General features: G+C 49.2%; 3 protein-coding genes across 4 annotated transcripts; 1 reads left to right on the plus strand and 2 right to left on the minus strand.

Annotated features, from left to right (window-relative positions):
* Nucleotides 1–25,932: 25,932 nt before the first annotated feature.
* On the minus strand, nt 25,933–198,592 carry ZFYVE16 (zinc finger FYVE-type containing 16). 2 transcript variants are annotated; one of them, XM_075325149.1, is made up of 18 exons: nt 198,508–198,592; nt 181,547–181,651; nt 175,385–177,294; nt 173,727–173,823; nt 165,720–165,896; nt 154,353–154,504; nt 145,041–145,287; nt 134,570–134,692; nt 134,317–134,472; nt 112,735–112,959; nt 90,986–91,068; nt 70,265–70,369; nt 68,877–69,027; nt 58,964–59,044; nt 41,452–41,614; nt 37,719–37,824; nt 35,488–35,655; nt 25,933–28,716 (listed from the first exon to the last, which is right to left on the minus strand). In XM_075325149.1, exons 2-18 carry the CDS (start codon nt 181,614–181,616, stop codon nt 28,555–28,557), a joined length of 4,176 nt encoding a protein of 1,391 aa, XP_075181264.1. In that variant the 5' UTR covers nt 181,617–181,651; nt 198,508–198,592; the 3' UTR covers nt 25,933–28,554. The 2 variants fall into 2 exon arrangements, with proteins under 2 accessions (XP_075181264.1, XP_075181265.1); XM_075325150.1 differs by lacking the exon at nt 165,720–165,896.
* A 517-nt stretch (nt 198,593–199,109) lies between these two features.
* LOC142301047 (histone H2AX-like) lies at nt 199,110–200,778 on the plus strand. Its single transcript, XM_075342069.1, has one exon. It carries the CDS (start codon nt 199,133–199,135, stop codon nt 199,562–199,564), a length of 432 nt encoding a protein of 143 aa, XP_075198184.1. The 5' UTR covers nt 199,110–199,132; the 3' UTR covers nt 199,565–200,778.
* A 15,171-nt stretch (nt 200,779–215,949) lies between these two features.
* On the minus strand, nt 215,950–269,932 carry CCDC125 (coiled-coil domain containing 125). Its single transcript, XM_075342080.1, has 12 exons — nt 269,851–269,932; nt 253,837–254,150; nt 239,833–239,891; nt 237,613–237,699; nt 233,892–233,969; nt 231,317–231,402; nt 228,135–228,217; nt 226,743–226,858; nt 222,860–222,964; nt 221,255–221,435; nt 218,553–218,686; nt 215,950–216,920 (listed from the first exon to the last, which is right to left on the minus strand). The coding sequence occupies exons 2-12, from the start codon at nt 254,117–254,119 to the stop codon at nt 216,561–216,563; spliced, it is 1,572 nt and encodes a 523-aa protein (XP_075198195.1). The 5' UTR covers nt 254,120–254,150; nt 269,851–269,932; the 3' UTR covers nt 215,950–216,560.
* Nucleotides 269,933–277,764: the final 7,832 nt, after the last annotated feature.

The following is a 277,764-nucleotide window of genomic DNA, read 5'->3' on the forward strand; positions in this document are numbered from 1 at the left end:
ACTTCCAGTTGACCTGACACCACCGAGGTGGCCCCAGTCTTCCTGAGTGACTGGGCTGTGGGTGGTGTTTCACCGCTCATCACAGACCAGCATCTCACGCTCTCTCCTTCACTGCAGAGCACCACAAGCAGGAGCGATGCTGGGCTGTGATGAGTGGTGAAATTCCACCCACAGCCCAGTCACTCAGGAAGACTAAGGCCGGGCTCAGTGACATGGGTTAACTGGAAGTTGATTTGATATCACTGGATCTCAGAGGTCATGGAGCCCAGGGGATCACGTGATGGGGATGAGTGGACCACGATAGTGCCACTCAGAGGCAGAATTTACTATACAAGGTATTTGAAAAAAATCCTCCTTTAGGAGTTTTACATTGATGTGTGGCCACTATGCTGTCTAGTGACCACCCCTTTAAACCATGTGCACATGTTGAGTATTTGGTGAGTTTTTACCTCAGTATTTGTAAGGCAAAACCAGGAGTGGGTGATAATACAGCAGTGGTGTCTCTATTATACATTTCCTCTGATTGTTCCACTCCTGGTTTTGGCTTATAAATACTGAGGTAAACGAACTCAAATACTCAACGTGTGCACATGGCTTTAGGATCCAGATGACAGCTGGATTGTGTTCACGTCCAGTTTGGTTTTTTTCCGGTTTAAGTGGGCGAGATTGACCTGTTTTTCCCAGCAGATCCTCCTGTCCAACACCATAGACCACCATATACTGAGTAAAGGTCCTATACTGTGGAGAAGCTTATGACGAGAAATGTCGGAGCTCCCCAACACTCCCTTCATGTAAAAATATGATCCTTTTGTGCAATAGTGTTCTAAAGTGAAGTTAGGTTCCTATAATACAGGTTTATGGGACATCTGGATTTGTTGGGATCCATTTCAGACCTGAATTGTCATATTACTATTATGAAAAGGAAGCCATAACACGAATGTGAGCCGAGCCTAGGCCTGAAAATATGGGTTTACAAAGCACATTGTAATCAATAGATTTTGGAATAATAAGTTCCAAAATTGGATGTGATTAAAAAAAAAAAAAAGGTTCTTCTGATGAAATTATATGTGTCCCTGCTTTCTGAAATGTCAAGTGCTGTGGCATATGTTGGTGCTATAGAACTTCATTTTTTTTATTATTCTGCTGCTATGTACTGTGTAATGGCCGTGTGTGACCGTGCAGGAACATGGACGGATTATACCACATCTCCTGGCCAGAAGAGGAAGCATAAGTCACTTATGATCAGCGAGTATACGGATGAAACAGGGATTCACAGCTGCGGTTGTCTGAGGTAACACATTTCCCTGTTCTATCTACGAGTTAGTGTTTCTGCTTTGTCTCCAGCCTGCTGAACTCATCATAGATCAAGTCAGTGACATTAGTTCAGCGCAGCCGACCTCGTACCTCACTGGACTTCATTTATGATGAGCTCAGGGGACTGGAGATGTTACAGAAATAAACTCCCTCTTATGATAAAGCAGGCAGGGAAATGTTTTACCTCACGGAATGCAGCAGCTGTGAGCCACTACCATATTGCCTGTATAATCACTTAAGCGGGGAGGAGGAAAAATGTTATGTGACACCTGTACCAGTCTGTGCCTTGTATTGTTCATGATTATTGTACTTGTTTTTATGTATACCCTTTTCACTTGTAAAGCGCCATGGAATAAATGGCATTATAATAATAATAATAATAATAACCACCACCATGTCTCTGTATGGTCAGACACATCCATTACACAGTACATAGCAGGGACATATTTATAAGATCTCAGCACAGGAACATTTTTTTTTACTTTTTTTTTTTTTTTTTAACACATCCAATTGTGGAACTTATTATTCCAAGATCTATTACCATAGTTAAAATGTAGTTTGTTCGTGGGACAACCCTTTAAATATGGAACTCCTCTTGAGTCACAGTATTTTATATTACACCCCATTCACAAATCTTCAGGCTTCAGTGCATTCCTTCTTGCAATACTATCCGTGGAGATCATTCTCTTGATTTTCACTATGTTTTTACACCTACAGTACAATTATCTGGTTCAAAAGTATTACAGAAGCTCAGGGATGTGTCCGATGACAAACTTGTCAAGTGTTTCTAATTACTACCAACAGAATTATGACGAAGTCTAGGCTGTCCATATTATTATGCTCAATTAGGCCCCCTTCACACATCAGTAATTCCGGTATGTATGGTGCTGCTTTTATATGTACCGGAGACACGGACATACGCAGACCCATTAAAATCAATGGGTCTGCACACACATCAGTGATTTCTCAGGGATCGTGTGTCCGTATGGGGGCACACACGCGTCTGTGTGTTCCGTAGGGAGACAAGTCAAACTAATGTGATCCATATGACGTCAATTTAACATGTACTGGAGAAAAAATACCTGTCTTTGAAATAAAATGAATTTCTATACTCGCCTGTCTCCAGCGCTGCTGTTACGTGCTTTAGGGCCTGCTCATTATGCTCATTGCATATTCACTGCACCCCCAAACACGGACGTGTGACCCCGGCGCCAGAGACATCAGCACTATGGACAGCAGCGCCTGGGGCAGGTGAGTAAAAAGTTTCTGATCTACATGGTCTATAGCGGATAGCACACGGAGAACACACGTGTGCCAAAATCACGGCACACAGAGGGCCATACGCACCTTCATCACATCCGTGAAAAATGTGCGTTTTCCCCAAATATGTGAAAGAGGCCTTATACAGTGCCATCATATTCTGCATAGGACCCTGTACAGGGGCACACAAGTCAGTATATCACCTTTTTGTATCACATTTTATTTAATCTGACAAACAGTTAGGTCCAGAAATATTTGGACAGTGACACAAGTTTTGTTATTTTAGCTGTTTACAAAAACATGTTCAGAACTACAATTATATATATAACATGGGCTGAAAGTGCACACTCCCAGCTGCAATATGAGAGTTTTCACATCCAAATCGGAGAAAGGGTTTAGGAATCATAGCTCTGTAATGCATAGCCTCCTCTTTTTCAAGGGACCAAAAGTAATTGGACAAGGGACTCTAAGGGCTGCAATTAACTCTGAAGGCGTCTCCCTCGTTAACCTGTAATCAATGAAGTAGTTAAAAGGTCTGGGGTTGATTACAGGTGTGTGGTTTTGCATTTGGAAGCTGTTGCTGTGACCAGACAACATGCGGTCTAAGGAACTCTCAATTGAGGTGAAGCAGAACATCCTGAGGCTGAAAAAAAAGAAAAAAATCCATCAGCGAGATAGCAGACATGCTTGGAGTAGCAAAATCAACAGTCAGGTACATTCTGAGAAAAAAGGAATTGACTGGTGAGCTTGGGAACTCAAAAAGGCCTGGGCGTCCACGGATGACAACAGTGGTGGATGATCGCCGCATACTTTCTTTGGTGAAGAAGAACCCGTTCACAACATCAACTGAAGTCCAGAACACTCTCAGTGAAGTAGGTGTATCTGTCTCTAAGTCAACAGTAAAGAGAAGACTCCATGAAAGTAAATACAAAGGGTTCACATCTAGATGCAAACCATTCATCAATTCCAAAAATAGACAGGCCAGAGTTAAATTTGCTGAAAAACACCTCATGAAGCCAGCTCAGTTCTGGAAAAGTATTCTATGGACAGATGAGACAAAGATCAACCTGTACCAGAATGATGGGAAGAAAAAAGTTTGGAGAAGAAAGGGAACGGCACATGATCCAAGGCACACCACATCCTCTGTAAAACATGGTGGAGGCAACGTGATGGCATGGGCATGCATGGCTTTCAATGGCACTGGGTCACTTGTGTTTATTGATGACATAACAGCAGACAAGAGTAGCCGGATGAATTCTGAAGTGTACCGGGATATACTTTCAGCCCAGATTCAGCCAAATGCCGCAAAGTTGATCGGACGGCGCTTCATAGTACAGATGAACAATGACCCCAAGCATACAGCCAAAGCTACCCAGGAGTTCATGAGTGCAAAAAAGTGGAACATTCTGCAATGGCCAAGTCAATCACCAGATCTTAACCCAATTGAGCATGCATTTCACTTGCTCAAATCCAGACTTAAGACGGAAAGACCCACAAACAAGCAAGACCTGAAGGCTGCGGCTGTAAAGGCCTGGCAAAGCATTAAGGAGGAAACCCAGCGTTTGGTGATGTCCATGGGTTCCAGACTTAAGGCAGTGATTGCCTCCAAAGGATTCGCAACAAAATATTGAAAATAAAAATATTTTGTTTGGGTTTGGTTTATTTGTCCAATTACTTTTGACCTCCTAAAATGTGGAGTGTTTGTAAAGAAATGTGTACAATTCCTACAATTTCTATCAGATATTTTTGTTCAAACCTTCAAATTAAACGTTACAATCTGCACTTGAATTCTGTTGTAGAGGTTTCATTTCAAATCCAATGTGGTGGCATGCAGAGCCCAACTCGCGAAAATTGTGTCACTGTCCAAATATTTCTGGACCTAACTGTATGTAGAAAAATGTAGACATTCAATATAGAACAAATGCTACAGAAAACCCTGTGACATTTACCAGAAATTTAATGCATTGACAAGCCATGGCCTGCCAGCAACTAGGAGGGGGTCTATAGGATTGCATAGCTGAAATAAGCTTTTTGAGATCAAGAGTTGAACGCATTGATCTTCACTTCATATACCGATACTCCATGTACTGCCACTACTACACATGAGTCTGAATGTGACTTTACATTGTTCCTCTACGATACCATAATACAATAGAGTAGTAGGAATGTATCCTGCCTATGGAAGCTTTACCTACAGAGAACGATGACCGTATTCATCTATCCAAAACTACAATTGAAGTTGATAGAAACCTGAAAGAACATTAAATGCTGATATTTTAAGATTTCTTTTCATATAAAACCTTGTAATCAATAATCTAAACACCGTGGATGTAGAAAGTTTTTCGTGCTCAGATGATAGTAAATATAAAAAAAAAGCATTGATATTTTAATTTCAGAGGAAGAAAAGCCCAATCATTGGCCCTATAGTTTATTAGGGCTATACTGAGTAATAATGACCATGAGCTTTGTTTGGTATTTCAGTGAATCTGACTGTGCTGCAATACCAGACACCATTATTATTATTATTTATTATTATAGCGCCATTTATTCCATGGCGCTTTACAAGTGAGAGGGTATACGCACAACAATTCACAGCACAACAATGTTTTTGCTACTGAGGGTAAAACATGTGTTCTTTACTAATTTGAACATGCTGATTCCAAATATGAACTCAGAATTTGCACAGCACGTCCAGATTTTGAGTTATACTTAGAAAAGGCCATACGCCTATTCAGGCATTGTTGAAGATATTCTTACACACATTCGTTGACCTCCCCGGACCTATCCGGGCATGTCCAGACAGGTATGGGAGCTGATATCAGCACTAACCAGTTATGGCTATATGTAGGACCTATCCAGACATGTCCAGACATGTCTGGGAGCTGATGTCAGCATGAACCAGTTATGGCTATATATAGGGAGTGCTGACACCAGATTTACAGACAACTGTTGGACAGTGTTCAATAAAGTTTTCTTTTAAAGCTAGTAGTGCGATTTATCTGGATTACAATGAATAGACGTAAATGTCTTAACGACCCGGACAATTTTTGTTATGTTTGCGGGAAATTTATTACGTTTGATCAACGCAAGAATTTGACCAGAAGAGTAAGAGTTGCTTACAAGTATTATTTTGATTGTCAAGTAGGAGATCAGGATAAAAACTGGGCACCTCATGTGTGTTGCACTGTGTGCTACTCTGGGCTAACGCAATGGTTGAATGGGAAAAGAAAAGGATTGACATTTGCAGTGCCCATGGTTTGGCGTGAACAGAAAGATCATAGTTCGGACTGTTATTTCTGTATGACTAAAATTGCCGGATATTCAAAGAGGAATAAATCACAAATTGTGTACCCTGACTGTGAGTCTGCTCGTAAGCCATTACCACACGATGTGGAGAATCCAGTGCCTGTTCCTCCTTCACCAGCCGCTGCTACTGAGACAGACAGTGATAGCTCCGATCCTAATAAAAAAAGATGATGGCAGCGATGATGAATTTCATGCCCAAGAAGATCGGGAATATCAGAAGAGTAAGCCACACCTACTAAACCAATCTGATTTAGATGATCTGAAACGAGATCTGTCGTTGTCTAAAGAGAAATCAGAACTGTTAGCCTCTAGACTTCAGGAATGGAATTTGTTACAAGAAGGCACATCAATATCACACTTTCGTTATCGACACAAAAAGTTAGCTTCATACTATGTCATGGAAAATGGTGTCTGCTTCTGTACTGATGTGAATGGGCTTATGCTAGAGTTGGGTTGTAGACATTTTCCAGATCAATGGAGACTGTTCATAGACTCTAGTAAAGCAAGCTTGAAAGCTGTTCTGTTGCACAATGGCAATGAAAAGCCATCTGTCCCCATTGCACATGCGGTTGGAATGAAAGAGACCTATGCTTCTATGCAGATCATTCTGAAATTGATTAAATATTCAGAACATCAATGGAACATTTGTGCTGACCTCAAAGTTGTTGCACTAGTCCTTGGTTTGCAGTTAGGTTACACTAAGCATATGTGCTTTCTGTGCCTATGGAACAGTCGAGATGACAACAACCATTATAAAATTAAACGGTGGCCCAATAGAGATGAACATAAGATTGGTAAGCACAATGTTCAACACGAATCACTTGTCGACATTTCTACTATGGAAAAAAGATACCCAGGTCGCTTTAACCCCAACATGATGGGCGATTACTGCTGGTTTTTGCAACGGGCCACTAGGACCACTCACAAGCGCAAAAGCAAGTGCCTGAAGCACTTTTAAAAGTACTCTGCTGAGTTCAAGGTGATTTCTTAAGCTACTATAAGTGATTTTTAAGTTTTTTGGTTTATTTACCTATACTTCTTTTTCAATAAAGAAGGGAATTTTGTTTACTTACCGTAAATTCCTTTTCTTCTAGCTCCAATTGGGAGACCCAGACAATTGGGTGTATAGCTACTGCCTCCGGAGGCCACACAAAGTATTACACTTAAAAGTGTAAGGCCCCTCCCCTTCTGGCTATACACCCTCCCGTGGGATCACGGGCTCCTCAGTTTTAGTGCAAAAGCAAGAAGGAGGAAAGCCAATAACAGTTTTAAAGACAAATTCAATCCGAAGAACATCGGAGAACTGAAACCGTTCAACATGAACAACATGTGTACCCGAAAAAACCAAAAATCCCTAAGAAAACAGGGCGGGTGCTGGGTCTCCCAATTGGAGCTAGAAGAAAAGGAATTTACGGTAAGTAAACAAAATTCCCTTCTTCTTTGTCGCTCCATTGGGAGACCCAGACAATTGGGACGTCCAAAAGCAGTCCCTGGGTGGGTAAAAGAATACCTCGTGATAGGGCCGTCAAACAGCCCTGTCCTACAGGTGGGCAATCGCCGCCTGAAGGACTTGTCTACCTAGGCTGGCATCCTCCGAAGCGTAGGTATGCACCTGATAATGCTTGGTAAAGGTGTGCAGACTCGACCAGGTAGCCGCCTGGCACACCTGCTGAGCCGTAGCCTGGTGCCGTAATGCCCAGGACGCACCCACGGCTCTGGTAGAATGGGCCTTCAGCCCTGAAGGAACCGGAAGCCCCGCAGAACGGTAGGTTTCAAGAATTGGTTCCTTGATCCACCGAGCTAGAGTGGATTTGGAAGCTTGCGTCCCTTTACGCTGACCAGCGACAAGGACAAAGAGTGCATCCGAGCGGCGAAAGGGCGCCGTGCGGGAAATGTAGATCCTGAGTGCTCTGACCAGATCCAACAAATGCAAACCTTTCTCAAATTGATGAACTGGATGAGGACACAAGGAAGGTAATGTGTAGTGATGAGCGAGCATGCTTGTCACTACTCGGTACTCGCACGAGTATCACTGTACTCGGGCTGCTCGGCGGGGACCGAGTAATCTCGCGATACTCGTGCTTTACTCGTGGTCTTCATTTCTGCATGTTGGCGCTCTTTTGAGAGCCAGCCCTCATGCAGGGATTGGCTGGCAGACCACTGCAATGCCACAGCCCTGTTAGTTGTGGAATTGCAGTGATTGGCCGGCCTGCACAGCGTCACCGAGCCTTTATATAGGCCGGCGCGCTGTGCTCTGCTCACAGCTATTCTGACAGTGAGTGTAGGGAGAGTGTCGCTGATTCAGGGAAAGCTTTGCGGCCCTTTATAGCTTTTTCAGTTGCAGGGCTGCAAACAGTGTGACCAAAAGTCCTTCTCAGGACTATTCTAGTTGTATACAGGCAGGCAGGGTATAGCCAGGTCGGCGTACAGTAGCAGAGTCCTTCTCAGGACTATTGTTGCTATATACAGGCAGGGTATAGCCAGGTCTGAATACAGGCTAGTGACCAAAAGAGTCCTTGTCAGGACTATTGTAGCAGTATACAGGCAGGCAGGCAGGCAGGGTAGTGGTGACCGTATACCAGCCTTCATATCTGGGGCTGGTGTACACAGTGTAAAACAGTCCAGATAGTGTCTGACTTGTCTGTACTGTAATTGTCGCTCCCCAAAAAAACCTGTTAGGTTATTATTGCGTCCGTGCTTGGTTTTTAAAACCGCACGTGTGTGCCTGTTGGTGGCAGCGTACAGGTGCACTGGTGTGCGTTTTTACCAAACTATTATATAACGCACAAGTGTAGTGTATAATACACGTCAGTCAGCAGTGGCTGATAGTGTCAGAGTTCTTAATTTTTGCTCCTAAAACCTGTGTTAGGTTATTATTGCGTCCGTGCTTGGTTTTTAAAACCGCACGTGTGTGCCTGTTGGTGGCAGCGTACAGGTGCACTGGTGTGCGTTTTTACCAAACTATTATATAACGCACAAGTGTAGTGTATAATACACGTCAGTCAGCAGTGGCTGATAGTGTCAGAGTTCTTAATTTTTGCTCCTAAAACCTGTGTTAGGTTATTATTGCGTCCGTGCTTGGTTTTTAAAACCGCACGTGTGTGCCTGTTGGTGGCAGCGTACAGGTGCACTGGTGTGCGTTTTTACCAAACTATTATATAACGCACAAGTGTAGTGTATAATACACGTCAGTCAGCAGTGGCTGATAGTGTCAGAGTTCTTAATTTTTGCTCCTAAAACCTGTGTTAGGTTATTATTGCGTCCGTGCTTGGTTTTTAAAACCGCACGTGTGTGCCTGTTGGTGGCAGCGTACAGGTGCACTGGTGTGCGTTTTTACCAAACTATTATATAACGCACAAGTGTAGTGTATAATACACGTCAGTCAGCAGTGGCTGATAGTGTCAGAGTTCTTAATTTTTGCTCCTAAAACCTGTGTTAGGTTATTATTGCGTCCGTGCTTGGTTTTTAAAACCGCACGTGTGTGCCTGTTGGTGGCAGCGTACAGGTGCACTGGTGTGCGTTTTTACCAAACTATTATATAACGCACAAGTGTAGTGTATAATACACGTCAGTCAGCAGTGGCTGATAGTGTCAGAGTTCTTAATTTTTGCTCCTAAAACCTGTGTTAGGTTATTATTGCGTCCGTGCTTGGTTTTTAAAACCGCACGTGTGTGCCTGTTGGTGGCAGCGTACAGGTGCACTGGTGTGCGTTTTTACCAAACTATTATATAACGCACAAGTGTAGTGTATAATACACGTCAGTCAGCAGTGGCTGATAGTGTCAGAGTTCTTAATTTTTGCTCCTAAAACCTGTGTTAGGTTATTATTGCGTCCGTGCTTGGTTTTTAAAACCGCACGTGTGTGCCTGTTGGTGGCAGCGTACAGGTGCACTGGTGTGCGTTTTTACCAAACTATTATATAACGCACAAGTGTAGTGTATAATACACGTCAGTCAGCAGTGGCTGATAGTGTCAGAGTTCTTAATTTTTGCTCCTAAAACCTGTGTTAGGTTATTATTGCGTCCGTGCTTGGTTTTTAAAACCGCACGTGTGTGCCTGTTGGTGGCAGCGTACAGGTGCACTGGTGTGCGTTTTTACCAAACTATTATATAACGCACAAGTGTAGTGTATAATACACGTCAGTCAGCAGTGGCTGATAGTGTCAGAGTTCTTAATTTTTGCTCCTAAAACCTGTGTTAGGTTATTATTGCGTCCGTGCTTGGTTTTTAAAACCGCACGTGTGTGCCTGTTGGTGGCAGCGTACAGGTGCACTGGTGTGCGTTTTTACCAAACTATTATATAACGCACAAGTGTAGTGTATAATACACGTCAGTCAGCAGTGGCTGATAGTGTCAGAGTTCTTAATTTTTGCTCCTAAAACCTGTGTTAGGTTATTATTGCGTCCGTGCTTGGTTTTTAAAACCGCACGTGTGTGCCTGTTGGTGGCAGCGTACAGGTGCACTGGTGTGCGTTTTTACCAAACTATTATATAACGCACAAGTGTAGTGTATAATACACGTCAGTCAGCAGTGGCTGATAGTGTCAGAGTTCTTAATTTTTGCTCCTAAAACCTGTGTTAGGTTCTTAGTGCGTCCGTGCTTGCATTTAAAAACCGCACGTGTGTGCCTGTCGGTGGCAGCGTACAGGTGCACTTGTGTGCAATTTCCAGAAACTTTGATATAACGCACAAGTAGTGAATATACACGTCAGCAGTGCACAGCATTGCAAAATGCGCAAGGGCATTGGCAAGGAACAAGGAAGTGGACGTGATGGTGGTGCAGGCAGAGGCCGAGGTCGTGGGCAAGCTCTAATTTCGCCACAACAAAGGGCCACATCTAGTCGCTCGCACGTCCTGTCCCAAATTCTTGGGGACCGCAGCAGTACACCGCTCTTGAACCAAGACCAGTGTCAACAGGTTGTTAGTTGGATAGCGGATAATGCTTCCAGTCAGATTGGCACCACCACAAACACTCTGTCTTCCACACGGTCAAGTGTCAGTAGCCGTGATACTGCACCGCACATTTCTGAACCTGATCCTCCTTCCTACCACCAGGCTGAGTACACGTCCTCCTCGGACATTAATGATCCCACACTTGGACACTCGGAAGAGCTGTTCACGTTTCCATTCACACATTCTGGCCTCTCGCCAGCTCATATTGAAGTGGGTCATGAGGAGATCGTCTGTACAGATGGCCAAATATTTGAGCAGCCACGTTCTCACGAAGTTGGCAACGTGTCTCAACAAGTGGTGGACGATGATGAGACACAATTGTCAGCAAGTCAGGAGGAGGAGCAGGGTGCGGAAGAGGAAGACGACGTGGTGGATGATCCAGTAACTGACCCAACCTGGCAGGAGGATATGCAGAGCGAGGACAGCAGTGCACAGGGGGAGGGAGGCGTAGCATCACAACAGGCAGTAAGAAGCAGGGTGGTGGCCCCAGGCAGAAGTCAGGCAACCGTTCCCCGGAACAACACGACGACACAAGGTGCCTGTACAAATGTTAGGTCTTCACGAGTCTGGCAGTTTTTTAAGTTGGATCCAGATGATTCAAAAAAGGCCATTTGCAACACCTGCCGTGCCAGCATCAGCAGGGGTACCAAAACTAGCAGCCTGACCACCACCAGCATGATCAGGCACATGTCAGCCAAGCACCCGACTTTGTGGGAAGTACAACAGAGTCGAGGAGCAGTGCTTGCTGATGTCACTGCTACGTCTTCGCTGGTTGTGCATGCGAGCCAATCCTCTGTCCATGCTGCCTGCGAACAAGCCTCCTCCACTCCTGCACCTGCAGTTGCCTACGCAGAAAGAACACCATCATCAAGCACGTCCTTGTCCCAGCGCAGCGTTCAGTTATCCATTCAGCAAACCTTTGAACGCAGGCGCAAATACACTGCCAACACCCCACATGCCACAGTTCTAAATACTAACATTTCGCGACTGCTTGCGCTGGAAATGTTGCCTTTTAGGCTGGTGGAGACAGAAGCATTCCGTGACCTGATGGCGGCAGCTGTCCCACGTTACTCGGTCCCCAGCCGCCACTATTTCTCCCGGTGTGCCGTCCCCGCGTTGCATAACCACGTGTCACAAAACATCACACGTGCCCTGAACAACGCTGTTTCACCCAAGGTCCACCTAACCACAGACACGTGGACAAGTGCTTGTGGGCAAGGCCGCTACATCTCGTTGACGGCACACTGGGTTAATATTGTGGAAGCTGGGACCCAGTCTGAGCGAGGGACGGAACACGTCCTTCCCACACCAAGGTTTGCAGGCCCTACCTCAGTCAGTGTTTCACCCACACTCTACAGCTCCGGAATGTCATGCTCTTCAGCCTCCTCCTCCTCCTGCGCATCCTCATCCACTGTGCCCTCCACACCAGTCACAAGCTGGAAGCACTGCAGCACTGCCTCGGCGAAGCGGCAACAGGCTGTGCTGAAGCTAATCTGCATAGGTGACAAACCCCACAATGCAGAAGAGCTGTGGACAGCTCTGAAACAGCAGGCAGATCACTGGCTCACACCTCTGAACCTAAAGCCAGGAAAGGTCGTTTGTGACAATGGCCGGAACCTGGTGGCGGCTTTGAGGCGAGGCCAGCTGACACATGTTCCATGCGTGGCCCATGTGCTCAACCTCGTGGTTCAGCGGTTTATAAAGTCATACCCAGAGCTGTCTGATCTGCTGGTAAAAGTTCGCCGCCTGTCTGCACATTTTCGAAAGTCACCTACTGCTTCAGCCGGCCTTGCCGGCTTTCAGCGCCGTTTGCATCTTCCGGCTCACAGACTGGTGTGTGATGTCCCCACGCGTTGGAATTCAACTCTGCACATGTTGGTCAGGATATGTGAGCAGAAGAGGGCAGTTGTTGAGTACCTGCATCACCTAAGCCGTCGGGAAATGGGTCAAACTCCACACATAACACCTGAGGAGTGGAGATGGATGTCAGACCTATGTACCATCCTCCAAAACTTTGAGGACTCCACCAAGATGGTGAGTGGTGATGACGCCATTATTAGCGTCACCATACCGCTACTCTGCCTTCTAAAACGGTCCCTGCTGAAAAACAAACATGATGCATTGCAGGCGGAGCGCGATGAGTTGCAGCAAGAAACAGTAGTGGGTGTGGGTGATAACACACAGCCCAGCCTCGTCTCATCACAACGTGCAGTGGAGGACTATGACGAGGAGGAGGATGAAGACATGGAGCAACTCTCCGGCCAAATTGAGGATATGACATGCACACCAGTCATATCCTCGATTCAGCGTGGCTGGCCAGAGGACAGGGTAGATGAGGAGGAGGAGGAGGAGGAGGAGGAGGAGGACAGCATGTTCAGTCATCTTGTTGGTCAGGCTACTGAAGTCCTGGCTGTTAAGAGTCTGGCGCACATGGCTGACTTTATGGTAAGCTGCCTGTCTCGTGACCCTCGCGTTAAGAACATCTTGGCCGACAATCATTACTGGTTGGTAACACTGTTAGACCCACGCTACAAGGAGAACTTTTTGTCTCTTATTCCCGTGGAGGAGAGGTCAACCAAAATGCAGCAGTTTCGGAAGGCCATACTCACGGAAGTAGGCAAAGCATTCCCCTCACAAAACGCTAGCGGCATAGGTCAGGAATCAGTGGACAACCGAGGCGTACAGCCGAGAGAGGCACAAGTCCAATCCGCCAGAGGTAGGGGAACAGTCTTTAAGATGTGGGACAGTTTTCTCAGCCCCTCACGTACCACAGCCCCTGAGGTGCGGGGTAGTGCCACAAGAAATCCTAAGTTTGCCCAGATGCTGAAGGAGTACCTTGCAGATCGAACAACTGTACTCCGACATTCCTCTGTGCCTTACAATTATTGGGTATCCAAGCTGGACACGTGGCATGAATTGGCTCTCTACGCCTTGGAAGTCCTGGCCTGCCCTGCTGCTAGCGTTTTGTCAGAGCGTGTTTTTAGTGCCGCAGGTGGAATCATTACAGATAAACGCACCCGCCTGTCAACTGAAAATGCTGACAGGCTGACTCTGATAAAGATGAACAAGGGTTGGATTGGGCCAGACTTCACCACACCACCAGCAAATGAGAGCGGAATTTAAAGTTTGCCATGTACCTCCACTCACCCATGGGTACACTTCTCGACTTTGGATAATCGCTGGACTGCTCCTCCTTCTCCTCATGCGCCATCATGATGACCGTTACAATAGTTAGGTCTTTGTTTCAGGTATACCCCCAGTGGTAAATTTTTTCGCCCATTCTTTGCAGAATGGACATTACAACGACAGGAGACCCGCTCCTTTGCAATGGGAACAATGTTTTGAGGCCCTCATGCACGTCTCTACCCAGGGACAACGTGGAGCCTCCCAATTTTTGGCTGCCCTGCCTAAGGGCTATACTGAAATACACCCACTTCCTTAAAATGGACACTTAATGTTTTGAGGCCCTCATGCACGTCTCTACCCAGGGACAATGTGGAGCCTCCCAATTTTTGGCTGCCCTGCCTAAGGGCTATACTGAAATAGACCCACTTCCTTAAAATGGACACTTAATGTTTTGAGGCCCTCATGCACGTCTCTACCCAGGGACAATGTGGAGCCTCCCAATTTTTGGCTGCCCTGCCTAAGGGCTATACTGAAATACACCCACTTCCTTAAAATGGACACTTAATGTTTTGAGGCCATCATGCACGTCTCTACCCAGGGACAATGTGGAGCCTCCCAATTTTTGGCTGCCCTGGCAAAGGGCTATACTGAAATACACCCACTTCCTTAAAATGGACACTTAATGTTTTGAGGCCCTCATGCACGTCTCTACCCAGGGACAATGTGGAGCCTCCCAATTTTTGGCTGCCCTGCCTAAGGGCTATACTGAAATACACCCACTTCCTTAAAATGGACACTTAATGTTTTGAGGCCATCATGCACGTCTCTACCCAGGGACAACGTGGAGCCTCCCAATTTTTGGCTGCCCTGGCAAAGGGCTATACTGAAATAGACCCACTTCCTTACAATGGGCACTTCAGGTTTACAGGCCATAATGCACGGCTCTATCCAGGGACAATGTGGAGCCTCCCAATTTTTGGCTGCCCTGGCAAAGGGCTATACTGAAATAGACCCACTTCCTTAAAATGGACACTTAATGTTTTGAGGCCCTCATGCACGTCTCTACCCAGGGACAATGTGGAGCCTCCCAATTTTTGGCTGCCCTGCCTAAGGGCTATACTGAAATACACCCACTTCCTTAAAATGGACACTTAATGTTTTGAGGCCATCATGCACGTCTCTACCCAGGGACAACGTGGAGCCTCCCAATTTTTGGCTGCCCTGGCAAAGGGCTATACTGAAATAGACCCACTTCCTTACAATGGGCACTTCAGGTTTAAAGGCCATCATGCACGTCTCTATCCAGGGACAATGTGGAGCCTCCCAATTTTTGGCTGCCCTGCCTAAGGGCTATACTATAATACACCCACTTCCTGACAATGGACACTTAATGTTTTGAGGCCCTCATGCACGTCTGTATGCAGGGGATTGGTGAACCTCACAATTTTGGACTGCCCTGGCAAAGGAAAATACTACAAAGACTCACTTCCTCAAAATGGGCACATTAGACTCAAGAGGCCTTCATGTACGTCTCTTCTCAGGGACATCGGAGTGCCACACAATGTTTTCACGTAAAATCTTTCATGTATTAATCTCAAAAAGTAACATACACCAGATCTAGCTCACTATTGGGTATGTGCCCTTAACATTTCCGCCATGAAAAATCATTTTGGGGTCATTTTGGAAGGTTTTCTGGTGAGTCCGTAAAAATGGCGTAAAACGCGGACAAAATTGTTCACAGCTGTGACTTTTGAGTGATAAATGCTTCAAGGGGTCTTCCCCATGCTGTTGCCATGCCATTTGAGCACTCTTCTGAGACTTTTGTGCCATTTTTAGGGTTTCTCCATGCTGCCGGGAGGTCATTTCACAAAAATACTCGGGTCTCCCATAGGATAACATTGGGCTCGTTGCTCGGGCCGAGTACACGAGTATCTTGGGAGGCTCGGCCCGAGCTTCGAGCACCCGAGCTTTTTAGTACTCGCTCATCACTAGTAATGTGACATCCTGATTGAGATGAAAGGGGGATACCACCTTAGGGAGAAACTCAGGAATCGGACGTAGAACCACCTTGTCCTGGTGAAACACCAGGAAGGGAGATTTACATGAGAGCGCAGCTAGCTCGGACACTCTCCGAAGAGACGTGATCGCTACTAGAAAGGCCACTTTCTGTGAAAGACGGGAAAGTGAAACGTCCTTCATAGGCTCGAAAGGCGGCTTCTGGAGAGCAATTAGAACCTTGTTCAGATCCCAGGGCTCTAACGGCCGCTTGTAAGGAGGGACGATATGACAAACTCCTTGCAGGAACGTGCGTACCTGAGCAAGTCGTGCTAGGCGTTTCTGAAAAAATACAGATAGCGCTGAGACTTGTCCTTTAAGGGAGCTGAGCGACAAACCTTTTTCCAATCCGGATTGCAGAAAGGAAAGAAAAGTAGGCAATGCAAAAGGCCAGGGAGAAACTCCCTGAGCAGCGCACCAAGATAAGAATATCTTCCACGTCCTGTGGTAGATCTTGGCGGAGGATGGTTTTCTAGCCTGTCTCATGGTGGTAATAACCCCTCGAGATAATCCTGAAGATGCTAGGATCCAGGACTCAATGGCCACACAGTCAGGTTCAGGGCCGCAGAATTCAGGTGGAAAAACGTCCCTTGAGATAGCAAGTCTGGTCGTTCTGGTAGTGCCCATGGTTGGCCTACCGTGAGGTGCCACAGATCTGGGTACCACGATCTCCTCGGCCAGTCTGGAGCGACGAGGATGGCGCGACGGCAGTCGGCCCTGATCTTGCGCAGCACTCTGGGCAACAATGCCAGAGGCGGGAACACGTAAGGTAGCCGGAATTGCGACCAATCTTGAACTAAGGCGTCTGCGCCAAAGCTCGGTGATCGTGAGACCGTGCCATGAAAGCCGGGACCTTGTTGTTGTGCCGTGACGCCATCAGGTCGACGTCCGGCATCCCCCAACGGCGACAGATCTCCTGAAACACGTCCGGGTGAAGGGACCATTCCCCTGCGTCCATACCCTGGCGACTGAGGAAGTCTGCTTCCCAGTTTACCACGCCTGGGATGTGAACTGCGGATATGGTGGAAGCCGTGTCTTCCACCCACGTCAGAATCCGTCGGACTTCCTGGAAGGCTTGCCGACTGCGTGTTCCACCTTGGTGGTTGATGTATGCTACCGCTGTGGAGTTGTCCGACTGAATTCGGATCTGCTTGCCTTCCAGCCACTGCTGGAAGGCTTGTAGGGCAAGATACACTGCTCTGATTTCTATAACATTGATCTGAAGGGTGGACTCTTCCTGAGTCCACGTCCCTTGAGCCCTGTGGTGGCGAAACACTGCTCCCCACCCTGAGAGACTCGCGTCTGTCGTGACTACCTCCCAGGATGGGGGTAGAAAGGACTTTCCTTTCGACAAAGCGGTGGGAAGAAGCCACCACCGAAGAGAATCCGCCTGAGAAAGGGAGACGTTCCTGTCGAGGGACGTCTACTTCCCGTCCCATTGGCGGAGAATGTCCCATTGTAGTGGACGGAGATGAAACTGCGCGAAAGGGACTGCCTCCATTGCAGCTACCATCTTCCCCAAGAAGTGCATGAGGCGTCTCAAGGGGTGCGACTGGCCCTGAAGGAGAGATTGCACCCCTGTCTGTAGTGAACGCTGTTTGTCCAGCGGAAGCTTCACTATCGCTGAGAGAGTATGAAACTCCATGCCAAGATATGTTAGCGATTGGGTCGGAGTTAGATTTGACTTTGAAAAGTTAATAATCCACCCGAAACTCTGGAGAGTCTCCAGCGCAACGTTCAGGCTGTGTTGGCATGCCTCTTGAGAGGGTGCCTTGACCAGTAGATCGTCCAAATACGGGATCACAGAGTGACCTTGAGAGTGCAGGACTGCTACTACTGCTGCCATGACCTTGGTGAAGACACGTGGGGCTGTCGCCAGCCCGAAAGGCAGAGCTACGAACTGAAGGTGTTCGTCTCCTATAACAAAGCGTAGGAAACGCTGGTGCTCTGGAGCAATCGGCACGTGGAGATAAGCATCCTTGATGTCTATTGATGCTAGAAAATCTCCTTGAGACATTGAGGCGATGACGGAGCGAAGGGATTCCATTCGGAACCGCCTGGTTTTTACGTGCTTGTTGAGCAGTTTTAGATCCAGAACGGGACGGAATGACCCGTCCTTTTTTGGCACCACAAACAAGTTGGAGTAAAAACCGTGACCTTGTTCCTGAAGAGGAACGGGGGTCACCACTCTTTCCGCTTTTAGAGTGGACACCGCTAGCCGCAGAGCATCGGCTCGGTCGGGAGATGGAGAAGTTCTGAAGAAGCGAGTTGGAGGACGAGAGCTGAACTCTATCCTGTACCCGTGAGACAGAATGTCTCTCACCCAACGGTCTGTGACCTGTGGCAGCCAAATGTCGCCAAAGCGGGAGAGCCTGCCACCGACCGAGGATGCGGAGAGAGGAGGCCGAAAGCCATGAGGAAGCCGCCTTGGTAGCGGGTCTTCCGGCTGTCTTTTTTGGGCGTGACTGAGTCCGCCAAGAATCTGCGCTCCTCTGATCCTTTTGAGTCCTTTTGGACGAGGAGAATTGGGACCTGCCTGAGCCTCGAAAGGACCGAAACCCCGACTGTCCTCTCCTCTGTTGGGGTTTGTTTTGTCTGGGCTGAGGTAAGGAAGAATCTTTACCCTTGGAGTGCTTAATGATTTCATCTAAGCGCTCTCCAAACAGTCGGTCACGAGAAAATGGCAAACTGGTTAAACACTTCTTGGAAGCAGAATCTGCCTTCCATTCTCTTAACCACAAGGCTCTGCGTAAAACTACGGAGTTGGCGGACGCCACTGCCGTACGGCTCGTAGAGTCTAGGACAGCATTAATCGCGTAAGACGCAAATGCAGACATTTGAGATGTCAATGGTGCCACCTGCGGAGCAGATGTACGTGTGACCGTGTCAATCTGTGCAAGACCAGCTGAAATAGCTTGGAGTGCCCATACGGCTGCGAATGCTGGAGCAAACGACGCGCCAATAGCCTCATAGATGGATTTCAACCAGAGCTCCATCTGCCTGTCAGTGGCATCTTTAAGTGCCGCCCCATCTTCCACTGCAACTAAGGATCTAGCTGCAAGCCTGGAGATTGGAGGATCCACCTTGGGACACTGGGTCCAGCCCTTGACCACGTCCGGGGGAAAAGGATAACGTGTATCCTTAAGCAGTTTGGAAAAACGCTTATCCGGATAAGCGTGGTGTTTCTGGATTGCCTCTCTAAAGTCAGAGTGGTCCAGAAAAACACTTAATTTACGTTTGGGATACCTGAAATGGAATTTCTCCTGCTGTGAAGCTGTCTCCTCCACAGGAAGAGCAGGTGGAGAAATGTCCAGCATTTTATTGATGGACGCTATAAGATCATTCACTATGGCGTCACCATCAGGAGTATCCAAATTGAGAGCGGTCTCAGGATCAGAATCCTGATCAGCTACCTCCGCCTCATCATACAGAGAGTCGTCCTGCTGGGACCCTGACCAGTGTGATGAAGTCGAGGGCCGCTCATAGCGAGCTCGCTTAGGCTGTCTGGGACTGTCGTCCGTGTCAGAGCCATCACCCTGGGATGCAAGAGACGCCCCCGGATCCCGGAGCTGTTCCAACTGAGGGGGACCAGGGAGCAATGAGTTAACAGTGTCCATGGTCTGAGTTACTGGTCTGGACTGCAATGTTTCAAGAATTTTAGTCATAGTCACAGACAATCTGTCGGCAAAGACTGCAAACTCCGTCCCTGTCACCTGGACAGTATTCACAGGAGGTTCTGCATGGGTCACCTCCAGCAGAGGCCCCGGCCGAGCAAGTGCCACAGGGGCCGAGCACTGCACACAGTGGGGGTCAGTGGAACCTGCCGGTAGAACAGCCCCACATGCGGTACAAGCAGCATAAAAAGCCTGTGCCTTGGCACCTTTGCTTTTTGCGGTCGACATGCTGTTGTGTCCTCTGAGTAATCTAGGAGGGTATATAGCAGAGAATCACTAGTGATCGTACAGTGCAATGTATAGCTGCAAGCACAAAATACAAATATACACTTCGGCACCAGTGGGGGTCAGCCCTTGAGGGCAGCTTACCGCCCGCTGAAAAGCGGGTGTGTGGGCACCAGAATCCCGTGTCTGGGTCTCCCAGTCTCCTCTCTCCAGCTCGGACTGCACACAGGAATGGCTGCCGGCGTCCTGTGAAGAGGGGTGGACCGTGGGCGTGCCTCAAACAAAAGTGCGGGAAACTGGCGTCCCACTGTGCCCAGTGTGAGGGCTGGAGTATGTAAAGGAGACTCCAGCCCTCTGTGCTGACATTCTGCACAGCGTCCCGCCCTTCCCCTGACTGGCAGGCCTGGGGGCGGGAACGAAGCGAAACTAGGCCGCAAAAGCCGGGGACTCGAGTAATAAGCGCGGCCGTCATATATGCACGGCCAGCGCGGAAGTCCCCGGCGCACCACAAATCCCAGCCGCGCCGCAGCGCTAAAAACTGACCACCGTGGCCACGCAGCAGTTTCAAACACATGTCCCCTCTCAGCAGAGCTGTAGATAGGAATGGCACCAGCGCGCAGCGCTGTTGTCCCCGGCGCACTAACACACCCAGCAATGCTGCGGTGTGCGCGCGATATGCACGGGGACACAGAGTACCTTGATGTAGCAGGGCCTGTCCCTGACGATACTGAGCTCCATGTCCAGCAGATTCCCAGGGGCTGTGGATGGAGCACGGTCTCAGTGCCTGGAGACCGGTAAAATCCCACTTCACCCAGAGCCCGCAGGGGGATGGGGAAGGATGCAGCATGTGGGCTCCAGCCTCTGTACCCGCAATGGGTACCTCAACCTTAACAAACACCGCCGACAAATAGTGGGGTGAGAAGGTAGCATGCTGGGGGCCCTAGTATGGGCCCTCTTTTCTTCCATCCGACATAGTCAGCAGCTGCTGCTGACTAAACAGTGGAGCTATGCATGTATGTGTGCCTCCTTCGCACAAAGCATGAAAACTGAGGAGCCCGTGATCCCACGGGAGGGTGTATAGCCAGAAGGGGAGGGGCCTTACACTTTTAAGTGTAATACTTTGTGTGGCCTCCGGAGGCAGTAGTTATACACCCAATTGTCTGGGTCTCCCAATGGAGCGACAAAGAAAATGATAATACATGTTGTGAAACTGTGGGACATAACGTTTCTGTATCTTTATTAATTGCTTATTTTAATTTTCACAAAAATTGGAATAACTTAATATCCTGACGTGCTACAAAAAAACTAACTTCAGATTTGGATTCAGCGCATTCGATTTAGTATAGCGCACATGGTTTTTTGCCACGTAGCAGACAAAAAGTGTTTATTTGTTGTGCTGTGAATTATTAACAGTACAAAACAGACTGGTATAGGAGGAGAGAGGACCCTGCCCGCGAGGGCTCACAGTCTACAGGGGATGGGTGAGGGTACAATAGGTGAGGACAGAGCTGGTTGAGCAGTGGTCTACTGGACTGAGGGCTATTGTAGGTTGTAGGCTTGTTGGAAGAGGTGGGTCTTGAGGTTCCTCTTGAAGCTTTCCACAGTAGGGGAGAGTCTGATATGCTGAGGTAGAGCGTTCCAGAGTATGGGAAGCCAGTGAAGGGATTAGCACCATGGAAATGGATGCCGCAGATTATAGGGAAACTTGCATTCACGGAAACTAAGTCAGTCCAGTCATGTTCCTGAATACACAGGCAACACGTATCTGGCGTCTTGCTGGATCTTTTTCAGAGAAAAACTTACAGTACCTCCTTACAATCATGCAGCCTAGTCCAGCGCAGCCCCCAGCCAGCTTCTTTATTGACCCCACTCTAATGTATAGGCAGGTATATCGCAATATACCCAAATGGGAGAGACATACTAATCAAGCACAGCGTTGTGGGGAGAAGTTCTCACTCAGCAAATCAATTTTTGCTTGATGCCGGAAAACTTCAGATGCAAAAGATAGTTGGCTGCAATCATGGAACCAGGCACTGATTAGTGCGGCCCATTCCACTAACAGGATCCCATTGTCTCACACAACACTGGATATTCTTGTAGTGCCACAGTCGGGTGTATACATACAGTCCAATTTCCGGGTGGGGCACTGATTTCCTGACTCCATGGCCTCATATACACCTAAGAGTTTGTGTCAGGAGGCCGAAGGGTATCTAGAAATAAAGGACCGTAAGACAGGGGGTCACATGAGCGTAACTTCTGTAATGCAAGTGAATTAGTTGGCACCACATGTCAGTTTAGGCTAAGTTCACACATCAGTTTTTTCCAATCAGGCACAATCCGGTTTGTGCCTGATGCAAAGGATCCGTCTCAGATTGTGTAAATACTGATGCGACTGATCCAGTAAAAAAAACGGATCCGTTTTTTTTTATGCTGAGAAAGAGACCCCATCATCACCGCACACGCAAGCACTATCGCGTGCACCATCACCGCACACACGCAGGCACTACCGCGCACATCATCACCGCACACACAGGCACTACTGCGCGCATCATCACCACACACGCAGGCACTACCGCGCGCACCATCACCGCACACGCAGGCACTACCGCGCGCACCATCACCGCACACGCAGGCACTACCACGCGCACCATCACCGCACACGCAGGCACTACCGCACGCACCATCACCGCACACGCAGGCACTATTTCACGCATCATCACCGCACACACACAGGCACTATCGCACGCATCATCACTGCACACACACAGGCACTACCTCAGTGACATCACCGCTGACAGCGCGACTCACTTCAGTTGCGTGGATCTGACACAGAGCGCTCGTGTTCTACAGCCGCTCCTGTCAACTTCATGTAGCAGAGCTGAAATCGTCATGGGACCTCTGTGGATTATGTCGGGCCTGGAGGGGGATTTGGGGATTTTAATAAAGTGGTGAAAGAGGGTGTTTTTTGTCTTTTATTCCAAATAAAGTATTTTTTTGGGGTGTATGTGTTTATTTACTTTCACTTACAAGTTAATCATTGGGGGTGTCTCAGACGCCTGCCATGATTAACCCCCTTATTACCCCGATTGCCACCGCACCAGGGCAATTCGGGATGAGCCGGGTAGAGTTCCGGGACTGTCGCATTTAAAGGAAGTGGCAAATCCGGGCGGCTGCTGGCTGATATTGTTAGGATGTTGGGCTCCCCATAACGTGGAACTCCTCATCCTGAGAATACCAGCCTTCAGTCGTGTGGCTTTATCTTGGCTGTTATCAAAATTGGAAGAGGACCACAAGCAGTTTTTTTTTTTTTAAATGATTTATTTTACTGCAAGATATAAACCCGCCCACCGGTGGCTGTGATTGGTTGCAGTGAGACAGCTGTCACTCAGCGTGGGGGCGTGTCTGACTTCAACCAATCATAGGCGCCGGTGGGCGGGGAAAGCAGTGAATACGAAATTGAATAATGTGTAGCCGGCGTTTTCAAATCAGAAGCCGCCAGAGCTTTGTGACAGCTGTGCAACGCAGTGACGGTGATCGGTGAGTGGGTGAGAGTAAGTGAATGAGTCAGTGCGTGAGTGAGAGAGTTTGAGAGACAGTGAGTGAGTGATTGATTGATTTTCTGACAAGCAATAAATTTATATCACTTCTGGGCATGCTCAGAAGTAAAAACCGGAAGCGGTACATGCTTCCAGCGTTTTAAGCATGCCACCGAATTCGGCACGCATAGACTTTCATTATGCAGCATGCCGCACAGCGCCGCACCCGGCGCTATGCTAATTTTTGCCGCTGGCAAAAACCATTCCTCTCTGCGTCCTGTGCGGCCGCCGGAGTGACGATTTTTGCCGCATTCGGCAAAAACCGGATCAAACGCAAGTACATGCGGCACAATCCGGCGCTAATAAAAGTCTGAGGAAAAACGCACCCGGCGGAAAAAAAACCAGATGCGTTTTTCCCGCAAAGCGCCAGATTGTGCCGCACAGCAAAAACCTGATGTGTAAACATACCCTTACGGTGATCCAATTCTCACATGGAGCACAGCCGAGGAGATGATAGATAATGGAGAGGAAAGAGATTTTGTTCTCTATGTGCAAGGAGAAAAGTCCAGTTCACCTGTTCCCTTCAGTGCAACGTATAATAGGTTCCAGCAATACAGAAAAAAATCCAGAGAAAATCCAGCTCTTCAAAAAGGTTTGTGTGTTTCTAGGCTACATGGTTTTGATGGAAGTGTGCCTTCCTTAACCAAGAATCAGCAAAAACATTAGTGCATGCCCTCATCATCTCCCGCCTCCACTACTGTAACCTCCTGCTCTTTGGCCTCCCTTTCAACACTTGCACCCCTCCAAATCTATCCTGAACTCTGCAGCCTGCTTAATCCACCTACCCCTCGCTACTCCCCAGCTTCACCACTCTGCCAATCCCTTCACTGGCTTCCCATTGCCAAAACACTCCAGTTCAAAACATTAACCATGACCTACAAAGCCATCCACAACCTTTCTCCTCCTTACATGTTACCTAGTCTCCCGGTACCTACCTACACGCAACCTCAGATCCTCACAAGATCTCCTTCTCTACTTCTCTCTTATCTCCTCTTCCCACAATCGCATACAAGATTTCTCCCGTGCCTCCCCCATACTCTGGAACACTCTACCCCAGCATATCAGACTCTCTCATACCGTGAAAAGCTTCAAGAGGAACCTGAAGACCCACTTCTTCCGACAAGCCTACAACCTGCAATAGCCCTCAGTCCAGTACACCACTGCGCAACCAGCTCTGTCCTCACCTGTTGTACCCTCACCCATCCCCTGCAGACTATGAGCCCTCGCGTCTAATCTGAATCTCCTTTTAAGTTTCATCCTTCCTTGTGCTAATGAGAATAGGGTAGTTGCCTCTGCAGTGTGACTTCCTTTCAGATATATGGAGACCGCTGTTAAGTCTCCTCTCAGCCTTCTTTTTCAAGCTAAACATCCCTAGTTCTTTTAGCCATGCTTCATATGACATGGTTTGCAGACCTTCTACCATCTTGGTTGCTCTTCTCTGGACTTGCACCAATATATCAATGTCTTTCTTGAATTGGGGCACAAAACCTACATAATATTTCAGGTGGGGTCTGACCAGAGCAAAGTATAGGGGAATAATTACCTCTTGATCTAGATTCAATGCTTGTCTTGATACATCCCAGAATTTTGTTGGCCTTTTTAGCTGCAGCACCACATTGTCTCATGTTGAATCTGGGATCCATTATTATGCCCAAGTCCTTTTCCCCGGTGCTATCACCTAGTTCTATTTCTCCCATACTATATATGCTTTTTACATTTCTTTTACCCAGATGTAAGACTTTGCATTTGTCCCTGTTACAAACCATTCTATTCTCCTCAGCCCATTGTTCGAGTGTGTCTGGATTCTTTTGAATACACTCCCTTTCCTCTTAGTGTTTGTTAGAACGGATTCTGCAGCGATACGTTGGGAAAAAAGTTCTGTTTGATCAGTTTTTATGGTTTTTTTTTTACATTGGAGTTTATGGAAAACACATCAGTTAATGGATTGTTATTTATCTTCCATTTTTAACGGATCCTGTAAGAAAACAACGGATCCATAACAAATACAAGTAAAACGGATGGCTAAATCACAATCTGTTAATGGATCGGTTTTCCATAGACTCCAAATGTTAAAAAAACAAATCCGGCAAACTTCAGTTATTTAGCAGCGGACATGTGACCATAATCGTCTTATTTGCCAATCTGGAATCACAAACTACTTGTGCTAGACCCCGGGCATTAGATACCCAATTGGTTAGATGACATATCTGCTAGGCCGACAGTGGCACCACCATTAGCGGGCCAAATGTTACATAGCACAATGCCCAGGCTCTGCCGGGGGTAACCCCAAATGATAAATCATGCCTAGATTCCTATTTTTACTGAATAAATGCCATGAACAGAGTTATTCAGCAAGTGCAAACCAATAACGCAAGAGAGGCAGTATTGGCAAGGAATAAAACAGTTGGATTAGCCACTTCAGAAACTTCAAAAGTTTAGTGTTTTTTGCATATGAAGGTCTTTTTTATTATCAATATACACAACGTAAATGAACTGGATACACTATGCAATGTAAATAAATGCAATAGAAAAATATATATGTGTGAGCCTTCTGGAAATTATTGCTGTCATTAGAAATATACAAAGTAAATTAAATTATTTGCCTGGTACGGATCGGTCGTATCTAAATATAGCTTTTAGGATATAAAGGCGTGACGATGAACCTCAGAAGCTCTACACAGGCGGGATGCATCTGTACAGATGGAAATTAAATAGAAAGCATCAGATACATAAACACTTTTATAGCCTTGGAAATGACAACACATGGGAAATCATCATGCAGTAAATTTACAGCCCTGGCCTGAAAAACCAGCCTGGCATGTTCGACGTGAAAAAACTGATCCAGCAGTGTAATTACAGGGGCAGGAGTCATTATACAAGCTTTATATTAATCAGGAGAGCAAATTTACATAAAGAATATATTGCACCGAGGTTGTAGTAATGGCTAATCTCACGTCTTCACTAGGATAGAATTAGTCCTGTTCTTAGCGGATTCTCTGAGCCGTCCCTTGTTATATACAAGGATTAGCGGAAGATACAATTGTTGTCTTATCACTTTTACAACGATACAAAAAGCAATATTACAGTTTAGTGTTCAGTGCGTCCAAACCGAGGGCCGTGGCCGTCCATAGCATGCGTTATCTTAGCAATTCTAGGCGATAGAGAAGATACAGTAGAGGCGTTCCCATCATTGTCCTTATGTGATGCGGCACAGGCGCAGCTTGTAAATTGTGCTTACCAGGTAACGCTGGCTTTAGATTTCATTACTCTTAGGTCTCCTGCTTTGTTTTAATTTGGTAAAAACAGGAAGAAATTATTCCAGATTCTTGGGATTTTTAATATTATATGATCCAAATAAACCTAAACAGAAATGGCAACTTAATATGACTATTAGATTACAGAAAAATGAGGAAGCCACGAGAGAACGGTCATGTTAGATCTAGTGGTGACCCCATCTTGCCTTTGGTGCGTCTCTACAAAGAAAATGACCCTACTTGGCCAGATTGAGTCTGTACGAATTTCCATGAATATGGACACGGTTGAGCAAAACAACTCGCAGGCCTCTGGTCCAGTCGCCGCACTGATGCCCTGTGGCACTCAGAACGGTGCACTGCGAAATTCCTACAATCCTCTGCACTTTTATGGATTAGTATCCCCCTGTGATGTCATGACGTGCATTGCCACAATGTGTTGTGGCCTACAACTCGGAAGAGGCGCGTAAAACGCCGGCAGGTGGCAGTAATGTTGCAGAGCTCTGCCAGGGAGTACCGGCATGGCTGCTGACCCAGGGGCCTGCAATTCGTTTTGCTCAATTTTTGACGTATATATGGATTTTTCAGAAGTATTTAAATATTTCCATTATATAAAAGTAATCACATATTGCCCCGAAATAGGGTTGTGCAGGGGATCCCTGCGTAGGCAAGAGGAAAGGGTTCTGCTGTGTAGTGGAAAACAAAATAGAGACGGTGGGACAGTTCTAAAGGGACTATATGCCCCTTCTTTCTCAGTATTGATGCAGTCACATTATAAGAAGGCAACTGTCTAAGGGTTGTATAAACTCAAGAAAAAAAAGGTTCTGCTTTTCTCCCAGTCCAGTAATGGTCTGTGTCTGGTATGGCAGCCGAGCCTTGTACTATAGCAGATATAGACAGGAGTGCAGGAAAAGAAAAAGTCTTTTCTTCTACACACATATAAACCATGCATTACAGGATGGCGCCTGTGACCGCAAACCACAATCACTTGATTTATGCTGGAATACAGCATGTATATATTTTTTGATGCGTGGATGCACTCTGCAGTTTCAGGGGTTGCCTTTGCATTTTGTATACATAAATGTTCTTTACACATTTGCGATTCTCCACCTACTCCACCTACAGTTTTGCCAACTTATTTGTATACAGTAAGCCAAGTATTGGGATATTGACAGGGATGCAGCACGAATAGTGAGAAGTAGTCAGCACCTCCGCTCCTTGGTCGCTTCCTGAATTTCCGTTTAGTACTTCTGCCTGGATAACTTATCAAGTTTTAAATAGCGTTAATTAAACTTTTCTTCCCAGATGACTGCGTGATCCCTTATATAAAGTCCGAAGCATTTCGTAAGCCCTCTTCCGTCTTTTAGTCGATGGGATTGCTTTGCTTCGGCTGATGCCACAATTGTCCGTCTTCTGTAGATTCAATCGCTATGTTGTTGTCCATATCCCTCATTCTGAGACGTTCACAATGACAAATCTTCAATAATGCAGGTGCATAAGGCATGCAGGGGGATAGCCCGGGGTCTTGAAAAATCAGCTACACCATAAAATTTAGGTACAGTTTCCCCCTTATTTTTTGCACTAATAGGAATATGGGGTCCATCCTGTGGCACAATTTGCATAATGGCCATCACATAGAAGTTACTTCTACAATGGTTTTATAGCAATTAATTCTTAGTATAAAAGCATTTACTGTCCAAAATATGCTGAGAGGTTTAGAACAAGCTGGTAAGAGAACGGGTGAGAGCCCATCCCATTAACGACGAATGAGGAAGGTGATGCCAAGGAGCTTGCTGACTAACTAAGGCTCTCTATCAAAAAGAAGATCAGTTCCATTACCAGAGGTAAAATGCTGGTGTCTGAGGTCCGGTTGTGGATGACAGGGATGAGGGCGCTGTCTAGGTCATTCAGGTATACCTGAGGGAGAGGCTGACCCCCCGACCCGGCACGATACTCCACCTGCACAAGACAATGCAAAAAACAGTATAAAAACACTGGAGGAAAAGTGCCAAACAAACAGTTTTCAGAAATGAGACAAATGTATATATCCCATGATAAATCATTTCTAGAGCTCCCTTTAACAGGGCCGTGTATTTCTCCTGAAATGTCTATTTCCGTGAACCATTATTTTCCTCTTTTCAGCTGCTCTTTTTTACCTTCTGTTTCTCACTTATTTATCCTAGACATTTAATAAACTGACAACTGGATGTTACCATTCTTCTCATGAATGGGAATCATCAGAATGGATTGGACAGTGTGAATTAAGTTCTACATCTTTAAGAGCAACGGTAAAATGCAGAAATTAGGGGAAAAAACGCTCTAAAAAAGAGAATTTTGTTACTTACCGTAAATTCTTTTTCTTATAGTTCCGTCATGGGAGACCCAGACCATGGGTGTATAGCTACTGCCTCCGGAGGACACACAAAGTTACTACACTCAAAACGTGTAGCTCCTCCCTCCTAGCATATACACCCCCTGCTAGCCAGTCCTAGCCAGTTTAGTGCAAAAGCTGAAGGAGGACATCCACCCACAAGAAGAGACAGAGTAAAATCCGGAAGAACCGGAACCTCTGTCTACAACAATAACAGCCGGTGAAGACACACGGAACAAGAAACCTGCCAACAGGCAATAGGGAGGGTGCTGGGTCTCCCATGACGGAACTATAAGAAAAAGAATTTACGGTAAGTAACAAAATTCTCTTTTTCTTTATCGTTCCTATGGGAGACCCAGACCATGGGACGTTCAAAAGCAGTCCATGGGTGGGAATAAACAGACAACTGAGAAGCAGGCAAACCCAACTTCACAAATGGGCGACAGACGCCTGAAAGATGCGTCTGCCCAAGCCCGCGTCTGCCAAAGCAAGAGCATGCCTTGGATAGAGCTTCGAAAAAGTATGCAGACTAATTCGAGCTGCAGTCTGACAGACCTACTGAGCCGTAGCCTGGCGTGAAAGCCCAAAAGGCACCGACAGGTCTGATCAAATGTGCTCTAATCCCCGGCGGGGAAGGCACTTGAGTACACTTGTAGGCCTCGGAAATGGCCGACCTAAGCCAACGAACCAGTGTCGGCTTAGATGCCGAGAGACCGCTACGCTGACTAGCAGTCAGTACTAGAGAGAGGTGCACCGCCTAATAACGGCGGTGCGAGACACATAGATCCGGGGCGCCCGCACCAGATCCAGGATATGCAACGCTTCCTCAAAGCGATGAACAGGAGCCGGACAAAAGGAAGGCAGGAAAATTGCCCCGGATAAGGTGGAAGCTGTAACCACCTTAGGGAAAAAAGTCCGGAGTCGGACGGAGACCACCTTGTCTTGATGCAAAAGACCAAAAAAAGGGGGTGACTCAGAGAAAGTGCCGCCAGAACTCCCTGGCGGGAAATTATAGCCACTAGAAAGACTACTTTCTGTGAAATATGAAACAAAGAAACCTCCCTAAGAGGCGCAAAGGGGGGTTTCCGGGAACCGGGAGGACCGGATTAAGGTCCTAGGGCTCCATAGGCCGCCGGAAAGGCGGAATGATGTGAGATGCGCCCTTAAAGGAGCGCACCGGAGCCAGCCGGACGATACGCCGCTGGCACATACTGACAGAGCCGAGACCTGTCCCTTAATGAGGGATAGTCCTAGCTGTAGACCGGACTGTGGAAGGGACAGGAGGGTCGGCAAGGCTAAAAAGGTCCAAGGACACTTTGGAGCTCGAGTCATAGCGGAGATGACTTCAGGAAGGATACCAGAAGTCGCCAAGATCCAGGACTCAATAGCTACGCCGTCAATCTGAGAATCCAGAATTCTGACGGAAAAAACGGACCTTTTGAGAAAAGGTCTGGACGGTCCGGAAGATGCCATGGCAACCTAACGGACAAAAGGAGCAGGTCAGGGTACCAAGCCTGCCTGGGTCAGTCTGGAGTAAGAGAATGACCCGACGGCCCCCTTTACTGATCTTGCGCAGGACTCTGGGCAAGAGGTAGAGACGAAGCTGGGATGAAACATGAGCCAGTGTGTCTACCGCAAAACCTGAGGATTGTGGACCACGGTTGGACAGCTGAAATAGTCTGCCTCGCAGTTTTGACATCTAGGATGTGGGCTGCGGATACGGTGGACTAGGAGTCCCTTGTCCACTGAAGAATGTTGAGGCGCCAAGATTGCCAGGCGGCTGAGTGTCCCGCCCTGGAAGTCGATGTAGGAAAACGCTGTCACGTTTTCCGACTGGACTCGAATGTGCCTAGCCGCCAACAGATGGTGAAGGCTTAGAGAGCTAGAAAAAGAGCTCTGATTTCCAGCCTATTGATCCAGAGGGCTGATGCGGACAGAGTCCAAGCGCCCTGCGCTCCACGGTGGAGATATACTGCTCTCAAGGCGGAAGACCAGCACCCTGGTGAGGATCACCCGGGACGGGGCCAGGAAGGAGCGTCCCTGAGACAGAGTGGCCGAAACCACCACTGAAAACGAGCCCCTGGTCAGTGGCAAAGCCACCACCCCGTGGAAGGAGGGAGTTCGCGTGTACAGCGGAAAACATCCAGTCTCAGAGGACGCAGGAGAAACTGGGCAAGGAATCGCTTCCATTGCCGCCACCGTCTGACCAGCACCTGTATTTGGTGTCTGATAGAACGACGTCGACCGCCAGCGGAGGGACTACTGATCGACTAAGAGCAGCTTCACAAGAGCCGACAGAGTCTCGAATTGCGTCCCTGAGAACCTCTGGTTCGAAGTCAGAGTGGACTTGAACAGAATGACAAGCCACCCGAATAGGTTAGAGTGGCGAGAGTAAGCGAAGTACTCTGCTAAGAGTCTGCACTGGATGAAGCCCCGAGAAGAAGGCCGTCCAGGGCAAACGATCACTGCCAATCCCTAGGGGTGCAGGACCTTAATCACAGCAGCCCCAATGAGAATACTCGAGGGGCCGTGGCTAACCCCAAGGGAAGAGCCACGAATTGGACCACTCCGATGGCAAAACGTAGTCAACGCTGGTGTGAAACTGCGATTGACCCCTGCCGAAAAGCATCTCTGATGCCGATGGCTGCTAGGGAATCTCCTTGGGCTCTTGATTGATCCGGTGAAAAAAAACACACGGAACAAGACCGAGGCTCCATGTGAAAACGCCACACCTGACCATGCTGAAAAAGCTAAAGATCTAGGTCGGAAGGCACCGCCCTCTTCGGGGACTAGAAATAGATTTGAACAAAAATCTCAGAACCGTTCCCAGTCGAGAACCGGTACAATTACTCCATTGGCCTGCAAGAAATGCCACGGCCTGTGAGAAGGCGGCGGCCTTGGAGCCGGGAGGTGACAGAAAAAAATCTGTTTGGCGGGTGGACAGAAATCCATCCTGTAGCCATGGGAGATATGATCCCGCCCCCACTGAACGGAGACGTGGTAGAACCATACGTCGCCAAGTGGAGAGAGCCTGCCACCGACCAAGGAGGTGGTTGGCGTGGCTAGATAGCTCGGAGGAAGCTGACTCCGTGGTAGCATCTCCTGCGGTCTTTTGAAGACGCAGCTTCAAGCTATTTGGTTCTATGAACCAAGGCCGAGCTAGAGGACGATCAGATGGAGGAACGGAAACCACCAAAACCTCAACTGATTCCTGTCCTGAACAGGTTCCCTGGTTTAGGTTTGTGGCAAGGAAGAACTCTCCCCGCCAAGAGCTTCCTGAATTTCATCCAGTTGGTTCCGAAGAGACTGGTCCCACCAAAGGGGAGCCCAGCAAGGAACCCCTATAGAGGCATCTGCTTTCCATTACCGAAGCCACAAGAGCCTGCAGATAGCGAGGAAAGTAGCCAAGACCACCGCCGTGCGGTGTCCAGCATGGCATAGGATGAAAAGACTGAAGTCTGGAAGTTCAGGCAACCGTTTTGGGCATAGAGTCCCTGTGAGGGAATGCATCTCCTCCAGACAAGCAGAGAAGGTACAAAAGAACCGCACTGCCGTAAAGCTGAGGAGAACGAAGCTGCTGCCGCCCCAATACCGACTTGGCCCAAGGACAACCGGGCGGACCGCAAAACCTTAAGTGAGGAGCTATCAGCCACTGACATAACGGTCCGGGCTGAGCCACCTGAGGTGACTGAGCCCACTTCTTGACCACCATTGGTGGACAGGGGAAACACAGTCCTCAGAATCACGCTTCATGGGAAGCGACTGTCAGAGCGGACCCTGGGCTTGGTCACAGGGGCCTGAAAACTGGAGTGGTTAAGGAACACACTTTGTGTTCTCCTAGGTAAGGTAACTCCGGCGGATTGGGGTCCAGTACAAAATTAATGTACCATGGGAGCCCTATAGAGGTGCCGTCAGCCACTGATACAACTATCCGGGCTGAAAGTCTGGACACTGGAGGGGCCACGTTTGGCGAATGAGTACACTCCTTGACCACCTCTGATGGGAGGGGGAAACAGGCCGCAGAACCCCGCTTTGGGGTCTGCAGGACAGGCTGTGAGCTTGGACGCAGCAGGCTGAAAACTGGAGTGGTTAAAGAACACACTCCTCGTCCTGTTAAAGGTATACTGATGCCTTTCTGCCAGCGGGGAATACTCCCCTGATACGGGCGGATGGAGGTCCAGTACAAGTATAATGGACGCAATCCAATCATTCGGCTCTGCGTCACGTACGGACGGATCAATGTACATAAAGTAGCGTCCGAGCCCCTGGTAGAGACATCCTCCTCGTCCAGTGAGTCAGCTCGTAATCGGAGCTGCGGGACGGGGAAGGACAGGGGACCCTGCGTCTCCCTGTCAGGAGGACGGGGTCTGAGCCCAGAAGGAGAGTCCTTTGTGAGCTTTATTGAGCGAGCTGAAGCAGAAAACGCCCTGAGAGGGGAGCTGCATGCTCAGCAGATGCCAGGACAGCCGACCCCTGGAAATAGGATTCCCTCAGGGGTCAGCCACCGAAACCGGAGCAGATGGAGGGGCCACTAATTAGCAATCATTCGGCTCTGCCTCCAAGCTGAGGGGCCACCATGGTTATGAGCTCGGTACAGCCGTACGAGACTACCTGCAGTGCATAATAAAAACAACCTGCAGCCCTGCTCTGTGAGACATGCTGCAGAGGTGGGGGCTCTGTCAAGACTGGCCCCCAGCATATATAAACCGATAAAACAAGCAGCTGCACAACCGGAGGTTGTGGCTGCCAATCGTTTAAACAGACATGTCTGTGCCCCCTGGTCCCTCAGCCCAGGTCCCCACTTGTCACACTGTGGAATCTCTGTGCCTATGCAGGCACAGAGAACGCCGAGAAAATGGCGACCGGAGCGAGGAGAGGGGGCGGGGCCTACTCTTAGAGCGGCAAAAGGATTCCCTCAGTGAGGTAGCCAGGGGAGGGAATCCTTCCTCAATGAGGAGTGTCCCTTCCCTTGTGCTGCGCAGCCGCTGGGCGGAGCTACACTGCCTCTCTGCAAGACTGACATGCAGAGACAGTGGAAACTGAAACTAGGCCTCAGGCGAAGCCGGGGCCTAGAGTAAAACATGCGGCCGGCGTGCAGGCACCATCGGCGCGGTTCTCCAGTGAAAACTGGAGAACCGGCCGGAAATGTTAACACCAAACATAAAACACACTCCCCCAATAAATAAACATAAAGGACCCCTGGAAAGACCACTTTCTGTGGTAATAACGTCTCATATACTTAGCTTGAGACGCAGGTTGCCAGGTTCCTGGGGGATGATAGCTCCGTCCAGCAGGGTCCTGCAAAAGGGCTGCGGATGGAGACCGGTCTCCTGCAAAGCAGTGAGAACCGTGTTGGCTCCCACTTCAAGCCAGAGCCCCAGCATGGGATGGTGAAGGAGCGCGGCATGAAAGGGATACAGCCCTAAAATCAACCTTAACAGCACCGCCCAGTGGGGTGAGAAGGGACATGCCGGGAGTCCAGACTGGACCCGCTTTTCTTCCAAATCTTTGTCCAAAAGGAAAAATCAAAAATCAAAATCAGAGAATGCATGTGTGTGTGACCTCCTGAAACACAAAGCATTAAACTGGCTAGGACTGGCTAGCAGGGGGTGTATATGCTAGGAGGGAGGAGCTACACGTTTTGAGTGTAGTAACTTTGTGTGTCCTCCGGAGGCAGTAGCTATACACCCATGGTCTGGGTCTCCCATAGGAACGATAAAGAAATTTATTTTTTAAGGATTAATGGCAACAGGTCTTGTTTTAGTGTGTTGTTTTTTTTTTTTTTGTTACCAACAATTCTTCTCAGTACACTTGTACAGTTCTTGAGGGAACTCAGAAGGGAGTTTGTTCCAAACATCCTGGAGAACCAACCACATATCTTCTGCAGGTGTATGCTTGTGCAAATAATTCTCTCTTCATGTAACGCCAGAGACTCAATGATGTTGAGATCGGGGTTCTTTGGAGGCCATGTCATCAGATCTAGTACTCCTTGTTCTTCTTTACACTGACGATCGTTCACAATAATATAGGCTGTATTTTTGGGGTTGTCGTGCTGCTGCAGAATAGATTTGGAGCCAGACGCCTCCTGGATGGTATTCCATGATGGTTAAGTATTTATCTGAATTAGAACTTTTCTTCAAAGACTGAGCACAAGTGTACCTGGAAGAACTGACGCTGTTCTGAAGGCAAAGGGCGATCACAACAAATATTGAGGTGTTTTAGATTTCGCCTTTTTTCATTCACTTTGCACTGTGTGTATAAATATATTACAGTATATATGGATTCATCTGAATATGTGCATAAAAGAACTCAACATACACCAATGGCTACCACAATAAAACAAGGTGTAAAACGGTTACCATGTCGACATCCATAGAAACTCGTAGTCCTATCTTATTCATTCCCTGGTTCTTCAAGGTCTTGAGATGTGGACAAAGAGCAGCTCCACAAGCCGTCGCGATTTCTTTAGCAAACTGAATGTGAGCCATTGCATTGGTTGGTTCCCGGTCTCGGAGCAGATAAAACACCTAAAACAGCGACAGTGGAGTTTTAAAATTACATTACTGAAGCTACCATTAACTAAGCAAGTGCATCATAATGTTAGCAAGGATTTACAGTGCCTACGTTACACTTGGGTCTCCATTCATCCAGTTATTAGTGGTTATTCGGCACCGTTCAGTTCTGCATCAGATGAGCGGTGCCAATAGCATTACCACTGCATAATCCTGCCAAGACCCATGCGAGATCAGCAGGTAAGTAATAATAATAATTTTATTCATTTATATAGCGCTATTAATTCCACAGCGCTTTACATACATTGGCAACACTGTCCCCATTGGGGCTCACAATCTCGAGTCCCTATCAGTATGTCTTTGGAGTGTGGGAGGAAACCGGAGTACCCGGAGGAAACCCACGCAAACACGGGGAGAACATACAAACTCCTTGCAGATAGTGTCCTTGGTGGGATTTGAACCCAGGACCCCAGCGCTGCAAGACTGCAGTGCTAACCACTGAGCCACCGTGCTGCCCAAGTGGGGTGGTAATATCTGCTCCGCTGCCCTCTGATGCCAGATAACCACTATAATTGGATTCATCGAGACCTAAGGCGGGCTTTGCACGTTGCGACATCGCAAGCCGATGCTGTGATGTCGCACGCGATAGTCCCCGCCCCCGTCGCAGCTGCGATATCCTTGTGATAGCTGCCGAAGCGAACATTATCGCTACGGCAGCTTCACATGGACTCACCTGCCCTGCGACCGTCGCTCTGGTCAGCGACCCGCCTCCTTATTAAGGGGGCGGGTCGTGCGGCGTCACTGAGACGTCACACGGCAGGCGGCCAATAGGAGTGGAGGGGTGGAGATGAGCAGGATGTAAACATCCCGCCCACCTCCTTCCTTCCGCATAACCTACGGAAGCCGCGGTGACGCCGGTAGGAGATGTTCCTCGCTCCTGCGACTTCACACACAGCGATGTGTGCTGCCGCAGGAGCGAGGAACAACATCGGACCGTCGCAGCAAGGTAATTATGGATTACGCCGACGCTGCACCGATGATACGATTACGACGCTTTTGCGCTTGTTAATCGTATCATCTAGGCTTTACACACTGCGATGTCGCATGCGATGCCGGATGTGCGTCACTTTCAATTTGACCCCACCGACATCGCACCTGCGATGTCGTAGTGTGCAAAGCCCGCCTTAGAGTATAGTCATCAATGCATAAAGATGGCCAATCATGTTCCCAGTGCACGGGCCCAATAAAATATTGCCTTATATAATGTTCCCCATTCACAATACATTACTAAAGTCAGATTCAAAAGCAGAGCCTTTCTGCAGTCAGTGAGATCAGAAGCAGAGGGGAAATCTGGAATTACATTATTCTATTGAAATGCAACATAAAATGTGGTCACATTCAGCCCTTAAGGCTGAGGCCACACGGAGATTTGTGCGAGTCCTCGCATGATACTCGGCTCACGCTGGCAGCACAGCGGGAGACAAGTGTCATGCGACTGTGGTCCAATCATGCGATCAGACCACAGTTGAAGAGGGGAGGGCCGGCGCTGCAGAGGGGAGGGCCGGCGCTTATCTCCCTATCTCCTCCACTGTCAGCTGATGCGAGAATCGGACTGCTCTTGCATTACATTGGTGTAACGCGAGAGCAATACGATGTTTCTCTTGCCCCATAGACTTGAATGGGTGCGAGAGAAAGTCTCGCATTCCACCTCCGAATGTTTTCTCGGTCCGATTAGGGCTGAGAAAATCGCTCATGGGTGTTGCCCCATAGAGTAATATTGGTCTGAGTGGAATGTGATTTTATCGCATTCCACTCGCACCGTTTTTCTCGCCGAGTGTGCTGACCCTTAGAGTGGAAGGCACTTTTTTTTTTTTTGTTTATTCACTACCATCTTTGGTTGAATTTTGGGAGGAACAATTGAGAGACCCCACTCTCTCTGACGTCATGTTGCCATAATGCAGCATATACAGGGTTTGACTAAAAATGCTGAACGAAACGGCTGAAAAAAATAGAGAATTTTTCATAATTTACCAGCTCTGTGTATGGCCCAGCTTAATACATAGTAGTCGTCCACCTACCTCTGTACATTTCACAGCCTTATCATGTGCTTCAAAGTCGGTATCCTGACAGATCCTCTCACTTGGGATTCCTTCCATCGATTGTCCATCAATGGGGCTTATGATCCTATAATTCAAAGCAAAATATTTACATACAAGATGGATGTTCGATAATGACATTATTTCAGCTTTGTATATGTATGAGTATAGTTCGTTTACTCCTGCCCACACAGGCTGAGTGACAGCTCCTCCTGTATACACGGGTATACTGCAGAGCCCATTAATCAGCCGTCATATGCACCATCGTCCTCAAATTCTCCAATCTCATTAATGAAGACTACAATTAAAGGGCTGGTCTGCCTTTCCCCCAGGATCAGTGCCATTCCTGTCCTATGGGTGGTCTGACACTGTATACTTGCAAGTGCCTGGGTGACAATTTTAAAAACAAGTGGTTTAATAACAAAGATAAACCTCCAAAATGCCGAGTAATAATTAAATTATCTCTTCAGGAAGGAAGGAGACAAACTCTAGCGCCACCTATTGGAAGCAGCAATCCTAAAAAAGTCATAAGTGACTCTCCAACGAGCCTTTTCATACGAGTAATAATTATCAATTTATGACAAGGCTATTTACTTCCATTTCTGATCAGACACATTTGAGTTTTTTTATACACACAGTTTAAAGAACTGTAATTTATTTTTTTTATTTGGATAGTCAAATAATCTTTGCAACTTTTTGGTGATACAGGCGACTATATTATTTTCATATAGAGAGGGAGAGAAACAGTCACTCACTATAATGGCAAAGCTTAAAACCACTCAAACTAAAAAAAACTATTTTTTTGGAGGTGTTTAGCATATTAGAATGGCCATTTTAATACCTGCCCAGTAGCCATTCTAATTTGCTAAACACCTCCCAAATTTTTTTTCTAGATTGTCAATCCGTAGTTTTAAGCTTAGCCATTATAGTGTGCGACTGTTCCTCTTTTTTTGTCGACATTATGTATCGTGAACAGATACGCACCTGTTCACACTATTGGAAGTGCTGTCAGGCTTATTTTCTTGTATGTATGTATGTATGTATGTATGTATGTATGTATGTATGTATGTATGTATGTATGTATGTATGTATGTATGTATGTATACAATATATATATATTGCATAAATATTATTTTGCCGATATCCGGCAATATCGGTTCGGAATGTGAAAGGAGATACGCTTCTGTTTTTCTCATTTTTTATGACCTCAAAAGAACCACTGAAATGCATTTTAAAATTTGTTCGCTTTTGTTTCACTTTATATAATGGACATGTTCCACCCCCTCTATGGGGGAAGGGTTAGTAATAGATGTAGATTGGCAGCTGTTTATTTTTTATACCTACTTTTTATTTTTTAATTTTCAATATATTTCACGTTTTGTGACTTCCCCTTAGGAGACCTAAAAACTCGGTGGAAAGGGGGGCAATTCAACCTTTAAAACATTTCTTTAGCAGAGTGGATTGGGCCGCTTTGCACTGAGCAGCTCCTACTCCCTCCTTACCCCCAGAGATCAAATGACCCCTGGATCTAGAGGAGGAAGCACAATTATCACTTTCTATTGCTGTATACATAGCGCTTGTTTATACTGTGTTCTATAAGGCAGACACTATGATAACCATCTCTGCCTTCTCTATGTGGAGATTGGCTTTGTTTGACAGCCTGCTTTATAGAACGTAACTGCAGGGTAGAACGTGGACCACCACTCTGATGTTCAAAGTCTATCGGCGGTTTGGAAATACCGTATTTTCCGGCATATAAGACGACTTTTTAACCCCTGATAATCTTCTCAAAAGTCGGCGGTCGTCTTATACGCCGGGTGTCATCTTATTCGGCGGTGCACAGTGCTGGATGAGTCCATTGTTTAGTAATGCCCTCCTACCGGTCCCCTTCTTACACACAATAAACATTATTCTCACCTGTCCCTTGTTCCCGCGGTGCCTTCAGCTTCTTCTGGTAGACTGCAGGCCCATAGAGCCCTCCGCAATAGTGTCCTGTACACAAGGCCGCTGCCGTCATGGCTTTACTGCAGCTGAATGCTTTGCGGTACCGTAAAGCATTCAACTGCAGTAAAGCGATGACAGCAGCGGCGGTCCCGTGTACAGGACGTGATCATGGAGGGGTCTATGGGCCTGTGGACTGCAAGAAGCACTCCTCCATGATCGCATCCCATACATGGGACTGCTGCTGTTAGCGTTTTACTGAAGTTGAATGCTTTACAGCACCACAAAGCATTCAACTGCAGTAAAGCCATGACGGCAGACAGCAGCCCCGTGCATCGGACGCTATCACGGAGGTGTCCATGTGCCTTGCGGTCTACAAGATGCAGCTGAGATCACCGTGGGAACGGAGGACAGGTGAGAATAATGTCTATTGTGTGTAAATAACGGCAGATTAGGGGACAATAATGGGACCAGTAGGAGGACATTACTAAACAATGGGCTAATTACAAGGGAGGGAGAAGGATGGGCACATTACTAAACAATGGGCACATTACTACAAGGGAAGGAGAAGGATGGGCACATTACTAAACAATGGGCACATTACTGCAGAGGACATTACTAAACAATGGGCACATTACTGCAGGGGGCATTACTAAACAATGGGCACAATACTGCAGGGGACATTACTAAACAATGGGCATATTACTGCAGGGGACATTACTAAACAATGGGCACATTACTGCAGAGGACATTACTAAACAATGGGCACATTACTGCAGGGGACATTACTAAACAATGGGCACATTACTGCAGGGGACATTACTAAACAATGGGCACATTACTGTAGGGGGCATAACTAAACAATGGGCACGTTACTGCCGGGGACATTACTAAACAATGGGCACATTACTCGGGTCGGCTTATACTCTATTATATATGGTATATCCCAAACTCTATAATTTTAACTTGTAACGTTGGGGGGTGGGGGGGGGAGGCGTCTTATACGCCGGAAAATACGGTAGTTAAAAAAGACCTAAATAAACAAACGTGTATTAGCACCAGTAATTCAGAAATTACAATGCAAACATCATTAGTATTTTCACATATTTTGCCTTTACACATTACTAAACAATGGGCACATTACTACAAGGGAGGGAGAAGGATGGGCACATTACTAAACAATGGGCACATTACTGCAGAGGACATTACTAAACAATGGGCACATTACTGCAGGGGGCATTACTAAACAATGGGCACAATACTGCAGGGGACATTACTAAACAATGGGCATATTACTGCAGGGGACATTACTAAACAATGGGCACATTACTGCAGAGGACATTACTAAACAATGGGCACATTACTGCAGGGGACATTACTAAACAATGGGCACATTACTGCAGGGGACATTACTAAAGAATGGGTACATTACTGCAGGGGACATTACTAAATAATGGGCACATTACTGTAGGGGGCATTACTAAACAATGGGCACGTTACTGCCGGGGACATTACTAAACAATGGGCACATTACTGCAGGGGACATTACTAAACAATGGGCACATTACTCGGGTCGGCTTATACTCTATTATATACGGTATATCCCAAACTCTATAATTTTAACTTGTAACGTTGGGGGGTGGGGGGGAGGCGTCTTATACGCCGGAAAATACGGTAGTTAAAAAAGACCTAAATAAACAAACGTGTATTAGTACCAGTAATTCAGAAATTACAATGCAAACATCATTAGTATTTTCACATATTTTGCCTTTACCCTTTATTTTTACTGTCCACAGTCTCCACCCATCGAATGGTCACTTCTTCAGACAAGTCTCCTGAATCTACTTTTCCACATGTTATCCGGAAGTCTTTCTTGTCCCTTAGCGCCTGCCGTAGGGCTTCCATCATCTCCTGGGTTATTTGAACCATCATCCCATCTGATAAAAAACAAATTCAAAATTGTGAGCATCGAAAGGAAAACTCTTTTTTTTCCCTTTTTTTTAAGAAGGTTTAAAAACAGAAAGGCCAACATTTATTTCATGCACTGGCTAGAAGAAATCTGCAGCCAGCAGGAAGACAATAAGCTGACTTTTGAGTACTCATTGTAAAATCATCGTTAGTCAAGTTCCTTGGGAAGCTGCCACTACAAGACACTAAACATAAGAGTGTCAGCTCTTCCTACCAGGCTACAAGCTTCCTTCGGGCACAGACCTACACCACTATGTACGCAAATATTAGTAGGAAGTAGAAACACAAAAATAGCAGCATCCTGCTGGAAAGAAGGGAATTTCGTTTACTTACCGTAAATTCCTTTTCTTCTAGCTCCAATTGGGAGACCCAGACAATTGGGTGTATAGCTACTGCCTCCGGAGGCCACACAAAGTATTACACTTAAAAGTGTAAACCCCTCCCCTCTGCTATACACCCTCCCGTGCATCACGGGCTCCTCAGTTTTGGTGCAAAAGCAGGAAGGAGGAAACTTATAAATTGGTCTAAGGTAAATTCAATCCGAAGGATGTTCGGAGAACTGAAACCATGACCAAGAACAATTCAATCTGAACAACATGTGTACCCAAGAAATAATAGCCCGAAGGGAACAGGGGCGGGTGCTGGGTCTCCCAATTGGAGCTAGAAGAAAAGGAATTTACGGTAAGTAAACAAAATTCCCTTCTTCTTTGTCGCTACATTGGGAGACCCAGACAATTGGGACGTCCAAAAGCAGTCCCTGGGTGGGTAAAAGAATACCTCGGTAAAACAGCCGTAAAACGGCTCCTTCCTACAGGTGGACAACCGCCGCCTGAAGGACTCGCCTACCTAAGCTGGCATCTGCCGAGCGTAGGTATGCACTAGATAGTGCTCCGTGAAGGCGTGCAGACTCAACCAGGTAGTCGCCTGACACACCTGCTGAGCCGTAGCCTGGTGCAGTAACGCCCAGGACGCACCCACGGCTCTGGCAGAATGGGCCTTCAGCCTTGAAGGAACCGGAAGTCCAGCAGAACGGTAGGCTTCAAGAATTGATTCCTTGATCCACCGAGCCAAGTTGACTTGGGAGCTTGCGACCCTTTACGCTGGCCAGCGACAAGGACAAAGAGCGCATCCGAGCGGCGCAGGGGCGCCGTACGAGAAATGTAGAGTCTGAGTGCTCTCACCAGACCTAACAAGTGCAAATCCTTTTCACATTGGTGAACCGGATGAGAACAAAAAGAAGGTAAGAAGATATCCTGATTGAGATGAACAGAGGATACTACCTTCGGGAGAAATTCCGGAACCGGACGCAGAACCACCTTGTCCTGGTGAAACACCAGGAAGGGGGGCTTTGCATGACAGCGCTGCTATGTCAGACACTCTGCGGAGTGACGTGACTGCCACTAGGAAGACCACCTTCTGCGAAGTCGTGGAAAAGAATATCAATCATTGGCTCGAAGGGTGGTTTCTGAAGAGCCGGTATCACCCTGTTCCGATCCCAGGGTTCTAGCCGACGCTTGTAAGGAGGGACTATGTGGCAAACCCCCTGCAGGAACGTGCGTACCTGAGGGAGTTTGGCTAGACGCTTTTGGACACAACACAGAAAGCGCCGAAACTTGTCCCTTGAGGGAACCGAGAGACAACCCCTTTTCCATTCCGGATTGAAGGAAGGACAGAAAGTGGGCAAGGCGAATGGCCAGAGAGTAAAACTCTGATCAGAGCACCAGGATAAGAAGATCTTCCACGTCCTGTGGTAGATCTTGGCGGACGTTGGTTTCCTGGCTTGTCTCATAGCGGCAATGACCTCTTGAGATAACCCTGAAGACGGTAGGATCCAGGACTCAATGGCTACGCAGTCAGGTTGAGGGCTAATGCGTCTGCCGCCAGAGCTCTGTGATCTTGAGAACGTGCCATGAACGTCGGGACCTTGTTGTTGTGCCGGGACGCCATTAGGTCGACATCCGGCATGCCCCAGCGGCAACAGATCTCCTGAAACACGTCCGGGTGAAGGGACCATTCCCCTGCATCCATGCCCTGGCGACTGAGAAAGTCTGCTTCCCAGTTTTCTACGCCCGGGATGTGAACTGCGGAGATGGTGGAGGCTGTGGCTTCCACCCACAGCAGAATCCGCCGGACTTGCTGGAAGGCTTGCCGACTGCTTGTGCCGCCTTGGTGGTTGATGTATGCCACCGCCGTGGCGTTGTCCGACTGAATTCGGATCTGCCTGCCTTCCAGCCATGGCTGGAACGCTTTTAGGGCTAGAACACTGCCCTTACCTCCAGAACATTGATCTGGAGTGAGGACTCTGCTGAGTCCATGTACCCTGAGCCCTGTGGCGGAGGAAGACTCCCTGACAGACTCGCGTCCGCCGTGACCACAGCCCAGGATGTGGGCAGGAAGGATTTTTCCTTCGACAAGAGTGGGAAGAAGCCACCACTGAAGGGAGGCCATGGCTGCCCGAGAAGGAGCAACGTTCTTGTCGAGGGACGTCGATTTGCTGTCCCATTTGCGGAGAAAGTCCCAATAAAGTGGGCGCAGATGAATCTGCGAAAACGGAGCTGCCTCCATTGCTGCCACCAACTTCTCTAGGAAGTGCATGAGGCGCCTCAAAGGGTGTGACTGGGCTCGAAGGAACGATTGCACCCCTGTCTGTAGTGAACGCTGTTTGTCCAGCGGAAGCTTCACTATCGCTGAGAGAGTATGAAACTCCATGCCGAGATATGTCAGTGATTGGGTCGGTGTCAATTTTTACCTTAGGAAAAATTGATGAACCACCCGAATCTCTGGAGAGTCTCTAGGGCAATGTTCAGGCTGTGTTGGCATGCCACCCGAGAGGGGGCCTTGACCAGCAGATTGCCTGAGAGAGTAGGACCGCTACCACCGTTGTCATGACCTTGGTGAAGGCCCGTAGGGCTGTCACCAGGCCGGCAGTTAGTGCCACGAACTGAAAGTGTTCGTTCCCTATGGCGAAGCGCAGGAAGCGCTGATATTCTGGTACAATCGGCACGTGGAGATAAACATCCCTGATGTCGATTGATGCTAGGAAGCCTCCTTGGGCCATCAAAGGCGATGGCAAGCGGAGAGATTCCATCCGGAACCGTCAGGTTCTCTGTCCGTTGAGCAGTGTGAAGTCCAGAACAGGGCGGAGTGATCCGTCCTATCTGGTACCACGAACAAGCTGGAGTAAAAAGCCGCGACTACGTTCTTGAATGGGAACGAGGATCGCAACTCCTCCTGCCTTCGGAGTGTTCACCGCCTGGAAACGTGCATCGGCTCGTTCGGGGGACGGAGATGCTCTGAAGCAACGAGTCGGAGGACGAGAACTGAGCTCTATCCTGTGACCGTAAGACAGAATGTCTCCCCTGACCTGGACCGCCATGCAGAAAAGGTTCTTTGTGCACGGCGGAGGATGAAAATACCACCGCCTGAGACGTCAAAGACGCTATTGCAAAGCACAGGATGACCGCATTGATCTGAGCAGAGCAGCTGAAATAGCCTGGAGTGCCCACCCCTGCAAAGGCTGGGGCAACGGACGCGCCTATGGCTTCATAGATGGATCTCATTAGGAATTCTATCTGTCTGTCCGTGGCATTCTTGAGCGTGGGCCCGCCAGCCACTGCTACTACAGATCTAGCCGCCGGTCAAGAGACTGGAGGGCACTTTATGACACTGAGCCCAAACCTGAACAACGTCAGAGGGGAAGGGACAACGTGTGTTATAAGGAGTTCTGTGCTTCTGGACAGTATCTGTGAAGCCTTGAGAGCCACGTCCGGACAGAGTCCTGGGTTGCGACCTCCGCCCCATCCTCTAGAGGGTCCTCAAGCTGAGACCCTTGAAGAAGTCGGGGAAGATTCCAAGCAAGGCTGCTTAGCCGGACTGGGACTGCGGTTCGTGCTGGAGTTCACCACGTAAAAACTAGAGGCCACCCCAGGAACACGCTTCGTCGCAGACCGATAGAGGCCTGGGGGCGATCCCGCAGTGCCCGGGGCCTGTGTAAGGGGCCGGGCTGGACTGCAAACTCCTAGTCTCTTAGCCGACCATTTGTCCATAGCCTGAGACATGGATAGTGAAAATGACCCAGAGAGTTTCTCAGCAAGCTGTAACTCTGTCCCTGCCGCCTGGACAGGGAACGCCGGCGAAGCTCCACAGTGTCCCCGACACCGGCTGAGCGAGAGCCACATGGCCCGAGCAATGTTCACAGTGATCACTGAGGATACATATGTACCGCCGAACTGTGAAACTGCATACAAACATTATATATCCATATATACAGTGCATCACATATACAGTTCATCACTCTAGGGGGCCCAGCATCGAGAAGAAGCCCCCTGGTGTACCGACCCTGAAGCATGAAAACATGGCTGTCGGCGTACAGTGGATGGGGGAGCCGTGGGCGTAACCCCAAAAGTGCAGGAATCTGGTGCCCTGAGTGAAACGTGAGGGAGGCGGAGGACAGCCAAGTGTGCTCCAGCCGTCACTGCTAGCCTCCGACTGACCGTCCCGCCCTTCCCCCTGACTGGCAGGGCCAGGGGCGGGAGTTTAAGGCACTAGGCCGCAAAAGCCGGGAGCTAAAGTTACAGACCGCGGCCGGCAAGCAGGCGCGGTCGGCGCGGTAGTCGCCAAGTCTGAGGCGAAGGTGCTCTCTGCACCGTCCCCAAGGGGACACTGAGTACCATGCGGGGATCAGTGCCGTAGCGTGAATAGTGAGGGGGGCGGAGGACAGCGAAGTGTGCTCCGGCCCTCACTGTCGGCGTCAGCCCGACTGTCCCGCCCTTCCCCCTGACTGGCAGGTCCGGGGGCGGTAATGATTGAACAGTGCCCGGGAGGACTGTAAGGCTTCTCCTGGAGTAGCCAAAATTCAACAGTGCGACCATTCATGTACAGCATACAAGCATATATATATAGATATGTGTGATCACCAGAATCCCTGCTTGGGCCTCCCTGGTGTCTCTCCTCTCCAGCGTCAGAAGTGCTGACAGTAATGGCTGCCGGCGTTCTGTGGGGAGGAGGGGGCCGTGGGCGTGCCCTAGAAAGTGCGGGAATCCAGTGCCCCACTGTGCTGAGTGAGGGGGGAGGAGGATACAGAGTATGCTCCAGCCCTCAGCGCTGACGTCCTGTGCAGCGTCCCACCCTTCCCCTGACTGGCAGGCCTGTGGGCGGGAATATGCGATACTAGGCCGCAAAAGCCGGGGACTAAATTTATAAGCGCGGCCCGCAAATAAGCGCGGCCGGCGCGGTAGTCCCCGGCGCACTAACACACCCAGCAGTGCTGCAGTGTATATGGCACCAGCGCTCCATGCGCGGTCCCCACGGGGACACAGAGTACCTCACAGTAGCAGGGCCTTGTCCCTGACGATACCCGGCTCCTGTCCAGCAGATTCCCCAGGAGCTGCGGAGGGAGCACGGTCCCCTGTGCCTGGAGACCGATTAGGATCCCACTTCACCCAGAGCCCTAAAGGGATGGGGAAGGAAAACAGCATGTGGGCTCCAGCCTCTGTACCCGCAATGGGTACCTCAACCTTAACAACACCGCCGACCAGAGTGGGGTGAGAAGGGAGCATGCTGGGGGCCCTAATATGGGCCCTCTTTTCTTCCATCCGACATAGTCAGCAGCTGCTGCTGACTAAGATGTGGAGCTATGTGTGCATGTGTGCCTCCTTCGCACAAAGCATAAAAACTGAGGAGCCCGTGATGCACGGGAGGGTGTATAGCAGAGGGGAGGGGTTTACACTTTTAAGTGTAATACTTTGTGTGGCCTCCGGAGGCAGTAGCTATACACCCAATTGTCTGGGTCTCCCAATGGAGCGACAAAGAAAATCTATTATGTGGAAGCAATCATCAGAAAATGAGCTATTGCTTAAATCAGGTTTTGGTGTATTTTTTAAAAAATGTTGGTACTTTTTTTAAATATATGTTCAAAATGAACAAAAAAAAAAAATCTTCCAATTTTTCATCAGAAGTAACTAGGGCTTTTTTTTTTTTTTTCAAGACTAATACTCCTTTCAGAGTTTTCAGCAGGATCCTTATCCACAAAGGCAGGTTTACAATAACAGGCAATGCCTCTATACACAACAATCCAATCACAGAAGGCAAAGGTCACAGCTGAGCCTGTCCCCCGCCTTCACAATGACTTTTGCACAGGCCCATTAAGGGCCATTTACACGCTGCGACATTGCTAACGATATATCGTCGGGGTCACGTCATTAGTGACGCACATCCGGCGCCGTTAGCGACATCGCACTGTGTGACAGGCAGGAGCGACCTTAAACGATCGCAAAACAGAAAAATCTTTGGTATATGAGAGGTCGTTCATTTACCAAATATCGTTGTCTGGTCAGTAGCAATGTTGTTCATCGTTCCTGCGGCAGCACACATCGCTACGTGTGACACCGCAGGAGCGACGATCACCTCCTTACCTCCGCCCTGCCGGCAATGAGGAAGGATGGAGGTGGGCTGGATGTTTCAGCCGCTCATCTCCGCCCCTCCTCTGCTATTGGACGGCTGCCATGTGACGTCGCTGTGAAGCCGCACGAACCGCCCCCTTAGAAAGGAGGCGGTTCGCCGGCCAGAGCGACGTCGCAGGGAAGGTAAGTCCGTGTGACGGGTGTTAGCGATGTTGTGCGCCACGGGCAGCGATTTGCCCATGACGCACAATTGACGGGGGCGGGTTTGCTCGCTAGCGAGATCGCAGCGTGTAGCGGCCTTTAGATGCTGACCATTGTAGCCATGTACATGTGTTGTTTCCTAAAATTGCAGGAAAAAACAAAGCCTCAGCAACCACAGTGAAAAATGCTAAAATGTACGTTTGTTTGCTTTTCGTTTCTTTTTGGTACAGATTGTAATAATAATAAAAAAAAAAAAAAAAAGTGTTGGAAATGTATTCATTTTTTTAAATTTAACCCCTTATTGCCTTGGCCAATTTCTATTTTTTTCTACCCTTCCTCAAAGAGCCATAACTTTTATTTTTCCATCCACATAGCCTTAAGTGGGCTCCTTTTTTGCAGGATAAAAAAGAGAGTTTTGTTTACTTACCGTAAATTCTTTTTCTTATAGTTCCGTAATGGGAGACCCAGACCATGGGTGTATAGCTTCTGCCTCCGGAGGACACACAAAGTACTACACTCAAAAGTGTAGCCCCTCCCTCCGAGCATATACACCCCCTGGATAACCAAATATAGCCAGTTTAGTGCAAAAGCTGAAGGAGAGTAGCCACCCACAAGTAGAGATAGAGCAAGAACCGGAACAACCGGAGCCTCTGTCTACAACAACAGCCGGTGATAACACGCGGAACAAGAAACTGCCAACAGGCAACAGGGAGGGTGCTGGGTCTCCCATTACGGAACTATAAGAAAAAGAATTTACGGTAAGTAAACAAAATTCTCTTTTTCTTCATCGTTCCTATGGGAGACCCAGACATTGGGACGTCTCAAAGCAGTCCATGGGTGGGAATAAACAGAAAACTGAGAAGTAGGCGAAACCTAACTTCGCAAATGGGCGACAGCCGCCTGAAGGGTGCGTCTGCCCAAGCTCGCATCTGCCGAAGCATGAGCATGCACTTGGTAGTGCTTCGAAAAGGCATGCAGACTAGTCCAAGTGGCAGTCTGACAGACCTGCTAAGCCGTAGCCTGGTGCCTGAAACCGAAGAGGCACCGACAGCTCTGGTCGAGTGTGCCTTGATCCCCGGCGGGGGAGGCACTCGAGTACACTGGTAGGCATCGGAAATGGCCGACCCAATCCAACGAGCTAGGGTCGGCTTAGAAGCCGAGAGGCCCTTACGCCGACCTGTGGTCAGCACCAAAAGAGAGGTGCACCGCCTAAGAACAGCGGTGCGAGACACAGATCCGGAGCGCCCGCACCAGATCCAGAGTATGCAACACTTTTTCAAAGCGATGAACAGGAGCCGGACAAAAGGAAGGCAGGGAAATGTCCTGGTTAAGGTGGAAAGGAGAAACCACCTTAGGGAGAAAGTCCAGAGTCGGACGGAGAACCACCTTGTCTTGATGAAAAACCAAAAAAGGTGACTCCGAAGAGAGCGCAGCCAAATCAGAGACTCCCCTGAGGGAAGCTATGGCCACTAGAAAGACCACTGTCTGTGCAAGACGAGACAAAGAAACCTCCGTAAGAGGCTCAAAAGGGGGTTTCTGGAAAGCCGTGAGGACCAGATTAAGGTCCCAGGGATCCAAAGGCCGCCGGTAAGGCGGAATGATGTGGGATGCGCCCTGCATGAAGGAGCGCACCTGAGCCAGCCGGGCGATACGCCGCTGGAACAACACTGACAGAGCCGAGACCTGTCCCTTGAGGGATAGTCCTAGCTGTAGACCGGACTGTAGAAAGGACGAGAGGGTCGGCAAGGAAAAAGGCCAAGAAGCATGGCCGGAAGGGCGACACCAGGACAGGAAAATTCTCCAGGTCCTGTGATAGATCTTGGCCAAGGAATACTTCCGAGCCCGAGTCATAGTGGAGATGACTTCAGGAGGGATACCAGAAGTAGTCAAGATCCAGGACTCAAGAACCACGCCGTCAATCTGAGAGCCGCAGAATTCTGGCGGAAAAACGGACCTTGTGAGAGAAGGTCTGGATGGTCCGGGAGATGCCACGGCGCCTCTACGGACAGATGGAGCAGGTCTGGGTACCAAGCTCGCCTGGGCCAGTCAGGAGCAACGAGAATGACCAGATGGCCCTCCATTCTGATCTTGCGCAGGGCTCTGGGCAAGAACTAGAGGGGGAAACACGTAAGACAGGCGAAACTGGGACCAATCTTGAACCAGCGCGTCCGCTGCAAAGGCCTGAGGATCGTGGGAGCGAAGATCCACTTCCGGAGTGCCCCACTTGCGGCAGAGTGACCGAAACACTGCCGAATGCAGAGTCCGCTTGCTGCTGTCCACGGTATGACTGCTGAGATAATCTGCCTCCCAGCTTTCCACGCCTGGGCTGTGGACTGCGGATATGGTGGACTTTGAGTCCTCCGTCCACTGAAGGATGCGTTGAACCTCCAACATTGCCAGGCGGTGAGTGTCCCGCCCTGGTGGTTGATGTAGGCAACCGCTGTGGCGTTGTCTGACTGGACTCGAATGTGCTTGCCCGCCAACTTGGTGAAAGGCCAAGAGAGCTAGAAGCACAGCTCTGATTTCCAGCACATTGATCGAGAGGGCTGATTCGGACGGAGTCCAAGTGCCCTGTGCTCTGTGGTGGAGATATACTGCTCCCCAGCTGGATAGACTGGCATCCGTGGTGAGGATCACCCAGGACGGGGCCAGGAAGGAGCGTCCCTGAAGAGAGAGGGGCCGAAGCCACCACTGAAGGGAGCCCCTGGTCTGTGGCAACAGAGCCACTAACCTGTGCAAGGAAACCGCTTCCATTGACGCCACCATCTGACCCAGCACCTGCATTAGGTGCCTGATGGAATGACGTCGGGGCCTCAGCAAAGAGCGCACCGCTAGTGAAGGGACTGCTGTTTGACTAAGGGCAGCTTCACAAGTGCCGTCAGAGTCTCGAATTGCATCCCTAGGTACGTGAGCTTTTGGGTCGGAGTCAGAGTGGACTTGGGAAAAAGACAAGCCACCCGAATTGGACTAGAGTGGCGAGAGTGAGCGAAGCACTCCGCTGACGGTCTGCACTGGATGAAGCCTCGACTAGAAGGCCGTCCAGGAAAAAGGGATGCCAACCCTTGGAGGTGCAGAACCGCAACCACAGCTGCCATGACCCTAATGAATACTCGAGGGGCCGTGGCTAACCCGAAGGGAAGAGCCACGAATCGGAAATGTTCCTCTCTGTTTGCAAAACGTAGCCAACGCTGGTGTGGAACTGCAATTGGCACATGCAGATCGACATCTCTGACGTCGAGGATGCAAGGAATCTCCTTGGGTCATTGAGGCAATGACTGATCGCAGAGACTCCATGCGAAAATGCCGCACCTGAACATGCTTATTGAGAAGCCGGAGATCCAGGATGGGCCGGAAGGAACAGTCCTTTTTGGGGACTAGGAAGAGATTTGAGTAGAAACCTCTGAACCGTTCCCAGGCGGGAACCGGTACAATTACTCCGTTGGCCTGCAAGGATGCCACGGCCTGAGAGAAGGCGGCGGCCCTGAAGCAGGGGGGAGTTGACAGAAAAAATCTGTTTGGCGGGCTAGATAGAATTCTATCCTGTAGCCGTGGGAGATGATATCCCGCACCCACTGATCAGAGACGTGTTGAAACCACATGTCGCCAAGCGGGAGAGCCTGCCACCGACCAAGGACGTTGCTGGCGCGGCCAGATAGTCAAGAGGAGGCTGCCTTAGTGGCAGCAGCTCCTGCGGTCTTCTGAGGACGCGGCTTCGTGCGCCAGTTGGGTTTTTGGTCCTTGGCAGAGTTAGTGGACGAGGCCGAGGGCTTAGAGAACAACCAGTTGGAGGAACGAAAGGAACGAAACCTCGACTGGTTCCTGCCCTGGACAGGTTCCTGGATTTGGTTTGTGGCATGGAAGTACTCTTCCCGCCAGTAGCTTCCTGAATAATTTCATCCAGTTGTTCACCAAACAGCCTGGGCCCAGCAAATGGGAGCCCAGCAAGGTACTTCTTTGAAGACGCGTCTGCCTTCCACTCTCGAAGCCACAAGATCCTGTGGATAGCGAGAGAATTGGCCGAAGCCACCGCAGTGCGGAGCCTCCAGCCAGACATGGCATAGGATGAAAAGGCGGAAGCCTGGAAGTTAAGGCAACTATCTCGGGCATAGAGTCCCTGGTGAGGGAATGCATCTCCTCTAGAGAAGCAGAGATGGCTTTGAAAGCCCACACTGCTGCAAAAGAGAGTGAGAACGAGGCCCCTGCCGCCTCATACGGTCAGTGGAATCCTTAAGTGAGGTGCCATCAGCCACTGATACAACTTTCCAGGCTGAGAGTCTAGACACCGGAGGGTCTACCTTTGGTGAATGAGCCCACTCCTTGACCACCTCTGGTGGAAACGGAAAACGGTCATCAGAACCACGCTTTGGGAAGCGTCTGTCAGGACAGGCTCTGGGCTTGATCACAGTGGCCTGAAAACTGGAGTGGTTAAGGAACACACTCCTTGTTCCCTTAGGCAAGGTATACTGATGCTTTTCTGCCAGAGAGGGGAGCTCCCCTGATACAGGCGGATTGAGGTCCAGTACAAAATTAATGGACGCAATCAAATCACTAGCATCTGCGTCACTTTCGGACAGTTCCATGGGGTACATGGAGGTAGCCTCCGAGCCCCCAGTAAAGGCATCCTCCTTGTCCTGCGAGTCAGCTCGTGAATCAGAGCCACGGGACGAGGAAGGAGTGGGGACCCTGCGTCTCCATTTTAGGAGGACTGGGTCTGAGCCAGATGAAGAATCCTCTGTGAGCTTTGCTGAGCGAGCCGTAGCAGCAGAAGCGCCCTAAGAAGGGGGCTGATGCATGCTCAGCAGTGTCCGGGACATCTGTCCCCTGGAGAGAGGGATTCTACCCAAGCCGGGGGTTCAGCCACCGGAGCCGGAGCAGCCGGAGGGACCACTGGGGATGAGCCTCCAGGCTGAGGCACCACCATGTTAGAGCAGGCATCACAATGTGGTTATGTGCTCAGTACAGTACGAGCCTACATGCAGTGCATATTAAGTACAGCCTTGCTCCTCGTGTGAGACATGCTGCTGAAGTGGGGGCTCTGAGCCAGAATGCCCCCCAGCAGAGTATATACGCAGAGTATATAAGCAGGTCCACAACCGGAGATTGTGGCTTGCCAGACCGTTTGACATTGGGACATCTCTGTGCCCTCCAGATCCCACAGCCCGGATCCCCAGGGAGATGGCCAGCGCCGATCGCTGTCACAATGTGGTTTATGCAGACATGCATAAGAACGCTGATAAAATGGCGCCGGAGCGAGGAGAGGGGGCGGGGCCTACTCTAAGAGCGGGATCCGAAGGGCCAAGGAGATATACAGGGGAGGGAATATTACCTCAGAGAGGAGTGTCCCTCCCCTGTGCCGAACGGCCGCTGGGCGGAGCCGCACTGTCCCTCTGCATGATTGGCATGCAGGGGCAGTGAAAACGAAACTAGGCCTCAGGGGAAGCCGGGGCCTAAATTTAACGATGCGGCCGGCGAGCAGGCACCATCGGCGCGGTTCTCAGGTGAAAACCAGAGAACCGTCCGGAAATGTCACAATAGATACACAGCACACTCTCCCCAACAATAAAGTACAAGGGACCCCCGATAATAACGTCTCAGATATTTAGCTTGTGAGACGCAGGGCCAGGTCCCTGAGGGATGAGTGCTCCGTCCGGCAGGATCCTGAAAGGGCTGCGGATGGAGACCGGTCTCCTGCAAGGCAGTGAGAACCGTGCTGGTTCCCACTTTAAGCTAGAGCCCGAGGGATGGTGAAGGAGCGCGGCATGTAAGGCTCCAGCCCTGAAATCAACCTTAACAACACCGCCGACACAGTGGGGTGAGAAGGGACATGCCGGGAGTCCAGGCTTGGACCCGCTTTTCTTCAAACTCTTTCCAAAAATCAAAATCAGATGAGAATGCATGTGTGGATGTGTGCCTCCTGAACACAAAGCATTGAACTGGCTATATTTGGTTATCCAGGGGGTGTATATGCTCGGAGGGAGGGGCTACACTTTTGAGTGTAGTACTTTGTGTGTCCTCCGGAGGCAGAAGCTATACACCCATGGTCTGGGTCTCCCATAGGAACGATGAAGAAATGAGCTTTTGAATTACACTATTAATTTGATCATCATGTGAAGCACTAAGGCGAGGGAAAAATTTCATGTATTGAAATTGGAAAAAAAAAAAGCATTTCCACAATAGTTGTTTTGTTTACCATGTGCAATAGATGGTAAAAGTGACCCGGCAATGTGATTCTGTAAGTCAGTTTGATTATGCAGAGACCAAATATGTATAGATTTTTTTTTTAGATTTAAAAAGGGGTGAAAATTGTTTTGGGGGGAATTTGTAAAATAAAAAAAAATATATAAAATAAAAAGTTTGCAAGTGTCACCTTATACCGAGATCTGTAAGGTTTTACATTTTTGGGATCTGGATCTGTGTGACTGATTGTTTTTCTGCGCCTTGAGCTGACGTTTTTACCAACATCATTTTGGGCAGATACGATGCTTTGATTGACTTAGGGCCGTTTCACACATCCGGCATTTCGCCGGATTGCCACATCCGACACACTCAAGTAAAGTGTATATAGTACAATGGCAATGCTGTCATGTGACCGAAGCATGTTACCGGAGCTTGCCGCGATGCCATTGTACAGTATTAAAACTGTACTGGAGTGTGCCGGATCCATCAATCCGGCGAAATGCCGGATGTGTGAAATAGGCCTTAAAAAGGAACTTGAACCTACAATGATCCAATCACTTGTACTAGACACAACAGTTACAGGCTGACTTTCACAGGAGTGCAGTAATGACAGGCATGGGGGTGTTCAGCAGATCCCCGGCTGTCATGGTAACTAAATCAGCGCCCCATGATCATGTAACACGCGTGCTGATTGACACATGGAATGACGCGCCGCCCTGTTAGCGTGCATTAATTGCAGCAGTCAGAGATTGACAGGTTGTTGGAGGCAAATGATGGCTAAAAAACACAGCCATCATCTGCCTGGATGAATGTGGGCTTGGCATCACAGGCCACAAAGTCAGTGACCAAACATATGATGTACTGTATTTTTCGGACTATAAGACGCACCGGACTATAAGACGCACCCTGGTTTTAGAGGAGGAAAACGGGAAAATAAAACTTTAAGCAAAAAATGTGGTCATGACACACTGTTATAGGGTGAGGATCTGCTGCTGACACTGTTATGGGGGTAATGTCCCCAAATTTTCTACTAAGGTACCCCATCCTGGTAATGATCCTCCTGCCTTGTATATGATCCTGCTATAAACCCCCATCCAGCCTGTTCACATGCCCCCCCATCCAGCCTGTTCACATGCCCCCCCCATCCAGCCTGTTCACATGCCCCCCCCATCCAGCCTGTTCACATGCCCCCCCATCCAGCCTGTTCACATGCCCCCCCATCCAGCCTGTTCACATGCCCCCCCCATCCAGCCTGTTCACATGCCCCCCCCATCCAGCCTGTTCACATGCCCCCCCATCCAGCCTGTTCACATGCCCCCCCCATCCAGCCTGTTCACATGCCCCCCCCATCCAGCCTGTTCACATGCCCCCCCCATCCAGCCTGTTCACATGCCCCCCCCATCCAGCCTGTTCACATGCCCCCCCCATCCAGCCTGTTCACATGCCCCCCCCATCCAGCCTGTTCACATGCCCCCCCCATCCAGCCTGTTCACATGCCCCCCCATCCAGCCTGTTCACATGCCCCCCCCATCCAGCCTGTTCACATGCCCCCCCCATCCAGCCTGTTCACATGCCCCCCCCATCCAGCCTGTTCACATGCCCCCCCCATCCAGCCTGTTCACATGCCCCCCCCCATCCAGCCTGTTCACATGCCCCCCCATCCAGCCTGTTCACATGCCCCCCCCATCCAGCCTGTTCACATGCCCCCCCCATCCAGCCTGTTCACATGCCCCCCCCATCCAGCCTGTTCACATGCCCCCCCCATCCAGCCTGTTCACATGCCCCCCCCATCCAGCCTGTTCACATGCCCCCCCATCCAGCCTGTTCACATGCCCCCCCCATCCAGCCTGTTCACATGCCCCCCCCCCATCCAGCCTGTTCACATGCCCCCCCCATCCAGCCTGTTCACATGCCCCCCCCATCCAGCCTGTTCACATGCCCCCCCCATCCAGCCTGTTCACATGCCCCCCCCATCCAGCCTGTTCACATGCCCCCCCCATCCAGCCTGTTCACATGCCCCCCCCATCCAGCCTGTTCACATGCCCCCCCCATCCAGCCTGTTCACATGCCCCCCCCATCCAGCCTGTTCACATGCCCCCCCCATCCAGCCTGTTCACATGCCCCCCCCATCCAGCCTGTTCACATGCCCCCCCCATCCAGCCTGTTCACATGCCCCCCCCATCCAGCCTGTTCACATGCCCCCCCCATCCAGCCTGTTCACATGCCCCCCCCATCCAGCCTGTTCACATGCCCCCCCCATCCAGCCTGTTCACATGCCCCCCCCATCCAGCCTGTTCACATGCCCCCCCCATCCAGCCTGTTCACATGCCCCCCCCATCCAGCCTGTTCACATGCCCCCCCCATCCAGCCTGTTCACATGCCCCCCCCATCCAGCCTGTTCACATGCCCCCCCCATCCAGCCTGTTCACATGCCCCCCCCATCCAGCCTGTTCACATGCCCCCCCCATCCAGCCTGTTCACATGCCCCCCCCATCCAGCCTGTTCACATGCCCCCCCCATCCAGCCTGTTCACATGCCCCCCCCATCCAGCCTGTTCACATGCCCCCCCCATCCAGCCTGTTCACATGCCCCCCCCATCCAGCCTGTTCACATGCCCCCCCCATCCAGCCTGTTCACATGCCCCCCCCATCCAGCCTGTTCACATGCCCCCCCCATCCAGCCTGTTCACATGCCCCCCCCATCCAGCCTGTTCACATGCCCCCCCCATCCAGCCTGTTCACATGCCCCCCCCATCCAGCCTGTTCACATGCCCCCCCCATCCAGCCTGTTCACATGCCCCCCCATCCAGCCTGTTCACATGCCCCCCCCATCCAGCCTGTTCACATGCCCCCCCCATCCAGCCTGTTCACATGCCCCCCCCATCCAGCCTGTTCACATGCCCCCCCCATCCAGCCTGTTCATATACTCCCATCGTGCTCATATACCATCCTGGTATATGGCCTGTATCCTATAGCACAGAGAAAAAAATAAACGTTTATACTCACCTTTTCCTCACTCCCTGCAGCACCGATCACATCTTCCTCTCTGGCACGCTGATCTGTGTGTGTGGAGCCGTTCCCCTGCAGCACGCGATGTCTTCCTGTCTGTGCCGATCAGCTGACCAGCTCAGCACAGATCAGCTGACCGGCACAGACAGGAAGTCATCGCGTGCAGCAGGGGGCGGCTGCACACACGGGGACGGGTGAGTACACTGATTCACTGCACCCCGCGCTGGTAATGACGCGCGGGGGGCAGTGAATACAGCCGCACATGATCACTCCAGGCTGTAATTGCCAGGGGTGATCATGCGGCCGGCTCTTTACTATGCGCACGTTCCCGCTCATCCTTCCGCCCACCTGTCAGTGCCGGCTTCAGCGCTGAGAGATGGGCGGGAGGATGGGCGTGCATATGTAATGAGCGAGCCCACGTGGTCACGGCAGGCGCTGCTGCTGCCTGCTCGTGCCCCCGATGACCCGCAGCACCCTCATTCCCAGCCGCAGCCCTATAGTCAGACCATAAGACGCACCCCCAACTTTCCCCCAACATTTGGGGGAAAAAAAGTGCGTCTTATGGTCCGAAAAATACGGTAATTGTATATCATATGTCAGAAAAGGGTTAAAACACAAATGCCCGAATTAAACAACGGTCATTTTCTGATTCAGGCTGTGTGCAAACGTTGCTTTTTATTGAGTTTTGGAGTGCTGATTTGTCACAAAACTTAAAAAGGGAATTCTGATGCCAGCAACATTGAGTATTTTCTTTTTGCAGATGTGGTGCAAAAAAAAAAATAAATAAAAATCTGCAACATGTCAATTTTTGCTGCAGATTTCACCCACTCATAAATAAGAAAATCTGCACCAAAAATACATGGCAAAACGCATCAAAAACGAGTGTTTTATTGCTACGTTTTGTCCTACCAAGAGATGTAGAAATTTCAACACCAAATCCGTATACGTGTGCATGTACCCTAAAGCTCCCCTTTAAGTGATGGTTCACAAAAAATAAAATAGGATGGGGGCTTTATACCCCAATAAACTCAATGGGCAACACCATGAAACCCTCTACAATAGTCCCTTAGGAAAAAATGCACACACACATACATATATACACACACATTATAATTATAATATATATATATATATATATATTATATAATATTATATAATATATATATATATATATATATATATATTATATATATATATATTATATAATATATATATATATATTACATATATATATATATATATATATATATATAAAATGTGTGTGTGTGTGTGTGTGTGTGTGTGTGTGTGTGTGTGTGTGTGTGTGTGTGTGTGTGTGCGCTTTTTTCCTAAGGGACAATTATAGAGGGTCTCATGGTGTTGCCCATTGAGTATATATCTATCTATATATATTAAAAAGCAAACAAAAAAAAACCCCACATAAAATTAGTGGTCACCAAATTCCTCACAGCCTACAACACCCTGTGACTGTAAAGATTAGTGAAGATACATGAGACAGCGGTCAGAGGTATAATTATACATTCCCGCATACCTTCTACTATGCTAGATTTAGCAAGGAATCCAGAAGATGTTTTCAGGGCTCCATTAAAGACAACAAAACTTGCTCCAGTAACTAGGAAATAATAAAACACATTAGTATAAATTTACTTATAGATTTTATATCGTTAGAGACAATCTGAAAACGTGCGGCCTACAAAGTTATAATCTTATGGGAGTGATTGTAATCGTTTCCTCATGAATCATTCATCGCACATGTAAACATTTCTTTCTGGAATTAGGTCATATTCATTATGGCTCAGGTTCTATGTGACATGAATAATCTTGTAGCCATAACTTCCCCTGATCCACACTACCTTGTCACATTTCCTTCCGGTACAGTTGCATTTATTTAGATCTTAGGCTAACAGGCTAAAGCATAGGTTTAAACCTAGTGATGGGTGAGTACATTTGCAGGACCCTGATACACGATCCTGTGAGCCGCCAACCTGCCGGCTTCCACAGCTCTCGATGCACCGTCATCACTGTGGCCTGACTCACGCACGTCACCCCAGTCCACCTAATCATGCGTAAACCAAATCAAACTAGGTCTATATCAGTCTAATTCCAGGCAATTTTTAGATCATGATTATTTTTTTTTTCCCAAAGTATTCTTACGATTCTCACACAGTACTAGTCACTGGGGCTTTTTTTTTTTTTTTGAGAGTGCCTGGTTTAAAACTTTTACTCCAAAGTTAGTCTTGTGGCAAGGTGCTCGCCTCAATGAAGGAGAAGCGCCTGATGCCACCATGCCTCCTTGGAGAGACCAGTGTCAATGAACAACACCAGTCTTGATGACTTTAGACCATACATCCTGTTCTTTCAGCAACAGTTTTCAGCAGACTCCTTATCAGCAGAGGTAGAATGATACGCTTCCTGCTGGTGCCTGTAACATCCTGTTGTCAGAGATTCACACCAGTATTTAACTGGTTAAACAGTCGCAGGCAGATCTCAAATCCACCTGTCGATCTTAGGCCCTGTGCGCACTTGCCGGTTTTTGCTGCATGTTTCGCTGCAGAAAATGTTCATAACATCTCTGCAGTGAATCACCAGCAAATCCTATGGGAAAAAAAATGCTGTGCGCACTATGCGGATTTTGACAGCTGCATGTTTTGCTGCGGGATTCCCGCAGCAAAAACAATTGCATGTCACTTCTTTTCCGCACGTCGCTGCGGGATTTCACTCCATTGACTGTAATGTAATCGTGAAATCCCGCAGGGAATAACGCAGGCAGCAAATTCTGTGCGGTTCATTGCGTTTTCCTGCGTTATTCCCTGCGGTATTTCTCGTTTTCGGGACATAATGTTCATCGCTGCCTGCGTCTTGCAGGGAAGTGATGCCATTATGACAGGAAGAGGAAGCGGAGCAGAGAATAAACACACACAGATCACAGACAGAGACAAAGAATACACACATATCGCACTCACACACAGACACAGACATATAGAATACACATACAAATCAAACGTACATATATATATATATATATATATATATATATATATATATATATATATATATATATAAAAAAACAAAAACGCAGGTTCCGCCGTATTTTTACCGTCCAGCCGAGGTAAACACACAGCAGCGGCCCGGTATTCTCAGGCTGGGGAGGGCAAGAGCCAGGGTTAATCCTCCCCCCCCCCCCTCCCGCAGCCAAAAATATCAGCCCGCAGCTGCCCCAGGACTGTCGCATCCATTATGAGACAGTCCCGGAGTATCCCCGGCTCTTCCAGACTGCCGTGATGCAGTGGCAATCCACGTAATAAGGAGTTAAATGGCAGCGGATCGCTTCCATTTAAGTCCTGGCTTAATCATGGCAGCGTCTATGAGACAGCTTACATGATTAACCCGTAAGTAATGTGAATAAGCCCACACTGAAAAATCCTTTATTTTAAATAAAACACAAAAAAAATCCCCCTCTTTTACCCCTTTATTAACCCCTCCCAACACACAACTCCGGCGTAATCAACCGAGGTCCCACGACGCTTGCATCCAGCTGTGACTGACACACTGTACAGAATGCAGCCCCGTAACGAGACTGCAGAGGTAATGACAGGTCATTTCTCACGGTCGGTAATGTGAACACACTCACCGACCGTGAGAACTGCAGTGTCCTCACAAGGACTCTATCTATTGATTTATAGAGGACAGATCAATCTATTATCCATCCATCATCTATCTATTTCTCTATCTATCTATATCAGAAGGAAATTACCTTTTTTCCCCCCAATGTGCTTTATTGCATTAAATACATTAAAACACATGTACCAACCCGCGGAAAAACCGCACCGAAACCGCACCAAAACGCATGCGGATTTCGGAGCGTTTTTTTTCCACGGGTGCGGTAATCTTTCAGTGCCTGCAGAATTTTCTTAAGAAAATTCCTTTTTCCAGTGCGCACAAGGGCCTTAGAGTCACATGTCAGCTGATCAGATCAGCTGACATGCAGAGAAAGATGCAAGGGAGACGAAATATGAAGTAAATGTACAGCATATGTCATAAAAGGGTTAAGTCCATAATGTCACAAAAAAATCATGCCAAATCTACTAATTAAAAGATGTGCTGGTAGGTATGGAGGTTCAGTAGCCATGGACTACCAACGTGGCCATTAGACCCGGGTTTTCCCAATCTTTTTTCTTTACTCAAAGTAAGAGTAAACTCGGGACTACAGAACAGAAGGACTTGGGTATTCTCATTACAAATAAGCTGAGCAGCAGCACTCAATGTCAGGCAGCAGCTGCTAAAGCAAACAAGATTTTAGGGTGTATAAAAAGAGAGATTAGATCCCGGGATCCCAACGTATTGTTACCCCTCTATAAATCACTTGTAAGGCCACATCTGGAATATGGGATCCAGTTTTGGGCTTCACATTTTAAAAAGGACATTCAGAAGTTAGAGTCAGTTCAAAGGCGGCAACTAGACTACTACAAGGAATGGAAGGCCTCCCATATGATGACAGGTTGAAAAAGTTAGATATGTTTAGCTTAGAAAAAAGACGTCTCAGAGGAGATCTCATTTATATGTATAAATACATGTGTGTTCAATATAAAGGACTGGCACATGACTTATTCCTTCCAAAGACAATACTAAGGACCAGGGGGCACTCACTGCGAGTGGAAGAAAAGCGATTCCGGCAGCTAAAGAGGAAAGGGTTCTTTACAGTTAGATCAGTCAGACGGTGGAATGCCCTACCACAAGAGGTAGTGATGGCAGATACTATAACAGCTTTTAAAAAAGGGCTGGATGATTTCCTCAGTGCACACAACATTGTTGGTTATAAATGACTTACGTGACCAAATGTACAATTTGTGGAGGAAGGTTGAACTAGATGGACCTAGCTCTTTCTTCAACCTAAGTAACTATGTAATAATAAAGGGAATGTATACTGTGCATTGTGACTACTTTTCATACAGTGTATGCTGGCAATATTTAAAAAAAGAGAATTTTGTTTACTTACCGTAAATTCTTTTTCTTATAGTTCCGTATTGGGAGACCCAGACATTGGGTGTATAGCTTCTGCCTCCGGAGGACACACAAAGTACTACACTCAAAAGTGTAGCTCCTCCCTCTGAGCCTATACACCCCCTGGAGAACCAGATCTAGCCAGTTTAGTGCAAAAGCTGAAGGAGAATAGCCACCCACAAGTAAAAACAGAGCAAGAACCGGAATAACCGGAACCTCTGTCCACGACAACAGCCGGTGATAACACGCGGAACAAGAAACTGCCAACAGGCAACAGGGAGGGTGCTGGGTCTCCCAATACGGAACTATAAGAAAAAGAATTTACGGTAAGTAAACAAAATTCTCTTTTTCTTTATCGTTCCTATGGGAGACCCAGACATTGGGACGTCTCAAAGCAGTCCATGGGTGGGAATAAACAGAAAAACTGAGAAGTAGGCAGAGCCTAACTTCACAAATGGGCGACAGCCGCCTGAAGGATGCGTCTGCCCAAGCTCGCATCTGCCGAAGCATGAACATGCACTTGGTAGTGCTTTGAAAAGGTATGCAGGCTAGTCCAAGTGGCAGCCTGACAGACTTGCTGAGCCGTAGCCTGGTGCCTGAAAGCCCAAGAGGCACCGACAGCTCTGGTCGAGTGTGCCTTGATCCCCGGCGGGGGAGGCACCTGAGAACACTGGTAGGCATCGGAAATGGTCGACCTAATCCAACGGGCTAAGGTCGGCTTAGAAGCAGAGAGGCCCTTACGCCGACTTGTGGTTAGCACAAAAAGAGAGGTGCACTGCCTAAGAGCAGCGGTGCGAGACACATAGATCCGGAGCGCCCGCACCAGATCCAGAGTATGCAACGCTTTTTCAAAGCGATGAACAGGAGCCGGACAAAAGGATGGCAGGGAAATGTCCTGGTTAAGGTGGAAAGGAGAAACCACCTTAGGGAGAAAGTCCGGAGTCGGACGGAGAACCACCTTGTCTTGATGAAATACCAAAAAAGGGGACTCCGAAGAGAGCGCAGCCAAATCAGAGACTCTGAGGGAAGTTATGGCCACTAGAAAGACCACTTTCTGTGGAAGACGAAACAAAGAAACCTCCCTAAGAGGCTCAAAGGGGGGTTTCTGCAAGGCCGTGAGGACCAAATTAAGGTCCCAGGGATCCAAGGGCTGCCGGTAAGGCGGAATGATGTGAGACGCGCCCTGCATGAAGGTGCGGACCTGAGCCAGCCGGGCGATACGCCGCTGGAACAGCACTGATAGAGCCGAGACTTGTCCCTTGAGAGAATTGAGGGACAGTCCTAGCTGCAGACCGGACTGTAGAAAGGACAGAAGGGTCGGCAAAGAAAAAGGCCAAGGAGCATGGCCGGAATAGCGACACCAGGACAGGAAAATTTTCCAAGTCCTGTGATAGATTTTGGCCGAGGAAGACTTCCGGGCCCGAGTCATAGTGGAAATGACTTCAGGAGGAATACCAGAAGTCGTCAAGATCCAGGACTCAAGAGCCACGCCGTCAATCTGAGAGCCGCAGAATTCTGGCGGAAAAAAGGACCTTGTGAGAGAAGGTCTGGACGGTCCGGAAGATGCCACGGCACCTCTACGGACAGATGGAGCAGGTCTGGGTACCAAGCTCGCCTGGGCCAGTCCGGAGCAATGAGGATGACCCGACGGCCCTCCATTCTGATCTTGCGCAGAACTCTGGGCAAGAGAGCTAGAGGGGGAAACACGTAGGACAGACAAAACTGGGACCAGTCTTGAACCAGAGCGTCCGCTGCAAAGGCCTGAGGATCGTGGGAGCGAGCCACGTAAACCGGAACCTTGTTGTTGTGACGGGATGCCATTAGGTCCACTTCCGGAATGCCCCACTTGCGGCAGATTGACTGAAACACTGCCGGATGCAGGGACCACTCGCCACTGTCCACGGTTTGACGGCTGAGATAATCTGCTTCCCAGTTTTCCACGCCTGGGATGTGGACTGCGGATATGGTGGACTTGGAGTCCTCAGTCCATTGAAGGATGCGTTGAACCTCCAACATTGCCAGGCAGCTGCGTGTCCCGCCTTGGTGATTGATGTAGGCAACCGCTGTCGCGTTGTCTGACTGGACTCGGATGTGCTTGCCCGCCAACAGGTGGTGAAAGGCTACGAGAGCTAGAAGCACAGCTCTGGTTTCCAGCACATTGATCGAGAGGGCTGACTCGGACGGAGTCCAAGTGCCCTGCGCTCGGTGGTGGAGACATACCGCTCCCCAGCCGGATAGACTGGCATCCGTGGTGAGGATCACCCAGGACGGGGCCAGGAAGGAGCGCCCCTGAGACAGAGAGAGGGGCCGAAGCCACCACTGAAGAGAGCTCCTGATCTGTGGCGACAGAGCCACTAGCCTGTGCAAGGAGGAAGTCCGCTTGTCCCAACAGCGGAGAATGTCCAGCTGCAGAGGACGCAGATGGAACTGGGCAAAGGGAACAGCCTCCATTGACGCCACCATCTGACCCAGCACCTGCATCAGGTGCCTGATGGAATAACGGCGGGGCCTCAGCAGAGAGCGCACCGTCAGTTGGAGGGACTGCTGTTTGACTAAGGGCAGCTTCACAAGTGCCGGCAGAGTCTCGAACTGCATCCCTAGGTACGTGAGCCTCTGGGTCGGAGTCAGAGTGGATTTGGGCAGATTGACAAGCCACCCAAATTGGGCTAGAGTGGCGAGAGTGAGCGAGACACTCCGCTGACAGTCTGCGCTGGATGAAGCCTTGACTAGAAGGTCGTCCAGGTAAGGAATCACTGCCAACCCCTGGAGGTGCAGAACCGCAACCACTGCTGCCATGACCTTGGTGAATACCCGAGGGGCCGTGGCTAACCCGAAGGGGAGAGCCACGAATTGGAAATGTTCCTCTCCGATTGCAAAACGTAGCCAACGCTGGTGTGAAACTGCAATTGGCACATGCAGATAGGCATCTCTGATGTCGATGGATGCCAGGAAATCCCCTTGGGTCATTGAGGCAATGACTGATCGCAGAGACTCCATGCGAAAATGCCGCACCTGAACATGCTTGTTGAGAAGCTTGAGATCTAGGATGGGCCGGAAGGAACCGTCCTTTTTGGGGACTAGGAAGAGATTTGAGTAGAAACCTCTGAACCGTTCCCGGGCGGGAACCGGTACAATTACTCCGTTGGCCTGCAAGGATGCAACGGCCTGAGAGAAGGCGGCGGCCTTGGAGCAGGGGGGAGTTGACAGAAAAAATCTGTTTAGCGGGCTGGAAGAGAATTCTATCCTGTAGCCGTGGGAGATGATATCCCGCACCCACTGATCGGAGACGTGTTGAAACCACACGTCGCCAAAGTGGGAGAGCCTGCCACCGACTAAGGACGTTGCTGGCGCGGACAGATAGTCAAGAGGAGGCTGCCTTAGTGGCAGCAGCTCCTGCGGTCTTCTGTGGACGCGCCTTGGGCGCCAGTTGGATTTTTGGTCCTTGGCTGAGTTAGTGGACGAGGCCGAGGGCTTAGAGGACGACCAGTTGGAGGAACGAAAGGAACGAAACCTCGACTGGTTCCTACCCTGGACAGGTTTCCTGGTTTTGGTTTGTGGCATGGAAGTACTCTTCCCGCCAGTAGCTTCCTTAATAATTTCATCCAGTTGTTCACCGAAAAGCCTGGACCCAGCAAAAAGGAGCCCAGCAAGGTACTTCTTTGAAGAAGCATCTGCCTTCCACTCTCGAAGCCACAAGATCCTGCGGATAGCGAGGGAATTAGCCGAAGCCACCGCAGTGCGGTGAGAAGCCTCCAGCATGGCAGACATGGCATAGGATGAAAAAGCGGAAGCTTGGGAAGGCAACCATTTCGGGCATAGATTCCCTGGCGAGGGAATGCATCTCCTCTAGAGAAGCAGAGATAGCTTTGAGAGCCCACACTGCTGCAAAAGATCAGGAGAACGAGGCCCCTGCCGCTTCATATACAGATTTGGCCAGAAGGTCAACCTGGCGGTCAGTGGAATCCTTAAGAGAGGTGCCATCAGCCACTGATACAACGGTCCGGGCTGAGAGTCTAGACACCGTGGGGGTCTACCTTTGGTGAATGAGCCCACTCCTTGACCACCTCAGGTGGAAAGGGAAAACGGTCATCAGAACCACGCTTTGGGAAGCGTTTGTCAGGACATGCCCTAGGCTTGGTCACAACGGTCTGAAAACTGGAGTGGTTAAAGAACACACTCTTTGTCCTCTTAGGCGAGGTAAACTGGTGCTTTTCTGCCAGAGAGGGTTGCTCCTCTGATACTGGCGGATTGAGGTCCAGTACAGAATTAATGGACGCAATCAAATCACTAACATCTGAGTCACTTTCGGACAGATCAATGGGGCACATGGAGTTAGCCTCCGAGCCCCCTGTAAAGGCATCCTCCTCGTCCTGCGAGTCAGCTCCTGAATCAGAGCCGCGGGACGAGGAAGGAGAGGGGGCCCTACGTCTCCTCTTAGGAGGACGGGGTCTGGGACCAGATGAAGAATCCTCTGTGAGCTCCGCTGAAAGAGCCCTAGCAGCAGAGGCACCCTGTGAAGGGGGCTGATGCATGTTCAGCAAAGTCCAGGACAGCTGTCCCATGGAGTCGGCAAAAGACTGGGAGATTGACCTAGAGAAGGATTCTACCCAAGCCGGGGGTTCAGCCACAGGAGCCGGAGCAGCCGGAGAGACCACTGAGGGTGCGATTCCAGGCTGAGGCTTTGTCAGGTTAGAGCAGGCATCACAATGTGGATATGTGCTCGGTTCAGGCAGCACGAGCTTACATGCAGTGCATACTGAATATAGCTTTGGAGCCTTGCTCCTCGTGTGAGACATACTGCTGAAGTGGGGGCTCTGCCAGAGTGACCCCCAGAGAGTATATACAGAGGACCACAACCAGAGGTTGTGGCTTACCAGACCGCTGGAGCGGTGTTGTGTGCCCTCCAGATCCCGAAGCCCGGACCCCCAAGCACCTCAGCAGGGATGCTGCAGCCAGTGTTGATTGCAGAGAAAACGCTGATAAAATGGCGCCGGAGCGAGGAGAGGGGGCGAGACCAACACTGAAAGCGGGATCTGGAGGGCCAAAGAGACTTACAGGGGAGGAGACATGTACCCAGTGAGGAGTGTCCCTCCCCTGTGCAGAACGGCCGCTGGGCGGAGCCACACTGTCCCTCTGCATGAATGACATGCGAGGGCAGTGAAACCGAAAGTAGGCCTCCGGCGAAGTCGGGGCTTAAATTTGAGCGGTGCGGCCGGCGCGCAGGCACCCTCAGCGCGGTTCTTAGGCGACAGCCAGAGAACCGGCCGGAAATGTCAGAAAACTCACTCAGCACACTCTCCCAACATAATAAAGTACAGGGACCCCCAGAATATAAACGTCTCAGGTACTTAGCTTGCTGAGACGCAGGGTTCCAAGTCCCTGGGGATGAGTGCTCCGTCCAGCAGGATCCTGAAGGGATGCGGATGGAGACCGGTCTCCTGCAAAGCATGGAGAACCGTGCTGGCTCCCACTTCAAGCCAGAGCCCGAGGGATGGTGAAGGAGCGCGGCATGTAAGGCTCCAGCCTTGGAATCAACCTTAACAGCACCGCCGACACAGTGGGGTGAGAAGGGACATGCCGGGGGTCCAGACTTGGACCCGCTTTTCTTTAAACTCTTTCCAAAAATGAAAAATCAGATGAGAATGCATGTGTGGATGTATGCCTCCTGAACACAAAGCAATGAACTGGCTAGATCTGGTTCTCCAGGGGGTGTATAGGCTCAGAGGGAGGAGCTACACTTTTTAGTGTAGTACTTTGTGTGTCCTCCGGAGGCAGAAGCTATACACCCAATGTCTGGGTCTCCCATAGGAACGATAAAGAAAGGGACCCTGTGAGGTTCTGTATGCCCTTCAACCCAGCAGCATTGTAGCCTGTATGCCCACACTCCCGTCTTCTGAACGTCCGGTCATGTGCAGTGCACCTAATGAAGCTGGGAAGCGTCCATCCGGCTTCAAAAGGCGCAGTGATGCGGCCGAAATGAGCCGAGCGCAAGATTACCATTAGCTGGCGGTGATTCCACAGAGGTATGATAACATGGAAAGAGTGCCGACTAGTCTGGGGAAACAACTTCCCTGCGATTAGTCACTGGCCTAAAAGCATAGAAAAAGCGAGGTTTAGAAGTCGTTTTTTTAAAACTTTGATATTAGTGAATAGCGTTATACAGAGCTGGTTAGGCAGGGAATTTTGGCATACAGGACTGAATGCTGCTGGGTTGGAGGCATAGGGGAGGACCTGACAGATTCCCTTTAATCTCAGATGAATAAATGCTATTATAGTAATGGCAGCTTTCACTGCAGTCGTGTAAGAATACATAATTGTATCTGGAAAAAAAAAAAAGTCTTACGTAAAATAATAATTTACACAGAAGTAAATCTGTTAACTACCAGATATGCAGTACTAGGATCATCAGTGATGCGAGCAGTGCTTCCGGTATGGGCTCTTACCTTTCCTAGGCTGACCAGCAGCGCTGTTGGCTTGTGTCTGATAGATTCCATCACTGTTCTGCACACACACAAGATGAGAGTCTGCATCCAGGCTGAAGCTGGCTCCGATGCTTATCACGTGTTCATTGCAAGAATGAATTACTTTAAGAATCTTAAAGACAAAAAATAAGTGATAACATATAAACAAAAACAGGAGATAAAATCCACAGATGGGGTTTTCCCCTTAAGGCCACATCTCACTAAGGGGTACTTCACACACAGCGAGATCGCTGCTGAGATCACTGCTGAGTCACGGTTTTTGTGACCTCATTAGCGATCTCGCTGTGTGTGACACTGAGCAGCGATCTGGCCCCTGCTGTGAGATCGCTGCTCGTTACACACAGCCCTGGTTCTTTTTTTATTGTTGCTCTCCCGCTGATAAGCACACATCGCTGTGTGTGACAGCGAGAGAGCAACAATCCTGAATGTGCAGGGAGCAGGAGCCGGCGTCTGACAGACTGCGGTAAGCTGTATCCAAGGTAAACATCGGGTAACCAAGGTGGTTACCCGATATTTACCTTCGTTACCAGCCTCCGCAGCTCTCACGCTGCCAGTGCCGGCTCCTGCTCCCTGCACACGCTAAGCTAAGCTAAGCGGTGTGCGCTGGTAACTAAGGTAAACATCGGGTAACCATACCTGATGTTTACCTTAGTTACCAGTGTCCGCAGCTTCCAGACGCCGGCTCCGTGCAAGTGCGTCGCTTGCACGTCGCTGCTGGCTGGGGGCTGGTCACTGGTGAGATCTGCCTGTTTGACAGCTCACCAGCGACCATGTAGCCACGCAGCAGCGATCCTGACCAGGTCAGATCGCTGGTGGGATCGCTGCTGCGTCGCTAAAGTGTGACGGTACCCTAAGCGACATCGCTGCTGAGTCACGCTTTTCGTGATGCAACAGCGATCTCTCTAGCGATCTCGTTATGTGTGACATCCAGCGACGACCTGGCCCCTGCTGTGAGATCGCTGGTCTTTGGTGATTGTCCTGGACCATTTTCTTCAAAGGTGATGTCCTGCTGGGAAGAACGCATCGCTATGTTTGACACTGTGTGATAGGGTCCCAATGATAGCAGAGATCGTTATACAGGACGCTACTGCGACCTGTATCGTTACTGAGTCGTTGGTAAGGTCTGACTGTGTGACATCTCACCAGCGACCTCCAAGCAACTTACCAGCGATCCTTATCAGGTTATATAGTTTTTGGGATCGCTGGTAAGTCAATAAATGTGACGGGGGCTTTACTCAATACTTATCCCCCAGTATGACTGATAATTCAAAGGTCTGATGTCATCACTATGAATCTTGCCAAATTCTACCAAATAAAAACGTGCCCACAGTCACGTGCTTCTTGCTCACCTCATTATGTCGCTTTGAAGGAATTTTTATGCAGCTTTTTCCCATTTCCATGTGAATTACCAAACCCTCCACATGTGGAATTGTGTACTGGTAATTTCTGAGGTCCTGCACAACACAACAAAAAAAGAAACTAAAATATAAGCATTGTGTTAGAATAGATGAAAGAAAACATTTTGGCATAAATTTAAAAGGCCACGTAGATCTTCCTTAGAGCAACGTAAGGCTATGTGCGCACGTGTGCGTATTGCATGCAGTTACGCTGCGTATTGCACTGCAGCGTAACTGCATGCGTCCTGCGTCCTCAGCACAGTCTATGAAGATTGTGCAGGAGACGTGCGCACGTGGCGTATTAGAACGCAGCGATTTGGCTGCTGCCCGACGCGCGCGTTCTAAGAAGTGACATGTCACTTCTTTCGTGCACTTTGCATGCTGTCTATAGGGAGAGGCAGCATCCAGAGCGCACGAATTCTGCAGGCACCAGGTACTTCAGAACAGAGCTTTTCAGCTGCGCTCTGAAGCGGACCTTTTGTGTGCGGTGCAGAGCGCACACGTGCGCACATAGCCTAAAGCGACTTACACAATAGTTTTCTTTTTAAATGTTGTACTTGGTTTTGTTGTTTCAGTGTCGGAGTCCTTTATCTAGCCGGGTACTTTGCAGCAATGTTACAAATGTGTTTGGCCATGTGCCCACGCTGCGGATTTTGATGCAGATTTGCAGAAATCAACAAAATCTGCATGTCCATTGTGAAGCCAGCAAAGTCTATGAGAATTCAGAAGTGCTGTGCCAATGTTGAGTATTTTTTCCTGGCGTATTTGGTGTAGATTTCTTTTTTTTCTGCACCAAATCTGCAACAAATATGCAAGGGAAAAATAAGCAACGTGGGCACAGCACTTCTGAATTCTCATAGACTTTGCTAGCTTCACAATGGACATGCAGATTTTGCTGCAGATTTCTGAAAATATGCGTTAAAACTACACAGCGTGGGCACTGGGCCTTAGGGTGTGTGCCCACGATCAGTGTTTGCAGCATTTTGGATGCAGTGTGTTTTTGCTGAGTCCAAAACGCTGCGTTGTACAGTACAAGCACAGTGGACGGGATTTCTAGAAATTCCATGCCCACTGTGCGTGTACGGCCCACAGTGTAAACTGATCTGCGGTCCTGCTTTCAAAGCCACAAGGAGGTCAATTGTTTGCTGCGGAGCCACAGGCGTTCTCCGTAGGGAGAATACAAGCGAGAAACCATAGGGCACCAAACCCTGATCGTGAGCACGTGCAGCGGCGTTCTCCTGCAGAGGAGACTCTCGGCCCCGCGGATGAGGACCCGCAGCGTCCAGGACACAGCGAATCCTGATAGTGGGCACAAACCCTTAGAGCTCCTATAGTCTCAGGGAGTGCAGATCAAACAGCCTACATACACAGAGCAAAAAACATGAACTGGAAATAGGTGCAGAATAGAAGCTGTGCTATTAAATGAGCTAATGAAGAAAGCGGCTCTCTGGATACGCTCATAGCTCACATCCAGCCTGTATTACTGAGAGAAACCCTCCCACATGAGTTAAATTTAACACTGGGCTTCGGCTGCAAACTGTATATAAATCAAAACCAGGAGAACAGAGTAAATTTGCTTCAAAAAGTATCAAAATTTATTAACAAGTTATTAAACATACAGTATCAAGTGAGATAAAACAGGCACAAGAGGAAAAGATGATGTAAAAGGCAATAACACCTGGGGGCTGCACGACCGTCACTAAGGAGAAATCAAATCTCTATCGCCCAGGCCATATGTATCCAACAGGGCAAAAAAAGGGGAGCCCCAGTGGGCTCATTTATCAAAGGCACAGCCAAATTTTATTTGATGGTTACCCAGGCCTAAGTGGAGGATAAGCAATAGGCAAGCAGTAATTGTACTTTTACAGCTATGAAGGATTTATTTCTGTTTTCCCGGAAGTTGGTTTTAAAGAAACTTCACAGTCGTGACGTGCCAACTTTCGATCTGGATAGTCGGGCAGAGAGAGAGGCTCTAGCAGTTCTGGAGGAGCTTCAATCCGAACAACAACCCCCTGACAGTATTGGTAGGTTTCCATCTTGCATCATGCCTAGGTCAGTTAAGTTTCCCCCCTTGTCATTGTGTCCCTCTGTTGATATTTTTACCAAATTGGTTGTAGATGACTTTACGCATTTGTCATCTAGACGGCACAATGATAACCTTACTTGTCAACAGAGGTCGGCCCTCAAACAATTGGAAGCATGGAGGGACGTACTTTTTAAACCTGCTGACAAGGGGGGAAACATCGTAATATGGCCCATTATTAAATATGAGAAAGAGGCCTTTCGCCAGCTGAGGGACAAGGATACCTATCAAAAGCTTGATTTCAATCCCATTAATTCCTTTTCCAGAGACCTTCTGCTGATCCTTGAGCAGGCTTTTGACAGCGGTCTTATTACTAAGAAGGTTTTTGAAGGACTTCTAGTCAAATTTCCCAAGGTGCCCACGTTTTATCTGCTCCCCAAGATTCATAAAGATGCCGTCAATCCGCCGGGCCGTCCGATTGTGTCTGGTTTGGAGGGAATGTGTGACCCGGTGTGTAAATTTATTGATTATTATCTTAAACCCCTGGTCGAGACACTTCCCTCCTACCTTAAGGACACAACGGACGTGCTCAACAGGATTGACGGTATCTTTATGGAAGCGGACATGTTAATAGTCACGGCGGATGTCGAATCACTATACACCTGCATCCGCCATGAAGACGGGTTGGCGGCAGTCCGCTTCTTCCTCGGGACCTCCGGTCGGGACAGCGAGATGTGTGATTTGATACTCCAGCTGCTCCACTTTATCCTTACCCATAATTTTTTTACTTTTAAGAACTCTTTTTACCTACAGAAGCGCGGCACTGCGATGGGCGCGGCCTGTGCACCCTCGTATGCTAATCTCTTCCTGGGTTTCTGGGAGAGAACGATTTTTGGCGACGAGGGTGACGTGGCCGTGTCCCATGTGCAGTGCTGGCTTAGGTATATTGATGATTTGTTGTTTTTTTGGAGGGGTACGGTGGAGCAGCTGGACCTATTTATGGGCAGACTTGGCATGAATCCTTTTAACATCAAATTGACTTATAAATATAACACCAAGTGCATTGATTTTTTAGATATACTTATTGATGTTGATGATAGAAATTTGATCCAAACTGATGTATTTCGTAAGTCAACATCTGTCAATGCGCTGATTCATGCCTCGTCTGCCCATCACACATCCACAATCCGCTCTGTCCCTACCGGACAGTTCCTGAGGATGAGGAGGATCTGCTCCTCGGATGCTAAGTTTGAGGAGCAGGCCGCTGACCTGATGTCCCGCTTCCGTGAGAGGGGTTATAGCAACCGCAGTATAAAACGTGGGTACCTCAGGGCTAAGAACACCTCTCGCTCTCAGCTCCTTCTTTCTAGACAAAAATCTCCTCAGGATTTTTCCAGTGTGAGATTTATCACCACCTATAACAGTGAGTGGCAGCAGATGAGGGCCATCCTTAATCGACACTGGCCTATCCTGAGGACTGATCCTGCTTTCAGGGATTCACTATCTGACTATCCCCTGATGACTGCTAGAAGGTCTTTAAATCTCAGGGATAAGCTTGTCCAGAGCCATTATGTTCCGCCCCCGTCTGGGTTTCTTGGCTCTACCCAACCTCGAGTTGGTTGCTTCCCTTGTGGCCACTGCCTGGCTTGCCGCAATGTCTCGCGCAGTTTCGTGTTTACATCTGCTGATGGGAGGCGCGAGTTTCACATCAGAGACTACATTTCTTGTGGTACATCCAATGTGATCTATTACGCGGTATGTGGGTGCTCACTAATTTACATTGGGTTGACATCCCGTGAGCTCCGCATCCGCGTAAGAGAACATGTGCGAGACATTGCGGCGGCTCGGACAGTGGATGATCTTGCCACTCTGAAGACGCTGCCGCGCCATTTTAAAATCACACCATGGTTGTGATCCCAAATCTTTATTGGTTCGCGGCATTGAAGTTATTCACAGCGGCATCCGTGGTGGCAACATTAAGCGGAAGCTGGCCCAGCGTGAGGCTAGATGGATGGTGACTCTTGGAACAGTCGCCCCATCTGGCCTCAACGAGGCTTTGAGCTTTGCCTCTTTTCTTTGACACCACTTTGGGTCTGCCCCCTTCTTTTCTTTCTCTTTTTTTTAGGTTTTTTTTTACTGTTTTTTATATATTTAATACGGTGGCCTATTATTCTTGTGGCCCAATGTGCTTGTTTTTGTCTGTTAACCATGTTTTAATATTTTCTTCTCTTGTGCTTTCCCCTATTTTTATCTTTTTTCATTTAGCACAGATTTCTCATCTGGGTCTCTAAATATGATCTTTTTCGACACATCTCAATTCTCCATCTACATACAGACCCCTGGAACCGGATCATGCAGCTGTATTGTTATTTCATTATGATTTTCTGTATTTATCTATGATTTACGACCTTATTACAGCCTGTGTACCTGGTTCTCTGAGCTCCGTCCCGCACTGATGTGCGCTTGCGCATTTCTCGCCGCCGACCCGGCCTGCCGCGGCCGTCTCTGACCGATCGGTGCGCATGCGCGGGAGCTATGGAGACGCGTCCCCGCTCCCGCGCATGCGCCGGATCGTGACGGCCGGTGGGAGGTGCTGGGTCTGTATGGCGCGATGTGCGCACGCGCCGAGATTTACCAGTACGGTGCCCCAGCTGTGTTTAGGGCTATTTATAGCAGCCCCTCTGTGCTATGTACCCACTCCCTGATGAAGCGAACACTTCACCATCGTGAAACGTACGTTGGAGTTTGTACTGGGGGCTCACCCTCCCTGTCACCCCTGGTCGGCTGCACGTCCTTTGGCTCTCACAGGTTAGCGGTATTGGTGGACTAGGTCCACATGCATTTGGCTTGTCCCGGCTTTTTCTTTGCACACTGAACCCTTATGGGTCTATCTATATAATAGGGGCCGCCCGATGCATGTGTTCCTTTAGTACAATTACTGCTTGCCTATTGCTTATCCTCCACTTAGGTCTGGGTAACCATCAAATAAAATTTGGCTGTGCCTTTGATAAATGAGCCCACTGGGGCTCCCCTTTTTTTGCCCTGTTGGATACATATGGCCTGGGGGATAGAGATTTGATTTCTCCTTAGTGACGGTCGTGCAGCCCCCAGGTGTTATTGCCTTTTACATCATCTTTTCCTCTTGTGCCTGTTTTATCTCACTTGATACTGTATGTTTAATAACTTGTTAATAAATTTTGATACTTTTTGAAGCAAATTTACTCTGTTCTCCTGGTTTTGATGTGCTCTATGAGTAGCTCTGAAGTGGTGTGGTGATTTTGTATGACCCACCCCATTTCCCGGTCTGTATGGATTCCTGTAATCTAAACTGTATATAAATGTATATAAGGGGTTGACCAACAAAATATTTCATAATTATTTCTCAGGCACTTCATTGGGGAAACCATGAGTATACGCTGCTGCTGCCACCAGGAGGCCCACACTAAGAATTACAACCTAAAAAAAAAACAAAACAAATATAAATGTTTTCTTTCCCCAGTTGAACACACTCACCTACTAGTAACCAAGCTATTTTAGTTAAGCTTAGTGCCATTTAGGGGGCAGGCACAGGTCTGGAGCTCCAGATCGGTTTCTATCAGCGATGTATTTTTTTTATTTTTTCAAATCTCCTTTTTGTTTCCTCAAAAAGGGTAACAGAAGAGGATGGTCCGCTCTGTTTTCCCAACTCAAAGGACAAAGAGCACATACCATTACTTCTCCGAACGCTGTCCGCATTAATGCCCTGATGTAGATGGTCCTTGCCCTTTTTCCTCTGCATGCCTCGCCCCCCCAAAGTCAGGTGTTTGCAAGGAGCAAAGGCCACACTGAAGATCATCTACTTGGATATGGATCATGGATGGACCAATTGTCAGCAACTGAAACCGAGTAATAGATTTGGGTCCAGGCCCCAGCCATGGCTCGTCTGCGGTCTTCTGGAGACACGGCTGGGGCCTGGACTTGAATTTAGTCTTCGGCTTTAGATGGAATCTAGTCCAGCCAGTGACCCCCTTCCTCATCAGTCAACTATGCAAGCAATTCTCTTTGTGCAGTGTCCCCACCACTCGCCCAATGACCTATTTTAGATTTAAACTGCTGCACAAGTGTGACCGACTTCATTGATTCAGGATGGAGTCTTTGGTTGTTGCCTACATGGAACCTGAAGAATGTCATCAGGATGCCCATTTCCATGTTGCAGTTTTCTCTGCGCACCAGAGGTTTCTCCATTTTACTGTCTATCAGTCCCACTTTCATTATGTGGCCCACCCCATCAGTCTGGCAATGGATCCTCAGGTGTTCACAAAAGGTCATGGTTCTTCTACGCAGCATGGGAATAGTGGTCATTACATGTAAAAACTCCCTCTTACTCTGAGACGCTACAGAGTCTGCAGATCACACGGTCTTGCCTGGATTGTCAATTAAACGTCAGCTCTGATGCCGGCTCAGCGCATCATCTTCCCGGGAATGCTGTTCAACACAGTCCAAGCAAAGGTTTTTCCTTCAAGAAGGGAAGAGGTTGTCCAACTAATCGGCATCCAATCCAAGTATTGTAGAGCATGCGCACTACAAAACTTTGATCTGCCCATCAGAGGGTAGATCAAAGGAAGGGCACCTGCACAGGACCTCAATTCCGGCAAGTGTGGATGACGTAAGGTGCGTCATGCTTATATTTGCCTTGACAGTACCAGTTTTAGTGCACAATTATTTTGTACAAGCCAACTTCAGCCACACAGACCCCTGCGCAGGAGTAATCCTATACATAATTATTCATCTGCGCAAACTCCCAAGTAAATCTAACTGTAGGAGGGGTAAGGCTATGTGCCACATTGCGCTTTTATGTGCAGAAAATCTGCACATAAAAAGCATGGTTTTGGCAGGAAAAAAAAAAAGCAGCTGAAAAAAACACGTGTATTTTTTATTGGGTTTGTGTGTGTTTCACAGGCTTTTTTTTGTGCGTTTTTTAATCATGGCAACCGCGAGGGTTCATGCGCTGTACTCCCGTGATCACTGCTGGGTCACCGACTGATCTTACAGCTGGGACCCGGCTCTCACTCTCCGGAGGAGATGTGCCCGTGCCGCTCCTGGCAGTTTAACCCACTGAATGCGGCAATCAATGCGATTGCAGCATTCAGGAGGCAGGGAGAGGGATCTCTTACCTCTTCTTGGTGATCAGGTCCCTGTAATGCAATCACAGGGACCTGATCGCTGCCATGGTAACCCTGGGTTGTCAAAATGAGGACCCCGGATCACTAAGCTATGGATCGCCTCACATACCAGGGCACCTACGTCGCCGGAGTTCCCTGCAGCAAAGTCTCGCGGTAAAGACCACAAGATGAGAAAGAAGGGAATTTTGTTTACTTACCGTAAATTCCTTTTCTTCTAGCTCCAATTGGGAGACCCAGACAATTGGGTGTATAGCTATGCCTCCGGAGGCCACACAAAGTATTACACTAAAAGTGTAAAGCCCCTCCCCTTCTGCCTATACACCCCCCGTGCTCACGGGCTCCTCAGTTTTGGTGCAAGAAGGAGGAAAAAATTATAATTGGTTTAAAGTAACTTCAATCCGAAGAAATATCGGAGAACTGAAACCATTGAACATGAACAACATGTGTACACAAAAAACAGGGGAGGGTGCTGGGTCTCCCAATTGGAGCTAGAAGAAAAGGAATTTACGGTAAGTAAACAAAATTCCCTTCTTCTTTGTCGCTCCATTGGGAGACCCAGACAATTGGGACGTCCAAAAGCAGTCCCTGGGTGGGTATATAATACCTCATAATAGAGCCGTAACCGGCTCCGTCCTACAGGTGTGCAACCGCCGCCTGAAGGACTAGCCTACCTAGGCTGGCATCTGCCGAAGCATAGGTATGCACCTGATAGTGTTTCGTGAAAGTGTGCAGGCTCGACCAGGTAGCCGCCTGACACACCTGCTGAGCCGTAGCCTGGTGTCGCAAAGCCCAGGACGCTCCCACGGCCCTGGTAGAATGGGCCTTCAGCCCAGAGGGAACCGGAAGCCCGGAGGAACGATAAGCCTCGAGAATTGGTTCCTTGATCCACCGAGCCAGGGTTGACTTGGAAGCTTGTGTCCCTTTACGCTGGCCAGCGACAAGGACAAAGAGTGCATCCGAGCGGCGCAGGGGCGCCGTACGAGAAATGTAGAATCTGAGTGCTCTCACCAGATCTAACAAGTGCAAATCCTTTTCACATTGGTGAACTGGATGAGGACAAAAAGAGGGTAAGGAGATATCCTGATTGAGATGAAAGGGGGATACCACCTTAGGGAGAAATTCCGGAACCGGACGCAGCACCACCTTGTCCTGGTGAAACACCAGGAAGGGGGCTTTGCATGACAGCGCTGCTAGCTCAGACACTCTCCGAAGCGAAGTGACTGCTACTAGGAAAACCACTTTCTGCGAAAGGCGTGAGAGAGAGATATCCCTCATTGGATCGAACGGTGGTTTCTGAAGAACCATCAGCACCCTGTTCCGATCCCAGGGTTCTAACGGACGCTTGTAAGGAGGTACAATGTGACAAACCCCCTGCAGGAACGTGCGAACCTGTGGAAGTCTGGCTAGGCGCTTCTGAAAAAAGACAGAGAGCGCAGAGACTTGTCCCTTAAGGGAGCCTAGTGACAAACCCTTTTCTAATCCGGATTGAAGGAAGGACAGAAAAGTGGGCAAGGTAAACGGCCAGGGAGAAACACCCTGAGCAGAGCACCACGACAGGAATATTTTCCACGTCCTGTGGTAGATCTTGGCGGACGTTGGTTTCCTAGCCTGTCTCATGGTGGCAATGACCTCTTGAGATAATCCTGAAGACGCTAGGATCCAGGACTCAATGGCCACACAGTCAGGTTCAGGGCCGCAGAATTCAGATGGAAAAACGGCCCTTGAGACAGCAAGTCTGGTCGGTCTGGTAGTACCCACGGTTGGCCGACCGTGAGATGCCACAGATCCGGGTACCACGACCTCCTCGGCCAGTCTGGAGCGACGAGGATGGCGCGGCGGCAGTCGGCCCTGATCTTGCGTAACACTCTGGGCAACAGTGCCAGAGGAGGAAACACATAAGGGAGTTGAAACTGCGACCAATCCTGAACTAAGGCGTCTGCCGCCAGAGCTCTGTGATCTTGAGACCGTGCCATGAACGTCGGGACCTTGTTGTTGTGCCGGGACGCCATTAGGTCGACATCCGGCATGCCCCAGCGGCAACAGATCTCCTGAAACACGTCCGGGTGAAGGGAGCATTCCCCTGCATCCATGCCCTGGCGACTGAGAAAGTCTGCTTCCCAGTTGTCTACGCCCGGGATGTGAACTGCGGATATGGTCGAGGCTGTGGCTTCCACCCACAGCAGAATCCGCCGAACTTCCTGGAAGGCTTGCCGACTGCGTGTCCCGCCTTGGTGGTTGATGTATGCCACCGCTGTGGAGTTGTCCGACTGAATTCGGATCTGTTTGCCTTCCAGCCACGGCTGGAACGCTTTTAGGGCAAGATACACTGCCCTTATCTCCAGAACATTGATCTGAAGGGAGGACTCTGTCTGAGTCCAAGTCCCCTGAGCCCTGTGGTGGAGAAAGACCGCTCCCCACCCTGACAGGCTCGCGTCCGTCGTGACCACAGCCCAGGATGGGGGCAGGAAGGATTTCCCCTCCGACAGAGAAGTGGGAAGAAGCCACCACTGAAGGGAAGCTTTGGCTGCCCGAGAAAGGGAGACGTTCCTGTCGAGGGACGTCGACTTCCTGTCCCATTTGCGGAGAATGTCCCATTGAAGTGGGCGCAGATGAAACTGCGCAAAAGGAACTGCCTCCATTGCTGCCACCATCTTCCCTAGGAAGTGCATGAGGCGCCTCAGGGGGTGTGACTGACCATGAAGGAGAGATTGCACCCCTGTTTGTAGTGAACGCTGTTTGGTCAGCGGAAGCTTCACTATCGCTGAGAGAGTATGAAACTCCATGCCAAGATATGTCAGTGATTGGGCCGGTGTCAGATTTGACTTTGGAAAATTGATGATCCACCCGAAACTCTGGAGAGTTTCCAGAGCAATGTTCAGGCTGTGTTGACATGCCCCTTGAGAGGGTGCCTTGACAAGTAGATCGTCTAAGTAAGGGATCACCGAGTGTCCCTGAGAGTGTAGGATTGCTACCACTGTTGCCATGACCTTGGTGAAGACCCGTGGGGCTGTTGCCAGGCCAAAAGGTAGTGCCACGAACTGAAGGTGTTCGTCCCCTATGGCGAAGCGCAGGAAGCGCTGATGCTCTGGTGCAATCGGAACGTGGAGATAAGCATCTTTGATGTCTATTGATGCCAGGAAATCTCCTTGGGACATTGAGGCGATGACGGAGCGGAGCGATTCCATCCGGAACCGCCTGGTTTTCACATGCTTGTTGAGCAGCTTTAGGTCCAGAACGGGACGGAAGGATCCGTCCTTTTTTGGCACCACGAACAAGTTGGAGTAAAAACCGTGACCCCGTTGCTGAAGAGGAACCGGGATCACCACTCCTTCCTCCTTCAGGGTGCCCACCGCCTGCATAAGAGCCTCGGCTCTGTCGGGGGGTGGAGATGTTCTGAAGAAACGAGTCGGAGGACGAGAGTTGAACTCTATCCTGTAACCGTGAGATAGAATGTCTCTCACCCATCGGTCTTTTACTTGTGGCAGCCAGGCGTCGCAAAAGCGGGAGAGCCTGCCACCGACCGAGGATGCGGTTTGAGGAGGCCGAAAGTCATGCGGAGGCCGCTTTGGGAGCGGTTCCTCCGGCGGTCTTCTTAGGACGTGACTTAGACCGCCATGCATCGGAGTTCCTCCGATCTTTCTGAGGCCTTTTGGACGAGGAAAATTGAGATCTGCCCGCGGTCCGAAAGGACCGAAACCTCGATTGTACCTTCCGTGGTTGAGGTCTGTTTGGTTTGGACTGGGGTAAGGATGAATCCTTTCCCTTGGATTGTTTAATGATTTCATCCAATCGCTCACCAAACAAGCGGTCGCCAGCCAATGGCAAACCGGTTAAGAACTTTTTGGAAGCAGAGTCTGCCTTCCATTCACGTAGCCACATGGCCCTGCGGAGTACCACCGAGTTGGCGGATGCCACCGCCGTACGGCTCGCAGAGTCCAGGATAGCATTAATGGCGTAGGACGCAAACGCCGACGCCTGATTGGTTAAGGACACCACTTGCGGGGCAGATGTACGTGTTACTGCATTAATCTGCGCCTGACAAGCTGAGATAGCTTGGAGTGCCCATACGGCAGCGAATGCTGGGGCAAAAGACGCGCCTATAGCTTCATAGATGGATTTCAACCATAGTTCCATCTGTCTGTCAGTGGCATCTTTGAGTGAAGCCCCATCTTCCACTGCAACTATGGATCTAGCCGCCAGTCTGGAGATTGGAGGATCCACCTTAGGACACTGAGTCCAGCCCTTGACAACCTCGGGGGGAAGGGATAACGTGTGTCCTTAAGACGCTTGGAAAAACGCTTGTCTGGACAGTCTCGGTTTTTCTGGATTGCCTCTCTGAAGTCAGAGTGATCCAGAAACATATTTAATGTACGCTTTGGAAACCTGAAACGGAATTTCTCCTGAGAAGCAGACTCCTCAACTGTAGGAGCTGGGGGAGAAATATCCAACACCTGATTGATGGTCGCTATAAGGTCATTCACTACTGCGTCACCTTCAGGCGTATCTAGGTTGAGAGCGGCTTCAGGATCAGAATCCTGATCTGATACCTCCGCTTCATCCTCCAGAGAGTCCCCCTGCAGGGACCCTGAACAGTGTGATGAGGTGGAGGGATTTTCCCAGCGACCCCGCTTGGTCGGCCTGGGACTGCGGTCCGTGTCAGAGACCTCACCCCGGGACCCATGGGTCACCCCAGGGGCACTTTGCTGTTCCAATTGAGGGGGACCCGGGGTCAAGGATTGGATAGAGCCCGGGGCCTGAATCACCGGTCTGGACTGCAATGCTTCCAGTATTTTAGCAGACCATTTATCCATAGTCTCAGAAAGTTTGTCAGCAAAGGCTGCAAACTCCGTCCCTGTCACCTGGACAGTGGTAGCAGGTGGATCCACCTGGGCCACCAGTCGCAGAGGCTCCGGCTGAGTAAGTGCCACAGGGGCCGAGCATTGCACACAATGAGGGTCAGTGGAACCTGCCGGTAGTACAGCTGTACATGAGGTACAAGTTGTAAAGTACGCCTGTGCTTTGGCACCCTTGCTTTTTGCAGATGACATGTTGTCTCCTCTGAGAACAACCAGGAGGGTATATAGCCAAAAATCAACAGAGCGACCGTACAGTGCAATGTATAGCCTATAAGCCTATATATATATATATACACTTCGGTACTCAGTGGGGCCAGCACCATAGGCGCTGCTTACCGATCGCTCAAAGCAGTTGTGTGGTCACCGGATTCCCTGCCTGGGTCTCCCTGTGTTGTCTCTCCTCTCCAGCGTCTGAATCGCTGACAGGAATGGCTGCCGGCGTTCTGTGGGGAGGAGGAGATCGTGGGCGTGCCCAAGAAAAGTGCGGGAATCCAGTGCCCCACTGTACTGAGTGAGGGGGGAGGAGGATACTAATGTATGCTCCAGCCCTCCGCTGACGATCCGTGCAGCGTCCCGCCCCTTCCCTGACTGGCAGGCCTGTGGGCGGGAATAAACAACACTAGGCCGCAGAAGCCGGGGACTAAAGTATAAGCGCGGCCGGCAATAAGCGCGGCCGCGCGGTAGTCCCCCAGCGCACAAACACACCCAGCAGTGCTGGAAAGTGTCTGGCACAAGGGCTCCATGTCCGGCGCACTAACACATCCAGCCGTGCTGGAAAGTGTCTGGCCCAGGCGCTGCATGTCTGGCGCACTAACACACCCAGCCGTGCTGGAAAGTGTCTGGCACAAGCGCTCCATGCGCGGTCCCCACGGGGACACAGAGTACCTCATAGTAGCAGGGCCTTGTCCCTGACGATACTCAGCTCCTATCCTGCAGATTCCCAGGGGCTGCGGAGGGAGCACGGTCTCATGTGCCTGGAGACCGATCCTGGATCCCACTTCACCCAGAGCCCTAAGGGATGGGGAAGGAAAACAGCATGTGGCTCCTGCCTGTGTACCCGCAATGGGTACCTCAACCTTAACAACACCGCCGACAAAGTGGGGTGAGAAGGGAGCATGCTGGGGGCCCTGTTATGGGCCCTCTTTTCTTCCATCCGACCTGGTCAGCAGCTGCTGCCGACCAAGCTGTGGAGCTATGCGTGGATGTCTGCCTCCTTCGCACAAAGCATAAAAACTGAGGAGCCCGTGAGCACGGGGGGTGTATAGGCAGAAGGGGAGGGGCTTTACACTTTTAGTGTAATACTTTGTGTGGCCTCCGGAGGCATAGCTATACACCCAATTGTCTGGGTCTCCCAATGGAGCGACAAAGAAATGTCTGCTGACCATGGCTATGTGGTTTAAGTGCAGGAAGCCCTAGTGAGGTGACAAGGTGAACAGAGTTCATGCCGGCGGATATGCAGGAAACCCCTGTGTTCCAACAGCATGAACTCGAATCATCTTGTGACATCATTGGAAGTCAGATGAGGAAATGGCTGCATGACACCATAGTGACTTTTAAATAAAAAAAACAAACAACACATAACACACAAAAAAGCAATGTGTGCATTACACATGCGTTTTTCCCTGCATTTTTCACTTCAAAGTCAATTGGTGAAAAAAAAACAGGAAAAAAAACGCAGAAACAATTGACATGCTGCTTCTTTTTCAGCAACAAAAACTGCAAGGAAAAAAGAAGCAACGTGAGCACCAGGGCTGTGGAGTCGGTAAGCCAAACCTTCGACTCAGACTCCGACTCCTCAATTTCTCTTGCACAGACTCCAACTCCTACATATATTGCTTATAGTTAGGTGAAAAATGTATTGTAATACATGAACATGTGTATGTGAACAACAGACATTTAATAATTTTTATGATACAAAAATCAAGATATTTGGATAGAACATAAAATATATTTATTGGATACAACTTTAGAACACAAAAAAAGGGAATTTTGTTTACTTACCGTAAATTCCTTTTCTTCTAGCTCCTATTGGGAGACCCAGACAATTGGGTGTATAGCTTCTGCCTCTGGAGGCCACACAAAGTATTACACTTTAAAAAGTGTAACCCCTCCCCTCTGCCTATACACCCTCCCGTGCATCACGGGCTCCTCAGTTTTGGTGCAAAAGCAGGAAGGAGAAAACTTATAAATTGGTCTAGGGTAAATTCAATCCGAAGGATGTTCGGAGAACTGAAGACCATGAACGAAAAGAACAATTCAACATCAACAACATGTGTACACAAAAAAACAACCAGCCCAAAGGGAACAGGGGCGGGTGCTGGGTCTCCCAATAGGAGCTAGAAGAAAAGGAAGTAACGGTAAGTAAACAAAATTCCCTTTTTCTTTGTCGCTCCATTGGGAGACCCAGACAATTGGGACGTCCAAGAGCAGTCCCTGGGTGGGTAAAAGAATACCTCAATAAAAAGAGCCGAAATCTGCCCCCTCTTACAGGTGGGCAACCGCCGCCTGAAGGACTCGCCTACCTAGACTGGCGTCTGCCGAAGCATAGGCATGCACTTGATAGTGCTTCGTGAAAGTGTGCAGACTAGACCACGTAGCTGCCTGACACACCTGCTGAGCCGTCGCCCGGTGCCGCAATGCCCAGGACGCACCTACGGCTCTGGTAGAATGGGCTTTCAGCCCTGAAGGGAGCGGAAGCCCAGAAGAACGGTAGGCCTCGAGAATCGGTTCCTTGATCCACCGAGCCAAGGTTGACTTGGAGGCCTGAGAGCAGTTACGCTGGCCAGCGACAAGGACAAAGAGCGCATCTGAACGGCGCAGGGGCGCCGTGCGAGACACGTAGAGCCGGAGTGCTCTCACTAGATCCAAAGAGTGCAAATCCTTTTCACACTGGTGAATTGGATTAGGGCAAAAGGAAGGCAAGGAGATATCCTGATTTAGATGAAAAGGGGATACCACCTTAGGGAGAAATTCCGGGACAGGACGCAGAACCACCTTGTCCTGGTGAAACACCAGGAAAGGGGCTTTGCATGACAGCGCTGCTAGCTCAGACACTCTCCGAAGTGATGTGACTGCCACCAGGAAGGTCACCTTCTACGAAAGACGGGAGAGAGAGATATCCCGCAGCGGCTCAAAAGGCGGCTTTTGAAGAGCAGTCAGGACCCTGTTAAGATCCCAAGGTTCCAACGGACGTTTGTAAGGTGGGACCATGTGGCAGACCCCCTGCAGGAACGTGCGGACCTGCGGAAGCCTGGCTAGACGCTTTTGAAAAAACACGGAGAGCGCCGATACTTGGCCCTTGAGAGAGCCGAGGGACAAACCCTTGTCCATTCCAGATTGTAGGAATGAAAGGAAAGGAATGTGGGTAAGGCAAACGGCCATGGAGGAAACCCGTTATCCGCGCACCAGGATAGGAAGATTTGCCAAGACCTGTAATAGATCTTGGCGGACGTTGGCTTCCTGGCTTGTCTCATGGTGGCAATGACATCCTGAGATAACCCTGAAGACGCTAGGAGCCAGGACTCAATGGCCACACAGTCAGGTTGAGGGCCACAGAATTCAGATGGAAAAACGGGCCTTGTGACAGCAAGTCTGGGCGGTCTGGAAGTGCCCACGGTTGACCCACCGTGAGATGCCACAGATCCGGATACCACGACCCCCTCGGCCAGTCTGGAGCGACGAGAATGGCGCGACGGCAGTCGGACCTGATCTTGCGAAGTACCCTGGGCAGCATCGCCAGAGGGGGAAACACATAAGGCAGTCGAAACTGCGACTAATCCTGGACTAAAGCGTCCGCTGCCAGAGCTCTGTGATCCTGAGACCGTGCCATGAAGGCCGGGACCTTGTTGTTGTGTCGTGACGCCATGAGATCGACATCCGGCGTTCCCCAACGGCGACAGATCTCTTGAAACATGTCTGGGTGTAGAGACCATTCCCCCGCGTCCATGCCCTGACGACTGAGAAAATCTGCTTCCCAGTTTTCTACGCCCGGGATGTGAACTGCGGAGATGGTGGAGCCTGTGGCTTCCACCCACTGCAGAATCCGCCGGACTTCCTGGAAGGCTTGACGACTGCGAGTGCCGCCTTGGTGGTTGATGTAGGCGACGGCAGTGGCGTTGTCCGACTGAATTCGGATCTGCCTGCCCTCCAGCCACCGATGGAAAGCCAATAGGGCTAGATATACTGCCCTTATCTCCAGGAGATTGATCTGAAGGGACGATTCTATCGGAGTCCAGGTTCCTTGAGCCCTGTGGTGGAGAAAAACCGCTCCCCAACCTGACAGGCTCGCGTCCATGGTGACCACAGCCCAGGTTGGAGGTAGAAAGGATTTTTCCCCGAGACAGAGACGTGGGTAGGAGCCACCACTGAAGTGATGTTTTGGTTGCAAGGGAAAGAGAGATGTCCTTGTCGAGGGAAGCCACACTCTTGTCCCATTTGCGAAGAATGTCCCATTGGAGTGGTCGTAGATGGAATTGCGCGAACGGCACTGCCTCCATAGCTGCAACCATCTTCCCCAGGAAGTGCATGAGGAGCCTTAAGGGGTGTGACTGACTCCGAAGAAGGGATTGCACCCCCGCCTGCAGAGAAAGCTGTTTGTCCCGCGGTAGCTTGACTAACGCTGGCTGGGTATGAAACTCCATCCCGAGGTAAGTCAGTGATTGGGTCGGTGTCAACTTGGATTTCGTGAAATTGATGATCCACCCAAACTGCTGGAGAGTCGCCAGAGTGACGGTAAGGCTTTGTTGACACGCCACCCGAGAAGGGGCCCTGACTAGGAGATCGTCTAAGTAGGGGATCACCGAGTGGCCCTGAGAGTGCAGGACCGCCACGACGGATGCCATGACTTTGGTGAAGACCCGTGGGGCTGTCGCCAGGCCGAAAGGCAATGCCACGAACTGGAGGTGTTCGTCCCCGATGGCGAAACGCAGGAAACGTTGATGTTCGGGTGCGATCGGCACATGGAGATAAGCATCCTTGATGTCGATCGATGCTAGGAAGTCTCCTTGTGACATCGAGGCGATGACCGAGCGGAGAGATTCCATCCGAAACCGTCTGGTTCTCACATGTCTGTTGAGTAACTTGAGGTCCAGAACGGGACGGAATGATCCGTCCTTTTTTGGCACCACGAACAAGTTGGAGTAAAATCCGCGACCAAGTTCCTGAAGGGGAACGGGAATCACAACTCCTTCGATCTTTAGAGCGTCCACTGCCTGAAAAAGTGCGTCGGCCTGTGCGGGGGGTGGGGAGGTTCTGAAGAAACGAGCCGTAGGTCGGGAGCTGAACTCTATCCTGTAACCATGAGACAAAATGTCTCTCACCCATCGGTCTTGAACATGTGGCCACCAGGCGTCGCCAAAGCGGGAGAGCCTGCCACCGACCGAGGATGTGGCTAGATGAGGCCGAGAGTCATGAGGAGGCAGTCTTGGAGGCAGTGCCTCCTGCGGCCTTTTGGGGGCGTGACTTGGACCGCCACGCATAGGAGTTCCTCTGGCCTTTCTCCGGCCGGTTGGACAAAGAGGATTGGGACTTGGCGGAGGGACGAAAGGACCGAAGCCTCGATTGGATTTTTCTCTGCTGAGGTCTCTTAGGTTTGGATTGGGGTAAGGAGGAGTCCTTACCCGAGGATTCCTTAATAATCTCATCCAATCGGTCGCCAAATAAGCGGTCGCCAGAAAAAGGCAAACCAGTTAAGAACCTTTTGGAAGCAGAGTCTGCTTTCCATTCGCACAGCCACATGGCCCTGCGGACTGCCACGGAGTTAGCAGATGCTACAGCCGTACGGCTAGTGGAGTCCAGGACGGCGTTCATGGCGTAGGACGAAAAAGCTGATGCCTGAGAGGTCAAGGAAGAAACATGCGGAGCAGAATTCCGTGTGACAGCATTAATCTCAGTCAGACAAGCCGAGATTGCTTGGAGAGCCCACACAGCCGCAAAGGCCGGGGCGAAAGACGCGCCCGTGGCCTCATAGATAGACTTCACCAAGAGCTCTATCTGTCTGTCAGTGGCATCCTTCAGGGATGAGCCATCGGCAAAAGACACAACGGACCTAGCAGCCAATCTAGAGACTGGAGGATCCACCTTGGGAGAGTGTGCCCAGCCCTTAACGACTTCAGGTGGAAAGGGAAAACGCGTGTCAGTGTGCCGTTTAGGAAAGCGCTTGTCCGGGACCGCTCTGGGCTTCTGGACAGCGTCCCTGAAGTTAGAGTGATCAAAAAACGTATTGCGCGTACGTTTGGGGAAACGAAATTGGTGTTTCTCCTGCTGAGAAGCCGACTCTTCTACAGGAGGAGGCGGGGGTGAGAGATCCAACACCTGGTTGATGGACGAGATAAGATCATTAACTAATGCGTCCCCCTCAGGTGTATCAAGGTTAAGGGCGAAGTCAGGGTCAGAGCCCTGAGCTCCCACGTCCGCCTCGTCTTCCTGAGAGTCCTCAAGCTGAGCGCTTAGCCGGTCTGGGACTGCGGGGGCTAACCTTGGGGCTAACCTTGGAGCGCGCTGCGGCGCGGACCGAGAAGGGCCTGGAGGAGACAAGCTAACAGGGGCCGGAGCCTGTGAAGGGCCCGGTCTGGACTGCAATGCCTCAAGGAGCTTAGATGACCATTTGTCCATAGACTGTGCAATGGATTGAGAAAGTGACAGAGAGTTTCTCAGCGAAAGAGGCCAAGGCCGGTGACTCTGTCCCTGCAGCCTGCTCAGTGGGAGCAGGGGGATCTACATGAGCCGAGGGGCCCACAAGTGCCCTAGGCTCCGGCTGAGCAAGTGTGGCAGGAGTCGAACATTAATCACAGTTGAGGGTAGGTGGACCCCGCAGGCAACATAGCCCCACAAGAGGTACAGGCTGCGAAAAAAATCTGTGCCTTAGTAGCTTTGCTCCTTGTGGACGACATGCTGTTGTCTCTCAGGAGAGTGACCACTGAGGGTATATGGGAAAAGGGTATACAGCCTGTTCGAACAGATATATATATCTATTATATATATATATATATATATATATATATATATATATATATATATATATATATATATATATATATATATATATATATATATATATGTATCTATTCCGGCACCCTAGGGGGACCAGCACCGGGTGACCGGTGTGGCTTACCGACCGCTAACGAGCGGAGTGTATCCTCCAGATTCCCTGTCCTGGATCCTCCGGAGCTGCAGAGCTTTGTCACTGAGAAGCATCCACCGGCAGAATGCCAAAAATGGCCGCCGGAGCTCTCAGGGGAGGAGTCGGGCCGAGGGCGGCGCCAGGAAAGAGCGGGAATCTGGGGTCCCCACAGTGGTCAATGAGGGGGGAGGGAGACATGCAGGATGCTCCAGCCCTCACATCCGACGTCATGTCGGTAATCCCGCCCTTCCCCCTGACAGGCAGGCCCGGTGGCGGGATTTTTCACAACTAGGCCGCGGCGAAGCCGGGGACTAAATTTGAGACCGCGCCCGACAAGCAGGCACGGTCGGCGCGGAAGTCCGCCGAAAAGACAACGGATTGAACTACCGCGGCTTCCGGGAAGAAGGTGCGACCCTCCCTGTACAGTCCCCCCATGGGGACACAGAGTACCTTCACGTTGCAGGGCCCGGTCCCTGGGGTTGAAAGATGCTCCGGTCCGACAGGTTCCACCAGGGGCTGCGGATGGAGCACGGTCCCAGCAAATGGATGACCGCTCAGGATCCCACTTCTCCCAGAGCCGCATAAGGGATGGTGAAGGAGACGGCATGTGGCTCCAGCCTCTGTACCCGCAATGGGTACCTCAACCTTAACAGCACCGCCGACATAGTGGGGTGAGAAGGGAACATGCCGGGGGCCCCATCGGGGTCCTCTTTTCTTCTATCCGACATAACTATGTCATGAGAATGCATAAAACTGAGGAGCCCGTGATCCACGGGAGGGTGTATAGGCAGAGGGGAGGGGTTACACTTTTTAAAGTGTAATACTTTGTGTGGCCTCCAGAGGCAGAAGCTATACACCCAATTGTCTGGGTCTCCCAATGGAGCGACAAAGAAAAACTGTAATAAATTGTAAAAATGTAATACACTATGTAATTACAGTAGATTACATATATATCTTGTATATATATATATTACATATTGTATTACATATTTACAATTTATTAGTTTTTTGTGTTCTAAAGTTGTATTCCAATAAACATTTTATGTTCTATCCAAATATCTTGATTATTGTATCATAAAAATAATTAAATGTCTGATGTTCACATTTTACTGCAGTACATTTTTCACTTAAATATAAGCAATATACTAAATATTATTTAGTAAAATATTCAGCACATTCTGCATTGCACTACTGTCCCCAATTTATTATATATTTTAGGAGTTGGAGTCGGTGCATTTTATACCAACTCCACCAAAATGAGCTCAGGCTCAGACTCCGACTCCACAGCCCTGGTGACCACTGCAAGTCACGATTCTTAGACTTTGCTGGGATGCTTTTTCCTTACCTTCATTGATTAAAAGAAGGAAAAAAGCTTGGGAGAAAAAAAACAAAACAAAACACGTGGACACATGGCCTAAGTGAAGCTCTCAAACGCCAACATAAAGCTTTTTCAGTTGCTGCTTTAGTTTCATATTCAATCTCTTTGCTATAAAACTTACAGAAAATACTTACAGTCAGCAGGTTTATTATGGTATGTCCAATCTCTCCAAACACAGATTTCCGATGTCTGCGGCTTGTTACTGGAGATGGATAGACTTAAGGAAATAAACACAGACAGTCAGGAATAACGAACGTGCCACTTCAATCTAGGCTGAGGCTAAACAGCTTTTTATTATTAATTCATAGCTTTTAAATTACTTACTTAGATCTAACAAGTAACGTTTCTCCTTGTGGAAAGTGACATGTCTAGCATGCCTGGGTGAGGAGGCTTATGAGCCATGCAATGCTCCTCTGGGAAATGAAATGTGCAAATTGCCTTTACAGAGAGGAAGAAAACTTGAAGCCTAATGCCACCTATTGGAAGTAGCAATCCTAAAAGTCAATATCATACCTTGCCATATGACTTAGGATAAATGCTAAACCAGAATCTCAGTTTGCACACAGTGTTTCGGGGTTTTGCCCCTCATCAGTGCAAAGTATGAGATCTGATTTGGCTGTATGGAGGCTTCTGACAAATTTTACAAATATACTTCAAGTAACAAAGATCTCAATCTTTAGCTATATCGTTCCACTTCTGGCAGGGGTTCAACACACGACTGTGTATTGTATGTTGTCAATGAGCAGTGCTGTGTATGGAGGGATGGCAGACTGGCTTGTTTCTATAGCTAGACCAGCCACCTTCTCTCATGGACAATGCATGAGCAGCACTGTTGCTTTTGGGTCGCGAGTTCAATTCCCACCAAAGACAACATCTGCATGGTGTGTATGTTCTCCGGGCGTTTTTATGGGTTTCCTCCATCACTTCTGTTATGGTTAATATTTTATATTAAGTTTGATTATCATTTAAGCAATTTATATATCTATATATCTTTGATAATTTTGTACTTTTATATTAGCTTCATAAGTGTTATTCATAAAAGCAATAACACAGGGTGTACTCTTTGTTATAAAGATGCTTTTGTCTCAAATGTCTTTGTTAATGAATGTCCAGAAAACTGGACAGAACTAGACTTTTAGGAATGCAGCAGGATCCATAATTTACGATCTTGTTATTGTCAACCTATATACCCATTTAAGGTAATCTATTAGGTCATGCCCCTTTCTTTGTGACAGTAATAAAACTAGTGTCTTGGGCATCTGAGGTTCAGACACAGCCTGGTACACGGACATTGACTGTGTGTTCTTGTGTTTGTCTCCGATGCATCGCTATTAATTGGACCAACATTGGCAGATCTGGAGATCCCTTGCATCTCACCCTAAATTAGCTCTCCCGGGAAAGTGGTTTCCACGACAGAACATGGTGCAGAAACCCGGGATGGTTACTGGACCTCTCTGTGACCCGACTACAAAGACCTTCCCAGGAACCACTGAACAAAATTCGCGGTGAGTAACCCATTGTGTTACAAATGTTTCAGTGCTTTCTGGAGGTCCGAGACGGGTACGTAGTGGTCCAACAAGACCATTCTTATCAAACCTCTGCCAGTGTTTGGAATTTGTGTGTATGATTGAAATAATAGAGATATGCCATCTGTGATCTGTTATATGTATCAATGTGTTTTTAAATGTGCGAATGATTGTTGAAGGAAATTGAATGAAGAGTATATCATCTCAGCAGTTGAAAGATATGTTGTCCTGTGTTTTCTATATGACTGTTATGTCTGGAATTATATGTTAAGCTATGAGGATCCTTTAATGTGGGACTGATTGATCTTTGAGTGATGGATGTATTGTAAAGAAGGGAATTTTGTTTACTTACCGTAAATTCCTTTTCTTCTAGCTCTAATTGGGAGACCCAGACAATTGGGGTATATAGGCTATGCCTCCGGAGGCCGCACAAAGTATTAAGGCCCCGTCACACTAAGCAACATCGCTAGCAACATCGCTGGTAACGCACAACTTTTGTGACGTTGCTAGCGATGTTGCTGTGTGTGACATCCAGCAACAACCTGGCCCCTGCTGTGAGGTCGTTGGTTGTTGCTGAATGTCCTGGGCCATTTTTTAGTTGTTGCTGTCCTGCTGTGAAGCACAGATCGCTGTGTGTGACAGCGAGACAGCAACAACTAATGTGCAGTGAGCAGGGAGCCAGCTTCTGCTGAGGCTGGTAACTAATGTAAACATCGGGTAACCAAGAAGCCCTGTCCTTGGTTACCCGATATTTACCTTTGATACCAGCCTCCTCCGCTCTCACTGCCTGTGCTGCCGGCTCCAGCTCTGTGCACATGTAGCTGCAGCACACATCAGGTAATTAACCCGATGTGTGCTGTAACTAGTAGAGCAAGGAGCCAGCACTAAGCAGTGTGCGCTGCTCCCTGCTCTGTGCACATTTAGCTGCAGCACACATCAGGCAATTAACCCGATGTGTGCTGTAACTAGGAGAGCAAGGAGCCAGCGCTAAGCATTGTGCGCTGCTCCCTGCTCTGTGCACATTTAGCTGCAGCACACATCGGGTTAATTAACCTGATGTGTGCTGTAACTAGGAGACTGGGGGCTGGTCACTGGTTGCTGGTGAGCTCACCAGCAACTCGTGTAGCCACGCTCCAGCGATCCCTGCCAGGTCAGGTTGCTGGTGGGATCGCTGGAGCGTCGCAGTGTGACAGCTCACCAGCAACCTCCTAGCAACTTACCAGCGATCCCCATCGTTGTTGGGATCGCTGGTAAGTTGCTTAGTGTGACTGGACCTTTACACTCAAAAGTGTTAAGCCCCTCCCCTTCTGCCTATACACCCCCGTGCTCCCACGGGCTCCTCAGTTTTGGTGCAAAAGCAAGAAGGAGGAAAAAGAATTATAAACTGGTTTAAAGTAACTTCAATCCGAAGGAATATCGGAGAACTGAAACCATTCAACATGAACAACATGTGTACACAAAAAAACAGGGGCGGGTGCTGGGTCTCCCAATTAGAGCTAGAAGAAAAGGAATTTACGGTAAGTAAACAAAATTCCCTTCTTCTTTGTCGCTCTATTGGGAGACCCAGACAATTGGGACGTCCAAAAGCAGTCCCTGGGTGGGTAAAATAATACCTCGTAAAAGAGCCGTAAAACGGCCTCTTCCTACAGGTGGGCAACCGCCGCCTGAAGGACTCGTCTACCTAGGCTGGCATCCGCCGAAGCATAGGTATGCACCTGATAGTGCTTCGTGAAAGTGTGCAGGCTCGACCAGGTAGCCGCCTGACACACCTGCTGAGCCGTAGCCTGGTGCCTCAAAGCCCAGGACGCGCCCACGGCTCTGGTAGAATGGGCCTTCAGCCCTGAGGGAACCGGAAGCCCAGCAGAACGGTAAGCTTCGATAATTGGCTCCTTGATCCACCGAGCCAGGGTTGATTTGGAAGCCTCTGACCCTTTACGCTGGCCAGCGACAAGGACAAAGAGTGCATCCGAGCGGCGCAGAGGCGCCGTACGAGAAATGTAGAGTCTGAGTGCTCTCACCAGATCTAACAAGTGCAAATCCTTTTCACATTGGTGAACTGGAGGAGGACAAAAAGAAGGTAAGGAGATATCCTGATTGAGATGAAAGGGGGATACCACCTTAGGGAGAAATTCCGGAACCGGACGCAGAACCACCTTGTCCTGGTGAAACACCAGGAAAGGGGCTTTGCATGACAGCGCTGCTAGCTCAGACACTCTCCGAAGTGAAGTGACTGCTACTAGAAAAACCACTTTCTGCGAAAGGCGTGAGAGAGAAATATCCCTCATTGGCTCGAATGGTGGTTTCTGAAGAACCGTCAGCACCCTGTTCAGATCCCAGGGTTCTAACGGCCGCTTGTAAGGAGGGACGATGTGACAAACCCCCTGCAGGAACGTGCGTACCTGTGGAAGTCTGGCTAGGCGCTTCTGGAAAAACACAGAGAGCGCCGAGACTTGTCCCTTAAGGGAGCTGAGCGACAAACCCTTTTCCAGTCCAGATTGAAGGAAGGACAGAAAAGTGGGCAAAGCAAAAGGCCAAGGAGAAATACCCTGAGCAGAGCACCACGACAGGAAAATTTTCCACGTCCTGTGGTAGATCTTGGCGGACGTTGGTTTCCTGGCTTGTCTCATAGTGGCAATGACCTCTTGAGATAACCCTGAAGACGCTAGGATCCAGGACTCAATGGCCACACAGTCAGGTTGAGGGCCGCAGAATTCAGATGGAAAAACGGCCCTTGAGATAGCAAGTCTGGTCGGTCTGGTAGTGCCCACGATTGGCCGACCGTGAGATGCCACAGATCCGGGTACCACGACCGCCTCGGCCAGTCTGGAGCGACGAGGATGACGCGGCGGCAGTCGGCCCTGATCTTGCGTAACACTCTGGGCAACAGTGCCAGCGGAGGAAACACATAAGGGAGCTGAAACTGCGACCAATCCTGAACTAAGGCGTCTGCCGCCAGAGCTCTGGGATCTTGAGACCGTGCCATGAACGCTGGTACCTTGTTGTTGTGCCGGGACGCCATGAGATCGACGTCCGGCACCCCCCAGCGGCAACAGATCTCCTGAAACACGTCCGGGTGAAGGGACCATTCCCCTGCGTCCATGCCCTGGTGACTGAGATAATCTGCTTCCCAGTTTTCCACGCCTGGAATGTGAACTGCGGAGATGGTGGAGGCCGTGGCTTCCACCCACAGTAGAATCCGCCGGACTTCCTGGAAGGCTTGCCGACTGCGTGTGCCGCCTTGGTGGTTGATGTATGCCACCGCTGTGGAATTGTCTGACTGAATTCTGATCTGCTTGCCTTCCAGCCACTGCTGAAACGCTTTCAGGGCAAGATACACTGCCCGTATTTCCAGAACATTGATCTGAAGCGAGGACTCTTGCTGGGTCCACGTACCCTGAGCCCTGTGGTGGAGAAAAACCGCTCCCCACCCTGACAGACTCGCGTCCGTCGTGACCACCTCCCAGGATGGGGGTAGGAAGGATTTCCCTTTCGATAATGAAGTGGGAAGAAGCCACCACCGAAGGGAAGCTTTGGTCGCCTGCGAGAGGGAGACGTTCCTGTCGAGGGACGTCGGCTTCCTGTCCCATTTGCGAAGGATGTCCCATTGAAGAGGACGCAGGTGAAACTGCGCGAAAGGAACTGCCTCCATTGCTGCCACCATCTTCCCCAGGAAGTGCATGAGGCGTCTCAAGGTGTGTGACCGACCTTGAAGGAGAGATTGTACCCCTGTCTGTAGTGACCGCTGCTTGATCAGCGGAAGCTTCACTATCGCTGAGAGGGTATGAAACTCCATGCCAAGGTATGTCAGCGATTGGGCCGGTGTCAGATTTGACTTTGGAAAATTGATGATCCACCCGAAACTCTGGAGAGTCTCCAGAGTAGCGTCGAGGCTGTGTTGGCATGCCTCTAGAGAGGGTGCCTTGATCAGCAGATCGTCCAAGTACGGGATCACCGAGTGACCCTGAGAGTGGAGGACCGCTACTACAGTAGCCATAACCTTGGTGAAAACCCGTGGGGCTGTTGCCAGGCCGAACGGCAGTGCCACGAACTGCAGGTGTTCTTTCCCTATGGCGAAGCACAAGAAGCGCTGGTGCTCTGGAGCAATCGGTACGTGGAGATAAGCATCCTTGATATCGATCGATGCCAGGAAATCTCCCTGGGACATTGAGGCAATGACGGAGCGGAGGGATTCTATCCGGAACCGCCTGGTCTTTACGTGTTTGTTGAGAAGTTTCAGGTCCAGGACAGGTCGAAAAGACCCGTCCTTCTTTGGGACCACAAACAAGTTGGAGTAAAAACCGTGGCCCTGTTGCTGAAGAGGAACAGGGACCACCACTCCTTCTGCCTTCAGAATGCCCAGCGCCTGCAGAAGAGCCTCGGCTCGCTCGGGAGGCGGGGATGCCCTGAAGAATCGAGTCGGGGAACGAGAGGTGAACTCTATCTTGTAACCGTGAGACAGAATGTCTCTCACCCAACGGTCTTTTACCCGTGGCAGCCAGGTGTCGCAAAAGCGGGAGAGCCTGCCACCGACCGAGGATGCGGAGTGAGGATGCCGAAAGTCATGAGGAAGCCGCTTTGGTAGCGGCACCTCCGGTGGTCTGTTTAGGACGTGACTTAGACCGCCATGCATCAGAGTTCCTTTGATCTTTCTGAGGCCTTTTGGACGAGGAGAATTGGGACCTGCCCGCGCCCCGAAAGGACCGAAACCTCGACTGCCCCTTCCTCTGTTGGGGTATGTTCGGTTTGGGCTGGGGTAAGGATGTATCCTTTCCCTTGGATTGTTTGATGATTTCATCTAAACTCTCGCCAAACAATCGTTCGCCCGAAATTGGCAAACTGGTTAAGCGCTTTTTGGAAACAGAATCTGCCTTCCATTCCCGTAGCCACAAGGCCCTGCGGAGTACCACCGAATTGGCGGCTGCAACCGCCGTACGGCTCGCAGAGTCCAGGATAGCATTAATAGCGTAAGACGCAAATGCCGACGTCTGAGTGGTTATGGACGCCACCTGTGGCGCGGACGTGCGTGTGGCTGCGTCAATTTGCGCTTGACCTGCTGAGATAGCTTGTAGCGCCCATACGGCTGCGAATGCTGGGGCAAAAGAAGCGCCGATAGCTTCATAGATGGATTTCAACCAGAGCTCCATCTGCCTGTCAGTGGCATCTTTGAGTGAAGCCCCATCTTCCACTGCAAGTATGGATCTAGCTGCCAGTCTGGAGACTGGAGGATCCACCTTGGGACACTGAGTCCAGCCCTTGACCACGTCAGGGGGGAAAGGGTAACGTGTATCCTTAAGGCGCTTAGAAAAACGCTTATCTGGACAAGCATGGTGATTCTGGACTGCCTCTCTGAAATCAGAGTGGTCCAGAAACATACTCTGTGTACGCTTGGGAAACCTGAAACGGAATTTCTCCTGCAGGGAAGCCGACTCCTCCGCCGGAGGAGCTGAGGGAGAAATATCCAACATACGATTGATGGACGCAATAAGGTCGTTCACTATGGCGTCCCCGTCCGGAGTATCAAGATTGAGAGCGGCCTCAGGATCAGAATCCTGATCAGCTACTTCCGCGTCATCGACCAGCGATTCCCCTCGCTGAGACCCTGAACAATATGATGATGTCGAGGGAAAATCTAAGCGAGCTCGCTTAGTCGGTCTGGGGCTGGGGTCTGTGTCAGAACCCTCAGCTTGGGATCCATGAGATACCCCGGGAGGACATTGTTGGTCCAGCTGAGGTGGGCCCGGGAACAAAGAATCAACAGAGTCCCTGTGCTGAGATACCGGCCTGTACTGCAAGGCTTCTAGTATCTTAGCCATAGTCTCAGAGAGTTTTGCAAACTCTGTCCCCGTCACCTGGACATTGTCAGCAGGTGGCTCCCCCTGGGCCCCTCTTAGCAGAGGCTCTGGCTGAGCAAGTGCCACAGGGGCCGAACAGTGCAGACAATGAGGGTCAGTGGGACCTGCCGGTAGCGGGGTCGTACATGCGGCGCAGGCAACATAATAAGCCTGTGTTTTGGCACCCCTGCCTTTCGTGGGCGCCATGCTATTATCTTCCCTGAGCAACACAATAGGGTATATAGCCAGAAATCAACTGTGCACTATACAGTGTAAAATAAACATATAATGTTACACTACTGCACAATGGGGCTAGCACCACAGGTGCTGCTTACCACCCGCTTAAAGCGGTTGTGAGGCCACCAGAGTCCCTGCCTGGGTCTCCCAGATTTTGTCCCCCTCTGCAGCGTCCGAGGAGCTGACAGGAATGCGTCCTGAGGAGAGGAGGGAGCCGTGGGCGTGACCCAGAAAGAGCGGGAACTGGTGCCTGCACTGTGCACAGTGAGGGGAGTGGAGTATGCAAAGCATGCTCCAGCCCTCAGTGCTGCTCGTTCTATGCAGCGTCCCGCCCTTCCCCTGCCTGTCAGGGCTATGGGCGGGAGGAAAGGAAACTAGGCCGCAAAAAGCCGGGGACTCTAGTAATAAACGCGGCCGCCGTAAAAGCGCGGCCGGCGTGGAAGTCCCCGGCGCACTACAAGTCCCAGCCGCGCCGCAGTGCTTCCATGGCAGCGGCGGTCAGTGCGGCAGTCCCTATACATAAACACACTCAGCAACGCTGAGTGTGTAATGGCACATATTAACCCGGTCAGCTCCGCGGTCCCCGGTGCACTAGCACACCCAGCAAAGCTGGAGTGTTGCTGTGCGCGGTCCCCACGGGGACACAGAGTACCTCCAAGTAGCAGGGCCATGTCCCTGAACGGTACCCGGCTCCTATCCAGCAGGCTCCACAGGAGTTGTGGATGAAGCACGGTCTCAGTGCCTGAAGACCGATAGGATCCCACTTCCACCAGAACCCTGAGGGGGATGGGGAAGGAAAACAGCATGTGGGCTCCAGCCTCCGTACCCGCAATGGATACCTCAACCTTAACAACACCGCCGACAAGAGTGGGGTGAGAAGGGAGCATGCTGGGGGCCCTATATGGGCCCACTTTTCTTCCATCCGACATGGTCAGCAGCTGCAATCTGTGGAGCTGTGCGTGCGTGTCTGACCTCCTTCGCACAAAGCAAAAAACTGAGGAGCCCGTGGGAGCACGGGGGTGTATAGGCAGAAGGGGAGGGGCTTAACACTTTTGAGTGTAATACTTTGTGCGGCCTCCGGAGGCATAGCCTATACACCCCAATTGTCTGGGTCTCCCAATAGAGCGACAAAGAAAATCTGATAAACCATTGTGCTGGCATTTATGTTCTCTTGCATTTGCATTTAAGATGGGAATTGGCTTAATAGGAGTTGTAGTTTGTAATCATCCAGTTTATCCAGACAAAGAAACATATAGCCAGAGAGGGAAAACTTATTGTAGATTTATTTTTGGAGCTGCGCCCTCTACAGGACAAGAAAGGGAACGTGTTTGAATAGTTGAAATCTGCTCTGCTCTGGTCTGGATACACTGTCTCTTTTGTGTTTAATGTAATCTGTTTGAGTCAGAGGTAGATGGAGATTTTGTAGGACATTAGCTTAGTCTCCCATGATATATTATATTGAGAAGTAGAAGTAATCCCAATAACTGTTGGTAGTAGAGTTTATGAATTGTTATTTGTTTGGTTCTGTCTCAGAATTGTACGGGTACAGAGGGCTGGTAACCTGATGCTTCCTAGAAATTCTTCTCTTGCGAGAACAGTGGTTCTGGGAGTAGAAATCCTTCTCTTGCGAGAAAATTGGTGCTGGGAGAAGAGTAGAGTCTTCTGCGGTTAAGACTATGGCCCATTTCAGTTCTACGGTTAACTGCGGGCATTGAAGTTGCAGTCAGAGGACTGGCAGCTATAGGACGTAATCAGCCTCAGAGGTACCACCCATGTCCCTAAAAAGGATATAGAAGAAAGACGAAAAGGGAATGAAGCAATGGATTGATGCAACATGTTATTGGAATTTTTTTTTGTTTTGGGAGACGTTTTTCTGCAAATGTGAAGACTGTTTGAAAGATAAAAACAAACAGGTTAGAATGTGGTAAAGTATCCAAGCGTCTCTCACTGAGTGACCATAAATCAGATTAAACCATTCATGGTGGTGTATATGTAATCTGTGATAGTATAAAGGCCCAGGGAACACTGCAGTCTCTATAACTGATGTAAAACCTGCACTGCCTCCCCCCTTCAGCACCCCTGCCATATGCAGGATCATTGGGATAGACCTGCAGACATTGTGGCCAACACAGTCCCTCTAGAGCTAATATTGCGTGTCCTGTGTTTCCCTATGCCCAGGCATATTGTCCTTGCTACCTACATCCTGAATCTCCTGTAAAATTACCCTTACATTTAGAACATATCACCAGGGTATTCAGAAGGTATATCTGGCCACATCGGAAAACATAATCTTGGTAACTTTCCAGAGAATGGAGTTTAACAGAGGATTAGACACTGGTTTTAGGCAGAATAAGCGACAAGATCTGTTGCAGATTGTAGCATAGGACCATACTCAGTTTTGGGTATGAACATAATGATAAGAATCATGGACTATTGCTGCGGTGTGTTCTAAATGCCCATAGACCTACAGTCCAGGGCGCTGTACCAGTCTCAAAAAGTGCAGCAATATGAAATGGATGTATTTTGTATTTGAGGGAAATATCCCCTGGGGAGCTGAACTAGAAAGGAAAGCGTTAATTTGGCCCCCCTGCAGCCAAGTAGAAGAAAAGGGAGGGGTAGAGGTATAATCCACCACAAGAAGGAGATAAGAGACTAAACTACAGGAATACACAAAAGAGTGAGGAGGAAAAAAAATAGCCTATATGTAACCATTATAGAGGAGAAATAACACAATAATGTTTATTGATAACAAGTAAAATGGTGCAGTGGGTACAACCGAGAAAGGGCAGCATCACAACAATCAAAATATGTAAAAGGAATATTTATAATGTTGGATTATAAAGGAATGTTTATAATGATGACCACAAGCAGCAATGTGAATAGACCCGTATTGACCTATAATGATACAAAAAGCAGCATGAGTTATAAAAAGTAACATGCTGCGTGTGTATGTAAGGCAATGAGTTTATAGAACAGAATGGAATGATGGTGAAGTATATTACAGCAGCAATGTATGAAGAACCATACAAAAGTACATGGTGTAAATGTAAGGTGCTAAAAAAAAAAAAAAAAAAAGAGAAAATGTGCAAGCAGTAGCAATGGTAACTGTGTCAGCTAAAAAGACTGAAGGTATGTCAGCCATGCTGCATAGGAAGATAGCACAATGTGTGAGAGGATGGTGCCTCGCTACAGACATCTTGTTGGTGTGCGATGTCCAGAACCAATGTGTGGTTTTGTGATTAGTGTCACCTTCATCAGGGTGTGGGGTTGTCGCAGCCCTAGAGGCTTTAAAGGCTTAGACTACAGCAATGTAAAAGGTTGGGCTTGTGGGCAAAAAGGTTTTTTTTTGTTTTTTTGAGGGGACAAATGTCCCAAAAAGGCAACAACTACTATCGTGACCCCCACCACCATAGGAAACTGACAATTCAGATGTCTCCCACAACCCCATTGTCATCCCCCGGGGACTACATTCACTGTTCCTATTTTGTGACCCAGGTTTTAGTTTTCTCATATTCACTTATTAATTTAAGGACAGACGTGTTGCAGAAAATTGGGACCTGCATAGAATTTATCCTAATTGGGCCCAAGGTGACCACCCCCCTTAAAAGAAGGCGCCCTGTGTAGTCTCCGACGAATCCTGACTGACAATTCCCAAAGCTAGTTGTTTGACTCGAGAATAAACCCAGAGAGTTGTGGTCACATAAGCAAAATAGACGTGGGAAAAACCTTTAACCCTTTACCGCCACAAGCAGGTTGGACATATAGCCGGCGTCCTCACCCAAGAACACGGTGGCAGACAGCACCCTCCAGAGTATTACTCTGGGATACTACATTCAGTTATTACAGTGACCCCTGCTTGTGTAAGAGCTGGGCAGCTGTTTCAGGACTCTATTAGAAAGACAGAGGACATAGTGTTAAGCTGCGCCCTCACTCCAAGCTCCTCATGCTGTATCTGAAAGACTCCAACAGGCTCAGACCCACCATCCTTCAGTATAAAGGCCGGACAAATATTAAGTTTTTCCCTCTTTACATTCCCCCATAATGCTCTCAAACTATAATGGTCTAAATCCAGCTGCATGATTAACAGTGGATTGTAGAAAAGGGAGGAGAATATTTGGATGGGGAAGTGGGAGGAACCGTGAGCCAAGACCTGCCCCTGAGGTAGGGACCATGAGACAAGACATGTCCCTGTGGGAGAGATCGTGAGACAAGACTTGCCCCTGAGGGAGAGACCGTGAGACAAGACTTGCCCCTGAGGGAGAGACCGTGAGACAAGACCTGCCCCTGAGGTAGAGACCGTGAGACAAGACTTGCCCCTGTTTTTCAAACTAGCAGATGAAGAAGTTCAGTTTGATATGACACGTGACTGTCAGGCATTGGTGGAGGCAGAAACAAAGGACTTGGCAAATATCACTGATGTACCACTCACTAACCCCTCTGCTGAGTATTTTATAGATGGTTCCATAGCTTTGGACAATGATCAAGGACTGTTCATCACCGGGTATGCAGTAGTCCACAATGGTAAGGCAGTAAGAACCATTCCCTTCGAGCTACTCTGCGCAAGAGGTTGAGCTGAAGGCATTCGCTGTAATGTGCAGTCTGGGAGAAGGTAAGAAGAGTAATGTATTTTCTGACTCACAATACGCTTTTGGGGTAGCACACAACTTTGGCGTCATTTGGTGGAGCCGTAATTTCCTGACCTCTGTTGGCAAACCCATAAAGAATGCGCAGGCGGTAGAGCAGCTACTGACAGCACTCACCCTTCCCCGAAGGGCAGCCATAGTCAAAGTATCGGCACACACACGGGAACAAACTCCCCTTGCAGTAGGGAATGCACTGGCCGACAAGGCGGCTAAAGAAGCAGCAAGACTACCTCTGACAGACATACTGGCCATAACAGACATAGCCCTCTCAGGGAGCTTAGTGACCGAGAGTGCGGGGCGCCACCTTTCAGCAAAGGAGGCTGGCACCGTACCGGCCCCAGTGGCCGTTGATCGTGAACTGTTTCAGGTCTTCCACACCCAGGCCCCCTCAAATGAACAGAAAGAATGCGCTGTACGGTCAGAGTCAGTGGTATGGCAGGTAAACACCCGGATTTGCCTCCCTTGCTGCCTGTTCCCCATGATGGCTGCCCTGGCACATTCCCCGGTGCAAAGGTGTGACGTGTGCGGTAGTGCTGCAAAACTGATGTGCCCCAGGGTTCCCGAATATGGCTGCAAAGTATGTCTTGTTTGTGCAAAACACAGCCCCGGTAGGCCTATTTGAGTTCCGCAGAAATTCAGCACCAAAACCAGATTACTCATTTCAGAGACTGCAAGTGGACTACATACTGCTGCCTAAGGTGGGTACTTATGAATATGTCCTGGTATGTCTGAAGCTTAGACCGTGATGAAAGATAATACAAAGACCACAATTACCATCAAGAAAGTAATAAGTAAGGTGGTTTGCAGATATGGGTTTCCCAAAACTATAGAAAGTAACAGAGGTGCTTACTTCAATGGAGAATTAAATGAAACAGATCATGGCTACTTTGGGAATAGAACATGCTTTCCACGTTCCCTTTGACCCACAAAGTAGTGGGAAGGTGGAACGCTTTAACGGTACTCTTAAATTAAAGTGCATGGAGGAAACACACTTGTCCTGGGTAGATTGCTTGCCCATCGCATTGCTTTCAGTGAGAACTGCCCGAAGAGGTATAAAGAAGCTGTCCCCATATGAATTAATGTTTGGTAGTATTCCTGAGACAGAATTATATTTCCCACAGCAATTGCAGGCCTCGTATGCTTTTCTCACTGAATATGTCCCTGAGTTGCACAAACATCTCACTGTTACTCATAACTGTGTTCTTTCCTCCATCCCAGACCCCAAGTTTATAAGCGGCACACACACACCGGCACCAGGCGACTGGGTAGTGGTCAAGAGACACATAAGGAGACCATTGGAGCCTAGATCCAGGGAGCCATTCTAAGTGATGCTAACCACTGCCACTTCTGTCAAGATCCAAGGCAAAGATACAAAGATAACCACTCTGCCTTTTGGATTATGCTGATGGTAACTGTACCTCTTGTCCTATCAATGAGGCACTAAAAGAGGACTGTGATAACAAACTGATAAAGCATCACCAAGTTCTGTTCCAAGATATGGACTCTAAAGCACTAAGAACTGTTGGATATGCACTCCGAGCCCAATATCGTCTAATTCTATGCCATATCTTGCAGATCCCCTGATCCTATATGAGGACTATAAGTTACGCCTGTGATGCTCCCACTCTTAGGACTGGAAAAACTGTGAGAGTACTTCAATTACTCGTGATTATTTGTAATGATAGTTGTTTCCAGAAAAGTGACCATGGATGTTTTGAGCAATAGTGAACTGTGGTTTACACATTCTGTGTAGACTTGTGAACAACTTTACCAATTTAACTAACATTTTGAGTCTAAGACATCCTGAAGGAATGAGGTCTGTCTCAAAAACTGCTGAAATTTGTGTGCCAAACCTTCGAGGCAAAGGACGTTTGACTGATATGTGTTGTGTTGGGAGAACCACTGACATAATACACTGCATAATTCCTAAGCATTTATATCTAGTATGTGGTCACCAGGCCTATAAATGACTTCCCTCATGGTGTTCTAGATATAAGTGCTTTACCCAAACATTCCCTATATAACCGAGCTGCAGACAAATGTCTCCGACAATTTGGTTCTCAGGTATCACTGGGTGGCTGATGGGCATTCTACAGATGGGAATGTTGGTACTATTAGTGTATGTAGCTGATAGAATTGGTATATTTGTAATGACAACACTATGAAAAGAGACATGTAAGATCAAGTATCACAGGCCATCACTTACAACATGTGAAAAATACCTCAGTGCTCCCTTAGTAAATATATATGATGAAATTTACAAACAAGATATCTATCGGTGAACGGGGTTGGCCCCTCCATGCTGTCATAGCATGGGGATATAGCTGATATATAAATTGTCTGTAAATAATAAAAAGGGAGGAATTGTTATGGTTAATATTTTATATTAAGTTTGATTATCATTTAAGCAATTTATATATCTATATATCTTTGATAATTTTGTACTTTTATATTAGCTTCATAAGTGTTATTCATAAAAGCAATAACACAGGGTGTACTCTTTGTTATAAAGATGCTTTTGTCTCAAATGTCTTTGTTAATGAATGTCCAGAAAACTGGACAGAACTAGACTTTTAGGAATGCAGCAGGATCCATAATTTACGATCTTGTTATTGTCAACCTATATACCCATTTAAGGTAATCTATTAGGTCATGCCCCTTTCTTTGTGACAGTAATAAAACTAGTGTCTTGGGCATCTGAGGTTCAGACAAAGCCTGGTACACGGACATTGACTGTGTGTTCTTGTGTTTGTCTCCGATGCATCGCTATTAATTGGACCAACATTGGCAGATCTGGAGATCCCTTGCATCTCACCCTAAATTAGCTCTCCCGGGAAGAAGGGAATTTTGTTACTTACCGTAAATTCCTTTTCTTCTAGCTCCTATTGGGAGACCCAGACGATTGGGTGTATAGCACTGCCTCCGGAGGCCACACAAAGCATTACACTAAAAAGTGTAAGGCCCCTCCCCTTCTGGCTATACACCCCCAGTGGGATCACTGGCTCACCAGTTTTAGTGCAAAAGCAAGAAGGAGGAAAGCCAATAACTGGTTTAAACAAATTCACTCCGAAGTAACGTCGGAGAACTGAAAACCGTTCAACATGAACAACATGTGTACCCGAAAAACAACCCAAAAATCCCGAAGGACAACAGGGCGGGTGCTGGGTCTCCCAATAGGAGCTAGAAGAAAAGGAATTTACGGTAAGTAACAAAATTCCCTTCTTCTTCGGCGCTCCATTGGGAGACCCAGACGATTGGGACGTCCAAAAGCTGTCCCTGGGTGGGTAAAGAAATACCTCATGTTAGAGCTGCAAAGACAGCCCTCCCCTACGGGGAGGCAACTGCCGCCTGCAGGACTCTTCTACCTAGGCTGGCGTCCGCCGAAGCATAGGTATGCACCTGATAATGTTTGGTGAAAGTGTGCAGACTCGACCAGGTAGCTGCCTGGCACACCTGTTGAGCCGTAGCCTGGTGTCGTAATGCCCAGGACGCACCCACGGCTCTGGCAGAATGGGCCTTCAGCCCTGATGGAACCGGAAGCCCAGCAGAACGGTAGGCTTCAAGAATTGGTTCTTTGATCCATCGAGCCAGGGTGGCTTTTGAAGCCTGCGACCCCTTGCGCTTACCAGCGACAAGGACAAAGAGTGCATCCGAGCGGCGCAGGGGCGCCGTGCGGGAAATGTAGATTCTGAGTGCTCTCACCAGATCCAACAAATGTAGATCCTTTTCATACCGATGAACTGCATGCGGATAAAAGGAAGGCAAGGAGATATCCTGATTAAGGTGAAAAGAGGATACCACCTTAGGGAGAAACTCCTGAATGGGGCGCAGCACTACCTTGTCCTGGTGGAACACCAGGAAAGGAGCTTTGGATGACAGCGCTGCTAGTTCAGACACTCTCCGAAGAGACGTGACCGCTACCAGAAATGCCACTTTCTGTGAGAGTCGAGAAAGTGACACATCCCTCAGGGGCTCGAAAGGCGGCTTCTGGAGAGCAACAAGGACCTTGTTTAGATCCCACGGATCTAACGGCCTCCTGTACGGAGGTACGATATGACACACCCCCTGCAGGAACGTGCGCACCTTAGAAAGTCGCGCTAGACGCTTCTGAAAAAACACGGATAGTGCCGAGACTTGCCCTTTCAGGGAGCCGAGCGACAAGCCCTTTTCCAACCCAGATTGCAGGAAGGAAAGAAAGACAGGTAACGCGAATGGCCAGGGGGATACTCCTTGTGCAGAGCACCAGGATAAGAATATCTTCCACGTTCTGTGGTAGATCTTAGCAGACGTGGGCTTCCTAGCCTGTCTCATGGTGGCAACGACCCCTTGGGATAATCCTGAAGACGCTAGGATCCAGGACTCAATGGCCACACAGTCAGGTTCAGGGCCGCAGAATTCCGATGGAAAAACGGTCCTTGGGACAGTAAGTCTGGACGGTCTGGTAGTGCCCACGGTTGGCCGACCGTGAGATGCCACAGATCCGGGTACCACGACCTCCTCGGCCAGTCTGGGGCGACGAGTATGACGCGGCCGCAATCGGATCTGATCTTGCGTAACACTCTGGGCAAGAGTGCCAGAGGTGGAAACATATAAGGGAGCCGGAACTGCGACCAATCTTGCACTAAGGCGTCTGCCGCTAGAGCTCTTTGATCGCGAGACCGCGCTATGAAGGTCGGGACCTTGTTGTTGTGCCGAGACGCCATTAGGTCGACGTCCGGCACCCCCCAGCGGCGGCAGATTTCCTGAAACACGTCCGGGTGAAGGGACCATTCCCCTGCGTCCATGCCCTAGCGACTGAGGAAGTATGCTTCCCAGTTTTCTACACCCGGGATGTGAACTGCGGATATGGTGGATGCTCTTTCCTCCACCCACATCAGAATCCGCCTGACTTCCTGGAAGGCTTGCCGACTGCGTGTCCCTCCTTGGTGGTTGATGTATGCCACCGCTGTGGAGTTGTCCGACTGAATTCGGATCTGCTTTCCTTCCAGCCACTGCTGGAAGGCTAAGAGGGCAAGATACACTGCCCTGATTTCCAGAACATTGATCTGAAGGGTGGACTCCTGCTGAGTCCACGTCACTTGAGCCCTGTGGTGGAGAAAAACTGCTCCCCACCCTGACAGACTCGCGTCTGTCGTGACCACTGCCCAGGATGGGGGCAGGAATGATCTTCCCTGCGTTAATGAGGTGGGAAGGAGCCACCATAGCAGAGAATCCTTGGCCGTCTGAGAAAGGGAGACTTTCCTGTCCAGGGAAGTTGTCTTCCCGTCCCACTGGCGGAGAATGTCCCATTGAAGTGGACGCAGATGAAACTGCGCGAATGGGACTGCCTCCATTGCTGCCACCATCTTCCCTAGGAAGTGCATGAGGCGCCTTAAGGGGTGCGACTGACCCTGAAGGAGAGACTGCACCCCTGTCCGTAGAGACCGCTGCTTGTCCAGCGGAAGCTTCACTATTGCTGAGAGAGTATGAAACTCCATGCCAAGATACGTTAGTGATTGAGTCGGTGCCAGGTTTGACTTTGAAAAGTTGATGATCCACCCGAAAGTCTGGAGAGTCTCCAGCGCAACATTCAGGCTGTGTTGGCATGCCTCTTGAGAGGGTGCTTTGACAAGTAGATCGTCTAAGTAAGGGATCACCGAATGACCCTGAGAATGCAAGACTGCTACCACTGCCGCCATGACCTTGGTGAAAACCCGTGGGGCTGTCGCCAGACCAAATGGCAGAGCTACGAACTGGAGATGGTCGTCTCCTATCACGAAACGTAGGAAACGTTGGTGCTCTGTAGCAATCGGCACGTGGAGATAAGCATCTTTGATGTCTATTGATGCAAGGAAATCTCCTTGAGACATTGAGGCAATGACAGAGCGGAGGGATTCCATCCGGAACCGCCTGGCGTTCACATGCTTGTTGAGCAGCGTTAGGTCCAGAACAGGACGGAACGAGCCGTCCTTTTTTGGAACCACGAAGAGATTGGAGTAAAAACCTTGCCCTTGTTCCTGCAGAGGAACAGGGATCACCACTCCTTCTGCTTTTAGTGAGCACACCGCCTGCAGAAGGGCATCTGCTCGGTCGGGATGTGGGGAGGTTCTGAAGAACCGAGGCGGAGGACGAGAACTGAATTCTATCCTGTACCCGTGAGACAAAATGTCTGCTACCCACCGGTCTTTGACCTGTGGCAGCCAAATGTCGCAAAAGCGGGAGAGCCTGCCACCGACCGAGGATGCGGAGGGCTGAGGCCGAAAGTCATGAGGCAGCCGCCTTGGAAGCGGTTCCTCCGGTTGCTTTCTTGGGGCGTGACTGAGCCCGCCAGGAATCTGAGCTCCTTTGCTCCTTCTGAGTCCCTTTGGACGAGGAGAAATGGGTCTTGCTGGAGCCTCGAAAGGACCGAAACCTCGACTGCCACTTCCTCTGTTGAGGTTTGCTTGATCTGGGCTGGGGTAAGGAGGAGTCCTTACCCTTGGATTGCTTAATGATTTCAGCCAATTGTTCACCAAACAGTCTATCTACAGATAGCGGCAAGCTGGTTAAACATTTTTTGGAAGCAGAATCCGCTTTCCATTCCTTTAACCACAAGGCTCTGCGCAAGACAACAGAGTTGGCAGACGCAATTGAGGTACGGCTTGTAGAGTCCAGGACAGCGTTGATAGCGTAAGTCGCAAACGCAGACATTTGCGAGGTTAGGGACGCTACTCGCGGCACTGCTGGACATATGATAGAGTCCACCTGTGCCAGGCCAGCTGAAATAGCTTGGAGTGCCCACACGGCCGCGAATGCTGGAGCAAACGACGCGCCAATAGCTTCATAGACAGACTTTAACCAAAGGTCCATCTGTCTGTCATTGGCATCTTTAAGCGAAGCCCCATCTTCCACTGCAACTATGGATCTAGCTGCAAGCCTGGAGATTGGGGGATCCACCTTTGGACACTGGGTCCAGCGTTTGACCACGTCCGGGGGAAAGGGATAACGTGTATCCTTAAGACGTTTGGAGAAACGCTTATCTGGGTAGGCATGGTGTTTCTGGACTGATTCTCTGAAGTCAGCGTGGTCCAGAAAAGTACTCAGTTTAGGCTTGGGATACCTGAAATGGAACTTCTCCTGCTGTGCAGCTGCCTCCTCTGCAGAAGGGGCAGGGGGAGAAATTTCCAATAGACTATTGATGGCCCCTATAAGGTCATTTACCATGGCGTCACCATCAGGAGTATCCAGATTGAGAGCGGTTTCAGGATTAGACTCCTGATCACCCTCCTCTGTCTCATCATGTAGAGACTCTTCTCGCTGAGACCCTGATCCCCGTGATGACGTGGGGGGTCTCTCCCAGCGAGCACGCTTAGGCTGCCTGGGACTGTCATCTGAATCAGAGCCGTCAGGCTGAGATGCCTGTGACCCCCTTGAAGCACTGATTAACTCCAACTGAGGGGGACCGGGGAACGTTGCCGCAGCAGTGTCCATGGTCTGAGTAACTGGCCTGGCCTGCAAGGTCTCTAGGATTTTTGTCATAGTGACAGACATCCTGTCAGCAAAAACAGCAAACTCTGTCCCCGTCACCGGGACAGGGTTCACCGGCGACTCTGCCTGGGCCACTACCACCATAGGCTCCGGCTGACGAAGTGGCACAGGGACCGAACATTGCACACAATGGGGGTCATTGTAACCTGCCGGTAGATTAGCCCCACAAGCGGCACAAGCAGCGTTCACAGCCTGTGTCTTGGCACCCTTGCGTTTTGCAGATGACATGTTGTCGTCTCCTCAGAGCAATAGGGGTATACAGCCAAGAAGCGACCTTACAGTGCAATATATATAGATATATCTGGTACAGGAAAAAGTACACCAAATAACACTGTGGCACTAGTGGGGCCAGCACGAATGTGCTGCTTACCGCCCGCTTAACGCGGGTGTGTGGTCGCCAGAAATCCCTTGTTTGGGTCTCCCAGAGCCTGTGTCCGTTCCCCAGCCAGACTGCATGCAGGAATGGCTGCCGGCGTCTCTGTGGAGGGGGGGCGGGCCCTGGGTGTGCTCAGACAAAAAGCGGGAAACCTGCGTCCCACTGTGCCCAGTGAGAGGGCTGGAGCATGTAAATAAGGCTCCAGCCCTCGGCGCTGACGATTGCACAACGCCTGTCCCCTTCCCTGATTGACAGGGAGGGGGCGGGAACGAAGCGGAGCTAGGCCGCAAAAGCCGGGGACTAGATTTATAAGCGCCGCCGTCGTAAAAGCACGGTCGGCGCTAAGTCCCCGGCGCACTACAAGTCCCAGCCGCGCCGCCGCTCCCGGAGCGGCCGGCGCGGTAGTTCCCAACACATAAAGTCACTCAGCCAAGCTGCAGTGACTCAAACCCCAGCGCGCAGCGCTACTGTCCCCGGCGCACTAGCACACCCAGCAAGTCTGGAGTGTGCGCGGCCAGTCCATAGGGGGACACAGAGTACCTGAATGTTGCAGGGCCTTGTCCCTGAACGGTACCCCGGCTCCTAATCCAGCAGGTTCAATGGGTCTGTGGACGGAGCCCGGCCTCAGGGCTTGGAGGCCGGTAAGATCCCACTTCCTCAGAGCCCCTCAGGGGGATGGGGAAGGAAAACAGCATGTGGGCTCCCGCCTCCGTACCCGCAATGGGTACCTCAACCTTACAAACCGCAAGTGGGGTGAGAAGGGAGCATGCTGGGGGCCCTAGTATGGGCCCTCTTTTCTTCCATCCGACATAGTCAGCAGCTGCTGCTGACTAAACAGTGGAGCTATGCGTGGATGTCTGACCTCCTTCGCACAAAGCAGAAAACTGGTGAGCCAGTGATCCCACTGGGGGTGTATAGCCAGAAGGGGAGGGGCCTTACACTTTTTAGTGTAATGCTTTGTGTGGCCTCCGGAGGCAGTGCTATACACCCAATCGTCTGGGTCTCCCAATGGAGCGCCGAAGAAAGTGGTTTCCACGACACTTCAAAGACATACTGGTAGGGAAGTTATATTGTGATCCCCAATGGGGACAAGGATGATAATGACTGAGTATGATGGTGCTGTATAAGCAAAGCATTATAATGCACAGACAAGAAAGGAGGCTGGCTTAGCTATTGGACCTGTCAACCAGTCTCATCACCTCCAACATTAGGACAGTACTGAAACATCCACCCGCTAGCAGAGAAGGGAATCACATAACATTTTACGGGTGGCTGGGAGCGAAATCATGCAGAAAGAAAAAACATGAAAGTCCCACAGCACTTAAAGGGGTTGTCCAGGCTTTTTTATGAAAGTCTGAAGTCACACTATGTGTATGCAGACTTGTCAATCCTCAAATCGAGCATGTAAATGAAGTGTGGCTACGCACGTCTAGTGGGAATGTGGCTGGGAGAGTGCATATCGCATACTTCCCGTGACATGTCCACTCGTTCTTGCTGCCAGCATCGGAGAATCCTTGATGGGTACAATGTGACGAGTCACTAGTCTGCAATCATAAGGAACGACTGCAGACTTTCATAAAAAGCCTGGACAAGCCATTTATCTGACACTGCAGACCCCAAATAGAGATGAATGGAGGTCTCAGAAGTCACAATGTGTGGACATATCCTTATAATGTGGCCTCAAGCTCTGAGGCAATGCATTCTCTTTCAGGGGTTTACTACTGAATGTCTAAAGATGCATATATGGCATTTGACAACATTTACCACCACTTTCAGCTCCCAATGTCAACATTAATCGAATCGGGAAAACTTTTGCCCACGGGACCTCCATTTTCAGGATGATAACCCCACACAAGAAAGAACTATCTGGTGCAGGCAGTCCGCTGAGATCCTGAAAAGTAGGAGTAAAAAACAGGACGCCGCCATGATCCTTGCTCCCCAGAAAGCTTTCCGTAAAGGTAATATTTTCCAAGTTGCCAATATATTTTCCTGTAAAAAAAAAAAAAAACAAAAACACTTTAGTGAGATAGGATATAGTATACTACTCAACATAGGAAACAAAGAATGATAAGGTATCCTTTAACATCAATAACATCCTTAAAGCAGATCTAAGCTGGATACAGTATATAGACACTTTACACCTGAGGAAGCTGGAATAAAGAGAATTTTGTTTACTTACCGTAAATTCTTTTTCTTATAGTTCCGACATGGGAGACCCAGACCATGGGTGTATAGCTTATGCCTCCGGAGGACACACAAAGTACTACACTAAAAAGTGTAGCTCCTCCCTCCGAGCATATACACCCCCTGGATGACAGGACCAAACCAGTTTAGTGCAAAAGCTGAAGGAGGACATCCACCCATTAGTAGAGATAGAGTAACACCCGGAACAACCGGAACCTCTGTCTACAACAACAGCCGGTAAAAACACACGGAACAAGAACTGCCAACAGGCAACAGGGAGGGTGCTGGGTCTCCCATGTCGGAACTATAAGAAGAAGGGAATTTTGTTTACTTACCGTAAATTCCTTTTCTTCTAGCTCCAATTGGGAGACCCAGACAATTGACAATTGGGTGTATAGCTATGCCTCCGGAGGCCACACAAAGTATTACACTAAAAGTGTAAAGCCCCTCCCCTTCAGCCTATACACCCCCCGTGCTGCCACGGGCTCCTCAGTTTTGGTGCAAAAGCAAGAAGGAGGAAAAAATTATAAACTGGTTTAAAGTAAATTCAATCCGAAGGAATATCGGAGAACTGAAACCATTCAACGTGAACAACATGTATACACAAAAACAGGGGCGGGTGCTGGGTCTCCCAATTGGAGCTAGAAGAAAAGGAATTTACGGTAAGTAAACAAAATTCCCTTCTTCTTTGGCGCTCCATTGGGAGACCCAGACAATTGGGACGTCCTAAAGCAGTCCCTGTGTGGGTAAATAATACCTCATAATAGAGCCGTAACGGCTCCGTCCTACAGGTGGGCAACCGCCGCCTGAAGGACTTGCCTACCTAGGCTGGCATCTGCCGAAGCATAGGTATGCACCTGATAGTGTTTCGTGAAAGTGTGCAGGCTCGACCAGGTAGCTGCCTGACACACCTGCTGAGCCGAAGCCTGGTGTCGCAAGGCCCAGGACGCTCCCACGGCCCTGGTAGAATGGGCCTTCAGCCCTGAGGGAACCGGAAGCCCCGAGGAACGATAAGCTTCGAGAATTGGTTCCTTGATCCACCGAGCCAGGGTTGATTTGGAAGCTTGTGTCCCTTTACGCTGGCCAGCGACAAGGACAAAGAGTGCATCCGAGCGGCGCAGGGGCGCCGTACGAGAAATGTAGACTCTGAGTGCTCTCACCAGATCTAACAAGTGCAAATCCTTTTCACACTGGTGAACTGGATGAGGGCAAAAAGAAGGTAAGGAGATATCCTGATTGAGATGAAAGGGGGATACCACCTTAGGGAGGAATTCCGGAACTGGACGCAGAACCACCTTGTCCTGGTGAAACACCAGGAAAGGAGCTTTGCATGACAACGCTGCTAGCTCAGACACTCTCCGAAGTGAAGTGACTGCTACTAGAAAAACCACTTTCTGCGAAAGGCGTGCGAGCGAAATATCCCTCATTGGCTCGAACGGTGGTTTCTGAAGAACCATCAGCACCCTGTTCAGATCCCAGGGTTCTAACGGACGCTTGTAAGGAGGGACGATGTGACAAACCCCTTGCAGGAACGTGCGTACCTGTGGGAGTCTGGCCAGGTGCTTCTGAAAAAACACAGAGAGCGCAGAGACTTGTCCCTTAAGGGAGCCTAGCGACAAACCCTTTTCCAATCCGGATTGAAGAAAGGACAGAAAAGTGGGCAAGGCAAATGGCCAGGGAGAGAAACCCTGAGCAGAGCACCACGACAGGAATATTTTCCACGTCCTGTGGTAGATCTTTGCGGACGTTGGTTTCCTAGCCTGTCTCATGGTGGCAATGACCTCTTGAGATAATCCTGAAGACGCTAAGATCCAGGACTCAATGGCCACACAGTCAGGTTGAGGGCCGCAGAATTCAGATGGAAAAACGGCCCTTGAGACAGCAAGTCTGGTCGGTCTGGCAGTGCCCACGGTTGGCCGACCGTGAGATGCCACAGATCCGGGTACCACGACCTTCTCGGCCAGTCTGGAGCGACGAGGATGGCGCGGCGGCAGTCGGCCCTGATCTTGCGTAACACTCTGGGCAACAGTGCCAGAGGGGGAAACACATAAGGAAGCTGAAACTGCGACCAATCCTGAACTAAGGAGTCTGCCGCCAGAGCATTGTGATCTTGAGATCGAGCCATGAATGTTGGGACCTTGTTGTTGTGCCGTGACGCCATTAGGTCGACGTCCGGCATCCCCCAGCGGCAACAGATCTCCTGAAACACGTCCGGGTGAAGGGACCATTCCCCTGCGTCCATGCCCTGGCGACTGAGAAAGTCTGCTTCCCAGTTTTCTACGCCCGGGATGTGAACTGCGGAGATGGTGGAGGCCGTGGCTTCCACCCACATCAAAATCCGCCGGACTTCTTGGAAGGCTTGCCGACTGCGTGTTCCACCTTGGTGGTTGATGTAAGCCACCGCTGTGGAGTTGTCCGACTGAATTCGGATCTGCTTGCCTTCCAGCCACTGCTGGAACGCTTTTAGGGCAAGATACACTGCTCTGATCTCCAGAACATTGATCTGAAGTGAGGACTCTTGCTGAGTCCACGTACCCTGAGCCCTGTGGTGGAGAAAAACTGCTCCCCACCCTGACAGACTCGCGTCCGTCGTGACCACCGCCCAGGATGGGGGTAGGAAGGATTTCCCCTTCGATAATGAGGTGGGAAGAAGCCACCACCGAAGGGAAGCTTTGGTTGCCTGAGAGAGGGAGACGTTCCTGTCTAGGGACGTCGGCATCCTGTCCCATTTGCGTAGGATGTCCCATTGAAGAGGACGCAGGTGAAACTGCGCGAAAGGAACTGCCTCCATTGCTGCCACCATCTTCCCCAGGAAGTGCATGAGGCGCCTCAAGGGGTGTGACCGACCTTGAAGGAGAGATTGCACCCCTGTCTGTAGTGAACGCTGTTTGTCCAGCGGAAGCTTCACTATCGCTGGAAGAGTATGAAACTCCATGCCAAGATATGTCAGCGATTGGACCGGTGTCAGATTTGACTTTGGAAAATTGATGATCCACCCGAAACTCTGGAGAGTCTCCAGAGTAACGTTGAGGCTGTGTTGGCATGCCTCTTGAGAGGGTGCCTTGACTAGCAGATCGTCTAAGTAAGGTATCACCGAGTGACCCTGAGAGTGGAGGACCGCAACTACTGTAGCTATGACCTTGGTGAAAACCCTTGGGGCTGTCGCCAGGCCGAACGGCAGTGCCGCGAACTGAAGGTGTTCGTCTCCTATGGCGAAGCGCAGGAAGCGCTGATGCTCTGGAGCAATCGGTACGTGGAGATAAGCATCTTTGATATCGATCGATGCTAGGAAATCTCCTTGGGACATTGAGGCGATGACGGAGCGGAGGGATTCCATCCGGAACCGCCTGGTCATTACGTGTTTGTTGAGCAGTTTTAGATCCAAAACAGGACGGAAAGACCCGTCCTTCTTTGGAACCACAAACAGGTTGGAGTAGAAACCGTGACCCTGTTGCTGAAGAGGAACCGGGACCACCACTCCTTCTGCCTTCAGAATGCCCACCGCCTGCAGAAGAGCCTCGGCTCGCTCGGGAGGCGGAGATGTTCTGAAGAATCGAGTCGGAGGACGAGAGCTGAACTCTATCCTGTAACCGTGAGACAAAATGTCTCTCACCCAATGGTCTTTTACTTGTGGCAGCCAGGTGTCGCAAAAGCGGGAGAGCCTGCCACCGACCGAGGATGCGGTGTGAGGAGGCCGTAAGTCATGAGGAAGCCGCCTTGGTAGCGGCACCTCCGGCGGTCTTTTTAGGGCGTGATTTGGACCGCCATGCGTCAGAGTTCCTCTGATCCTTCTGAGGCCTTTTGGACGAGGAGAATTGGGACCTGCCCGCCCCCCGAAAGGACCGAAACCTCGACTGTCCCCTCCTCTGTTGGGGTGTTTTTGGTTTGGCCTGGGGTAAGGATGTTTCCTTTCCCTTGGATTGTTTGATGATTTCATCCAATCTCTCACCAAACAAGCGGTCGCCAGAAAATGGCAAACCAGTTAAGCACTTTTTGGAAGCCGAATCTGCCTTCCATTCCCGTAGCCACAAGGCCCTGCGTATTGCCACCGAATTGTCGGCTGCAACCGCCGTACGGCTCGCAGAGTCCAGGACAGCATTAATAGCGTAGGACGCAAATGCCGACGTTTGAGAGGTTATGGACGCCACCTGCGGCGCAGACGTACGTGTGAGTGCGTCAATTTGCGCCTGACCAGCTGAGATAGCTTGGAGTGCCCATACGGCTGCGAATGCTGGAGCAAAAGACGCGCCGATAGCTTCATAGATGGATTTCAACCAGAGCTCCATCTGTCTGTCAGTGGCATCCTTGAGTGAAGCTCCATCTTCCACTGCAACTATGGATCTAGCCGCCAGTCTGGAGATTGGAGGATCCACCTTGGGACACTGAGTCCAGCCCTTGACCACGTCAGGGGGGAAGGGGTAACGTGTATCCTTAAGGCGCTTGGAAAAACGCTTATCTGGACAAGCTCGGTGTTTCTGGACTGCCTCTCTGAAGTCAGAGTGGTCCAGAAACATACTCATTGTACGCTTAGGAAACCTGAAACGGAATTTCTCCTGCTGAGAAGCTGACTCCTCCACTGGAGGAGCTGAGGGAGAAATATCCAACATTTGATTGATGGACGCAATAAGATCATTCACTATGGCGTCCCCATCAGGAGTATCAAGGTTGAGAGCGGCTTCAGGATCAGAATCCTGATCAGCTAGCTCCGCTTCATCATATAGAGAGTCCTCTCGCTGAGACCCTGAACAATGTGATGATGTCGAGGGGATTTCATAGCGAGCTCGTTTAGTCGGTCTGGGACTGCGTTCCATGTCAGAGACCTCACCCTGGGATCTATGAGACACCCCGGGAGAACATTGTTGTTCCAACTGAGGGGAACCAGGGGGCAATGATTCCACAGTGCCCATGGCTTGAGATGCCGGCCTGGACTGCAAGGCTTCTAATATCTTAGCCATAGTCTCAGAAAGTCTTTCAGTAAAAACTGCAAACTCCGTCCCTGTCACCTGGACAGTGTTAACAGGTGGTTCTCCCTGGGCCACCCTTAGCAGAGGCTCCGGCTGAGTAAGTGCCACAGGGGCCGAGCATTGCACACAATGAGGGTCAGTGGAACCTGCCGGCAGTATAGCCGTACATGCTGCACAGGCAGCATAGTAAGTCTGTGCTTTGGCACCCTTGCTATTTGTGGACGACATGCTGTTGTCTCCTCTGAGCAATATAGGAGGGTATATAGCCAAAAACAACCGTGCACCATACAGTGTAAAGTATAGCCTATAATCATATAATCTATAAGTACACTTCTGCACCAGTGGGGCCAGCACCTAGGTGCTGCTTACCGCCCGCGCAATGCGGTTGTGTGGTCACCAGAATTCCTGCCTGGGTCTCTCTGAGCTTGTCTCCCTTCTCCAGCGTTAGCAGAGCTGACAGGAATGGCTGCCGGCGTCCTGAGGAGAGGAGGGGGCCATGGGCGTGCCCTAGAAAGTGCGGGAATCTGGTGCCCCACTGTGCACAGTGAGGGGGGTGGAGTATGCAAAGCATGCTCCAGCCTCAGTTGCTGACGTCCTTTACAGCGTCCCGCCCTTCCCCTGACTGGCAGGCCTGGGGGCGGGAAAAGAATGAGACTAGGCCGCAAAAGCCGGGGACTAAAGTTATAAGCGCGGCCGCCGTATAAGCGCGGTCGGCGCGGAAGTCCCCGGCGCACTAACAGTCCCAGCCGCGCCGCAGTGATAACAATGGCAGCGGCGGTCAGCGCGGCAGTCCCCATACACTAACACACTCAGCGACGCTGCAGTGTGTAAAGGCACAAACGCAGTCAGCGCCGCGGTCCCCGGTGCACTAGCACACCCAGCAATGCTGGAGTGTTGCTGTGCGCGGTCCCCACGGGGACACAGAGTACCTCAAAGTAGCAGGGCCATGTCCCTGAATGATACTCGGCTCCTATCCAGCAGAGTCCTCAGGAGCTGTGGATGGAGCACGGTCTCATGTGCCTGGAGACCGATAGGGCTCTGGGTGAAGTGGGATCCTAAGGGGGATGGGGAAGGAAAACAGCATGTGGGCTCCAGCCTCCGTACCCGCAATGGATACCTCAACCTTAACAACACCGCCGACAAGAGTGGGGTGAGAAGGGAGCATGCTGGGGGCCCTGTTATGGGCCCTCTTTTCTTCCATCCGACATAGTCAGCAGCTGCTGCTGACTAAGCTGTGGAGCTATGCGTGGATGTCTGCCTCCTTCGCACAAAGCATAAAAACTGAGGAGCCCGTGGCAGCACGGGGGGTGTATAGGCTGAAGGGGAGGGGCTTTACACTTTTAGTGTAATACTTTGTGTGGCCTCTGGAGGCATAGCTATACACCCAATTGTCAATTGTCTGGGTCTCCCAATGGAGCGCCAAAGAAAAAGAATTTACGGTAAGTAAACAAAATTCTCTTTTTCTTTATCGTTCCTTTATGGGAGACCCAGACCATGGGAGGTCTCAAAGCAGTCCATGGGTGGGAATAAACAGATAACTGAGAAGTAGGCAAAACCTAACTTCACAAATGGGCGACAGCCGCCTGAAGGATGCGTCTGCCCAAGCTCGCATCTGCCGAAGCATGAGCATGCACTTGGTAGTGCTTTGAAAAGGTATGCAGACTGGACCAAGTGGCAGCCTGACAGACCTGCTGAGCCGTAGCCTGGTGCCTGAAAGCCCAGGAGGCACCGACAGCCCTGGTCGAGTGCGCTTTAATCCCCGGCGGGGGAGGCACCTGAGCACATTGGTAGGCATCGGAAATGGCCGACCTAATCCAACGAGCTAGGGTCGGTTTGGAAGCCGAGAGCCCCTTGCGCTGACCAGCGGTCAGCACAAAAAGAGAAGTGCACCGCCTAAGAGCAGCGGTGCGTGACACATAGATCCGGAGCGCCCGCACCAAATCTAAAGTATGTAACGCTTTCTCAAAGCGATGCACAGGGGCCGGGCAAAGAGAAGGCAACGAAATGTCCTGGTTAAGGTGGAAAGGAGACACCACCTTAGGTAGAAAATCCGGCGTCGGACGGAGAACCACCTTGTCTTGGTGAAACACCAAAAAGGGTGACTCTGAAGAGAGCGCTGCCAAATCAGAGACTCTCCTGAGAGAGGTTATGGCCACCAGAAAAACTACTTTCTGGGAAAGTCGAAACAAGGGAACCTCCCTAAGAGGCTCAAAGGGGGGTTTCTGTAAGGCCGTGAGGACCAGATTAAGGTCCCAGGGATCCAGAGGCCGCCGGTAAGGCGGATGATGTGAGATGCGCCCTGCATGAAGGTGCGCACCTGAGCCAGCCTAGCGATACGCCGCTGGAACAACACTGAAAGAGCCGAGACCTGTCCCTTGAGGGAATTGAGGGATAGCCCTAGCTGCAGACCGGACTGTAAAACGGACAGGACGGTCGGCAAGGAAAAAAGGCCAAGGAGCATGGCCGGACGAACGACACCAGGACAGGAAAATTCTCCAGGTCCTGTGGTAAATCTTGGCCGAAGAAGACTTCCGAGCCTGAGTCATAGTAGAGATGACCTCAGAAGGAATGCCTGAAGCCGTCAGGATCCAGGACTCAAGAGCCACGCCGTCAATTCTGGCGGAAAAACGGACCTTGTGAGAGAAGGTCTGGGCGGTCTGGGAGACGCCACGGCACTTCTACGGACAGACGGAGCAGGTCTGGGTACCACGCTCGTCTGGGCCAGTCTGGAGCAATGATTATGACCCGACGACCCTCCATCCTGAGCTTGCGCAGTACTCTGGGCAAGAGCGCTAGGGGAGGAAACACGTAGGCTAGACGGAACTGGGACCAATCCTGAACCAGCGCATCCGCTGCCAAGGCCTGAGGATTGTGGGAACGAGCCACGTACACCGGGACCTTGTTGTTGTGCCGGGAAGCCATGAGATCGACTTCGGGAGTGCCCCACTTGCGGCAGATTGACCGAAACACCGTCGGATGCAGGGCCCACTCGCCGCTGTCCACGGATTGACGGCTGAGATAATCTGCCTCCCAGTTTTCTACGCCTGGGATGTGGACTGCGGATATGGTGGACTTGGAGTCCTCCGTCCACTGAAGGATACGTTGGACCTCCAACATTGCCAGGCGGCTGCGAGTCCCGCCCTGGTGATTGATGTAGGCAACCGCTGTCGCGTTGTCTGACTGGACTCGAATGTTCTTGCCCGCCAAGAGGGGGTGAAAGGCTTCGAGAGCTAGAAGCACAGCCCTGATTTCCAGCACATTGATCGAGAGGGCTGATTCGGACGGAGTCCAAGTGCCCTGTGCTCGGTGGTGGAGAAATACTGCTCCCCAGCCGGATAGACTGGCATCCGTGGTGAGGATCACCCAGGACGGGGTCAGGAAGGAGCGTCCCTGAGACAGAGAGGGGCCAAAGCCACCACTGAAGAGAGCTCCTGGTCTGTGGCAACAGAGCCACCAGCCTGTGCAAGGAAGAAGTCCGCTTGTCCCAACAGCGGAGAATGTCCAGCTGCAGGGGACGCAAATGGAACTGGGCAAAGGGAACCGCTTCCATTGACGCCACCATCTGACCCAGCACCTGCATGAGGTGCCTGATGGAATGACGGCGGGGCCGCAACAGAGAGCGCACCGCCCCCTGAAGGGACTGCTGTTTGACTAAGGGCAGCTTGACCAGTGCCGGCAGAGTCTCGAATTGCATCCCCAGGTACATGAGTTTCTGGGTCGGGATCAGAGTGGACTTTGGCAGATTGACAAGCCACCCAAATTGGACAAGCGTGGCAAGAGTGAGAGAGACACTCCGCTGACATTCTGCACTCGAGGACGCCTTGACTAGAAGGTCGTCCAGGTAAGGGATCACTGCCAACCCCTGGAGGTGCAGAACCGCAACCACTGCTGCCATGACCTTGGTGAAAACTCGAGGAGCCGTGGCAAGGCCGAAAGGGAGAGCCACGAATTGGAAGTGTTCCTCCCCGACTGCAAACCGGAGCCAACGCTGGTGTGAAGCTGCAATCGGCACATGCAAATAGGCATCCTTGATGTCGATGGATGCAAGAAAGTCTCCCTGGGTCATTGAGGCAATGACTGATCGCAGAGACTCCATGCGAAAGTGCCGCACCTGAACATGCTTGTTGAGAAGCTTGAGATCCAGGATGGGCCGGAAGGAACCGTCCTTTTTGGGGACTAGAAAGAGGTTTGAGTAGAAACCTCTGAACCGTACCCGAGTGGGAACCGGTACAATCACTCCGCTGGCCTGCAAGGATGCCACGGCCTGAGAGAAGGCGGCGGTCCTGTTGCAGGGGGGAGTGGACAGAAAAAAGAGAATTTTGTTTACTTACCGTAAATTCTTTTTCTTGTAGTTCCGACATGGGAGACCCAAACCATGGGTGTATAGCTACTGCCCCCGGAGGACACACAAAGTTACTACACTCAAAAACGTGTAGCTCCTCCCTCCTAGCATATACACCCCCTGCTAGCCAGATCTAGCCAGTTTAGTGCAAAAGCTGAAGGAGGACATCCACCCACAAGAAGAGACAGAGTAAAATCCGGAAGAACCGGAACCTCTGTCTACAACAATAACAGCCGGTGAAGACACACGGAACAAGAAACCTGCCAACAGGCAATAGGGAGGGTGCTGGGTCTCCCATGTCGGAACTACAAGAAAAAGAATTTACGGTAAGTAAACAAAATTCTCTTTTTCTTTATCGTTCCTTCCATGGGAGACCCAAACCATGGGACGTTCCAAAGCAGTCCATGGGTGGGAATAAACAGACAACTGAGAAGCAGGCAAACCTAACTTCACAAATGGGCGACAGACGCCGGAAAAATGCGTCTGCCCAAGCCCACGTCTGCCAAGGCATGAGCATGCCTTGGGAAGTACTTCGAAAAAGTATGCAGACTAATTCGAGCTGCAGTCTGACAGACCTACTGAGCCGTAACCTGGTGCCTGAAAGCCCAAAAGAAAGGCGCCGACAGGACTGACCAAATGTGCTCTGATCCCCGGCGGGGAAGGCACTTGAGTACACTCGTAGGTCTCGGAAATGGCCGACCAAAGCCAACATCAGGGTCGGCTTAGATGCCGAGAGACCGTTACGCTGACGAACAGTCAGCACCCGAGAGGTGCACCGCCTAATAACGGCGGTGCGAGACACATAGATCCGGAGCGCCCGCACCAGATCCAGGAGATGCAACGCTTCCTCAAGCGATGAACAGGAGCCGGACAAAAGGAAGGCAGGAAAATTGCCCCGGATAAGGTGGCAGAAACCACCTTAGGGAAAAAAGGCCGGAGTCGGACGAAGACCACCTTGTCTTGATGCAAAAGACCAAAAACAAAGGGGGCGACTCCGAAAGAGTGCAGCCAGAACTCTCTGGCGGGAAATTATAGCCACTAGAAAGAGTACTTTCTGTGAAAGATGAAACAACGAAACCTCCCCAAGAGGCGCAAAGGGGGGTTTCCGGGAACCGGGAGGACCGGATCAAGGTCCCAGGTCTCCATAGGCCGCCGGAAAAGCGGAATGATGTGAGATGCGCCCTTAAAAGGAGCGCACCGGAGCCAGCCGGACGATACGCCGCTGGCACATACTGACAGAGCTGAGACCTGTCCCTTAATGAGGGATAGTCCTAGCTGTAGACCGGACTGTGGAAGGGACAGGAGGGTCGGCAAGGCCAAAAAGGTCAAAGGACACTTTGGAGCTCGAGTCATAGCGGAGATGACTTCAGGAAGGATATCAGAAGTCGCCAAGATCCAGGACTCAAGAGCTACGCCGTCAATCTGAGAATCCAGAATTCTGACGGGAAAAAACGGACCTCTTGAGAAAAGGTCTGAACGGTCCGGAAGATGCCATGGCAACCCAACGGACAGAAGGAGCAGGTCAGAGTACCAAGCCTGCTTGGGTCAGTCTGGAAGAATGACCCGACGGCCCCCTTTACCGATCTTGCGCAGGACTCTGGACAAGAGGTAGAGGGTGAAATTCGAAAAGAGACAAAGCTGGGATCAAACATGAACCAGTGTGTCTACCGCAAAACCTGAGGATTGTGGACCACGTATGGACAGCTGAAATAGCCTGCCTCGTAGTTTTCACATCTAGGATGTGGACTGCGGATACGGTGGACTAGGAGTACCTTGTCCACTGAAGAATGTTGAGCCGCCAAGATTGCCAGGCGGCTGAGTGTCCCGCCCTGGAAGCTGATGTAGGAAAACGCTGTCACGTTGTCCGACTGGACTCGAATGTGCCTAGCCGCCCACAGATGGTGAAGGCTTAGAGAGCCAGAAATACAGCTCTGATTTCCAGCACATTGATCCAGAGGGCTGATTCGGACAGAGTCCAAGCGCCCTGCGCTCCACGGTGGAGATATACTGCTCCCAAGGCGGATAGGCTAGCATCCTGGTGAAGATCACCCGGGACGGGCCAGAAAAGGAGCGCCCCTGAGACAGAGTGGCCGAAGCCACCACTGAAACGAGCCCCTGGTCAGTGGCGAAGCCACCACCCCGTGGGAGGATTGAGTTCGCTTGTACAGCGGAAAACATCCAGTCTCAGAGGACGCAGGAGAAACTGGGCGAGGAACCGCTTCCATTGACGCCCTGAGAACCTCTGGTTCGAAGTCAGAGTGGACTTGCCACCCGAATAGGTCAGAGTGGCGAGAGTGAACGAAGCACTCTGCTAAGAGTCAGCACTGGATGAAGCCCCGACAAGAAGGCCGTCCAGGGCAAAAGATCACTGCCAAACCCTAGGGGGGCAGGACCCTAATCACAGCTGCCCCAATGAGAATACTCGAGGGGCCTTGGCTAACCCCAAGGGAAGAGCCACGAATTGGACCACTCCGATTGTCAAAACGTAGTCAACGCTGGTGGGAAACTGCGATTGACTCCTGTCGATAGGCATCTCTGATGCCGATGGCTACTAGAGAATCTCCTTGGGTTCTTGATTGATCCGGTGAAGAAAAACACACGGAACAAAACCGAGACTCCATGTGAAGACGCCCCACCTGGCTATGCTTGAAAGGCTAAAGATCCAGGTCGGAAGGCACCGCCCTCTTCGGGGACTAGGAATAGATTTAAGCAAAAATCTCAGAACCGTTCCCAGTCGGGAACCGGTACAATTACTCCATTGGCCAGCAAGAAATGCCACAGCCTGTGAGAAGGCGGCGGCCTTGTAGCCGGGAGGAGTTGACAGAAAAAATCTGTTTGGCGGGTGGACAGAAGTCCATCCTGTAGCCAAGGGAGATATAATCTCGCCCCCACTGAACGGAGACGTGTTAGAACCCTACGTCGCCAAGTGGAGAGGGCCTGCCACGACCAAGGAGCGTGGCTAAATAGCTCGGAGGAAGCTGAGTCAGTGACAGCATCTCCTGCGGTCTTCTGAAGACGCAGCTTCGAGCCATTTGGTTCTATGAACCTGGGCCGAGCTAGAGGACGATCAGATGGAGGAACGGAAACCACCGAAACCTCAACTGATTCCTGCCATGGACAGGTTCCCTGGTTTAGGTTTGTGGCAAGGAAGAACACTCCCCGCCAAGAGCTTCCTTATTTTCACCCAGTTGGTTCCGGGGAAACTGGTCCCACCAAGGGGGAGCCCAGCAAGGAACCTCCATAGAGGCATCTGCCTTCCAATTCCGAAGCCACAGGAGCCTGCGGATAGCGAGGAAGGTAGCCCAGACCACCGCCGTGCGGTGTCCAGCATGGCAGACCTGGCAGAGGATGAAAAGAGTGAAGTCTGGAAGTTCAGGCAACCGTTTTGGGCATAGAGTCCCTGTGAGAGAATGCATCTCCTCCAGAGAAGCAGAGAAGGTACAAAAAAAACCGCACTGCTGTAAAGCTGAGGAGAACGAAGCTCCTGCCGTCCTTATACCGACTTGGCCCAAAGGACAACCGGGCGGACCGCAGAACCTTAAGTGAGGAGCCATCAGCCACTGACATAACGGTCCGGGCTGAGCCACCTGAGGTGAATGAGCCCACTTCTTGACCACCATTGGTGGACAGGGGAAACACAGTCCTCAGAATCACGCTTCATGGGAAGCGAGTGTCAGAGCGGACCCTGGGCTAGTCACAGGGGCCTGAAAACTGGAGTGGTTAAGGAACACACGTTGTGTTCACCTAGATAAGGTAACACCGGTGGATTGAGGTCCAGTACAAAATTAATGTACCGTAGAATCCATATAGAGGTGCCGTCAGCCACTGATACAACTAACCGGGCTGAAAGTCTAGACACCGGAGTGGCTACCCTTGGCGAATGAGTACACTCCTTGACCACCTCTGATGGGAGGGGGAGACAGGCAGCAGAACCCCGCTGTGGGGTCTGCAGGATAGGCTGTGGGCTTGGACGCAGCGGGCTGAAAACTGGAGTGGTTAAGGAACACACTCCTCGTCCTGTTAAAGGTATACTGATGCCTTTCTGTCAGCGGGGAATACTCCCCTGATCAGGCGGATGGAGGTCCAGTACAAGAATAATGGACGCATCCAATCATTCGCAGCTGCGTCACGTACGGACGGATCCGTCCGTGCCCGTGGTAGAGACATCCTCCTCGTCCAGTGAGTCAGCTCGAAATCGGAGCTGCGGGACGGGGAGGACAGGGGACCCTGCGTCTCCCTGTCAGGAGGACGGGGTCTGAGCCCAGAAGGAGAGTCCCTTGTGAGCTTTGCTGAGCGAAGCAGAAAACGCCCTGAGAAGGGGGCTGCATGCACAGCAGATGCCGGGACAGCCGACTCCTGGAAATAGGATTCCCACGGGGGTCAGCCACCGAAACCGGAGCAGCTGGAGGGACCATTAATGAGCCCCCATGCTGAGGGGCCACAGTGGTTATGAGCTCGGTATAGCCGTACGAGACTACCTGCAGTGGATAATACAAAACAGCCTGCAGCCTCAGACATGCTGCAGAGGTGGGGGCTCTGTCTAGAATATCTAGAATACCCATCCACCACACAAGAACCATTACAGTGTGCCGGTTCAGGCAATATGAGGTTACATGCAGAACACGTAGTGTACAGCCTGGAGCTTTGCTGCTGGAGTGAGACATGCTGCTGAGGAGGAGATTCTATAATAAAGAATTAACTCCTACAGAATGCCCTGAGAGTGTATAAAAGTGCACAACCAGAGGTTGTGACTTATCAGGCCGCTATTATGAGTGCCATACGAATTCCAATCCTGGACCCCCAGCCAGTATTCCCTCCCTCTGCTGCAGAGCAGCCAGCGCCGACCAGTGTACTAAGACGCTGAGAAAATGGCGCCAGAGTGAGGGGGGGGGGCGGGGGTTAACCCAGGAGCGGGAATCGGAGGGCGAAGGAGATGTACAGGGGAGGGAATGATCTCCTCAAAAAGGAGCGTCCTCCCCTGTGCAGAGCGGCCGGCGGGCGGCGCTGCAGTGTCCCCCTGCATGACTGACATGCAGGGGGACGAAACGAAACTAGGCCGCGGCTGAAGCCGGGGCCTAGAGTTATGCATGCGGCCGAGAATCAGGCATCGTCGGCGCGGTTCTCAGTAAAAACCGTGGAACCGGCCGGAAACACAGTAGAAAAGCAGCATTATCAAGCAATCACTGTCCCCCACAATAAAAGCCACAATGCAGAAGGACCCTCTGAATAAACGTCTCTATACTTAGCTTTGAGACGCAGGGCCCAGTCCCTGTGTGGTGGGGGTCAGTGCTCCGTCCAGCAGGGTCCTGCACAAGGGCTGCGGATGGAGGCCGGTCTCCTGCAAGGCAGTGAGAACCGTGTTGGCTCCAACTTCAAGCCAGAGCCCCTAAGGGATGGTGAAGGAGCGCGGCATGAAGGGCTCCTGCCCTGAAGTCAACCTTAACAGCACTGCCGCCAGGGGAGTGTGAAGGGACATGCCGGGAGTCCAGTGGACCCGCTTTTCTTCCAAATCTTTAGAAAAAATGAAAAATCAAAAAAGGATGCATGCGTGTGTGTGATCCTCCTGACACAAAGCAAGAAACTGGCTAGATCTGGCTAGCAGGGGGTGTATATGCTAGGAGGGAGGAGCTACACGTTTTTGAGTGTAGTAACTTTGTGTGTCCTCCGGGGGCAGTAGCTATACACCCATGGTTTGGATCTCCCATGGAAGGAACGATAAAGAAAAATCTGTTTGGCGGGCTGGAAGAGAACTCTATCCTGTAGCCGTGGGAGATGATATCCCGCACCCACTGGTCGGAGACGTGTTGAAACCACGCGACGCCAAAGTGGGAGAGCCTGCCACCGACTAAGGACGCTGCTGGCGCGGCCCGATAGTCAAGAGGAGGATGCCTTGGTGGCAGCAGCTCCTCCGTTCTTCTGGGGACGAGGCTTCGAGCGCCAGGTGGGTCTTCGATCCTTAGCCGAGCTAGTGGACGAGGCTGAGGGCTTAGAGGAGGACCAGTTTGAGGAACGAAAGGACCGAAACCTCGACTGGTTCCTGCCCTGGACAGGTTTCCTGGCTTTAGTTTGTGGCAAGGAAGTACTCTTCCCGCCAGTAGCTTCCTTAATGATTTCATCCAATCGTTCACCGAACAGTCGGGTCCCTGAAAAAGGGAGCCCGGCTAGAAACTTCTTGGAAGAAGCGTCTGCTTTCCACTCACGCAGCCACAAGATCCTGCGGATCGCGAGGGAATTAGCGGAGGCTACCGCTGTGCGGTGAGACGCCTCCAAAATGGCAGACATGGCATAGGATGAAAAAGCCGAGGCTTGGGAAGTTAAGGCCACCATTTCGGGCATAGAGTCCCTGGTGAGGGAGTGCATCTCCGCCAGGGAAGCAGAGATGGCCTGAAGGGCCCACACTGCTGCAAAAGACGGGGAGAAAGAAGCCCCTGCCGCTTCAAATACAGATTTGGCCAGAAGGTCAACCTGGCGGTCAGTGGAGTCCTTAAGAGAGGTGCCATCCGCCACAGACACAACTGTCCGGGCTGAGATTCTAGACACCGGAGGATCTACCTTTGGTGACTGAGCCCACTCCTTGACCACCTCTGGTGGAAAGGGGAAACGGTCATCAGAAGTACGCTTAAGAAAGCGTTTGTCAGGACAGGCCCTGGGTTTAGTCACAGTGGCCTGAAACCTGGAGTGGTTAAAAAACGTACTCCTTGCTCTCTTAGGTGAAATAAACTGGTGTTTTTCTACCAAAGAGGCCTGTTCTTCTGACACTGGAGGGTTAAGGTCCAGTACGGAGTTAATGGACGCAATCAAATCGCTAACATCTGCATCACCATCGGTATCAATGGGGTACATAGACGAAGCGTCTGAGCCCACAGTAAGGGCATCCTCCTCGCCCTGTGACTCGGCCCGTGAGCCAGAGCCGTGGGACGAGGAAGGAGAAAAGTCCCTGCGTCTCCGTTTGGGAGGACGGGGTCTGGGATCAGTGAAACATACTCTGTGAGCTCTGCAGAGCGAGTCGGAGCAGCAGAGGCACCCTGAGAAGGGGGCTGATGCATGCTCAGCAGCGTACGGGACAACTGTCCCATGGAGTAGGACTGGAGTAGCTTTGGAAAAAGATGCTACCCAAGCCGGGGGTTCAGCCACCGGGGCTGGAGCAGCCGGAGGGACCCCTGGGGAGACTCCAGGCTGAGGCACCACCACATTAGAGCAGGCATCACAGTGTGAGTTTGTGCTCGGTTCAGGCAATATGAGCTTACATGCAGTGCATATAGCGTACTGCCTTGGAGCCTTGCTCCTGGTGTGAGACATGCTGCTGAGGAGGAGATTCTATAATAAAGAATTAACTCCTTCAGAATGCCCTGAGAGTGTATAAAAGTGCACAACCAGAGGTTGTGGCTTACTAGACCGCTATTTATGTGCCCTCCGGATTCCAAGCTTGGACCCCCAGCCAGATACTTCACTCCTTCTGCAGCTGCAGCAGCCAGCGCCGACCAGTGTACAAAAACGCTGAGAAAATGGCGCTGGAGTGAGGAGGGGGGGCGTGGGTTAACCCAAGAGCGGGAACCGGAGGCTAAGGAGAAGTACAGGGGAGGGAATCATCTCCTCAGAGAGGAGTGTGCTCCCCTGTGCTGAGCGGCCGGTGGGCGGCGCTGCACTGTCCCCCTGCGTGACTGATATGCAGGGGAACGAAAACGAAAGTAGGCTGCGGCTGAAGCCGGGGCCTAAAGTTATGCATGCGGCCGACAATCAGGCATCATCGGCGCGGTTCTCAGGAAAACCCAGAGAACCGTCCGGAAACACAGGAAAAAGACAAATGACGCAGCATTGCCAAAGTAACCCACTGTCCCCCAATAAAAAGTGCCCCACTCGTGCAGAAGGACCCCCTGAATAACGTCTCAATACTTAGCTTTTTAGACGCAGGGCCCGGTCCCTAGGGGGGGTGGGGGTTCAGTGCTCCGTCCAGCAGGGTCCTGCAAAAGGGCTGCGGATGGAGACCGGTCTCCTGCAAAGCAGTGAGAACCGTGTTGGCTCCAACTTCAAGCCAGAGCCCTAGGGGATGGTGAAGGAGCGCGGCATGAAGGGCTCCTGCCCTGAAGTCAACCTTAACAGCACCGCCGACACAGTGGGGTGAGAAGGGACATGCCGGGAGTCCGGTGGACCCGCTTTTCTTCCAAATCTTTAAATAAAAATGAAAAATCAAAAGAGGTGCATGTGTGTGTGTGACCTCCTGAACACAAAGCATTGAACTGGTTTGGTCCTGTCATCCAGGGGGTGTATATGCTCGGAGGGAGGAGCTACACTTTTTAGTGTAGTACTTTGTGTGTCCTCCGGAGGCATAAGCTATACACCCATGGTCTGGGTCTCCCATAAAGGAACGATAAAGAAACTTACATTTATAATGTGTCAGAATTACTGTACAACTCAGAGAATAGGTAGTAAACTTTTAAAAGGATTATACAACCATACTAATAAGGATTAACAAAGCAAGTATGCCAGCCTCATCAGGTCTAGGAGATCTATTTATTCTCGCTTCCATTATACTTGGTACTGCAGTCTCACCTATACAAGCAGCCAACTGCTCATTTCCAGTACCGAGCACCCGAGCATGGTAGTGCCCGCTCATCACTAGTTACAAGTACCGAGGACCCGAGCATGGTAGTGCCTGCTCATCACTAGTTACGAGTACTGAGCACCTGAGCATGGTAGTGCCCGCTCATCACTAGTTACAAGTACCGAGCACCCGAGCATGGTAGTGCCCGCTCATCACTAGTTACAAGTACCGAGCACCCGAGCATGATAGTGCCCGCTCATCACTAGTTACAAGTACCGAGCATGGTAGTGCCCGCTCATCACTAGTTACAAGTACCGAGCACCCGAGCATGGTAGTGTCTGCTCATCACTAGTTACGAGTACTGAGCACCCGAGCATGGTAGTGCTGACTCATCACTAGTTACGAATACTGAGCACCCGAGCATGGTAGTGTCCGCTCATCACTAGTTACGAGTACTGAGCACCTGAGCATGGTAGTGCCCGCTCATCACTAGTTACGAGTACTGAGCACCTGAGCATGGCAGTGCTCACTCATCACTAGTTACGAGTACTGAGCACCTGAGCATGGTAGTGCTCACTCATCACTAGTTACGAGTACTGAGCACCTGAGCATGGTAGTGCTCACTCATCACTAGTTACGAATACTGAGCACCCGAGCATGGTAGTGCTCACTCATCACTAGTTACGAGTACTGAGCACCTGAGCATGGTAGTGCTCACTCATCACTAGTTACGAATACTGAGCACCTGAGCATGGTAGTGCTCACTCATCACTAGATACGAGAACGGAGCACCCGAGCATGGTAGTGCTCGTACATTACTAGTTACAAGTACCGAGCACCCGAGCATGGTAGTGCCCACTCATCACTAGTTACAAGTACCGAGGACCCGAGCATGGTAGTGCCTGCTCATCACTAGTTACGAGTACTGAGCACCTGAGCATGGTAGTGCCCGCTCATCACTAGTTACGAGTACTGAGCACCCGAGCATGGTAGTGCCCGCTCATCACTAGTTACGAGTACTGAGCACCTGAGCATGGCAGTGCTCACTCATCACTAGTTACGAGTACTGAGCACCCGAGCATGGTAGTGCCCGCTCATCACTAGTTACGAGTACTGAGCACCTGAGCATGGCAGTGCTCACTCATCACTAGTTACGAATACTGAGCACCTGAGCATGGTAGTGCCCGCTCATCACTAGCTACGAGTACTGAGCACCCGAGCATGGTAGTGCCCGCTCATCACTAGATACGAGTACTGAGCACCTGAGCATGGTAGTGCTCACTCATCACTAGTTACGAGTACTGAGCACCCGAGCATGGTAGTGCTCACTCATCACTAGATACGAGTACTGAGCACCCGAGCATGGTAGTGGTCACTCATCACTAGTTACGAATACTGAGCACCCGAGCATGGTAGTGCCCACTCATCACTAGTTACAAGTACCGAGGACCCGAGCATGGTAGTGCCTGCTCATCACTAGTTACGAATACTGAGCACCCGAGCATGGTAGTGCCCACTCATCACTAGTTACAAGTACCGAGGACCCGAGCATGGTAGTGCCTGCTCATCACTAGTTACGAGTACTGAGCACCTGAGCATGGCAGTGCTCACTCATCACTAGTTACGAGTACTGAGCACCCGAGCATGGTAGTGCCCGCTCATCACTAGTTACGAGTACTGAGCACCTGAGCATGGCAGTGCTCACTCATCTCTAGTTACGAGTACTGAGCACCTGAGCATGGTAGTGCCCGCTCATCACTAGCTACGAGTACTGAGCACCCGAGCATGGTAGTGCCCGCTCATCACTAGATACGAGTACTGAGCACCTGAGCATGGTAGTGCTCACTCATCACTAGTTACGAGTACTGAGCACCCGAGCATGGTAGTGCTCACTCATCACTAGATACGAGTACTGAGCACCCGAGCATGGTAGTGGTCACTCATCACTAGTTACGAATACTGAGCACCTGAGCATGGTAGTGCTCACTCATCACTAGTTACAAGTACCGACCACCCGAGCATGGTAGTGCTCACTCATCACTAGTTACGAATACTGAGCACCCGAGCATGGTAGTGCTCACTCATTACTAGATACGAGAACGGAGCACCCGAGCATGGTAGTGCTCGTACATTACTAGTTACAAGTACCGAGCACCCGAGCATGGTAGTGCCCACTCATCACTAGTTACAAGTACCGAGGACCCGAGCATGGTAGTGCCTGCTCATCACTAGTTACGAGTACTGAGCACCTGAGCATGGTAGTGCCCGCTCATCACTAGTTACAAGTACTGAGCACCCGAGCATGGTAGTGCTCACTCATCACTAGTTACGAGTACTGAGCACCCGAGCATGGTAGTGCTCGCTCATCACTAGTTACGAGTACTGAGCACCCGAGCATGGTAGTGCTCACTCATCACTAGTTACGAATACTGAGCACCCGAGCATGGTAGTGGTCACTCATCACTAGTTACGAATACTGAGCACCTGAGCATGGTAGTGCTCACTCATCACTAGTTACGAATACTGAGCACCCGAGCATGGTAGGGCTCACTCATCACTAGATACGAGAACGGAGCACCCGAGCATGGTAGTGCTCGTACATTACTAGTTACACTTATAAAAATAAGGAGAGACAAAAAAAAATCTCTGTTCTAAACGGGGTGTTAAAGTAAACATCTCCTTTAATTCTGGGCTGCAGTGCTCACAATTCTATTTGACAGAACTTGGACGTCAAATGCAAGTGGATGCAGTTAATAGGCTGAAGCGCTCATGTGGCAGAATAATGTAATGTGATTCCCAGTGATCTGGCACAGACATCAAATAAGAGATTTTTTTTTCTTTATTTTTTTGTTTTGTTTTTTTTTTATCTTACATGGGGAACCATAACATTTAAAGGGAATTTGTCACTAGGTTTTTGCCACCTAATTTGAGCAGCATAATGTAGAGACAGAGACCCTGATTCCAGCGATGTGTCACTTACTGAGCTGCTTAGTGTAGTTTTGCTACAATCACTGATTAATCAGCAGTAAATTATCATTACAAGACTACTTGGCGTGCTGCAGGTAGTCCAGCATATTCATAAGCTCTGCATAACTACTAGATCTGCAGCAGAGAAAACATTGACAGCAAACAGCACAGTAAGTGACACATTGCTGAAATCAGGGTCTCCGTCTCTACATTATGCTGCTCTCAGATGGGGGAGCAAAAATCTGATTACAGATTCCCATTAAGAAAGGTGTGTTGTAGTAATGCTGCGGGTAGGGGGCTCACATTGTGAGATGACATACAGACCAGGGCAGCCCTCATCACCGTACCTCTCTGTGCATCCTTGTAGATGGTTACCATCAGTTTAAATACATCTTTGGGAACAGAGTCTTCATCCGGCAAGCAATTCAATATTATTACAATTTCAGCCTGGCCTAAGCCATGTAATCCATTTGTTGCGAAAAACCAGCACTTTTCTGAAGCATCTGAATAGAAAAGAAAATCAAAGTGTCAAGTGCTATTCATGTGGTTACATATTGCACCAGGGGTATTTGGAAATCTTACACACATCGGCTTACTCACAGGTTACTAACTTCACATTAACAAGTAAATTAGCATTTAGGATAAATGTTATTGGGTTCGGCCCATCTTCTTCCAACAGTGACATGACTCCTTCGTGGGTCGGTCTGTTTTCCACCAGAGAATCTGCAACACATAAAATGTCAAAGATGTCAATAGCTCAAGAGACGCATGGTGTACTAGTTATAAAAGCGAAAAAATGCAATTCATTAACGCCACATTATTAAAGGGAATCTGTCAGCAGGTTTTTGCTACGTCATCTGAGAGCAGCATAATGTAGGCAAAGAGATTCTGAATCCAATGCTGTATCACTTAGATTACTGAGTGCAGTCGCTCTGACACAATCAGAATTTTCAGTTTGTCATGTAGCAGAGCCGAGTGAGTTTCCCCACCCACCCCAGGCTATGTATAGAGATTGTACACTGACAGTGAGGGGTCAAGCACAGCAGGGGGTGTGCCAGACTGCCCTGCAAGTGAGTTTCTAGTCCAGTAATGATAAAGGCCCTGCTGCTTAAAACAAACATAGCAAATAAACAAAAGATCGGACTGTGACAAAACAGGCATGCCTGAACTTTCTGCGTGGCCTTCAGCTTACATAGCAAACACTTGCTGACAGATTCCCTTTAAAGCACCACACTCTTTATTTTCAGCACTGAAGTAGCGCTTTAAATCTAACTTTCTGGCCCCGTCATATACTCACCCTCAGTCATTTTCATCTTTTTTGGCACCGCTCTGGTCCCTCTGTGTAAGTTTGTGACTAACTTCTGACTGGCCAGAAATCATTAAGGAATAACGTTTGGAACTCCATTCTATGTCTGAACTGGGTGCAAAAAACCTAAAAAACATCACTATGGGGAGATAAGGTATGCACACCAGTGACTATGGAAGGGGAATACATGGAATAGCAGAAACTGCTGTGTGAATACTGACATGAAAAATTCAATAGCTATTTGTAAGAATGAAATGTGAAAAATGGAACCTGCATTACTGCCATGAATATATGAATAAAGAGAAATTTAGCTACTGAATTGATCAATGCAGAAGAGCCCCAACACTACGCCAAAGTATTTCTCTACGTTGGGGTCCCTAGCTTGTGTGTGTCCTCTCATGCAGTTAAAAAACTTACCGTGTATGGGACGCTGAGACCCAGGCTATATATGCGTATAATGTGGATTGGCAATAGGTGTGTATGGGGAGGGTTCACAAACGAAAAACTACTAACATTAAGGAATAACGTTTGGAACTCCATTCTATGTCTGAACTGGGTGCAAAAAACCTAAAAAACATCACTATGGGGAGATAAGGTATGCACACCAGTGACTATGGAAGGGGAATACATGGAATAGCAGAAACTGCTGTGTGAATACTGACATGAAAAATTCAATAGCTATTTGTAAGAATGAAATGTGAAAAATGGAACCTGCATTACTGCCATGAATATATGAATAAAGAGAAATTTAGCTACTGAATTGATCAATGCAGAAGAGCCCCAACACTAGGTGTGTATGGGGAGGGTTCACAAACGAAAAACTACTAACTGGGGCTCTTCTGCATTGATCAATTCAGTAGCTAAATTTCTCTTTATTCATATATTCATGGCAGTAATGCAGGTTCCATTTTTCACATTTCATTCTTACAAATAGCTATTGAATTTTTCATGTCAGTATTCACACAGCAGTTTCTGCTATTCCATGTATTCCCCTTCCATAGTCACTGGTGTGCATACCTTATCTCCCCATAGTGATGTTTTCTTCAGCGCTCTATTGGGAGACCCAGACGATTGGGGTATAGCTACTGCCCTCCGGAGGCCACACAAAGCACTACACTAAAAAGTGCAAGGCCCCTCCCCTTCTGGCTATACCCCCCCGTGACATCACGGGTTCTCCAGTTTTAGCTTTGTGTGCGAAGGAGGTCAGACATCCATGCATAGCTCCACAGTTTTTAGTCAGCAGTAGCTGCTGACTATGTCGGATGGAAGAAAAGAGGGCCCATATAGGGCCCCCAGCATGCTCCCTTCTCACCCGTGGATGGTGTTGTAAGGTTGAGGTACTTATTGCTAGTACAGAGGCTGGAGCCCACATGCTGTTTTCCTTCCCCATCCCCATGAGGGGCTCTGGGTGAAGTGGGATCTTACCGGTCTCCAGGCACAGAGACCGAGCTCCATCCACAGACCCAAAAGAACCTGCTGGATATGGAGCTGAGTATCGTCAGGGACAGGGCCCTGCTACATCAAGGTACTCTGTGTCCCCGGGCAAGCGCGCACAGACACACACCAGCATTGCTGGGAGTGTTAGTGCGCCGGGGACAACAGCGCGGAGCGCTGGTGCTATTATTCACTGCAGCTTTGCTGAGTGAATTTATGTATTGAAAACGGCCGCGCCGGCCGCTGCTGATTGTTTTTTACATTGTGGCGCGGCTGGGACTTGTGGTGCGCCGGGGGACTTCGGCGTCGGCCGTGCACATAGGACGGCCGCGCTTATTACTCGAGTCCCCGGCTTTGCGGCCTAGCTTTCGTTTCGTTCCCGCCCCAGCCCTGCCAGTCAGAGGAGGGGCGGGACGCTGTACAGAAGCTCAGCGCAGGGAGCTGGAGTCTGCTTTGCATTCTCCAGCCCCCTCTCACTGAACACAGTGAGACGCCGGGTTCCCGCTCTTGGCTGGGGCTCGCCCACGGCCCGCCCCTCTGCACAGGACGGGGAAGAGAAGCCGGCAGCCATTATGGTTTCCACTCTGGGAGAACGGAACCAGTCACAGGTTTTTGGGCGACCTCACACCCGCTCTTGTGCGGGCGGTAAGCAGTACTGACACCACTAATGCTGAAGTGGGCTTTTGGACTGTGTGCTGATATGCTATGCACTGTACTGTACTGTCGCTATTCTGGGCAACAGCAGCAAATAAGCAATGCTGCTGAGGCACAAGCTTTCAATGCTTCGTCGTTTGCATGTGCTGCAGTGTTTACTGTCAGATTGGGCAACAGCAGCAGTAGAGCAATTTGTGCTAAGGCACAAGCTTTCAATGCTGCTTCGCTTGCATGTGCTGCACGGTTTATTGTTATGATATACATTCACTGTATGTCGCTATTCTTGGCTAATGCGCCCAGATAAACAGACAAAAGCAGCAGTAGAGCAATGGTGCTACGGCACAAGTTTTCAATGCTGCTTGACTTGCATGGGCTGCAGTGTTTACTGTCATGCTTGTATGCTATACATTCACTGTATGTCGCTATCCTTGGCTAATGTTCCTGGATAAATAGACAACAGCAGCAGAAAGGCTAGGGTGCTAACGCGCAAGCTTTCAATGCTGCTTGGATTGCATGGGCTGCAGTGTTTACTGTCAGGCTTGTATGCTATACATTCACTGTATGTCGCTATCCTTGTCTCATGCTCCTAGATAAATAGACAACAGCAGCAGAAGAGCAAATGTGCCAAGCCACAAGTTTTCAATGCTGCGTGTACTACATGTACTGAAGTGTTTATTTGTACTTCATGCTTGTATGACTATTCACTGTACGGTCGCTATCCTCGGCTAGGCTCTTAGATAGCTAGACAACAACAGCAGAAAAAGACAAGTTGCCAATGCACGGGCTTTCTATGCTGCTTGTACTGCATGTCATACGGTTCCAGGACCCCCAGTGCGTGCAATTGCTCAACCGGGGTCTCTGCTATATGTGGCCAAAAGAACCACCTGTGATCTCTGTCCAGAGACAGGGACGAAGTTGCAGTTTTTCCGCTGATATATATTGTCTGTGACTATGACTGACATCTTACAGACTTTGCACCCCAAGCAGACCGTGGGCAATATGGTTGCACTGACCCTGGCCGCCCTGATTTGGAGCATCTCAAGGCGCCAGAGTGATTCCAGGCATCCCAGAGAGCAGGCATCCGACACGGTCGACAGTCCCAGATGGCCTAAGCGGGCTCGCTGGGATTAGCCCTCGACTCCATCACTGGTCAAGGTCCCAGCTGGAGTACTCTCTGTACGTTGAGGCAGACGTAGCTGTTCAGGACTCTGATCCTGAGACCGCTCTCAATCCGGATACACCGGATGGTGACGCTATAGTGAATAATCTTATTGCGTCCATCAACGAAAGGTTGGGTATTTCTCCCTCAACTCCTCCAGTGGAGGGGTCAGCTTCACAGCAAGAGAAATCTCTATTTCAGTATCTCAAGCGTATATTGAGTACTTGTTTAGCACTCTGACTCCAGAGAAGCAGTCCAGAAACGACACGCTTATCACGATAAGCGTTTCTCCGACCGTATTAATGAGACACGTGTCGCTCCCCCCTGACGTGGTCAAGCGCTAGACCCAGTATCCAAATGTGGATCCCCCAATCTCCATGTTTGCAGCTAGATCTATAGTGGTAGTGGTGGATAGGACTTCACTTCAAAATGCCATTGACAGGCAGATTGGCCTCTGGTTGCAATCTGTCTATGAAGCTATCGGCAGGTCGGTTGCTCCGGCAGTCGCAGCCGTGAAGGCACTCCAAGCTATTTCAGCTAGTATTGCGCAGGGGGTCGCTGTCACAGGTACTCTCGGTCCCAGCAGCGTCTTTCACTCGCAATGTCGGCATGGCGAATCATGCGGTTATTGCTGTCCGAGACTCTACGAGCCGGACGTCAGTGGCACCCGCCAACTCCGTGTTTTTACGCAGAGGCTAGTAGTTGAGAGATTGGAACAGAGGCTGCTTCCAACGAAGTGCTTAACCAGGTTGCCTTTATCTAGTGATAGTCTGTTGGTAAGGGTTGAATGAAATCATTCAACTATCCAAGACGACTCAAAAAGCCCAGAAGGGCATAGATTCCTAGCGGGCTCAATCACGCCCGGGGAAGGCAGCCGGAGGACCCGCTACCAAAGTGTTTTTCCTCATAATTTTCAGCCCTCTCACTCCGCAACCGCGGGGGGGCAGACTCCCCCGCTTTAGCGGCATTTACCTACCGCAGGTCAAGGGCCTGTGAGTGTCAGTTTGTTTTCAAACTACCGCACCGACCGAGCCGAGGCTCTTCTGCAGGCGGAAAGAGCGGTAATCCCTGTTCCTCTTCAGGAACCAGATACGCATTTTGCTCCGACCTGGTCGTGGTGCCAAAATAGGACGGCTCCTTCCGTCCCGTTCTGGCATTTATACTGCTTAACAAGCACGTGAAAACCAGGCGGTTCCGGATGGCATCACTCCGCTCCGTCATTGCCTCTCTGTCTCAAGGAGTTTTCCTAACATCAATAGACATCAGGATGCTTATCTACACGTGCAGATTGCTCCGAGGCACCGGCGTTGGCTACGATTCGTTATTAAAGACGAGAATATTTCGTTTCGTAGCCATACCCGTTGGCTGGCGACAGCCCCACGGGTGTTCACCAAGTTCGTGGCAGCAGAGGGAGCAGTCCCGCGCTCTCACGGTCACTCTGTGATCCTTTACTTGGGCAATCTACTGGTCAAGGCACTCTCCTTTAGAAGCATGCCAACACAACCTGAACATGGCGCTGGACTCTTCCCAGAGTTTCGGGTGGGTCTTCAACTTTTCAAGGTTGAACCCAATCGCTGGCATCTCCTGGAGAGTTTTCACACTCTCTCAGCGATAGTGAAGCTTCCGCTGGACAAACAGCGTTCACTACAGACGAGGGGGCAGTCTCTCCTTCAAGGAGGCGCCTCATCCAGAGGCGAGCTTTTTTCACGCAGTTTCATCTGCGTCCGCCTCAATAGCACCTTCTTCGCTTATGGGAGGGAAGTCGATGTCCCTACACAGGAACGTGTCACTTTTCCAGACGGTCAAAGACCGTCTTCAGAGGAGTCCACTCTTCAACTCAGTGGTCTGGAGCTCTGGGCAGTGTATCTTGCACTGCAAGCCTTCCTGCAGTGGCTGGAATGCAAATAGATCCGAATTCAGTCGGACTATCCACAGCGGTGGCATACACCAACCACCAAGGCGGACTACGCAGTCGACAAGCCTCCCAAGAGGTCCGGCGGATTCTGCTATGGGTAGAAGACAGAGCATACACCATATCAGCTGTTCATATCCCGGGCGTACAACACTAGGAAGCAGACTTCCTCAGTCGCCAGGGCGTGGACGCAGGGGAATGGGCTCTGCACCCGTTTGTTTTCAAGAAATCTGTAGCCGCAGGATGAAGACGGACGTCGACGTCATGGCTTCTCGGCAACAACAAGGTCCCGATTTTCATGACGCGGTCTTACGATCAAAGAGCTCTGGCGACAGGCGCCTTGGCTCAGGATTGGTCACAGTTCCAGCTACCGATTGCTGCCACACCATCCTCGTCGCCCCAAACTGGCCGGGGAGGTCGTGGTACCGAGATCTGTGGCACCTCACCGTCGGTCGACCGTGAGCACGACGTCATTGCCACCATGAGACGGGCTAGCCAGCCGCGGTCTGCCAAGATCTACCACAACTCGTGGAAGATATTCTTATCTTAGTGTTCTGCTCAGGGAGTGTCTCCCTGGCCATCGGCATTGCCTACTTTGCCTTCTCTCCTGCAATCTGGTTGGGAAAGAGGTTGGTCGCTCGGCTCCCTTTAAGGGCAAGTCTCGGCACTATCCGTGTTCTTTTCAGAAGCGTCTAGCACGTCTTCCTAAGGTGCGCACGTTACTACAGGGGGTTTGTCATATTGTGCCCCCGTACAAGCGGCCGTTAGATCCATGGGATCTGAACAGGGTACTAGTTGCTCTCCAGAAGCCGCCTTTCGAGCCTCTGAGGGAAGTTTCCCTTTCGCGCCTGTCACAGAAAGTGGCCTTTCTGGTTGCGATCACGTCGCTTCGGCGAGTGTCTGAGCTGGCGGCTCTGTCATTCAAGGCTCCCTTCCTAGTGTTCCACCAGGACAAGGTAGTGCTGCGCCCTATTCAGGAGTTTCTCCCTAAGGTTGTATCCGCGTTTCTTCTTAATCAGGATATATCCTTACCTTCCTTTTGTTCTCATCCGGTTCTCCGGTATGAAAAGGATTTACAGTTGTTAGTTCTGGGGAGAGCACTCAGAATCTACATTTCCCGCACGGCGCCCATGCGCCGCTCTCATGCATTTTTTGTCCTTGTCGCTGGTACGCGCAAGGGGTTGCAGGTTTCTAAAGCCACCATGGCTCGATGGATCAAAGAACCAATTCTTGAAGACTACCGTCCTGCGGGGCTTCCGGTTCCTTCAGGGCTGAAGGCCCATTCTACCAGAGCCGTAGGTGCGTCCTGGGCATTACGACACCAGGCTACGGCTCAACAGGTGTGCCAGGCAGCTACCTGGTCGAGCCTGCACATTTTTTCACCAAACATTATCAGGTGCATACCTATGCTTCGGCGGACGCCAGCCTAGGTAGAAGAGCCCTGCAGGCGGCAGTGGCTTCCCCATAGGGGAGGGCTGTCTTGCAGCTCTAACATGAGGTATTTCTTTACCCACCCAGGGACAGCTTTTGGACGTCCCAATCGTCTGGGTCTCCCAATAGAGCGCTGAAGAAGAAGGGAATTTTGTTACTTACCGTAAATTCCTTTTCTTCTAGCTCTTATTGGGAGACCCAGCACCCGCCCTGTTGTCCTTCGGGATTTTTTTGTTGTTTGCGGGTACACATGTTGTTCATGTTGAACGGTTTTTCAGTTCTCCGATGTTACTCGGAGTTAATTTGTTTAAACCAGTTATTGGCTTTCCCCCTTCTTGCTTTGGCACTAAAACTGGAGAACCCGTGATGTCACGGGGGGGTATAGCCAGAAGGGGAGGGGCCTTGCACTTTTTAGTGTAGTGCTTTGTGTGGCCTCCGGAGGGCAGTAGCTATACCCCAATCGTCTGGGTCTCCCAATAAGAGCTAGAAGAAAAGGAATTTACGGTAAGTAACAAAATTCCCTTCTTTTAGGTTTTTTGCACCCAGTTCAGACATAGAATGGAGTTCCAAACGTTATTCCTTAATGTTAGTAGTTTTTCGTTTGTGAACCCTCCCCATACACACCTATTGCCAATCCACATTATACGCATATATAGCCTGGGTCTCAGCGTCCCATACACGGTAAGTTTTTTAACTGCATGAGAGGACACACACAAGCTAGGGACCCCAACGTAGAGAAATACTTTGGCGTAGTGTTGGGGCTCTTCTGCATTGATCAATTCAGTAGCTAAATTTCTCTTTATTCATATGTTCATGGCAGTAATGCAGGTTCCATTTTTCACATTTCATTCTTACAAATAGCTATTGAATTTTTCATGTCAGTATTCACACAGCAGTTTCTGCTATTCCATGTATTCCCCTTCCATAGTCACTGGTGTGCATACCTTATCTCCCCATGGCCAGAAATCATGTCACAAGTGCTCAATACAAGTCCATGAGAGCCAGATCGAGTCAGCACAAGGCTCTCATAGACTTGTATTGAGTTGTGACCTCTGGTGCGCACCATGAAACACAGGAGCTGCCGGTAAGTCACAAATCGCTGGAGAGACCGACCGGAGCGGCGGTGAAAACAGATGAAGATGGCAACAGGCAAGTATAAGACAGGAGGTGGCAGACTTAGGGGTACTTTGCACACTACGACATCGCAGCTTCGATGTCGGTGGGGTCAAATCGAAAGTGACACACATCCGGCGTCGCAGTCGATATGGTAGTGTGTAAATCATTTTTGATACGATTAAGGAGCGCAAAAACGTCCAAATCGTATGATTGGTGTAGCGTCGATCATTTCCATAATTTCGGAAGGACCGATGTTACGATGTTGTTCCTTGTTCCTGTGGCAGCACACATCGCTGTGTGTGAAGCCGCAGGAGCGAGGAACATCTCCAACCTGCGTCCTGCGGCTCACGCCGACTATGCGGAAGGACGGAGGTAGGCGGGATGTTTACGTCCCGCTCAGCTCCGCCCCTCTGCTTCTATTGGCCGCCTGCCGTGTGACGTCGCACGATCCGACCCCTTAATAAGGAGGCGGATCGCCGGCCAGAGCGACGTCGCAGGGCAGGTGAGTGCATGTGAAGCTGCCGTAGCGATAATGTTTGGTACGGCAGCTATCTCCATGATATCGCAGCTGCGACGGGGGCGGCGACTATCACGCTCGGCATCGCAGCATCGGCTTGCGATGTCGTAGTGTGCAAAGTGCCCCTTAGATTTAAAGCACCAATCCAGCGGTGCAATAAAAAAAAAACCCGCTGACATGGTGCTCCAAATATGTCAAGAATCTCCCATTAATATCCACTGACTGCCATATTATATGCCAATACATTCAAGAATGGCTGAAAACTGGAACACGAACATTACAAAGGCAAAGTGGATGTTACAATTTATCTTTTTGTACTTTTAATAAAACACAGAATCAGGTAAACTATTTGCTAAATGGAAGGAATAACTGAGCGAGAAAAGTCAGGGACACAACACTGGAGGATTGCGATACGGTCAGGACCAGAATGATTAGCAGTGTGAAGAAACCATCTGCATATCGATGCCCCCTGCCCCTTACACTGTAACTGCTATCCTATTGCATCCACAACGTATTTACATTACCCCAAATGTAAGTTCCCAATCACAAAGCTGTAGAATTGGATTTTGGTCCTGTACAATGGTAATATACTTTGGGAAAAGATGCCCACATACATCCAATATATAGTAGATGGTTTATTAATATAAACACTACAATCAATCCCTTTCACAAAATTAGGCAGATTCTGAAAACTCACAAAACTCAATTCCAAAGCTACAGTATAAAGTATGTGCAGACAAATTCTATTTCAGGTGGATTCCGCATGAAAAAACACCACAAAAAATTAACATAACGCACATATCCCATCTTATGTCACTTTTAATTGCTTCAGGAGTCGTAAAACCTTGAAAGTAATAACATGTTCATTCTTCGGGCGGCTTAGTTTGGAACTTTACAACACAGAGCAAAGAGGCTGACAGCAAAAGCCACTGAGAAGGCACCGGCGAAGAAGCCTCAGGAAAGTGACTAGCACGATCTTAAAGATGCACATGTCCTTAAAGGGAATCTGTCACCAGATTTTTAGTCCTCCATCTGAGAGTAGCATAATGTATAGACAGAGATCCTGATTCCAGTGATGTGTCACTTAGGCTAGTTTCACACAGCATGTGACCGGAGCTTGTCGAGCTGCCATTGTACTGGATCACACTGTACTGAAGTGTGCCAGATCCGCCGAAAAGACGGATGTGTGAAAAGGCCCTTACTTACTGTCATTTTGAGAAAAAAAAAATCAATGTTTTCTCTGCTGCGGATCTAGCAGTTATATAGAGCTAATGAATGTGCTGGACTACCTGCAGCACGCCAAGTAGTCCTTTAATGATAATCTACTGCAGATTAATCAGTGATTTTAATCAAACCTACACTTAGCTCGGTAAGTGACATCGCTGGAATCAGGGTCTCTGTCTCGACATTATGCTGCTCTCAGATTAGTTTGCAAAACCCTGGTGACAGATTTTCTTTCATAAAAACATACTAAAACGATGGCTAAAAACATACAGAATTGTCATCATATAAGTATAAAGTGTCTAACTCCACAGCAATTACCTTCACTTTCTCCAATTGTCATTAACAGGGGGGGCAGGCCGGCGTCATCGTCCGGTATCAGACTGACCTCTCGGCTCACACATTTCTCCGTGCGGCACAGCATTCTGTAGTCGGACGCAGAGGACACTTTGAAGACACTGCTTGTTTCCTCCGTAGCAGATACCTGTGCTGTGGGCACTTCATGTGGGGTCTCCGGCTTTTCTAGGCTATCAGATTCCTTAGCACTATCCTGAAAGGGTCCAAGGGCCTGAGAGGAAAAGTAGGGAATTTTGTTTACTTACCGTAAATTCCTTTTCTTCTAGCTCCTATTGGGAGACCCAGACAATTGGTGAATAGCTTCTGCCTCCGGAGGCCACACAAAGTATTACACTTTAAAAAGTGTAACCCCTCCCCTCTGCTATACACCCTCCCGTGCATCACGGGCTCCTCAGTTTTGGTGCAAAAGCAGGAAGGAGGAAACTTATAAATTGGTCTAAGGTAAATTCAATCCGAAGGATGTTCGGAGAACTGAAAACCATGAACCAAAAGAACAATTCAACATGAACAACATGTGTACACAAAAGAACAACCAGCCCGAAGGGCACAGGGGTGGGTGCTGGGTCTCCCAATAGGAGCTAGAAGAAAAGGAATTTACGGTAAGTAAACAAAATTCCCTTCTTCTTTGTCGCTCCATTGGGAGACCCAGACAATTGGGACGTCCAAAAGCAGTCCCTGGGTGGGTAAAAGAATACCTCGATAAAAAAAGAGCCGAAAACGACCCCCTCTTACAGGTGGGCAACCGCCGCCTGAAGGACTCGCCTACCTAGACTGGCGTCTGCTGAAGCATAGGTATGCACCTGATAGTGTTTCGTGAAAGTGTGCAGACTAGACCAGGTAGCTGCCTGACACACCTGCTGAGCCGTAGCCCGGTGCCGCAATGCCCAGGACGCACCCACGGCTCTGGTAGAATGGGCTTTCAGCCCCAAAGGAAGCGGAAGCCCAGAAGAACGGTAGGCTTCAAGAATCGGTTCCTTGATCCACCGAGCCAAGGTTGACTTGGAAGCCTGCGAACCCTTACGCTGGCCAGCGACAAGGACAAAGAGGGCATCTGAACGGCGCAGGGGCGCCGTGCGAGACACGTAGAGCCGGAGTGCTCTCACCAGATCTAATGAGTGCAAATCCTTTTCACATTGGTGAATTGGATGAGGGCAAAATGAAGGTAAGGAGATATCCTGATTGAGATGAAAAGGGGATACCACCTTAGGGAGAAATTCCGGGACAGGACGCAGAACCACCTTATCCTGGTTAAAAACCAGGAAGGGGGCTTTGCATGACAGCGCTGCCAGCTCCGACACTCTACGGAGCGATGTAACTGCCACTAGAAATGCCACCTTCTGCGAAAGACGTGATAAAGAGACATCCCGCAGCGGCTCGAAAGGTGGTTTCTGAAGAGCCGTTAGCACCCTGTTAAGGTCCCAGGGTTCCAGCGGACGCTTGTAAGGTGGGACTATGTGGCAAACTCCCTGCAGGAACGTGCGGACCTGCGGAAGCCTGGCTAGACGCTTTTGAAAAAATACGGATAGCGCCGATACTTGTTCCTTGAGAGAGCCGAGAGACAAACCCTTGTCCATTCCGGATTGAAGGAATGAAAGAAAAGTGGGTAAGGCAAAGGGCCAGGGAGTAAAACCATTATCAGAGCACCAGGATAGGAAGATCCTCCAAGACCTGTGATAGATCTTGGCGGACGTTGGTTTCCTGGCCTGTCTCATAGTGGCAATGACATCTTGAGATAACCCTGAGGACGCTAGGAGCCAGGACTCAATGGCCACACAGTCAGGTTGAGGGCCGCAGAATTCAGATGGAAAAACGGCCCTTGTGACAGCAAGTCTGGGCGGTCTGGGAGCGCCCACGGTTGACCCACCGTGAGATGCCACAGATCCGGGTACCACGACCGCCTCGGCCAATCTGGGGCGACGAGAATGGCGCGACGACAGTCGGACCTGATTTTGCGCAGCACTCTGGGCAGCATCGCCAGAGGAGGAAATACATAGGGCAGTCGAAACTGCGACCAATCCTGAACTAATGCGTCCGCCGCCAGAGCTCTGTGATCTTGAGACCGGGCCATGAATGCCGGGACTTTGTTGTTGTGCCGTGACGCCATGAGATCGACGTCCGGCGTTCCCCAGCGGCGACAGATCTCTCGAAACACGTCTGGGTGAAGAGACCATTCCCCCGCGTCCATGCCCTGTCGACTGAGAAAATCTGCTTCCCAGTTTTCTACGCCCGGGATGTGAACTGCGGAGATGGTGGAAGCTGTGGCTTCCACCCACTGCAGAATCCGTCGGACTTCCTGGAAGGCTTGACGACTGCGAGTGCCGCCTTGGTGGTTGATGTATGCGACGGCAGTGGCGTTGTCCGACTGGATCTGGATCTGCCTGCCCTCCAGCCACCGATGAAAGGCCAATAGGGCTAGATACACTGCCCTTATCTCCAGAATATTGATCTGAAGGGATGACTCTATCGGAGTCCAGGTTCCCTGAGCCCTGTGGTGGAGAAAAACCGCTCCCCACCCTGACAGGCTCGCGTCCGTGGTGACCACAGCCCAGGTGGGGGGTAGGAAGGATTTTCCCTGCGACAGAGAGTTGGGAAGGAGCCACCACTGAAGTGACATCTTGGTTGCAAGGGAAAGAGAGACGTTCCTGTCGAGGGAAGTCGACCTCCTGTCCCATTTGCGGAGAATGTCCCACTGGAGTGGCCGCAGATGGAATTGCGAGAAGGGCACTGCCTCCATCGCTGCCACCATCTTCCCCAGGAAGTGCATGAGGCGCCTCAAGGGGTGTGACTGACCCCGAAGAAGAGATTGCACCCCTGTCTGCAGCGAAAGCCGTTTGTCCAGCGGTAGCATGACTACTGCTGACTGTGTATGAAACTTCATCCCAAGGTATGTCAGTGATTGGGTCGGTGTCAACTTGGATTTTGGGAAGTTGATGATCCACCCGAACTGCTGGAGAGTCGCCAGAGCGACGGAAAGGCTGTTTTGACACGCCATCTGAGAGGGTGCCCTGACCAGAAGATCGTCTAAGTAGGGAATCACCGAGTGGCCCTGAGAGTGTAGGACCGCCACAACAGATGCCATGACCTTGGTGAACACCCTTGGGGCTGTCGCCAGGCCGAAAGGCAAAGCCACGAACTGAAGGTGTTCGTCCCCGATGGCGAAACGCAAAAAGCGTTGATGTTCGGGTGCGATCGGCACATGGAGAGAAGCATCCTTGATGTCGATCGATGCTAGGAAGTCTCCTTGTGACATCGAAGCGATGACCGAGCGGAGAGATTCCATCCGAAACCGTCTGGTGCTCACATGTCTGTTGAGCAGTTTGAGGTCCAGAACGGGACGGAACGAGCCGTCCTTCTTTGGCACCACAAACAAGTTGGAGTAAAAGCAGCGACCATGTTCCTGGGGGGGGAACAGGGATCACAACTCCTTCTGTCTTCAGAGCGTTCACCGCCTGAAAAAGTGCATCGGCTCGCTCGGGGGGCGGAGAGGTTCTGAAGAAACGAGTCGGGGGACGAGACCTGAACTCTATCCTGTAACCGTGAGACAGAATGTCTCTCACCCATCGGTCTTGAACATGTGGCCACCAGGCGTCGCAAAAGCGGGAGAGCCTGCCACCGACCGAGGATGCGGTTCGGGGATGCCGAGAGTCATGAGGAGGCCGCCTTGGAAGCAGTGCCTCCTGCGGCCTTTTGGGGGCGTGACTTGGACCGCCACGCATAGGAGTTCCTCTGGCCTTTCTCCGGCCTGCTGGACGAAGAGGATTGGGGCTTGGCGGAGGGACGAAAGGACCGAAACCTCGATTGTATTTTCCGTTGCTAAGGTCTCTTCGGTTTGGACTGGGGTAAGGAGGAGTCCTTTCCCTTGGATTCCTTAATAATCTCATCCAATCGTTCGCCAAACAAGCGGTCGCCAGAAAACGGCAAACCGGTTAAGAACCTCTTGGAAGCCGAGTCTGCCTTCCATTTGCGCAGCCACATGGCCCTGCGGACTGCCACAGAGTTAGCGGATGCCACCGCTGTACGGCTAGCAGAGTCTAGAACTGCGTTCATGGCGTAGGAAGAAAAAGCTGACACCTGAGAAGTCAAAGACGCAACCTGCGGAGCAGAATTACGTGTGATCGCAGTAATCTCAGCCAGACAAGCTGAGATAGCTTGGAGTGCCCACATGGCTGCAAAAGCCGGGGCAAAAGACGCGCCCGTGGCTTCATAGATGGATTTCACCAGGAGCTCTATCTGCCTGTCAGTGGCATCCTTTAGCGATGAGCCATCTGCAACCGATACCACAGATCTAGCCGCCAATGTAGAGACTGGGGGATCCACCTTGGGACATTGAGCCCACCCCTTAACAACGTCAGAGGGGAAGGGGTAACGTGTGTCAGTAAGGCGCTTAGTAAAGCGCTTGTCCGGAACCGCTCTGGGCTTCTGGACACCATCTCTGAAGTTAGAGTGATCGAAAAACGCACTCCGTGTACGTTTAGGGAACCGAAACTGGTGTTTCTCCTGCTGAGAAGTCGACTCCTCTACAGGTGGCGGCGGGGGAGATATATCTAACACCTGGTTGATGGACGAGATAAGGTCATTTACTATGGCGTCCCCTTCAGGTGTATCAAGATTGAGAGCAACGTCAGGGTCAGAGCCCTGAGCTGCGACGTCCGCCTCGTCCTCCAGAGAGTCCTCAAGCTGGGAACCCGAGCAGCGTGAAGAAGTCGGGGAAGATTCCCAGTGGGCCCGCTTAGCCGGTCTGGGACTGTGGTCCGGGCCGGAGTCCTCCACATGAGACCTAGGGCCCCCCCTGGGAGCGCGCTGCGGCGCGGACAGAGAGGGGCCTGGAGGCGAAGATCCAACAGGGCCCGGGGCCTGTGGAAGGACCGGTCTGGACTGTAAAGCTTCAAGCAGCTTGGCAGACCATTTGTCCATAGACTGAGCCATGGATTGTGAGAGTGACTCAGAGAGTTTTTCAGCAAAAACTGCAAACTCTGTCCCTGCCGCCTGGACAGGGGGAGCAAGGGGTTCTACCTGAGCCGAGGGGCCCACTAGTGACCGAGGCTCCGGCTGAGCAAGCAAAACAGGGGTTGAGCATTGCTCACAGTGAGGGTAGGTGGAACCCGCAGGTAACTTAGCCGCACAAGAGGTACAGGTCGCAAAATAACCCTGTGCCTTGGCACCCTTGCTCCTTGTGGACGACATGCTGTTGTCTCCTAGGAGAGTGATCACTGAGGGTATATGGGAAAGGGTATACAGCCCGACCAAACAGAAATATATAAATATATATATAGTATCTATTCCGGCACCCTAAGGGGACCAGCACCGGGTGACCGGTGTGGCTTACCGACCGCTAAAAAGCGGCGTGTGTGTCCTCCAGATTCCCTGCCTTAGGTCTCCCAGCGTTGCAGAGCTCTTTCCTGGAAATCCTTCACAGGCAGAATGCCAAAAAAATGGCTGCCGGAGCTCTCTGGGGAGGAGTGGGGCCATGGGCGGCGCTAGAAAAGTGCGGGAATCTGGAGTCCCCACAGTGATCAGTGAGGGGGGAGGAAACATACAGGATGCTCCGGCCCTCACAACCGACGTCAGGTCGGCAGTCCCGCCCTTACCCCTGATAGACAGGCCCGGGGCGGGAGTTTTGCTACTAGGCCGCAATTGAAGCCGGGGACTAAATTTAAGACCGCGGCCGACAAACAGGCGCGGTCGGCGCGGAAGTCCGCCGGCCGTCACAAATAAGCAGCTGCTGCAGCGTCCGGGATGAAGGCGCTCCATGCACATCCCCCATGGGGATACAGAGTACCTTAGTGATGCAGGGCCCGGTCCCTGAGGATAAATCAACTCCTGTCCGACAGATTCCCACAGGGGCTGCGGAGGGAGCACGGTCCCAGTGAATGGATGACCGCTCAGGATCCCACTTCTCCCAGAGCCGCTAAGGGATGGTGAAGGAGACGGCATGAGGCTCCGGCCTTTGTACCCACAATGGGTACCTCAACCTTAACAGCACCGCCGACGTAGTGGGGTGAGAAGGGAACATGCCGGGGGCCCCGTGGGGGCCCACTTTTCTTCCAACCGATATAACTAAAATGAGAATGCATGAGTGGATGTGTGCCTCCTTCCACACAAAGCATAAAACTGAGGAGCCCGTGATGCACGGGAGGGTGTATAGGCAGAGGGGAGGGGTTACACTTTTTAAAGTGTAATACTTTGTGTGGCCTCCGGAGGCAGAAGCTATACACCAATTGTCAATTGTCTGGGTCTCCCAATGGAGCGACAAAGAAATACGGCATTTCTAATATCAATAACATTGTCAAATAACCTCAGGTATTATTCCTAACAGGTTTAGCTCAGTAGTTCTACCACTATGCTTATTCTGATCTTTTCTAAGTCCTACTAATTAAGCCACATTCACACATCCATGGGTCACAGACCGGCTGCAGGCCTCCTGAGCCGAGCACAACAGCCTCACAGGGATATATTAGGCTATCAGGTTCGGATCAAAAGACCCACATATCCGGGTCGCAACGCTCATATGTGTGAATCCCTTACTTGGAATTAGAGAAAAATAGGCAAAAAGTGAAATAAACAATTCCATTTCTTATACCCATAGACTTGAAATCTATCCCGGTCATGTGATGGCCACACCGGGGCATGAATCGTTACGGTACAGTATACAGATCTGAGATGTGTCTAGGTCTTTCAGGTTCAGAGCCACTTCTAAGATACAGCTCTGATTACTATACAGTTATGAGCCACGCGCCTGTGTCCACCACACAACCGGGACACATTCTCTACAGGTAACAAACAATGGTTTCTATTTAAAGACTGCAAATCATTCCTTACGGGGCTAACTTTCATTTGTTCCTCCTTGCTGCAGACTGGGCTTCATAGGAGTACAAATATGGCGGCTTTAGAAGCCTTCAGTAGGCCATCGGCTTCCCTCTCAACCTATTGGCACCATGTGAGGTCATTGCATCGGCGACCATAGACACCGGAACAGACGCCCCACTGGGATCGCGCCAGTGAGATCCCGCTGTCAATCTCTGATGGTGGCATTTAAGTGGCTAAGCTGCAGTGATTTCAGTTAGATACAGAGCCTGACACACACACACAGACACACACACAGACACACACACAGACACACACACGGCACTTCCTAAAACACAAATATGAACAGGTGCAAACTGAACATGAAGTATACTCTAAGAAATTTAAAATAAATTAATTTAATTACATTTTAAAATTGAGACACTTGGAACATAAAGGCCAGATTTAAGTGAGCCCAGCAGCCGGCATCAAATCATCTCTCTTATGTTGGGTCTCCACCTAAATGCCTCTAACCAAGCAGAACAGTCTACAATTCTATGCGTGGACAGGAAGGGACCGAGCATAAGAGATATGCCTTCCCGCTGCCTGCTGGGCTCACATAAAAGTGGCCTTTTTAATGCCCAAATGTCTCAATTTTTTACTTTATTTCCTTAGCAGTAATGCATTTCGAAATTCCTATAACCAATGTTTGCATGCCTCAGCATCTGTATATTTGTTATTGCTTCATACAGAAGCACCCGACATCCATTGTAAAAGAAGGTTAAAATTAACCTCTTCACCCCCGAGCGATTTTCCGTTTTTGCTTTTTTTTTTGCTCCCCTTCTTCCGAGAGCCGTAACTTTTATTTTTCCGTCAATCTTGCCATTTGAGGGCTTGTTTTTTGTGGGACGAGTTCTACTTTTTAAATGAAACCATAAGTTTTACCATATATAGTAGTGAAAAACAGCAAAAAAATTTCAAGTGCGGAAAAACTGCAAAAAAAGTGTGATCGCACAATAGTTTTTGGGATACTTTATGCACCATGTTTCACTATATGATAAAACTAATGTGTGGGTGTGATGCTTCAGGTCGGTACGGTGGTTGTAGACACCAAACATGTACAGGTTTACTTTTATCTAAAGGGTTAAAATTCACAAGTTTGTCCAAAAAAGTGGCACACTTTTTGCGCCATTTTCTAAAGCTCGTAGCATTCTCATTTTTCAGGATCTATGGCTCAGTGATGGCTTATTTTCTGTGTCTCGAGCTGATGTTTCAATGGCACCAGTTTTGCGCAGATGCTACGTTTTGATCGCCTGTTTTTCCATTTTGCGTAAAATTTGCGGCGACCAAAAAAACGTAATTTTGGTGTTTGGAATTTTTTTTGCCTCTACGCCGTTAACCGATCCGATTAATTGATTTCATATTTCGATATATCGGGAATGTCTGAACGCGGCAATACCAAATGTGTATATTTTTTATTTTTTAACCCTTTAATTTTCAATGGGCCAAACGGGGGGGGGGGGGGGGGTGATTTGCACTTTTAGGTTTTTTATTTAATTTTTTTACTTTTTTAAAACTTTTTTCAACTTTTTTTTTTATTTTACTAGTTCCCCTAGGGGGCTATAACGATCACTAGTCTGATCGCTCTTCCATTTCTCCAGATCACAGCTAGACAGCTGAGATCTGGAGAAAAGATGCTTTTCTCTCAAACACGGCCATCTGACAGCAGTGAGAGAAAGTGACTCATGATAGCTACAGGAGTCATCACATGACCCTATGCTACCATGGCAACCACTGGAAGTCACGTAATCACATTACGTGACGTCCGATGGGGGTGGGTAAGTTATGCTTATGGCAGCGCGCGGATATATCTCGCTGTCAGAATTTAACGACGAGATGTAAGGAGTTATTAGGCGCGGGTGGAACGTGATTCCACTCGCGCCTGGCAGGCACAGATGTCAGCTGTTGAAATCAGCTGACATGTCCGTGGATCGCTGCAGACTGCCCACGGCAGGCTCCGGGGATTAACCTCACAATCCATGACGTACCCAGAATGTCATGTGTCATGAAGAGGTTAAGACAATCACAATGGGTCTTGACCTGGCATATCCAGGGTGGTAGAATGACTCATGGTAAAACTGTGCGTAATTTGCCAAGGTGTCATAGCAACTGCAGGTAAAGAATATAATCTGGAGAAGGTATGGGTGAAAAACACTTTTTTGTGCTGATTTTTAGTTGCACAGCAAACCTGCGCCAACACTCAAAAATCCAGCCCAAAAGTACATAGGAAACTTATAGAACATTTGAAAATACATAGAATAATTGGAGTTACAGCAGTAAAGCCCCTTTAGGCAGATATGTTATCTTCTACAAAAGAGTTTTCTGATGTGCGATAACTTAGAGATGTGTTATAATCCAGAAATACATGAAGAATCTATGACTATTCTGCTAAAGGCACAAATAGAAGACCTGTATCATGAGTGACAGTCTCACCACGGCAGAATCTGGCGTCACCGGAGTCACTGGACACGAGTCTTGAGAAGGTTTCTTGCCGACAGCGGCGAGTTTACTTGTATCTGCAACTTCTCCATTAGGTAATAAGCCATCGGCAAACCACACTCTCTTCTGTTCCTTCACATTCATTCCTGGAAACATCAGGGACAACAATGCACAGATCAGATCCTCGACCCTCTGAGCGCCGCGTGCAATTCACTAACTCAAAATGTACAAAGCGGAAAGGAACCAGAAGACGTCACCGGTACAGACTCATCACTGCACAGCCATCCAGAGGTTGTACGAGATCTACCAGGTCATATAATGGTATCATATAAAAGTGGGAGACGCACAGTGGAGACATTTCAGAGGCGGCTAGAATAGATCTTATACCTCTGATATTTCCCTGGCTCACCTGACGACAGGGAACCTGTTTACAGTAAACCTGGACCCTGAAGCGGGCGGTGAAGTCTGTAAGATCTGCTCATAGCCAGTCAGGAGTCACATAGGTCATCACGTACCTATGTGATTATTTTTTAGCTAAAAATACACATTTTCAATAGGGTTTCATTAAAGAAGTATTCCCATGCCTTAAACTCTAAACCTGTATAAATGCATAAGTTGTAAAGGTGCGTTACATACTTCCAGATCGCCATCTTCCCTGGTTTCCAGCTTCCGTTATGTTCTTCTCTTGCTGGATCACACTGGGGTCTCTAGATGAGCTTAAAGTCGCTAAGTCTATGATGCCTTGTTCTGACGCCCCATAGACTTAAATTATAAAAGCCACTTCCGGCTCACACATATAGACAGACATATGATAGTCAGAATTGTAGTGATGTGTAAGGGGTACTTTGCACACTACGACATCGCAAGCCGATGCTGCGAAGCCGAGTGCGATAGTCCCCGCCCCCGTCGCAGCTGCGATATCATTGTGATAGCTGCCGTAGCGAACATTATCGCTACGGCAGCTTCACATGCATTCACCTGTCCTGCGACTTCGCTCTGGCCGGCGACCCGCCTCCTTATTAAGGGGTCGGGTCGTGCGGAGTCACTGCGACGTCACACGGCAGGCGGCCAATAGCAGCGGAGGGGCGGAGATGAGCAGCATGTAAACATCCCGCCCACCTCCTTCCTTCCGCATTGCCGGCCGGGACGCAGGTAGCAGATGTTCCTCGCTCCTGCGGCTTCACACACAGCGATGTGTGCTGCCGCAGGAGCGAGGAACAACATCGGACCGTCGTGTCAGCATAATTATGGAATTCGCTGACGCTACACCGATGATACGATTACGACGCTTTTGCGCTCGTTAATCATATCATCTAGGATTTACACACTACGATGTCGAGAGCGACGCCGGAAGTGCGTCACTTTCGACATGACCCCACCGACATCGCACCTGCGATGTTGTGGTGTGCAAAGTACCCCTAAGAAGAGGCCCAGAGCAGGGCTGGAAACTGAGAAGAGGATCGGTATATATATTAACGCACTTCCTTCTCACTGGTTTAGAGGCATAAAACATTTTATAGGAGGGCTTAGTAAAAAAAATGTTGACTGTTTCTACAGCCTTAGTAATTACAGTAGAAAGCAGGCTGTAAAAGGAGTAAACTGTGAGTCTATCAGTGAGCTCATCTGACGGCAAGATCTGTAACTCTTAACTCTCTTCTGCTGAACAACTTTGTAAGCGGATTTGTCACCACATCAAATCTGTGTTTTGGACATAAATTAGTTTCTGGTGCATTTAACCATGCGAATTTTGGCCAGGCTATGCACCACTAACTCCTGGTGATCCACTTGTCATTCGGTGTCCATTTTTAATGATGGAGCCAGAATGATGCGGATATGATCGGTGTTCCCATACAGTATCATGTTATCAGGACAATGCATGGCAGATAATGACTTTTATGCATGCATCAATGGTCCAATCACCCAACAAATGAGCGTTTTGCTCGTTCATTTGAGGATTGGCAGCATGCTTACATAAGATAATCAGGAACAAGCATTTCCTCCAAAAGCTTGTTCACCATTTATCTATTGGTGGAACTGCACCATTAAAAGGTTTCCAGATCAGATGGATGTGGGTTGCAGACCCTTCCCCAGATCTGTTTGGATGCAACGTGGCATGTCTTATTACTAAGTTTGTTATGCTGATTACTATGCAAACCCATGGACTTGGCTAGGTTTGGCACCAGTGAGCCTGGTAATACATGGAGCCGTCCTTGGCACTGTTGGCTGTACGGGCATTCAGTGTGTCCTACTCCTGGATTCCTGCCACAATCAGCCAATAACGGACATCCACAAATGAGCTTAAAAGGGAAACAATCACCAGGATTTTCGTATATAAGCTAAAGCTTAGAATTAGCATAAGTATTATACAAATCGATTTACATTTTCCCTTGCAGGACCTGTGTGAGGTCATACCCATGTGACCAGAAGGGGCGGGGCGGGGCCAAAATCTCCAGGTAGGCCGTGCTATCCATCTTCCCATGGATGCGGACCAGATGGCCAGGCCCCTTGGCTGAGAAACAGCCCCACAGCATGATGCTGCCACCACCATGCTTGACTGTAGGGATGGTATTCTTGGGGTCGTATGCAGTGCCATCCAGTCTCCAAACGTCACGTGTGTGTGGTTGGCACCAAAGATCTCGATCTTGGTCTCATCGGACCAGAGAACCTTGAACCAGTCTGTCTCAGAGTCCTCCAAGTGATCATGAGCAAACAGTAGACGAGCCTTGACATGACGCTTTGAAAGTAAAAGGTACCTTACAGGCTCGTCTGGAACGGAGACCATTGCAGTGGAGTACGTTACTTATGGTATTGACTGAAACCAATGTCCCCACTGCCATGAGATCTTCCCGGAGCTCCTTCCTTGTTGTCCTTGGGTTAGCCTTGACTCTTCGGACAAGCCTGGCCTCGGCACGGGTGGAAACTTTCAAAGGCTGTCCAGGCCGTGGAAGGCTAACAGTAGTTCCATAAGCCTTCCACTTCCGGATGATGCACCCAACAGTGGAGACAGGTAGGCCCAACTCCTTTGAAAGGGTTTTGTACCCCTTGCCAGCCTTGTGACCCTCCACGATCTTGTCTCTGATGGCCTTGGAATGCTCCTTTGTCTTTCCCATGTTGACCAAGTATGAGGGCTGTTCACAAGTTTAGGGAGGGTCTTAATTAGTCAGAAAAGGCTGGAAAAAGAGATAATTAATCCAAACATGTGAAGCTCATTGTTCTTTGTGCCTGAAATACTTCTTAATACTTTACAGGAACCAAACAGAATTCTTGTAGTTTGAGGGGTTGAATAATAAATAACCCTCTGAATAAACTTTTCACAATTTAAAAAAAAAAAAAGAAGGGAATTTTGTTACTTACCATAAATTCCTTTTCTTCTAGCTCTTATTGGGAGACCCAGACGATTGGGTGTATAGCTACTGCCTCCGGAGGCCACACAAAGCATTACACTAAAAAGTGTAAGGCCCCTCCCCTTCTGGCTATACACCCCCAGTGGGATCACTGGCTCACCAGTTTTAGTGCAAAAGCAAGAAGGAGGAAAGCCAATAACTTGGTTAAACAAATTCACTCCGAGTAACATCGGAGAACTGAAAAACCGTTCAACATGAACAACATGTGTACCCGAAAAAAACCCAAAAATCCCGAAGGACAACAGGGCGGGTGCTGGGTCTCCCAATAAGAGCTAGAAGAAAAGGAATTTACGGTAAGTAACAAAATTCCCTTCTTCTTCGGCGCTCTATTGGGAGACCCAGACGATTGGGACGTCCAAAAGCTGTCCCTGGGTGGGTAAAGAAATACCTCATGTTAGAGCTGCAAGACAGCCCTCCCCTATATGGAGGCAACTGCCGCCTGCAGGACTCTTCTACCTAGGCTGGCGTCCGCCGAAGCATAGGTATGCACCTGATAATGTTTGGTGAAAGTGTGCAGACTCGACCAGGTAGCTGCCTGGCACACCTGTTGAGCCGTAGCCTGGTGTCGTAATGCCCAGGATGCACCCACGGCTCTGGTAGAATGGGCCTTCAGCCCTGATGGAACCGGAAGCCCAGCAGAACGGTAGGCTTCAAGAATTGGTTCTTTGATCCATCGAGCCAGGGTGGCCTTAGAAGCCTGCGACCCTTTGCGCTTACCAGCGACAAGGACAAAGAGTGCATCCGAACGGCGCAAGGGCGCCGTGCGGGAAATGTAGATTCTGAGTGCTCTCACCAGATCTAACAAATGTAAATCCTTCTCATACCGATGAACTGCATGAGGATAAAACGAAGGCAAAGAGATATCCTGATTAAGATGAAAAGAGGATACCACCTTCGGAAGAAACTCCTGAATGGGGCGCAGCACTACCTTGTCCTGGTGGAAGACCAGGAAAGGAGCCTTGGATGACAGCGCTGCTAGCTCAGACACTCTCCGAAGAGATGTGATCGCTACCAGAAAAGCCACTTTCTGTGATAGTCTAGAAAGTGAAACCTCCCTCAGAGGCTCGAAGGGCGGCTTCTGGAGGGCAACTAGTACCCTGTTCAGATCCCATGGATCCAACGGCCGCTTGTACGGGGGTACAATATGACAAACCCCCTGCAGGAACGTGCGCACCTTAGGAAGTCGTGCTAGACGCTTTTGAAAAAAAGACGGATAGCGCCGAGACTTGCCCTTTAAGGGAGCCGAGCGACAAACCTTTTTCTAACCCAGATTGCAGGAAAGAAAAAAAAAGGTAGGCAATGCAAAAGGCCAGGGAGACACTCCCTGAGCAGAGCACCAGGATAAGAATATCCTCCACGTTCTGTGGTAGATCTTAGCGGACGTGGGCTTCCTAGCCTGTCTCATGGTGGCAACGACCCCTTGGGATAATCCTGAAGACCCTAGGATCCAGGACTCAATGGCCACACAGTCAGGTTCAGGGCCGCAGAATTCCGATGGAAAAACGGCCCTTGGGACAGTAAGTCTGGTCGGTCTGGTAGTGCCGACGGTTGGCCGACCGTGAGATGCCACAGATCCGGATACCACGCCCTCCTTGGCCAGTCTGGGGCGACGAGTATGACGCGGCTGCAGTCGGATCTGATCTTGCGTAGCACTCTGGGCAAGAGTGCCAGAGGTGGAAACACATAAGGGAGCCGGAACTGCGACCGATCTTGCACTAAGGCGTCTGCCGCCAGAGTTCTGTGATCGCGAGACCGTGCTATGAAGGTTGGGACCTTGTTGTTGTGCCTGGACGCCATTAGGTCGACGTCCGGCCTTCCCCAGCGGCTACAGATTTCCTGAAACACGTCCGGGCGAAGGGACCATTCCCCTGCGTCCATGCCCTGGCGGCTGAGGAAGTCTGCTTCCCAGTTTTCTACGCCGGGGATGTGAACTGCGGATATGGTGGAGGCCGTGGCTTCCACCCACGTCAGAATCCGCCGGACTTCCTGGAAGGCTTGCCGACTGCGTGTCCCTCCTTGGTGATTGATGTATGCCACCGCTGTGGAGTTGTCCGACTGAATTCGGATCTGCTTTCCTTCCAGCCACTGCTGGAAGGCTAGTAGGGCAAGATACACTGCTCTGATTTCCAGAACATGGATCTGAAGGGTGGACTCCTGCTGAGTCCACGTACCCTGAGCCCTGTGGTGGAGAAAAAACTGCTCCCCACCCTGACAGACTCGCGCCTGTCGTGACTACCGCCCAAGACGGTGGTAGGAAGGATCTTCCCTGTGATAATGAGGTGGGAAGAAGCCACCATTGCAGAGAGTCCTTCTGTGAAAAGGAGACTTTCCTGTTCAGGGATGTTGACTTCCCGTCCCATTGGCGGAGAATGTCCCAATAAGAGGACGCAGATGAAACTGCGCAAACGGAACCGCCTCCATTGCCGCCATCATCTTCCCGAGGAAGTGCATGAGGCGTCTTAAGGAGTGCGACTGACCTTGACGGAGAGTCTGCACCCCAGTCTGTAGTGACCGCTGCTTGTCCAGCGGAAGCTTCACTATCGCTGAGAGAGTATGAAACTCCATACCAAGAGACGTTAGTGATTGGGTCGGTGACAGGTTTGACTTTGAGAAGTCGATGATCCACCCGAACGTCTGGAGAGTCTCCAGCGCAACATTCAGGCTGAATTGGCATGCCTCTTGAGAGGGTGCCTTGACAAGTAGATCGTCCAAGTAAGGGATCACAGAGTGTCCCTGTGAGTGCAAGACTGCTACCACTGCCGCCATGACCTTGGTGAACACCCGTGGGGTTGTCGCCAGACCGAATGGCAGAGCTACGAACTGAAGATGGTCGTCTCCCATCACGAAACGTAGAAAACATTGGTGCTCTGTAGCAATCGGCACGTGGAGATAAGCATCTTTGATGTCTATTGATGCTAGGAAATATCCTTGAGACATTGAGGCAATGACGGAGCGGAGGGTTTCATCCGGAACCGCCTGGCCTCCACGTGCTTGTTGAGCAGTTTTAGGTCCAGAACGGAACGGAAAGAGCCATCCTTTTTTGGCACCACAACCAGATTGGAGGAAAACCGTGTCTTGTTCCTGAAGAGGAACAGGGATTACCACTCCTTCTGCCTGCAGAAGAGCATCGGCTCGGTGGGGAGGTGGGGACGTTCTGAAGAATCGAGTCGGAGGACGAGAACAGAACTCTGTCCTGTGCACGTGGGCACAATGTCCTTCACCCACCGGTCTGAGACCTGTGGCAGCTAAATGTCGCCAAAGGCGAGCGAGTCTGCCATCAACCGCGGATGCGGAGAGATGAGAGAGCTGAGAGTCATGAGGAGACCGCCTTGGTAGCGGTTCCTCCGGCTGCCTTCCTTGGGCGTGATTGAGCCCCCGGAAACTGAGCCCCTCTGAGGATTTTCAGCTCTTTTGGACGAGGACAATTGGGACCTGCCCGAGCTTGGGAAGGACCGAAACCTCGACTGTCCTTCCAGGACAGCATTAATAGGGTAAGTCGCAATGCAGACATTGCGAGGATACGGACGCCCCTGCGGCACAAATGTACATATGCTCAAGACCAGCTGTGCAAGGACAGCTGAAAAGCTTAGGGTGCCCATACGGCTGTAAATGCCGGAGCAACCGACACGCCGATAGCCTCATAGACAGATTTCAACCACAGTCTATCTGTCTGGCATCTTTAAGTGAAGTCCCATCTCCACTGCAACTATAGCTCTAGCCGCAAGCCTGGAGATTGGAGAATCCACCTTTGGACCCTGGGTCCCGCGCTTGACCACGTCAGGGGGAAAAGGATAACGTGTATCCTTAATACGTTTGGAGAAAACGCTTATCTGGTAAGCGTGGTGTTCCTGGACTGCTTCTCTGAAGTCAGCGTGGCCAGAAAAAAACTCAAAATACGTTTGAGCTACTGAAATGGGACTTCTCCTGCTGTGAAGCTGACTCCTCCGCTGGGGGAGCTGAGGGAGAAAGATCCAACATTCCATTGATGGACGCTATAGGATCATTCCTTATGGCGTCACCATCCGGTGTATCCGGATTGAGAGCGTTGACAGGATCAAAGTCCTGATGAGCTACGTCTGCCTCATCATACAGAGAGCCTCCTGGGACCCCCCCGGGGAACCGATTTTATTCCCAATGAGGGTGGCCAGGGAGCAATGATTTGCCCATGGCCTGTCCGGACTGCAAGTCTCTATCCCAATGCAACTCCATCCCTGTCCTTGGACAGGGTTGACAGGTGGTTCCTTTGGCCACGTCTAGTAGAGACCCCGGCTGACCAAGTGCTCCAGGGGAGCATTGCACACAATGGGGTTCAGTGCCGTGGAACAGTGTCACATGCAGTAAAAACAGCATCGAAAGCCTGTGTTGCTTATATGCTGCTGCCGACTAGCCATCTAAGACATAGAGCCAAGAATGGCGACCGTACAATGCAATGTATAGCATACAAGCATAAAGTACAATGAACACTGCAGCACATGCAATACAAGCAGCATAGAAAGCCTGTGCCTTGGCACCCCTGCTTTTCTGCTGCTGTAGACTAGCCATCTAGGGGAATATAGGCCAGAATATCGACCATACAGTGCAATGTATAGCATACAAGCATAAGTACAAATGAACACTGCAACCCCTGCAATACAAGCAGCATAGAAAAAACCTGTGCCTCAGCACCCCTGCTTTTCTGCTGCTGTAGTCTAGTCATTCTAGGCGAAAATAGCCCAGACTAGCGACCGTACAGTGCAGTGTATAGCATACAAGCATAAATACACATGAACACTTCAGTACATGCAATACAAGCAGCATAGAAAGCCTGTGCTTAGCACCCCCGCTTTCCTGCTGCTGATGTGTCGCCATCTAAGAGGGCATATAGCCAAAAATAGCGACCTATGCAGTATAAGCATAAAAATACAAATGGACAACTGCGGTATTTAGTGGGGTCAGCACTTCAGGTGCCGCTTACCGCCCGCCTATAAGCGGGTGTGTGGTCGCCCTAGTCCTGTGCCTGGTTGCCCAGAGTCCGATCTCTCAGCTCGGACTGCAGGAATGGCTGCCGGCGTCCTTCTCCAGCTCGTGTGAGTAGGGGCGGGCCGTGGGCGTGCCCCCAAGTCAGAGCGGGAAACCGGCGTCCCACAGTGTCCAGTGAGAGGGCTGGAGCATGTAAATAAGGCTCCAGCCCTCGGCGCTGCTGATTGTACAGCGTCTCTCCCCTACCCTGATTGACAGGGTGGGGGCGGGAACGAAGCGGAGCTAGGCCGCAAAAGCCGGGGACTGGATTTATAAGCGCCGCCGCCGTAAAAGCGCGGTCGGCGCTAAGTCCCCGGCGCACTACAAGTCCCAGCCGCGCCGCCGCTCTCGGAGCGTCCGGCGCGGTAGTTCCCCATACATAAAGTCACTCAGCTAGGCTGCAGTGACTGTAACCCTTTACTGTCCCCGGCGCACTAGCACACCCAGCAAGTCTGGAGTGTGCTGTGCCTGTGTGTACGGGGACACAGAGTACCTGAATGGTGCAGGGCCATGTCCCTGAACGGTACCCAGCTCCGTATCCAGCAGGTTCAATGGGTCTGTGGATGGAGCCCGGCCTCAGGGCTTTGGGGCCGGTAAGATCCCACTTCCTCAGAGCCCCTCAGGGGGATGTGGAAGGAAAACAGCATGTGGGCTCCAGCCGCCGTACCAGCAATAGGTACCTCAACCTTACAAACCACAAGCGGGGTGAGAAGGGAGCATGCTGGGGGCCCTATATGGGCCCTCTTTTCTTCCATCCGATATAGTCAGCAGCTACTGCTGACTAAACAGTGGAGCTATGCGTGGATGTCTGACCTCCTTCGCACAAAGCAGAAAACTGGTGAGCCAGTGATCCCACTGGGGGTGTATAGCCAGAAGGGGAGGGGCCTTACACTTTTTAGTGTAATGCTTTGTGTGGCCTCCGGAGGCAGTAGCTATACACCCAATCGTCTGGGTCTCCCAATAGAGCGCCGAAGAAAAAAGAAAGAATATTCTTTTTTGCTGCAGTGCATTTCACACTTCTAGGCTGATCTACAGTCCAAATGTCACAATGCCAAGTTAATTCCGAATGTGTAAACCTGCTAAATCTGCAGGGGGTTGAATACTACTTGTAGGCACTGTATATACGAAAATCCTGGTTATTGGTTCCCTTTAAAACAGGATATAGTATTGTAAGTTCTTCATGGGAGCATAGGATTACAGGGGTTGTCTGGTCTAAATCCTTACGTTTTGCAGTCACTATGTGTCATTCTAGGTGACTGCAGACTTGTGAATCCTCGCATTGCGTGCACTGGGAGGATATCAGAGTCGGGAACAGCGGTCACGAGTATGAGATATGCATCCTCCCATAAAGAATCTGACTAGATGGGTGCGGCCTGGCTCAATACACTTGCATATTGCATAGCATGTACTTTCGGCCACGTGACCACTATTCCCAGCTCAGACACGGGAGAATAAAACGCGCAGTGCTGGCAACGTGAGGATTCACAAGTCTGCAGTCACATAGAGCGAGATGGAGAGACTACAGAGCTGTGGATTTAGAAGGGAGAACCCCTTTCATGTATTACATGACCCATCAGTAGAGCTGGAGGCAGCATATGACGGGAGCTCAAATGTAAACGTCTACAGCAGCAAATGACAATTATACAGACAAGGTGGATGTGAATGGGCACAAGCACATGACGTCAAAGGATCAAAAGCATTTAAATATCTTTTATCCAATGCCCGGGGCTTACAGACTTTACATAGCTATAGAGGTCTCCAAATCACTGATGGATAACAGGTGCCGCCCTACTGGGGACAGGTCACACACAGCCACAATGTGAGGGTACGCCAGTGTCACGGTTTTTGCCATGTCTTTTGTAAAACCAAGATTTATTTCTTTGCTGTGATTTTACAAGGGTTACTGTAAAATGTGCAACTTGGGGGTTACATCTCCATATCCATCAATAGATGAATGCATTCTGCATTTATTCTCAATAACCTTGATGAAAAGACCAATAGAAGATTTATTACCTTGTTGATGGGATACCCTGAAAAGCAATTAAATAACCCAGAGGGTCCAGGGCAGACAAAAAGTAAAAAGATAGCATTTATAAACCAGCCTGTCAGATTAAGCTCACTTCAACTGGAAGCTATGACCTGAACCCGCCGCCCCCCCCCCCCCCCCAGTGAGCCGGCTGACCTGGCCCCCCCCACAGTGAGCCGGCTGACCTGGCCCCCCCCACAGTGAGCCGGCTGACCTGGCCCCCCCCACAGTGAGCCGGCTGAGCAGGGTGGATTTGTGCTGTTTTTTCCCCACAGTGAATGATAATTCAGGGGGCATGAGAATGTCTGATAAGACATTACAGTGTCTTATATTGGCTTGTACTAATGATTTATAAATGTTTGCTGAAACGACAATGGCCATTTAAATAATGGACCTGATTGCACAACAACAGGACAGGGATTGGCATCAATCACACCGACGCTTGGTCATCAGTAACGTAACCGGTTGCCCCATACTGATTGAGATACTTCAGTTTTGGGCACTTATTCAGTTGGCACATGTGAAATATCTATACAGGTTTAAACAATACTTGTCTGACCCCATAAGAGGGCTGTACGTTACCCATCAGTGATTTATGAGTCTAGCAATAAAATGACAAAGAAAGCATTACAAGCTATGCAAACAAATGTGAAGCTGGGCGCAGATAGAGGCTACAACAGGATCTTGCACAAGCTGCAGGGAAAAAATGTTGTGTGCTACGTCTTGTGCAAGGCCGACATTAGTTTTGCCTGTTTTTTCTTGAAATCTCAGGTCTGTTGTGGGTGCAATACTCTGCAGAGCTCCCTCTATCGCAGCTCATGTATCGCCACAGATAAGAAAGAAGATATTTAAGTGCAGACTCCTCCTTTGAATTATTAGGTGCTCGTGTTTCCCAACTACTTATTTTCCATCTACTCGTCAGCTCGGATTTACCTTCAGCTCCTGGAGGCTTACGTACTGAGCCAGGCACCAGTATAGTGGGCGGAGGAGAGCTAAGTGTACCCGCTGTCTGGGCCTGCACCAAAGGAAAGATGGTGGAACAGAACTCAGGGGGGGCAGAGGGATTTGGACTAGGAGCAGTTGGGCTCATCATCCTCTTAATGGCCTGAACTAAAGGAAGGGAAACAAAACAGAACACTTTTCATAGGGATGCACTGACTTGCAGCAGATTGCAGGAAAGATCTGAGGAGAAGGAGGAAAACCTCACCCAAGAAGAAAGAAGTACCAGGAGCAGACACACAGGCTTCTAAGGACAGGGGGTAAGGAGGTTTAGAGATCTAGCACTCACTGACATCCTCTGAGTGACAAGCCAGCACAACTAGCTACAAAGTAAGGGGCTAAAAATGATGGATCGCTGATAAAAAGAGAATTTTGTTACTTACCGTAAATTCTTTTTCTTATAGCTCCGTATTGCGAGACCCAGACATTGGGTGTATAGCTTCTGCCTCCGGAGGACACACAAAGTACTACACTCAAAAGTGTAGCTCCTCCCTCTGAGCCTATACACCCCTTGGAGAACCAGATCTAGCCAGTTTAGTGCACAAGCTGAAGGAGAATAGCCACCCACAAGTAAAAACAGGGCAAGAACCGGAACAACCGGAGACTCTGTCCACGACAACAGCCGGTGATAACACGCGGAACAAGAAATTGCCAACAGGCAACAGGGAGGGAGCTGGGTCTCCCAATACAGAACTATAAGAAACAGAATTTACGGTAAGTAAACAAAATTCTCTTTTTCTTTATCGTTCCTATGGGAGACCCAGACAATGGGACGTCTCAAAGCAGTCCATGGGTGGGAATAAACAGAAAAACTAAGAAGTAGGCGGAGCCTAACTTCACAAATGGGCGACAGCCGCCTAAAGGATGCGTCTGCCCAAGCTCGCATCTGCCGAAGCATGAGCATGCACGTGGTAGTGCTTTGAAAAGGTATGCAGGCTAGTCCAAGTGGCAGCCTGACAGACTTGCTGACCCGTAGCCTGGTGCCTGAAAGCCCAAGAGGCACCAACAGCTTCTGGTCGAGTGTGCCTTGATCCCCGGCGGGGGAGTCACCTGAGAACACTGGTAGGCATTCGAAATGGTCGACCTAATCCAACGGGCTAAGATCGGCTTAGAAGCAGAGAGGCCCTTACGCCGACCTGTGGTTAGCACAAAAAGAGAGGTGCACTGCCTAAGAGCAGCGGTGCGAGACACATAGATCCGGAGAGCACGCACCAGATCCAGAGTATGCAACGCTTTTTCAAAGCGATGAACAGGAGCCGGACAAAAGGAAGGTAGGGTAATGTCTTGGTTAAGGTGGAAAGGAGAGACCACCTTAGGGAGAAAGTCCGGAGTCGGACGGAGAACCACCTTGTCTTGATGAAAAACCAAAAAAGGTGACTCCGAAGAGAGCGCAGCCAAATCAGAGACTCTCCTGAGGGAAGTTATGGCCACTAGAAAGACCACTTTCTGTGAAAGACGAAACAAAGAAACCTCCCTAAGAGGCTCAAAGGGGGGTTTCTGCAAAACCGTGAGAACCAAATTGAGGTCCTAGGGATCCAAGGGCCGCCGGTAAGGCGGAATGATGTGAGACGCGCCCTGCAAGAAGGTGCGGACCTGAGCCAGCCAGGCGATACGCCGCTGGAACAGCACTGACAGAGCCGAGACTTGTCCCTTGAGAGAGTTGAGGGACAGTCCCAGCTGCAGACTGGACTGTAGAAAGGACAGAAGGGTCGGCAAGGAAAAAGGCCAAGGAGGATGGCCGGAAGAGCGACACCAGGACAGGAAAATTTTCCAAGTCCTGTGATAGATCTTGGCAGAAGAAGACTTACGGGCCCGAGTCATAGTGGAGATGACCTCAGGGGGGATACCAGAAGTCGTCAAGATCCAGGACTCAAGAGCCACGCCGTCAATCTGAGAGCCGCAGAATTCTGGCGGAAAAACTGACCTTGTGAGAGAAGGTCTGGACGGTCCGGAAGATGCCACGGCACCTCTACGGACAGATGGAGCAGGTCTGGGTACCAAGCTCGCCTGGGCCAGTCCGGAGCAATGAGGATGACTCGACGGCCCTCCATTCTGATCTTGCGCAGAACTCTGGGCAAGAGAGCTAGGAGGGGGAAACACGTAGGACAGACGAAACTGGGACCAGTCTTGAACCAGAGCGTCCGCGGCGAATGCCTGAGGATCGTGGGAGCGAGCCACGTAAACCGGAACCTTGTTGTTGTGACGGGATGCCATTAGGTCCACGTCCGGAGTGCCCCACTTGCGGCAGATTGACTGAAACACTGCCAAATGCAGGGACCACTCGCCACTGTCCACGGTTTGACGGCTGAGATAATTTGCCTCCCAGTTTTCCACGCCTGGGATGTGGACTGCGGATATGGTGGACTTGGAGTCCTCCGCCCATTGAAGGATGCGTTGTACCTCCAACATTGCCAGGCGGCTGCGTGTCCCGCCTTGGTGATTGATGTAGGCAACCGCTGTCGCGTTGTCTGACTGGACTCGGATGTGCTTGCCCGCCAATAGGTGGTGAAAAGCTAGGAGAGCCAGAAGCACGGCTCTGGTTTCCAGCACATTGATCGAGAGGGCTGACTCGGACGGAGTCCAAGTGCCCTGCGCTCGGTGGTGGAGACATACCGCTCCCCAGCCGGATAGACTGGCATCCGTGGTGAGGATCACCCAGGACGGGGCCAGGAAGGAGCGCCCCTGAGACAGAGAGAGGGGCTGAAGCCACCACTGAAGAGAGCTCCTGGTTTTTGGCGACAGAGCCACTAACCTGTGCAAGGAGGAAGGCCTCTTGTCCCAACAGCGGAGAATGTCCAGCTGCAGTGAACGCAGATGGAACTGGGCAAAGGGAACCGCCTCCATTGACGCCACCATCTGACCCAGCACCTGCATCAGGTGCCTGATGGAATAACGGCGGGGCCTCAGCAGAGAGCGCACCGTTGGAGGGACTGCTGTTTGATTAAGGGCAACTTCACAAGTGCCGGCAGAGTCTCGAACTGCATCCCTAGGTACGTGAGCCTCTGGGTCGGAGTCAGAGTGGATTTGGGCAGATTGACAAGCCACCCGAATTGGGCTAGAGTGGCGAGAGTGAGCGAGACACTCCGCTGACAGTCTGCGCTGGATGAAGCCTTGACTAGAAGGTCGTCCAGGTAAGGAATCACTGCCATCCCCTGGAGGTGCAGAACCGCAACCACTGCTGCCATGACCTTGGTGAATACCCGAGGGGCCGTGGCTAACCCGAAGGGGAGAGCCACGAATTGGAAATGTTCCTCTCCGATTGCAAAACGGAGCCAACGCTGGTGTGAAACTGCAATTGGCACATGCAGATAGGCATCTCTGATGTCGATGGATGCCAGGAAATCCCCTTGGGTCATTGAGGCAATGACTGATCGCAGAGACTCCATGCGAAAATGCCGCACCTGAACATGCTTGTTGAGAAGCTTGAGATCTAGGATGGGCCGGAAGGAACCGTCCTTTTTGGGGACTAGGAAGAGATTTGAGTAGAAACCTCTGAACCGTTCCCGGGCGGGAACCGGTACAATTACTCCGTTGGCCTGCAAGGATGCCACGGCCTGAGAGAAGGCGGCGGCCTTGGAGCAGGGGGGAGTTGACAGAAAAAATCTGTTTGGCGGGCTGGAAGAGAATTCTATCCTGTAGCCGTGGGAGATGATATCCCGCACCCACTGATCGGAGACGTGTTGAAACCACGCGTCGCCAAAGTGGGAGAGCCTGCCACCGACTAAGGACGTTGCTGGCGCGGACAGATAGTCAAGAGGAGGCTGCCTTAGTGGCAGCAGCTCCTGCGGTCTTCTGTGGACGCGCTTTTGTGCGCCAGTTGGATTTTTGGTCCTTGGCTGAGTTAGTGGACGAGGCCGAGGGCTTAGAAGACGACCAGTTGGAGGAACGAAAGGAACGAAACCTCGACTGATTCCTACCCTGGACAGGTTTCCTGGTTTTGGTTTGTGGCATGGAAGTACTCTTCCCGCCAGTAGCTTCCTTAATAATTTCATCCAGCTGTTCACCGAACAGCCGGGACCCAGCAAAAGGGAGTCCAGCAAGGTACTTCTTTGAAGAAGCATCTGCCTTCCACTCTCGAAGCCACAAGATCCTGCGGATAGCGAGGGAATTAGCCGAAGCCACCGCAGTGCGGTGAGAAGCCTCCAGCATGGCAGACATGGCATAGGATGAAAAAGCTGAAGCTTTGGAAGTTAAGGTAACCATTTCGGGCATAGATTCCCTGGTGAGGGAATGCATCTCCTCTAGAGAAGCAGAGATGGCTTTGAGAGCCCACACTGCTGCAAAAGTCGGGGAGAACGAGGCCCCTGCCGCCTCATATACAGATTTGGCCAGAAGGTCAACCTGGCGGTCAGTGGAATCCTTAAGTGAAGTGCCATCAGCCACTGATACAACGGTCCGGGCTGAGAGTCTAGACACCGGGGGGTCTACCTTTGGTGAATGAGCCCACTCCCTGACCGCCTCAGGTGGAAAGGGAAAACGGTCATCAGAACCACGCTTTGGGAAGCGTTTGTCAGGACAGGCCCTAGGCTTGGTCACAGGGGCCTGAAAACTGGAGTGGTTAAAGAACACACTCTTGGTCCTCTTAGGCGAGGTAAACTGGTGCTTTTCTGCCAGAGAGGGTTGTTCCTCTGATACTGGCGGATTGAGATCCAGTACAGAATTAATGGACGCAATCAAATCACTAACATCTGAGTCACTTTCGGACAGATCAATGGGGCACATGGAGTTAGCCTCCGAGCCCCCTGTAAAGGCATCCTCCTCGTCCTGCGAGTCAGCTTCTGAAACAGAGCCGCGGGACGAGGAAGGAGAGGGAGCCCTGCGTCTCCTCTTAGAAGGACGGGGTCTGGGACCAGATGATGAATCCTCTGTGAGCTCCAGTCCTGAGAGAGCCCTAGCAGCAGAGGCACCCTGTGAAGGGGGCTGATGCATGTTCAGCAAAGTCCTGGACAGAAGTCCCATGGAGTCGGCAAAAGACTGGGAGATAGACCTAGATAAGGATTCTACCCAAGCCGGGGGTTCAGCCACAGGAGCCGGAGCAGCCGGAGAGACCCCTGGGGGTGCGATTCCAGGCTGAGGCATCGTCAGGTTAGAGCAGGCATCACAATGTGGATAGGTGCTCGGTTCAGGCAGTAGGAGCTTACATGCAGTGCATACTGAATACAGCTTTGGAGTCTTGCTCCTCGTGTGAGACATGCTGCTGGAGTGGGGGCTCTGCCAGAATGACCCCCAGAGAGTATATACAGAGGTCCACAACCAGAGGTTGTGGCTTACCAGACCGCTGGAGCGGTGTTGTGTGCCCTCCAGATCCCGAAGCCCGGACCCCCAAGCACCTCAGCAGGGATGCTGCAGACCAGTGCTGATCGCAGGGAAAACGCTGAGAAAATGGCCGCCGGAGCGAAGAGAGGGGGCGGGACTTACTCTGGGAGCGGGATCTGGAGGCCAGAGAGACTTACAGGGGAGGAGACATGTACTCAGTGAGGAGTGTCCCTCCCCTGTGCAGAACGGCCGCTGGGCGGAGCCGCGCTGTCCCTCTGCATGAATGACATGCGAGGGCAGTGAAACCGAAACTAGGCCTCCGGCGAAGCCGGGGCCTAAATTTGAGCGGTGCGGCCGGCGCGCAGGCACCCTCAGCGCGGTTCTCAGGCGACAGCCAGAGAACCCGCCGGAAATGTCATAAAACACACTCAGCACACTCTCCCACAACAATAAAGTACAGGGACCCCCAATATATAAACGTCTCAGGTACTTAGCTTGCTGAGACGCAGGGTTCCAAGTCCCTGGGGATGAGTGCTCCGGTGCAGCAGGATCCTGAAGGGCTGCGGATGGAGACCGGTCTCCTGCCAAGCATGGAGAACCGTGCTGGCTCCCACTTCAAGCCAGAGCCCAGGAGGGATGGTGAAGGAGCACGGCATGTAAAGCTCCAGCCTTGGAATCAACCTTAACAGCACCACCGACACAGTGGGGTGAGAAGGGACATGCCGGGGGTCCAGACTTGGACCCGCTTTTCTTCAAACTCTTTCCAAAAATCAAAAATCAGATGAGAATGCATGTGTGGATGTATGCCTCCTGAACACAAAGCGATAAACTGGCTAGATCTGGTTCTCCAGGGGGTGTATAGGCTCAGAGGGAGGAGCTACACTTTTGAGTGTAGTACTTTGTGTGTCCTCCGGAGGCAGAAGCTATACACCCATTGTCTGGGTCTCCCATAGGAACGATAAAGAAAAGGCGTTATCACAAGAACAAGATTTGTCAACCACCAGTAAAGGTGATGAAAGTATGATTGTCAGGGGTCTGGCTCCAGGGACCCCAGCAAACGCAAATACACCAGATAGAAACACCAAAGGGGTTGGCCACTACTTTCTTTAAGTTGGTCCAGTGCCTCATCTCTTGCAATCGCCGTCCTTTTTCTTTAAGTGATGGCCTAAGGATAGACTATCAATATCTGATCAAGGGGGGTGGGGGGTGCACTGGCCACAACCAGGTACTGCAGATCCACCCTTATTTATTTAAATGGAAGGGGGGGGGGTGGAGCTGTGGTACCTGGCCATGAACACTATAGAAACGAAAGAGATGCTGTGTTCCAGCATATATCGAGAGCTTTTAGCCGGTGATGGCCCCCGTACCAGCTAATTGCCAAGGGAGCCGGGTGTTGCACCCCCCAACAATCAGATATTAAAAGGAACCAGTCACCAGGATTTTCCCTTACGAGATGCGGCCACCACCAGTGAGCTCTTATATAGAGAGCATTCCAGAATACTGTATATAAGAGCCCAGGCAGCTCTGTATAACATATAAAGCAGCTTTATAATACTCACCTAGGGGGCGGTCAGGTCTGATGGGTGTCGCTGCGCTCGGTCTGGTGCCTCCTCCATCTTGTGTGATTGCCGTCCTTCTGCTCAGCCACGTGTGCATGATGTGTGATGTGTCATTCACAGAGAGGCCTCCATTACGCTCCTGCACATGGGCACTTTAATCTGTCTGACTGAGGTCAGAGCAAAGTACTTTAAGGCGCAGGTGCAAGAAAAGGTCAAAGACCACCCGCACATGTGTACTACAATACTCTGATCTGCCCTCAGCCCAGCAGATCAAAGTGCGCCTGTGCAGGAGCGCAATGGAGGCCTCACTGTGTATGATGCAGGACATGTCATGCACATAGGATGGGCAGGACGGCGATCACACAAGATGGAGGAGGCACTGGACAGAGAACAGCGACACCAATCGGACCGATCTACTCCCTAGGAGAGTATAATAAAGGTGTTTTTTACATTCTACAGAGCAGCCTGGGCTCTTATATACAGTATTCTGGAATGCCACAGGAGGTGGTGAGGCTACCCCAGGAGGTGGTGAGGCTACCCCAGGAGGTGGTGAGGCTACCCCAGGAGGTGGTGAGGCTACCCCAGGAGGTGGTGAGGCTACCCCAGGAGGTGGTGAGCTCTCCATCAATGGAAATCTTCAAGCGGAAACTGGATAAACACATGGCTGGGATGATTTAGGAAAGCCTGCACTCACAGGGGGTTGGACCCGAAAGCCCTTGAGGTCCCTTCTAACTCTACCATTCTATGATTCTGTATATAAATCGCTCACTGGTGGTAGCCGCAGCTCATAAGGGAAAATCCTGGTGACAGGTTCCCTTTAATAGCCTATCCTAAGGATGAGCCATCAAAAAAAAAAAAAAAAAAAAAAAAAAAAAAGAAGTAGTGGCCAACCCCTTTAAGGCGCGTCACCTGGTGCACAGTTCAACGTTTATGGCCCAGTGATTATTTGTAGGATTTATGTCGCTGTTTTAGGATGTCAGTAAGCAGGACGAAGGTTAGCAAAGGATGAAATGAATATTAGATCACGAGACGCCACATCTAATGACAGTCTACCAGGCCGAGTGGCTTGGGAAAACCATATCCAATAAACGTGGTGACAGTGAGTATAGTATACCGCGATCCTTACCTTTAGTGATAGAGTCATAGCAGACCACGCAGACTCTTGCCTCCTTATCCAGGTACTGGAGCCGGCACCTCTGACTGCAGCACACGGCACAGAACACCTAGGGAAACAAAGCATCGGAAATGAGGATGGACGGGATTACTCAGCTCCCATCTATAAATACATGGGATGATTTACTCCATGACTAAAGGTATTTAACCTGCGGCGTGCTGGGTGTAGCTCCAGTTTAAAGAGGCTTCTCATTTCTTGCTCTTTTAATGCAGGTTCTTCCAATTTTCTCACAGGCATTAGTGAAAGAGGATACTGACCGTCACAATATAAACACCAGTTATGGGAATTTTTAACCAATCTAATATTATTTGATTAAAAAACCATCCCACCAGTCTGAGTACACAGCTCTTGTACAGATAGATCTATGCCGATTCTGCAGTCATTTTCTCTTTAATCTATTTGGGTACAATCAGACGGTAGGTGCAGAAAAATACATGACTGTAGGGTCCGGCACCTGAATACACAGGAGCCGTATAAAAGCTTAGTATGTAGCCCATCTAGTTTGTGGGGTACAAATAAATCCTAATGTCATGTGTTAAAGGGGTGCTTTGGTTTAGAAACATCCTTTTCATACATCCAATAAGAGATTGTGACTTAATATGGGGTCCTCTTCTCCGGAGCTCATGTCTTAGTAAAGAGCATCCCTCGCACTGGAGGACCGGTCCTGTCCTTCATTACACAGACAAAGCCTACATCTGTCTGCACATTGTGTAATGATTCATACCTCCTATGGGGGCGCTGCAGGAAAAGTGAACATTTACTGACCAGTTTTCTTGCAGATTTAATGTAGTTATAAGAGTATATCCTTTTTCAAACCTCATACATATATAATACATAAAAAAAACTATGTTTCGGGAACATTACATTTAAATGTGTAGAAAATTACTCCGCAGACAAACATGTAAGTAGTTTGGACAGTCATGTAGACAAGTGTCTTAAAAGGGTTTTCTGGGTCAGGGCAAATTTTCAGCAAGCACTGGAGTATGCCGAATCCTTACAGTGAGCAAACTACACGTCGTATGTTACATTGTAATATACACACTGTTTGGAGTTGGCATGTTACAGCATAATATACACACTGGTAGAAGTTGGCATGCTATAGTGTAACATACACACTGGTAGGAGTTGGCATGCTACAGTCCAACATACACACTGGTAGGTGTTGGCATGCTACAGTGTAACATACACACTGGTAGGAGTTGGCATGCTACAGTCCAACATACACACTGGTAGGAGTTGGCATGCTACAGTGTAACATACACACTGGTAGGAGTTGGCATGCTACAGTGTAACATACACACTAGTAGGAGTTGGCATGCTACAGTGTAACATACACACTGGTAGGAGTTGGTATGCTACAGTGTAACATACACACTAGTAGGAGCTGGCATGCTACAGCATAATATACACACTGTTAGGACTACAGTGTAATATACACACTGGTAGGAGTTGGCATGCTAAAGGGTAATGTACACAATGCTTGGAGTTGGCATGCTACAGTGTAATATACACACTATTAGAAGTTGGTATGCTACAGTGCTTGCCAAAAATATACATTGACCGGAAAAACTCATTTAAGAGAAGAAACACATTCCAAATAGCCAACTTACTTTTCCACACGCTCTACAATGGTGTCTCCGCTTTGTGAAGGTGAACCGAGTGCTGCAGTTCATGCAGTTTGGAGCGTCAGAGTCAGGAATCCAGGTTGGCTGCCTCTGACCCAGCATGGGATTTTCCATTGCTTCGTTCTCGGATCTTTCCGCTGCTTCTTTCACACTGAGCTCAGGACTCTCATCAGTATCTGACCCTCGCAATGCACTGTGAGAGTACAAGCTGTCCGATACAGATTCTTCAGGCGTTTGGTCGGTAAGATTTCTTTCTGAGCTCTGATTATTTAGCTTTTCCGGCTGGCTAAGAGTCAGAGACTTCGGTGGCTGATTAAACAACTGTTTTGGTCTTGCACCTCCAACATGAGAAACCATAGTGGCACCAGTAGGAGTCTCCGGATTCTGAGGTGGAGGAGGGGAAGCGGCTTTATTCTGGGAAGCATCCACCGTCGTGCTCTGAGCTTGGTCTTGATCTATTACCTGAGAGGGTAACTCGTCACCAGTAGTCCCACTAGATTCAGCCCCAGTTACATCCCGAGCGGTGAGGTTTTCCCTAGCTGAAGGAACGCCCTCCTCACCAAGAAAAGCATCCAGCTCTGCATCACTGATGTATGTGTCACTTAACAACAGGACATTATGGTCACTTATGAAATCACATAAAACGGCGTTTTCAAAATCAGCGCTATAAATATTGTCTGGAGGAGCTGGGCTCGGGGCGATGGGCTGACATGTTTCTACTAGAGGCGCTTTGGTAACAGGTTGCGGTGGGAGTTGGTCGTCTACTGACTTCACTTCACCGGCTACATATTGCTCTGTAGGTACAGATGATGTGGGCGGTGAAGATGCATTCTTAGAAATTGGCATCTCCAGGTCATTCTGTGAGGCGACAGCAGGTACTTCTGGGGCTCGGCTGTAAAGCTCTTTCACAGGTACAGGACTATCTTGGGTATGTAAGGTAGGACGAGGGAGAGATCCGGTGTCGGGGGTCAGCTCATGGGGTGCAGAGGCCTTGGGTATTTCAGCATTGCACTCAGGCATGATCTCCTCCGTTTGGCAAGCACCTAAATTACTATAAATCTCACTTTTTAATGCAAAGTCTGAATTTTCTGTAGATAACAAAGAGACATCTAAATGTCCCATTGGTTTTACGTCCCTAGGCTGAAATGTTAGAGTATGGACCAATTCCCCCTCCTGTACTTTAGGTTCCACACCAGTTTGATCTTCACTCAAGGCCTCATAACACAGATCATCACTCACGTAGCCATCAGTACTGGAGGAACTTGAAGTACTAGTGGACTCAATGCTAGAAGCCATGTCAGAAGCTTCCCTTGCATCGTCCAAGTCAGCACTTAGGTTGATATTTGTACCTCTGGTTTCAGGGCTGAGGTCAAGCAGATTGGACTGGCTCTCGGGCAGCCAGTCCGATTTATCCATAGAGACGTCTGCACAACATAGTTCCTCATTTCCTAATGAAATGGTTAGATCTGAAGCTGGAACTGTAAAGAACCCTGGGTCGGAAAGCAATTCAAGATTTCCGCTTGTCTGGAGAGCATCGGGAATTAAGGACTCATTGCTACTTGCTGTATGAAGCGAGCTGCCGGTGTCACTAACGAGGTCACATATAGGAACGCTGCTCCTCCCAGTAATCGACTCATCTTCATTGGATTTTCCTTCCTCTACACATGATAGGAGATCTGGGCCGGCGACATTTCTTTCACCGTGTGAGACAGGAGTTACATTTTTTAACTCTTCTTCATTTAGGCAAACAGAAGGTGAAGGTTCCTCAAGACAACCGCCATAGGGCTGCTTCGCTGGAGCTGCGAAGTCTGGCTGCAGGTAGAAGTCCCCTGAAGAAAGACCACTTTGGTTTGGGCTGAGATGTGCGCCACCGGTCTGGCAACTTTCCAACTCGTCTGTATGAAAAAGTAAGAATGTAAATATGTTACACAGAGCTCCATGTTTATATATACACATCGATCTATTACTATTCTATGTGGGGGAAACACTTCTCTGCTCCTGCTGTAGACCCCACACTAAATACACAGCCATACAATAGTTATGCCCCTGTCTTATTACACATCAATGTATATAATACCTGTATAAACTTCCCATTCTGATGGGGTTAGAGGTTTACACAGAGATGATCGGATTCCTGCAGAACAGGTCGGTCATACACTCAACCTTCAGAAGTGTTCTCCTGAGTCAGTCACTGAATGGCTTCCTCTGTCATCACTGTATCCCCAGCCCATAAAGTGATGTCATAGTGCTAGAATATAATAATCACTATATAACTGCTTATACTGATAATACACTATATAACTGAGGGTCGCACCTATCAGACCCTCACTGATCCAAAAAATGAAGTTGATTAAAGGGAATCGGTCAGCAGGTTTTTGCTATGTAGGCTAAAGTCAGCATGCTGCAAGGATTAACACAGAGTTCAGGGATGCCTGTTTTGTCACAGTCAGATATTTTGTTTATTTGCGATGTTTGTATAAGCAGCATGACCCATATCATTACAGGACTGGAAACTCATGCATGGCAGTCAGACACGCCCCCTGCTGTGATTGACACCTCACTGTCAATGTACAATCTCTATTGAGAGCCTGGTGTGGGCGGAGGCAGCTCTCTCAACTCAGCTACATAACTAAACCTAAAAATTCCAATTGTGTCAGAATGGCTGCAGCCAGTAATCTAAGTGATACACTGTTGGATTCAGGATCTCGTTGCCTACATTATGCTGCTCTCAGATGAAGTAGCAAAAACCTGCTGACAGATTTTTCTTTAAGTCCTGATGCTTCTTTCTAACATTTCCCTGCACAGAAAAGCCCTTCCCTCCATTACACATGGGTGCGGCAACACAACTTCATTTGAACTGTCATCTGCTGCACATGGCGGCCAAAAAAGGCACAAAAGCAGCCACCGCAGTCACCACAGCAGACTTTATTTTCAAGATCAGGGTGGTTAGAGAAGACAGACGCTCTTCAATCATAAAGTGATGGCATACCCTAATTGAGTTGGTGCAAATCGATCTGCAAGACACGGCCATCGGCTATGGCAGAAATCTGTGGTCATTGGATGGGAGCCGCAAGAACCGCCTCTTATCAGACAGCACCCGCATCTCTTTGGTCAGCTGTTGTGGCGTAACATCACGTGTGTGTCACGCCAAAATGGAGACATCACGCCATGCCAGCTAGGATAAAGGTAGGCCGCAGTTCTTGGGGTCCTCGGCTATCGACTAAAATCAGAGATGTGACTGATGGACCTGGTCCTGCTAATTGATTTGCAGCAACTTTACATCCTAAATATTGACCCTCATTTTATGAGATTTATGAATCAACAGTACAAGTGAACTAAATAAACTTTGTCATGTATCTTAGTGGAGCTATAGGAGACTTGTCTCAAGCACTGATTAGTCACTCAAAAACTACACGTCAGTCCACAAGTCTGTCTACATTGAGGGATCAAATGTCAGCAAGTCTACAGAGAGGGAAGGGGAAAGTAGCCGGGCGAAAATGTCAGACTGCACAAAGAAAAACTGCTGCAGTATCTTGCACAGAGAGGAAAGTATAAGACGACCTCCTTTACTGGTGGTGGCCAATATTCTTGTTCTTCGTAGCAAGTACACAAACGCATACAAAAAAATTGGAAAAGATGACAGGAGGTGCCCTCTTGACAAAGGAACACTTGGGGCAGATTTCTGAAAAACTGTCTTTTTTACACATAGCAGCCAAACACAGTGAAGCTTCCACATTTCAAGAGCAGAATACAAAATAAAAGCTGCCATGTGATTGGTTGCTTTTGTAAACAAAGTGCGCTGCTCCGATCCTCTCCTGCATCATATGACCACAGGTCAACAGAGTGCGCTGCTCCGGTCCTCTCCTGCATCATATGACCACAGGTCAACAGAGTGCGCTGCTCCGGTCCTCTCCTGCATCATATGACCACAGGTCAACAGAGTGCGCTGCTCTGGTCCTCTCCTGCATCAAATGACCACAGGTCAACAGAGTGCGCTGCTCCAGTCCTCTCCTGCATCATATGACCACAGGTCAACAGAGTGCGCTGCTCTGGTCCTCTCCTGCATCAAATGACCACAGGTCAACAGAGTGCGCTGCTCCAGTCCTCTCCTGCATCATATGACCACAGGTCAACAGAGTGCGCTGCTCCGGTCCTCTCCTGCATCAAATGACCACAGGTCAACAGAGTGCGCTGCTCCAGTCCTCTCCTGCATCATATAACCACAGGTCAACATAGTGCGCTGCTCCAGTCCTCTCCTGCATCATATGACCACAGGTCAACAGAGTGCGCTGCTCCGGTCCTCTCCTGCATCAAATGACCACAGGTCAACAGAGTGCGCTGCTCCGGTCTTCTCCTGCATCAAATGACCACAGGTCAACAGAGTGCGCTGCTCCGGTCTTCTCCTGCATCAAATGACCACAGGTCAACAGAGTGCGCTGCTCCGGTCTTCTCCTGCATCAAATGACCACAGGTCAACAGAGTGCGCTGCTCCGGTCTTCTCCTGCATCATATGACAACAGTTCTCTTTCGCTGGCTCTTATCACCTTCGGACACACAGCAAACACTGGAGTGATACAGGCAGTCACAACTGCAATCACGTACGTTGTCCAGGAGGGGGCAGGAGCAGAGGTGGCAGAAGCCAGCGACTAGCAAGTACTTTAGTACACACACTGAACATACCATTACTGATCAATAATGGATTCTGAAACAAAAAAACAAAACAAAACCCTGGAGTGGTGCTTTAATAAATCTCCCCAATCATACCCTTATAATAGTGTAAAATAATTAGGAAAGAGGATTATATAACACGTAAAATTAGTGATCAGCGTTTTCTAGACTTTTAAAACCGACCCAAGAATATACTAAAGCAGATCAAAAATGAGAATAAATCTCACACAAAAAAGAAAGAAATAATAAAGCAAGACTAAAATGTTTTACCATTCCTGCTAATGCTGACTTCTCGGCGATAAAGAAAATAAATATTGGAAAAAGACTGGACGTTCTTGCTCAGAATGTGGTGTTTGACGAGGGATAACGTGGCATCTTCAGCCATCAATGTCAGGAGAATGCAGATCATGCAGACCAGGAAGGCCCATGTGGCCTGCGATACCCTTAAAAGAGTGGTCCAATACTCAGCATTAGTGGCCACATTGCTGTAAAACTCATAGGGAAGGCTTGTGTAATACTTCTGCCTGTGAGCGGCGCTATTGCGGTCCGCTCATCCCCATGAAGTGACCCCCCTGGGCTCAGTGACCTCTGAGATCTGGGGATGTCACGTCAACTTTAAAGTTGACCCAACATTACCACGGCCGACCCAAGTCTTCCTGAGTGACTGGGCTGTGGGTGGACTTTCACTGCTCATCACAGCCCAGCATCTCGCACGCGCTCTCCTTCACTGCAGAGCGCCACAAGCAGAAGCGATGTTGGGCTGTGATGAGCAGTAGAAGTCCACCCACAGCCCAGTCACTCAGGAAGACTGGGGTCGGCAACTTAAAGCTGACGTGACATCCCTGGATCTCAGAGGTCACGGATCTCAGGGGTCACCTGATGGGGATGAGGGAACCGTAGTAGCACTGCTCAGAGGCAGAATGTACTACACAATGTATTTGACAAAAGTCTTCCCTATGAGTTTTACAGCGATGTGGCCACTAATGGCTAAAGAGGTGGTTCACTACTCACCATCTGTATAATGTCTACTTAGTGTATTTTCAGTGTCCTAGAGCAGACTCCGAATGCTGTGCTGTGTGGTCACTTCTGGGCCAGCCAGGAGTAGGTGAGGTGATGTGGCCATGCTGTTATAGTCATTATAGTTTATGGGAGACACGGGAAACTCAACTTTTTCAGAATCTGGCTACAACGCACAGAAGGGTCCCTCTACCTTCCTGATAGGTGGGAGCCATATAAGTGGACTCAGCACCTATTAGATATTTATGGCACATTCTTGCAGTATGAAGTAAATGTGTCAGAAATTAACACTTTGATGACAGTGCAGCCCATGGAGTTTGGATCTATCTGACAATATGGCCATTTGAACCAAAAATGATGTGCACCCCTGATGTAGACTAATGAAAGACAAAACGCTCCTATATTGTTCACCAAGATATATTCCTGACCCAGTAGGGTAAATCATCAGATGACAAGCCTCACCTGTATTCTGCTCAAAGTCATCAAGCAGTTTATCCAAATCCACAACTGCTGCTTGGAAGTAAGTGTCCATCTTCCTCTGGATCCACAATGAGTTTTCTTTGACACCTGAAATAACAGGACACTTAAGAAAAACACAGAACAGTTAAACCTTACTAATGCTCTATTTGGACATTAAAGGGGTTGTCTGATGGAAACACGTTATTACTTATTCACAGGATGGGCAATAACTTGCTGATCGCTGATGGCTCAACCTGCACCGATCAGCAGAACTGGGGGCTTTTATCCCAGATATAGAGTGGAGCGACTGAGTGTAAGGGACCAGCGCTGGTCATTCCTGATGGGGCTGACGAGCATCCAACCTGCTGCGCTAGAAGTTCCCTGTTGGGTACAAAAAGTAGAAAAATAAAAATAGCCTGCTTTTTCTGTGCACTGCGGTCCATCTCTGACCGCAGTAACAGGGAAAGCAGTGGATTAGAGCCTCTAACTGGATCAGAGTGCTCAGAGAGAGCCAAGGCTTCATTGTATAAAGTGTTAGGGCTTTCAGATGTCCGTTGCCAGTCCGGTGACTGATCACAATGCATGGACTTTGGATCCATGTGATCGTTTTTAAATATACATTAAAAAAATGTAACACTTTTTTTTCCATTATAAAAGAAATTGTAATAACAGAATAAATAAAAAAAAAAAAAAATAAAGTCTGAGAAATTTGCTGTGAAATCATACACAATAATCTAAGGCCATTCCTCGGATTTGTGCCACAGATTGCCGTGCTTTGTCCACTGTGATTTCCGCAAAGAAAATGCTACAATTAGCCACATGTCCCTTATTTGATCTATTTTCAAATGCACAATGTCAAAATCTGCCAACGCGTGAACGGCAAAGCAGATCTCCTGTTCAAAACAATGGGAGGTTGAAGAAACACAGAAAAATTGCCCACAATCTAGTTGCACTGATCATCAGTGGCCTGCGATTGGCTGCAGCGCCCACATGACGCCCCGCTAGATATTGATCCCAGTATACAGGTAGGAATTAAAGCACTGAATAACCAGCAGTGGTACTGGTCTGGACAAGGCATGTTTCTTTTACACTATTTGGTCGCATTAATAAAGGGCAGGGCAAACAGTTTAACCCCATAGCGACGGCCTAACGTCTCAAGACGTCGGAAAAACAGGGTACTTATTCTGTTCCGACGTCTTGAGACGTCAGGCCGGAAAAAGCTTGTAGCGCCCCCCAGTGACGAAAAATCTCGGGGGTTTCAGCTACCGGAGGTAGCTGAGACCCCCCAGATTATGAATCGGGGTGTTTTTTTTGGACCCCGTTAATGCGATCGCCGGTATACACCGTATACCGGCGACAACATTAAAAAAAAAAAAATGGCCGGTAAAATTGATTTATTTCTCATCTGACGTGATCAAACATGTCAGATGAGAAATAAATATAATCCTCTAGTGCCCCCAAAGCCCCCGGTACCGGAGAGTCCCCCCACCACCCCTACCCCCCCTCCGGAAAATCCAAGATGGCGCCGACGCGCGCTGAAAACTCCCGCCGCCGCCGCCTCTGCATTCATTTCCCTCCGATCTGAAATGATCAAACATTTCAGATCGGAGGGAAATGTCCTCCCCCTGACCCCTCCTCCGGTACACCGGAGCTCTCTGGTCCCCGGAGCCCCCTCCGGTTCTCCAGAGCCGCCTCCCCCCTCCCCCCTCCGGAGCGTGGAAAATGGCGGCCGCATTCATCCTACTCTTTCTGCCGCATGTGACACGTCACATGCGGCAGAAAGTTGTCCCCAGGTCCCCCCGTCACCCTCCGTCACCCCCCCCCAGCCCCCGGTCATACGTTACCTGTCTGCTGGTGCTCCGGCCCCGCGATCACGCCGCCTCCTTCTCTTGAATGCTGGCGGCGCATGCGCAGACAGCGGCTGTCAGCTGGATCCCTGCAAGCAGGGATCCTGCTGACGTCGCTGATGCACAGGCTCCACTGTGGACCGGGGGAGGGTGAGTGCAGTGATCTGCAGCCACACTCCTCACATGGAGAGGCTGCTGTTCCAGAAAATGGGGGGTACGTTCTGTGAGCGTGCCCCTCATATTCTGGAATGAGGTTACTGCAGGTCACTCTGCCCTAGGTTGGACCGGGGCAGTGTGAGTGCAGTATTCTCAGATTACTGCACCCACACTGCTCATGGAGAGCTTGCTCTTCCAGAAAATGGGGGATACGTTCCCTGAACGTGCCCCCCATATTCTAGAAGATCCAGAGACGGCGTGGGACCTCAAAAATGGATTACAGCGACCGAAATGTATTTATTTACAATAAATTGGTAAAAGAGGAATGTTTCGGGGAGTTTTTTTTCAAATAAATTTTTTTTTTGTCTTTATTTTTTTCTATTTCTTGACTGGGTTAGTGATGTCGGGTATCTGTTCAGATGCCGTGACATCACTAACCCCAGGGCTTGATGCCAGGTGACATTACAGCTGGTATCAACCCCATATATTACCCCGTCTGCCACCGCACCAGGGCGCGGGATGAGCTGGAGCGAAGCGCCAGGATTGGCGCATCTAATGGATGCGCCACTTCTGGGGCGGCTGCGGCCTGCTATTTTTAGGCTGGGAAGAGTCCAATAACCATGGCTCTTCCCACCCTGAGAATACCAGACCCCAGCTGTCTGCTTCACCTTGGCTGGTGATCTAATTTGGGGGGACCCCACGTTTTGTTTTTTTTTTAAAAAAACGCCTGGGGAGCCCTCCAAATTGATCACCAGCCAAGGTGAAGCTGTCAGCTGTGGTTTGCAGGCTACAGCTGTCTGCTTTACCCTAGCTGGCTATCAAAAATAGGGGGGACCCCACGTCGTTTATTTTAATTAATTTTTTGGGGGGCTAAATACAAGGCTAGGCACCCTTTAGTGCCACATGAAAGGCACTAAAGGGCGCCAGCTTAGAATATGCAGGGGGTGGGACGTTATATTTGTTTGACATCTATCCATTCATCCATTGTAGCATTTTAGGCTGTGCGCCCACAATCGGGATTTGCAGCGTTTTGGGCGCAGAGTGTTTTCCCTGCGTCCATAACGCTGCATTGTGCAGTAGAAGCACAGTGGAAGGATTTTTAGAAATCCCATGCCCAATGTGCTTGCCCAATGTACTTCTCTTCTCCGCAGCATAAACCGACCTGTGGCGCAGCTTCCCGAGCCTCAGCATGTCAATTTATGCTGCGGAGATGAGTGTTCTCTGCAGGTAGCATAGAGCTCCACAGCGGCCTGAACCCAAATCGTGGGCATGGGCAGCTGCGTTCTCCCGTGGACAACACTCACATCTCTGCAGGAGGCTGACACTGTGTACTAGACGCCGTGTCGCTGGATCATGGCCACATAGCCTAAAAGTGAGACATTTGTTGCTACAGCAACATTTTTGTGAAGTACCTGTGGATTCAAAATGCTACTATACTCCTGAATAAAATCCAGTTTCCAAAATGGAGTCACTTGTGGGGGGTTTCGAATGTATAGGTACCCAAGGGGCCCTGCAAATGTGACATGGTGCGCGCAATTTATCTCAACTTTTCCAGAATTCAAATGGTGCTCCTTCCATTCCAAGCCCTCCCATTTATCCAAACAGAGGTTTTTGGCCACATGTGGGGTATCCCTGTGCTCATAAGACATTGGATAACAACCTGTTGGGTCCACGGTTTGTTGTTGTCTCTTGAAAAAGTGAGAAATTTGATGCTGAAGCAACATTTTTGTGAAAAAAATGAAAATTTTCAATATGGCAACCTAAGCTTATCAAAATCTGTGAAGTATTCGTGGATTCAAACTGCTCACTATACACCTAGATAAAAGCCTTGAGGTGTCTTGTTTCCAGAATGGAGTCACTTGTGGGGGACAGCCACTGTTTAGGCACCTCAGGGGCTCTCCAAATGCAACCTGGCGTCCGCTATTGATTCCAGCCAATTTTGCAGTCAAATGGCACTCCTTCCCTTCCGAGCCCTGCTGTGCACCCAAACAGTTGATTTCCACCACATATAAGGTATCGCCAAACTCAGGAGAAATTGCACAATAAATGTTATGCTGAATATTTTCCTTTTACTCTTGTAAAAAAAAAAGCTACCTGGTTGAAATAACAATTTTGTGGTAAAATTTTATTTTTTTTTTTTCATGGCTCAACGTTATAAAATTCTGTGAAGCACCTGGGGGTTCAGGGTACTCACCAAACATCTAGATAAATTCCTTGAGGGGCCTAGTTTCCAAAATGGGGTCACTTGTGCGGGGTTTCTGCTGTTTAGGTACCTTAGGGGTCCTCCAAATGTGACATGGTGCCCGCAATCTTTTTCAGCCAAATTTCCTTTCCAAAATTCAAATATTGCTCCTTTCGTTCCAAGCCCTCCCATTTGTCCAAACAAAGGTTTCAGACCACATGTGAGGTATCACCGCGCTCATAAAAAAGTGGTTAACAAACCTTGAGGTCAAATTTTTGGAATTACCTCTTGAAAAAGTGAGAAAATTGATGCTAAAGCAACATTTTTGAGAAAATTATTAAAATTTTCAATATGACAACGTAACGTTAACAAAATCTGTGAAGTACCTGTGGATCTAAAATGCTCACTATACCCCTAGATAGAATCCTTGAGGGGTCTAGTTTCCAAAATGGTGTCACTTGTGAGGGATTTCTTCTGTTTAGGTACCTTAGCGGACCTGTAAATGCAACATGGTGCCCGCAATCTATTTCAGCCAAATTTGCTTTCCAAAATTCAAATATTGCTCCTTCTGTTCCGAGCCCTCCCATTTGTCCAAACAGAGGTTTCTGATCACATGTGGGGTATTGGCGCGTTCATAAGAAAGTGGGGAACAAGTTTTGGGGTCCATTTTGTTGTGTTATTTCTTCTAAAAGTGAATAAATTTGGGTTAGAGCAACATTTTTAGGTAAAATTTAATTTTTGCTTTTTTTTCATTCCACATTGCTTTTGTTCATGTGAAGCACCTGAAGGGTTAATAAACTTCTTGAACGTGGTTTTGAGTACTTTGGGGGGTGCAGTTTTTAGAATGGTGTCACTTTTGGGTATTTTCTATCATCTAGGCCTCTCAAAGTCACTTCAAATGTGATGTGGTCCCTAAAAAAATGGTTTTGTAAATTTTGATGTAAAAATGAGAAATCGCTGATAAACTTTGAACCCCTCTAACTTCCTAACAAAAAAAAATTTTGTTTCCAAAATTGGTCTGATGTAAAGTAGATAAGTGGGAAATGTTATTTATTAACTATTTTGTGTCACAGAAATCTCTGGTTTAACGGTATAAAAATTCAAAAGTTGAAAATTGCAAAATTTTCAAAATTTTTGCCAATATTCAATTTTTTTCATAAATAAACGCAAAAAATATTGTCCTAAATTTGGTACTAACACGAAGTCCAATATGTGACGAAAAAACAATCTCAGAATCACCGGGATCCGTTGAAGCGTTCTAGAGTTATAACCTCATAAAGTGACACTGGTCAGAATTGCAAAATTTGGTCTGGTCATTAAGGTGAAAATTAGCTCCGTCACTAAGGGGTTAATTTAGCAGGAAAGAAGGGAATTTTGTTTACTTACCGTAAATTCCTTTTCTTCTAGCTCCTATTGGGAGACCCAGACAATTGGGTGTATAGCTTCTGCCTCCGGAGGCCACACAAAGTATTACACTTTAAAAAGTGTAACCCCTCCCCTCTGCCTATACACCCTCCCGTGCATCACGGGCTCCTCAGTTTTGGTGCAAAAGCAGGAAGGAGGAAACTTATAAATTGGTCTAAGGTAATTTCAATCCGAAGGATGTTCGGAGAACTGAAAACCATGAACCAAAAGAACAATTCAACATGAACAACATGTGTACACAAAAGAACAAACAGCCCGAATGAAACAGGGGCGGGTGCTGGGTCTCCCAATAGGAGCTAGAAGAAAAGGAATTTACGTTAAGTAAACAAAATTCCCTTCTTCTTTGTTGCTCCATTGGGAGACCCAGACAATTGGGACGTCCAAAAGCAGTCCCTGGGTGGGTAAAAGAATACCTCAATAACAGAGAGCCGAAAAACGACCCCTTCCTACAGGTGGGCAACCGCCGCCTGAAGGACTCGCCTACCTAGACTGGCATCTGCCGAAGCATAGGTATGCACTTGATAGTGTTTTGTGAAGGTGTGCAGACTAGACCAGGTAGCTGCCTGACACACCTGCTGAGCCGTAGCCCTTAACACCCTGTTAAGGTCCCAGGGTTCCAGCGGACGCTTGTAGGGTGGAACTATGTGGCAAACTCCCTGCAGGAACGTGCGGACCTGCGGAAGCCTTGCCAGGCACTTTTGAAAAAATACTGAGAGCGCCGATACTTGTCCCTTGAGAGAGCCGAGTGACAAACCCTTGTCCATTCCGGATTGAAGGAATGAAAGAAAAGTGGGTAAGGCAAAAGGCCAGGGAGTAAAACCCTTATCAGAGCACCAGGACAAGAAGATCCGCCACGACCTGTAATAGATCTTGGCGGACGTTGGTTTCCTGGCCTGTCTCATAGTGGCAATGACATCCTGAAATAAACCCGACGACGCTAGGAGCCAGGACTCAATGGCCACACAGTCAGGTTGAGGGCCGCAGAATTCAGATGGAAAAACGGCCCTTGTGACAGCAGGTCTGTGCGGTCTGGAAGCGCCCACGGCTGACCCACCGTGAGATGCCACAGATCCGGGTACCACGACCGCCTCGGCCAATCTGGAGCGACGAGAATGGCGCGACAACAGTCGGATCTGATCTTGCGTAACACTCTGGGCAACATCGCCAGAGGAGGAAGCACATAAGGGAGTCGAAACTGCGACCAATCCTGAACTAACGCGTCCGCCGCCAGAGCTCTGTGATCTTGAGACCGTGCCATGAAGGCCGGGACCTTGTTGTTGTGCCGTGACGCCATGAGATCGACGTCCGGCGTTCCCCAGCGGCGACAGATCTCTCGAAACACGTCTGGGTGAAGAGACCATTCCCCCGCATCCATGCCCTGACGACTGAGAAAGTCTGCTTCCCAGTTTTCTACGCCCGGGATGTGAACTGCGGAGATGGTGGAGGCTGTGGCCTCCGCCCACAGCAGAATCCGCCGGAGTTCCTGGAAGGCTTGACGGCTGCGCGTGCCGCCCTGATGGTTGATGTACGCGACCGCCGTGGCGTTGTCCGACTGTATGCGGATCTGCCTGCCCTCCAGCCACCGATGGAACGCCTTTAGGGCTAGATACACTGCCCTTATCTCCAGAACATTGATCTGAAGGGAAGACTCTATCGGAGTCCAGGTTCCCTGAGCCCTGTGGTGGAGAAAAACCGCTCCCCACCCTGACAGGCTCGCGTCCGTCGTGACCACAGCCCAGGATGGGGGCAGGAAGGATTTTCCCTGCGATAGAGAAGTGGGAAGAAGCCACCACTGAAGAGAGGTTTTGGCTGTAAGGGAAAGAGAGACGTTCCTGTCGAGGGACGTCGACCTCCTGTCCCATTTGCGGAGAATGTCCCATTGGAGTGGGCGCAGCTGGAACTGCGCGAAGGGCACTGCCTCCATTGCTGCCACCATCTTCCCCAGGAAGTGCATGAGGCGCCTCAAGGGGTGTGACTGACCCCGAAGAAGAGATTGCACCCCTGTCTGCAGCGAAAGCTGTTTGTCCAGCGGTAGCTTGACTACCGCTGAGTGAGTATGAAACTCCATCCCGAGGTAAGTCAGTGATTGGGTCGGTGTCAACTTGGACTTTGGGAAGTTGATGATCCACCCGAACTGCTGGAGAGTCTCCAGAGCGACAGTCAGGCTGTCTTGACACGCCACCCGGGAGGGAGCCCTGACTAGGAGATCGTCTAAGTAAGGGATCACCGAGTGGCCCTGAGAGTGTAGGATCGCCACAACGGATGCCAAGACCTTGTGAAGACCCGTGGGGCTGTCGCCAGGCCGAAAGGCAGTGCCACGAACTGGAGGTGTTCGTCCCCGATGGCGAAACGCAGGAAGCGTTGATGCTCGGGTGCGATCGGCACATGGAGATAAGCATCCTTGATGTCGATCGATGCTAGGAAGTCTCCTTGTGACATCGAAGCGATGACCGAGCGGAGAGATTCCATCCGAAACCTTCTGGTGCTCACATGCCTGTTGAGCAGTTTGAGGTCCAGAACGGGACGGAATGATCCGTCTTTCTTTAGCACCACGAACAAGTTGGAGTAGAAGCCGTGACCATGTTCCTGAGGGGGAACGGGAATCACCACTCCTTCTGACTTCAGAACGCCCACAGCCTGAAAAAGTGCTCCGGCCCGAGATGGGGGCGGAGATGTTCTGAAGAAACGAGTCGGAGGACGAGAGCTGAACTCTATCCTGTAACCGTGAGACAGAATGTCTCTCACCCATCGGTCTTGGACATGTGGCCACCAGGCGTCGCAAAAGCGGGAGAGCCTGCCACCGACCGAGGATGCGGTTCGGGGAGGCCGAAAGTCATGAGGATGCCGCCTTGGAGGCATTGCCTCCGGCGGTTTTTTGGGGGCGTGACTTAGACCGCCACGCATAAGAGTTCCTCTGGCCCTTCTCTGGCCTGTTGGACGAGGAGGATTGGGACTTGGCTGAGGGCCGAAAGGACCGAAACCTCAGTTGTATTTTCCGTTACTGAGGTCTCTTCGGTTTGGACTGGGGTAAGGCCGAGTCCTTTCCCTTGGTTTCCTTAATAATTTCATCCAATCGTTCGCCAAACAATCGGTCGCCAGAAAACGGCAAACCGGTTAAGAACTTCTTGGAAGCAGAGTCTGCCTTCCATTCGCGTAGCCACATGGCCCTGCGGACTGCCACCGAATTAGCGGATGCTACCGCTGTACGGCTAGTAGAGTCCAGGACGGCGTTCATGGCGTAGGACGAAAAAAGCCGACGCCTGAGAAGTCAAAGACGCAACTTGCGGAGCAGAGGTACGTGTGACCGCATTAATCTCAGACAGACAAGCTGAGATAGCTTGGAGTGCCCACACGGCTGCAAAGGCCGGGGCAAAAGACGCGCCCGTGGTTTCATAGATGGATTTCACCAGGAGCTCTATCTGCCTGTCAGTGGCATCCTTGAGCGATGAGCCATCTGCAACTGATACTACAGATCTAGCCGCCAGTCTAGAGACTGGAGGATCCACCTTGGGACATTGAGCCCAACCCTTAACTACGTCAGAGGGGAAGGGGTAACGTGTGTCATTAAGGCGCTTAGTAAAGCGCTTGTCCGGAAATGCTCTGTGCTTCTGGACAGCATCTCTGAAGTTAGAGTGATCGAAAAACGCACTCCGTGTACGTTTGGGAAACCTAAACTGGTATGTCTCCTGCTGCGAAGCCGACTCCTCTATAGGTGGAGTTGGGGGAGAAAGATCTAGCACCTGGTTGATGGACGCTATAAGGTCATTTACTATGGCGTCCCCTTCAGGTGTATCAAGATTGAGAGCAACGTCAGGGTCAGAGCCCTGAGTTGCGACGTCCGCCTCATCCTCCAGAGAGTCCTCAAGCTGAGACCCCGAGCAGCGTGAGGAAGTCGGGGAAGATTCCCAGTGAGCCCGCTTAGCCGGTCTGGGACTGTGGTCCGTGCCGGAGTCCTCCACGTGAGACCTAGGGGCCACCCCGGGAGCACGCTGCGGCGCAGACCGAGAGGGGCCTGGAGGCGATGATCAGACAGTGCCCGGGGCCTGTGTAAGGACCGGTCTGGACTGCAAGGCTTCTAGTAGCTTGGCAGACCATTTGTCCATAGACTGAGCCATGGATTGTGAGAGTGACTCAGAGTTTCTCAGCAAAAACTGCAAACTCTGTCCCTGCCGCCTGGACAGGGGAAGCAGGAGGGTCTGCCTGAGCCGAGGGGCCCACTAGTGACCGAGGCTCCGGCTGAGCAAGTGCAACAGGGGTCGAGCATTGCTCACAGTGAGGGTAGGTGGAACCCGCAGGTAACATAGCCCCACAAGAGGTACAGGTTGCAAAAAAAAAAATCCTTTGCCTTAGCGCCCTTGCTCCTTGTGGACGACATGCTGTTGTCTCCTAGGAGAGTGATCACTGAGGGTATATAGCCAAAAGCAAAACAACCCGGCCGAACAGAGAAAATATATACAAATATATATATATATATACTCCGGCACCCTAGGGGGACCAGCACCGGGTGACCGGTGTGGCTAACCGACCGCCCAAAGCAGTGTGTGTCCACCAGATTCCCTGCCTTAGGTCTCCCAGAGCTGCAGAGCTCGTTCCTGAAATCCTCCACCGGCAGAATGTGTGTAAAAATGGCTGCCGGAGCTCTCAGGGGAGAAGGGAGCCGTGGGCGGCGACTAGTAAAGTGCGGGAATCTGGGGCCCCACAGTGATCAGTGAGGGGGGGGGAGGAAACCTAAAGTATGCTCCAGCCCTCACTGCCGATGTCAGGTCGACCAGCCCGCCCTTACCCCTGACTGGCAGGCCCGGGGGCGGGAGTTATGGTACTAGGCCGCAATGAAGCCAGGGACTAAATTTAATACCGCGGCCGACAAACAGGCGCGGTCGGCGCGGAAGTCCCGGTCTTCACAAACCAGCAGCTGCTGCAGCGTCTGTGAAACAAGCGCTCCATGCACCGTCCCCATGGGGACACAGAGTACCTTTAGATGCAGGGCCCTGTCCCTGAGGATACATAGACTCCTGTCCGGCAGATTCGCACAGGGGCTGCGGAGGGAGCCCGGTCCCAGTGAATGGATGACCGGTTAGGATCCCACTTCTCCCAGAGCCTCTAAGGGATGGTGAAGGAAAACGGCATGTGGCTCCAGCCTCTGTACCCGCAATGGGTACTTCAACCTTAACAGCACCGCCGACTTAGTGGGGTGAGAAGGGAGCATGCCGGGGGCCCTGTGGGGGCCCACTTTTCTTCCAACCGATAAAATCAGCAGCTGCTGCTGACTAAAATGGGAATGCATGAGTGGATGTGTGCCTCCTTCCACACAAAGCATAAAACTGAGGAGCCCGTGATGCACGGGAGGGTGTATAGGCAGAGGGGAGGGGTTACACTTTGTGTGGCCTCCGGAGGCAGAAGCTATACACCCAATTGTCTGGGTCTCCCAATGGAGCGACAAAGAAAGTGCTGTTTCTCTGGAAGATTCAGGTACAGCTCGTGTGGCCAACGTTGTGCTATGCTGCTGTGACCCGCGGGATCTCTCACCTGGAACAGGGAATGAGCAAAAACCTGGAAAAGGTTGTATGTCTTTACTACTTGCTTGTCACAGTTGTGTTACCCTGCAGGTGACCCCTTGTTATCTGCATAGTGCACAGCAATGTCAAATCGCCACTGTGCGCGTCTTCTGTCTTATACCATCAGGGTTCGGAAGCTGCCCGCACAATATACTTTGACCTTGGTTCCACTTGTGTTTTGCACAGATAAGTGCAATTCAATTAAACCTCAGATTGCACTCGCACCAGTGCAAAACTATGAAGCAGTGTCCATCTGCGATTGATTTCTCATGCTACATCGGCATGAGAAATGAATTGCAGCATGCTGCGTTTGGCAGCGAGTCTTGGCTCACACGCACCCATACAAGTCTATGGGAGTGTGTGAAACATCGCACTGCACTCGGATGTCATCAGTCCGATATATGCAGAGACAGGCAGCGGAGGAGAGGGAGAAAGTGCTCCCTCTCTGCAGCTCTGATCCGATCGCTCATGCTCACAGCAGAGCGGGACCAAAGGGTCATTATCATATCCGATGCTCTCGTATGAGAAGCTACGCGTAAGTGGAACCGAGGCCTTAAAGAAGAGTAAAAAATGCTGAGGGAGAAAGATGAAAAAAGGCAAAAACAACAGGGAAGCTACCGTTGTAAAAAAAACAAACAAACAAAAAAAACAATGGTGTATTCCTGAAGCAGCTTTGCCAGGGAATACTTGACACCTGCAATGGTGCATAAAACACACCATGTGCTCGCACCCTTATGATATGTGCACACATCACGGACCTGATGAGAATGCAAGCACCTAAATCCAACAGTAAAATTACAAAACTCTGTACTGTACTGTGCTGGGCTGCATATATATATATATATATATATATATATATATATATATATATATATATATATATATATATATATACATACATACATATACATACATACATACATACATATATATATATATATACTAGAAGGTGGCCCGATTCTACGCATCGGGTATTCTAGAATTTACATATTGTGTAGTTCATGTATGATTTTTGTTTTTATATTATATATATATATATATATATATATATATATATATATATATATATATATATATATATATATATATATATATATATATATATATATATATATATATATGTGTTGTTGTGTGTAGTTACCAAGTGTTTGTGTAGGGGCTGTACATGTTCTGGGTGTTGTCTGGGTGTGACGGGGGGTGAGAGCGGTGTTGTATGTGTGTTGCGTTGTTTGTGGAGCGCTGTGTGTCTGTAGCGTTGTGTGTGTGTGTTGCGCGGTTTGTGTGTGTGTGGTGTGTTTTGGGGGGAGGTATGTTTTGTGCAATGTGTGTGTTGTGCGGTATGTGCGTATATTTGTGTGTGCCGCGGTGTTTGTGTGTTGGGTGTTGTGTGTGTGCAGCGTTGTCTGTGTGTGTGGGTGTCTGTGTAGGGCAGTTGTTTGTGGTTCCCAGTGTGTGTGGTGTGTTGTGCAGTGCGCGCGTGCGCGCGTGTGTGTGTTGGGGGGAGGTGTGCACTTCCCATCGTGCTCCATCCCCCATGCAGCGCACACCCCATCGTGCTCCATCCCCTATGCTGTGCACCCCCATCGTGCTCCATCTCCCATGCTGCGCACTCCCAAACGTGCTCCATCCGCCATGCTGATAATTAATATTAGCTTTCAGTGCCAGGGGTGATCCCAGGATTTGGTGCCCTCCTACTTCTTGAGTAAACCATCCGCCATGCTGCGCACTCCCAAACGTGCTCCATCCGCCATGCTGCGCACTCCCAAACGTGCTCCATCCGCCATGCTCCACACTCCCCATCGTGCTCCATCCCCCATGCAGCGCACTCCCCATCGTGCTCCATCCGCCATGCTGCGCACTCCCAAATGTGCTCCATCCGCCATGCTGCGCACTCCCAAACGTGCTCCATCCGCCATGCTGCGCACTCCCAAACGTGCTCCATCCGCCATGCTGCGCACTCCCAAACGTGCTCCATCCCCCATTCTGCGCACCCCCCATCGTGCTCCATCCCCCATGCTGCACCAGCATCAGCCTCTCTGCCCGCAGCATCAGCCTCTCTACCCGCAGCATCAGCCTCTCTCCTCCCAGCATCAGCCTCTCTGTCCCCAGCATCAGCCTCTCTGTCCCCAGCATCAGCCTCTCTGTCCCTAGCATCAGCCTCTCTCCTCCCAGCATCAGCCTCTCTCCTCCCAGCATCAGCCTCTCTCCTCCCAGCATCAGCCTCTCTCCTCCCAGCATCAGCCTCTCTCCTCCCAGCATCAGCCTCTCTCCTCCCAGCATCAGCCTCTCTCCTCCCAGCATCAGCCTCTCTCCTCCCAGCATCAGCCTCTCTCCTCCCAGCATCAGCCTCTCTCCTCCCAGCATCAGCCTCTCTCCTCCCAGCATCAGCCTCTCTCCTCCCAGCATCAGCCTCTCTCCTCCCCAGCATCAGCCTTTTCTGTCCCCAGCATCAGCCTCTCTCCTCCCAGCATCAGCCTTTTCTGTCCCTAGCATCAGCCTCTCTCCTCCCAGCATCAGCCTCTCTCCTCCCAGCCTACCCCAGCCTCAGCCTCTCTCATCCCAGCATCAGCCTCTCTCCTCCCAGCATCAGCCTTTTCTGTCCCCAGCCTCAGCCTCCCCCAGCCTCAGCCTCCCCCAGCCTCAGCCTCCCCCAGCCTCAGCCTCCCCCAGCCTCAGCCTCCCCCAGCCTCAGCCTCTCTCCTCCCAGCATCAGCCTCTCTCCTCCCAGCATCAGCCTCTCTCCTCCCAGCATCAGCCTCTCTCCTCCCAGCATCAGCCTCTCTCCTCCCAGCATCAGCCTCTCTCCTCCCAGCATCAGCCTCTCTCCTCCCAGCATCAGCCTCTCTCCTCCCAGCCTACCCCAGCATCAGCCTCTCTCCTCCCAGCCTACCCCAGCCTCAGCCTCCCCCAGCATCAGCCTTTTCGGTCCCCAGCATCAGCCTCTCTCCTCCCAGCATCAGCCTCTCTCCTCCCAGCCTACCCCAGTCTCAGCCTCCCCCAGCATCAGCCTCTCTTCTCTCAGCCTCCCCATCCCAGCCTTCCCCAGGATCAGCCTCTCTGCTCCCAGCCTCCTCCAGCACGCCGTGCTCCTCTGCCGACACTCACAGATCCGATCGCATACACTCACACACACACCCGATCGCATACACTCACACGATCGCATACACTCACACACACCCGATCGCATACACTCACACACACACACATTGACGATATTGCACATACGCGCTCACACTCACAACATCCGGAGATACCACATGCTTCTGGCCATGTGATCCTCAGGCAGGTCCTGGAAGCTCACAGCATCGCCGCCGAGAAGCAAGCGATATCCCAGGATGTTGTGTGTGGATGCGATGTGATGTGTGTGTGAGGTGTGTGTGAGAGTGAGTGTGATCTGATGTGTGTGTGTGTGCGTGTGTATGTGTGTGTGTATGTCCCGCCGCTGCAGGACCTTGATGCGCTGGTAACTATGCTACCATGGTTACCAGCATATCTCGTCCCCCGCTCGCACGGGAGCCCACACCAGCATACGCCGGCCAGCCCCAGCAATGCAAGGGTATGTGTCGGCTGGTTTGGCGGCGTACGCTGATGTGGGCTCCCAGGGGTACAGTACTCACCTGTGAGTCGTGGCTCCGTGACGGTTCGGGGAATGCGTGGGGGGCGGGCCAGAGCTAGCGTGCATTGCGTGAGGGGGGCGGGGCGTGGCCGAGTTGCCAATGCCTGCAGGGTGCCGGGGCGAGAGGCCAATCTGTGGGGGGGGGGGCGCAGCCTGGGCGAGCGGCCAATCCGTGCGGGGAGGCGGGGTCATGGCGAGCCCAGCGGCCAATCAGCTTTGTGTCACCGTAAGGACACAATTTTGGAGCAAGACAGACAGAATAAGGCTATATATATATATACACTATATATATATATATATATATATATATATATATATATATATATATATATATATATATATATATATATATATATATATATATATATATATATATATACACATACACACACACACACACACACACACACACACACACACATATTATACGCAAACTACAACATTGAAATTTAAACACTACAAAGGAAAAGTAGTGGAATTGTGGAAATCACAGGACGGGTACATGTTACCAATATGCAAATGATGAAAAAAAAAATGGAAATAAAGTGTCCAACACATCTTTATTCAATATCGAGCATAAGTGCCATGTACAGAAATCCCGGCACTTACAGCCTTGGCTGCCATCATTGAGGTTATTAATGGTCATCAGAGGAGCACTCTGACACGATGAATACACTTGGGCCAGGAAATCATCAAGATCCGCTGCTGGCAGCTTCCTGTGCAATTGCCACCGGTGACGTGTCAGATATGCTTGATGAGAGGCAATTCTGGAGGCGCTGAAGGTCAAGGTAGCACGCTCGTGGCCTCCTGCTGTTGTGTTAAAGGGAACCTGTCAGCAAAAATTTTGCAATAAACCTAAAAGATTCCCCTCTGCAGCTCCTGGGCTGCATTCTAGCAAGGTTCCTGTTGTTATTGTGCCCCCTTTGAGACCAAAATAAATACTTTATAAAGTCTTACTTTTTGTATGCTAATATTTTTTTTATGTACACAGGGGCGGGCTCTCTTGCGTCCGTTAGTCGCCCTCCTGCTGCTTTACATCGTCCCCCATCGCTCATTTCCATAACTGAGGACGCCGTCCAGTGCTCCCGAGGTCTCGCGCATGCGCCGTGCCTCTCTCGCGGGACCGTGCACTGTGTACAGTGTGACCGCTGGTGACGTGTTGTGCAGGCGTGAGATTATGGGCGGCGCTGTGATTGTCATCAGCAAGTACCCGCCCATAATCTCGTGCCCGCGCTTTTCACGCTGCCTCCTGAGCACAATGCTCAGTCCCGAGAGAGCGGCACGGCGCATGCGCGAGACCTCGGAGCAATGGGTGGCGTACTCAGTTATGGAAATGAGCGATGGGGGACGGCGTAAAGCGGCAGGAGGGTGACTAACGGACGCAAGACAGCCCGCCCCCGTGATAAAAAAAAGATTATAATACAAAAAGGTAAGACTTTATAAAGTATTTATTTTGATCTCAAAGGTGGCACAATAGCAACAGGAACCTTGCTAGAATGCAGCCCAGGAGCTGCAGAGGGGGAATCTTTTAGGTTTATTGCAAAATTTCTGCTGACAGGTTCCCTTTAAAGATTGGTTGATGACATGAGACACTTTGATTTATGGTACAGCCATTTCTCAAATGTAATGCGGAGCTGGTACTGTACCTGGGATACCTTACATTATGCCATCCACCCCATAATCTCAGGAGCTGCCATTCAACGAGACGCAAGGCCGCGTGTTGTCCGTATTGCTGTGAGCAGCCTGCGTGGCATAAAAGTGCTACCACGGCCCGAGGGTCTCTGGACTTGTCTCATCGATCACATCAGGATCGTCATTAGTGGCAATCACACAGGAAGCTGCCAGCAGCGGATCTTGATGATTTCCTGACCTTAATGCTTTCAGCACATAAGAAGACCAGGAATAATATCAGTGAATGAGGTATGTGCATCTCTGCAGGTGGCAATCACACTCCAGACTGAATACATCTGGAGGTTTTGGATATGGGGTTCCCATCATTCGCATATCAGTTATTTGACCTTTCCTTTATAGTGTGGACACATCAATGCTGAGTGTATATATGTATACATAGACACACACGTACATTACACCCGTCCCCCACCGTCTATCAGGCCTCTGCTGCCCGTACACCCGGGGTAACACGCCCAGCTGGGGTCACCCCATTCCCGGGCCGCCCCTCTCACCTCCGCGGTCACCCCGGCCTCATCCTGCCCCTCTGTCTCTCTGCGTTTCGGCCTCACAGACTCCTTTCACCTCTGACGTCACGATGCCGCACCTCCATCATGTGAGTGGTCACATGACCCCTAAGGCGTGGCCTACGTAGGTCATGTGACCTGCAGAACGTACCCTCTGTAGTTTCGCGCTCCTCGTTGCTATAGCTGTCTGTGGAGACGTCTCTCCTGCTTTGTAGCCGTCACATACAATAAAGAGTCAGTCTATAAAGATACACAGGCGGGGAATGAAGGAGAAAGGAATGTGACATAATGTGCAGGACCACAGGCAAGAACACGCCCCGGTGTGTGCGCCATGAGCCAACGCGTCCACCGTCCACACGTCACATGGCCCGTAAAGGGGCGGAGCTACCAGATGCTTAATCTGATTCGCCTCAGCAGCACCTCAGGCTGGCAATCACGTGACCGTGTTAATCATCAGCTGATTGGTGCTTTTTAAATTAATGAGATTCATTGGCTGGCTTGAAAAGCAACCAATCACAGGCGCCGGGTACGGTATAAAAGAGGAGGCGGCGGCTCAGCACACTTACTTTTCAGGCGATTTTCTTTGAAGGAGGACGATTTCCAGATTAGCAGTATGTCAGGACGCGGAAAGCAAGGTGGCGGCAAGACCCGGGCCAAGGCGAAGACTCGCTCATCTCGTGCCGGTCTCCAGTTTCCCGTGGGTCGTGTTCACAGGCTCCTCCGCAAGGGTCACTATGCTGAGCGGGTTGGTGCCGGCGCTCCCGTCTACTTGGCGGCAGTGCTGGAATACCTGACCGCGGAGATCCTGGAGCTGGCGGGAAACGCTGCCCGGGACAATAAGAAGACCCGCATCATCCCGCGCCACCTGCAGCTGGCCGTGCGCAACGACGAAGAGCTGAACCGGCTGCTGGGCCGCGTCACCATCGCCCAGGGAGGCGTCCTGCCCAACATCCAGGCCGTGCTGCTGCCCAAGAAGAGCGGCAGCTCCGCGCCCTCAGCGGGAAAAGGCGGGAAGAAGGCGTCCCAGCAATCCCAGGAGTACTGAGTCTCGAGCACGAGAAGGAAGGCGACTGATAACACAAAGGCCCTTTTAAGGGCCACCCACATGTGCAGGAGAGCGGGAGCCGCCATGTCTGACCGCGCAGCTATGTACACTGCGATCTATGGGACAGGGTATCCCGGCATATTATCTACCGTATATAGGCCCGGTATTTATTCTGTAGGAGCCGGTATATCACGTACTCCTGTAGGGGGCGTTATTTCTCGCCCCTGCGGTAGGAGCCGGTACACGGTGCTGCCACAGCTCCGGCATCCTGTCAGCGGGAGATTCCCGCCATTTGTGCAAGGCACAAATTAGAACCGCGTGTAAAAGACTTCACACGTAGAGGCGCACAACAAGCGAAACCGGGGTCCTTGGTATATAATATACACCCCTGTAGTAGCTATTACTCATCTGTGTTAGGTATATATCCAGTCCACACACCCCTATAGTAATGAAGTGTGAACGCGCATACAGTATATGTAGGATATATATTTACTGTTCCTTTAGTAGTGAGATGTACATATAAACAGCCCTATGGTGATGTATATCCCCTGTTAGTGATATAACCCCCAACCCTTGTAGTAGGGATATATAACGGCCACCCCACTACCAAGCTGTGTGCCTGTACTTTGTGTATGTATGTGTATTCATACATATGTATACTAACCCCCCCCCCCCAAAAAATGGCAAAAAACTATAGTATTGAATATCTCCCTATAGTAGTAAGATATGTCTACAGATATCTCACTATGTACCTGGAGAGGGCTGCATTTATATGCAGAGGGCTATAGTGTTTACAGCAAAATGGCCTCCCTGCAGCTGTGCGTCTTCAATTTTTCCTGGGTCTTGCTACCATTTGTTAGCTGCTGCTCACATAGAGCAGTTTCCCATTTCCCCAGCTTCTTAGCATTAGTAGGTGAAAACCTGACCCATTCACTTACCGTAAGTAAATCAGACTGAACTCAGAATCGAGCATGAGATAAAACACGAAAATGTTTTGAATGGAGACTAATTCACCAGGAGTTGAAACATGCAAAGTACATGTTTGTTTTGAAATACCTCTGACAACCTTTGTATCCATACAGGGAACAGAAGTGTCTGTCATATTTTCAGACAAGCAAACATGACAGCATTGTCATAAAGCTGTAAGGGTATATACACTTCCATCTTTTTCCAAACTGGTTCCAGCAAAAAATGAACAAAAGGTGCAGCAATATCAAATTGACAATGCGATGTAGTAGTTATGTCAATCCAACTACCAGGATTTTGTGATATAAGGTAAAGGCGGTGCCATACAGGCACTAGGATGCTAAATGTAGGCATGCTTGTCGTAGAGAGATCGGAAACTTAGTTGATTGCTGATATTTCACAGTTGCAGAAATACACTACACTTTGACGGGTGCAACGGGGCAGGCCTTTGTGGGTCAGGTCCTTGTACATTCCTCCTGGCTTGCACTAGTGATGGGCAGTCTGGCTCTTTTTGGTGATCCGGTTCCTCTGGCGCTCCGTTCACCAAAAAAAGAGCCGGATCTTTCAGCTCGTTCTCGGCTCCTTATTAAATGTGTTCACCCTAGGTGAACACATAGTTAAAGATTACAGTAACTCTGCCAAAGCTAAGCCCCGCCCACTTACAAGCGGCCAATTAGATTGCTGAGTAGGCGGAGTTTAGCCGTGGGTGGGCGTGGTTTTGACGGCTAAAAGAGCTGTTTTAGATATTTTAATGGCTCACACTAGTGATCCGGCTCCTGTCGTTCACAGCAGGGAGCCGGATCTTTGTGTCGGATCGTTCACAACCGACACATCACTAGTTCCCATGGCTCCGCTCACCAAAAAGAGCCGGATCTTTCAGCTCGTTCTTGGCTCCTTATTAAATGTGTTCACCCCAGGTCAACACATAAAGATTATAGTGATGCTGCCAAAGCCCACTTACACGCGACCAATTAGATTGTTGAGTAGGCGGAGTTTAGCCACGGGTGGGCGAGGTTTCAGCGGTGAAAAGAGCCGTTTAGAGATTTTATTGGCTCACACTGGTGATCCGGCTCCTATCAGTCACTGCAGGGAGCTGGATCTTTGTGTTGGATCATTCGCAACCGACATCACTAGCTTGCACCCTTTTCTTTATTTGAATATCATGCTGCCGTTGGCGGCGTGTGTGCATTGCCAGAGTAATTCTGTGTTCAGTAAATTGGCAGCGGAGTCCGTACATGCACGTAGTTCAATCTCTGGCATTATTTTAGTGAAGACTACGAGCAGCAGGAGCATGCGCGTGTAATGTAAAAAAAAAAAAAAACTGCACACGGAAGAGGGCAATCCAGGAGGACCTGACACACACACATCCGCCCCCATTGCACCTGACAAAGTAGTGCATTTCTGCAACTTTGACTAAAGATATTTCATCAACCAAGCATCAGATCTTTCTACAACAGGTGTGTCTGAAATCAGTATCCTACTGGCTGTATTGTACTGCCTTTACCTCATATCGAAAAATCCTGGTGGTTGGTTCTCTTTAAGCGCTTCAGAGTTGAAACTGTTAAGTGACCTCATTCTTCATGTGTCTTTGTTTGGAAACCGCTTGCTCGATGTACTTAAAAGGAACCTGTCAGGACCAGTATGCACCCAGGACTACGAGGAGTTCTGGATGCATATTGCTAATCCCTGCCTAACTGTCCCAGGCTATACTAACATACCTAAAGTAAACATATTTATAAAGATCCTTAATGATATGCTAATGAGTGCAGGGACAAGTCGCAAGGCCGTTATTTCCCTTAACGTGTCTTTCACCCTTAGCGCACCCAAAGGGCCTTGTTAACATGCCATTCAATGTCCAACGTCATCAGCAGTGACTCAGGCCAGGCTTAGGCTCAGTGCGCTACTCCTGGTCATGTGCACGATAAGGGTGCGCTCACATGAGCGTATAAATCGGACGAACGCAATGCGAGAAAATCTCACGTGTCCATGTGCTCTACACAATGACATGTCAGTTTTTCTCCGGTAGCACTGATGTGATCCGTGTGACACATACTGGAGAAAACACGTCTTTGAAATATGCTTTTCTATACTTACCTGTCTCCTGCGCCGCGGTCTTTGGTGTTGCTGTCACTTACATCTGTGTCCCTCTCATTGCATATTCACTGCACTGCGGACCTGAAAGCAGCAGCAGTGCCGAAGACTGCAGGGACAGGTAAGTGTAGAAGTTCATGCTGTCCGTATACTATCAGGATGTCACAGGGACGGCACACAGGCCATATGCACCTTCAACACAGCCATGCAAAACAAGAACGTTTTTGGACATGTGAAGGAGGCCTTACATGGTATAAATAAAAATGTGCCTAAGCACTAACAGGCAGGTAGTTTTTTCGTTGGCACCCTATTCACAGACCGCTCCTATCAGTGATTCAACGGTTTCTGTTGTCACAGCAACAGAGTGGCAGCTTCTCATCCGCTCTGCACTGTAGATGGGGCGGGACTGGCACTGTCATGCTGATTGACAACCGACTCCTCCAATTTGACAGCCTGCTGCCTATCAGCATCACATGAGCTGTCCCACCCTGTCTACAGAGCAGAGTGATGAAAAAAAAAAAGCCTCCGCTCTTTTGATGAAGCCACTGTATTCACAGACCACGCTCTTTTGATGAAGCCAATGTATTCACAGACCACTTCTGCCGGTGAAAACAGCAACAGACAGGTGGGTATAAACTGTGCACTTCCATGTTTTTGTTTTTGTTAGCAAAAAAAAGGGTATATCTGGAACTTTAACCCCATCGCGACGGCCTAACATCTCAAGACATCGGAAAAACAGGGTACTTATTCTGTTCCGACGTCTTGAGACGTCAGGCCGGAAAAAGCTTGTAGCGCCACCCAGTGACGAAATATCTGGTAGGTAGCTGAGACCCCCAAGATTATGAATCGGGGTGTTTTTTTTTGGACCCCGATAATGTGATCGCCGGTATCCACCGTATACCGACGTACACATAAAAAAAAAAATGGCAAATAATACTGATTTCTTTCTCATCTGACATGATCAAACAAGTCAGATGATAAAGAAATATAATCCTCTAGTGCCCCCAAAGCCCCTGGTACCGGAGAAATCAACCCAGGTCCCGCCAGGTCTCCCGCCGTCGCCCCCCGGTCTTCCGTTACCTGGCTGCTGCTCCGTCCCCGCGATCACTCCGCCTCCCTCTGGAAAGCTGGCGGCGCATGTGCAGACAGCGGCTGTCAGCTGGATCCTTGCAAGCAGGGACGCTGATCGCGCTGCTTGCACATGCTGCTGTACTGTGGACCGGGGGAGAGTGAGTGCAGTGATCTGCAGCCACACTCCTCACATGGAGAGCCTGCTGTTCCAGAAAATGGGGGGTACGTTCTGTGAGCGTGCCCCTCATATTCTGGAATGAGGTTACTGCAGGTCACTCTGTCCTAGGTTGGACCGGGACAGTGTGAGTGCAGTATTCTCAGATTACTGCACCCACACTGCTCATGGAGAGCTTGCTCTTCCAGAAAATGGGGGGATACGTTCCCTGAACGTACCCCCGATATTCTAGAAGGTCCAGAGTCGTCGTGGGACCTCCAAATGGATTACAGCGACCGGAATTTGTTTATTTTCAATAAATTGGTGAAAGAGGAATGTTTCGGGGAGTTTTTTTTTTTCAAATTTTTTTTTTGTCTTTATTTTTTTTCTATTACTTACTGGGTTAGTGATGTCGGGTATCTGTTTAGATGCCGTGACATCACTAACCCCAGGGCTTGATGCCAGGTGACATTACAGCTAGTATCAACCCCGTATATTACCCCATTTGCCACCGCACCAGGGCGCGGGATGAGCTGGGGCGAAGCGCCAGGATTGGCACATCTAATGGATGCGCCACTTCTGGGGCGGCTGCGGCCTGCAATTTTTAGGCTGGGAGGAGTCCAATAACCATGGCTCTTCCCACCCTGAGAATACCAGACCCCAGGTGTCCCTTTCACCTTGGCTGGTGATCTAATTTGGGGGGGACCCCCACGTTTTGTTTTTTTTTAACGCATGGGGAGCCCTCCAAATTGATCACCAGACAAGGTGAAGCTGTCAGCTGTGGTTTGCAGGCTACAGCTGTCTGCTTTACCCTAGCTGGCTATCAAAAATAGGGGGGACCCCATGTCGTTTATTTTAATTATTTTTTTGGGGGGGGCTAAATACAAGGCTAGGCACCCTTTAGTGCCACATGAAAGGCACTAAAGGGCGCCAGCTTAGAATATGCAGGGGAATGGGACGTTATATTTGTTTGACATCTATCCATTCATCCATTGTAGCATATTAGGCTGTGCGCCCACAATCGGGATTTGCAGCGTTTTGGGCGCAGAGTGTTTTCCCTGCATCCATAGCGCTGCGTTGTGCAGTAGAAGCACAGTGGAAGGATTTTTAGAAATCCCATGCCCACTGTGCTTCTTTTCTCCACAGCATAAACCGACCTGTGGCGCAGCTTCCCGAGCCTCAGCATGTCAGTTTATGCTGCGGAGACAAGAGTGTTCTCTGCATGTAGCATAGAGCTCCACAGCAGCCTGAACCAAAATCGTGGGCATGGGCAGCTGCGTTCTCCCGTGGACAACACTCACATCTCTGCAGGAAGGCTGACACTGTGTACTAGACGCCGTGTCGCTGGATCATGGCCACATAGCCTAAAAGTGAGAAATTTGTTGCTACAGCAACATTTTTGTGAAGTACCTGTGGATTCAAAATGCTTACTATACTCCTGAATAAAATCCAGTTTCCAAAATGGGGTCACTTGTGGGGGGTTTCTGCTGTATAGGTACCCAAGGGGCCCTGCTAATGTGACATGGTGCCCGCAATTTATTTCAACTTTTCCAGAATTCAAATGGTGCTCCTTCCATTCCAAGCCCTCCCATTTATCCAAACAGAGGTTTTTGGCCACATGTGGGGTATCCCTGTGCTCATAAGACATTGAATAACAACCTCTTGGGTCCACGGTTTGTTGATGCCTCTTGAAAAAGTAAGAAATTTGATGCTAAAGCAACATTTTTGTGAAAAAAATGAAAATTTTCAATATGGCAACCTAAGCTTATCAAATTCTGTGAAGTACTCTTGGATTCAAACTGCTCACTATACACCTAGATAAAAGCCTTGAAGTGTCTTGTTTCCAGAATGGGGTCACTTGTTGGGGACCTCCACTGTTTAGGCACCTTAGGGGCTTTCCAAATGCAACATAGCGTCCGCTAATGATTCCAGCCAATTGTACAGTCAAATGGCGCTCCTTCCCTTCCGAGCCCTGCTGTGCACCCAAACAGTTGATTTCCACCACACATAAGGTATTAGCATACTCAAGAGAAATTGCACAATAAATCTTATGCTGAATTTTTTCCTTTTACACTTTTAAAACAAAAAGCTACCTGGTTGAAGTAACAATTTTGTGGTAAAAATTTATTTTTTTATTTTCACAGCTCAACATTATAAACTTCTGTGAAGCACCTGAGGGTTCAGGGTACTCACCAAACATCTAGATAAATTCCTTCAGGGGTCTATTTTCCAAAATGGGGCCACTTGTAGGGGACCTCCACTGTTTAGGCACCTCAGGGGCTCTCCTAATGCAACATGGCGTCCGCTATTGATTCCAGACAATTTTGCAGTCAAATGGCACTCCTTCCCTTCCGAGCCCCACCGTGTGCCCAAACAGTTGATTTCCACCACATATAAGGTATCGCCAAACTCAGGAGAAATTGCACAATACATTTCATGGTGATTTTTTTCCTGTTACCCTTGTGAAAAAAAAGCTACCTGGTTGAAATAACAATTTTGTGGTAAAATTTTATTTTTTTATTTTCATGGCTCAAAGTTATAAAATTCTGTGAAGCACCTGGGGGTTCAGGGTACTCACCAAACATCTAGATAAATTCCTTGAGGGGCCTAGTTTCCAAAATGGGGTCACTTGTGCGGGGTTTCTGCTGTTTAGGTACCTTAGGGGACCTCCAAATGCGACATGGTGCCCGCAATCTTTTTCAGCCAAATTTCCTTTCCGAAATTCAAATATTGTTCCTTCTGTTCCAAGCCCTCCCATTTGTCCAAACAAAGGTTTCAGACCACATGTGAGGTATCACCGCGCTCATAAAAAAGTGGGTAACAAACATTGAGGTCAAATTTTTGGAATTACCTCTTGAAAAAGTGAGAAAATTGATGCTAAAACAACATTTTTGAGAAAATTATTAAAATTTTCAATATGACAACGTAACGTTAACAAAATCTGTGAAGTACCTGTGGATCTAAAATGCTCACTATACCCCTAGATAGAAGCCTTGAAGGGTCTAGTATCTAAAATGGCATCACTTGTGAGGGGTTTCTTCTGTTTAGGTACCTTAGCGGACCTGTAAATGCAACATGGTGCCCGCAATCTTTTTCAGCCAAATTTGCTTTCCAAAATTCAAATATTGCTCTTTCTGTTCCGAGCCCTCCCATTTGTCCAAACAGAGGTTTCTGACCACATGTGGAGTATCGGCGCGCTCATAAGAAAGTGGGTAACAAGTTTTGGGGTCCATTTTGTTGTGTTATTTCTTCTAAAAGTGAATAAATTTGGGTTAGATCAACATTTTTAGGTAAAATTTAATTTTTGCTTTTTTTCATTCCACATTGCTTTTGTTCATGTGAAGCACCTGAAGGGTTAATAAACTTCTTGAATGTGGTTTTGAGTACTTTGGGGGGTGCAGTTTTTAGAATGGTGTCACTTTTGGGTATTTTCTGTCATCTAGGCCTATCGAAGTCACTTCAAATATGATGTGGTCCCTACAAAAATGGTTTTGTAAATTTTGATGTAAAAATGAGAAATCGCTGATAAACTTTGAACTTTTCTAACAAAAAAAAAAAGTTTCCAAAATTGTGCTGATGTAAAGTAGACATGTGGGAAATGTTATTTATTAACTATTTTGTGTCACAGAAATCTCTGGTTTAACGGTATAAAAATTCAAAAGTTGAAAGATGCTAAATTTTCAAAATTTTTGCCAATATTCAATTTTATTCATAAATAAACGCAAAAAATATTGTCCTAAATTTGGTACTAACATGAAGTCCAATATGTGACGAAAAAACAATATCAGAATCACCGGGATCCGTTGAAGCGTTCCAGAGTTATAACCTCATGAAGTGACACTGGTCAGAATTGAAAAATTTGGTCTGGTCATTAAGGTGAAAATTAGCTCCGTCACTAAGGGGTTAAGTATGTACAAAACTGTAAAATACCATGTATATACCGTATCTCAATAGAGACACCAGTTCCCCATAAGGCCTTCGGATCAAGCACAGGTCATCGAATCTCCCAACCCAAACAGGGCAGCCTCATAGCCATTTCTGCTGCTGTTGCAGTCAGGTAAGGAGAGCCTGGTTTCTGCCTTCTCCTGTTGAATGTGTCCTCCTTTTTGGTGTATATGTCCCATCCTGGGGGCCTCCTAGTGTAATATAAATATATATTATATATATATATACACACACATATACATACATATACACATACAGTATATCCCACTCCTTGGCACATGTCCCCAGTCTAGTCTCTGACCTTCCTGGGGAATATGACCTCCTCCCGGTATATATATGTCCCATCCTGGGGTCCTCCTGGCATATTTGTGTGCTTCAAAAAGAAAACAAAAACATTTTACTCAACCTCCCCAGCTCCCACGTCGCACATCATCTTGAAGCAGTGAGCCATGATGCATTTCAGCTAGATGCGCACCCTCCGCCGCACATCTAGCTGAAGCAAGGGGCTGGGGTCAGCGGGCAGGCTACCCCACCACATCACCACCCCTGGTGATCGTCTTCAGCTCAGAATGCTTACCTGTACCTGCTGGCTGCCGCGTCCTCGCCAGCTCAGCCGCTGTTGCAGGAGTGTAATGAGGTCTCCAAGTGATTACTTCACCACCCTGCTGCACCTCCCAGCGAGGACAGGCCGGCGCCCTGCTCTACTCCAAGGACCCTGCCTCCTCTCCAGCACATGGCTAATTTGCATGCTCCGCCCCTTTGCATGCAAATTAGTCATGTATAGTAGTGAAGCGACACTGCAGAGCCCCTCTACTACTGCTGTAACTGGGGCCTAGTGAAGAGGAGGGGCCTGTCCTGCCGGGGGCTTAATAAAGCCAAGTAATTACGGCGGCCCTGGCCGGGCACCCCTCTCTTCAACGGGCCAGGTACACCAGTCACAGTAGTAATGCCCTGATGGTAGCCCTGCAGACCAGCACCGCTCAGACTGGGAGAAATGATAATCTCTTGTAACTTGTAGTACTCAGCTGTTTGTTACAGAATCTGAGTCATGTGAGCACATGAGTCATCACATGACCCTGTGCTACCGTGACAACCAACGGATCCATGTAATTACATCACGTGACTTCCAGTATCGGCCTGTGAATAACGTTATAGCGCGATCGCTATTATAATGACACTGTCACATATTGGGGTTAAAAGGCACAGGCGGATAGTAATTCCACTCGTGCCTAGCAGACACACGTCAGCTGTACAAATCAGCTGAGATGTGCGCCGATCTCTCATTTTTGGTATGTCATGTTTTAAGCAAAGCTGCGTGGTATTTGATACTTCTTAGTATTTAGTTTTGCCAAAACTTTATTATATCCTGTACTTATGTGCAGATTACTGCCCTTTTTTGCTGCCTTTCTGCAAACATTAAAAATGCATGTTCGTTACCTCTGAATATTCTGCTTCCAATGTAAGTCTTTGGGGAAAATTTGCAACATAAAACTTGGTGTACCCACAAGATAAAATTGACATGTTGCAGATTGGAAAACCACAAGTCAGTTTCTATCGCATACAAAAAAACACAGTGGGCACGAGATTTCTATGAATCCCATCCATTTTGCTGGAACTGTAAAGGCCCCTTTACACACAGACTTTCTAGCGATCCCACCAGTGATCCCGACCTGGCCGGGATCGCTGGAAAGTCTCTCACAGTCACTGGTGAGCTGTCAAACAGGCAGATCTGGCCAACGACGCAGCAGCGATACGGACCTGCAGAATGACCTCGCTGGTCGTTGGGGACGTGTCACACAGCAGCTATTTGACGACTCACACCTATGTTAGGGGCGTGGTGTTTGGCGCTGAAGCCACATAGGTGTCCTTTTTACACGCCCCCCTCAGCTCCGATTAGTGATCACTAGTGCGTTCTTATTGGCGATCCCAAGCTTGGAAAGATTGGCAAAAGTCGAGCTTGTATATCCTTTGTTCCTGAGCCTCTGTTGCTTAGCGGATCTCTGTAGAGTTCTCTGTGCGGCGACTTCACACTGGTTTATCTATACAGCATCAATACAGCTTCAATCAAATGATGCTTACCGTATAGGCTTTATAGTATTGCAGACTGGAGAACTCTAATGATCCGCAAACCAGCACGCTCAGGAACAAGGTAGCTTTGAAACAAAGGAGAAAAGCGCTAAAGTTGCCTTCTTTTCAGTGAAAGCCGCCCAATCAGAACGCAACAGCGACCACCAATCGGAAGTGGGCGGGAAAGGGAACGCTATAGCACGCCTACGGCCTGGGTTCTAAGTCGCTAACGATGTCGTTGTAACGGTGTCAAACACACCGATGCATGCTGCGCAGCGGGAAACAAAGGACCAAAAAATGTTCCTGAAAGATTTGTAGCAATCTGCGACCTCACAGCGGGGGTCAGGTCGCTGATGCGTGTCACACACTGCAATGTCGCTGGGGAGGTCGCTATTACGTCACAAAACCGGTGATGTTACAGCGATATCGCTAGCGATGCTGCAGTGTGTAAAGGGGCCTTAAGACGATTCTCTTTTGCTGTAGTTAAAATGCGCACAGTCAAAAACTCATTGTGGGCACACAGCCTTTACAGTTCCAGTAAAGTGGATGGGATTCACAGAAATCTCCTGCCCCCTGGGTTTTCTTTCACGTTTCAAATTCACAACATATAAATTCCTCTTGCAGGTACACTGAGTTTTATGTGCAGATTTTTCTCAGACGAGAATTAGATGTGGATAATCAGTAGATAAAAAAACGCATGTAATCCACACTGTATCACTAAATTTTTGTCAAAGCCAAATACAAAACTGAAAAAAAAAGAAAAACAAGCAGCTTCATATAACATGACATACAAAAAATAGAGTTAAAACCGCATGTAAAGAAACGTTCACAAAAATGCAATGAAAAACCGCCAAGCAACCTAATTTACATGATAGGTGCAGAAATTATGCAAAAATTCTGCATCATCAAAAACTCAGCAAAAGCTCATCGTCAGAATGTCGCATGTCAATGGGGCTGTCAATTAGATATCCCATTTTCATGTATCCCCTAAAAATAAACCTGTCGCATTACAGATTTCAGCATGTTTGGCGTTTGGATGTCAGTGGGTTCCATATAATGCAACATTTTGCCCGTGGAGTCGCTGCTTAAAAAAAACTAAACAATTATGATAAACCTGGGGCTCTTCTACTTTTTAGAGTGTTTGTGTTTTCTATTACATAGATAAGGTCTAGTACTTTTAGAACAGTAAAGTCCCAGCATTGACATTGGGGATGACTAGGGCCAATGTGAGACACGTGCATTATAATTACCATTCCATCCATTCTCTATAGGACTGAAGGAGAAAGTCGAGCAATGGCATTCACAGATAAGCTGTATGATTTGTCGTTTTGCTATGGCTATAAAATTGAAGCTTTGCCTCCTTGTGTGTAAAACCTCCCCCCCCCCAGTCTACAGGGCAGTATAGCACTATAGCACCCTACTCAAGTCACTGGGTCATCCTTGAAAACACAACCATTTTCTTTTGATTTCTCACTCTAGTTTTTAACATTAGCCCTAGTTTCTGTACCACCATATTTGCCATGTGATGCCCCAGGGGCAGGAGTGAAGCTCTGGACTGGCACGCAGAAGATATTGTGCAAGCTTGGTGAGGCTGAGCTGTATACATTTCTGCCCACTGTGCATGACAGAGGCATCCGGAGACCGAGACAATGGCCCCAACTGTGATTCAGAAATTCTGCAAGCAGAGTCAACTTTGCATCTCTGAAAACAAGACTGTGGACAAAAAAGCACAATAGAGTCTTAACTGGTAAACAGCATAAGAGGGGTGAATGGAAAAACTCACCTATAGGGGTTGTGCCAGTCACAACTCTTATATTAGCGTAGTCACAGGGTGAACTAGCTGCAGCCCGAAGAAATCAGTATTAGTAGTATGCAGGAAAGACAAGTATCATGCCGTGCTTATCACCAAAATCCAGAAGGCAGATCGGGTTAATCCATGTCTTATTATTTAACAGGAGAAGATACAGGTCGACGTGTTTCAAGGCACTCAGCCTTCTTCCTCAGGACATATATCAAATGACAGAATAAATCAGGTTTATCTTGTCATTTGATTATATGTCCTGAAGAAGTGGGCTGAGTCCCTTGAAACACGTCGACCTGTATCTTCTCCTGTTAGAGTTAATCCATGTCTTTTTATTTAACAGGAGAAGATACAGGTCAATGCGTTTCAAGGGACTCAGCCCTCTTCCTCAGGACATATATCAAATGACAGAATAAATCAGGTTTATCTTGTCATTTGATTATATGTCCTGAGGAAGAGGGCTGAGTCCCTTGAAACACGTCGACCTGTATCTTCTCCTGTTAGGGTTAATCCATGTCTTTTTATTTAACAGGAGAAGATACAGGTCAATGCGTTTCAAGGGACTCAGCCCTCTTCCTCAGGACATATATCAAATGACAAGATAAACCTGATTGACCTTGGTGAGGTCAAAGATGGTGGATGGTCGTGCAGCTCCATAAGCGAACTCTTCCCATCGTGCGTATCGGAGAAGCGGAAAGGTGCGAAAATCTGGCCAGCTCTCTAGAAGCTACGCCAAATCAACAGAAGTGCCACGATTGGAGATGCAAGTCTGTTATGGTCAGGAGACTACAAAAGATCTTGCAAAAATCCCATAAAAAATGGTAGAAGATAATGCACCATAGTAGTTTAAACTTAACTGGGTGCAATCCACTGACTACACAAACACAACTAGAAGTAGCGTTGGAGCGTTCGTAACAAACCTAGACGCCTCATCACCGCCAGAGAACTAACTAACCTCAAAGATGAAATGAGGAAGCCAGACTTACCTCAGAGCAGCCCCAAAAGGAAAGTCAAAAGCCCCAACATATAACGATGGTGATGTAAGAAAAAACAACACACAGATAGTAGATATAGAATTAAGCAAAGTGATGCCCTGCTAGCTAGATACAAAAGTATAGGATAGATTGCTGGTTGCAGCCAGTAAAAACCCTGAAAAATACCAACACCTGATAATCAAAAATTCCCTTAAAAGATCACACGATCTTTCCTCCCACTACATCAGGAACTCTTGTGCAAATATATTTAAATATAAAATGCAAATATAAAAGAGCTTTACTACAAAAAAACCACATGAGATACAAAAATAAAAACTCCAGATCAGACAGGGAGCAAAACTCCTTATCTTGCTGGGAATAAATCATCCTCCAAAAATAGTGCAGGAGGAGCTCTTATTCACATGCAAGAATCTAAAAGGGAATATTCTCAAACACAGATTTAGAAAAAGAGTTAGATTAAGCAGAAACGCCTTCAGTACAAATTCAGTCTTTAACCAAGCCCAGATTAAGAGAAAAAACCCTCACAAGGAAAAACCACTGAGATAGCACAGTTCCCATAAACTGCAAACAAAAAGACAGAAATATGCATGAGAACAAATTAAATCTCAGGAAGAAAAAACAGAAATACTTATCAGGCATAGCTGCAGACTCAGGATGACATGGAAACAAAACCGATGCAAAGGAAATGAAAAACTGCTGTAGAAATTATTCCTGGAGAATCCAAAAAGGAGCAGGAAAAAGAAAAAAACATAACCTACAGGGAAAGGCAAAAAGCCTAAAGGCTGGAGGACAAACTTCAGGACATCTTCACATGGAGCAGAAACAATCATCACCGGCAAAGGTTAGACAGAGACTGCCTTCCTATATCCCCCTCAGGCTGGGCTCCATAGGCTTCCTGAAACAGCAATCATCTCCCACATCTGTCTGAGCGACGGATGCAGAATCAGACTTACTACCAGCACAAGCCACCAGAGAGAGCCCAGAAACACTCCCAGAAACAGCACCATCTCTGAAGATATTCACAACACCAGTCCATGATGACACCCCCGTCTGATGAAATGGAAGGAGAAAGTCCATTCATTTGAGATTGACAGCATGGAATGGGCGGAGACCTGGAAGAAATGGGAGGGCCAGGAGAAAGATCCCACTCTGCCTCGGGCCCCCTTCACACGTCCGTGAAAATCACGCACATGTTTCACGGACGTGTCAAAAGGTGCGTTTTCCCCTCCGTGAGCCGTGTTTATGGCACTACGTCTGTTCTCTGTCTGTTATCCGTGATAACACACGGAGAACGAGAACTTTCAACTCACCTGTCCCTGGCTTCGCTGTCCGTGGTGCTGAACTTTGGTCTCCAGCCCTGCCGACTACCCACTGCTGCTGCTGCTTCCGGCCGCAGTGAAGTGAATATTAAATGAGCATAATGAGTGGCGGTCGGCAGCAAGTGACAGCAGCGGCAGAGACACAAGGGCAGGAGAAGGGGAGTAAAGATTTGTTATTTTTTTCTCTGACGTGTGAGTTTTCTCCAGCGCGTGTCACACGAGACCGCATCCACACTACATCCGTGTGGTCCGTATGCGGGCCGTGTAACACCCGTGATGCCGGAGAAAACGTGGACATGTCTACGTGTGGAACACACGGACACGCGTATGCTGCACACGTACCATGACAAAACACGCACGTGTTCACAGACGCATTGATTTTAATGGGTCTACGTGTGCCCGTGTCTCCGGTACGTGCAGGAACGGACCTAACACGTACCGGAGACACGTGCGTGTGAAGGTGGCCTAAGACAGAGCTGTACAACTGGCCACTGAAGGGTGAGCAGGACAATGCCATTTTGTGAAGTCGGAACATAAGGGGGAGAACAACGACTATAGCCTGCGAATCCCAGGCGTGGCTCAACTCAGAGAAAAGGGAAATAACTCTGTATTCATGGAGAAAATGCATGACTCAAATGTCTCTTCAATACAAGAGAATGGACACTGAACTTATGGAACCATTTGTAAGGGTTGGAGATGCTCATTCACCAGGTACCTCACTGGTAACATCCCCATCCCTCAGGAGGCAAGACTGAGTGATTCAGCAGAGATGTTGTCTTGGCCCCTGGAGCCTGCATTCGAACCAGAAGCCAAAGCCTACACTTCATGTTGATTTCTGGCCCGCCAAGTGGTTGCACGTCTGGACGCTGAACAAGCTCAGGTGCTACTGAGTTCCACACCAACTTTGCTGGGAACTACGGCCCCTGTGGGAGAGCTGTAGATAAGGGATGGGGCGGTGGGCCTCAACAAGGGGCATGTCATTGGTGTTGACAGGACGGAGGTAAAGTTGATCTGCAGGAGATGGGCCAGGAGACACTTTCAGTTGCACGGAGGACTGCTGTGGTCCCTGTGGCAGAGGAGCCAATGGCCCTTGTCTGTTGGTCCGGTGTATCATCCACGCCAGAGCCCGAATGACTTACGGACATATTCAGGAGGAGGATAGAGTCAGATATCCAAGGATCCTTGCTTTGCCAGTTTCGTCCCCAGACTGGGATGGTTTCTGAGCCCCTCAATATCTTGGAAACGAGACAAATCCGTGATCTTGTTGCTGGCTGCGGATGGCCGAAGGTTTTTGTGTGACTCCTCCACTTCTTTTCTTGCTCACGTTGTACATTTTTCTGCTGCATTACAGAACTTTAAGCCGCAAAAGGGTCCTTCACCCTTCTCTCTGAACTTTGCCCAACCAGCCATGGACTCTGGCCCAAATTCCCCATGGACTTTACGTTTGTGAGTATAACATGACAAAATGTGGAAAATCTCATGGGGTATGAATACCCTTTCAAGCCACTGCACCTATTTCTAATATTTCATTTTCAAAGCAGGGTTTCCAACCACATGTGCCCAGAATTATAAAGTGCAGTGTTGACCAACTCACTCAATGGAGGAGAGTCAAAGTATTGATTGTTTTCTGAAACTTCTGATCCTCAATGATCATATCTTAGCACTATGTCAGCCCTTTATATGATGGGAATACTTTAGGCAATGTTCACATGCAGCGTTCTTGCAGCTTTTTCTTGCGCGCAAACTAAAAGCTGCTTTTTACAGTAAGACATTTCGAAAATCTCATGAACACCCTTATTTTTTGTTTTTTTAAATGACTGAATATGAGAACTGCAGGATGTAATTTCTTTCAGTGTTTTGCCACTCATATAAAGTCAATGGAACAAAAACGCTGCAAAAAAAAAAAAATACAATAAATGCATTTGCAGCATTTGGATAATAAAATTAAACTTTATTAAACATGTACTGTAAACAAATGGATCATGTAATCTACACAAAAAAAATACTGCGAAAACACAGCAAAAAGGTCAGTTGGATTTTGGACCCAGTGTTTTTACTTCCAAGACAGCAGGTTTTTGGCTGCAAAAAAAATGCAACAAAAAGCACTGTGTGTGAACATAGCCTTAAAGAAGTTTTATGAGCTACAGAAAAAAAAAATCCTAAAAAGGCAGTAGAGTAAAATAATATCTATCACTTACCAGATGAATTCCATTGCTCCTGAGCTTCCGGTCAGTTTCCATTTGCCATCTTCATTTCACTAGCCTCAGTGGTGATGCATGAGACCAATGAGGCTAGTAATTGATTTCAGCGGTCATGTCAAAAGAGAATCTTTAGCAATGTTGTGAAAAAGACAGGATATACGGTAAATACTTACATTATCATATACAGAGACTTTGTGCAAAATATAATGAATTGAAGTTTGTTTCTTGGGATATTTTGTTTTTTTACTTATAAATTATAATTCATATTCTTTCAGTAAATATTGAAAAACTTGAACTACAACTTTAATCCATCCAGCTGCTAAAATTTCCACAAATAAAATTATACATTCAGAACAATAATAAGCAATTTAAAAAAGCCAAAATTTCTACAGATCAGATTTGAGGATGTCCTGAACTTCAGGAAGAGTCTCCTGTATTGTTGCAGTCTCTTCTGCGCTTTTTTGTTGAGGATAGACGTCATTTAGCAGCAAGGAAAATGAGGTTTCCAGAGTCCCAAGTGTGCCCTGCTCCTGGTTCCCGCTGCCATGAGACGCATGGTCCGTTAGGCAGTGGCACGCGTCCATAGTTATCCCTACATCAGAGAAATTGTTCTGGTCGCTGCTCACAGGGGGCTCTTCATTACGTTCACCATGGGATCTTGCTGGATCGACTTTGCCTTCTATAGTTCGTGCAAGCATGTAGCTTACTTTCCTTTGATGAGCTAAAGCCTCTTCCTTATCATTAAGCTGCAAATCCAAACAACAGAAATATCCTTTACAACATGTATGGATTGCCATGAATAAGAACTGTACACAAACATTGGTTCAAAACGCGTTGTAAAGTGTCATCTCTATCAGGATGTCCTGTTTTTAACATGTGATGTGACTTTTTTTTTGGAATGTGCTAGTAAATATTACTAGTAAGAGAAAATTACAGTGCAGGGCAGAAAAAGCTTTTTACGCAGGAGCGCAATGGGGGACACTGTGTGGATGACGTAGGTCGCGTCATCCACATTAAGCAAGCTGAAGGAGAGTCCTTGTATTAAGAGAGGAGGTGACGGATGAAAACCAAAGACTTAACCATGCCAACGGTGGATATAACAAGGTATTTTTTTGAATCTGCACAGGGGGTTGAGGATTTATTTACAGCATTCTAGGGTATTAGTGTAGCATGTGTCTTCCTCGGTATTAGTGTAGCATGTGTCCACCTCTACAAAATGGTGTCCTCCTTTACAAACAAAATGTGTCCACCTCTAGAAAATGAAACAAAGTAAATACACAGTAAAATGCATAGGACCTCAGTCAGTCGGTAATGCAAAATCAGACATGTGTTGATTGGCGAAATTATATCTGGGAAGTATGCCAACGTTCCCTAAATGAAGCTCCAGCCATGGGAGGCCTGGGAGAAATCGTTCAGATCGACGAAGGTTTGATGCGTGGTTGTAGAAAATACAACTGGGGACGTCTTCTGCAGGGAAATCGCGTGCTGCCAGCGCAACAGAATTATAGTAACGAGGTCGTTGGTCCGTGGATGTTCGGAATTGTGTGGAAAAAAAACGGATGGGAAACAAGACTTATGCATGTTCCACGTGCTTCCACGGAACGAACAAATGTTACGACCGATAATTCAATGCCACATAGCACCCGGCACATTGATCAGATCAGACGAATGGGCCACTTATTGGAACGTTTCCACATGGCAATTTTTCAATTACATGCACGAAACGGTGAATCATCAACAAAATTTCATTGACCATATCATGGGCACAAACACGCAAAGGATCGAATGCCACTGGGGTCACATTAAAACCAAAATTTTGCGAAAAATGAAAGGTGCATTGCTGAATATTGGTGGAAAAAGATACACAACGTAGCACCATTCAATGCCATCGTACATGAATAGCTGCTAAGTTCTGGTAATTTTACGACTGACTGAGGTCCTATGCATCTTTACTGTTTATTTACCATGTTTCATTTTGTAGAGGTGGACACATTTTGTTTGTTTCATTTGGTAGAGGTGGACGGTATTAGTGTAGCATGCGTCCACCTCTACACTAATACCACATTCTAGTATGCTGTAAAAGAGGCCTTCATTGTGGTGGCCGTACTTTTTATGGGGAAAACCTGCTGACAAATTGCAATTAAAAGTTCAAATCTACAAGAAAAAAAAAAAGATAAGCAGCATGTGCATGAGATTTCAAAAATCGTATTCTCTTTGTTGGTACTGTAAAACAAACGCACAGGAAAAAAAAAAAAAACAGAATATATGATCAAGACGTAAGAAGTTAAACAAGCAGAAATCCTGTAGGGATGACACTCATTTCCTCTTACTCAATTAATAAAAATAATATAGAATATAAATGTTTTATTTTCCCTTACCAGGTCAATCAATATCCTGACAACTTCCTGAGGGTCATCCGCAGCATCTAGATTCATACTATCCGCTGATGATACCAACATGCTCTTTAGTTTTTGACCTAAACTTCTGTTTCTAGCTCTTGAAATCGATTGTTCTTAAAGAAAAAAGACACACAATTAATATATACTAATATACTACATGTGCATGCAATATAAATATGGTAATTTATTACATAACATTTAGTAAAATTTGACTTAACATTGGTGCTTTTTTGTACATCTGAAGATAACCTCTGTAAGAAAAATGTATTATTACATGTTGCCCATTTAATTGGTCAAGTAAATTCTATACAATCAACCTGCGCCTACCATGGGGGGGACTTAGAAGCCATTATATTTGTATGTTGGGAGGACTCACGACTACCTTCAAGTTTTAGCACTAATATGGCATAGGAAAAGAGGCTACCCTTATCGGGCAACCCAATTTTAGACTTTATAAAGCTACTAGCTGTAGTACCCGGGCGTTGCCCGGGATAATAACTGTCCCTCTGTCCCCATCTGTCCGTCTCTGAAATGACCCATCTAGCAATAGGGTCCTTAGTTTATAACTCAGAGAGGTAACGGGCCAAGACTGAACAGAGCACATGAGTTGAAGAGATAGCCCTGGGAGAGAGTTCCAAGGCTTTGGAAGTAGAAAAGCTAAGTACTGGCCATGTCAGCAGGCTAGTTTCTTTAACACAAAGAGAGGAAGCGGAACCGCGGGTTGAGATGAGGACTAACTGGACTGTAGTATCGTGCTGGGGTGTGGTGAAGGAAACAAGACTAGTTGAGGTTGAAATGAGGAAACTTGAAGGAGTAATGAGACTGTGTGTGAAAATGCTCCGTGTTGCAAAGGCAACGTTTGTAAAGTTATGCACCAGCCATCTATTGTATATAGTTCCCTCCAAGTGGCTGTTCAGTAAAAGACTGTTCATTTTGAACTGATGCTCTCCTTCATTGAACTTTTTAACATCTGGCCCTGGCCCACAAAAGTCATCAGCAGCATGCGGCCTGCAAGGGTGTAGCGCCCCTTCAGACGAAGTCCACACCCCCCCAGGATCCTCACCTCCATGTAATGTGCCTGGGCATAAGAGACGAGTGCCATGCCCATGACCTACGCCCCACGCAACGTTATACGTGATCCATGGTGTCACCACATCAGTCCAACCTTAAACTCATCAGGATTAAGTGAGTATATGAGGTTTATTTTAATAGTCAGTACTTGCATGGGAACTATGGAACCATTATAGAATGTGTGGGGGCACTATACTATGTGGAGACTATTATGGGGCCGTCATACTGTATGTGGAGAGCTGTGGGGGATCATACTGTGAGGACATCAGCCAGATCATATTAGACATTATATATTTTTTCTGGTGCACTAATAATTTTTTGTGGGGCAAGTCAGGGGCTACATTACTGTATGTGTGGGGGGGGGGAAACTCGGGGACCATAATTATTATATGTTGGGAGGAATTATGGGGCATTATTAAATGATACGTAGGCACTTGCGAGGCCTTTATTATATTGTTGGGGCACGCTGTATTGTAACAATGAAAAAGCCACACTGGAGGCATTAGAAGTAACATTTTCTAGAGGGAAATTTTACCGTCAAAAGGGCACAAAAGAGGCATTGTACTTTGTAAGGGGCACAGTCGTGGCATTAATATGTGGGGCAGTAAGAGGAGCACACTCACCATGCCATACAGGAGGTGCAGTAATAAAGACAAGTATTACAGCAGAAGGCTCAGTTTTAGGATGAGTTGTTTGTGCAAATTGAGAATAGATGGGGACGATGCTAGAAATGTGAAAAGTCAGATGTGTCTTTGTTGTTATCTCTGCACACGAGTGATGGTTGGAAGACGTTGTCATGGTGGTCTGGGCCAAATTGAAAATATGGGAAAGTGAACAACTCCACCAGAAATAATGTCAGCTGCACGTCCCTATCTAAACTGTACTGTAACATACATACACATATTATATATATATATATACATACATATATACATATATATACATATATATACATACATATACATATATACACATATATATATATATACATATATATATATATACATATATATATATATACATATATATATATACATATATATATATATACATATATATATATACATATATATATATATATATACACATACATACATACATACATACATACATATATATATACACATATACATATATATTTATATATATGTGTTCTCCAGAGCTGATATCTACCACTGTATGGTCACCATATGGCGGTAATATTGGTGTTGGTCTGGGCCAGATGGAAAAGTCGGGAAAAGTGAATGACTTCATCTGAAAGAATGTCAGCTATAAGTCACCATATACAACTGTACTGTAACCTCTTACATGTTTTCCAAATCTGGTATCTATCCTTATACAGTATTGTCACCATATGGTGGTAATATTTGTCTTTGCTTTTTTTTCCAAATAATAGCGCAGTCATCTACTGCGGTTCCCCTTAACCCATTGCGTTTAGGGTGCACCAGCGTAGTTGTAAACATGACCACATGATTATCTATTTATCTAGGTTAGGGGCCCACTAAGATGTGTTTTGCCACTCCACCACCTCTGTGCTAAAGCTGTATTACGCCTTTCTTAAAAAGAAATATTAATGAGCTTTTATAAACTCCACACTCCACAAAACTTACCATCATCCTCTTTAAGGCGTCTCCAGCTGTTCAGTTTTTTGCTCCCTTTCTTACAGAGTCGCTCAATTTCACTTAGAGGCAGAGTCGCATCATTCCTGCGCTTCAATTGCTGCTCAAAGGCAATGCGAAAGGCGTCCGCCATTATGTAGGCTTCTTCCTTGCTCTTCTTCTCCACTTCAAACTGCACAAAATGATCAAATATTTTCAGCACATCCTATACATGGCTGCCATCTATATGGGCATTTAGTTAATAGAAAGTTAAATAAACTGAAGCATAAATAATTGTGTTCCAATGTGTTATTCCAAAGAAATTCACGTTTTTCTTAAGATGTAAATGAGCTGTTAAGATCTTTGGGCCGGATATAGATCTCACTCCAAAGCCTATTTTAAATAAAAGAGATGCAAGACATGTAGAGGTGGAAAGCAGACTGTCAGTCTTTACAGGTCTCATAATGGTTACTCTGTCACTTTAAAATACCTCCGGAGGGACAGTCTCAGGAAGATCAGTTTCCGCCCATAGATCTTAACAGCTCATTTACATATTAAGTGAAACAAGGATCTGTTTGGAATAAAACATCAGATCACAGAAATCAACATTCAGCTTCCTATGACCTGCACGTTCATGTAGACTGCTTAGCAGGGTTGGTCCTGCTGTCAGATTCCCTTTTTGCTCTCCTATCAGTTCTATGACAGTTTGTCACTGTGTAGATACAAACCCTCATCAATATCCCGAAAAATGGCTTAAACAGCAAATCTGATATTTGGTCTCTTTATGAAAGCCTGACATAAGTGAAGTACAGGAAGTGTTGTCAGGGGGCATAGTAGAGGAGCTGCATGGGTCTGGATTGTGAGCTAAGGCCCTGATTACATGGAAAATAACCAAGATCTTAAAAGAGCATTTTAGTAAAGGCTCAAAGTTCCTCTTTAAAAATTACCCATCAGAGCACCTAAAATGTCTTAGGCTATGTGCCCACGGGAGCTTGCTCCTGCGAATTTTGCTGTGGAAAACCTGCGGATTTATCTGGATTTTCCAGATAAATCCGCAGGTTTCAGCATATACAGACACTCCCCATGTTATCCTATGTGACATGGGGAGTGTGTGTGTCCACGCTGCGGAATGTGTGACTGCAGAATATGCTGCGGATGTCCCACAGCCGCACATAACTGCATGCCAATTATTCCTGCGGATTTACCTGCGGAAATCCCGGCGCACCACTATGGAGATACAGGGCGGGAATTTCGCAGTAATCCGCAGCTATTTCGCTGGAATCCCGCAGCTAAAAATAGCTGCGGATTCCGGCGAGCAGCTGCGGGAAACCTGCAGCCGTACCTGCGTATATATCCGCAGGAGCAAGCTCCCGTGGGCACATAGCCTTATAGTTAGTACTTGTATTCCACTGGATTGTATCTAAATACTCTCTAAAATTGGTATTTTCAAAAGGTAAACAAGTATTAATGAGGGAGAGCAGATTGTATCGCTGAGATTAGATATTACCAAAGTACATAGAGGACACATTTAAAGCCCTTTAATAAAACATAGCAAAGTGGTAATTCATCTTCTGTGAGAAAGTCTAGTACGATTAAAGCAGAATTACAATAAGTTACCTCTTGCCGGAGCTGAAGGAGCTGTTTGCGAGTAGCAGCCGACATCTTCGCACATGAGCAGGGCTCTCCTCCAGGACAACACGTACAGGCACCGAGCACAGCGAGCTAAACACAAGTATCCCAAGTGTGAGAATAGGACGCCATGTACACCACCAAGGGTCAGCTACAATTCTTACACTATTATGTTCTACACTGGGGCTGGGCAAAGTGCTGCCCACAGGCTACATCCGGGCCTCTGGCTGTCCAGCCCGCGAACCGAGACAGCCAAAGTGCTGAAAACAGTGAACCACTGGCCATACCATACCCTCGCTTGCCGCCAGTCCATCGCCACCACACAAGTCTAGATGTCATCGTATTTGCATCCTCAGGATGCAGACAGCGGTGAACACATTGGTTGAAGACAGAGCCAATGTGTTCCCAGAACCAATCAGTGTGAGGCACAGCAGACGGAATGAAGACACATCATCGGGTGTGCTGTGCAGAACGTCAGTGCTTTGGAGGCTGGAGCACACCGGCGGGGGAACGGCAGTGTGGCAAGTATGTGGTGGAGGTTTTTCCCTGTTTATGGGATGTTTATATGTATGTAGGAGGCTGTGTGGCGGCTCATGCTGTATATGGGAGGCTATGTGGGGGCTCATACTGTGTATAGGATGCTATGTTGGGGCCCACAATGTATATAGGAGGCTATGGGGGGCTCATGCTGTATATAGGAGCTTATGTGAACCTCAAAGTATATAGAAGGCTATGTGGGGGCTCCTAATGTATATAGGAAGCTATGTGAGGGCTCATATTCTTAGGGAGCTATGTGAGGGCTCATGCTGTATTTAGGAGGCTATGTTCGGCTCATACTGTATATAGGAGGCTATGTTCGGCTCATACTGTATATGGGAGGCTATGTGGGGCTCCTAATGTATATGAGAGGCTATGTGTGGTTCATACTGTATATAGGAGGCTATGTCAGGATTAATGTATTTAGGAGGCTATGTGGGGGCTCAAACTATTTAGGAGACTTTGGGGGTTCAAACTGTATATAGGTGATTATATGGGGGCTCATACTGTATATAGGAGGCTATGTGGGGGCTCACATTGTATATAGAGGGACTATGTGGGAGGTCATACAGTATATAAAGGGCTATACGAGGGCTCATATGGTATATTGAGAGGCTATGTGGGGGCTTATACTTTATGTAATGGGCTGTGTGGAGGTTCATACAGTATATAGGGACCTATGTGAGGGTTCATACTGTGTACAGGAGGATGTCAGCATAATTCATTCTGCTTAATATTAAGTGATACAATTAATATTACTAGAGAGGTTAAGTGGGGGGCTCATACTGTATGTAGAGGGCTGTGCGGGCACATACTGTTTATAGGTAGCTATATCAGGGCTCATACTGTGTATAGGGGCTATGTGGTAGCTCATACAGTATAGAAAGAGGCTATCTGGGGGGGTTCATACTGTATGTAGAGGGATGCGTGGTAGCTCATACTATATATAGGGCAATGTCAGCATTCTTAATGTTACTCAAAATTACGGTAAGTGATACAATTAATATTACTATAAAATAATAATTATAATATATTAATACTGAGCAAAATTAATTTCAGCCTATTGGTTCAGACATGCACACCTGTCACGGTCTCTCATGTTGTCTCTTGGGAAAATTAAATTGCCTACCCCTGTTCTACACTATTATTATCACATTGTTATTATTATGCACCAAAATATATTGCAGCACTTTACAATTCAGAAGTACATGTACAAACAATATCAGACATTACAGGATATTACATTCAAACAAGAGGGGTGAGGATCCCGCTCACAAGAATTTGCAATCTAATCTATAAGGTTATAGGGGTGGCATAACAGGTAAACATTGCTTCTATATTATGGTTCAAACATTTTTATAATTAATAAGGGTATTCACGTAAAGTTGCATGAATCAGTCATCTGCCAATATCTGTACATGTCCAGACACAAACTGGTCCTGAGAGTATGGAAGGTGTGGGAGATGTAATCAAGGGACCAGATTCTGAGGAAAAACATAGAAAGGCAGAGCAGAGAGTTCATGCAATAGACCGGTCTATAAAGATGAGCTATTAGGGCGCACTTAAAAGTGTAGACGCTGGGTATTAACCAAATTATCTGGGGTAGTGCAGTCCAATAGAATGATGCAACACAAGAGCAATCTTGGAAACAGGAGTGTTTGTTCTGGAAGAACATCCTCTATAAACCATAACTTAGAACACAGGGTAGGGTAATAGACAGAGATGAGGAAAGACATGAGGAAAGACATGAGGAAAGACATGAGGAAAGACATGAGGAAAGACATGAGGAAAGACATGAGGAAAGACATGAGGAAAGACATGAGGAAAGACATGAGGAAAGACATGAGGAAAGACATGAGGAAAGAGATGAGGAAAGAGATGAGGAAAGAGATGAGGAAAGAGATGTAAGGCAGTGCAGCACTGAGGATAGTTTTATAGAAGAGTATGATTAGTTGATATTGTAGTGTGTAGTGGACAGGTAACCAGTGCAATGACTGGCACAGAGTGGTGAAATGAGTGTAGTGTCAGACAGAAATATATGAGCCTGGATATATTCTGAATAGATTGGAGAGGAATGGGCTGCAGTAATTAAGGCAAGAATGAACAGTGAGGGTACGAGTCCACAACCAAGACTCGCTGTGCCCTGGACACGGCGAGTCCTGACCTACAGGGCCGCGAGTCTCCTTTGCAGGAGAATGCAGGAGACCCCAGCTGCTCGTGCCCACGATCAGTTTTCAAGCAGTCGCGGTCTCGCTCTTCTGTTTTCCCTGCAGAGAATGCTTGCAACTCCGCAGTTAACAATTGACATACTGCGGCTCGGAAAGCCACACCGCAGGTCAGTTTACGCTGTGTGCCGTACACGCACAGTGGGCATGAGATTTCTAGAAATCCTATCCACTGTGCTTGTACTGTACATTACAGCTTTTAGGACTCAGCAAAAACATGCTGCATCCAAAACGCTGTGTACACTGATCGTGAGCACACAGTTTCGGGGCTTTTGCTTCACAGCGACTTTGGATAGGACACCTGTAATATAACCAAACTTTAATAGGCATCACTGCTAAATCACAGCACCATACAACTGAATGAGTACACATTTCCACCCTGAGGTTACTGTGACAGTGACAAACAAGTTGAAAGAAGTCTAACTGCATCGGATCTTATTCGCTGTTGGTGTGCTGCGTTCTCACTACCTTGTGCAAGGTTCGTTCAAGGGAAGGGAGTGTGCAGCAGCCCAACAGCGACCGCTGATTGTCTGCAGGGCCACTGTGGCATAACAGTATCACAGGAGACCCAACGTAGTATCTCTGGAAGGGGGAAAACTTATTTTAATAAGATGTTGTCCAGGTAGGCCTTATGGGACAAGTCTGCAGTCACTATGTGAATTCTCACAAGTTCTCAATCCTCTTATAGCCCAGTCCACAGCTGAGGCAGCCATAGTATAGGAGTTGCGATCAGACACCGAACGCAGTTTCTTATGCGGTGTGTAATTCATGCTCAGACACTTACACACCAACAAATAAAAATGGCAACCCCAGTGGCTGCAGAAATAAATACATGTTTAAAAACAACTTTTATATGGTTTTTAAAATGATACATATAATTTTAATGCAGAAATCAAAATCACGACACATTCCCTATAAATAAGCAGGCAGTCCAATACATATGAGACATAGGGAATGTTTATCAAGATTTTTTACATAATACAGTCCACAAAATATGGTACATGTGATCCATTAAAAAAATTAAAAGAATTTAAAGGGAATGCCAACTTCAGATGTGGGTGTGTGGATTCCAGGACAATGTGACACAGGTAACATATTGATGGACTTACCTCAAGTGCTGTGACTTCCACTAGGCTGCTTTTATCAAGAGACACGTGATCCTGGAACATTTTTTGCTGCTTCACGTCGAGCATGGCCAACAGCTCCTGGCACTGCTGGGTTACAACTGTACAGAGAAAGGATGGATGAGAATGACGTGCAACATAACTAACGATTCGTAATCCAGGGCAGGAGACAGATACCGTATATACTTGGAACAAGTCCGTCTGTGACGCCTCTGGACTAGTCAGGTTGTCACAGGGTACTGCACACTCTTTATCTCCCAGTGCAGGACTCAACCCCCCATGGTTCTTCGTTCCCAACTTGCAGCACTGCCTCCATCAGCATCTAAAAACCCTAATCACACCTTGCACCACACCCTGTCAGGCACACCAGTGGGCTGCTGAGCTGGAATAGGTCCGCCCACCTAGGGGTCAGGCAGAGAGGTGGGAGGTGACAAGTCAGTTGACTGGTAGTCCTCGAGCAGTGAGGAGCTAGGAGGAAGCTGGGAGTTGGAGCTCCCAGGGGAGAAGTAGATTGGGTAGCAGACAGTGGTCTGGACCCGGAGGAGTCGGAGACCCGGTCGTGGGATATTGGGACTGGGTGCCTGGCTTAGTCTAGGAGAACGGTCGGCAGCTGCAGTCTAATAGCCGGTCTGGGTCCAAAAGCACGTCGGGTTACTGGACCCTAGGTCGGGGAGAGGCTTCAAGCAACCCGGCAATTAACCTGTGGAAGAATAGGGCCTTTATGGACTGTCCCTACGAAGCTCAGAGATCGGGGGCACTAGCGCAACGAGGGGGATAGGGCTTTTTAAACAAAGCAGCCCACTGAAATCCCAAGCGTGAGCTCCTGAGAGCAAGCTCCTTTACTACCCATAGTAGGGAGCGGGGCCCGGACAGCTCCAAGCTTACGGGCCACTTGGACACTTCTAAAATTCTGTGCACGGAGGCAGGCACCTGACCATCAGGCAGTGCTGCAGGGGACGGGACCCGGATGAGCTCCCCCAAGAGGGCAGCGGCACCCAGAGACTTGGTTTACTCCATCACCCCGGGTACTCCCAACGGCAGCGGTGGTACTCCCTATTACCGCACACCACGGGTGGCGTCACGAACTATCTAATCCCCTTGTAAATAACCCCCATCACGTTTTAGAGTGACCCTGAGCCCCCGGGTCTGGAGACCCTTGAGCCACGGGCAGTGACACTCGGATCCAAGCAGTTCGACCGCTGCTGGGGCGGTACACGTCCATTACAGGAGCCAGAATATTTTCTAGAAGCCATACACTGGATGCAAAGTATAAGGTAAGATGCTTGCAACTAATAAACAAACTTTTCCACATTCTAAAGAAATATCCCCTCCCCCCCTACAGTATTCTGCACTGTATAGAGCAGCTCTAATTCTTACTGGTGTTTTCAGACTTCAGGACCCTCACTTCACTCTTCCGCAGCTCCAGACTTTCTTTCAGTGCTGCATTTTCACACTGTACACTATGAGGGAAAAATATGACAATATCCACTGAAAACCTTTCGCAAGCAGCAAAAAAAAAAAAAAAAAAAGTATTGTATGCTGTAAGCAAGAGAAGAGCATATTAGTAAACAGGACCCACGTATTGCTGAGGGGTCGACCCGGTGCGTAGAACTGCAGGATAGCAGTATATTCAACGTTCTATCATCGGGATAAAGTCACATATGTGCTCACAAGGTCACCTGTAACCTTTTTTTTCTCTATAGGAGAACATTTTTCAGTTGTCATGATTATCTGTTTATACAGCAATTTGTGGTGATGTTAGTCTAGCCTAAAAATATCTCCTGGCATTAGAGGGGTGTTCCAGTTTCTGGAGAGCGCACTCCCTAGGCGCAGTTTGATGGGAAAATGAACAAAGTACGCTTTACTCCCTCCCTCCAGTCCAGCGGCTCAGCGATTATCTGCAGCACTGCCAAAGTGATGTCAGCACTGCAGACAAACAACCAGGGCAGAGACCTGAGAAGCAGCAAAGGCCCAGCACTGGACCGGGGAGGGTGGGTAAGAACTGTTTATTTCTGCCATTGGGGAAAGAGCTTTTCTAAGCTGGAAAACCCTGGTGTTGCAGTGACTGCAGGTCTGTCAGTGACGGCAGGCACATTGATAAGCCAAGTACCAATAAGCTCTAGTGAAAGAGATTGTCCACTGATTTAACATTGATGAACGATCCTGACACCCTGCACCTCTGCAGATCAGCTGATCTCAATACCACTGTCGCCTACCAGTAATGCTCAGTTCCAGAGCTGCTCTGTCTTCTGATAGTGACTGCGGCCTGGTAGTGCACATCTGCCTCCCATTGAAATCAATAGGAGCTGGATGTGCAGTACCTGGTCGCTGCTGCTATCAGAACACGGAGCAGCTCCGGAACTGAGCATTTCTAGCCACTTGCTGCCACTGACAGCACAGAGAACAGCTGAATGGCGGTGGTGTGGGGTGTTGAACCCCGGCTGATCATACATTGATGACCTATCCTAAAGATAGATGTAAAAGTAGTGAACAATCGCTTTAAGCTGTAGTTCACAAGGACAGACCTGATCTGAACTCCCTATACCTATTACGAGGGGCTGCTGATAAGTCTTTGGCTTTACCAAGAAAGAAATGAGATAGGATGATGAAACTTTACATTTATTCCACATACTCTCCACTGATGTCAGCACACTTCTTACATCGGTTTTCCAAGTTCTGTAAGCCTAGCAAAAATAAGGATTTCAGTTGTGCCTCAAACCAGGCATCCGTAGCAGCCATGGCATCAGAAATGGTGTGAAAATTAGTACTCTTGAGGTGTATCTTCATGTTTAGAAACAGATGATAATCGGAGGCAGCTAGATCTGGTGAATAAGGTGGGAGGTCAACCAGCTGGAGGCCCAGCTCTGCCAGTTTTGCCGTGGTTGCTTGTGCAGTGTGAGCGGAGGTGTTGTCTTGTAGGAACAAGATTCCTTTGGACAGCTTTCCCCGCCTTTTGGCCTTCAGAACTGCTTTCAGTTGGTCTATAAGTTCGGTGTAATACCTTGCATTGATGGTGGAACCCTTTTGAAGGTAGCCCACTAGCAGCACGCCCTTCTTATCCCAGAACACAGACACCATCACCTTAGTGGCTGATTTTTGCACCCTGAACTTCTCTAGATGAGGAGAACCACTGTGCCTCCACTCTTTTGACTGCTTCTTGTTTTCAGGGTCATACAAATAAATCCAGGTCTCATCTATAGCAACCAGTCGATCCAGGAAGTTCTTATCAGTCCGGAAACGCTGACAAATGGACCAGGAAGTTTTCACTCACATGCTTCTCTGATCTGTTGTCAAACATTTGGGGACCCACTTTGCAGATAGCTTCCTCATGTCCAAATATTCATGGATAATGACACAAACACGTTCAACAGGAAATCCCCATGATGTCTGCTATTGCTTTAGCTGAAATCCGTCGATTCTCCAGTATGAGGTTGTGCACAGCATCGACGATCTCCGGAACAACAACCACTCTCGGTTGTCCAGAACGTTCATCATTGGTGCTGAAGTGGCCCATTTTAAATTTGGCAACCCAGTTCTTAACTGTGGAATATGAAGGGCATTGATCCCCCAATGTCTGCGACATATCACCATGAATATCCTTCGCAGACTTTCCTCGCAGAAACAAGAATTTTATCACTCCTCTGCTCTGTTGCTGTGAATATCGCATTAGACTCCGCCATTTTGTTTTCCCACGTGCATAGAACACTGTTGCCATAAGCAACAAACACAACATTTTGAAAACATATATTAAACACATAAGGCTGTCATGTGATGTAACATTCATTACCATAGAAACAAAAAAAGATCACAAAGCCAAAGACTTCTCAACAGCCCCTCGTATCACTACTTAAAAAGATAGAGATGCAGATATATTTGTATTGCTATAGAAGCCATCTAGATGGGTTTTTCCTTAAAAGTCTTTTTCTCAAATTTTCTGACTTTTCAAAGTTTTTTACGCCAGTTTTACGGCATGAAAACTTTAAAAATTGGGGCCATGGACTGAATACTGTGTAGACAATGGAAACAGGGACAGCATACATTGAACATTGTGCGCAGAGCCACGCTTGTTAAAGGGAATCTGTCACCAGGTTTTTACTCCATCTGAGAGCAGCATAATATAGAGACAGAGACCCTGATCACAGTGATGTATCACTTACTTGGCTGCCTGCTGTAGATTTGATAGAAACACTTTTTTTTCTGCTGTAGATCTACCAGTTTTCATAATGCTGCGCCGTCTCTAACCACGACCACAGCACTGATTGGCAGCTTTTTGTGTACACTGTGCATAGGCAGTGGCGGGGTTTTACCGAGCCCATGAATATGGAGGACTATAGGACTGAAGTATGCCAGCCATCTAGTGATAATCAAAACTACAGCCCAGTAAGTGACCTCGCTTGAATCAGGGTACCTCTTCATTATTTTGTTCTCAGACTAGGTGATAAAAACCTGGTGACAAATTCTCTTTAATAATGTTTATCCATATTGTCATTGTGACTTATTCTCACAATACCACCATAAAACATTTGTAATATTATAACCTCAGGACATAAGATACGCACCGTTCATACTTCTCCTTCCAGGACTCTTCCAGGTTCTTAATCCTCACCTGATCAAACTCAATCTCCCACTGCAGAACATTTATCTCCTGTATGGAGAGACACAATAAAGGCCAAATAATAAACCGCCATGCTTAAATATTGTCTTTTATACTGTGGTATTTCACACAGTGTCCATACACACTCATTGTTTGCTTTCCATGTTCGTTAATCATACATCGGAGTAAGGCTGATAGCAGTGACTGATGTATTGTAAAGGTCCTGCTTGGATATGTCTACGTGAGATATGTACTGTGGTCGTGTAAAAAAGCGATTCTCATGAGAACAATCCTGGAGAGTCAAAAAAGGAGAGTGGGATCACCCTGTGCCTGGGACGTGACCAGTCAACAAATGTAGAAATTAATCCCAATGATATAGGTCAGAATTACCTTCTACAGTGCTGTCTATAGACGATGAATAACTTGACCCAGACACGAACGTAACAAATATATGTGTTGTCAACTGAGTAATAAAGCAGAATATGCATCTATATAGCGCAAACAGTCAGAATTCAGGGCTGTGGGAAGTGCATTTCATTAATGGGATCCGGTCATGTTGAAAATGGTGTCTGACCTGCGGGCCGGATGCTACGGAGGAGGAGGAGCGGATCAGATTTATATACGATTTTGTGGGAAAAGTTTTGGCACAACTTCCATTTTATTCAATGAAATCCTAGGTAATTTTATGCACAGAACAGTTTCCACTACAACAGGTCTCCAAAAATGTACTGATCTTACTAGGCGTCGATGCCAGGAGCCCCGGCAATTACCAACAATTCCCTGGTGAGTCGTCCAGCGTAAGTATTTTATGGTTGCCACTGAAATCGACCATTATGCAGAGGGGATGTTGTACCAACTAAATAGAATTTTGTCTTAAGATATTAAAAATAAATAAGAGACATTAAAAGAGGTTTTCTGAGTATATTCTGTTACCCGGGCATTGAGAGATAGACGTATGTGACACGCCCAGCTCCAGGGCCGGGGGAGATGGGTGTACTCATTACCGGGCCGGACTAGTTCGGTGATGTCTCGGTGGCATGGCCCGGTTTGCATGACCCTGGCGGTGTCTTTGAATAAAGGGATGATTATTATATTTATAATGGAATAAAGCTTGTGATGCCACCTGTGGTTTTGCGGCTATGTGGGCCGCCACTGCGCTGCGTGTTCCCCAGGGCAGATGTTGATGACACAGCTAAGGTGATCTTGCTCCCCAAAGGTAGAGCAGGACCCCGGGGCAACCGTTGAATTATCAAATGTATATGATGATAGGGAGAGACGCGGGAGGAATGCAGACAACACCAGGGGTTTTGCAATAACAGTCCTTTACTCACTGCACCAGTTCCAAGTTGACAGCCAGCTGAGCCATCCCACGTTATGCTGGGATTCCTGGTGATGGGCCTCCGCCGATTCTGGGCAGGTCAGAGGTCAATACCAGTGCACCCCTCAGATGTGCCTTTTCTGGTCGTCTCTATTGCGCTGACTCTCACCCTCCTGTCCAGCGTCTCCGCACACAGTGCCCTGAGCTAGGGGCTGCGGACCTTCAAAGGGTTTTCTGCCTGCTTGGCTCCCTGATCCTCTGTGGCCCCCTTCCAGCGGATTTGTGTGCTGTTTGTGGCCCAAAGGTGCGTACAGCCACCTTGGCTTCCAGTGTTACTAGAAAATCCTGAAGCCTTTTCCTAGTCTAGGGACCGGGACCCCATTTGCAACCAGATCTTTCCACTCGGTGTTCTGTGGAGCAAGCCCTCTGATGCTTCCTGCATGCCCGTGTCTCTAGGATCCCTTCTTCTGTGTCACCCGGGGCAAACAGGACCCCCGGGTCTCTACGCTCCGGTCGCCTCCTCACCACCAACTAACTGACCCACTCTGTCAATTGTCAACTTAACTCCACCCACTCACTTCAGACACCTCACTCACTAAGCTCCACCTTGAGACTGGCTTCAGGGATGGTGCCAGCCACTATACAAGTCCAGCTGCTCTAGGCCCTAACCACGGCTTAGTGGAGTGTTGTGATGAGTCTGTCTGTGTGAGTGTGTCATGTGAACTGGTGGATGATCCCCTCCTTACCCTGGGATGGGATACCACACTTCTGTATGAGGTGCAGTACCTCTGTGGCGACGGAAGCCCCAAGGGTGCCACATATGGTGCACTGGCGCATACAGACAGAAAAGGCCCCTGTGCAAGAACAATATAGGGACCTTTTGGTGTCTTTTAGTAGCCCACAAAAGATGACAACCTCCAAGAGAGGTTAGTGGCTGCTAAACTTCACATCACAAAAGACTATGTTTGGATTTTAGGGTTCTTCTGTTAATATCTCTAGTGGGATCAGAGAACAGCAATTACAAGCCCGTAGTGAACATAGGTCAAACATTCTGCACTCCAGCTCCCAAACATCTGTCCGGCATATTGGAAGTTGTGGTAGCACAACAGCTTGAATGCAGAATGTCGCTGACCCCACCCTGGAGGTGCTGGTACAGAAACAGATCTTAGCTGTAGAAAAGAAATATTACAAGAGTTGTACTATATGTCTGTGTGGTACTGACCTTTTCTAGAGCTCTGCGATGATCTTCTGCTTTCTGAAGTACGACCTTCGTGTGACTCGTGGCTTTATCAAACATCGCCTATGAAAGACAAAGCATCACAAATCTTTCACTGAATAACTATCCAAACACATCGGGGTCATTCATTAAAGCTGTTATGCCTGAAAAATGTGGAAAATGCTTTTAAAAGTCGCAACATTTTTACACAATGCAGAGTTGCTAAAAAATATGCAAGTTTTGGCATTTTCACACATGTCTAAAGCTCCGTCAAAAATGGGCTAGAACTGGGGAAAAAGCCAAGAAGAGTTGTGGCCATCAAAAGTATAACTCTAAGGCTGGGGTCACATCAGCGTATAGCATCCAATGCCATATGCTATTGACACCCTACTCACATCCTGTTGCGAGCGTGAGCCAAGAGTCATTTACGGTGATCAGATTCTCTCACATGCGATAATCTGAGCACAGGTGAAGAGAACATTGAGAGCTTAAAGAGGTGGTTCACTACTCTGCAATAGTGGCCACATCTCTGTAAATCGGATAGTGAAGGCTTTTTCTAAATACCTTGTTCAGTCAATTCTACCTGTGAACAACACTATTGTGGTCTGCTAATCCCCATGAAGTGACCTCTGGGCTCCATGACCTCTGAGATCCGGTGATGTGATGTCAACTTCAAGTTGACTAAACATCACTGAGCTCGGACCCAGTCTTCCTGAGTGACTGGGTTGTGGGCAGTGTTTCGCCACTCGTCACAGCCCAGTATCACAGTCCAGCATCGCTCCTGCTTGCGGCGCTCTGCAGGAGAGGAGAGAGAGTGCGAGATGCTGGGCTGTGATGAGCGGTGAAATGCCGCACACAGCCAAGTCACTCAGGAAGACTGGGGCCAGGCTCGGTGACGTCAGTTCAACTGGAAGTTGACGTGACATCACCGGATCTCAGAGGTCACAGAGGTCCTTTTGCAGCCCCCTAACCCTTACTATGACCATTTTACAGCACAAAAGTTCGAGTGCCAATTGACACTATGCTTGGGTTTCCTCCCACACTCCAAAGACATTCTGATAGGGAATCTAGATTGTGAGTCGCAATGGGGACAGTGATGATCATGTCTGTAAAGTGCTGTGGAATTAACTGTGCTATACAAGTGAGTAAATGATTATAAATAAGGAAGCAATGTGAGATTTTCTTGCATTGCATTTGTCTGATTCATATGATCGTGTGACCCCGGCCTTATACCGCTACTCCAGTCTCTGAATTTGTACTCCAGCAAGCCCTTTAACAAGACCGGCGTGCGCATTGGTATTTCTCAGTTATTTTATTGGGACAAAAAAAAAAAGAATGAATTGCAACAGACCTTATTGAACATAATGGGGTTTATGCAAAATATACTGCAGAAAACCTGCAACAACAAAAACTCACCAAATGCTCATCATTGGAACGTAGCATAAAGTCCTCCATACACTATAGATAGCTGTTGGCCGAACATCGCTCAACTCCTCCATACACACACAACGTGTGTGTGACGCCCTGGCGCCGCCAGGTGGTCACACACAAATTAAGCCCCCACATAACACCTTCCCTCAAAAGGTTACACCAAGCCGACAAAACCCTAGTCACCCCCCCAGGGTAGGAAAGGCACACGAGTGGGCGGGACCAGGTGGAAGGAAAACGCCCACCTAGGGGTCTAGAGAATCCGGGGCAGGAAAGTAGAGGAGATTGAAAGTAGAGTTCGGAGTAGAGAGTCGACAGAGGAGAGGAATGGAGAAAGTGAAGTGAAGTTCAAGTGGAAGTTAGAAAGGAAAGGCATCGAGGTTAGAGCCCCGGCATGCTGGCTAGGTAGCAGATGGTGGTACGTGTCTGTCAGGAGACGGGAAGACAGCTGCTGGAGATCCAAGGTGGACCGGGACAGGGTAGAAGCCCGCCGATACAGACACCGGAGAACCGACCCGGAAACCATGCACAGAGCGGGTACCTGGACCCTTAAGCAAGGGCCGGAACCACCGGCTTTGTTAATTCACCAGTTGAGGACAGGATTATAGGTGGTGTCCCACCCAAAGTCCCAAAGAGCAGACCGGCAGCCCACCGCAGGGGATAGGGCATCCCCCAGGCCCCCTTTATATCTCACGGGTCAGCGTCTGAGGTCAAGGCTCCCACCCGTAGTTCTGGGAGTGGACTCCAGTGTTCCACACCAGGAAGTCCAAAGAGAACCAATCAGTGCAGAGGAAAGTGACAGACCATCACCCCGGGTAAGGGACCAGAATACACCCGGCCGCGGCGGCCGGCCACTGGCACCTTGGTTTACCACTGGACTTGTGTGATTTCTTTGACTGTGAGTACACTAACATCCTCCGGTCCGACCAGGCGCGCCGGCCCCTGCAGCCACCATCCTCAGCACAGTGACACTGGGCCCCGGGGCATCCACCCATACCCACGGAGGGTTAAAAACAACTAGTTGCCATCCCAACGTCCCCCGGGTGCCCCCTAATAGCAGCGGTGGTACCCCATCTTACCACACGCCCTGGGTGGCGTCACGGACTATATAGAAAATCCCACATACAACCAATTCCCCTTTTTATTTGAACTGTCCGCGAGACCCCCGGGTCCGGAGACCCCCCGAGCCACACCGCGGATCCGGATCCAAGCAGTTCGGTTGCTACTGACATGGGGGCGGCACATGTACTTGCCTAGTGCTCCTGTGTTTTGTATGACTGCACTGGCAGCAACTTATATCTTAGAGAATAACAAGGATCAGAAGTCTAAAATGGGAAACAGATACTTATCTACCCCGAGATTCACCTGTTCGGGGACACCATACATATTAGATTGGCGGCCAAATTAGTCAATATGCAAAGGTTTCGCCTACGTTAGTCTAATGTTTATGGGGGCCTTAAAGGGTCACCCAGGCTTCTGCCAAGTCTGTAGTTACTCGATTTCTGAATCCTTACAGTGCACGCACCATACTCTGTTAGGAGTCTCCAGTATTGCTGCCGAAACAAGATGGTCATGTGACCACAAGTACGTGAATTGCTACATTCCAACTAGACAAGCTCGGACTCATCTAATTCTGTATGGAGCGAGGCTGAGCCTGTCTAGTTAGCACATGACCCCATGTGCGCAAATCACATACTTGTGGCCACATGAGCGCGCTTAAGGATAAAAATCTGCAGACATATAGAGTGACTGCAGGCTTTTACCACAAGAATGGATAAATACACTTAAAATTGGTGGGCACTACTCAGAAAACCCTTCATCAATCTAGGTTTTCGCCCTTGTAAAATAAAAACACTTATATTCACCTCCAGTCCTGGTGCTGATGAAGGGGTGTCAACACTGGCTCTTCCGGGACTTGTGTGACATTGGACATGCCTGCGTCCAATCAGCGATAGTTTCACTGTCCCTTCCTTCGGACAATTCAGATATCCAAAGGAAGTGAGAGAGCAGCCATAGCTCGTGCGTCCTCTGGATATCAGTAACGTCATAAGGAGGGAACAGCGAAGTGGTCACAGGGATCGTTTCACATAATGTCACACAAGCCCCGATACAGCCAGTGCCGACACCGATGGAACGGCCCCAGCACAGGAGGGGAATATAATGGTTGTTATTTTACAAGGTGGAAACAGGCAACCTTCTGAATCTTTATCAGTAGTGAGCAACCCCTTTAACTATGTATTCATAGTCTTACCTGCACCTTGTACATAGTGCCCCCCCGATAGCAGCTTTTACAACTTACCATGCTTTGTAACATCTTCAGTGCTTCATCCTTTCCATCACATTGTCTTTGGGAAGCTTCTAGATCCACTCTTAGAAGTTCGACTTCCTAGAATCAAAGTAGTTATAACTTCTATCAAATCAAAATTTGTAAAATGAATTACACAGCAGATATTTGTTTTTATACAAAGCACAAGGTGGTAAAACTATCCTTTCTGCCCAAAAAACAGTTACCTTGTATATCTGCTATATGTCTGGTGGGAAGTGACACCTGCTCTTAGCCCTACATTGACACTTCACAGAGGGCTGAGAATGGTAAAGTCTAACCTGGGCACTACAGCTCGGAAATTTATGGGGAAGTGATTTTTGTTAAAAGGGAACCTGTCACCACTTTTTTGGCCTATAAGCTGCGGCCACCACCACCGAGCTCTTATATACAGCATTCTAAAATGCTGTATATAAGAGCCCAGGCCGGGGGTATAACATAAAAAACACTTTATAATACTTACCTAACGGTTGCTGTGGTGGGCCTTGTGGGCATCTCCGTTGTCCGGTGCCGGCACCTCCTCTTTCGGCCATGTTAGTCCTCTTCTTGAAGCCTGGGTGCATGACGTGGCTACGTCATACACACTCGGCGGTCCTGTGCAGGCGCACTACAATACTTTGATCTGCCCTGCTCAGGGCAGATCAAAGTGCGCCTGCTCAGAACCTGAATGCTGGCGAGTGTGTGTGACGTCTGACTCGTCATGCACCACAGCTAGAGAAGAAAGGAGCACAAACATGGACAAAAGAGGCGGCGCCCACCGCGCGACCGTTAGGTAAGTATTATAAAGTGTTTTCTATGTTATGCCCCCTGCCTGGGCTCTTATATACAGCCTGTTAGAATGCTGTATATAAGAGCCCGGTGGTGGTGGCCACAGTGTATAGGCTAAAAAAGTGGTGACAGGTTCCCTTTAAGTCACAGTTGAAAATATGAACTGTAGCCTAAGGGGTACTTTGCACACTACGACATCGCAATCCGATGCTTGTGATGCCAATTGCGATAGTCTCCGCCCCCGTCGCAGCTGTGATATCATGGTGATAGCTGCCGTAGCGAACATTATCGCTACTCCAGCTTCACATGCACTCACCTGCCCTCCGTCGCTCTGGCCGGCGGCCCACCTCCTTATTAAGGGGGCGGGTCGTGCAGCGTCATAGCGACGTCACACGGCAGGCGGCCAATAGAAGCGGAGGGGCGGAGATGAGCGGGACGTAAACATCCCGCCCACCTCCTTCATTCCTCATTGCAGGCGTGACGCAGGTAGGAGATGTTCCTCGCTCCTGCGGCTTCACACACAGCGATGTGTGCTGCCGCTGGAACGAGGAACAACATCGTAACATCGGTCAGTTCCAAATTATGGAAATGACCGACGCTACACCGATGATACGATTACGACGATTTTGCGCTTGTTAATCGTATCAAAAAGGCTTTACACACTACGATATCGCCTGCGACGCCGGATGTGCGTCACTTTTGATTTGACCCCACCGACATCGCACCTGCGATGTCGTAGTGTGCAAAGTGCCCCTTAGATTTTCCATTAATTGAAATGTATCAGCCCTATGAAAAGCTTTAGGATTCAAAGATTGTCTGGTGACTGGCTCATGCAGCCTTTATCCCCTATTTCTTGGAGATGGCTGGACCGTCGTTGAACCTTATGTCACCCCTACCTTACCCCATTGTAGGTTGTAATCTCTTATGAGCAGGGTTGTCATTATTTTTGCTTTAATTACTGTATCTTCTATAACTGTTACTTATGATTGTTTGTATATGAACCTCTGAATTGTAAAGCGAAGGGAATATGTTGGCGCTGTAGAAATAAAGATTATTATTATTATTATTATTATTATTATTAATAGTTTGCCAAGACCTCCTTACTCCAAAAATTTGGTGTCTTTCTAAGCTCACAAACTCTAGTGATAACTCCATGTGCCATGTTTAAAGACAATTTGCAGATGGATTTCACAAAACCCTTGGGAAATCCACCACTGTGAGAATAAAAAGGTTTACAAAGCGGGTTAAGGATAGCCAAAGACAAGCCACAAAAAAAAAAAAAATGTATTATTGCACATTCATAATGTGCAGTATAGTATATAGTGACAATTCCACAAAGTACTAAAAGATGTGAAGTGACCCCCTCAAGTGGCACACGGCAGAGTTAACAAGGATATACAGTAAGGGCTATACTGTAGAGAAGCTTACTTCTGTTAAATCTTGAAGACGTTGCCTCAGATCTTCATTAGAAATTTCAGAACTTGCATCTGCAAACAGACAGATATTAACTATTGCACTTTCCACCCAATGTAGAACTTAAAAATTAATTATTATAACGTTAATACTCAAAAATATTTTCCCATAATGTCGTACTGTAGCAAAAATCAGTGTTTAATTTAACAGAACAGTTGTAGCCACTTCTAAAGTTGGAGAATTATTTTAAAGGAGTTGTCCACTAATTGGCAATCCGCTCTCAATTGCAATATTTCCCCTTATAAAATAACCTATACTCACCTCCAGTGCTGGTGCCATTCCAGTGACCCTTGTTATGCCACATGGGCCCTGCAGTCAATCAGCGGTCACTTCCTTCAAATGTAACTATGATATTTGGAGGAAGTCAGAAAACAGCAGCAGCTCTCACTTCTTCAAGGTGTCAGTTTCATATATATTGGGTATGGAAAGTATTCAGACCCCTTTTACATTTTTCACTCTTTGATTCATTGAAGCCATTTGGTAAATTAAAAAAAAAAAGAGAATTTTGTTTACTTACCGTAAATTCTTTTTCTTATAGTTCCGACATGGGAGACCCAGACCATGGGTGTATAGCTTCTGCCTCCGGAGGACACACAAAGTACTACACTAAAAAGTGTAGCTCCTCCCTCCGAGCATATACACCCCCTGGATGACCAAATCTAGCCAGTTTAGTGCAAAAGCTGAAGGAGGACATCCACCCACAAGTAGAGACAGAGCAAAACCCGGAACAACCGGAACCTCTGACTACAACAACAGCCGGTGAAAACACACAGAACAAGAAAACTGCCAACAGGCAACAGGGAGGGTGCTGGGTCTCCCATGTCGGAACTATAAGAAAAAGAATTTACGGTAAGTAAACAAATAAACAAAATTCTCTTTTTCTTCATCGTTCCTTATGGGAGACCCAGACCATGGGACGCCTCAAAGCAGTCCATGGGTGGGAAATAAACAGAAAACTGAGAAGTAGGCAAAACCTAACTTCACAAATGGGCGACAGCCGCCTGAAGAATGCGTCTGCCCAAGCTCGCATCTGCCGAAGCATGAGCATGCACTTGGTAGTGCTTTGAAAAGGTGTGCAGACTAGACCAAGTGGCAGCCTGACAGACCTGCTGAGCCGTAGCCTGGTGCCTGAAAGCCCAAGAGGCACCGACAGCTCTGGTCGAGTGTGCCTTGATCCCCGGCGGGGGAGGCACCTGAGTACTCTGGTAGGCATCGGATATGGCCGACCTAATCCAACGAGCTAGGGTCGGTTTAGAAGCCGAGAGACCCTTGCGCTGACCTGTGGTCAGCACAAAAAGAGAGGTGCACCGCCTAAGAGCGGCGGTGCGTGACACATAGATCCGGAGCGCCCGCACCAGATCTAAAGTATGCAACGCTTTCTCAAAGCGATGAACAGGGGCCGGACAAAAGGGAAGGCAATGAAATGTCCTGGTTAAGGTGAAAAGGAGACACCACCTTAGGAAGAAAGTCCGGAGTCGGACGGAGAACTACCTTGTCTTGGTGAAAAACCAAAAAAGGTGACTCCAAAGAGAGCGCGGCCAAATCAGAGACTCTCCTGAGAGAAGTTATGGCCACCAGAAAGACGACTTTCTGTGAAAGTCGAAACAAAGAAACTTCCCTAAGAGGCTCAAAGGGGGGTTTCTGTAAGGCCGTGAGGACCAGATTAAGGTCCCAGGGATCCAAAGGCCGCCGGTAAGGTGGAATGATGCGAGATGCGCCCTGCATGAAGGTGCGCACCTGAGCCAGTCGGGCGATACGCCGCTGAAAGAACACTGACAGAGCCGAGACCTGTCCCTTAAGAGAATTGAGGGATAGTCCTAGCTGCAGACCGGACTGTAGAAAGGACAGGATGGTTGGCAAGGAAAAAGGCCAAGGAGCATGGCCGGAAGAACGACACCAGGACAGGAAAATTCTCCAAGTCCTGTGGTAAATTTTTGCCGAGGAAGACTTCCGAGCCTGAGTCATAGTGGAGATGACTTCGGGAGGAATGCCGGAAGCCGTCAGGATCCAGGACTCAAGAGCCATGCCGTCAATCTGAGAGCCGCAGAATTGTGGCGGAAAAACGGACCTTGAGAGAGAAGGTCTGGGCGGTCCGGGAGACGCCACGGCACCTCTACGGACAGACGGAGCAGGTCTGGGTACCAAGCTCGCCTGGGCCAGTCAGGGGCGATGAGTATGACCCAACGGCCCTCCATTCTGATCTTGCGCAGGACTCTGGGCAAGAGAGCTAGAGGGGGAAACACGTAAGTCAGACGAAACTGGGACCAATCCTGAACCAGCGCGTCCGCTGCAAAGGCCTGAGGATCGTGGGAGCGAGCCACGTAAACCGGGACCTTGTTGTTGTGCCGGGATGCCATTAGATCCACTTCTGGAGTGCCCCACTTGCGGCAGATCGACCGGAACACTGCCTGATGCAGAGCCCACTCGCCGCTGTCCACGGTTTGACGGCTGAGATAATCTGCCTCCCAGTTTTCCACGCCTGGGATATGGACTGCGGATATGGCGGACTTGGAGTCCTCCATCCACTGCAGGATGCGTTGAACCTCCAACATTGCCAGGCGGCTGCGAGTCCCGCCCTGGTGATTGATGTAGGCAACTGCTGTCGCGTTGTCTGACTGGACTCGAATGTGCTTGCCCGCCAACAGGTGGTGAAAGGCTACGAGAGCTAGGAGCACAGCTCTGATTTCCAGCACATTGATCGAGAGGACTGATTCGGACGGAGTCCAAATGCCCTGTGCTCGGTGGTGGAGAAATACTGCTCCCCAGCCGGAAAGACTGGCATCCGTGGTGAGGATCACCCAGGACGGGGTCAGAAAGGAGCATCCCTGAGACAGAGAGAGATGCCGAAGCCACCACTGAAGAGAGCTCCTGGCTTGTGGCGACAGAGCCACCAACCTGTGCAAGGAAGAAATCCGCTTGTCCCAACAGAGGAGAATGTCCAGCTGCAGAGGACGCAGATGGGCAAAGGGAACCGCTTCCATTGACGCCACCATCTGACTCAGCACCTGCATAAGGTGCCTGATGGAGTGACGGCGGGGCCTCAACAGAGAGCGCACCGCCAGATGGAGGGACTGCTGTTTGACTAAGGGCAGCTTGACAAGTGCCGGCAGAGTTTCGAATTGCATCCCTAGGTACGTGAGTTTTTGGGTCGGGGTCAGAGTGGACTTGGGCAGATTGACAAGCCACCCGAATTGAACAAGAGTGGCGAGAGTGAGCGAGACACTCCGCTGACAGTCTGCGCTGGATGAAGCCTTGACAAGAAGGTCGTCCAGGTAAGGAATTACTGCCAACCCCTGGAGGTGCAGGACCGCAACCACTGCTGCCATGACCTTGGTGAATACTCGAGGGGCCGTGGCTAACCCGAAGGGGAGAGCCACGAATTGGAAATGTTCCTCTCCGATTGCAAAACGTAGCCAACGCTGGTGTGAAACTGCAATTGGCACATGCAGATAGGCATCTCTGATGTCGATGGATGCCAGGAAATCTCCTTGGGTCATTGAGGCAATGACTGATCGCAGAGACTCCATGCGAAAATGCCTCAGCTTAACATGCTTGTTGAGAAGCTTGAGATCCAGGATGGGCCGGAAGGAACCGTCCTTTTTGGGGACTAGGAAGAGATTTGAATAGAAACCTCTGAACCGTTCCCTGGCGGGAACCAGCACAATTACTCCGTTGGCCTGCAAGGATGCCACGGCCTGAGAGAAGGCGGCGGCCTTGGAGCAGGGGGGAGTTGACAGAAAAAATCTGTTTGGCGGGCTGGAAGAGAACTCTATCCTGTAGCCGTGGGAGATGATATCCCGCACCCACTGGTCGGAGACTTGTTGAAACCACACGTCGCCAAAGTGGGAGAGCCTGCCACCGACCAAGGACGTTGCTGGCTCGGCCAAATAGTCAAGAGGAGGCTGCCTTGGTGGCAGCAGCTCCTGCGGACCCTTGTGGACGCGGCTTCTTGCGCCAGGTGGGCTTCTGGTCCTTGGCCGAGTTAGTGGACGAGGCCGAGGGCTTAGAGCAGGGGTGGGGAACCTTTTTACTGCCGGGGCCATTTGGAATTTTCTACCAACCTTCGGGGGCCGCACCAAATTATCAACTTAAAAACGACCAGGCTATATTTGGTCAAACAATTAATTAACTCACCCCTAATGTCGTGGCCGGAGTGGCTGTGATGTTCGGTGATATTGATCATTTTGTTTCTCACAACTGCTTTTCCAGGTTTGTCTTGGTCTGGAGAGGCTGGGGGCATACACATCCCAGGAGAAGCTGGGGCATATACATCCCAGGAGAAGCTGGGGCATATACATCCCAGGAGAAGCTGGGGCGCATATACATCACAGGAAACATTGAGGCATATACATCCCAGGACAGGCTGGGGCGTATACATCACAGGAGGAGCATATAGATCACAGGAGATGCTAAGCATGGACAGCACTAGTGGCGGGCACAGACAGCACTAGGCGGCGGCACAACGGACAGCACTAGGCGGCACAACGGACAGCAATAGGCGGCACAACGGACAGCAATAGGCGGCACAACGGACAGCAATAGGCGGCACAACGGACAGCAATAGGCGGCACAACGGACAGCAATAGGCGGCACAACGGACAGCAATAGGCGGCACAACGGACAGCAATAGGCGGCACAACGGACAGCAATAGGCGGCACAACGGACAGCAATAGGCGGCACAACGGACAGCAATAGGCGGCACAACGGACAGCAATAGGCGGCACAACGGACAGCAATAGGCGGCACAACGGACAGCAATAGGCGGCACAACGGACAGCGATAGGCGGCACAACGGACAGCGATAGGCGGCACAACGGACAGCGATAGGCGGCACAACGGACAGCGATAGGCGGCACAACGGACAGCGATAGGCGGCACAACGGACAGCGATAGGCGGCACAACGGACAGCGCTAGGCGGCACAGAGAGCGCTAGGCGGCAGCACAGAGAGCGCTAGGCGGCAGCACAGAGAGCGCTAGGCGGCAGCACGGACAGAACTAGGTGGCAACACGAACAGCACTAGGCGGCGGCACAACGGACAGCACTAGGCGGCACAACGGACAGCACTAGGCGGCACAACGGACAGCACTAGGCGGCACAACGGACAGCACTAGGCGGCACAACGGACAGCACTAGGCGGCACAACGGACAGCACTAGGCGGCACAACGGGCAGCACAGAGAGCGCTAGGCGGCAGCACAGAGAGCGCTAGGCGGCAGCACAGAGAGCGCTAGGCGGCAGCACAGAGAGCGCTAGGCGGCAGCACAGAGAGCGCTAGGCGGCAGCACAGAGAGCGCTAGGCGGCAGCACAGAGAGCGCTAGGCGGCAGCACAGAGAGCGCTAGGTGGCAGCACAAAGAGCACTGACAGTGACAGCACAGAGAACACTAGGTGGCAGCACAGAGAACACTAGGTGGCAGCACAGAGAACACTAGGTGGCAGCACAAAGAGCACTAGGTGGCAGCACAAAGAGCACTAGGTGGCAGCACAAAGAGCACTAGGTGGCAGCACAAAGAGCACTAGGTGGCAGCACAAAGAGCACTGACAGTGACAGCACAGAGAACACTAGGTGGCAGCACAGAGAGCACTAGGTGGAAGCACAAAGAGCACTAGGTGGCAGCACAAAGAGCACTAGGTGGCAGCACAAAGAGCACTAGGTGGCAGCACAAAGAGCACTAGGTGGCAGCACAAAGAGCACTAGGTGGCAGCACAAAGAGCACTAGGTGGCAGCACAAAGAGCACTAGGTGGCAGCACAAAGAACACTAGGTGGCAGCACAAAGAGCACTGACAGTGACAGCACTAAAAGGCAGCATGGAGAGCATTAGGTGACAGCACTAGGAGGCAGCAGGGAGAGCACGATGTGGCAGCACTGACAGCACTAGGAGGCTGCAAAGATTACACAGCACTGAGGGGTTACACACAGTACTGGGGGGTACACAGCACTTGGGGCTACACACAGTACTAGGGGGTACACAGCACTGGATGGGGGGGCAGCGATGGGTTGCATACTCACAGTACAAGGGGAGGAGGAGGAGTCACATAGCACAGGTCCGGGAGGCATGTACAGCAGGAAGGCATCTGCTGCACCTCTTCTGCTGTGACTGGAGCACAGCGCGCTGCTTACCCCGCCCTCAAGGTAAACCCTCAGCATGCGAGCACAGTCCCGGGTTCAGTCTAGAATGTATGGGCTGTAGTCAGGTCCCGAAAAGAGCCCGTACATTCTAGTACGGGCTGCAATCAGGATCTGTAAATAGCCCGTACATTCTAGCATCTACCCATAACGCACTGGGATTTTAAAGGGCCGGCGGCTGGCAAAAGCGCAAGTGCCGCTCGAGCACTGGGGTAGCCTGGAATGTGCCCGGGGGCCGCATTAAATGTCATCGCGGGCCGCATACGGTCCGCGGGCCGGAGGTTCCCCACCCCTGGCTTAGAGGATGACCAGTTAGAGGAACGAAAGGAACGAAACCTCGACTGGTTCCTGCCCTGGACAGGTTTCCTGGCTTTAGTCTGTGGCAAGGAAGTACTCTTCCCGCCAGTAGCCTCCTTAATAATTTCATCCAGATGTTCACCGAACAGCCTGGACCCAGCAAATGGGAGCCCAGCAAGGTACTTCTTTGAGGAAGCATCCGCCTTCCACTCACGAAGCCATAAGATCCTGCGGATAGCGAGGGAATTGGCGGAGGCCACCGCAGTGCGGTGAGAGGCCTCCAGCATGGCAGACATGGCGTAGGCTGAAAAGGATGAAGCCTGGGAAGTTAAAGCAACCAATTCAGGCATAGAGTCCCTAGTGAGGGTATGCATCTCCTCCAGAGAAGCAGAGATGGCTTTGAGAGCCCACACTGCTGCAAAAGATGGGGAGAACGAGGCCCCTGTCGCCTCATAGACAGACTTGGCCAGGAGGTCAACCTGGCGGTCAGTGGAATCCTTGAGTGAGGTGCCATCAGCCACAGATACAACTGTCCAGGCTGAGAGTCTAGACACCGGAGGGTCCACACATGGTGAGAGAGCCCACTCCTTGACCACCTCTGGTGGAAAAGGAAAACTGTCATCAGAACCACGCTTAGGAAAGCGTTTGTCAGGACAGGCTCTGGGCTTAGACACAGTGGTCTGAAAACTGGAGTGGTTAAAGAACACACTCCTTGGTCTCTTAGGCAAAGTAAACTGGTGCTTTTCTGCCAGAGAGGGTTGCTCCTCTGATACTGGCGGATTGAGGTCCAGTACAGTATTAATGGACGCAATCAAATCACTAACATCTGCATCCCCCTCAGTCAGATCAATGGGGCACATAGAGGTAGCGTCCGAGCCCCCAGTAAAGACATCCTCCTCGTCCTACGAATCGGCTCGTGAATCGGAGCTGCGGGACGAGGAAGGAGAGGGGTCCCTGCGTTTCCTTTTAGGAGGACGGGGTCTGGGAGCAGATGAAGAATCCTCTGTGAGCTCTGGAGAGCGAGCCGAAGCAGCAGAGGCACCCTGTGAAGGGGGCTGATGCATGCTCAGCAGAGTCCGGGACAGCTCTCCCATGGAGTCAGCAAAGGACTGGGAGATAGACTTAGTAAACAATTCTACCCAAGCCGGGGGTTCAGCCACCGGGGCCGGAGCAGCCTGAGGGACCACTGGGGAGACTCCAGGCTGAGGCACCACCATGTTAGAGCAGGCATCACAATGTGGATATGTGCTCGGTTCATGCAGTACGAGCTTACATGCAGTGCATATTGAGTACAGCCTTGCAGCCTTGCTCCTAGTGTGAGACATGGTGCTGAGGTGGAGGCTCTGCAGTAAGAACACACTCCTTCAGAATGACCCCCAGAGAGTGTATAATAAAGTCCACAACCAGAGGTTGTGGCTTACCAGACCGATTTGTGTGCCCTCCGGATCCCACAACTCAGACCCCCAGACAGGTTGCAGAGATGCAGCAGCCAGCGCCGATCAGTGTGAGAACGCTGATAAAATGGCGCCGGAGTGAGGAGGGGGGGCGGGGCCTAGTCCAAGAGCGGGAACCGGAGGGCCAAGGGGATATACAGGGGAGGGAAACATCTCCTCAGAGAGGAGTGTCCTCCCCTCTGCTGAACGGCCGGTGGGCGGCGCCGCACTGTCCCTCTGCATGACTGACATGCAGGGGCAGTGAAACCGAAAGTAGGCCGCAGCTGAAGCCGGGGACTAAATTTTACAGTGCGGCCGGCGAGCAGGCACCCTCGGCGCGGTTCTCAGGGGAAACCCAGAGAACCGGCCGGAAATGTCACCAAAATAACTAACACACTCTCCCCAACAATAAAAAATGCAAGGGACCCCCTGACAATAACGTCTCAATACTTAGCTTGAGAGACGCAGGGCCAGGTCCCTGAGGGATGAGTGCTCCGTCCGGCAGGGTCCTGAGAGGGCTGCGGATGGAGACCGGTCTCCTGCAAAGCAGTGAGAACCGTGCTGGCTCCCACTTCAAGCCAGAGCCCGAGGGATGGTGAAGGAGCGCGGCATGTAAAGGCTCCAGCCTTGAAATCAACCTTAACAGCACCGCCGACACAGTGGGGTGAGAAGGGACATGCCGGGGGTCCAGCTTGGACCCGCTTTTCTTCCAACTCTTTAAAATCAAAAATCAAAAATCAGATGAAAATGCATGTGTGATCCTCCTGAACACAAAGCATTGAACTGGCTAGATTTGGTCATCCAGGGGGTGTATATGCTCGGAGGGAGGAGCTACACTTTTTAGTGTAGTACTTTGTGTGTCCTCCGGAGGCAGAAGCTATACACCCATGGTCTGGGTCTCCCATAAGGAACGATGAAGAAAGTTCATTTTTTTCTCATTAATGTACACTTTGCACCCCATCTTGACTGAAAAAAAACCCCAGAAATGTAGGCCTTGGTTTGCGCCCGGTTTTTGCCGGATGTGGCATATTTAGCCCATGCGGTGGCCGGATTGAACGTTGCCTGGTACGTTTTTTTGTGCGGCGAAAAAACCGCATCGCAATTTACAATGCAAGCCTATGGACGCCGGATGCGGCTTCCTGCGGCAAAAACCGCATCCGGCCGACGGATGCGTTTTTTTTCCACTGTGCATGCTCAGTATCAAGCCGCATCCGTCAAAAAACGGACGGGCCGCATAGAAAAACTTATGAAATGGATCCGTTTTTTTTCGCCGCATCCGTTGCATAGGTTTTTGAGCCAGATTGAGCCGCACTGCAAAAACCGGATGTGTGAAAGTAGCCTACTACAGCTATGAGTCTTCTTGGGAATGATACAACAAGTTTTTCACACCTGGATTTGGGGTTCCTCTGCCAATCTTCCTTGCAGATCCTTTCCAGTTCTTTCAGGTTGGATGGTGAACATTGGTGGACACCCATGTTCAGGTCTCTCCAGAGATGCTCAATTGGGTTTAGGTCAGGGTTCTGGCTGGGCCAGTCAAAAATGGTCACAGAGTTGTTCTGAGGCCAATCCTTTGTTATTTTAGCTGTATGCTTAGGGTCATTGTCTTGTTGGAAGGTGAACCTTCAGCCAAGTCTGAGGTCCAGAGCACTCTGGAAGAGGTTTTCTTCCAGGATATCTCTGTACTTGGCCGCATACATCTTTCCTTCAATTACAACCTGTCATCCTGTTCCTGCAGCTGAGAAACACCCCCATAGCATGATGCTGCCACCACCATGTTTCACTGTTGGGATTGTATTGGGCAGGTGATGAGCAGTGCCTGGTTTTCTCCACACATACCACTTAGAATTATCACCAAAAAGTTCTAGCTTCATCTCATCAGACCAGAGAATTATATTTCTCATAGTCTGAGAGTCCTTCATGTGTATTTATGCAAACTCTATGCGGGCTTTCATATGTCTTGCACTGAGGAGAGGCGTCCGTCAAGAAGGCTGCAGTGATAGTTGACTTTGTGGAACTTTCTCCCACTTACCTACTGCATCCCTGGAGCTCAGCCACAGTGATCTTGCGGTTCTTCTTTACCTCTCTCCTCAAGGCTCTTCTCCCAGGATTGCTCAGTTTGGCTGGACGGCCAGGTCTAGGAAGAATTCTAGTGGTTCCAAACTTCTTCCATTTAAGGATTATGGAGGCCACTGTTCTCTTCGGAACCTTGAGTACAGCAGAAATTCTTTTGTAACCTTGGCCAGATCTGTGCCTTGCCACAATTCTGTCTGAGCTCCTTGAGCAGTTTCTATTACCTCATGATTCTCATATGGTCTGACAAGCACTGTGAGCTGGGAGGTCTTATATAGACAGGTGTGCGCCTTTCCAAATCAACTCCTATCAGTTTAATTAAACACAGCTGGACTGCAATGAAGGAGTGGAACTATCTCAATGAGGTTCAAAAGGAAATGGACAGCATGTGACTTAAATATGAGTGTCTGAGCAAAGGGTCTGAATACTTATAATGTGATATTAAAGTTTTTCTTGTTTAAAAAATTTGCAAAAATATCTACATTTCTGTGTGTTTTTCTGTCAAGATGGAGTGCAGAGTGTACATTAATGAAAAAAAATGAACTTTTTTGAATTTACCAGATGGCTACAATGAAACAAAGTGAAAAATTTAAAGGGGTCTGAATACTTTCTATACCCACTGTTTGCTATTCCTAATATAAGGGGGAATATAATGTCATGGCCAAAAGTGATGGCACCCTTGAAATTGTTCCAGAAAACAAAGGAGCTCTCCCAGAAAATTATAGGCATTACACATTTTGTTATATGTGTATTTCCTTTGTATGTGTTTGAAACAACACATAAAAACTGAGAAAAAAAAAAAGGCAAATTGGACATAATTTCACACAAAACTCCAAAATTTAGTGGGACAAAATTGTTGGCACCTTCAACTTGATATCTGGTTGTTCACCTTTTGGGATAAATAACGGCAATCAATAGCTTGCTATAGCCATCAACAAGCTTCTTACTCCTCTCAACTGGAATTTTGAACTCTTCTTTTGCAAACTGGTCCAGGTCTCATATTTGAAGGCACATTCTCCCAATAGTAATTTTTATATCTCTCCACAGGTGTTCAATGGGATTTAGATCTGTACTCATTGCTTCCACTTCAGAACTCTCCAGCTCTTTGTTTCCATCCATTTCTGGGTGGTTCTTGCAGTATGTTTGGGGTCAGTGTTCTAGTGGAAGACTCCTGGCCTAGGATGCAAACCCATCTTTCTAACACTGGGTATTACATTGCTACCCAAAATCATTTGGTAATCTTCATATTTCTTGATGCCTTGCACGCGGTCAAGGCACACAGTGCAAGAAGCAGCAAAACAACTCCAAAACATCTTTGAACCTCCACCATATTTGACTGTAGGTACTGTGTTCCTTTCTTTGTAGGCTTCATTCCATTTTCAGTAAACAGTCGAAAGTTGTGCTTTACCAAAAAGCTCTATCTTGGTCTTGTCTGTGCAAAAGATGCTTCCCAGAAGGATTTTGGCTCACTCACATTTTGGCAAACTGCAGTATAGCTTTTTAATGTCTCTGTATCAGTAGTGGGGTCCTCCTGGGCCTCCTGCCATAGCATTTCAGTCAAATGTCAAAGGATAGTTTGCACAGACACTGATGCACCCTGAGCCAGCAGGACAGCTTGAATTTCTTTGGAACTTGATTTGAGGCTGTGTATCCACCATCTGGACTATCCTGCGTTGTAACCTTTCATCATTTTTTCTCTGCTGTCCACATGCAGGGAAATTTGCTAGTGTCATGTGTTTTAGTCTTCTTCTTTATGTTGTGCAGCATCCACAAAGGAACATCAAGATCTCTAGTGATTGACTTGTAACCTTGAGATTGTTAATTTTTTTCAAGTCCTCAGATAATTCTCTTCTCCTCAGCCATACGAAGCATGGAGAGCAGACACAGACATACAATGCAAATATTGAGTCAACTTCTCCCCTTTTTAGCTGGCTGTAGGTGTGATTTTCATATTGCCCACACCAGTTACTTGCCACAAGTTAATTTGTTAAATGTCACTGTCAATCTCTGACAGCAGCATCTACTGTAACACATGCCGGCAGAGAGCACGTCATTCCATTCGCAGGGCATAGATGGGTTTTCATGTTAGCCAGGGGCCTGCTGAAGACCCCCGTACCTGTCATTACGATTCTCCTATGAAACCCAGTTTTTAGTTGGCATTCATAGGAGTGTGTAATTTTCACTATACATAGCAGTGCTGATGCACTGCTATGTGTAGCACAAGAGATTAGACAATAGCAGCTTCAAGTTCCCTAAGGGTACTAATAAATACAGTAAAAATAAAAAAAAAAGTTTTAAAAAATGTAAAGAAAGAAACAAAAAACTCCAAAAAATTAAAATCACCCCCTTTTGGCTCATTAAAAACATACATAAAAAAGAAAGAAAAAAGAACCCAAAAACACATATTTGGCACCGCTGCATTTATAAAATTCCGATCGATCAAAATATAAAATAAATAAAAAAAAAAAAAAAATTGAGTGAAATTGTACTTTTCCACAATTTCAACACAATTTGATATTTTCCCGCTTTCCACTGCATCACATGATAAAATAATTCAAAAGTACAACTCGTCCTGCAAAAAATAAACCCTCATATGGCTATGTGGACGGAAAAATAAAAATATGTTATGGATCTTGGAAGAAAGGGAGGAAAAAAACGAAAAAGAAAAAACGAAAAACGGAAGAAGCAGACAAAATCTCCTCTATTCTGAGCAAAAATAAAAAGACAATTGGCCTGCTGGATCGGAACTGTTCTTTTGTAAGCAGGTCTCCGACTCAGTTATCCTAGAAATGAGGGGGCATAGCCCTTGATTTTGCAAAGCTGCACATCTTCCAATTCTTAGGGTGCGTGCCCTTGATCAGTGTTTGCAGCGTCTTGGATGTAGCATGTTTTCGCGGCTTCCAAAACGCTGCGTTGTACAGTACAAGCATAGTGGATGGAATTTCTAGAAATCCCGTGCCCACTGTGCTTGTTTTTTCCGCAGCAAGCAATGAACTGCGGTGCGGCTTCCCAACCCACAGCATGTAAATTGTTTGCTGCGGATTCGCAAGCGTCCTCCGTAGGGGAGAACACAAGCGACAGACTGCAGCCTGAACCCTGATCGGGGGCACAAGCAGCTGCAGTCTACTGCGTTCTCCTGTGGAGGAGACTCGCGGCCCCGCAGGCCAGGATCTGCTGCGTCCAGGACGCAATGAGTCCTGATCATGGGCACATACTCTTAGGGTTTGTGCACAAGGAGTTTTTTGAGAAGGTCTCCTAAAAAGAAGCCATAAAAGAAAAAATTAAAAAGAAATAATTTTGTATGACTCTTTCTATCAATTTTGATTTGTACAAACGCTTTGCCATTCATATGTTCAGTCTGTGTAGTGTTTTGTTTTTTTTGCTGCATGTTTTCAAAAGTGTCTGGTAGAAAAAAAAAAGAAAGTGTAGGTCACTTGTTTGAAGCATCTCCTGATAGAGAAAACTCCAAACTAAGCACTGTCCAATCAGAATGGTGCAAAAATGATTCAGAGAAAAAAAAACTGTGTTTAAACACTTGAAAACCTCTTCAAAATTGCTTCTGGAAATGAAAAACATCTCCAAATTCTGCATAAAGAAGGAGAGTTTCCAGAAGTGGCTTCCACTAGAATATTCATTACAAGTGTCCACAGACAATGGCCCAGATTCCTCAAGACAGCGTTGTTGAGGGGGCGTCCTGGAGTCTGACTCTCCTGAGTCACGAAGTGGTGCCCTCTTTTCATGAATCTGAAGTGTCTACCAAATGGCATGAACCTCCATGCACTACGCCAGAAATCTCACCCCAAGCAAGTACTGTAGTTACTTACTGTATCGCACCCCCGCCGCGCCCCCTTCCCACCCCAGCGCCACCTATTTTGTCACAGCTAAGAGAGACTTAAAAAGACCAAGAGTAGTACAATTTAGGAGCATCTCCGAGATGCAGGTAAAATTTGAAACTGTTCAAAACTTTGACACCAAAATTCTCATTTGAAACCTTTTTATGAATGGAGGTCCAACCATCGGCCAGTCTCACCTATGCTGTTCTGTCTGCATCGGCTGTAACTCTCTTTCGCTGGCCTCACAGTCTCCTTTTCTTCGGAAATGCTATTTTTTCCTACAAGATGTCTTGTGTTACAATCATCTTCTCCCTTCTTAATAAGGTGATAATGAGAATTTGATCCTTTTCTTAATTTGAATGATTTTGTCATAGTTTCATCAAGACTTTCATAGAGTCCACCTGGCTTTCTCCCAAAACCTTCTCCCAAGTCTCCTCCAGCCATAAAGTCTTCCTCTTCTTCTGAAAGGCAGTCAGTCATCGCCAGCGTGGGAAGTGATTGTCTCTCAGATCTGAAACACAGAAGCAATATATATAATTATATAATGTGTTCTAACCTATCTGCATATAAACAAATTCTCCAAAGATCCTCAAAGAACCCATACTTGCCTTGAGCGTCACATAAGGCGACATTCCCACAATGAGCTTACGGTGAATTTTTGATGTTGCAAAATTTCTGCACCTATTATGGAAATTAGTTTACCTGCATTTTTTCATTTCATTTTTATCGCGTTTTTGATGCTACTTTTTTTTCGTCTCTTTTGTGTTTCATGCTTTAACCCCTTCACCACCCAGCAATTTTCCATTTTTTGTTTTTTTTCCTCCCCTTCTCCCAAGAGCCATAACTTTTTTTTTTTTTACCATTATCATAGCTTGTTTTTTATTGCATGAGTTGAACTTTTCAATGAAACCATTAATTTTGTCATTTAGTTTACTTGAAAACGGAAAAAATTACAAGTGATGTGAAATTACAAAAAAGTGCCGTTCCACTATTTTTTTTTTATTTATTTAAATTTACCGTGTTCATTATATGATAAAACCAACCTGACAGTATGATTCTCTAAGTCAGTACGAGTTTGTAGAGACGAAACATGTATAGGTTTTATTTATTAAATTTAATTGGTGAAAAAAAAAAATCCAGAAATTTGTCAAAAAAACCAATGGCGCTTTTGTCACCATTTTCAGAGACCTGTAGCGCTCTCATTTTTCGGGATCTGGCGCTGTGTGATGGCTTATTTTTTGCGCCCTGACTGAAGTTTTTACAAATACCATTTTTGTGTACATGCAATGTTTTCACTGCATTTTAGTGCAATGTTGCGAAATTTAAAAAACCCGAAATGTTTGCGTTTTGAATTTTGTTACGCTTTTTACCAATCAGAGTAATTTCTTATACAGTTTGATAGATTTTGGTATTTCTGAAAGCAGAAATACCAAATGTGTGTATTTTTTTTTACTGTTAATTAGGCAAAAAGGGGTATGATTTGAACTGTTATGGATTGTTTTTTTTGGGTTTTTTTTTACTACTTATTTTTACTAGTCTCCTTAGGGGATTTGTGGTGTTCAGAGCGATGGTTCAGCACTGCTTTGTAAAGCAGAAATGTTGATCACCCATGAATGCGGACGCTCAGTCGAAATTCACAGGAACAATGTCATGATAGCTACAGGGGTCATCAGCTGACCCCCGGCTGTCATGACAACCCATCGGCATCCTTTAATCATGTCAGGAGGTGGCCGATGCAAGCAGAGAATGATCTGCTCCCCGTTGTCATGTGTTAAATCCCGCTGTCTGAGATATACCGTGGGATTTAAGTAGTTAACAGCGGCAGGAAGATATCTGATGAAATAAGCCGACATGCCAGGGAAGCACCTTTGAGGCCATTTGACCTATGGCTAGAGTTGAGCGGGAAGGCAATAATCCGGGGCCGGCGGGTCGTTAGCAGACTTAAAAATAAGTCCGATCCGCTCCGGAATCCGGTGCCCATATAAGTCAATGGGGACCGGAATCCGGAGGGTTAAAACGTTTATGGAGGGGCTAGGGGGCTGGGAACGAGCGCGGCATACTCACCGAGGCGCTGTCATGGCGACACACTCCTTCCGGGTCACGCTGTTACCTTCCGGAGCCGACAATTCAATATTCATGGTTTTCCCCACCCACCGGCGTGTGTTGGTTGCAGATAGACACGCCCCCATCCTGAGTGTCAGCGTGTCAGCTAACTGCAACCAATCACAGGCGCCAGGACGGCCGGTGGGCGGGGAAAGCAGTGCACTGTTGGTCACGGTGGTAAACACTCGGCAGCACAGTTATAGCGCTCGGCTGCAGCCCCGGCCGTCGCGCAGTATCTGTGCTGTTTATCCAGTGCCCGGAGTCACACGTGCGAGGCTGCCGGGAGCTGCCAGAGCCCCTCGCACCTGTGATTCCAGTGAAAGTAAAAAAAAACGACGTGCAGTCCCCCTAATCTTCACATCCAGCCAAGATAACGCCAGCCGGGGGCTGGTATATCCTCAGCCCGCAGCCGTCCGGTATGTCGCATCTGTTAGATGCGACATACCGGTGTGCGATACCGGCTCTTCCCGCTGGCGTGATGCGGTGCCAGTCGGGTTAATAGCAGGGGTTAGCAGGGGCACATAGCTGCTGCTAAACCCTAGGTTTGTGTGATGGCACAGGCGTCTATCAGATACCTGCATCACACAAACCTGTAAGTGACAGTAAATAAACACAGACACACAGAAAAATCCTTTATTTGAAATAAAATGCAAAACACTCCTCCTTCACCACTTTATTAACCCCCAAACACCCTGCAGTTCCGACGTAATCCACAGGAGAAGTCCCACGCCGCTTCAGCTCTGCTACATGTTAGAGCGAGCAGCCATAGAGCACGACCGCCCGCTCTGAGTGCAGCGTAGTACTGACCGCGATAAGCGATGACTGCACGGCAGACACTGTCACAGGCTGGGGGGGCGGGTCAGCCAGGAACCAATCACAGCTGAGAGGACGGCCGGTGGGTGGGGAAAACACGGAAAGCTGTGTGACAGCACAGGAAGTGAAAGCGCGACCCGGAAGCAAGTGTGCCGCCCGAATCGGGCCCGAGAATAGTGCTGAAACCGCGCGGATCCGGACATTTACAGCCCGGGCCCGCTCAGCCCTACCTATGGCGTACCACTACGTCATAGGTCGTGAAGGGGTTAAATAAAGCTGCTTTGTTTTGGCATTTCCTTGTATGTGGCTTTGGCAAAACTTTAATGACATTCTTAGGTGCGGATTACATAGTTTTTGATGCATTTCTGCTGTGGAATCGCACTAAAACCGCATGTGCATTTTTTTACCTGCAGATATTCCCATCTAATGCAAGTCTATGCACAGAAAACTCAGGGTACCCACAATATAAATTGACATGCAGCAGATTTGAAAAAACGAACCGCAGGTTGGCTTACGCAGCGTAAAAAAGAAGCCCAGTGGAGATGAGATTTTTATAAAATACCATTCACTTTGCTTGAACTTTAAGATGCTGCGTTTTGAAAGCAGCGAAAAAAACCACAGTGTCCTAAACTCACCGAAAACTAATTGTGCTAACCCTAAAGGATGGTTTGTAGGAAGTAAACTGTGAGGCGTCATTAAAGGGAACCTGTCAGGTCCCCTCTGCGCTCCAACCCAGCAGCATTTGTACCACCCCACGGGCTTGGCTGCGACCGCCGAGCCTCTCGGATCCGTGCTCGTACGGTGGGTGGTGGCTCGAGCTCCTCACGGACCCGGGGGTCACGTCGCTCTGCAAGGGGATTGTCGCTACACTCAGGGACTTCAGTGGGGAAAAGTTCCACGGCCGGGGCCGCGGTGGTTTGGTAGGGGTGTAAGTTTGTGACGCCACCCACGGGTTGTGGTGAATAGATGGACACCACCGCTGCCGTTAACTAGGCCTCCCGGGGACGGTGTTGCGCAGCTTGGTGTTGACCCTCCGTGGGTAGGGGAGTGATGGTCCTGGGGGCCCAAGGGAGGTGGTGAAGCGCGGAAGCGGGTGCGGGCGTATGCTGGCGCGGTGCGCGGCCCGAAGGCACAGGTGTACTCACTATGACACAATACACTGGAGTCTCTGGTAAACCAAATGGGATGATGAACAAGGCCCGCAGCCGGCTGCAGCTTCTCCCTGAACGGGTTGGTGGTTTCCGCCTTTCTCCTGCACCTTTTTATATGAATGTTTGACTCCCATGCCTAAGCAACGATAGTCCGCTCCCCGGCTTGCTGGTTGTCGGAAGAGCCCTGTTTGCCCTCAGACGCTGGCCCTCTCGGTCTCTATGCCTTGGCGGTGGCTTTACCCTGTATGGTTGGGCTGTTGTCTTCTAACGGGTCTTGTGTGGGATAGGTCCTAAAGTCCAGTCCTCAATCAGTTGATTTGACTCGGCCCTGTCGGTTCGGGGCTTTGTACTGGGTCTGAGAACCCCTCCTGGTGCTCTAGTTTCCAATCTGCTCCCCGGTTCAGTACCGGCGGGCCACCGCCCGACCCCCGGTCCCTACGGTTCCACCGGCTGTAATCCCAGCTCCTGCAGGCAGCCACCACCGTCTGCCTCCTTGCCAGAGGTGACTGGGCTCCGACCCAGCCAGAGGTGACTGGGCTCCGACCCAGCCACCTAAGTAGACTATTGGTAGGCCTGGTCACAGGTCTGCCCTTGAACTCAACCTCTCTCCTTCACGGTCAAGACTCATCTACTTGTGCACTAGAACTAGAACTTGTGTCTTTCCCGCCTCCAGGCCTGTGAACTCCTCGGTGGAGTATGTGTGACACCCTGGCAACACCAGGGAGTCACAGATGACTGTGCCCTCCACCAAGGATACAGGAATAGCCTCCTCCTTGGGATTTAACACCTTCCCTCACAGGGTTACATCGAGCCAACAAAACACTAGTTACCCCCCCAGGGAAGGAAAGGCACACCAGTGGGCAGGACCAGGCGGATGGAGAACGCCCACCTTGGGGTCTAGAAAACCCGGGGCTGGAAAAGAGTCAGAGAAGTGCTGGACAGGGAAAGGGACAGTTGTGTAGTGCTGAGTAGTCAGTGAAGTGTAGTCAGGGGTTGGAGCCTCTGGACTACAGCAGCACTTGCAAAGGGCTAGGTGGCAGACGGTGGTCAGTGTCTGACAGGAGACGGGAAGACGGCTGCCGGAGATCCTAGGTGGCCCAGGACAGGGTAGGAGCCCGCCGGTACAGACACCGGAGAACCGACCCGGAAACCATGCACAGAGGGGGTACTTGGACCCTGAAGCAGGACCGGAACAAACGGCCTCGTTAATTAACCAATTGAGGGCAGGATTATAGGTACTGTCCCAACCAAATTCGCAAAAGCAGACAACAGCCCACCGCGGGGGATAGGGCATCTGCCAGGGCCCGGTAGATCCCAAGGGCCAGCGTCAGCGGGCAAGGCTCCCAACAAAAGTACCGGGAGCGGACTCCCGTGCCATACCGGGAAGTCCACAAACACCAAAACAGTGCAGAGGAAAGTGACACAGACCATCACCCCGTGTGTGGGACCAGCACACCCCTCCAAAAGGCTCCCGGCATTCGGCTTTGGTTTACAAAAGGACTCTGAGTTTATTGACTCCACACATCAGTACAGCCTCATCCAGCACCACAACAACTATTGACTCCCCACATCAGTGCAACCTCATCCAGCACCAGGACAACCGAACTGTGAGTTTACTGTTCCCTGCAATACTACACAATACCTGGGCCCTGGGATTACACCTCTCCTACCCGTGGAGGGGATCCCACCTTGCTGCCCTGCTTCATCAACCCCGGGCACCCCCATATGTAGGCAGCAGCGGTGTCACCATCCATCACTGCAACCCACGGGTGGCGTCACAGACAATTTCTCTTGTAAATAACCCCTTTTCACTCGTGGGCGACGGACGGCTGCGCGAGCCCCGGATCCGGCTTCCACTCGAGCCACAGCCATCACCCGGATCAGAGTGCCTCGAGCGGCCCCCCGGTTGTGATCTGTCCCCCGCCCGCGACGTATGCCCAAATTCCCTCCCTAACCAGCCCAGTATAACGCAGTGCACTGATATGAATGTGTAAAAAACAACCTATAAATTTCGCTGTTGCCAAGCTAATTATGGCCTTGACTAGTCGCAGGAGCATAGTTTTCCCAGATTAGTCGGCCCTTTATCCATGTTATCATGCCCCTGTGGGTGTGATAACATGATTTCCACCTTCACGTCCCTGCCAGCTCCTAGAAAACGTACACATGGATGCAACTCATTTCGGCCTCGTCGGTACGCCTCAGAAGCCGGGTGTATGCTTCCCAGCTTCATTAAGTGCACTGTGCATGACCGGAAGTTCAGAAGATGGCTCTTGTACACGTGTTCTGCACTTCTAGTCATACACAAGACACCTAATGAAGCTGGGAAGCATCCAGCCTGCTTTTGGGTGTACTGACGAGGCCGAAATGAGCCGCATCCATGCGCGAATTTCCATTACCCAGTGGTGATGCCAGCTCTTGGAAATCAAAGGGGCGTGATAACACGGAAAGAGGGCCAACTAGTCTGGAAAAACAATGCCCCTGTGACTAGTCAAGGCCCTAATTAGCATAGGAACAGCAAGGTTTATAAGTTATTTTTCTACACATTCATATTAGTGAATAGTGCTATACAGGGCTGGTTAGGGAGGGAATTTGGACATACAGGTCTGAATGCTGCTGGGTTGGAGGCAGTGGGGACCTGACAGATTCCCTTTAATCAATACTGTACACAATCAGCTGCTGCAAAGCCCTGAGTTTTAGAGCACATTCATATACTGGGAGAACACTGCGAGGATGTCTGCAGCGTATTACAGGAGCAGCAAATATAGAAATATTTATGTGGGGAAAAAATCTGAGCAGAAATTGACCTGAAGAAATTTTAAATTATCGGCCTGTGAATTTATGCTGAAGAGAATACAATGTACGCCCTCTGCAATATGCACGTGGATTAAGCTGCAGATTTGAGACATTCTTGTTATGGATTTGTATTGGATCAATGGAAACATTTATAAGTCACATCATGGGAACATACCCAAAGGCAAGATAACTTCCGGACAAAGGTTTACAAACTACTCTGATAGGTGACTACCAAGCCCTGCTGAATTTACTCCTCTGAGGATAGGTTCATTCATTGTAATTTAAGTTTGAAAAAACCATGGAAAAAAAAAATCCCACCCTTAGGCTGCGTGCCCACGATCAGTGTTTGCAGCATTTTGGACGCAACAAGCTTCAACTACGTCCAAAACGCTGCGGTGTACAGTACAAGCACAGTGGATGGGATTTCTAGAAATCCTGTGCACACTGTGCTTGTTTTTTTCGCAGCAAACACGGACCTGCGGTGCGTCGTTCCAGACTGCAACATGTCAATTGTTTGCTGCGGATTCGCATGAGTCCTCCGAAGGGAAAACACAAGCGGAGGAGACTCGCAGCCCCGCAGGTCAGGACGCGCTGTGTCCAGGACGCAGTGAGTCCTGATCGTGGGCACATACCCTAAGGCCTCCATCATATGTGCATACAAAACACGTATGTGAAAAAAGAGAATTTTGTTACTTACCGTAAATTCTTTTTCTTATAGTTCCGTATTGGGAGACCCATACCATGGGTGTTTAGCTTCTGCCTCCGGAGGACACACAAAGTACTACACTTAAAAGTGTAGCTCCTCCCTCTGAGCTTATACACCCCCTGGTAGCCAGTCCTAGCCAGTTTAGTGCAAAAGCTGAAGGAGAATAGCCACCCACAAGTAGAACCGAGTAAGAACCGGAACAACCGGAGACTCTGTCCACGACAACAGCCGGTGATAACACACGGAACAAGAAAATTGCCAACAGGCAACAGGGAGGCAGCTGGGTCTCCCAATACGGAACTATAAGAAAAAGAATTTACGGTAAGTAACAAAATTCTCTTTTTCTTTATCGTTCCTTTGGGAGACCCAGACCATGGGACGTTCCAAAGCTGTCCCTGGGTGGGAATAAACAGAAAAAACTAAGAAGTAGGCGGAGCCTAACTTCACAAGTGGGCGACAGCCGCCTGAAGGATGCGTCTGCCCAAGCTCGCATCTACGGAAGCATGAGCATGCACTTGGTAGTGCTTCAAAAAGGTATGCAGGCTAGTCCAAGTGGCAGCCTGACAGACTTGTTGTGCCGTAGCCTGGTGCCTAAAAGCCCAAGAGGCACCGACAGCTCTGGTCGAGTGAGCTTTGATCCCCGGCGGGGGAGGCACCTGAGTACTCTGGTAGGCGTCCGAAATGGTCGATCTAATCCAACGGGCCAAGGTCGGCTTAGAAGCAGAGAGACCCTTGTGCCGCCCTGTGGTTAGCACAAAAAGAGAGGTGCACCGCCTAAGCGCAGCGGTGCGAGCCACATAAATCTGGAGAGCACGCACCAGATCTAGAGTATGCAGCGCTTTCTCAAAGTGATGAACAGGGGCCGGACAGAAGGAAGGCAAGGAAATATCCTGGTTAAGGTGGAAGGGAGAGACCACCTTAGGAAGAAAGTCCGGGGTCGGACGGAGAACTACCTTGTCTTGGTGAAAAACCAAAAAAGGTGACTCCGAGGAGAGCGCAGCCAAATTAGAGACTCTCCTGAGAGAAGTTATGGCAACCAGAAAGGCCACCTTTTGAGAAAGACGATACAAAGAAACCTCCCTAAGGGGCTCAAAGGGGGGTTTCTGCAATACCGTGAGGACCAAGTTAAGGTCCCAGGGATCCAAGGACCGCCGATAAGGCGGAATGATGTGAGACGCACCTTGCATGAAGGTGCGGATCTGAGCCAGCCGGGCGAGACGCCGCTGGAACAGCACTGATAGAGCTGAGACTTGTCCCTTGAGAGAGTTGATGGACAGTCCTAGCTGCAGACCGGACTGTAAAAAAGACAGAAGGGTCGGCAATGAGAATGGCCAAGGAGAATGGCCGGAAGAGCGACACTAGGACAGGAAAATTTTCCAAGTCCTGTGATAGATCTTGACGGAGGAAGACTTACGGGCCCGAGTCATAGTGGAGATGGCTTCAGGAGGAATACCAGAAGCCGTCAAAATCCAGGACTCAAGAGCCACGCCGTCAATTTGAGTGCCGCAGAATTCGGGCGGAAAAACGGACCTTGCGAGAGCAGGTCTAGACGGTCCGGAAGATGCCACGGCATCTCCACGGACAGTTGGAGCAGGTCCGGATACCAAGCTCGCCTGGGCCAGTCCGGTGCAATGAGGATGACTCGACAGCCCTCCATTCTGATCTTGCGCAGGACTCTGGGCAAGAGAGCTAGAGGGGGAAACACGTAGGACAGACGAAACTGGGACCAGTCTTGAACCTTGTTGTTGTAATGGGATGCCATTAGGTCCACGTCCGGAGTGCCCCACTTGCGGCAGATTGACTGAAACACTGCCGGGTGCAGGGACCACTCGCCACCGTCCACGGATTGACGGCTGAGATAATCTGCCTCCCAGTTTTCTACGCCAGGGATGTGGACTGCGGATATGGTGGACTTTGAGTCCTCCACCAATTGAAGAATGCGTTGGACCTCCAACATTGCCAGGCGGCTGCGTGTCCCGCCTTGGTGATTGATGTAGGCAACCGCTGTCGCGTTGTCTGACTGGACTCGAATGTGCCTGCCCGCCAACAGGTGGTGAAAGGCTAGGAGAGCTAGAAGCACAGCTCTGGTTTCCAGCAAATTGATTGAAAGGGCTGACTCGGACAGGGTCCAAGTGCCCTGAGCTCTGTGGTGGAGATGTACCGCTCCCCAGCCGGATAGGCTGGCATCCGTGGTGAGAATCACCCGGGACGGAGCCAGGAAGGAGCGCCCTTGGGACAGGGAGAGGGGTCGAAGCCACCACTAGAGAGAGCTCCTGGTCCGTGGCGACAGAGCCACTAACCTCTGTAAGGAGGAAGGCCGCTTGTCCCAACAGCGGAGAATGTCCAGCTGCAGAGGACGCAGATGGAACTGGGCAAAGGGAACCGCCTCCATGGAAGCCACCATTTGACCCAGCACCTGCATCAGGCGCCTGAGGGAATAACGGCGGGGCCTCAGGAAGGAGCGCACCGCTAGCCGGAGACACTGCTGTTTGATTAAGGGCAACTTCACAAGTGCCGGCAAAGTCTCGAACTGCATCCCTAGGTACGTGAGACTCTGAGTCGGAGTCAGAGTGGATTTGGGAAGATTGACAATCCACCCGAATTGGGCTAGGGTGGCGAGAGTGAGCGAAACACTCCGCTGACAGTCTGCGCTGGATGTACCCTTGACCAGAAGGTCGTCCAGATAAGGAAGCACTGCTAACCCCTGGAGGTGCAGGACCGCAATCACTGCCGCCATGACCTTGGTGAATACCCGAGGGGCCGTGGCTAACCCGAAGGGGAGAGCCACGAATTGGAAATGATCCTCTCCTATCGCAAAACGTAACCAACGCTGATGTGACACTGCGATTGGCACATGTAGATAGGCATCTCTGATGTCGATGGACGCCAGGAACTCCCCTTGGGTCATAGAGGCAATGACTGATCGCAGAGACTCCATGCGAAAATGCCGCACCCGGACATGCTTGTTGAGAAGCTTGAGATCCAGGATGGGCCGGAAGGTACCGTCCTTTTTGGAACTAGGAAGAGATTTAAGTAAAAACCTCTGAACCGTTCCTGAGCGGGAACTGGGACAATCATGCTGTTTGCCTGCAAGGACGCCACGGCCTGCGAGAAGGCGGCGGCCTTGGAGCAGGGGGGAGCTGAGAGAAAAAATCTGTTTGGAGGGCTGGAAGAGAATTCTATCCTGTAGCCGTGAGATATGATGTCTCTCACCCACTGATCGGAGACTTGCTTTAACCAAGCGTCGCCAAAGTGGGAGAGCCTGCCACCGACTAAGGACGTGGCTGGAGCGGGCCGAGAGTCATGAGGAACCTGCCTTAGTGGTAGAACCTCCTGCGGTCTTCTGCAGATGCGCTTTTGGGCACCAGTTGGATTTCTGATCCTTGGCTGAGTTAGCGGACGAGGCGGAATGCTTAGAGGATGACCAGTTGGAGGAACGAAAGGAACGAAACCTCGATTGATTCCTACCCTGGGCGGGTTTCCTGGTCTTGGTTTGTGGCATGGAAGTACTCTTCCCGCCAGTAGCTTCTTTAATGATTTCATCCAGCTGTTCACCAAACAGCCGTGAACCAGCAAAAGGGAGCCCAGCAAGAAACTTCTTGGAAGAAGCATCTGCCTTCCACTCTCGAAGCCACAAAATCCTGCGGATAACAAGAGAATTAGCTGAAGCCACCGCAGTGCGGTGAGCAGCCTCTAGCATGGCAGACATGGCATAAGATGAAAAGGCTGAAGCCTGAGCAGTTAAGGTAACCATCTCAGGCATAGATTCCTTGGTGAGGGAATGCATCTCCTCTAGAGAAGCAGAGATGGCTTTGAGAGCCCACACTGCTGCAAAAGTCGGGGAAAACGCGGCCCCCGCAGCTTCATACACAGATTTGGCCAGAAGGTCAATCTGACGGTCAGTGGAATCCTTAAGTGAGGTGCCGTCAGCCACCGACACAACGGTCCGGGCTGATAGCCTAGACACCGGAGGGTCTACCTTTGGGGAGTGAGACCACTCCTTGACCACCTCAGGTGGAAATGGAAACCGGTCATCAGAACCACGCTTTGGAAAGCGTTTGTCAGGGCAGGCCCTGGGTTTGGTCACAGCGGTCTGAAAACTGGAGTGGTTAAAGAACACACTCTTCACTCTCTTAGGCGAGGTAAACTGATGTTTTTCTGCCAAAGAGAGTTGCTCCTCTGACACTGGCGGATTGAGATCCAGCACAGAATTAATAGAAGCAATCAAATCACTAAGATCTGAGTCACCCTCAGAGAAATCGATGGGATACATAGCCTCCGAGCCCCCAGTGAGGGCATCCTCCTCATCTTGAGAGTCAGCTCTTGAGACAGAGCCGTGGGATGGGGAGGGGGAGGAAACCCTGCGCCTTCTCTTAGAAGGACGGGGTCTGGGATCAGATGATGAATCCTCCGTGAGCTCTGATGGACAGAGGTCAGAGGATAGGAGTCCTCTGTCAAGAGTATTAGAGGCACCCTGTGAGGGGGGCTGATGCATATTCATCAAATTCCTGGACAAAAGTCCCATGGACTCAGCAAATGACTGGATATGGACCTAGAAAAGGACTCTACCCAGGCCGGGGGTTCAATCACAGGTGCAGCAGCAGCCTGAGAGACCACTGGGGGTGAGACTCCAGGCTGTGGCACCGCCAAGTTAGAGCAACCATCACAGTGTGGATAAATGCTCGGCTCAGGCAGCAGGAGCTTACATGCAGTGCATGCAGAATAAAGCTTTGGAGCCTTGCTCCTTGTGTGAGACATGCTGCTGGAGTGGGGGCTTTGCAGAGAATGAACCCCAGGGAAAATATACAGAGGTCCACAACCGGAGACCGGCTGTGGCTTACCAGACCGCTGAGCGCGGTGTTGTGTGCCCTCTAGATCCCGAAGCCCGGTCCCCCAGAGCGCAGCACCTCAGCAGAGATGCAGAATGCAGGATGTCCCAGAGCAGAGTGAACTCTGCCTGAAAAATGGCCGCCGGGGCGAATAGAGGGGGCGGGACTAGGGGCGTTCCTATAAAAGAGCGGGAACTGGAGGGCTATAGAGACCTGCCGGAAAGGAGGGACGCCCCAGCAATGGGGGGTGTCCCTCCCCTGTGTAGAACGGCCGCCGGGAGGAGCCGAACCTGTCCCTCTGCATGAGTGACATGCGAGGGCAGGAAAACGAAACTAGGCCTCCGGCGAAGCCGGGGCCTAAATTTAAGCGGCGAGGCCAACAAGCAGGCACCATCGGCGCTGTTCTCGGGCAAAAGCTGGAGAACCCGCCGGAAAAGTTAAAAACAAATCACATACAGCATACTCTCCCCTTACAATAAAGAACCGGGACCCCCAACATAAACGTCTCAGGTACTTAGCTGCTGAGACGCAGGGCCATGTCCCTGGGGATGAGTGCTCCGGTCCAACAGAATCCTCAAGGGGCTGTGGATGGAGACCGGACTCCTGCCAGGCATGGAGACTGTGCTGGCTCCCACTTCAAGCCAGAGCCCAGAAGGGATGGTGAAGGAGCGCGGCATGTAAGGCTTTAGCCTTGTAAATCAACCTTAACAACACCGCCGACACAGTGGGGTGAGAAGGGACATGCCGGGAGTCCAGACATGGACCCGCTTTTCTTCAAACTCTTTCCAAAAGTCAAACAATCAGATGAGAATCCATGTGTGGATGTATGACCTCCTGAACACAAAGCGATAAACTGTCTAGGACTGGCTACCAGGGGGTGCATAAGCTCAGAGGGAGGAGCTACACTTTTAGGTGTAGTACTTTGTGTGTCCTCCGGAGGCAGAAGCTAAACACCCATGGTCTGGGTCTCCCAAAGGAACGATAAAGAAAAAACAGTACCGGTGTCATCAGTGTTTTGTTTTTTGCTTAAATTAGAAATCCTGCTATGGGTCCCCTTGATTTCTATGTACGCCCCTCGTCTGGGCCTCTCATCAGTCTGATGTCACAAACTGATGTCAGAACTGGAAGAAGTGGTTAGCATTAGGACCCTACTTATCTCTTCCCGCAGAAGCAGTCTGCCACAAATCCCTTTTTAAGGCCAGAGTCACACTTGTGACAGACTCTTGCAAGTCTTGCATCACATCACCCGACATGCCATGCAGCTCTCCAGACAGGAGCATCTCAGCTGCATAGAAATACATGCAGCTGACCCCCCCACCCCACCCCCCCGGCAGGAGAGTGTGTGGCCATGTCGGGTGATGCGATGTGAGACTCTCGCGAGTCTCTCGGAAGTGTGACTCCAGCCTTTTAGGAGGGTTATTGCTTAAGCGACCTACTGACTGGTAATGTACAGCTATGTGCACACACACGTCTGCTGCAACTACTGAAGTGTTGGCGGTATAAAATAAGAGCTTTTTTTTGCCTACTTTTGATGCGTTTTTTCTCCATTCATTGGAACAAGCGAAAAACACTTAAAAAAGGCTACATGAATTGATATGCTAAAAATTAGAAACTGCATCAAATCTGCAAGGGAAAAATAAGCAGCGTGTGCATGAGACTTCAGGAATCTAATTCACTGCTGGGACTACAAAATGCTTCTATTTTTGTGAGAAAACAAAAACACAAAAGAAAATCACAACAAAAACTCAGCAAATACTTAATGTGTGCACGAATCCTAAAAAATGGTTCTTCAGCAGTTGGAGTGTGTTATACAGCACTGTACCTCAGTGGGTGCTAACGCTTCACTATATTCAAAGATGATCGAGAATACACCCTCACTCACCAAAAAGATGCTCTATAGCCGTTAAGGTATTATAAGGAATAATACACCCACTGTTATAATGTCAATTATAAAAATATTAGGTCATTGAGGATTTTGGTGACCCCCTATACTAAAGGGTACTTTACGCGCTGCGACATCGCTAACGATTTCATTAGCGATGTGAAGTTCTAGATCACAGGTGCGATCTTTCAAGATCGCACATGCGTAAAATGACCTATGTGCGATCTCAAAAGATCGCACTTGCTATCTAGAATTTCACATCGCTAATGAGATCGCTAGCGATGTCGCAGTGTGTAAAGTACCCTTTACTCTGCAGTCCTGTCTTATTCCTATATTACTGGCCCTGTATTTGATAGTTCAAAACTGCAAACAGGACAGCAGACGATGCCCCCTCGTCCAGTCACTTCCATCACATACAGGACAGCCGGGCCCCCCCCCCCATGCGGTCACTTCCATTACACACAGGACAGCCGGTGCCCCCCGTGCGGTCACTTCCATTACACACAGGACAGCCGGTGCCCCCCCATGCGGTCACTTCCATTACATACAGGACAGCCGGGGCCCCCCCATGCGGTCACTTCCATTACATATAGGACAGCCGGGGCCCCCCCCCATGCGGTCACTTCCATTACATATAGGACAGCCGGGGCCCCCCCCCATGCGGTCACTTCCATTACATATAGGACAGCCGGGGCCCCCCCCCATGCGGTCACTTCCATTACATACAGGACAGCCGATGCCCCCCCGTGCGGTCACTTCCATTACACACAAGACAGCCGATGCCCCCCCGTGCGGTCACTTCCATTACACACAAGACAGCCGGTGCCCCCCCCATGCGGTCACTTCCATTACACACAAGACAGCAGGTGTCCCCCCCATGCGGTCACTTCCATTACACACAGGACAGCAGGTGTCCCCCCCATGCGGTCACTTCCATTACACACAGGACAGCAGGTGTCCCCCCCATGCGGTCACTTCCATTACACACAGGACAGCAGGTGTCCCCCCCATGCGGTCACTTCCATTACACACAGGACAGCAGGTGTCCCCCCCATGCGGTCACTTCCATTACACACAGGACAGCAGGTGTCCCCCCCATGCGGTCACTTCCATTACACACAGGACAGCAGGTGTCCCCCCCATGCGGTCACTTCCATTACACACAGGACAGCAGGTGTCCCCCCCATGCGGTCACTTCCATTACACACAGGACAGCAGGTGTCCCCCCCATGCGGTCACTTCCATTACACACAGGACAGCCGGTGCCCCCCCATGCGGTCACTTCCATTACACACAGGACAGCCGGTGCCCCCCCATGCGGTCACTTCCATTACACACAGGACAGCCGGTGCCCCCCCATGCGGTCACTTCCATTACACACGACAGCCGGTGCCCCCCCATGCGGTCACTTCCATTACACACGACAGCCGGTGCCCCCCCATGCGGTCACTTCCATTACACACGACAGCCGGTGCCCCCCATGCGATCTCTTCCAATACACACATGACATCCGGTGGCCCCCGCCTGGTCACTTCCATTACATACAGGTCAGCCGATGCCCCCCGTCCGGTCACTTCCATTACATACAGGTCAGCCGATGCCCCCCGTCCGGTCACTTCCATTACATACAGGTCAGCCGATGCCCCTCTTACAAGCTCCTGCTCATTGTGTACTCAGGAAACTACACAACCACTCCCTTCCCTCCCTGATACACAGCAGATACAGCTGGACGGTGCAATATGTGCAAACACTGGTTTCTAATAAGAGGGATCACCCAGCTCTGATCCCCCAGACTCAGAGCCCTGCACTCCCCCATTATGCTGTAGTGGCCAGTGCACCCTGCAACTGCTCTCTCTATAAACACCCTGATGACAGAGCAGTCAGGGACATCCTCAGCTTATTGTCAAGTTATAGCCTTGTATAGAGGGTCTCACCAGCCGTGCAGCAGGGGCTCCCTCCTGTCAGTCACTTCCTCCCCGCAGATGTTACACTACACACAAGTCTGTGATTTCCTCCTCTACAGACGTGGCCTCCCCTCCCCCTACCGGTCACATGATGTGAAGACAGGGACCCGCCTATCTCACCTGAGTACACCTGTCCTCCGCACACACGTGTATATATATACATCATATATACCTCTGTTAGCCTTATGCCTGATGTATGTAAAGCGCTGCAGAATATGTTAGCGGTATATAAAAATAAAGATTTATTTATGTTTATTTTTTTTAGCCTGTGTGCTCACAATGAGTTTTTAGTGACTTTTTAACAATGCAGTTTCCCAGTGTCAGAAATGTAGTGTCTTACAGTTCCAATAAAGTGCATGGGATTTATAGAACTATAATGCCACCGCGCTTTTTTGCTACACATCGTAATCTGCCCTCGGTTTGTGTTTCAAATCTTCAAGAAGTTAATTCTTGCGGGTACTCTGAGTTTTCTGTGCAGCTTTGCCCCATAGACTTGTATTAGATGCTGAAAATCTGCTGGAAAAAAAATGCATGTGTTTCTGAGGCAGTAACCCATCAAAAATACTTGTGATCCACACATGACTGTATCAATAAAGTTTTGTGAAGGTTAAATACCGGAATCAAAAACAAAGCAGCTTTATTTAAAACATGACCTACCAACAAGAGACAAAAAAGGCAGCGTCAAAAACGCAAGTGACCCAATTTACTTAATACATGCAGAAATCGTGAACATCAAAAGCTCATCATAGGAATGTAGCCTTATAATAGTGTATAAGGCTATGTGCCCACGGGGACAGTGTCCTGCGGATATATCCGCAGGTGCTCCCAGGAAACAGCACCACAACTTTTGTCTATGACATATATACATAAGACATATATACTGCAGTGTTGTATATAACTAGTGTATATGTTGTTTAAGGCCTGCGACACACATCTGTGCCGCCGGAACGTGTTTGCCATTTTTTGCACGTACCAGCGGCACGGAGACACGTACTTACCACACGCAACACGCAGGGTAAATGCGTGTCTCTCGGCACGTGCGTGATTTTCACGTGTGTCGGAGGCCTAAGGCTCAGTGGTTAGCACTGCAGTTTTGCAGCACTGGAGTCAGATTCCACCAAGCACAACATCTGTTTGTGTGAGTTTCCTCCAGGTTCTCTGGTTTCCTCCCACAGTCCACAGACATAACAATACGGAATATGTCGATTGTGAGTCCCAATGGGGACAGTGATGATAATGTCTATAATATGCTGTGGAATTAATGGCGCTATGTAAGGAAATTGAATAATTAACTAGTGAATATCGTATATAACGCAATGTGATATATGACTAGTGTGTATGTTGTATATATTGCAGTGTGATATATAACTAGTGTGTATGTTGTATATATTGAAGTGTGATACTGTATATAACTAGTGTATATGTTCTATATATTGCAGTATGCTATATAACTAGTGTGTATGTTGTGTATTTTGCAGTGTGTTATATAGTCTATATGTTGTACACTGTGTGCAGAATTATTAGGCAAGTTGTATTTTAGAGGATTTTTTTCATTATTGATCAACAACTATGTTCTCAATCAACCCAAAAGACTCATAAATGTCAAAACTTAATATTTTTGGAAGTTGGAGTGGTTTTTTTTTTAGATTTGGCTATCTTAGGAGGATATCTGTTTGTGCAGGAAACTATTACTGTGCAGAATTATTAGGCAACTTAATAAAAACCAAATATATTCCCATCTCACTTGTTTATTTTCACCAGGTAAACCAATATAACTCACAACATTTAGAAATAAACATTTGACATGCAAAAACAAAACCCAAAAAGTTAGTGACCAATATAGCCACCTTTCTTTATGATGACACTCAACAGCCTACCTTCCATAGATTCTGTCAGTTGCTTGATCTGTTTACGATCAACATTGCGTGCAGCAGCCACCACAGCCTCCTAGACATTGTTCCGAGAGGTGTACAGTTTTACCTCCCTGTAGATCCGCACATTTTATGAGGGACCACAGGTTCTCTATGGGGTTCAGATCAGGTGAACAAGGGGGCCAGGTCATTATTTTTTCATCTTTTAGACCTTTACTGGCCAGCCACGCTGTGGAGTAGTTGGATGCATGTGATGGAGCATTGTCCTGCATGAAAATCATGTTTTTCTTGAACGATACCGACTTCTTCCTGTGCCACTGCTTGAAGAAGTTGTCTTCCAGAAACTGGCAGTAGGTCTGGGAGTTGAGCTTCACTCTATCCTCAACCCAAAAAGGTCCCACAAGTTTATTTTTGATGATACCAGCCCATACCAGTACCCCACCTCCACCTTGCTGGTTTCTGAGTCGGAGTGGAGCTCTCTGCCCTTTACTAATCCAGCCTCTGGCCCATCCATCTGGCCCATCAAGAGTCACTCATTTCTTCAGTCCATTAAACCTTTGAAAAATCAGTCATAGGGCTCTTGTCCACTTGCGATTTTCCTGTGCGAGTGCAATCCGATAAAAAAATCGGATCGCACCAGCGTTAAGCTATGAGGCCGTGTCCTCTTGCTAAATTTTTAAAGGCACGACTCGTGCTCTCGGTGAAATCGCAGCCTGCTGCGTTTTGCACCGAGTCTCAGCTCTCGCACCCCCATGCAAGCCTATGGGAGCAAGAAAAAAACGCAATACAGATGGCTTATGCATGTCATACGTATCCTTGGTGAGAAAAATCTACAGACTCGCATAGCAATTGCAGGGCACTCGCACAGCACTCGCATGACACTCGCATGTCATACGGATGCTAGGTGAGTATAAAAACGCAGACCATACGCATGACACTCGTCCACGTTTTCAGGACGAGTATCGCTGTGATTATTTAATCGCAAGTGGACAAGAGCCCTTAAGATATTTCTTGGACGTTTTACCTTATGTTTCTTGTTCAAAGGTGGTCATTTTTCAGCCTTCCTTACCTTGGCCATGTCCCTGAGTATGGCACACCTTGTACTTTTTGATACTCCAGTAATGTTGCAGCTCTGAAATATGGCCAAACTGGTGGCAAATGGCATCTTGGCAGCTTCACGCTTGATTTTCCTCAATTCATGGGCAGTTATTTTTTCATTCCAACTTAGCATGAGAAAAAATACTGATTGACGCTACTCCATAGCATAACATTGGAGCTAATGCTAATGCTATCCGATAAAACAGTTTTGTGGTCTTCTGAAGAGACGAACCTCATTGAACAGAGGTCAGATTGAGTAATTGTCAGAGGTTTCATCTGAATCACGTCATTCGGAGATTTAGATGGAAACCTTGAAGTGCGGAGTGTAGAGTACAGGATAAATGTGGTCCAAAATGTTCCCAATAAAAGCTTCATGTCAATCCACTAAAAAAAAAAACAAAAACAAGTTGCCACTCAGGTCCATAATCTCTCAATACATGGAAATTTTCCAGCTTACAGGTAACACAAAAGCTCTTGAAAAGTGAAATGGCTCCTTGCCTTCCTCTCAAAGAAATCCAGCGAAATCCGCTCTCACAAATCCAAATGTCCCCCCTCCCTTTTGAGCCCGACAGTGTACCTAAATTACAGCTAGTGTCCACATGTTTGTAGGTACTGTAGAAAAAAGAGCCAGCATAATTTGCAGGATCTATGTCTCCAGAAGCACGAGCTGGGCACAATGTACTGGGCACTACAATGTACGGGCACTACAATGGCAGAAATGCAATTTTTACTCAGCAACTTACAATGCGTGTTTGTTTCTGGAGAAACCCATGGAATTTTCCACTACATCTATAGATAAATTCCCAGAGGGGTGTAATTTCAAAAGTGTGGTCAGTTAGGCTGAAGTTACAGTAGCGTATGGCATCCGATGCGATATGCTAATGACCCCTGCTGTGAGCATGAGCCGAGTGTCATGCGACCGTGACCGGATCTTGCGATCGGGTCACAGCTGCGAAGCTGAGGGCAGGCGCTGCGGAGGAGAGGGAGGGGTTAATCTCCTTATCTCCTCCATTGTCAGCCTGTGCTGTGCGTATATCGCACTGCACTGGGATAACATCAGAGTGCAGTCCGATGTTACTCTCGCACCCATTCACTTGAATGGGTGAGAGTGATACAGCTCTAGCAGAAAATCGCAGCATGCTGCGATATTTTCCTCAGTCCGTTTGTCTAACATGGGGCCGAGTGCAATGTGAGATTTTGTCGCATTGCACTCGTCCGATTTATACGCTCGTGTGAGCGCACCCTTAAGGGGGATTCTGCTCTGCAAGTCCTCAAGCTATTATGTGAAAATTTGTTCTCCAGGAGTCAAATATCGCGCCTTCCCTGCAGAGTCTCACCTTCTGGTCAAGTAGTACCATACAACCACATATTAGGTATTGCCACATTCAGCATAAATTGTATGACCAATTTTGGTACCATACTTTCCCATGTGAAAATATAAAATCTGGGGCTAAAACTATTTTTTTGTAGTAAAAATGTAATTTTTTTTTCTTTACCACTCAATGGTGTCAATATACTCATTGCACCCCTGGTTGAATTAATTGATAAAGTAACAAAAATGTCTGAACACATTCTCGCTCTCGCATTATTCTGGCATTTGGCAAAATTAAATAATTTTGGTTCTTAATTGACGTAAAATGGGAAAGGTTTATTCTGATTTCATGTCAGATAGGGAGAAAAACCTGCATATGTGTCTTTATAGATGGTGTATGTAAACTTGAGGATGGGGGTTGGGGGGGTGAAATATTTCTACTTTCTACCACCAGAGCATTTTCCCCATCAGAAAAGAATGGTGGTAGCACATAAGCATTGTGTTGAAGTTGGCTATTTTTAACAATCCTGTAGGGAATGAATGGAGAGGCAACACATTTTTGTGATCACGACTCTGACTAGACATTTCAGTCCCATTCTCAAGATTAGGGGATGGTGGAGGTTGGAAATATAGGGGATTCCCCTTCAAAAAATGTGTACATGACGTCTTTTAGATGCTGGCAACCCTACAGGGTTTTCCAAGAAGACCTTTCAGTACACTTCAACAGTTTTTTGTCCTGTAGTATCTTCTTTGTGTCCGTTTGATCATATCCAGAGCACTTTTTTAGTTATTGACAGCTGGCATTGTTTTTCGCGTTTTTTTCAATCATGTTGTTTTTTGTTTTCACTGCATTTTTCCAATCTTTAATTTTTTTTCTCCATTCAACAATGAACCACTAAGGCTTTCAGACACAGAAATGCTGCGAAACTGATCAAAAAGAAGTCCAATCATCTTTTCAGTTTTCCCATTAAGAAGTACTGAGTGATTTCAGAGAGGAAAACGCCTGAAGAATGATATGCTCACTTCTTTTTGCCCTATGGAGTCATTAGAAACTTGAAGCCATTAAAATAAAAGACGATAAGCCTGAAGATATGAACAGCAAGGATCCTTCTTTTGGTCATTTTCAGAGAGCTCTTTCAGATAGGTTTCAAAGCATATCCACCTGAAATAAATGTTGTGTGCACATAACGTTAGATGTCAGCATGTGGTTGCACTGCTGGTATCCAGAAAGGCCAGGCTGATAACTAAATGTACAGATTCATTCTCTTTCCACTATTCTGCAGACCAACCCCAGCAGAAGTTTCTCCATGGTACAATAATATGGATAAAAGAAATCCAGGTTTAATGCTGCACTAGAAACCACATGAATCCAGGAGTATGTGATGAAATCCTTTTTCTTTATTTCTGCAGGTCTACGCGTTTCAAAGACATATCCGTCTTCTTCATCAGGACAAAAGAACAGTATATCAATATAAAGATACTAGAAGGTGGCCCGATTCTACGCATCGGGTATTCTAGAATTTACGTATTGTGTAGTTAATGTTAGATTTTTGTTACATATATATATATATATATATATATATATATATATATGTAACAAAAATCTATATATATATATATATATATATATATATATGTATATGTATGAGATGTTGTGTGTAGTTACCAAGTGTTTGTGTAGGGGCTGTACATGTTCTGGGTGTTGTCTGGGTGTGGCGGGGGGTGAGTGCGGTGTTGTTTGTGTGTTGTGTGTCGTTATTTGTGGAGCGCTGTGTGTCTGTATCGTTGTGTATGTGTGTTGCGCGGTTTGTGTGTGGGGGGTGTGTTTTGGGGGGAGGTATGTTTTGTGCAGTGTGTGTGTTGTGCGGTATGTGCTTATATTTGTGTGTGCCGCGGTGTTTGTGTGTTGGGTGTTGTGTGTGTGCGGCGTTGTGTGTGTGGGTGTCTGTGTAGGGCAGTGTTTGTGGTTCCCAGTGTGTGTGTGGTGTGTTGTGCAGTGCGTGTGTGGCAGTGTGTGTGTGTGTGTGTGTGTGTGTGTTTTGGGGGGAGGTGTGCACCCCCCATCGTGCTCCATCCCCCATGCTGCGCACCCCCCATCGTGCTCCATCCCCACTCCCCATCGTGCTCCATCCCCCATGCTGTGCATTCCCCATCGTGCTCCATCCCCCATGCTCATGCTGCGCATTGCCCATCGTGCTCCATCCCCCATGCTGCGCACTCCCAAACGTGCTCCATCCCCCATGCTGCGCACTCCCCATCGTGCTCCATCCCCCATGCTGCGCATTCCCAAACGTGCTCCATCACCCATGCTGAGCATTCCCAAACGTGCTCCATCACCCATGCTGCGCAACCCTCATCGTGCTCCATCCCCCATGCTGCACACTCCCAATCGTGCTCCATCCCCCATGCTGCGCACTCCCCATCGTGCTCCACAGTCACACATCAGACAGTAAACACGCACACATCTGATCGCATACACTCACACACACCCCACTTCTCCCTGTGCCCACCGGTGGGCGGTCCCAGCAGCTGTGCTGCACGCCGTGCTCCTCTGCAGACACTCGCAGATCCGATCGCATACACTCACACACACACTCACACACATCCGATCGCATACACTCACACACACACTCACACATCCGATCGCATACACTCACACACACACACACACACTCACACACATCCGATCGCATACACACACACACACACACACATCCGATCGCATACACTCACACACACACACACACACACACACACACGATATCGCACATACACACTGACACAATCACAACATCCGGAAATACCACATGCTTCCGGCCATGTGATCCTCCGGCAGGTCCTGGAAGGTCACTGCACAGTATCGCTGCCGAGAAGCAAGCAATATCACGGGATGTTGTGAGTATGTGGATGCCATCTGATGTGTGTGTGAGGTGTGTGTGAGAGTGAGTGTGATCTGATGTGTGTGTGTGTGTGTGTGTCTGTTCTTATGTGTGTGCGTGTGTGTGTGTTCCGCCGCTGCAGGACGTGGATGCGATCTGATGTGTGTGTGAGGTGTGTGTGAGAGTGAGTGTGATCTGATGTGTGTGTGTGTGTGTGTGTATGTGTGTGTCTGTTCTTATGTGTGTGCGTGTGTGTGTGTGCAGGACCTTGATGCGCTCACCTCGGGGCGAGAAGCCATTCCGTGTGGGGGGCGGAGCCTGGGCGAGCGGCCAATCCGTGCGGGGGGGCAGACCCGAGGCGAGGGGCCAATCCGTGCGAGGGGGCGGACCCGAGGCGAGCGGCCAATCCATGCGGGGGGGTGGGGCCATGGCGAGGCCAGCGGCCAATCCGCTGTTTGTCACCGTAAGGACATGTCACGGTAAGGACACAATTTTGGAGCAAGACAGACAGACAGACAGACAGACAGACAGACAGACAGACAGACAGACAGACAGACAGACAGACAGACAGACAGACAGACAGACAGACAGACAGACAGACAGACAAAGGCAATTATATATATAGATTCTGTTCTTTTGTCCTGATGAAGACGGATATGTCTTTGAAACGCGTAGACCTGCAGAAATAAAGAAAAGGATTTCATCACATACTCCCGGATTCATG

The sequence above is a fragment of the Anomaloglossus baeobatrachus genome, chromosome 1 (assembly GCF_048569485.1).
Source record: "Anomaloglossus baeobatrachus isolate aAnoBae1 chromosome 1, aAnoBae1.hap1, whole genome shotgun sequence".
In the NCBI taxonomy this organism is placed as follows: Eukaryota; Metazoa; Chordata; class Amphibia; order Anura; family Aromobatidae; genus Anomaloglossus; species Anomaloglossus baeobatrachus.

What these genes read in the sequence shown, in the direction of transcription:
- ZFYVE16 (XM_075325149.1), bottom strand. Translation starts at nt 181,616, where the DNA reads ATGGACACTTACTTCCAAGCAGCAGTTGTGGATTTGGATAAACTGCTT. An exon ending in CTATGACTCTATCACTAAAG is followed by an intron (nt 165,897 to 173,726) that starts GTAAGGATCGCG and finishes CCCTTCCTTTAG; the next exon opens with TTCAGGCCATTAAGAGGATG. An exon ending in CTTCAAAGCGACATAATGAG is followed by an intron (nt 69,028 to 70,264) that starts GTGAGCAAGAAG and finishes TTTGTCTTTAAG; the next exon opens with ATTCTTAAAGTAATTCATTC.
- CCDC125 (XM_075342080.1), bottom strand. Translation starts at nt 254,119, where the DNA reads ATGACTGACTGCCTTTCAGAAGAAGAGGAAGACTTTATGGCTGGAGGA. An exon ending in ATGCAGACAGAACAGCATAG is followed by an intron (nt 239,892 to 253,836) that starts GTGAGACTGGCC and finishes GTCTGTTTGCAG; the next exon opens with ATGCAAGTTCTGAAATTTCT. An exon ending in TGGAAGGAGAAGTATGAACG is followed by an intron (nt 228,218 to 231,316) that starts GTGCGTATCTTA and finishes TTTCCCTCATAG; the next exon opens with TGTACAGTGTGAAAATGCAG.
- LOC142301047 (XM_075342069.1), top strand. Translation starts at nt 199,133, where the DNA reads ATGTCAGGACGCGGAAAGCAAGGTGGCGGCAAGACCCGGGCCAAGGCG.